General features: G+C 46.7%; 3 protein-coding genes across 12 annotated transcripts; all 3 read left to right on the top strand.

Moving 5' to 3' along the window:
- Positions 1-34,569: 34,569 nt before the first annotated feature.
- Positions 34,570-148,241, top strand: XPO6 (exportin 6). 4 transcript variants are annotated; one of them, XM_073362838.1, is made up of 24 exons: positions 34,572-35,951; positions 67,951-68,041; positions 70,585-70,697; positions 74,629-74,826; positions 82,386-82,545; positions 83,191-83,268; positions 88,714-89,170; positions 92,993-93,119; positions 94,042-94,151; positions 105,119-105,227; positions 109,267-109,356; positions 114,893-114,962; positions 117,303-117,462; positions 118,238-118,330; positions 123,652-123,796; positions 124,375-124,521; positions 126,032-126,221; positions 132,149-132,304; positions 133,889-134,003; positions 135,899-136,070; positions 136,547-136,708; positions 140,572-140,670; positions 143,824-144,054; positions 147,526-148,241. In XM_073362838.1, exons 1-24 carry the CDS (start codon positions 35,949-35,951, stop codon positions 147,625-147,627), a joined length of 3,378 nt encoding a protein of 1,125 aa, XP_073218939.1. In that variant the 5' UTR covers positions 34,572-35,948; the 3' UTR covers positions 147,628-148,241. The 4 variants fall into 4 exon arrangements, with proteins under 4 accessions (XP_073218941.1, XP_073218940.1, XP_073218939.1 ...); XM_073362837.1 differs by having other exon boundaries at positions 34,573-35,951; positions 109,264-109,356; XM_073362840.1 differs by lacking the exon at positions 143,824-144,054 and having other exon boundaries at positions 34,570-35,951; positions 109,264-109,356.
- DECR2 (2,4-dienoyl-CoA reductase 2) lies at positions 114,151-222,819 on the top strand. 7 transcript variants are annotated; one of them, XM_073362843.1, is made up of 12 exons: positions 114,151-114,160; positions 179,258-179,285; positions 179,589-179,698; positions 181,729-181,797; positions 183,084-183,135; positions 196,177-196,312; positions 197,381-197,505; positions 200,166-200,259; positions 206,120-206,224; positions 207,058-207,246; positions 209,414-209,602; positions 210,662-213,540. In XM_073362843.1, exons 3-11 carry the CDS (start codon positions 179,601-179,603, stop codon positions 209,446-209,448), a joined length of 903 nt encoding a protein of 300 aa, XP_073218944.1. In that variant the 5' UTR covers positions 114,151-114,160; positions 179,258-179,285; positions 179,589-179,600; the 3' UTR covers positions 209,449-209,602; positions 210,662-213,540. The 7 variants fall into 7 exon arrangements, with proteins under 7 accessions (XP_073218944.1, XP_073218943.1, XP_073218942.1 ...); XM_073362842.1 differs by lacking the exons at positions 114,151-114,160; positions 210,662-213,540 and adding an exon at positions 220,279-222,819 and having other exon boundaries at positions 179,065-179,285; XM_073362841.1 differs by lacking the exon at positions 114,151-114,160 and having other exon boundaries at positions 179,065-179,285.
- Positions 155,042-163,137, top strand: NME4 (NME/NM23 nucleoside diphosphate kinase 4). The gene is made up of 5 exons (XM_073362824.1): positions 155,042-155,403; positions 159,677-159,807; positions 160,707-160,808; positions 161,971-162,083; positions 162,705-163,137. Exons 1-5 carry the CDS (start codon positions 155,250-155,252, stop codon positions 162,823-162,825), a joined length of 621 nt encoding a protein of 206 aa, XP_073218925.1. The 5' UTR covers positions 155,042-155,249; the 3' UTR covers positions 162,826-163,137.
- Positions 222,820-240,218: the final 17,399 nt, after the last annotated feature.

The following is a 240,218-nucleotide window of genomic DNA, read 5'->3' on the forward strand; positions in this document are numbered from 1 at the left end:
ATCTCCTAGAGGCTACTTAAACCAATCCGAGAGATTTTAGGCCACTAAAAGTCTGGCAGTGCAGTGGGGCTAAGGCAGGCTCCCTACCTGCCCTGGCTCCATGCTGCTCCTAGGGGCTGGCACATCCCTGTGGCCCCTAGGCACAGGGGGATCCAGTGGGTCTCTGCATGCTGCCCCTGCCCCAAACACTGACTCCACAGCTCCCATTGGCTGGGAATGGGGAACCACAGCCAATGGGAGCTGCAGGGGTGATGTCTGCAGGCAGGGGCAGCGCACAGAGCCACCTGGCCACCCCTGAGCCTAGAAGCCGGACATGCCACCACTTCTGGGAGCCACCTGAGGTGAGCACCACCTGGCCGGAGCCTGCACCCTGAGCCGGCACCCAAACTCCCTCCTGGAGCCAGTATCCCAACCCCCCTCCCACACTTCAACCCCCTGCCCCAGCCCAGTGAAAGTAAGTGAGGGTGAGGGAGAGCAAGCAACAGAGGGACAGGGCCTGGAGTGAGCAGGAGGCGGGGCCTTGGAGAAGGGGCAGGGAGGGGCAGGGCCTTGGGGAAGGGGGTGGGGCAAGGGTGTTTGGGTTTATGTGATTAGACCAGGGATCTCAAACTTGAATCACCATGGGGGCCACATGAGGACTAATACATTGGCCCGAGGGCCACATCACTGACACCCCAGCCCCGCCCCCACTCCACAAGGCCCTGCCCCTGCCCCACCTCTTCCCACTCCTTTCCCACCCCAACTCCAGCTCCTTCCCCAAATCCCCGCCCCTGCCCCGTCTCCTCACCTGAGCGCGCAGCTCCCCACTCCTCCCCCCTCCCTCTTGGAAAGCGCTAAGCGCCACCAAACAGCTGTTTGGCAGCAGGAAGCACCTGGAGGTAGGTAGAGGAGCAGGGACGTGGCACACTGTGGGGAGGGGGAGCGGAGCTTGGCGGCCCGCAGGAAATAACTCTGGGGGGAGGGACACGGGGAGCTTGGCAGGCCATAGGAAATAACCCTGCTCTGGATTAGATGGTTGAAAACCCTATCTCTCCCCCAGGGCTGCGTCACCATGCTGTGCATGAGGAGTGCTGCTGAGGGAGACATGGGGTCTGTAACTGAGAGCAGAGCTGGGCCGTCAGACTGCAGCTAGCGGGGGAAGGCCCCGTGCCCCACTATGTGATCCATTTAGTGCACATGGTGCCTGCAATTAGGGAGAGAGCGGTAGCCCTGTCCTTGTAGTGGCTGGTGGGTGGGGCATGGTAGCAGGCTCCTGGCCCGTCCCCGACGCGGGTGTTGTCATTTCTCCCCGTGAATTATTTAGCATGACTCTTTGAAATGCTCTGCCTGGGCAAAGGGAAAAAATCTATAGCTTTTTAATTTACAGTGGCCGGGAGGCTCCCAGCGCCAGCTTGCTGAGAACACTCGCTAGGCTGTAGAGTCAGCTGTTCCCTAGAAGGGGAGACGGCATACAGGGGTCAGCTCATGCAAAGTGGACAGAGGAGCGCTGCCCAGCTAGGGACTTTGGTTTGGATACAGTCCAGGGTGTTTTACCTTCCTCCTCCACCTCTACCCTCTCTAACTGATTCCAAACAGAGGATGAAGCGGTGGGCTATGTATGCAGAAATAGTATGTCTAGGGAACCAAGAGTCCAAACTCCTGGATCCTGTATCCAGGGTATAAACCAGCCTCTAAATATTGGGGATTAGGAGGGAATTTCCCAGACGCGGGGAGTAGTTATCCTGTAACTGCCTCCTGCAGGGTTTCCTGCACCTTACTCTCAGGGCCCTAGCCTCCGTTGTCAGTGACAGGACACTGGACAAGATGGAGCATTGGTCTGATCCAGCCTGGCCTTTCCTATGAGCCTGTGATTCCCCCGTGCCTTGCAGCTTGCGGGTGGGGTGTCTAGTGCGTGTCTGTGGTAATATGAGTGCAATGTAGTGCAGAATCAGGCCCTAGCTCTTCCCTCATTGTATTGTCCCCAAGATTGGACTGAGAGACCTGGGCTTTGTTTTTATCAGCAAAGCACCAAGCGTGCATCTGGCAAGCTGTCAGGCAGAGCCCATGAGCGCCAATGTCAGGGGAGACTGCTAAGAGGCAGGGCACAAGCTGTGAGTTCTATGCTGTGAGGGCTGTGAGTTCTACAGTGAGATTTCACCAACCAAGTATTGAAGCATAAATTCCTCTGATGCTACAACAGCCTTAACAGGGAGTCACAGACAGTTCCCTGTGGTACTCCGCTCTACCTTGTCACCTAAGCAAGCCTACCTCTGTGATAGATGGGCCCTTACACCAAAAATCACAACAATATCCAGGTTACTCCCTGTCACTTACTCCAAGTCAATTGCACCTTAGAACTCACACCATAGATGCTTGTAGCCAATCCTATAATAAACTAGCTAAAGGTTTATTATGTAGGAAAAGGAAATTAGAGAGTTATTTACCAGGTTAAAGCAGGTAAACATATACACACAAATGAGTTATAGTCTTAACTTTCAAAAGATAATAGAGGCTTCTATAATAAGCAAGCTCTGTATGTCCCTTAGGGCTGACCCAGGCTAAATACTGAGGATCTCTTCCCAGAACGTGACAAGGTCTGCTGCCATGCTCTCTGACTACGGGGGAATGTCCTGTCTGCTCTGCACCCAGCCCCTAATTGTGCAATTCCCTGGCATCACTCAAACGCAGCCCTTCAAAGCTGGGGCTTGCACAGGCTGGGCACTGTCACTGCATGTTAAATTGTTGTGTGAACAGCCCATCAGGCATCATGCTGCTCTCCCAGAAGGTAGAAAGAGCCATTCCAAGAGACCAGTTAGCTCTTAGCAATGCGGGTAAACATTATGGGATGCACACAAGGGACTGCTGGAATGAGAAAGCTCTTAAAGAAGCATTGGGCCATTGAATTGGTTGCTTCAAATGCACCCTCCTACCCACTGCGGCTACACGGGGTCGGGGGGTGTACATTCCACCGTTCAATTCTCTAACTCCACCCAGGACTCCAGAGCTGCACTGCAGAGTCGCGAGAGAGATTGCAGTTCAAAGATTACATCACCCAGGGCCTCTCCAGGCATTTAGGCCATTTGTTCTGCAGGCGTATACCGTAAAGCCATCTGCATTACCACTAGGCCATTCAATGATCTCTTGTTCTCATCTCACATTTTTAACTCTCCAGCATCAATAAGGGAGATGTGAAGCCAGGTGGTAGAACCCTGCAGCTCAGAGGAGATTCCCATTTATTGGCCAGTGCAATTGGACCGATGGGGGATGCTGATGGAGGGAGTCTGGAACGGGCTGTGCTGGGCATGCAGTGCAGATATATGCCACTTCCCATTTCTGTCCTTAGGGAGCAGTGTCTCCTCCCCACCCCTTTTGGGGCAGTTTGTGTCCTCGGCAGAGCATGTGGACTGTGATTGTCCTCCCTCCCAGGGCAGGGACAAGACACAACTGGGCCCACAGACACTATGGAGAAGGGAAGGCATCTCCCCATGAGCTCCATTTCCCCTGGTGTCAGCAGAGGAACCCTGGGTCCCCTCTCTCTCCCTGCAAGGCAGCTGAGTAGTCCTGGCTTCCTCTGGAAGGGGAAGTTGATTGATACCGGGGAGAGAGAGCTGTGGAGCATGATAACCAGGAGAGGGGAATCCCCATTTCTCCATGTCATAGAAAATAGGAGCTCCCTAGCAATTAAACTAGATTGTACATTTGTGATGGGGTGCAGCCCTTACAGACCCAGGAGTGAGGAAAGAGAGCTGAAAGGCTAGATGAACTGTCAATCACCCAGACAGGAGATGGACTTCCTTTTTGTGCAAAGGGTTCTGGGTAGGGAAGCCCTTCATAAAACCCCTGGTTCCTGCCCAGCTAGAGAGTCCAAGTTGTAGGGAAGGTTAGGAAAGGTGGCCTGGTGGAACCTGAGCCTGTCCCAAGCTGCATGGAGAGTGCTGGCTAGGTAAATGGACTGAAGTTGTGTTGTGGAAAGGTGTCCATTGTTGTTCTTTTGACAACATCAAGGCATCCTCTTGGGTGTCTTCCATGTAACACATCATATGGGGCAAACCCCAGGGCTGCCTGGGGCACCTTGGGAAGGCAGACAGGGTACATGTTGACATCTGGTCCCAGTGTCTGGGGCTGCCAAACCCAAATTTCCATAATGTTGGTTTGATGGTCTGAGTGAAGCCCCTTCATCAGCCAGGGGAATGCGCCCTCACCCAAGGAGTTCCCAGGACTCCAGCGGAACCGTGCCTGTGGGGTAGCATTGTGCCAGCCTGAGTATGGACCACACAGCCCATCCCTCGGCATTGCATCTGAGCTGAGCAGAGAAGGTTCGAATTCCAAAGCTAGGGGAGTTTCCCTGGCAGTCGGATAACGGCGGTGAGGAGACCTGTTCCTCTCGAACGTTGCTGTCACGATCGCGTTTCAAAGGCAGGAGGCATGTCTGGCAGTCAGTCTTTAGTCACTAAGGACACCACTTTCCAGGGACAGGCTCGCTCCCAGCACTGTGCGTCTGTGACTGGGGGATAATTTCCTGAAAGGCCGGGGTGAGGACCTCAGTGTAGGACTCCTCTGGCAGCAGAGTCTGAGGGACCGTCATCCCCTCAGAAGTCACTGATGGGTGCAAGTCTCACACTCAGAGCCAGCTCTTGGCACTTGCTTTCCTGCAATAACACCAGCACAGGCCAGCCAGGTAACCCTGGAGAAAAGCATGTCCTTGAGATAAATTCCCAGTCGTGCTTGCCCCAAGCCAGAACCAACTGCGGGGGCTACAGGTCAGGACTGACGGGCATCTGCAGAGCTGCGCAGGGACCCTAGGTTAGAAGTGTGGGGGCTGTGGGTTGCAGCAGAGGCTGCCGGCTGGGGATAAGGGGCATTCAGAGTTGTGTGAAGACTTGTCCAGCACCTTTGTGCTCTAGTGTTGTTATTGTTATTAGTCCTCCCATCGCCCCAAAGCTGCATTCAGTCATGAATCTTAGCTGCAATGTGGGAGCTCAGAGGCCTCCAAGCTTTCTGGGTACTTGGGCCAACCATCTCAAGGACAGAATGGGCCACTTGGGAGCTGGCCATTAGCTGCTGTGCTGAGGCCTTGATGGCTATTCCATTAGCTGGCTTGGGGCTGGGCGGAAGGGCTGTCATAGCCTTGGCCCCGTGCCATCACTCACCTGCCTCTGCATCTATTCCCTACCCCCTCCGTGGGCTCCTCACTGGGAGCCCTTCTCCCAGCTTCCTCTCCTAAGAACAGCTCCTAGCAGGGGTAGTGCAGCAGCTGCCAAAGCAGGTGAAAGAGGAGCGGGCTGCAAAGTAGCCACCCACACAACGACACCACTGGCCACATGGAAGGATCCCATGAGACTGATGTAGCCATTGGCCACTGGGTAGAGGCCCCCACAGTGCCATGTGGGAAGGCTGTTGCCACAGCAGTGCCATGTCCCTTATTTTAATGGGCAGCACAATCCCAGAAGGGTCCAAAGCAGCCGTGCCCAGGAGCATAGGTGGCCTGCGTGGGGCTGGCAGGTCACAGGACCAGAGCTGCTGCTCCTCGTTCCTGGGTGCTCCAGGTGGGAAGCTCTTTGCTGCAAAGCACAGCCTGCGTGTCTGTGAAAGCGCTGGGAGCAGCAGAAGGAAGGACCTGGCCTCTGCCAGGAGTGGCTGCTCCCTAAAAGCAAAGGAAACAGCAACTGGAACCTCCAGCGACCGGGGGAAAGGGACGTCCTGGGAAGCAGGGATGGAGAGGCAGCCATGCAGTATGACAAGAGGAAAAGAGCCTTGAACCAGGTGCCAGGGGAGCATGTGCAGTGGAGAGAGGAACAGAGCAGGTGGGAGGCAGAGAGGAAATGAAAGGTTTGTCCAAGCTGGCCCCAAGGGGCCCCACTCCCTATATCTGGGGGACTCATCTCAGATGGTCCTGGGGTCCCCACTGCCCCCATATTTGGGGGGCTCATGCCAGTGGGCCCCAGCGCCCTGTTATTCTGTTGCCCTTCACTTGGGGTGTAAATAAGCTTCAGATTTTGAACAGTGAAGGTAATGAACCATTGGAACAACTAGACGATCCCAGTGGTCCTTTCTGGACTTCTGCTTCTGTGAATCCTGCATCACTGTCAATGCTAGAGCAGTGAGTGCCCTGTGGCTGTGAAGTCCCACCAGATCACAGTGGCAGGGCCTGATGCTTACTTTGGACTCGTGCAAAAATCATTACCTGGGGCAAAGCGATGGCGAATCGGAGCCTCCAGCTGAGCCAGGTGAGGAATGTGCAGCTAGGGCTGGACCAATCAGAGTCAGAGCCTTGGAAATATGTCCAGATCAAGAGCTCAGTATCCATTCAGAAAGAAGGAAGCTATTCATAGGACGCACACCATGTGGGCACTCACTCTACAGCCATCCGGAGGAGCCAGTTGGGGCACCTGGTTCTAGGTGAGCAACGTCTCAGCTACTCTCTTCCTTCTCCTGTTCCGTACCCCATCCTGCCCCCATCCTGACCACCCCTCAAGGCAAAGACTACATTGCACTAGGCCATGCCAGCTGGATCCAGCCCTTGGCACCAATTCAGAGAGACACTCACCCAGGCACATGCCGCAGGCAGTCAAGGGAGCACCAAAATGTTAAAAATTCATATGTCAGCTAATGGGCCAACAGGAGGCAGCGTGATGGAGAGAAATCCGGGCGGCAATCGGCGGAAAAGAGTCTACCAACAAAGAGAACAAAACAACGCAGCGGGAGCCCCTGGGAGACAACTAATGAGTTCTGGGAAGGGCTAAAGGCGTCGTTGGCTGAGGGAGGGCTCAGAGGCAGCGTCCCCCTTCCCTGCAGATCTAAGGGGATAGAAATCCAGCAAGCTCGATGTCAACTGATGTGATTTTTTTTCAGATTAGTGAGTGTAAAATGGAGACTCTTCCAAGAAGCACTCTGTGCGGCATCCAGCCCCACCCTTGGCGTGAATACCATGCTGAACTCAATAAAAACCCATTCATTCGAGCACAGCATCCAAGGAGATATGGGATGTAACAGCTGGTCGCGTGGTTCCTTGCTCTGCGCCAGCAGATTTCATGCACTGTCACTTTACTAGTGAAGGGATTGGGTGCAGAGCAGTGTAAGTGACATGGTGTTCCTGCTGCTGCATTCAGGGCTTCTTGGGATTATATGGTGAGAATTTCAGCTAAGATGTCTCAGATGTCAGGGTTTCGTGTAAATGTTGGGGTTTCATGTAAATTGGGGACAGGCAAAGCAGGCTGGGTACAATAATTATGGAGAGGCTGGGCCAAGCAGTTGCATCATGGCCCATTGGTGAAAAGGCCTATGGCTTTGCCTGGCTGGGCACAACTTCTACTCATGCCCAGTCAGACAAAGTTATGGGTAACTTAGCTGCTGGGGTAGAGGCTGGGGGGAGGGGGGTTGCACTAAGGGGGAGGCTGGGGGAGACAACCCTAGAGCCCAGAGGGATGGGGCAAGGTGCTGCGATGCTTCTGAACATTGGATTGAGGTTCAGCTGGTACTAGGCGCTTCCTCACGGGGATGGGCCTGGGGGGAGGGTTTGTGTGGGAGAGACAGGCTCAGGCAGGGCTGTGTAATGTGGACACTCTGAAGGGGCTGCTCTGTCCCCGTTCACACAAACTCCTGACCAACAGGAGACACCACCCTCATGGCAGTGCTGCTCTTGGGGGACTCTGCAGAGGCCTGGGGTTACCCGCTGGGCCCCCTGGAGGTGGGAGAAGGCACTCTGCCCAGGGAGAGGCGCTGAGGCTGGTGGCAACCCAATGCTGGCAGCTAGCATGGAATATGCAAAGCAGCATCCAGGAGCAGGCAGCGGTGACGCAGTTCAGACCCTGCCAGCCCAGAGGCTGCTGGGGAAGGATCAGCCAGACACGTCCTCAGGAAGCCGCAGTCGTTGCTATCCCGCCTCACTGCATAGGCGCCAACTCCGTGGGTGCTCCGGGGCTGGAGCACCCATGGGGAAAAATTAGTGGGTGCTCTGCACCCACTGGCAGCCAAGCTCCCTTCCTCCCCCACCCGACCTCCTCCTCCCTCCCTGAGCGTGCCACGTCCCCAGTCCTCCGCCTACTTCCCAGCACTTTCCGGCCAGCCACAGCCAAACAGCTGTTTGGCAGCGTTAGCATGCTCCGGGGGGGGGGGGGGGGGAGTAGTGGGAACGTGGCGCGCTCAGGGGAGGAGGCGGGGAAGAGGTGGGACTGGGGCTGGGATTTGGGGAAGGAGTTGGAATAGGGGTAGGGAGGGGGCAGAGTTGGGGTGGGACTTTGGGGAAGGGGTTGGAATGGGGGTGGGGCCTCATGGAAGGGGTGGAGTGGGGGCAGGGCAGAGGTCAGAGAGGGTGGGGTTGAGCACCCAGGGGAAAAAGGGGAAGTCAGCATCTATGCCTCACCGGGCTTTGGCTGGTCCCCTGGACACCCTGATGAAGCGCATCTGCACTGTGTGGGGTAGACTCTTCCAGCTCCTAGGAACCCCACTCCGGATGGGCTGAAGCTGGTGGCTCATGATCAGTGTCCCCCTCCTGTCTCCTTCCTTCGCCCTGCATCAAACCCAGCATGAGAGATGGTCGTTAGCACTTGGCACTCCCTTGAGCCCATAGACCCCAAGGGAGCCTTTCACGTGCAGTGAGGATGAGGCACTGAGTGCACAGGGGATTCGGGGCACAGACAGAGCCCCGGTCCTCCATGGGCCCCAGAGTAGCTACCCACATGGGGCTGATCCCTCTCTGTGCAGGTGCATTGGCAGAGTGGAGGCAGCTTGCACCACCCTTATTCAGGTAGCCTCACGTTGCACCCCTGCTTCACTGGCCCTGATGGGGCTTTGCAGGGGTGCAGTATCACTAGGGTGCAGGCCCCCTCCAGCCAAGTGCCTGCCTGACCCAGACCTACCCTAGAACATCCCCAGGTCCAGGGCTGCTCCAGAGATGGCGCTGGGGTATTCCACAAGCAGGGGGCTTACACTGCCTTCAGCCCCCTCCCTAGTTTGAAAAGGAAAAGAGAAGCCCTGAGTGGCTTGAAGGAGAGTGTACCAGGTAGCGACCTGGTTGATTTCAGCTAACAAAGGTTAGGATCATGACCCACGGGTGGGGTCTCAAAGCTGGTGCTGCAGGGTTTCTAGGAGAAGCTCCAGTCCTTCATCTAGCAGCCTACTGATGCTGGCATACCTGGGAACCATGAATCCCAACCCATTTGAGGCTCCACCCCCTGCAGTCCTTTTGGCAGAGTCCTGGAGCAGCTGATTGGCTGGCTGGCCCTACTTAAGCCAGCAGCAGCCCCAGGAAGCTGTCTGAACAGCATCATGGTAGCCATGTTAGTCTGTATCCACAAAAACAGTGAGGAGTCCGGTGGCATCTTAAAGACCTACAGATTTATTTGGGCATAAGCTTTCCTGAGTAAAAAACCCACTTCTTCAGATGCATGGAGTAAAAATTACAGATGCAGGCATAAATATTCTGTCTGAACAGCTAGGCTCTACCCTGCTCTGGAGTGCATGCTTTCTGCTGCTTGCTTTCCTGGCATCTGATTTGTGGTTCTGACCCAGCCTGACTCTGGTTCCTGGCTTGTGGTTCTGATCCCATTTGTCTCCTGGTATCCTGACCCAGTTGACACCCAAACTCCTGTCTAGTGACCATGGACTCTAGCTCTGGCTACTAAGTCTCACTGCCTATGACCTGGCCGTGACAGCTGGGAAGTGGCATAGCTGTGGACAAATATGACATGGCATGAGAGTGCTAAGCCTCCAAGACAGTAGGGAGACACTGATTGAAAGCTGGCTCAAAAGTTAGAACTCAATAAGTTAAGTAATTTAGGCAATTCCTCACCGAGAAATGTAGGGTGATGAGGTTGGGGGATAAACAAAAGGGGACAAGACTATGGTTACATGATGCATTTTCAAAGGGAAAGAGGGAATTTGAGGGTCCTGGACCAACCCTGTGAGTGCTGTGTGGTCCTGGTAAATATATGTCATTGTGCTTTGTGCACCATGAGATCAGAGGCAGGTGCAACTCCCTTGCTGCTGTGTTCTCTTCCACTGAGTGGTGGCTGGGCTACATGCCCACATTGATGGCCTTGGCTAAGAGAGCGGGGTCTCCTAGTTCAGGCAATAGATGTGCCAAGTTCAATCCCCATGGCCGACAACCCACTCAGTGGGACAGTGTGACACAGGTGCTGTAGACTTGACAGATGGGACCCCAGGGTGGGTTCCCATTACATGCCCAGTAAGTAAAGAAGGATAATTCACATGGGCTGGCAGAGAGAAGGCACAAATACCTTGGGCATAAGGGCTTGGTTACAGTAAGAGAGAAGCAGAGCAGTTCCTGATCTGGCCTAAGAGTAGCCTTCTTCCATGGAGCTCCTCAAGCCTAGTCTCTTAGATGCCCCTTCTAGTCCACCCTGAAGTGGAAGGCAATTAGGGATTGGCCTGCAGGTTCCACTAGCCAGATGGTGTTTCTGGAGCTGCTGCAGGCTGCTCCCTCTGGCCTTCTCTGTCACCTCACACCTGCTGCCCACACACACCAGCCCTGTGACTCCGAGAGTCTAAGACCAAAAGTGAACAGAGTGATCATCTAGGCTGACCCCCTGTCTAACACAGGCCAGAGACCTTCCCCACAGTAAATCTTTCAGAAAATGATCAGATCTTGATTTCAAAATTGCGAATGATGGAGAATACACCATGACCTTTGGAAAATTGTTCCAATGGTTAATTATTCTCAACATTAAAAATTTACACCTTATTTCCAGTCTGAATTTGTCTGGCTTCAATTTCCAGCCATTGGATCATGTTTGGATCTTTGTCTGCAAGATAGAATATTTGTTCCCCATGTAGCGGTACCTATAGACTGTGATCAAGTCACTCCTTCAAATTCTCTTTGTAAAGCTCTTTGATCGAGCTCCTGGAATCCATCACTCTAAGGCTGGTTTTCAGCTGATTATCCACGATGACCCCCAAAGCTTTTTCAGAGTCACTGCCTCCCAGAATAGAGCTGCCCATCCCGTAAGTATGTCCCTCCCCTGACCACTCTTCCTGTCTATCAACTACATCCTATCCCAACTTGGTAACGTCTTTCACATCAGACTTTATATTTGCTCACCAAATGCAGACCTGCCTTCTTCAATCCCCTTCTTACAACCAGGGCCAGCTCTAGGCACCAGCAAAACAAGCAGGTGCTTGGGGCGGCATATTTCTAGAAGAGGCATTCCAGCGCCAGCCATGCCGCCCCTAGAAATGTGCCCCCGCCATCCCAGCTCGCCTCTGCTCCCTCCCCTGAGCATGCCGTCGCCACTCAGCTTCTCCCCCCTCCCTCCCAGGCTTGCCGTGCGCCAAACAGCTGTTTCATGCGGCAAGCCTGGGAGGGTGGGAGGAGAAGTCGAGTGGCGGTGCACTCGGAGGAGGTGGCGGCGGTGGAGCAGAGGTGAGCTGGGGTGGGAAGTGGTTCCTCTACCCCCCCGTTACTTCCTGCGCTCCCCCCCACTCACTCACCTCTCCTCCGCCTGCTTCCCTGAACATGCTGCCTCTCCCTCACCTGAGAGGGAGGGGGAGAAGTGGAGCGGCAACATGTTCAGGGGAGCAGGAGGAGCGGAGGTGAGCTAGGGCGGAAGGTTGCGGGGGGGGGGAGCGCAGGAAGCAATTGGGGGGGAATGCAGCACGCCTGGGGAAGAAGGCGGGGTGGGAATTTGCGGAAGGGGTTGGGAAGGGCCGGAGTTGGGGCGGAGCCAGGGGCGGGGGAGGGAAATTTTTTTTGCTTGGGGCAGCAAAAATCCTAGAGCCAGCCCTGACCCCAAGCCAGAGCTCTCACACATCTCCTAACCCCAACCCCGTGCCCCAGCCTGGAGCCCCCTCCCCCACTCTGAACCCTTCAGCCCCAGCCCGGGGCCCCCTTCTGCACCCCAAATCCCTCATCTCCAGCCACACATCAGAGCCTGCACCCCCAGCTGGAGCGCTTACCCCACACACACACTTCAACCCTCTGCCCCACGCTGGAGCCCCCTTCCGCACCCTGAACCCCTCATTTCTGGCCCCACCCCAGAACTCACACCCCCATCCCGGAGTCCCTACCTTCTCACACACCTCAACCCCTGCCTCAGCCCTGAGCCCCCTCCCGTACTCTGAACCCCTTGGCTCCATCCCCCAACCCAGAGGCCTCTCCTACAGCTCAAATCCCTCATCCCCAGCCCCAACCCCACATCATAGCCTGCACCCCCAGGCACAGCCCTCAACACCCCCCACACACCCCAACCCCCTGGCCCAGCCCAGAGCCCCCTCCCACATTCTGAACCCCTCAGCCCCAACCCAGAGCCTCCTCCTACAGCCCAAATCCCTCATCTCTGGCCCCACCCCAGAGCCCGCACTCTCAGCCAGAGCCCTCACCCCCTCTCACATCCCAACCCACTGCCTCAGCCTGGAGCCCCCTCCCACACTCTGAACTCCTCATTTCTAGCCTCACCCCGGAGCCCGCACCCCCAGGCGAAGCCCTCACCCGCTCCCGCACCCCAGACCCCTGAGCCAGCCCAGTGAAAATGAGTGAGTGAGTGAGGGTGGGGAGAGTGAGTGACAGAGGGAGCAGGGATGGAGTGAGCAGGGGGGTCAATGCCTTGGAGAAGGGGTGGGACATGGACAGGGCCTTGCAGGAGGGGTGGGGCAAGGGTGTTTGTTTTTGTGTGAGTGGAAAGCTGGCAACCCTAGCTCCAACCCTCATCTGCGATTCCTTGCTCTGGCTCTGGCATTTGGCCTTTGCCTCTGACGCTGGGCTTCTATTCCTGGCTCCTGACTTCTGCTTCAATCACTAGGCCGGACCACCCACGCCCGGTTCCCTGACAGCCCAGCACTTTGCAGACAAACTGAGAAGACAAGGTGGAGTTTCTCTTCTAAATTAGGCACCATGCATGTGGGATGACAGTCAACAAAACGATAGGAGGACAAAGGTGAAACCAGTTACAATTTCTATGATTGCCTCCCCACACACACGGTTAAAATATGGTTCAGGGTCAGCCTCGGGCCTTCTCTGCAGCGAAGAAATTTGACTGTGCACCTCTAAGGCCCCTGGCATGCCTATAAATCACTCTGTGTCTACACACACGTCTCCCAGGGGTGCACAGGCAATCATGTCACCATTTGGAGAAGACTTGCTCTGGGCAAAGCCAACCACCATGCGGCCCTCGCCAGTCCCCGTTCAGGGCTAGTATGGGCAGAAAGTGCCAGTGTAATAGCAGTGCAAAGAGTCCCTCCTGGACTGTCTGGTCTATGCTCTGCATTGTAGTGGTTAGGGGCTAAGTTTGCTAGGAGCCACTAACCTGTAGAAATAGCATGTGCACCCTGTAGAGCTCATTGGTACCTTATTGTCATCAACTTTCTGAACAATCAAGTTAGTCGATGCCAGTGCCAGGAAATCGGGGACTGATTCGATCATTAGAGACATAGATAGCTGGGTTTGTGATGACCAGGAGAACTGTATGGTGACTTGCCTGCCTGGTGCGAAGGTTGCGGATCTTTTGAGGCATCTAGATAGACTTATGTGTAGTGCTGGGGAGGAACCGGTGGTCGTGGTACAGGTAGGTACCAATGACATAGGGAAGGGTAGGAGAGACGTCCTGGAGGCCAAATTTAGGCTGCTAGGAAAGAGACTGAAATCCAGGACCTCTATGGTGGCATTCTCAGAAATGCTTCCAGTTCCACGCGCAGGGCCAGATTGGCAGGCAGAGCTTCAGAGTCTCAATGCGTGGATGAGACGATGGTGTAGAGAGGAGGGGTTTAGATTTATTAGGAACAGGGGAAACTTTTGGGATGGGGGAGCCTCTACAGGAAGGATGGGCTCCACCTACACCAAAGTGGATCCAGACGGCTGGCACTTCACACTAAAAAGGTTGCAGAGCAGTTTTTAAACTAAGAGATGGGGGAAGCCGATTGCTGCAGAGGCGCATGTGGATTGGGCGGAGACTTCTCTTAGAGGAGAGTCTATTGATAGAGATTCTCTAGGGTTTAGTCAGGAGGAGAGGATGGAAGAGGATAACGTATGGGCCAGATCAGATGAGAAACATTCACATAAAGAATCTGACGCATCAGAAAAGGGCAGACAAATAAACAGTGAAAAGTTTTTAAAGTGCGTGTACACAAATGCTAGAAGTCTAAATAATAAGATGGGTGAACTAGAGTGCCTCGTGTTAAAGGAGGTTATTGATAAAATAGGCTTCACAGAAACCTGGTGGAGTGAGGACAATCAATGGGACACAATCATTCCGGGGTACAAAATATTTCGGAAGGACAGAACAGGTCGTGCGGGGGGGACGGGACAGGGAGTGGCACTATATATGAAAGAAAATGTAGAATCAAATGAAATAAAAATCTTAAATGAATCCACATGTTCCATAGAATCTCTATGGATAGTAATTCCATGCTCTAATAAGAATATAACAGTGGGGATCTATTATTGACCACCTGACCAGACAGTGATAGTGACGATGAAATGCTAAGGGAGATGAGAGAGGCTATCGAAATAAAAAACTCAATAATCGTGGGGGATTTCAATTATCGCCATATTGACTGGGTACATGTCACCTCAGGACAAAATTCAGAGACAAAATTTCTTGATACTTTAAATGACCGCTTCTTGGAGCAGCTGGTACAGGAACCCACAAGGGGAGAGTCAATTCTCGATCTAGTCCTGAGTGGAGCGCAGGATCTGGTCCAAGGGGTAACTATAACAGGACCGCTTGGAAACAGTGACCATAATGTAATAACATTTAACATTCCTGTGGTGGAAAGAACACCTCAGCAGCCCAACACTGTGGCATTTAATTTCAGAAAGGGGAACTATGCAAAAATGAGGAGGTTAGTTAAACAGAAATTAAAAAGTACAGTGACTAGAGTGAAATCCCTGCAAGCTGCATGGACACTTTCCAAAGACACCATAATAGAGGCTCAACTTAAATGTATACGCCAAATTACAAAACACAGTAAAAGAACTAAAAAAGAGCCATTGTGGCTTAACAACCATGTAAAAGAAGCAGGGAGAGATAAAAAGGCATCTTTTAAAAAGTGGAAGTTAAATCCTAGTGAGGTAAATAGAAAGGAGCATAAACACTGCCAAATTAAATGTAAAAATGTAATAAGAAAAGCCAAAAAGGAGTTTGAAGAACAGCTAGCCAAAAACTCAAAAGGTAATAACAAAACGTTTTTTAAGTACATCAGAAGCAGGAAGCCGGCTAAACAACCAGTGGGGCCCCTGGATGATCGAGATACAAAAGGAGCACTTAAAGACAATAAAGTCATCGCAGAGAAACTAAATGAATTCTTTGCTTCAGTCTTCATGGCTGAGGATGTTAGGGAGATTCCCAAACCTGAGCTGTCTTTTGAGGAATTGTCACAGATTGAAGTGTCACTAGAGGAGGTTTTAGAATTAATTGAGAAACTTAACAGTAACAAGTCACCGGGACCAGATGGCATTCACCCAAGAGTTCTGAAAGAGCTCAAATGTGAAATTGCGGAACTATTAACTATGGTTTGTAACCTGTCCTTAAAATCAGCTACTGTACACAATGACTGGAAGATGTCTAATATAACAACGCCAATATTTAAGAAGAGCTCTAGAGGTGATCCTGGCAATTACAGACTGGTAAGTCTAACGTCAGTACTGGGCAAATTAGTTGAAACAGTAGTAAAGAATAAAATTGTCAGACACATAGAAGAACATAAATTGTTGGACAAAAGTCAACATGATTTCTGGCGTGGAGAAAGTGAATAAGGAAAAGTTATTTACTTGTTCCCATAATATAAGAACTAGGGGCCATCAAACGAAATTAATGGGTAGTGGGTTTAAAACAAATAAAAGGAAGTTCTTCTTCACTCAGCGCCCAGTCAACCTGTGGAACTCCTTGCCAGAGGAGGTTGTGAAGGCTAGGACTATAACAGGGTTTAAAAGAGAACTGGATAAATTCATGGAGGTTAAGTCCATTCATGGCTATTGGCCAGGATGGGTAAGGAATGGTGTCCCTAGCCTCTGTTTGTCAGAGGGTGGAGATCGATGGCAGGAGAGAGATCACTTGATCATTACTTGATAGGTTTACTCCCCCTGGGGCACCTGGCATTGGCTACTGTCGGGAGACAGGATACTGGGTTGGATGGAACTTTGGTCTGACCCAGTATGGCTGTTCTTATGTTCTTATGAAACTGGAAGGAATTGGATCAGATGTGTGTTTGACACTCAGTGAGGATCCTCTTGTGAGTTAAAATTCTGATAACCATTGTGTTCTCCTGTTGTGTTGTAATGCTGTGAAATGTACAGTACAAGTATTTGCTGTAACCTTCCTCCTGGAAGCCACAATACTATATTGGGCCACTAGATAACAGGAGATGCAGGGCAATCCAGAGGACAGGATATCCAACTGGGAGTCAGGAGACATGGGTTCTATTCCTACCTCCATCGCTAATTTGCTCTGTGACCTCGGGCAAATCATTCCCCTGTCTCTGCCTCAGTTTCCCATCCCACCCTTTGTCTGTATAGATTGTAAGAACTTCAGGGCAAGGACTGTCTGTGCAAAACCTAACACAATGGAGTCTTCTCTATGTGCTGCTGTAGTGCCTATAAATAGTATGGCTAGGAGCCCCAGTCAGAGCCAAGGGTCCCACTGTGCTAGGTACTGTACAAACACAAATCAAAAAGATAATTACAATGAATGTAGGAAATACTTCTCCATTGGGGTTGATCTGTAATGGTCCCTTGTAATTCACATGCAATGTCACCACTGCTCTCCAGATAGTTCAGCAAAGTGTTTGATCCCACCCATCATGTTGGGCTATTGTTACTTGGTAACATGCTGCCTCACCCCAGGGCATAGGTGGGAACTGAGTAGCTGAAGCAGATTTCAGAGAGGGGTTCACTACAGAATGAGGACGAAAAACAGCAAGATCCCAACGCACTGGGCAAATGTGATCCTGTTGATTAGGCAGGCAAAGCGGTGGAGCCATAAGAGGGGGCTGCCATTTAAAGAAAGAAAGGAGGTATCACGTGCAGGCCCCCTAGCCCAGCTGGATCTGGATCACATCCTTGGCTTGCATGGGGCTGAACACTAACTCTGTATTGTACTCTCCTAAGCGAGAGGATCTGAAGCTTTCAGCCTGACTGCAAATGAAAGGAAACCCCTGAAGCTGGACTTCAAGCAGGGATGGAAAAATTGGCCTCTGCTAGTCCCCTTAAATCTGCCTTCCTCCCTCCTTGCCCTGTTCCTTGTCTCCTTGGCAACGGTCTGGTAGGAAAAAGGCGGGGGGGAGGCACATTTATTGGAGTTAATCCCAAATTCATGTTGAAGCTCTGACGAGAGGCTGGAGAAGAGGAAAGGGGCTACAGTAAAAGATGCAGCCTGTTCCCAAAGAGAGAGGGAGACCCCTCTTTCCCCTCCCAGGATGTTAAACTATGAGACAACACAGAGATCTAATACTGGACTGGTCATTTCATTCCCTGCTGCCCCACACCTGAGAGCAGGTGCAGCCTCTGTTCCACATCCCTTCCCGCCTTCGGGAACAGAGCACACAGACTGGAAAGAACTCTCCTGAAAAGCGGAGCGATGGCCACTTACAAACGGGACTCTTCCAACTAAAGGGAGAGCAGCTCTCACCTGGACTGTAGTGAACACACACGGATGTGCATACAGGCTGGATCTATTATTGCTGACAGGCATGGAGAGACCCATGTTTTCTACCCTGAAGGATCAGGACTCCAGTCACATGTGTGTGTGGTCTAAAGCATATGGATTGGTTACACACACACTGCCCCTGATGTGTTGACCTTTGCCTGCAATACCTTCATCACTCCTAAGGCAGATGTGCCATTTCATGGTACCTGGTTGCAGATGAAGTAGGTGCTGGTAGGTCAACATCTAGAAGATTGGATGTAGAACAAAAATCCTACCAGTGCCCATAGGAAATTAACAGACATCCACCACCGTGTAACTGACGTGTTCCTGCTCACACCCATGGATCCTGCCTGTGAGTCACCAGGCAAACCAATGCCTGAATTTCTCTGGCTCCTCGCACCTTGATCAGCTGCATGAGTGACTGAGTGTGATCTCATGCCCCAAAGACCGGCACAGTGCCTAGGTATGTAACTATCACCTGGGAAGGCAGAGTTCACAATCTCCCAAGTTGCTGCCAAAATGGTCAGTCTCATCCCTTCTTTTTAATGGGTTTCAGAGTAACAGCCGTGTTAGTCTGTATTCGCAAAAAGAAAAGGAGTACTTGTGGCACCTTAGAGACTAACCAATTTATTTGAGCATGAGCTTTCGTGAGCTACAGCTCACTTCATCAGATGTATGCCGTGGAAACTGCAGCAGACTTTATATATACACAGAGAATATGAAAAAATACCTCCTCCCACCCCATTGTCCAGCTGGTAATAGCTTATCTAAAGTGATCATCAGGTGGGCCATTTCCAGCACAAATCCAGGTTTTCTCACCCTCCACGCCCCCACACACAAATTCACTCTCCTGCTGGTGATAGCCCATCCAAAGTGACAACTCTTTACACAATGTGCATGATAATAAAGTTGGGCCATTTCCTGCACAAATCCAGGTTCTCTCACCCCCTCACCCCTCTCCCAAAAACCACACACACAAACTCACTATCCTGCTGGTAATAGCTCATCCAAAGTGACCATTCTCCCTACAATGTGCATAATTAAGGTGGGCCATTTCCAGCACAAATCCAGGTTTTCTCACATCCCCCCCACCCCCATACACACACAAACTCACTCTCCTGCTGGTAATAGCTCATCCAAACTGACCACTCTCCAAGTTTAAATCCAAGTTAAACCAGAACATCTGGGGGGGGGGGGGGGGTAGGAAAAAACAAGAGGAAATAGGCTACCTTGCATAATGACTTAGCCACTCCCAGTCTCTATTTAAGCCTAAATTAATAGTATCCAATTTGCAAATGAATTCCAATTCAGCAGTTTCTCGCTGGAGTCTGGATTTGAAGTTTTTTTGTTTTAAGATAGCGACCTTCATGTCTGTGATTGCGTGACCAGAGAGATTGAAGTGTTCTCCGACTGGTTTATGAATGTTATAATTCTTGACATCTGATTTGTGTCCATTTATTCTTTTACGTAGAGACTGTCCAGTTTGACCAATGTACATGGCAGAGGGGCATTGCTGGCACATGATGGCATATATCACATTGGTGGATGTGCAGGTATACGAGCCTCTGATAGTGTGGCTGATGTTATTAGGCCCTGTGATGGTGTCCCCTGAACAGATATGTGGGCACAATTGGCAACGGGCTTTGTTGCAAGGATAAGTTCCTGGGTTAGTGGTTCTGTTGTGTGGTATGTGGTTGTTGGTGAGTATTTGCTTCAGGTTGCGGGGCTGTCTGTAGGCAAGGACTGGCCTGTCTCCCAAGATTTGTGAGAGTGTTGGGTCATCCTTTAGGATAGGTTGTAGATCCTTAATAATGCGTTGGAGGGGTTTTAGTTGGGGGCTGAAGGTGACGGCTAGTGGCGTTCTGTTATTTTCTTTGTTAGGCCTGTCCTGTAGTAGGTAACTTCTGGGAACTCTTCTGGCTCTATCGATCTGTTTCTTTACTTCTGCAGGTGGGTATTGTAGTTGTAAGAAAGCTTGACAGAGATCTTGTAGGTGTTTGTCTCTGTCTGAGGGGTTGGAGCAAATGCGGTTGTATCGCAGAGCTTGGCTGTAGACGATGGATCGTGTGGTGTGGTCCGGGTGAAAGCTGGAGGCATGCAGGTAGGAATAGCGGTCAGTAGGTTTCCGGTATAGGGTGGTGTTTATGTGACCATTGTTTATTAGCACTGTAGTGTCCAGGAAGTGGATCTCTTGTGTGGACTGGACCAGGCTGAGGTTGGTGGTGGGATGGAAATTGTTGAAATCATGGTGGAATTCCTCAAGGGCTTCTTTTCCATGGGTCCAGATGATGAAGATGTCATCAATATAGCGCAAGTAGAGTAGGGGCTTTAGGGGACGAGATTTTAATGTATCTCAGCAGCCTGCATTACACATGACAATCTCCCTTGCCTTATTGGGGTTTCTGTCAGGCTGTTGTACATGAAGCTGTTAGGGGGCTTATTCCTTCACCCACTTACTTCCCTGGTCCTTCTCGCATGAACAGAGAGCATCAATACCCGAAGTCCAAAGGTGCAAACAATTCGATGTTTATTGGGGTGAACTTCCAGCAAGCATGATTCCAGTTTCCTTCCTTAGTATCCTCGTTCCCAGCTCTGACACCACAGAGCCTTACACCTGTGTCCCTGTTCCCATTCCTACCCTTAGCCAAACATGATTCCAACTTCCTTACTCCCATTCCCTGTTCCCATTTTCCCCTTTAGCAAAACTTGATTCCAATTTTCTTACCCCCATTCCCTGTTCCCATCTCCCCCACCCACTTCCTCATTGACTACAGATTATATAGTAAAACTTGAGTTCTGCTTAGCAATACCTTAACCAATCATTTTCCTGAAATTTAACTAACCAATCCTAACATATTGTAACATGATTATGTAACCAATTATATCCCACCACCTTAATTAGTTTACACCCAGCAAAATTAATTATACAGCAGACAGGAACAATCACAGAACCAAAGAGATTATACAGACAAACAATAGCAAAGTGGGAACTATAATGACAAAACAATACAGAAGTGAGGATTTCACATCCCAGCTATTGATAAGTGAGTTCTTGCCAGACAGGATGCTATCAAACTAAGTTTCCTTTTACATTTTCTAGGCACTTCCCTTTCTCTGGAGGTGATAGGAATACAATCCTGTCCTGATAGTGCCTAACAGCCCAATAGCACCTTATTTCAATGTGACTAGTTTGGAATGTGAGGATGTGACTGTTCGCTTCCCAGTTTATGGCTGCCTCTGCTGCTTAGCCAAAGGCCTTAGCCTAAGAACAGGGCCTGAGACTGTCACAGTAAGAGAAGGCCCTTACACCAGCAGACAGTGATTTTGATTCTTTCTTTTATACCTCTATAACTAGCCAAGTGATAAGAATACACCTAAATTCTTAAAGTACAGGCCTTTGCAGACAGGCCTGAATATCTGTATCCTAACAGAAGCACCAGAAGGACATTAAATAGTACCAAACTATTAGTAGAGAGGCATTTGCAGATAATCCGGGGAGACCCACAGCCCATCATTGCAGGTTCAACTTGGTGTCATCGGGTCACCCGCTGTGCTGCAGGATCCTGGCAATGGCCAGGAGAGAAAAGGATATGGCTGGACGTTCTCCCCCAGCTGGCTTAGAAGAGTAACACATTGGTTCTTCTGGGCTGCAGCTATTTACACTGCAATGTTGGGTTTGGGGCTTGCTAAACTGGTGCCTGTAAGCTGAACGCCAAATCCTTCAGATCCTCCCAGGACTCACTTCTCTCTGCTGGTTGTGGCCAATGAAATGTCATCATGATGGTGGAAAACTAACTGAAAGGGTTGGGAGGCTGCAGTGATCAGGTGAGTGTGAAGGGAGGAGGAAGGGTGGCTGAGCCTTTTCACTAACCCCTGGAGAGAGAAACCCCAGTTGCCCAGTAAGTTATTCAGTGGAAGATGGTTACACGACTGCCTAGATGTACGGATGTGGATTAGATGAGGTGACCCACCTGTGAATCCTTCCAACCCAAAGGATTCTATGATCCCCATGCTGGGCCTGTTTATCTTTTCCTGGAATGCTGCAGATCTGTCCCAGCCTGTAGATCTCAAAGGAGCAGGACCAGACCTAGTCACCATTTCAATGGGAGTCTTCTAGGGACAAGCCTGGTATTATGACAGGAAGTAGCAATGATGACTCAGTAGATAACACTCCCCATGAGTCAGTGCAGCCTGGGCCCAAACTCCATCCCAGTGCTATGGAGGTGCTGGGCTATGGAAGATGCTGTCTTTCAGAGCAGATATAAACCCCAGGTTCTGGCAGGTGATCCGGGGCATTTCTATGTGAAAGCAATGGTGTTAATCCTGGCGCCCTAGGGATATACCATGCCTTCCGCCTTTTCAAAAGGAAGCAAGAGGCAATCTAGCACTGCAATGTGTGTGGGAAAGGGGAGAAAGGGGTGCAAAGCTTTTTCTGGGATTTTTTGTTGTTGCTAGAAATAGGCAAAAATCATTCCTGACTGTAAGTCCAAATATTGTGTCAAAAGAACTTTCGGTCAGATACAGAACACTACTGTGACCTCAGTGTTTGTGTCACTCCTCTTTTCTCTTCCCGATGTAATCTCCACTTTTCCATCTAGTTTGGAACAACCCAGGGTTGTGAGTTCAATCCTTGAGGGGGCCATTTATGGTTCTGGGGCAAAAATTGGGGATTAGTCCTGCTTTGAGCAGGGGGTTGGACTAGATGACCTCCTGAGGTCCCTTCCAACCCTGATATTCTATGATTCTATGATCTTCTCTTCAGTCTTTTCCAGTGCCCATCCTTGCCCTCAAGCAAACTTTTCTATATTGTCTCACTGGTTTTAAAATACCTTTTATTAACATCCTCAATTTCTTCATCTTGCATTTTTTCTCTCTGCATTATTATCCCTCTTCCCTCACTTTCTCTCTCCTTGCTCCTCTCTCTCTCTCCCCCTCTCCCTCCCTCCTTCCTCAGAATTAACTGGTCGGTCCTCTTGGGACCAGGACAGCTCCTATATCACTCTCCAGATGCAGGTGTTGAGGCTGTTTGAGACAGTGATTAGGTAACAGGATGAATGTACAGGCATCACCCTTCAAATACTGGTGAGACAACAGATCTGAAGAATTACCATTATCCTACCTAAATTATCCCTGCCTTGTCAACTGGCTACTCTATATTCTTATTTGTGTATAGAGTTGCTATGCTCTGCACTAGAAGTGGCTACCTTTCAGGGGTGGGTGTAAAGGAATTCCTGTAATTAAACACTGTGTAGTTGGCTTTGTGATCTTTCTGAAGAAGAGACACTATATAGGTGTCTAGCACTGTTATTACCTACTGGAGGCTGTTATGGTCCCCTTGAGCCTCATTATTCCATAGATTCCACCTCTTCTTTTCTCTTCCTGAGCCGTTTTCCTTTGTCTTCTTTGTGTCAGTGTAAGGAGCTACACAGAATCATCTTCTCTCCCTCTCTGATAACGAGCAATGTCAACAAGCATCTTCCTTTTTCCTCTGCCTTGGCATTTGATGGACTCTCTTCGTGTATTGAGCAACATGATGAAATGTACCAAGGAGGTTATTGGGGAAAAGAAAACACCATCAAAACCTCAATAGTAACCAATTAATCCAAGCCAGCTTCCTTCTGATCCAGCTATTAAAGTAAGACGACGAGAGCAAAAGCCAAGGGAAGAGAAACTCCCTTACTGTCAGACATGCTACCCAAAAACAAGATCGTACTTGATCAACAGGAATAAGAAAGTAGGTCAGCAAGGAATTCATTATAGTCGCAAGCAGGGCTGGTTTAGGGACCTGTGCTAGCCACAACAGGCTCTTGTTAAACAAGTCTTGAAGAGTGGGGCTGTTCCTAGCCAGGCATGCAGTGACAGCAGTACCTGGTATCACCGTCCATGCCTCCAAATGCTCCCCCCTCCCCCCACACCTCCGGCCCCTTCATTCATACTCTGGCATCGCTTATTGCTTGGATTGCAACTAACCCCTAGGGAAAGGCTAAATGGCTCAGGGTTTTGGTAATGGGCCATTGGGAGGGATCCACAAATGGACTTAGCATTGCAACACTAAGCGGCACGAAGCCCTAACTTTTAGGTGCCTAGAAAATCCCAACCCCCTCCAGTGTAACGATACCCCAAACTTCAGCTCTGCCCATCTTCCCACTACAGGTTAAAAACATTGACACCCAGAAAGAGAAAGTGAAGGAGAATAAGAAAGGTAGGGGGAGGCGTGGAGACATACACAGAGCCCCCCAGCGGGGGAGGGGTGGGGGCCACATAGAGGCCCTAGCATGCTAGGAGAGGGGAATGTGGGACATACCATCTCTGACATAAGGAAGGGGGCAGGGATGGGTTGCGGGAAATCCCTGAACTAGAGGGGGCTGGGAGGGTGGCACAGGAAACGTGTGGGAGAACGAGGGATGCAAGCAGCCCCTGCAGTGCACAACAAGAAGCATCACCTACAGAAGCAATGAAATGTGCGATTCCCCACAGTTCAGGAACAAACCATACCGATGTGTAGAAAGAATAGCAAATATGGCAGGTGACCAGCTTGGCTTAACAGTGAAATCTTTGCTGATTTTAAACACAAAAAAGAAGCTTACAAGAAATGGAAGTTCGGACAAACCATCAGGAAGGAGTATAAAAATATTGCTCGGGCATGCAGGAGTGAAATCAGGAAGGCTAAATCACACTTGGAGTTGCAGCTAGCAAGCGATGCTAAGAGTAACAAGAAGGGTTTCTTCAGGTATGTTAGCAACAGGAAGAAGGTCAAGGAAAGTGTGGGGCCCTTACTGAATGAGGGAGGCAATCTAGTGACAGAGGATGCGGGAAAAGCTAATATACTCAATGCTTTTTTTGCCTCTGTCTTCACAAACAAGGTCAGCTCCCAGACTACTGCACTGGGCAGCACAGCATGGGGAGGAGGTGACCAGCTCTCTGTGGAGAAAGAAGTGGTTAAGGACTATTTAGAAAAGCTGGACGAGCACAATCCATGGGGCCGGATGCATCCGAGAGTGCTAAAGGAGTTGGCGGATGTGATTGCAAAGCCATTGGCCGTTATCTTTGAAAACTCATAGTGATCGGGGGAGGTCCTGGACGACTGGAAAAAAGCTAATATAGTGCCCATCTTTAAAAAAGGGAAGAAGGAGGATCCGGGGAACTACAGGCCAGTCAGCCTCACCTCAGTCCCTGGAAAAATCATGGAGCAGGTCCTCAAGGAATCAATTCTGAAGCACTTAGAGGAGAGGAAAGTGATCAGGAACAGTCAGTATGGATTCACCAAGGGCAAGTCATGCCTGACTAACCTAATTGCCTTCTATGACAAGATAACTGGCTCTGTGGATGAGGGAAAAGCAGTGGACGTGTTATTCCTTGACTTAGCAAAGCTTTTGATACGGTCTTCCACAGTATTCTTGCCAGCAAGTTAAAGAAGTATGGACTGGATGAATGCACTATAAGGTGGATAGAAAGCTGGCTAGATCATCAGGCTCAATGGGTATGTTCTTGTTGACCTCCTCCCCTCAGATGCCTTGTTGCTACTTCAGCTTTCTAGTGGAGCTGGGGGCTTGGCTGGAGGAAGCTGGTGTAGCTCTTCTGCGTGTGGCAGCTGCCATAAGTCATGACCTTGGCCCTGAGCAGGTCCCTTGGTTCTGTTGGAGGGGTGAGCAGACATGGTTGACTAGCCTCAGTTACTACAGTCCTAGTTATCACTAACATATTTACAGTGTAGACAATGTATGGGCCTGGGCAAAACTAAAATAAGTCAGTTATCTTCAGTAGGTCATTTATCTGGCCCTTAATAATGCATATGGCAACGAGGGGCAGACATTTTGTGACAGTAAAATCAGTGCTGAGCTGGAGCTGGTTCGCACCGGTTTCCGCGAACCGGTTGTTAAATTTTGAAGCCGGTTTAGAACCGGTTGTTAAAGGGGTGGGCAGACTCTGACCTGTGAGCCACATCCAATCCGCATGACCGTCCTGTCCGGCCCGCCTGAGCTCTCGGCTGGGGAGGCTCCCCTGAGAATTCCCTTTTAATTTTTACTTACCCGGTAGCGCTCCGGGTCTTCGGCGGCACTTCGGCAGCGGGTCCTTCAGTTCCACTGAAGACCTGGAGCGACTGAAGGACCTACCACCGAAGTGCTGCTGAAGGCCCAGAGCGAGTGAAGGAACCGGTTCTTCAGCTTTTGGCAGCTCATCACTGAGTAAAACCTATTCTTACCATCCCTGCCCTTTGCCTCAGAGAAGAATGCTGCTGTCCCAAATGTTTGGACGTCAAAGGTAAAAGGCAAAGCAAAAAAAGGGGGTTCTGCACTTGTTTTTTAACTTCATGATGTATGAAGGACTGAAAAGATTTTTTTTCTAAATTTGTATTTTACAGGGGAAACTGGAGTGTATTTTAACCCTACACGACTCTGTGGATGACTGTTGAAATGACATCACAGATCCCAAGGAAGAAGAATGAAGGGGAAGTGATTTTTATTCAGACTTTCACAATTGTTTTTGTTCATGCCCATTTAGCACAAATAACTAAGGAACACTAAGGAGAAAATCTCTCTCTAAAGAGTCAATACCTCACTTCTTCGATTGAGGGCTGAGAGAGCTCTTGGTCTACTTCTCTGAGCCTCTCCAGCAAAATTAGGGAAGATCTGACTTGAAATTGGTGTTGTTGAAGGGAAAAAAAGAAGAAAATCCACAAACCTTTCAGGCTTTCTTCATGCACCATAAAAATGGATACATTCTTTTTTTCTCCTTTGCAGGTCATTTTTAATGACCAGCTGGTGTTGGTCTCATCTGCTGGGTCTCCCTGACCTTCTTTCTGCTTTTAACACACTGAATCATTTACATTCTGTGCAAGTGGGCTGAATTTTATCTTGTTTCATGGCACTAAAATCAAAACCCTTGGCAAACCCAATGCCAAAATAATGGGGTTTCCATGGCTCCCCAGACTGACATGCAATTGGAAGCTGAGTGCTGAAACAGATTTGTACTGGGAAGAAGTGTTTTCTGTGGACTGAAATGTACAACCTGGAGCATTTGTAAACAAACAACTCATTGGAATAACAAACTGTGATAATAAGATTAGTCCTTCAATGGTCACCATGGTAACCTATCTTCTGAAAATGTTGCTATAATATCTTGATTTAATGATCATTGAAATAAATGGCAGCTTGAGGCGATTCAGACCATTAAATACTCTTGTAAACGTGGTTCACAGCTCAGTTCAGCCTCACCTTTAATGGATCCTAATATTCTGCCATGCAATACACAGATTAATTCTTTGGCAAATGAGGAATACTGCTAAAGGATTTCTTTTACAAGCAGCTCAGCCATGCCTTAATCAGAGCATGGCTGCAGTTGGGGCAAGTCTCTTTGTTGTACCATAGTTGAATATTGTGACAAAATCTGGTTTCTGTGCTTTTTCTGCTGCCACTTAAAGGCCCAAAGACTCCTTCCACACCATGGACTCAATCATGTTTTTGAACCAGTTTGAGATGCACTTCCTGGTAACATGGCTTAAACATGTGGTGGCCCAGGCATAAGTTACAAAAACTGGCCAAATTCTGCAAACTGAACTCATAGTAGTAGCCACAGGAAATGCCATACTGCATCAAGACAGTGATCTAGGTAATCCAGTACTCTGGCTGACCAGTGGCCAAAACCAGATGATTCAGAGGAACGTGCAAGAAAACCCATAGTAGACAATTGTGGAATAACCAGCCATAAGTGGTGTGACAGAGGTAGCAATTTCCTGCAATATCTTTGAAAAACCTTATTATCTTTCAGAGTAGCAGCCGTGTTAGTCTGTATTCGCAAAAAGAAAAGGAGTACTTGTGGCACCTTAGCCCTGGTCTACACTAGGACTTTAGGTCGAATTTAGCAACGTTAAATCGATTTAAACCTGCACCCGTCCACACAGTGAAGCCCTTTATTTCGACTTAAAGGGCTCTTAAAATCGATTTCCTTACTCCACCCCTGACAAGTGGATTAGCGCTTAAATCGACGTTCCCGGCTCGAATTTGGGGTACTGTGGACACAATTCGATGGTATTGGCCTCCGGGAGCTATCCCAGAGTGCTCCATTCTGACCGCTCTGGACAGCACTCTCAACTCAGATGCACTGGCCAGGTAGACAGGAAAAGAACCGCAAACTTTTGAATCTCATTTCCTGTTTGGCCAGCGTGGCAAGCTGCAGGTGACCATGCAGAGCTCATCAGCACAGGTGACCATGATGGAGTCCCAGAATCGCAAAAGAGCTCCAGCATGGACCGAACGGGAGGTACGGGATCTGATCGCTGTTTGGGGAGAGGAATCCGTGCTATCAGAACTCCGTTCCAGTTTTCGAAATGCCAAAACCTTTGTGAAAATCTCCCAGGGCATGAAGGACAGAGGCCATAACAGGGACCCGAAGCAGTGCCGCGTGAAACTGAAGGAGCTGAGGCAAGCCTACCAGAAAACCAGAGAGGCGAATAGCCGCTCTGGGTCAGAGCCCCAAACATGCCGCTTCTATGATGAGCTGCATGCCATTTTAGGGGGTTCAGCCACCACTACCCCAGCCGTGTTGTTTGACTCCTTCAATGGAGATGGAGGCAATATGGAAGCAGGTTTTGGGGACGAAGAAGATGATGATGAGGAGGAGGTTGTAGATAGCTCACAGCAAGCAAGCGGAGAAACCGGTTTTCCCGACAGCCAGGAACTGTTTCTCACCCTAGACCTGGAGCCAGTACCCCCGCGAACTCACCCAAGGCTGCCTCCTGGACCCAGCAGGCGGAGAAGGGACCTCTGGTGAGTGTACCTTTTAAAATGCTATACATGGTTTAAAAGCAAGCATGTGAAAGGATTACTTTGCCCTGGCATTTGCGGTTCTCCTAGATGTAGTCCTAAAGCCTTTGCAAAAGGTTTCTGGGGAGGGCAGCCTTATTTCGTCCTTCATGGTAGGACACTTTACCACTCCAGGCCAGTAACACGTACTCGGGAATCACTGTAGAACAAAGCATTGCAGTGTATGTTTGCTGGCATTCAACCAAAATCCGTTCTTTATCTCTCTGTGTTATCCTCAGGAAAGTGAGATATAATTCATGGTCACCTGGTTGAAATAGAGTGCTTTTCTTCAGGGACACTCAGAGGTGCCCGTTCCTGCTGGGCTGTTTGCCTGTGGCTGAACAGAAATGTTCCCCGCTGTTAGCCACAGGGGGGGGGGGGAAGGTTGAGGGGGTAGTCACGCGGTGGGAGGAGGCAAAATGCGACCTTGTAACGAAAGCACATGTGCTATGTATGTAATGTTAACAGCAAGGTTTACCCTGAAAGAGTGTAGCGACTGTTTTATAAAATGTGTCTTTTTAAATACCGCTGTCCCTGTTTTTTTCTCCACCAGCTGCATGTGTTTCAATGATCACAGGATCTTCTCCTTCCCAGAGGCTAGTGAAGCTTAGAAAGAAAAAAAACGCACTCGCGATGAAATGTTCTCCGAGCTCATGCTGTCCTCCCACACTGACAGAGCACAGATGAATGCGTGGAGGCAAATAATGTCAGAGTGCAGGAAAGCACAAAATGACCGGGAGGAGAGGTGGAGGGCTGAAGAGAGTAAGTGGCGGGCTGAAGAGAGTAAGTGGCGGGCTGAAGACAGGGCTGAAGCTCAAATGTGGCGGCAGCGTGATGAGAGGAGGCAGGATTCAATGCTGAGGCTGCTGCAGGACCAAACCAGAATGCTCCAGTGTATGGTTGAGCTGCAGCAAAGGCAGCTGGAGCACAGACTGCCACTGCTGCCCCTCTGTAACCAACCGCCCTCCTCCCCAAGTTCCATAGCCTCCACACCCAGACGCCCAAGAACGCGGTGGGGGGGCCTCCGGCCAACCAGCCACTCCACCACAGAGGATTGCCCAAAAAAAGAAGGCTGTCATTCAATAAATTTTAAAGTTGTAAACTTTTAAAGTGCTGTGCTTAAAGTGCTGTGTGGCATTTTCCTTCCCTCCTCCACCACCCCTCCTGTGATACCTTGGTAGTCATCTCCCTATTTGTGTGATGAATGAATAACGAATGCATGACTGTGAAGCAGCAATGACTTTATTGCCTCTGCAAGCGGTGATTAAAGGGAGGAGGGGAGGGTGGTTAGCTTACAGGGAAGTAGAGTGAACCAAGGGGTGGGGGGTTTCATCAAGGAGAAACAAACAGAACTTTCACACCGTAGCCTGGCCAGTCATGAAACTGGTTTTCAAAGCTTCTCTGATGCGTACCGCGCCCTCCTGTGCTCTTCTAACCGCCCTGGTGTCTGGCTGCGCGTAACCAGCAGCTAGGCGATTTGCCTCGGCCTCCCACCCCGCCATAAACGTCTCCCCCTTACTCTCACAGATATTGTGGAGCACACAGCAAGCAGTAATAACAGTGGGAATATTGGTTTCGCTGAGGTCTAAGCGAGTCAGTAAACTGCGCCAGCGCGCCTTTAAACGTCCAAATGCACATTCTACCACCATTCTGCACTTGCTCAGCCTGTAGTTGAACAGCTCCTGACTACTGTCCAGGCTGCCTGTGTACGGCTTCATGAGCCATGGCATTAAGGGGTAGGCTGGGTCCCCAAGGATACATATAGGCATTTCAACATCCCCAACAGTTATTTTCTGGTCTGGGAATAAAGTCCCTTCCTGCAGCTTTTGAAACAGACCAGAGTTCCTGAAGATGCGAGCATCATGCACCTTTCCCGGCCATCCCACGTTGATGTTGGTGAAACGTCCCTTGTGATCCACTAGAGCTTGCAGCACTATCGAAAAGTACCCCTTGCGGTTTATGTACTCGGCGGCTTGGTGCTCCGGTGCCAAGATAGGGATATGGGTTCCGTCTATAGCCCCACCACAGTTAGGGAATCCCATTGCAGCAAAGCCATCCACTATGACCTGCACATTTCCCAGGGTCACTACCCTTGATATCAGCAGATCTTTGATTGCGTGAGCTACTTGCATAACAGCAGCCCCCACAGTAGATTTGCCCACTCCAAATTGATTCCCAACTGACCGGTAGCTGTCTGGCGTTGCAAGCTTCCACAGGGCTATAGCTACTCGCTTCTCAACTGTGAGGGCTGCTCTCATCCTGGTATTCATGCGCTTCAGGGCAGGGGAAAGCAAGTCACAAAGTTCCATGAAAGTGCCCTTACGCATGCGAAAGTTTCGCAGCCACTGGGAATCGTCCCAGACCTGCAACACTATGCGGTCCCACCAGTCTGTGCTTGTTTCCCAAGCCCAGAATCGGCGTTCCACAGCATGAACCTGCCCCATTAGCACCATGATGCATGCATTGTCAGGGCCCATGCTTTCAGAGAAATCTGTGTCCATGTCCTGATCACTCACGGGACCGCGCTGACGTCGCCTCCTCGCCCGGTATTGCGTTGCCATGTTCTGGTGCTGCATATACTGCTGGATAATGCGTGTGGTGGTTGATGTGCTCCTAATTGCCAAAATGAGCTCAGCGGCCTCCATGCTTGCCTTGGTATGGCGTCCGCACAGAAAAAAGGCGCGGAACGATTGTCTGCCGTTGCTCTGACGGAGGGAGGAGCGACTGACGACACGGCTTACAGGGTTGGCTTCAGGGAGCTAAAATCAACAAAGGGTGTGCCTGTACATCAAGGAGTATTTCAGGCAGGACTGCACGAAGGGTTCCAATAAGAAATGGTGCACCTAAGTTATCGTTGTTATTGGAACAAGGAGGTTAGCCTGGCCTCTGATTGATACATGGCTAGATTTACCTCGCTGCACCTTCTCTGTGAGTGACTGCAGTGTGATCTAGACAGGGGAGGAGGCAAATGAGTACAAAACAAATCTGGTCTATTTCTTGTTCTGACCCACTCCATCTATCTTTTACATCTTTGGCTGGCAGCAGACGGTGCAGAAGGACTGCATGCCATCCACATCTCATGGCTGCTTGGCAGAAGATGGTACAGTACGACTGCTAGCCATCTTCATCTCTTGCCTGCCTGGCATAAGATGGTACAATACAACTGCTAGCAATCCTCATCTCTTGCCTGCCTGGCAGAAGATGGTACAGTACGACTGCTAGCAGTCCGTATCGCCTGCCCGCTCACCATAAGACGGTTCAATAGGACTGCAGGACTAAAGAGAATGACCTGGTCAAGTCACTCCAAATTTAGTCCCTGCGCCCATGTCTGCCCAGGCGCTCCCAGCCGACGTGGCCAGGAGCACCTCGGACACGACGAGGACGACTACCAGTCGTATTGCACCGTCTGCTGCCAGAAGGCAATGGGTTGCTGCTACTGTGCAGCAAAGCCGTACCGCGTCTGCCAGCACCCAGGAGACATAGGGTGACGGTTACCTGAGCTGGCTCCATGCTTGCCGTGGTATGGTGTCTGCACAGGTAACTCATGAAAAAAGGCGCGAAACGATTGTCTGCCCTTGCTTTCACGGAGGGAGGGAGGGAACGGGGGCCTGACGACACGTACCCAGAACCACCCGCGACAATGTTTTAGCCCCATCAGAGTGCTCCATTGTGAGTGCTCTGGACAGCACTCTCAGATGCCCGATTGTTTGCCATTGCTCTGACGCTGGGAGGGGCGCTTACAGGGTTGGCTTCAGGGAGCTAAAATCAACAAAGGGGGTGGCTTTACATCAAGGAGTATTTCAGGCAGGACTTCACGGAGGGTTCCAATAAGAAATGGTGCACCTAAGTTATTGTCGTTATTGGAACAAGAAGGTTAGCCTGGCCTCTGATTGATACATGGCTAGATTTACCTCGCTGCACCTTCTCTGTAAGTGACTGCAGTGTGATCTAGAAGAATGAGTCCCCTAGACAGGGGAGGGGGGGAAGCAAATCTGGTCTATTTCTTGTTTTGATCCACTCCATCTATCTTTTACATCTTTGGCTGGCAGCAGACGGTGCAGAAGGACTGCATGCCATCCACATCTCATGGCTGCTTGGCAGAAGATGGTACAAGACTGCTAGCAGTCCGTATCGCCTGCCCGCTCACCATAAGATGGTTCAATAGGACTGACTGCAGGACTAAAGAGAATGACCTGCTCAAGTCACTCCAAATTTAGTCCCTGCGCCCATGTCTGCCCAGGCGCTCCTGATCAACCTCACAGAGGCGACCAGGAGCACCTCAGACATGACGATGACGGCTACCAGTCGTACTGTACCGTCTGCTGCCACAAGGCAAGGGGTTGCTGCTACTGTGTAGCAATGCCGTACCGCGTCTGCCAGCACCCAGGAGACATAGGGTGACGGTTACCTGAGCGGGCTCCATGCTTGCCGTGGTATGGCGTCTGCACAGGTAACTCAGGAAAAAAGGCGCGAAATGATTGTCTGCCCTTGCTTTCATGGGGGGAGGGAGGGAACGGGGGCCTGACGATATGTACCCAGAACCACCCGCGACAATGTTTTAGCCCCATCAGGCATTGGGATATCAACCCAGAATTCCAATGGGCAGCGGAGACTGCGGGAACTGTGGGATAGCTACCCACAGTGCAACGCTCCGGAAGTCGACGCTTGCCTCGGTACTGTGGAAGCGCTCCGCCGAGTTAATGCACTTAATGCACTTAGAGCATTTTCTGTGGGGACACACACACTCGAATATATAAAACCGATTTCTAAAAAACCGACTTCTATAAATTCGACCTAATTTCGTAGTGTAGACATACCCTTAGAGACTAACCAATTTATTTGAGCATAAGCTGTAGCTCACGAAAGCTTATGCTCAAATAAATTGGTTAGTCTCTAAGGTGCCACAAGTACTCCTTTTCTTATTATCTTTGGAGTTCATTATAGTAAATGTAAAAGTTACATATTATTGTGGGCCAGGATGGTCCTATATTGAACAATACGGCAGACAAGAATAATTTTTTAGACAAATATGTGCAAGTTGGATTTCCTGGGAACTAGCTAGGAGGAGGTGAATGGAAATTCCACAGTTCTCCTCACCCGTTATGCAAAAATCCAGCCATTTGAAGCTATGCCCTAAAGAACAGACTGTTGTCTTCTGATTACCTGTTCCTGGAATCTGAAGATCAAAGGCTCAGGTCTGTAAGATGGAAAAACTAACCTGTGCATGGATGTGCTTGTCCTGAACTGAAGGTATTATGAGCTTGTATGAGCCTGGAGGACTGACTCCTACCAGAGACCCTGCTGGAGTTGGAGTGGTCTCTGGTAAACTTATTAGCATGTGTGTAGGTTCTCTTATTATTTTTAATGTTTTCTCTGTAGTGCTTTCACATTAAGAATAAATGTGCTTACTTAGAGAGAGCTGTGTGATCATTTGTAACTGTGGTCAATTATGAAGAGAGCCAGAAAAATGTGGATGCTGGCCTGCTTAGGCCCTCTGGCTTGCTGGGAGTAATTGTGTAGACAGGGAACTGTGCAGCCTGGAAAAAACCTGTTCCGGAGAGAGAGAAACATGGCTCTCCCCCTTAGAGAAGTGACAGCAGAGGAGCCAGGAGTCCAGAGTTGGTTCCCTTGCAAGGCCACAAAGGGGGAATACAGGTGCAGTTGCTCTGAATTGTGACAAGGGGAGCTCCATCAGTCATGCCCTGCAGCAGGAGGGTTTATATCCCTTCTGTTTTGTTAAATCCTCTCATGTTACTGTGGGTGGTCTCATTATCAGTGTAAGTATACAGCCCTTCCTGGAGTCCTGCTAAGCTCTTGGCCTCAGTTATATCTTGTGGCAGTGAGTTCCACTGACTAATTCTGCACAGTGAAATATTTGGGTACAGGTCACTCTAGCCAGCGGTAGCCAGCAGAACAGCCCCTATGGAAGCACCCAACTCGGGGGGGGGAGGGGCTGCCCCTTCACTTGGGGATGGGAAGTGACCACCCCAAGCAAAGGTGAGGTGGCAGCCCCCTTTAGCCCTGCAAAGGAAGGGGGGGAGGGATGGGTGATGGGAAAGGCGGGACTGAGCTCGCGTCACGCGCAGCTCGGGGAACTAGCCTCCCACGCAGCCCGCCCATGCACAGTGCCAGGTAATCGCCTCACTGTCCTTTACCAACATGGCGGTCGAGGCACACCGCCCGCACTCGTGCGCACTGCGTTACGCCCCGACCGGCGGTACCGCTTCCGCCCCTGTCGATTTCGGATTGGTCAGGCCGCCGGCAACCCGGCCAGCCTCGTTGTGAGTCCATAGGTCGCTTCCGGCGGGGAGGGGCGGAGGCTGCCGTGCCCCCAGAGGCGGAGAGGAAGCGAGGAGGAGGAAGGATGCGCCTGGTGCGGGAGCGGCGGTGACTGCGGGGCCAGGGGCAGCGGCAGCGAGGGGGGCTTCGTGCGGGGACAGCAGCGCGCATCGGTCGGGCAGAGAGGCGAGGGCCACCGGCACCGGGATACAGCCCCTAACCCCGGCCAGGGAGGGACACAGGCCTCCCCAACCCCGCTACAGCCCCCCAGCCGCAACTCAAGGGGCCAGGCCTCTCTCGCAGGCTACAAACCCTTCAGCCAGGGAGGGACACGGGCCTTCTCCCCTTACAGCCCACAACCGCCACTGAGGGGAACAGCCCCTCCCCCCGCCAGGGAGGGACACGAGCCTTTCCCTCCCCGGCCCCGGATACAGCCCCCGCCAGGAAGGGACACAGGCTCTCCCCCCAGGATACAGCCCCCCCCCAACCGCCATTGAGGGAGCAGGCCTCCCGCCCCCGATACAGCTCCTCTCCCCTGCCAGGAAGGGACCGAGGCCTTTCCCTCTTCTGATACAGTCTCTACTGCGGGGGGGGTAATAGGCCTCCCCCAATACAGACCTCCCTGCCACTGCGGGGAACAGGCCTCTCCCTCCAGGTTACAGATCTCTCATCCAGGGAGGGACTCTGGCCTTTCCCCCCAGGAGGAGGAACACACTCCCACCTTCTTTATTGCACACCCCCCCCCTTCCTTGACAGGGTCCTTCAACCACAGAAAGGGCTATAAGAACTGTATTCCTTCCCCACACACGCGCACAACCCTAGTAAGGGCACAGGTCTCCTTACATCACTGACTGCCCCCCTCTCTACAGAAAAAAAAACAACCTCAGGGTGGGCCTTGGGACATAGGACTTCCCCCTGCACCAACAAGAATAGGCAGGTCCCTACCCCAAGGCAAGGGCATTGGCCTCTGACTTGTTCTCTCCCAAAGAAAAAAGAAGACCAGGCTTTTAGGTGTCTCCCTCTTTTAATTTAATAATTGCTGTACTCCTGTGGAGGGGAGAACTTTTAATGATTCTGTAACTGGCTCTCTCGGGCTGATGGGTTGCTGAGGCTGTGTGTGGGACAAGAGAGGAAGTGTGGGTCTTAGTGTTATTTTTAGGGAGTACTAGGGGGTAGGTTATTTTTAGTTGAATGGGTGGGGAAGACCTGATAAAACTGCCTCTGACCATGACATGAACTGAGTGAGACAGCCATACCTAAGAACCAAATCACCTGAAACGCCTCCTAAATCACCATGGTAAGTGAGAGCAACATTGGCCAGTGTGAAACACAAATGCAAGGGGTGGGTGTATGGTTTGCCCTGTATGAGTACCCCAAGAGCGAGTGGGGTACTAGGTCCTGGGTGGCTGTGAATGGATTCAGGCAAAATGGAGGATAATGTACCTGTATGGGGATATGCATGTACCTGCCTGCAAGGGAATTAACTGCCACTGGCATGCTTGTGTTTCAAAGGGTGAGTATTGATACAGTCCACTGTCAAAAAGGCTCTTCTTGGGATGGAGAGGTGAAGTGTTTAAAATTGGGCTGTGTTAAAGGTGGAGCATGGATATAGGACACAACCAGAATAGTAGCCTGTAACAAAGAACCTTGTAAGGAGTGAGCACTATAGAAATGCCCCTTTTTTCTGCTTGATCAACTGATTCTAATATCAGTCCATTCTTACTGCAGGATGTCTTGTCGGTATACCAGATAAAATACTCTTTTCCCCGTGTGTGACACATGACTGCTAGGTGTGATGCTCTGTCCCCCTCGTGTGGCACTTAGACCACCTAAAGTATTGGTTCTCAACCTATTTACCATGGTGGGCCGCCTATGCAGCTCTTTCTGTTTTATGCCTGAGAATGTTGCATGGGCTGCAGCAATGTGCTAATTGGGCTGCAAGTTGGCCATGGGTTGAGAACGACTGACTTAGAGATTAATGAGCCTGCTAAGGCCTTAGCTAAAAGCCAAGTGGTTTTAGCTCCCTCAGTAGAAACTCATACACTAAACTTCAGAGGTCCCAGGTTTGATCCTGTCATTATTACATATGCACCTGCTAAAGTATTCAAAAATGCATTCTAAAAATAAACTAAACCATATGGTCTAAATTCGGCAATTGGGATCACACTAATAGATTCTTGTGACCACACAGAGCTTTGGGCTGTGCTGGTCTGAGGTCTATGCATGCAGATCCTGTTGCAGAATCAGCCTCAAGTTGGGATTTTTCTTGTAAGCAATTGCTCACAGATACTTAACGTTTGGCTTTTACTTTCAAAAGGACTGTATAAAAGCAGATTCTTCTTACTCAGCAAATCTAGCGTATATTCAGAATTGTACTGCTTTCTTTAGTGAAAACAATTATTCATTGCTTAGTTGTCAAACGCTATGGAAGAGTGAAATGGGTTCTTTCCTTCCCATACATCATAATGTAACAGAAATATTAACCAAGTTCCAGGTATTAGACTGCCATTGTTCTGCATTTTGCTTTGTCCCTGTGATAATCCTATAGCATTTAATGGCGCTGCAAAGGTATAACATAGTTTGACCTACAGGCCTTCGTTCCTGGTGATGTTGGGCAAAAACCCCCCAAAACCCAGCTTGAGTTTAAGCCTACAGTAAGTTTGTGAGGCTGGCTGTTGGGGGTAAAAATATTCTGTTCAAGTTCTTACATTGTCCTCATCACTGTGTTATTGAAATGGCTTCCAGTAGTGCATTAAATGACATTGCTGGCATCTATCATGGCTAGTTCTTTCGTTCCTCTCTCTGGCAGAAAACTGCATGAGGACTTTTTTTAATGTATGGGGTGCTGTCATTGCGTTGCAAAGACAAGCTCAAAGAAGTATACCTTGAACTTACATGGTAAGTAGTGAGATTTGAGGTAGTTTTTTGATCCTATAGGGGTTCATTCAACTATCGTGGACCAGCTTCCGGGAAAGCTCTGTCTCTTGCACACAAGCTTTATCCTTGCTATAGGAAGTTCCACAGTGCCATAGGTGTGGAGTTCTCAACCACAGTTCTCCTCAAACTTTAGGCAATCTCTTAGACATCCTGAGTCCCATGTCTTTGAGTACCTTGAAGAAAAGACCTGAACTTTTGAATTAGATGTGATATTTTATGAGGAGATGGTGTAGTGAGCCCAGAACAGGTTTGATGTCTTTATTATAGCCTGGTTTTGCTGAGGAGGCTTGCTGCTGCTTCATTCTGCACTTGTTGTAGTTTACTGAGAACTGACTGTTTCATGCCCAAGTAAACTTCAACGCTGTACTCCCTTTGGGAGGTGACAAAGGTGTGTATTACCAAAGAAAGATCCTGATTCACCAGGATGGGAAGTGGTCTTCTAGCTAGCTGTACATGGTAGAACATGTTGCTTGTGGATGTGGCTCTATTAGTGCTTAGCATAAGTGAGGGGTACCGGAGCACTCCTAAACTGCAAACGGACGTGACCAGTTGTGGATGTACATTTTCAGCCAGAGGAGGATGCCCCATGGCTGCAAACATCTCAAAATTGTTTTCCTGTGCCAACCAACATGACCTCAGTTTTGCTTGAGTTTAAGTTCAACCAACTATCCTTCATTCATAAGATGATCTCAGCCAAGCATTGGGATAGTGATGTGATAATAATGGAGTCATATGAATGGATAGATGTCACTTGTGTCTTGTTGACGTTTGAGCCCATGATGTTTCATCAGTTCTCCTGTTGATTCCGTGTAAATGAAGAATAGGACCAGAAAGAGAGTTGATCGTGCAACTTTGGAAGTGAGGGATCTGATGGCAGAGGATTCTACGTCACTGACATTTGTGTGCATCTCTCCAGGAAGAACTCTGATCTTTTCAGTACATTCCCCATGACCCTTGCCTCCTCTCTCAGGTGAAAGCAGTATTTCATGACTTTCTGCCTGACTTCAAGATGTCTACTTGTAAGCTGAGCACATGTAATCTGAGATCAGTAAGGCACCATAAACGTGGAACTCTACAATGTCATTTTTCAGAGTAGAACTGTCACTTAATAGGTGAACAAGTGGACTTGCCATTAAATTAATAGCTAAATACATCTGAAACAAACAAAGATAGTACTGCCCACAGTGGCTACCCAGCCTGGGGAAATCTCTGCTTCAGGAGGTTGGATAAATATCATAGCTGTATTTTTAAGAGGTGGAGTAGTCTTATGATCATTTACTTCTCTTAGCATGCATAACTACAGTTTTTCAGGTTTCATGCTTCAGGGTATAAACTAATCATCCCAGGTGTCAGAAGGGAATTCTCCCCTTCACATGCATGCGGAATTATGCATTTGACTAGATGTATTACAGCTTTGTTTTCCTTTTTTCTGAATCATCAAATATTTGCTGCTGCTGGGGGCAGGATACTTCTTATGAGGGTCATGATAAGGCGTGGTAAAGCCTGTTTATAACTATTAACTTTAAGATTTTCCTTACATTCCTACTTTGTGTATTATTTCATTTATGTAGTACTCACCTTTTGTATCACATCTATTCCCACCCAAAAAAAGGCCTTGAGAAAAGTGGTGGAGAGATGCTGTACCACATAATGGAAACAGACATAAATAAATATATTCCCCTGTTAACATACATCCTAATGAAAACAGGTTACTTAATTGAGGTTTAGTTGGATTGAAATTGAAGGAAATAGGGCCAAGAATGGTCATTCTTAAAGCTATTTTTCTCAAATGTGTTTTAATTTTTTTTTAAATGGGCAGGAATTATGGGAATTTCAAGGTGCAGAACAACTTCCACAGTGTAGTACCCTTCATAGCCAATGGGAGAAACTGAATTCATGCAGTCAGTTCAGAAATACTCTTCAAAGTCTCATAGAGCAAATGCTAACGTAGCTAGACCTAATTCTGTTAATGGCTTTAAAAACTAACGGTACCAATTTAAAGTAATTTTGCTATTTCATCGGTAACTCATCAGAGAGCAATGCTGCTGCATTCTGAACTGCAAGCGATAAAACAGCTCTACCAAGAGCTCTTTTAAACAACTAAAAAATAAAGCTGTTGTGGTAGTGGTGTGAGGTGGTCACAGGACAAACAAATGGGTAGAGCATATCACGTAACTTGAAAATAATTATTGTACCATAAGCTTTCATCCTTGAATGTTAATCCCACATCAGTGACACACAATTGTCCATCAGAACGAATTGATTTCTATCTTCTTTCCAGTTACACCAGCAAAGTCAGTTGATTGCTGAAATAGCAGTCAAAGTCAATTATATTAAAAGTAACTTGGGTCCAGCATGATAGAAACAGTCAGCTGAACCCAAACTAAAACCCGTGCAAGATCATTCATGATCCTGACAAGTGCAGTTTTAACTCAGGTTGGATCCAACCCAGGATCTTAGTGCATTTGTCTTAGAAAATACACTATTTTTTTTAGCATTTATTATGCATGAAACATCATAGTACTAGAACATCTCTTCAACCATCGAATTATGACATTCGACTGACCAAAAATGACAGTTTGGGCTGCTCTACTGGGCACTGCCCTATGATATACCAAAGTGTGATTCCTGGTCCTCTGCTTATGTGGGCAGGAGTGTAGAGGGGGATGTACCTTGGTGTTGTCTGGTAAGTGTATTTTGGTTTGTTTTAAGAACAAAACAGCGAAGGTGGGGGGACTTCCTCCCGGAAAACCTGTTTTCTCTTCCATCATCACCTGCTTTAAATACCTCACTTCAGCCCATCCTTTCAGTCAAAGGACTGGAGGAAGGTTGTCCAAAAATACATTGGTGCCAGTCCTTGTTTGCTTCAAAGTGACGTGAAGCACTCCCTCACTTTGGGCAGGTCTACACTAATGCTGTAAGTTGATCTAAGTTGCATTAGTTCAGGTACATAAGTTACATAACTGAAGTTGATGTAACTTAGGTCAACTTACAGTGGTGTCTACATCGCACTGTGTCGACGGGAGCCGCTCTTCCGCCAACATAGCTTCTGCCTCTCGGAGAGGCATGTCTTCACCAGACCCGCTAAATCGACACCACTGCATCCCTCGCAGCCGTGCTGATTTAGCTGATAGCGTAGCTATGGCATTCATTTTTGGAGCAGAGAACTAAGTTCTGTGCTGCTGCTACTAGACGCCAACAGGACATAGAGAAGTAGGAAGTATACAGTGCAAGCAGCATCAGCATGCAAGTAAACAAAGAATGCCTACATAAAACAGGGGTGCATAGGATAACATACCACAGCTTGTAGAAATCAAAATGGACACTGACTGCTTGAGCCTTTTTCCTAAGCTTTGCAGAGCAGGGATCTGTGTGTGTATTTGTGCATGCTATAAAATAACCTTCCAATTGTTTTTGCAACCATATGTGCTATCACTTCCTCCTTTTAAGTAAAAAACTTACTCTGCAGAAATTGGCTGTGACTTAAGCCCCACGTTTGCCAGGAGATGCTGCCTGATTGCCCCGACAAGTAAATGTTAAGTCCTGGGTATTTTGGTCCCTGTCCAGTCTTGCTGGCCAGCTATACGTTATTTTGTTATATAACTACCGAGGAAACCTGCTGCTGTACTGAGGTAGCCTACAATTGTTGCATAAACAGTGGGCTGCTTTCTGTGTCTTAAAATTTTTCATATTTTAAATCCCTTAGGTCATACATAACCTTAAAAAGAGAGCCTTTTTTTAAACCAGTCTAAGACAATGTGGTCTAGTGGATTGACCAAACAAGTCTAGGAGCTTTAGAGTTCTAGCCCCAGTTCTAAAGCGTTACTTCCTTTTTTGACCTTTGGCAAGTCATTTAACTTTTTGTACCTCCATAGCCCCATTTTAACAGATGAGGGAAATACTCCATGAAGATTGAGACTTAACTAATTAATGGTTGTAAAGTGGTTTGTATATAAAGTTAAATTCCACTTACCTGACTAATTTATACCTGTTCAGTGTTGCAACAAGATTATCTTGTAGACGTGTCCCAGAATGCATCGTTCCATGATGCGACAGAACTGGCTAGCTGGCTATGTCTGATACAATGCAAACTTTGTCAAAATTCTGCCCTGGCATAGGATAAGGCTGTGAGTTTACAGGCACACAAGTTAATTTTGGAAAGTTAGAGGAAAAGAGGATCAGAACTGAGATTGCAATGGAAAATTAGCTTCAACCTTAACTAGCGGGTGGCACATTTATGTAAACTGAGCTTATTCATTGTATCGCTCCATTCCACCGCACAAGCTCACTGTCCTTTCCATCACCATCTATTTTAGAGACTCCCTGCAGCTTCCCCTAATCTTCCTCTGCCAGGGGTTCTGTGCATCCCTTGTTCCGCCTCCTCCTATACCAGGTTCCCCCATTCTTCTCCCATACCAGCTGCTCTGGTGCACTTCTATTCCCCTCTGTGACTCTCTCCCATTCCCCCATCTCCCATAGCAGGGTTTACCCCCATTCTGTCTGTTTTGTAATGTGGTATTTTTTGATTGTTTCATCTGATCAATTCCAGAATTCCAGGGAATATTCTAGGCATTAGTGGCTAGAACCCTATTGATTTGGGGGAAAATTAGTAAACCAAAAGGAGGGAAATGGAGGAAATGTGAAGCCCCTGCCATCTGTTTAGCACCACCACAACCTTAAAGCATCTCTGCATTTGAAATGCCCATCAAGTTAAGTATAAGGTCTTCACAAGCTCTGCCATCATTAAGAAGCTACCATCTCTTCATAATAAAAGCTTTTACTTTTAAAATAAGTTCACTATCTCTATAGTGCCATAGGCATGCTTTGTGAAAATGAAGCAAGGAGTCGAGTTCAATTGGCATGAGAAACATAATGCAAGTAAATGCTCAGTGTATAGAACAAGAAGCATGGTCAAAAAATTAGGAAAAAATACTTCAAACCGAGAGAGTAGTTTTAAAGTACTTTTATAATAATCATGATTAAGGCTAGTCATTTGTCATGTTCAGTTATATAAAACCTTATGGTTTGTTCATGAAAGGTCAGGGAAGAAGAGAACTGTTAATTTTAAGGAAAGCAGTCATGGTTATGTAGTCAAAGTTAAATATTCTTTATTTGGTATTCAACTAATAGTGTAATGTCACTTAAAATCAGTATCCCTGTTAAGCCAGCAGGTATCCTGCAACAGCAGCAGCAACCCCTGCAGATTAGTCCAAATGTGGATTTCTGTTCTCATTGCCTCAAGTACATCCCTGAGATTAGCTTGGCAGTTCTCTCTGTTCTCATAAATTAGTTCAGCTGTTTACCACCTCATCCACAGACCTCCTCTGCCAAAACAAAACTCTCAGAATGTCAGTTATACATCTGTTGTACTGAGAATTTTGCTTCATAACTTTTTTTAATGGTTTGCTGAATTGACCATTCCAACCAATGATGTGTTTTAAGAGTGTGGAGTTAGCAGTCTGGCTGAGAGAGAGACTCAAAAAAAAAAAATGCTCATTCAGGTAATACCATCCAAGAAGCAACTTGATCAGCTGTGCATGCTTTGCTATTTCTTTCTGCAAATTTGAGTTCGATGTTCAAGTGGGTCCTCAAATAAGAGACAGTCTGTTCTCTGAAACACCTGCACTGATGCAAATATCCTTCTCTTAGAATCCTTGAGTAGATGAGCATGTTAAATTTGTTAGGAAAGTGGATTCTACTCACAAGATACCTTTATTTCTCTCTCTTTTCTTTATGAGGTGCTGGGAAAGTGGGATTGTCTTAATTTTATTGCTTAATTTAAATAGGTTTTTATCCAAGTGTCTGATTCTCATTAATTATCCTTAAGGACGGGAAAGGAAGCCTTTTCTTCTCTCACTCCACCAAAAGTCTCTCCTATAGTCTCTTTGAACAGAGCCTCCACAAATTAAAGGTCCCCTTTTCAAGCTGCACAGGCACTTCTTTGTCTAAGAGCTTGTCTACACTACAGAGCTTTTGCTGGTATGCTGATGTAGCCCCTTTGTAGAGATGCAACATACACTGGCAGGCGGAGTTCTTTGGCTGGCCTAGCTAAACCGCCTCTCCAAAAGACATTAGCTTTGCTGACAGAAGCATTCTTCTGTCCGCGTAGTTGCACCTACCCCAGGTGTTATGCCAGCACAGCTAATGTCGGCTAAAGAGGTGATTAGTCAACACTGCTAGCTGACGTAGCTACACTGACAAAACTTTGTAGTATAGACTAACAATTTCTGTCTTTCAAAATTTTCTGAGACCTTTGACTTACGCTCCAATTCTGTGTTTCAACCTCCCCATATTTGTGGCAATATCTACATGTTCGTAGATGCCTGCATCCATTTTGGTGATTTGTTCTACTAGTTCTTCTATGTTTCTAAGATTTTTAATTGTGGCTTGAATTTCATTCTTCATGGATTTTAGTTCAGGAGCAACTTCTTTGTGTCACTTTTGTGGAAAGGGCATGTTTGTCTTTTTCCAATTGATTTTGTGTACTGGCTGATTAGAGAGCCAAATCCAAGTATTGGCAACAGGTGACTTCTGCATCTTATCAGAAAAGTTTTTAAATTTTGGAGGATCTGTCTGACACTTTACGTAGAACTTGTTTTTTTTTTTTCTCCCCTTTTATTTATTTTTGCACCTTCTAAAATAAGAGTTTAACAGTCTAACAAAAGAAGAATGTCCCCTTTTGTTGTAGCAACATCAGAAGACAAGTAAATACTTTCTTCTTGTAGATTGAAGATGGCTTGGACAAAATTCAGCAAGGTTCTCTCTCCTTGAGCAGTCAGGCTCTGACAGGAGTGTTGAGAGCAACTTTTCCAGACCTTCAAAGCAGGTTCCTCAAAATACTGTTTTCCCTTTTCCATTTCTTTGCTTGGGGGGTGGGGGAGAGGGGGTTTTCAGAGTTTTCAGCAGTTCCTGTTGCTAGGGGAAGGAGAATTGAGTTCTTTGCAGCTACTGCTGCTCCATGATGTTTTGGGGTGAGGTAGAAATAACACGATCCAGTGGCTGAAAATTGAAGCTTAGACATATTCAGACTGGAAATAAAGCATACACTTTTAATAGTGAAAGTAATTAACCATTGGAACAATTTATCAAGGGTCGTGGTGGGTTCTTGGTCACTGATTATTTTTAAATCAAGATTGGTTAGAATTATTTTGGGAAAGTTCTATGGGCCTGTGTTTATGCAGGAGGTCAGACAATGGTCGCTTCTCACCTTGGAATCTGAGTCTGAGATGCTCCATAGCAAGGACTCTCCTACTCTTATGACTGGAAGTCCCCAAGTTTCAAGCTCCCCTCTGTGGGCAGCTGCAGGATCAGGAGAGTGAGGTTGATCTCTGTGCTGGGGGAGAAAAAGGAAACTGCCTTGCAGGAGCTTTTCCCCAAGGCTCTGGCATCTGCTTGTTGCTTCTCAGTGGTGGTGATCAAGTGGTGGACTGGAGTGCATCAACTCAGGCTGATCCATACCTAGTCATATATTGGCCACTTTGTTATACTTCCTGTTCCTCTAGTTCAGGGGTTCTCAAACGGGGGTTGAGGTTATTACATGGGGGGTCGCAAGCTGTCAACTCCACACATGGTGGGGCTCAGGCTGACAGCCACAGCCCCTCCAGCCCAGCTCCACCCCCAACCCCCTTTGCCACCAGCATTTAAAATAGTGTTAAATATAAAAAAAAAAAAAAATTAATTTATAAGGAGGGTTGCACTTAGAGGCTTGCTGTGTTAAAGGGGTTGCCCATACAAAAAGTTTGAGAACCCTGTTCTAGTTGAAATGTGGGAGGTCAGCCCTTCACTTGTACATGCATTCCACACATAGTGGGTCCCATCTGCAACTGAAGGAGGATTCAGGTGAATGAGTCCTTCTGTATTTAAAGGGATATTTCCATGGCATTTTTTCTTTGCTTCATCAGTGGACTAGGTACTTACTCTGATTTTGCTGCTCTTGGAACAAATTTTTACAAAAAGAGGAAATAGACGTTTTCCTTGGTAGAGCTCCTTCCATAAGGTGAGGTGGTAGCCATCTTGGGGCTTAATATTAGCCACCAACTCCCTGTATATCATCTCAAGACTCTTACTTGGGGCAGGAGTTAAATTAAACAGCCTTAGCATTCCTTCATCCTTTCTCTGACACCCCTCCTCTGCAAAAACGTGGTACTGTAATAGTATTATTACTTATCTTGAACCAACTTCTTTAGAAATAAATTAAGTGCAGCCAACGTGTTTGTTGCTGTACAAGTCATAGAACTCTCAGTTCCTGCCCAGAGGATCTTATAATCTAAACATTCCAGTCTGTAGTTCTGTGCCAATAGTGCTCTGTGTGTGGCAGCATGACAAGAGCTTCTGCCCAAGGTGGTAGGTTTGACTCTTAACAGGAATGGATGCCAGAGAACTACCTGGAGAATGTGAAATTGGGATTCCCAGATGCAATTAAAGCTCCAGCATTCATTGCCTTTTGCAAGCTGAATTGATCAGATACTGGATTGTGCTTAAATTGGCAGTTCTCTTCAGGGGAATGTGCTGTACTGTTAGTTTCTTCTTCTATTCAATTTCCATTTGTATTAATGACAGGTTTCAGAGGAACAGCCGTGTTAGTCTGTATTCGCAAAAAGAAAAGGAGGACTTGTGGCACCTTAGAGACTAACCAATTTATTTGAGCATGAGCTCACGAAAGCTCATGCTCAAATAAATTGGTTAGTCTCTAAGGTGCCACAAGTCCTCCTTTTCTATTTGTATTAATGGAAAGCTTTATCTAGTAAATAGGTAGGTGTGTATTTTTAGGGCTCTGTAGGCTTGGATTACAATCAAATGCAAATTAGAGTCCTTGTTTGCTTGTTACTGTGAGAATTGTTTGTGTTGTGTGTTCAGCCAACTTATTTTTTGTCTGTGTAGCTCTCAGTTCAGATTTGTGTTTGCAAAATTGTAGGCTCTAAAGTGTTCAGACTCGTGCTCTTGAAAACGCACTAAAGCAGATTGTACAGTTTGGTACAGGTAGGCAAATGTGATACTGTTAACTCTTCTGCCACCCTCAGACTCTGAACAAAAGAGAGATGTAGCTACTACAGTAGAATAGCTCATTAGAGAGAATCTTCTTTAAAAGCAGTTTAAAATGTGATGTCTTTGTGCTGATGAGGAGGTGGAGCAGTGTTCTGTTTTGAATGTTCAGTCAAAAGCTTTACACACACAAAAATGCTCAGCTGCTGATGACTTTAAATACAAAGCTGGGAGAGTTTGTTTGTTGCGATTCCTCACCTAATTCACATTGTGTACTGTCACTCTGCATTGTTCATATAATCTTCTGTGCCAATCGTGGTGGTTCATCGGGAAAACAAAGATTCCAGACTTTACATTAAAAATCCTTTTTCAATGGCCAAAATATTGGCGATCTTCGGATACATGATGATCTTTGGATACTCTGAACCATTCTTCCCCTTTCTGTTGAATATGGTTTCCTGCCTCTGAGAACTTTCACTTATTTATTCACTCAAAATTCCAATGGACTTGATAAGCTAGAAATGGAAACTAGTTGTACACATTTGTTTGGCCTGTTGTGTGATCTTGTTTGTGCATTTTAGATGTGCTTATCTAGGTAAAGGGGAAATGATCTCAAGCTGTGGTGACTGACTTCTATCACAGATTGACTTCCTATATTAACGTTTCATTTTTTTTATGGCACCCAGAAGTGTGCTCTGATGCTTTACAGGACAAATAGACAAGGTTCCTGTCTCCAGGATCTTTCCATTCTTATTTTAGGTCTGACACGATGATTTGGGGTAACAAGTAGTAGGGAGGATGTGCAATGAAGGGCAGAACTGCCAAGTTGTTTGATTTAGGCATATGAACTTCCAGATTTAATTAACAGGATTTTAATTGTTGAGTCACTATTCGCAGGTACTGAGGAAAAAGCAAGTCATCTGTGTAGTATCTCACCATCCATAAACTGGCAACTGGGTTAACCACACTGGGCAGGTATTTGGCTTTGTTCAGTGTCTGCTGAGCTCTAAAGAGCATACATCTATTTTACTTTTTCTTGGGTTAACTAATTTGATCCATGCCGTTCATCTGTGATAGCTAGAAAGAAGCAGTTCCACTTGTTGCAAAGAGCTCCTTATCCCATTTACACACTGAAGAAATGTGTAGTGGTTGGAGCTGGACTGTGGGTTCTAGTATTAACTCTATTTACTTTAACCTTGGGCAGGTCATGCAATCTCTGTGCCTCAGCTTATCTATAAAATGATATAGTACCGGGGTCTTCAATCTCTCATAGTGTAGAATACATCTTAATAGTGTTTGTCTTGGACACTTCCCCTCTCATTTAGGATCACACAACATCCTTGTGGCAGCTATAGCAATTGTTCACATGGGAAAGTAATGTATTTTATAATCCTCTCTTAATGCAGCTGGAATCAAGGAGGAAAGTCAGTATCCTGTAACCAGCCAGCACCCCACAGACCACCAAGGGCCTACAGCAGGGGTCGGCAACCTTTCAGAAGTGGTGTGCCGAGTCTTCATTTATTCACTCTAATTTAAGGTTTCACGTGCCAGTAAAGCATTTTAACGTTTTCGGAAGGTTTCTTTCTATAAGTCTTTAATATATAACTAAACTATTGTTGTATGTAAAGTAAATGTTTAAGAAGCTTCATTTAAAATTAAATTAAAATGCAAAGCTCCCTGGACCAGGGGCCAGGACCCGGGCAGTGTGAGTGCCACTGAAAATCAGCTTGCTTATCGCCTTTGGCACGGGTGCCATTGGTTGCCTACCCCTGGCCTACAGATCACAATCTGAGAATGGCTGATGTAAAACTCATTTCATAGGGGGGGTGGCTTATGCTTAATGTTTGTAAAGGTGCCATATAAAAACTTATTTTGTAAATCCATATGCCACTTAGTGTCATTATTCCAGCTCTTCTAGCTTCATTTGGCAGGTTTCTCGAAGAAAATGTGGACCCTGAATATAGCACTTTAGGTGGGGTCTATGAGCGAACACAGATGTTCTTAAAGAGCAATGCAAGGTTTACTGTGCCAGCGCTGTTCAGATGGAGGAGGAGGAGCAGGCAACTCCCAAAAGGCAGCTGGATTGTATTTACCATTGGCCCTAATGCAATCATCAGTGAAGATAGAATTTGATCCTGAACATTTGAGCCTTTTTTTTTTTTTTTTCAAAACATGGCTTTAGGTTTAATTAACTGTGTTTCCAACTATGTCTGTACAGGAAGGTTTGAAAAACATGACACCCCCCGCCACACACACACACACACACACACACACCCCGCCCCTGGTCAGGGGTAGTTAAGATGCTTTTGAATGGACTGTGAAATCTTTATTTATTTATTACCATTATTATTATTGCCATGTGAAAAATGTTTCTCTGGAGTCTGAACCTTGACTATACCTTGGCCAAGAAATTTGGGCCTTGACAAAAAATAATTGATTACCCTAGATATTTTAAAAGCTGGTCGTGCTGGCTTGAGCACTTATGCGTATCAGAAGATGGTATTTTTTTACTTAATAGTGACAAATTTCTTGCATGTGAGAGAGATTTCCATAGCACAGTCCACTCCAGAAGTGGCCAGTCTGTGGCCACTTTTATTCCTTAGGTGACTGCTAAGAAAATGTGTGTTTATTTTTTTTTAACAGAAAATGAGCTGTGCCCTGGGACTTTTAAATGGAAGTGGTGTTAAATTCCTGGAGCAATTCTAATATGACAGAGCATTCCAAATAGCTGCTGTGTGGCTGCTTAGCAGCTCACATGCTGGCCATCTTGCTATGTCGCAGGTTGGGAGGGAGAAGAGAGTAGCTCTGGTTGCTCCTTCCTCACCTGATGTGTTTAACTTTTGTTGTTGTGAGATACAGGAATAGTTCTTCATAATTTTCTGCAGTGGGTTTTGTCTTAAATAATGGTGTGGAGATAAGTCAGTTTTGCAGATGGGGTGCCATGCTGATGAATTGCTGAAGCTCTGGCTGTTAACATGAATGGAGCAGATCACCAGATTGTGTTTGCAGTCTGCTCATCTATTCAGATATACCGTGCGTGTTAGCTGTTTCTGAACATAAAATGAAGCTTCCTCTAGTTTCGATTCGTTAAACCACAAAGTGCTTGAAGTACAAAAAGGAAATTCAGAATGAAGCCTGAAGAACTCCTTTAATTTGCCAATAGTACATCAGTAATTTAGTACATATAATATAGGGATTATTCTGCTGGTGTATGCACTGTTTCAGACTTGTAACAGGAGACTTGCATTTGAGCATTGTAGATATTTCTCCCACTGTTAAGGAGACCCTTTCAGCATAGTGTCAGCGTCTAGTATTGCATTGTAGACCCATACTGTCTAATGGTATTAGTCATTCCAAAAATGACTAAAAGGTAACATCTAAGTGCCGATTTTAATACTGGTTGTTCCTCTTACAATTCTGCCTCCATGTAGTGCATTTTGACCTTTCTAGAGATGGGGAATTTGGTGCGTAAGAATTTTGCATGCTTGTTACGCTTCATGATCCTACCTTTCATCAATAAATGGTGCAAATTCAGGGGCTATGCTTTAGTTGTATCACAAATTACTGTTTAAAACTGCCATTATCAATAAACTTGCTTCATAATTTGCTCAACTGCATCTAGGGAACTAAAAGTCTGTGAGGGTTTGGCTGGGTTATTAACAAACCTTAACACTAAAGGTCACCTGAGGAAAGTTTATTTAAAAGATGAGATTAAAGTGACCCTTCTAATTTTTTCTGGTTCTAATAGCTTCTTTGGAGTTGTTCATATCCTTGTATTGCCTTCAAGTTCTAAAGGGATCACCTGAAGATTTCCCACCAGTTCTTAATATAAATTGGTTGAGGTGAATAATTTTCATGGTATTTTAATACATTCGATATTTACCTTCAATTGAGTATTCTTAAAAGTGAGCTGCAAAGTGGGTGGTCAGTTGTTGTTGTCTTTTAAATAGCTGTAACATTCAATAAGGAGAAATAATATGGCTGTTAAAATGTATGAGAAATCAGAGCTGTGGCCGTCCTGGTTTCTCCACTAGTGGGTGATGTCTCAAACACCAAAAATGCTATTTTAATAAATAAAATTGATAAATGTTTAAGTTGCATTCATTACATAGTACCCAAAGGCCCAGGCCAACATCAGGGCCCCATTGTGGCTGGTGCTGTCCAAACCCCACAGAAGGCACTCTCTGTGTTGAAGAACTTAATCTAGTTTGTGTGACCATTGGAAAGAAAACTGAAAAGATGGAGAGGGTGATGGGTAAGAAAATGCTTTTACATAGGCTTGGAATAGTTCCATGGTTCTGAATCACTGTTTTAAAAAATCAGCAGTCCCCAGTGGCTTTCTGTGTGGCCATTATCAATTTACTTCTTATGGGCAGTACAGAAATAGATGTTGGGGAGGAATTTGGAGGAGACGGTAGTGCTTCACAAGCTGTTTCACTTCAGTGTTCCATATATAAGGGGGCTGTGTGGAAGAATGCACAAAGGAGAGAAATGAGGCAGCCAGTGGTTCAGGCTGGCACAATTGTATAAAGTCGAATGCATGCGTCCACACTAAACACATTAATTCGGCGGTGTGCGTCCACAGTACTGTGGCATGCGTCGACATTCCGAGTGGTGCACTGTGGGTAGCTATCCCACAGTTCCCGCAGTCCCCACTGTCCTTTGGAATTCTGGGCTGAGCTCCCATGTCTGATGGGGCCAAATGTTTGTCGTGGGTGGTTATGGGCAAATGTCATCAGTCAACCTTTCCTCCCTCTGTGAAAGCAACGGCAGATAATCATTTCATGCCCTTTTCCCTGGATTGCCCGAGCAGATGCCATAGCACAGCAAGCATGGAGCCCGTTCAGCTCATGGCAGCAGTTATGACCATTGTAAACACCTCGCATGTGATTGTGAAGTTTATGCACAACAATCACCTGAAAAACCAGGTGAGGAGGCGACAGCAGCGCGGTGATGAGGACATGAACGCAAATTTCTCTAAAACCACGGTCCCCAGCAATTTGGAGATCATGGTGTTACTGGGGCAGGCTCATGCTGTGGAACGCCGATTCTGGGCCCGGGAAACAAGCACAGTGTGGTGGGACCGCATAGTGTTGCAGGTTTGGGATGATTCCTAGTGGCTCCGAAACTTTCGCATGCGTATGGGCACTTTAATGGAACTTTGACTTGCTTTCCCCTGCCCTGAAGCGCAAGAATACCAAGATGAGAGCAGCCCTCACAGTTCACAAGTAAGTGGCAATAGTCCTGTGGAAGCTTGCAATGCCAGACAGCTACTGGTCAGTCGGTAATCAGTTTGGAGCAGGCAAATCTACTGTGGGGGTTGCTGTGCTGCAAGTAGCCAATGCAATCATTGAGCTGCCTCTATCAAAGGTAGTGACTCTGGGAAATGTGCAGGTCATACTAGATGGCTTTGCTGCAATGGGATTCCCTGACTGTGGAACCACCAGGGCAGCCAGTACATAAACCGCAAAGGGTACTCTTCAATGGTGCTGCAAGCACTGATGGATCACAAGGGACGTTACACCAACATCAACGTGGGATGGCCGGGAAAGGTTCGTGACGCTAGTGTCTTCAGGAACTCTGGTCTGTTTAAACGGCTGCAGGAAGGGATTTGCTTCCCAGTCCAGAAAATAACCATTGGGGATGTTGAAATGCCTATAGTTATCCTTGGGGACCCAGCCTACCCCTTAATATCCTGGCTCATGAAGCCGTACACAGGCACTCTGGACAGTAGTAAGGAGCTATTCAACTATAGGCTGAGCAAGTGCAGAATGGTGGTAGAGTGTGCATTTGGATGTTTAAAGGATCGGTGGCGCAGTTTACTGACTCGCTCAGACCTCAGCGAAACCAATATTCTCATTGTTATTGCTGCTTGCTGTGTCTCCACAATCTCTGTGAGAGTAAGGGGGAGACGTTTATGGCGGGGGGGAGGTTGATGCAAATGGCCTGGCCGCTGAATACGCGCAGCCAGACACCAGGGCGGTTAGAAGAGCACAGCAGGAAGCACTGTGCATCAGAGAAGCTTTGAAAACCAGTTTCATGACTGGCCAGGGTACTGTGTGACACTTCTGTTTGTTTCTCCTTCATGAAAACCCGCCCCCTTGTTGCCTCTAAATTCCCTGTAAGCCACCCGCCCTCCCCCCTTCGATCACGGCTTGCTTGCAAAGGAAGTAAAGTCACTATCGTTTAAAAAATGTGTTCTTTATTAATTGATTATAAAAAGAGGGAGATAACTCACAAGGTAGCCCGGGTGGGGTGTGGGAGGAGGGAAGGAAAAGGCCACTTTAAAATTGTTGAATGACAGCCTTCTGTTCCTTGGGCTGTCCACTGGGGTAGAGTGGTTGGATGCCCGGAGCCTCCCCCCACCCCGCATTCTTGGGTCTCTGGGTGAGGAGGCTATGGAATATGGGGAGGAGGGCGGGCGGGCAGTTAAACAGGGGCTGCAGAGGCAGTCTGTGATCTTGCTGCTGTTCATGAACCTCCACCAGACGCCGGAGCATGTCCGTTTGATCCCGCAATAGCCCTGGCTTTGCATCATGCCTCCTCTGATCTTCCTGCCGCCACCTCTCCTTACGTTCATTGGCCGCTTTCCTGTAGTCTGCTGTTGTGTCCCTCCACACGTTCTGCTGAGCTCTGTCAGTGCCGGACAACTGCATGAGGTCAGAGAACATTTCATTGCGCGTGCGTTTTTTTTTGCCACCTTATCTGAGGTAGCCTTTAGGACGGAGGAGGGAGGCTTGAAACATTTGCAGGTGGAGGAAAAAAAGAGAGTGAAGTATTTAAAAGGTACGTTTTACAGAAAAATGGCTATACTCTTTCATGGTGAACAACACTATTCACATTACATAGCACATGTGATTTTTGGTACAAGGTCACATTTTGCATCTTATATTGAGTGCCTGCGGCTTTGGTGTTAGATTACACACTCAGTGCTGGCAACAGAATTCGGCTTGCAGGCGGCCATGGTAAGCCATAGTCTTTCGGTTTCTGCAACCTTCATAACAGCAGCGCCCTCCTCTCCCATACCAAGCAAAGCACATTGAGTGGGCCATTTAGTGCTGCGGTTTTCCTGTTAATGTGCAGCAGCAGAAACAAACTACCTCCCACCCCCCCCCTCACCCCCATTCTCTGGGATGATCGCTTTACCCCTCACCCCGCCGCGTGGCTGGTATCAGGGAACATTCTTGCTAGCCAAACGCAAACAGCTCAGCACCAATGCCCCCACCCCCACCACGGTGGCTAACTGCGGGGAGGATTTCTTTTCTGCCATAGGCAAACAGCCCAGTAGGAACGGCCACCACCTCTGAATGCCAGCAAACATCAGGACTGTACGCTGCCAAGCTTTGTCATACAATGATACCAGATTATTTGCTACTAGCATGGTGTGGTAAAGTGTCCTACCATGGTAGGACACAATAAGGCTGCTCTCCCCAGAAACCTTCTGCAAAGGCTTTTAGAGTACCTCCAGGAGAGCTTCATGGAAATGTTCCTGGAGGATTTCTGCTCCATCCCCAGACATGTTAACAGCCTTTTCCAGTAGCTGTACTGGCCACGAATTCATCCCAAGTCCTCATGGCTACTTAATCATTAAAAAACGCTTGCTTTTATAACATGTATTATATTTTAAAAGGTCCACTCACCAGAGGTCCCTTCTCCAGCTTGGTTGGGTCGGGAGGGTATTTCAGTCAGGGTGATAAAAAGATCTTGGCTGTCGGGGAAAACGGTGTGCTCTCCTCAAGCTCGTCCTCCCCCTCCTCATCTTCCCCATCCACAAAATCCTCAGCCATGGTGGAGAGTCCACAGAGTCCATCGGAGTCCACGGATGGGGTGGGGTAGCGGTGGCTGCCCCCGCTAGAATTGTATGCAGCTCAGCGTAGAAGCGGCATGTATGGGGCTCTGTCCCAGAGCATCTGTTTGATTCTTTGGTTTTCTGGGACGCTTTTCTGAGCTCCTCTAAGTTTCACGCAGCACTGTGTTGCATCCCTGCTGTAGCCTCTGTCCCTCATGGCCTTGGAGATTTTTTTGAAATGTTTTTGGCATTTCATCTTTTGGAACGTAGTTCTGATAGCACGGATTTCTCTCCCCATACAGCGATCAGGTTTGGTCCATGCTGGAGCTCTTTTTCGATTCTGGGACTGCATGGTCGCCTGTGCTGATGAGCTTGCCTGGCCACACAGGAAATGAGATTCAGAAGTTCCCGGGGCTTTTTCTGTACACCTGGCCAGTGCATCAGAGTTCGGAGTGCTGTCCAAAGCAGTCACAATGGTGCACAGTGGGATAGCTCCTGGAGGCCAATACCTTCGAATTGCGTCCACACTAACCCTAATTCGAAACAGCAATGTCAGTTTCAGTGCTAATCCACTCCTTGGGGAGGAGTACAGAAATCAGTTTTAAGAGCCATTTATGTCAACAAAAATGGCTTCGTTGTGTGGATGGGTGCAGGGTTAATTCGATTTAATGCTGCTAAATCTAACATAAACTTGTAGTGTAGACCAGGTCCAAGGGGGCGGGGGGCAGGAGGGAGGTGACATAAGAATGATGTCCAAGATCCTAGTGGTTGCATTTTTAATACACTGGGTTTAGTCCTCTGACTAGTAGGTGGCTAAAATTTCTCAATGCTTGTTAATTTACAGTATATGGTGCGGCCGTTTACCCAACACTCACTAGCCCAAGGAATAAGTCTAGTTGCCTCTGAAAAATATCTCTGCTGTCATAACCTCTCAACACATGATGGTATTAAACAAGGCTGGAAGAGTCAAAACAAAGGAATGGGTGTTTGGATTCAAAATGTTACTAGAGTAGGGGTAGGGGCAGATTACTTAACGAGAGATTTTGTCCTTTAGCTTCATTTTGAGAGGGAAGATACCATCAGTATTGTGCCACAAAACACTGGATGAACTGTAACATTCAAGGTGTGTGATATGCAGGGTATAAAACCATTCTCAAATGTCAGAGGAAACTGCCCCAGCTCTGTCTGACACACAGCTGAAGTTGTATTTGTGGATGCAGTTAATATTTTGTAAGAACACTTAGCTTTTAGTAGGTTTATCTGTTTTTTTTTCTTACCGGGATATGCATGTTTTCAAATTCATACCTAAGGAAAGCAACAAGAGACACCAGCTTCCTCTTAAAAATGTTTGGCATCAGCTTGTAGGCACCGTATTTAGTGCATAGTTCTTGTCCTGATCAATATTCTATCCTGAGCTGTTAATAGCAAACATTAAAAGGTTAACAGCTTGTGTTAGTATGGGAAATCATTAGAGACAAGCTTTTAAAAATATTCACTTCCTTTTAAAAAGCATTAAATCTTGAGAGCAAAACCTGAATAATTCAGTCATCTCTATAGGAACAATGTTTTTTGGGGTAGAGGAACTGAAAGCCTAATATCTAGGTTTAGTTTCGAATTTGTGAAAATTTAGTTAAGCTTTTTACAATGTGAAATGAAGGAAGAAGGTGATACTGGGGAAACAAAACCCAAAAACATTTAGAATGGAAAAGCCTCCCGGGGAACACTTTAAATTGTTTATAGAGTAATAAGTCGTTTCTAATTTTTTCTCAGCCACCGTAGTTTCTTTACTTGGGGAAATAAAAGGGTACTCTCTATCTTGATTGCATCTGAAACAAACTCATATTTAGGATAAATCTGATTCTTTCAAATTCTAAAGCTTTAGACCTTTTTAAGTGGATTCATGCAATGTTGTTGTAGCCATGTTCATCCCAGGATTTTAGAGAGACAAGGTGGGTGAGGTAATATCTTATATCGGAATAACTTGTATTACTGAGAGAGACAAGCTTTTGAGACTACACCAGGGGTCGGCTACCTTCTGCACACGGCCCATCAGAGTAAGCTGCGAGACATTTTGTTTACGTTGATCATCTGCAGGCACGGCCCCTCCACAGCCCCCTGTGGCCATGGTTCACCTTTCCCAGGCCATGTGCTGAGGGTTGCCAACCCCTGGCCTACACAAAGCTCAGCTTCAGGTCTGGGAAACATACTTAGTGTCTCTGACTAACAGCAACTGGTCCAATGAAAGCTATCATGTCACTCACCTTGTCTGCTTAATTGAATATAGGCAGTTTTTGGTGTTCCACTGGATGGTGGTGTAATTCAAATATGAAGGCTCAAATGTTTGCCTGTATTTCGCATCTTGGCATACTTTACTGAAAATGCTGTAAACAGTTTGATTCATAATTAGTTGTCAGTCCCACACTGTCTGTAGCTTTAACCTATAATAATTCATATTATTACTAAAACAATACACTATATATTGCAGTAAAATACCGAATGTGGCTTTTAAATATTAAAAATGTCAGTGACATTATAAGCTACAATAAATCAGGGTTTACAAAATCTGAGCTGTCAATTTTTGGCAAATCTTAATCCTCTGTTGACCTAGAAAATAACTAGAGGTTGGATATGCAGTTAATTGCTGTCAAGCCTTAAAATAAAATGAAAGAATGATAGCGCTGAAATTAGCCTACATACCTAGTTTACTTGAATGCCTGGAAGCTTTTGCGGATGGATGGTCAGTGTTCTAGACTTCACAACTACTTGGTGCCAAACTATAACTTTTATTTCTTTGAAGTAAAGGAGGGAATTATGCTTTTCTGTAACTATGAATCAGTTGTTTTCTAGTCATATAGGTTGAAGACTTTGGATTAGCAGATAACTAGTCTGCGTAAATATCTACACACCTCTAAAAAAATCCTTATAAAACTATCTATGGTAAACTTCATAAGATAATGAAAAGGGAAGGGAGTAGGAATTAAAGAAATGATTCACATTCTTATCACATTTTAATATGGTGTTTTAAGAGGTGTTCTAAATAGGGCTGTCAAATGATTAAAAAAATTAATCGCGCTGTTAAACAATAGAATACCATTTATTTAAATATTTTGGATGTTTTCTACGTTTTCAAATATATTGAATTCTGTTACAACAAAATACAAACTATACATTCAATTTATTTTTGAGTACAAATATTTGCACTGTAAACAAAATAAATTGTATTTTTCAATTCTACCATTACAAGTAGTGTAGTACAATCTCTCATCATGAAAGCTGAATTTACAAATGTAGAATTATGTGCAAAAAAACCCCTGCATTCAAAAAATAAAACCATGTAAAACTTTAGAGCCTACAAATCCACTCAGTCCTATTTCTTATTCAGCCAATTGCTCAGACAAACAAGTTTGTTTACATTTGCATGATGTTTACATTTGTGATGCTGTTTACATTTGTGATACTGCTGCTCTCTTCTTTTTTACAATATTACCTGAAAGGGAGAACAGGCTTTCTTATGGCACTGTCATACCCAGTGTCGCAAGATATTTACTTGCCAGATGGGCTAAAGATTCATATGTCCCTTCTTGCTTCAACCACCATTCCAGAGGACATGCATCCATGCTGATGATGGGTTCTGCTTGATAACTATCCAAAACAGTGTGAACCAGTGCATGTTCATTTCATCATCTGAGTCAGATGCCACCAGCAGCAGATTGATTTTCTTTTTTGGTGGTTCAGGTTCTGTAGTTTCTGCATCGGAGTGTTGCTCTTTTAAGACATCTGAAAGCATGCTCCACACCTTGTCCCTCTCAGATTTTGGAAGGTACCTCAGGTTCTTAAACCTTAAGTAGAGTGCTGTAGCTATCTTTAGAAATCTCACGTTGGTACCTTCTTTGCATTTTGTCAAATCTTCAGTGAAAGTATTCTTAAAAATGAACAACATGTGCTGAGTCATCATCTGAGACAGCTATAACATGAAATATATGACAGAATGTGCGTAAAGCAAGAGCCGGAGACATAATTCTCCCCGAAGGAGTTCAGTCACAAATTTAATTCACGTATTACTTTTTAAATGAGCATCATCAGCGTGGAAGCATGTTCTCTGGAATGGTGGCCGAAGCATGAAGGGGCATATGAATATTTAGCATATCTGGCACATAAATACCTTGCAATGCCAGATACAAAAGTGCCATGTGAACGTCTGTTCTCACTTTCAGGTGATGAAATAAGAAGCGGGCAGCATTATCTCCCATAAATGTAAACAAACTTGTTTGTCTTAGCGGTTGGCTGGACAAGAAGTAGGACTGAGTGGACTTGTAGGCGCTAAAGTTTTATGTTTGTTTTTGTTTTTGAGAGCAGTTATGTAACACACAAATTCTACATTTGTAAATTGCACTTTCATGATAAAGATTGCACTCCAGTACTTGTATGAGGTGAACTGAAAAATACTACTTTTATAATTTTTAAAGTGCACATATTTGTAATAAAAAATAAAGTGAGCACTGTACACTTTGTATTCTGTGTAATTGAAGTCAATATATTTTAAAATGTAGAAAAACATCTAAAATATTTAATAAATTTCAGTTGGGATTCTATTGATCATTGTGATAAATTGCAATTAATTTTTTTAATCACAATTAAATTTTTTTAGTTAATCGCATGAGTTAACTGCGATTAATCGACAGCCCTAGTTCTAAACACTCTCCTTCTAACTTGTATTGCTCAACACTATTATAGTCTGATTACTACTACCCCACAAAGTAGTCAAGGTGGACCAGCTGTGACGAACCTCTCCATAAGACGTGGATCCTACTAGATTCAAACGTTCTCTGGGATCAGTGTGTGGATGTCATGGTGAGATACAGCAATCTGTTTGACTACCAGTGTCCTTGTTCCTAAACACCTCTTGTCAATTGTCCTTTCAGGGCACCATTGTTAACTGGTCAGCTACAATTTATGAAGCAGGGGAATAGGGGGATGAAACATCTTTTGCAAAAAGTTTGGTGTGCTGAATCTGCCTGCCCACCTTATAAATAATTTGTGTACTCTTATGCTGTGGTGAGGCTGAGGCTGGTCACACCTCTGTTGTAGTATCTGGGAAGTTCCAACCAATGGAACTATCTTGGGTGTTCTGTATGCTTTGCAAACAGGATTGATTGGATGTCGAACTTTTTTCCCCCCGGACTGAGATTGCAGGAGGGAACAAGTGTTCTTCCCTAAAAGTTCTAACCAGTTTCTCAATTAGAGATATCTGATACACTGTGGAAGCGTAAGGCTCTTATCCCCTTTGCAGTTAGTGAAAGTGCGTGAGGAATACTTTGGTTCTTTATTGATGGGGATTTTTAATGCCTCCCCCATGGTAAAGTGAATTGCCAGCTTCTACAGAGAATAACTGGAAATCTTGCCAGTTGCAGCCCAGTCTCAAGTCTTTCTGGGGAAGGTCATCGAGGTGAGAGTTGGAGGCTATCTTCAGGAGCACCTGGTGGTCTCTAGTTGTTTGGGGTTCAAACAACAAGACCAGACAAAAGTATGGCAAGGAAATTAGTTTCAGCAGTTTGTCTCCTCAGGGCAGTGCCCAGATTCCATTACTCAGCCTTGAGAAGGGAGTGTATTCTTTCTTATGTCTTGGTGACCCATGTGTGGAAATCATTGCAGCACACTATGTGGAGCTAACCTTGAAAGATACCCAGAAACATTAGCAAATGCAGAATACTGCTGCCCACTTAAGTAGACCTGACTGGCAAGGGTGAATTACACTTGTACTGTCTACCTACTGACAGCTCACTTCTGGAGAAATTCAGGATGCTGGTTTCTGTCTGCAAAGCCCTTAATGGTCTAGGTTCCAGTTAACCTAGGCCATTTCTGCCATGCCACCTTCCTTTGAGAGAAACTTTGAGCTTTGTGTATCTTTCAAGCTGGGGAGTATAACAGTCACGCTGGGGGGTCCTTGTTTTTTTCTGTCCCAAATGTATCTTAGTCTGAGTAACTTTAGAGCACACTTTGAAGTAAATTTTTGTTGGGACTTTCCATAAAATGCAATTCTGAGGAGCCTTGTTGTCCAGTGTGTGGTACTTGCAGGAAGGGAAGATTTTGAGGGGGATACTGCATTGTTTGTTCCTGGTTTGTCCTGTACTATTTCAAACCTATGAATAGAGTACCCATATCCTATAGCAACTGTCCACATGATGAATACATAGATAGCCATGGATGGGATTGCTAAAACTAGCTTTCTCAAAACAAATGTTAACACTAAATCTGTGTTGTATTCTTCAGGTTTTTTATAATGAAAGCATAGATTGAGATTTAAAGAAGGAAAACAAAAAAAGGTGCAGAGAGTTAAGCTCTTGAATATGTGAACTGACTTTCCAAAACTGCAAAGTGCCCAGTATCCCCCATTAGTCATTGGATAAGCTGCCAAGTCCTCAGTACTTTAAAAAAAAAAAAAAAAAAAAAGTAACTAGGAGCCTAACTTCAAGCATCTGTTTTCTTAAATTGTCCATTGTGCATTAACAATTCTTAAGACGGGAAGAGCTATCAAGAAGCTTGAAAAGCGTAGAATTGATTGTACCAAAACAATGCAAGTCCTGATGCTCCTGGATGAATATTAGCACTTTTGTGGGTGGGTGGATGCAGTGTAATCTTCTTGTGAGAGACCTTCCTTATTCATTTGGGCAGTGGGATAGGAAGAAAAACACTTCTGCTGTGGAGGAAATTGGCTGCTTCATATTGCTGTGGTCAGAGTTTGACAACTCACAATTCATTCTTCCCTATTTGACATCTGAAGCAGGTATTGAGATGTAAAGTTTGCCCTTCAGTAGCAAGGGATGAATTGCAAGAGTGTACACTAAAGTGCTGAATTTGTACATTCAAATCTAATCGGGTAGCACGTAGGAGAGGGAAGAATATAAAACACTCTACAGAGAGAAAGGAATGTGTGGAAATGTCATTGTGGATATATTATGTAATCAACTTTGATTATTTTCAAAAAAAAAAAAAGAAAAGGAGTACTTGTGGCACCTTAGAGACTAACCAATTTATTTGAGCATAAGCTTTCGTGAGCTACAGCTCACTTCATCAGATGCATGCCAGTGAAGTGAGCTGTAGCTCACAAAAGCTTAAGCTCAAATAAATTAGTTTCTAAGGTGCCACAAGTACTCCTTTTCTTTTTGCCGATACAAAATACTAACATGGCTGCTACTCTGAAACCTTTGATTATTGTGGAATTTTTAAAAAATTGAATCCTCAGACTGAGACTTTATGCCAGGGTGGATTTGATTTAATTTAATGGGGGGAGGGATAGCTCAGTGGTTTGAGCATTGGTGTGCTAAACCCAGGGTTGTGAGTTCAATCCTTGAGGGGGCCATTTAGGGATCTGGGGCAAAAATTGGGGATTAGTCCTGCTTTGAGCAGGGGGTTGGACTAGATGACCTCCTGAGGTCCCTTCCAACCCTGATATTCTATGATTCTGTGAAATCATGATTTAAATCACTAGTCAGGAAGACTCAATTTAATCATGGATTTCTACATAAAAGTGCATTCTTGTTGGTTATTATAACCTTAATCCATATTCTTCACAACTCAGATAGATGTAGATTTCATTTTTAGAAGGTACACATTATACATTTTTAAAGTGATTTATTTTGAAAACTTTTCAGACTAGTTTTACAGCTATATCGGAAAATGAATAATTGTTTGGTTATTTCATTTACTGAAGGTAATTGAAGCAGATATTTATGAAGTCATTGGGAGGTGAACTATCTCCAGTTCAACATGTTAATTATTAATATTTGGAGGATTTTCTTGCCATGTTGTAGTAGGAGGAGAACATCACCAGACAGACATTTAATTTGTTTTATTTAACTAAAACAACAACGTTGTATATTCTGGATTTTTTTCTTCAACAGCAAACATACAATATTTTAACAAAACAAGCATATGAATTTTTGAATTTAGTTAAACATTCAAGTTTTTTAAAATCAGGTTTGTTTTTGTTAAAATTGTTTTTAACTAAAATAGTTAAATGAAATATTAAAAAAAACAACAACAACAACCCAACTATGTCAGCCAGGTCAACTTAAAATATTTGCTTCTGCAGCTAACTCATTTGTCTTCACCTTCATTTTCCTGTTTGTTCATAATCTGGAAAAGAAAAAGAAGCTTTCTTGCTTTGTCAGGTCCCAAACAGTTTCTCAATTTGGAATGAATTAGTCCAAAGGAAGAAAATATTCTTTGTACGCTGCAGAAGAAGCTACTGCTGTTAAAAGTGAGATTATCACTTCAACAGTCTCTGAATCCAAGTGCTTAAGTGACTTCCACCAGTTCACTGGTGTGACTTTCTTTAAAACATCATCAGCAAACATATATTTCTTGAATGGTTCACCCTTAGCTCTCTGAAGTTTATTATAGTTGGCATTATGGAGGGATGATTGCTCGATGTCCATGTCGTAGCCAATTCCTCTTCTTCAGCACTTAAGGTTTGACCCTGGTACCGAATATTGAGAATATTTGCAAGAAAATGAGCTGGAGATAGTGCTTGTCCCAAATGAGCTGGAGATAGTGCTTGTCCCACTCTTTTTTTAAATGCTTGTAATTTAACTCTGTCATTGCATATTTCTCTTTAAGATCTCACTCGGTTCCTTCCAAATTTCAACAGCGTCAGAAATAAAACAGCTGTTTCCCTGCAATTTGTTCAAGGCTACAGAAATAGGCTTCAGGGTGCTCAGCATGTGTTCAACCTTTCTCTTAAGCTCCATGTTGAGAACTTCGTCTGTGACAGTGCCATCTATTTTTTGACGATTTTGTTCACAAACTGTCATCAGATTAGGCCAGTTCTTGATCTAGTGCTCAAAACAGTCCACTACTGAGTTCCATCGCACATCTTGTGGGAGAGTTAGCTTGGTTCCTCCCACTTTTTCAGAGCAGCTACTGCAAAGTAGTTGTTACTGAAGTATTTTGCAATTTCAACAACATTAGCCTTTATTTCTGGAACACTGAAGTCTTTGGCTAGGAGGTGCATCAAATGAGCACTGCAACCGTATGTTGTTAGCTTGGGACTCTCTTCTAAATTTCTTCTCATCTTGGATACATTTGCAGCATTGCCTGTCACCAAGCTGCGTACTAGACATTTGATTTTATTTTATCAGTTTGTTATAGCTTTTACTGCTGCTACTTGTAAGTATTCTGCTGTGTGTGCATTTCCTGACGTTATCAGGTGTTTCTGTAAGGAAGACATCCCCTTCTGTTGTCACATAAGCACATACAACAGGATCATTCTGGACCTTGCTGCACCCATCAAGACTCAGATAAACAATTTTACCCTCTAGACCTTTTGCACACTGCTCAGTTTCTTTCATACACTTCATCCAGCAATTTGCCTGTGACGTGTGTGCTCTGTTGGGTGGACTGTATCCTGGTCTTAATGACTGATGAAAAAATTGCCTGGCTTGTTTATGCAACAAACTCTCCTTTCCATATGTTTGAAAACCCACGCTTCATTAACATGGTTCAAGTACCTCTTTTTGTAATCTGCTGGTTCTTATCACAAACTTATCTATGGTTGTTTCTGGATGATGGAGATTTTTTTTTTCTTTTTGCTACAGGTGATAGCCATATATATGTGACATACATGATGTGACAAACACTATCCTTGGCAGATAACTCTGAAACTATAGAAAATGATGGTGAACTTGAAGGTGGATAGTCTTCAGAATCCTGTATGTTGAGGATGGATTCTCCTAAACAAAATAAATCAATGCAGTTATTTAATTATTATTACCATACTGCTCATTTAGTATTACTCATTGCATTCACTGACGCTCAGATCTACTTTAAAGGTGAAATTGTAAAACGATGATCTGCCTATTTCAGCTATTTATTTTTTATCCCAACTGCATCTAAAATGATAGTACCATAGAGTAACAACTATATTTTTTGCTCAAACATGAGAATTCAAGAATGTTCCAGAAGGAAGACAGGCGGTCCTTAGGAAAGAAGTATGAAATAAAAAAGCTTACCAACCTGAAGATCCTGCATGTTCAGATATGTTCCTTTTATCATCTTCAACACAGCTTCCTCCTGAGAGGGAACACTTCTCATGATGTTTCGTTTGGGCAACCTTACATTTCTTTGTTGCACTGTTTGCATTTTGCATGCATGCCTGTCTTACCCACAGGTAGAGGAACTTCATCAAAATATTCCCAAACTGGGTCTCTTTTACGGCCTGTTGCCATTATAGGTTTTCCCTTCTAGTGAGAGAATGATATGGTAGATCTCAAATCAATGAAGGCTACACTCGGAAAGACCTCAAGCCTTCTGGAATACGCTGTTCAAACAGTTTCACTTTTGTTTCTACTGCCTGTCCCTCCCTTCTCACATTTATCTCTAGACAACTTCTCCTTGTCCAGATCTATTCCGCCCCCAACAATCTTCTATTCATTGAACTTTCTGAAACTTTTCACTTTTAGAGAGAGGTAAGGGATTGACTCTGTACATGAATTTGCAGAGGGACAATAGGGTTGAGGTCTGTTATTTCTCACCCCTCTCTCTCTCTCTCTCTTCATTTAAACACTTTTGCTGTTAAGAAGCATGTTATCTCTGGAGACACAAATCCACAGTTTGAGAACTGCAAAACTAAGCATCTCAGATGGTATTTTCTAGACTGAGCACTGAGTCCCATTGGGTAGATGAAAAGATTAACCTAAATCTATACAGAAGCCCCTGGAACCTTATAAGATTGGGGTCCCTATTGGAACTGATTTACAAAGGTTTTCTTAAACATTACATGAATATATTGTCTCATACTATAGAATTCTAATTTATAATCCCTATTCCATGATATCTTTCAGCTATAATGTATCTTAGCTTTAACTATCTTTAGATAGGTTTTTTCCTCAAAAATCATTTTATCAAAAAAAATCCATTTTTTAAAAAATCATTGATTTTTATCCATAGATTCATAGATACTAAGGTCAGAAGGGACCATTATGATCATCTAGTCTGACCTCCTGCACAGCGCAGGCCACAGAATTTCACCCACCCACTCCTGCGAAAAACCTCTCGCCTATGTCTGAGCTATTGAAGTCCTCAAATCGTGGTTTAAAGACTTCAATGAGCAGAGAATCCTCCAGCAAGTGACCCATGCCCTATGCTACAGAGGAAGGTGAAAAACCTCCTGGGCCTCTTCCAATCTGCCCTGGAGGAAAATTCCTTCCTGACCCCAAATATGGCGATCAGCTAAACCCTGAGCATATGGGCAAGATTCGCCAGCCAGATACTACAGAAAATTCTTTCCTGGGTAACTCAGATCCCACCCCAGCTAACATTCCATCACAGGCCATTAGGTGTATTTACCATGAATATTTAATTACCAAAACCATGTTTTCCCATCATACCATCTCCTCCATTAACTTATCAAGATTAATCTTAAAGCCAGATAGATCTTTTGCCCCCACTGCTTCCCTTGGAAGGCTATTCCAAAACTTCGCTCAAACTCCATCCTGCTTTATGCATAAGTATTGCTGCTGTAACCTAGTAAGGGGAGACAGATGGAAAAAGTGGGGTAGCAGTTGGAAGGAACAACTTGAAGATGAAGTTTATTGTGCATGCAACTTTTTTGCAAAGAAGCAAATCTGTATGGATTTAGAAAAACAATAATGGCCTGTGCAGTTGCTTAAAATGGAAAAATGTGATCTACAGCTTGATTGTGTTTAAGTTTTTAAATATCATTGTTCACCATCAGGATGGCTTTCACAATCACAAGTGGCTTTTTCTATGGAGCATACCAATTTTGAATTACATGGAGGAAGGACAACAGGAAAATGTGTATTTTCTGTTTAGCAGCAGAATGCTAAGTCTTATTAGGTATCCATTATCAGTTGCTAGGAGAACAGTTGTATTTTTCTTAATCTCTTTTTAAATGATTGGTTCTCATTGTGTGAATAAATCTAAATCCAACTTAGTATGTGGGTGGGGTAGCTTAAAACTATCCTCTCCAACTTGATTCTGCAGTGGCGCTCTAGGACAACTGGATGCCTTGTGTGGAGCATGTGGAATTGGGCTTTTGCAGTAGAGAAATTCATACTGCTTCTGTAGGTGGTGCAAACTGATCTTCTCCCAGAAGACTACCTGTAACAGTGCTAGTCTGCCTAAGACTTTGTCTACATTACACAGCTTTTAGCGACAGGGCCGTGTCACTAAGAGTCAGGCAATGTAAATGCTGTTTGTCTGCACTTTTGTTGACAAAATACTTCCACCCCCTATGAGCAGGGTTTGTGTTGTCGACAGGAGTGTGCTCCTGCCAACAACGAGCCATTTACACTGCCACTTGCCATGGCAAAACTTTTGTCTTTTGGGGCTGAGGGGCTTTTTTAAGCACCTGAAAGACAAAACTTTTGTCATTCACAATTGGCACTGTAGGCAAAGCCTTGGTTTATGTGTAATTTTTTTGTGCCTGGCATAGGATTGAACAGTAGATGCCTACCTGTGCCACTACCCTTTGTATAGTCCCGAGGAAGGTCTGGGCTTAAGTCTGTGCTCTTATTAGTGAAAGAGCAATGCGTTAGCTGAAAATATTGGAGAAATGATGAATGGCACGTCTCTTCCATAACAACAAAATCTTAGTGATAAAACTAAAGGATATCCATTATAAGAGTTAGACGAGAAGGGCAAGCACAGTGCCTCCATACTGGTTGGGTCAAGTATCGTCCTAACTCTGGCTCAACGCAATCGTTCCATCTCCAGACATTGCAAAAAAAAGGAATTAGTCCCATTCTCTCGAGGTGGCCTCGAGAGAAATAAAGCTCTAGCTACCTTGTAACTGCTCCATATTGAGCCAGTGTCTTTGAAGTCTTCTAAAAGCCAAGCTGCAGCTGATTGGTGCTGGCAAAAAAGGAAAAGAAATTAGGCAACTCATCCTCCCTGAATCAAATTATTAAGCATTTGTATAGCACTCAGTTGTCAAAGCTCTGTACGAACATTAATCCTTTAAATCCCCCTATTTCCCTATGCCAAGTGGAGTACGTCGGTGGCCCTTTTTTTTTTTACATATGAGCAGACTGAAGCAAAGAGGTGGTAAACTGACCATGGCCACGTGTTGAGCCAGGGAATAGAGTTTAGGATTTTTAGCATCTAGTCTTATGTTCAATTTGCAATTCCTTAATACCTCTGAATTTCTGAAGTATGTTAATCTGAAGCTGATGTTCATGTAAGAATTATTCTGATGGATGAACTAACATTTGTAAAGAGAACAAGTATCTGTAATTAGAAGGGAGGGGAACTTGCTTTATAAAGTATTGCTCTCATTAACAAGCTTGACTGAAAAATTGAGACTTTAAAATAACCTCTGAGGCTTTTTACTCATCCTGGACATATTCTCTGTCAGTAGCTGTTGACTCCTTTCTACAGTTTGTGGATTCCATATTAAATTTCACCCTGTAATATGCTGCTCTTTTGTTTGGTTTCTGAGACTGCTCATCCAGCATGCATTATATGGACCCCTTAGCACTTTGTCTTATAAGGAAGTAAACTTTACTTATAATTGAATATAAACCAGAGGCACTTTCTAACCTACTTTTCCTTTAAATGTCATTGTCAGGCTTCAGAAGAGGCCTCCCTGCGCGCTTTGGAGAGTCTAATGACAGAGTTTTTCCACAATTGCACAACCAATGAACGGAAACGTGAGATAGGTAAGTTCAGACAAACTTAAGGAATGGTCCCTTTTACTTCCCTCAACATTTTTTGGGTTAGATATGTAATCTCCAAGCAACAGCAGCAGAAAACTCCATAGTTCGGTTGTCTGCTCAAGGTGGAAATGGTGAGAAGGGAACTTGTTTCCCAGGCTGATGGAAACTTAGCTAGTTGTGAGGGTGGATACCAACTTCTCTGCCTATAAACTGCTGCACTTCATGAAGAGCCTGTGAAGGAGACTGCTGTGTGACAAGTGATAGAGCAAATACATGACACTTTTTCTGTACTATGAGAGGAATGAGAAAGATGTAGGAGAGCAGATCCAAAAGAGGAGGCATACATTACCCACACTGACACATTTGGGGTAGCTACTTGGTAGTGCAGAATGGCAGGTGGAAATATATTTGTGTTCCATACTGGTGGATCTGAGCAGATCCATGCTTATGAAGACCAGTAGAAATAACTTGCATAATATGGCAGCAGGATGGATGAATCAGGCCTGCAATACACTGAAAAATGAGGGGATTACACAGTCTTCTGGTTCCTTTCTGTGAGGACAGGCTATGGATTTATAACCTGGGACTTCAGTAATGTAGCCTGTATTCCCTTCAGGTTCACTATACTTGAAAATATATTCTCAGCATGTAAGCACGCTGTCTTCACCTGAAATTTCACTGTCTGGCCAAAAAGGGTGGTGATGACTCCCCCACCCCCGCACATACCCAGTCATTGGAGGAAAGGAGATCGTTGGCAGACTCTTGGGTTTGATGTACTTGTAGAACACAAACCCATGCAGCTTTTCCCCAAGGCCAAACTTTTACAAAAAGAGAAATTGGATGTGGTCGTCCTAGAAACAGAATCTCTCCGAGCATTTAAGAGAAATTGTAAAAGATGGGGGATTATAATGCTCCACATCAGTGGTATATGCAGCTCTAAGAACAATTAGCATTAAAACAAAGAGAACTTTACTGCAGAATGTCAGTATGAGGGCAATATGTGGTTTACGTGGACACTTTAGTTTTGTGGCAAGCTCAACTGTGAATCTATCCCGGGCTAGCCTGCCACAGACTGTCCGTGTAGGCTGTATGCATTAACAAATTCATCTAGTCCTCTTTGAAATGGGATTAGGTGAAAACTCCTTAAACTGTTAATGCTTGTCAGCAGCGTCCACATGGACAGTCAGTCTGTGGCTGGCAAGTGCAAGATAGATTCATGCCCCAGCTTGCTGCAAACCGTTCCTGTAGACAAACCCTTAAATTCTACCCAGTCCGTTTTCAAGTGAACCAGTATCCCAACTTTTGCAATTTGTTTTTCTTATTTGTTAGAGGCAGAGCTGGTAGCACTGGTTCTCATTACGGTTTGTCTGACACTTCCCAATATAAGGTGCAGTTTTCAGTTGCTCAGAACTTCGCCAAACTTCAGCTATTAAGCTTGAAATTTTGCAAGCTGGGTGTCTGCCTCAGATTTTCTTTTTTGAAAATGTGAGCAAAAAACAGTTCAGCAATATCTGAAAACATGGCAAATACATTGGCTTGGGCATGTTTTTTAAGAAAGTTCATTAGAGATTTTAGCTTGGCAGCTAAATTCAGAAGATTCCTTCTGCATTGATTAGTCAACCCTCGGGCTGAGGAGGACGTTTCCTGCAACTGCTGCTCCTGGGTGCTGTGAGCTGCGAAGGTGCTGGGCACTGGAGTTGAGAGCAGGGAGACACTCGCCTGTAGTCTTAGTGCTCCCCTACTCCTCTCTGCCCCTTCTCCCGACTTCCAGGCAGCATAGTGAAGGAGAAAGCTGTCTGACTACAATGCAGAGGGGACAAGGAGTCTGAGGTGGAGGAAAGGCTGGGAAGAGGGCTTGGGAATATACTGGAACTGGCTGGGCAAGGAAAGGAGACTGGAACAAGGAGTTGGTAGAAGTGGTGCTGGGGCAGGAGGACTTGGACAAGAAGCCAGAAGTGATGGAAAGGAACAGGCTGAAGAACACAGGTAGAAAAATCTGTGCCCCCCCAGAGCACATTCTTCTACAGAACCTGCAACTGAAACCAAGATTCCTGAATCCAAGTGTTGTTGACAGCAAAGGAATTATCTGTAAAGACCCCTGGCAAAGTAGATCCACCCTTTCTAGTGGCTGGTCCACATAGTGTGACAACCTACTGCTGCTATCTCATCTTACTGCTATCCGTGTCTTATCTTAGGTGACAGAGATCTGTGCTGTGGATCTAAAGGTTCCATTAATTTCAAACTAATCTAACCCAAGTCTGTTGTTACATTATGCTTTTGGGAATGTTAAAATCATACACAACAAATTCTGATACTACGCACCTAGTCATTTGGTTGCATTAAAGGTTTTAGGTAACTTTTGTGGCTGTTTTTGAAGTAGCTCAGGTTGTCTGAGCATTATTAAACTGATAGTTGATAAATCAGATTTGAAAAATATGTGAAGTTCCATTCAGTTTTATGGCGCTGTGGAAACAAATATTGTCTTGGGTCTGAAGACAGCTTATGAATATTAATGCACGTGTTTTGTTGATACTTGATTTTCCCAGAGGAGCTTCTGAATAACTTTGCCCAGCAGATAGGCTCCTGGAGATTCTGCCTCTATTTCCTGTCAAGCACAAGAAACGACTACGTAATGATGTACAGTTTGACAGTGTTTGAGGTGAGACATAAGAAAAAAGGGTAAACTTATCCAGAACACCATTATTGCCTAATTAGTGGATTCTTCTGCATTAACTCTTATTTGGTGTGATTTGTGTTTGAAATAGTTCATATTAACTACGTTTTTTAAGATTAAAGTGGGAACCAACTGAAGTGCACATGGCTTGCTTTTATAGTTCTCTTGCAAAGGGAATTTTTTAAAGTGCAGTTTGAGAGGAAATAAAATGGAATATGAATCCTTGCGTACAGATTGAGAAAGTTGCTTATTGCTGACTTCAAATAGTTAGGAATTGTCTAGAATTTAGGACATCATCTTAGATTTTGGTATAATTCACAGAATTATGAATGGATCCTTCACAGAATAGATCCTTCATATCCTTTACAGATCATAAATGCTAACTCGGTTATGTATAGCTAGATACCACAAACTAGTATAAAGGGTACGACAAAATTCCTTTTATTTTATGGGATCTAAGAGATCTGGTTGACAGCTCATTCTGCTTTGCCTATGAATTAATCAAAGATGTAAAATCACTCTGCTGGAAGACCACATCCCACTTTTTACCTAGCTATGAAAGAGAACTAAGTGAAAGTTTAAAAACCCAAACACTGACTTGTGTGTAAATATCTGATAACTGTTCACAGAATACAATCAACTGATATATCAGTAAGCATGTGAAGTGTCTTGTTCTACCATATTATTCTGCATCCTTACTTTTAGGTCCTCTATAAAATAGTGGTGCAAAGAATCTATTTATTGAATTGCAGTGTCATAGTCTTTACATACTTTACATTAGTTCACTTAAAGCAGTTTTGTCTTGCTCATCTGTCACATTCTTAGCTGTGTTGATCATTCGTGCTCTGAGTCTGATCCCAGGAAATGCAACAGGGGATGGTTGACACAGCTCAGAGTAAGGAAAACTGCTCCTCAGTAGGCAAAGGAGTAGCATCCCACCGGCTTCTACTGACATCATTGTGGACAAACCACTTAGGGCAGCCATACCATAAACTTTTACTATGATTAAAAAGAAACTCCCTTACAACTCTTGCTGCAGGTGTACTTTAAGTTTAAGCAGGGGAAAAAGAGTGCTAAGAAAATGAAGCACACTAGGGGTACATTGAAAGTTTTCCCTCAAAACAGCTACCCCAATAAATAAAAAAACTATTCTGGTGATGTCAGATGTGTAGCAATTCCAAATGTTTCCAAAAGGTATAAGGACACAGATAATACATACTAAAGAGATCAAACAAAAAATAATTGAGCAGTGGGGCTGAAAGCTGCATGCTAACTTGCAACTGTCACTTTATGGGATGAACCTTTGCTCCATGGCAACTGTGAGCCTTGTGATGGAGGAGGAAATCTGGAGCTAAGAGGACATGTACAAAAGTTATAGGCCATTGGGATAAAGCAGACTGGGCCATGCCCAAAACGGGGCTTAGTGCTGACCAACTGCCGTCAGTGGCTGGTCTCTCTTAGGTTCTTATACACCTCTCATTACCATAGTATAGTGAGCATTTCACAATATTAAATGTATTTATCCTCACAATTCCACGGTGAAGTAGGGAAGTGCTATTATGCCTTTTTTACAGAGCCAGAGCCTGAGCAACTTGCTTCCTGCATGAAGTCTGTGGTAGAACAGAGGATTGAATCAGAGTCTCCCATGTCCCAGTCCACCACCCTAACCACTGGCACATCCTTCGTCTTAGGAGAAGTAACTAAGACAAAAATAGGGGGACCATACTATTGTCTAAAGAGGAATTTTATGGAGCTACATATTCCAGCAATTTGAATTATTTTCATGGGTTTGGCAACCTAGCTTGATTCCTGCCCCTTTCTGCCTTACTGAAAAATGTAACTCTGAAAAATAATTTTGTCCAGAGCCTAGTAGAACAAATAAATCACTGTCCAGTGCATAAACTCTAAGGAAATAAACTCCAGGTTAGAGATTCAGATCTTTCTATTTAGAACCTGGAATTTCTAAAATTAATTCCAGCTATTGTAGTCCTGTTTGATCAGTTATATGAGAACAGTGAACTTATCAGCAAAAGCAGGACAGTAAACCCAAAACTTATTCTAGGAGGTTTATGGGGTATGATATTTTCTGAAAGAGGTGGAAAAATGAGAAAGTTTTAATGAAATTCTTCCTTCTCTCCCCCCGCCCGTGCCCACTCATCTCTCCTTTCAAATGGAGGCTGCTAGTTGATCTTCTGGGAAAGGGGAACTTGTTACCAGAGACATTGGGCAGGTAGAGGAAGTTACCACTTTAAAATCTCATTTACATGGGAGAAATTTCATGTATACACAGTACACTTCTGGAATTACTCTTAATACGGATTTTTTGTGAGGGTCCTCAGTGTTGTGGGTTTTGTCAGTGCCCTGTATTCTTCCTATAAGCAATTCCTTTGTCACTGTTAACCTGCAGCTCTGGACATTGGCTCCCTACCATAAAATTTTGACCTCTTTAGGAGACTTCATGGTGGCTTCAAGTCTAAATTGCATTGAAGCCTGAATACTGTGAATTGGCTTTGTCATGCCGTGAGTAAAGCTTCCCAGCTTTTATAATGATCCTCCTGACTGTATAAGCTATTTGTCTTTAATTTATGCCTGCCGTGTGCTTGAAACTGGGTAGAGCTATTGCCTCAGAAGCAGGCTTCCTGAATCTATTATCCTCAAACATCTACTTAACAGGCTCAGCTACTAATAGCCACTAATGTTCTAGAGCTTCTAAATGGGGTTTCAGCATTGCAGGAAAAATACTTCACAACTCTGCCTTCTTATGGATTTTTGCCATTAAGTGAGTTAAAACTCCTGTATTTTCCACTGAATGCATCCGATGAGGTGAACTGTAGCGCACGAAAGCTTATGCTCAGATAAATTTGTTCGTCTCTGAGGTGCCACAAGTACTCCTTTTCTTTTTACTAAAGTTAGCACTCTTCCATTAAAGGCCTATTGACTTGGACTTTCTAGATTTAAAAGCTTCAGAAGGCCCACACTTCATCCAAAGCAGAACTTGGTTCTCATTCTGCCTTGAAGGAGCTATGATGATTCTCTATTTACTATGATGTTACCCTTCTTAAAAGAGGAAACCTAGCTGTCCTAGGGTTCAGAGGGCACTGAGACTTTATATGCAAAAATCAGGCCTGCTCCAGCCTGAATTGTTTATACTGAGACTCGCCAACCAGTGACTGTTTTACAGATTCTTAAAAACACTGATTCATTCAAGCCATGCTTGTAGAAAAATGATACTAGAATAATGGAAATTGCCTATATTTTTCAGGATAGAAAATTGTTAGTGTACTGTGATGTGAAGCAGTATATGAAAAGGGAAGAACTCCATAAATTTGACATTTGGTCTTTGAGCTTCTCTTAAAATCAACTTGTCTACCTTTAGAGTTCCCTATGTTCTATTTAACACATAATGCTGCTTACATTCAAAGCACTTTACAAATGTTAAGCAATACATCCTCCAATTTTGTAAGGGATATATCCCGCTAACTCCTACCTCAGTTTCTTTATCTGTAGATGTGCCCAGGGCCACACAGAATCACTTTCAAGGTCCAGATTAAGTTCTTGTGCTCTAGATTCTAATTACTTTGATCATTCTATCACGTCTGTTGCAACACTTACCAATAGTTATCTGGTTTTGGCAGTAAATTAAAGTAGCAATACTTGCAACTGCGTCACTTTACTGATTAAGGGTAGTTTTTCACCCATGCACTAGTTGAGGATAACAAACTTGTTGTAAAACTCTGCAAATGAAATGTATTGAAACACTAAATTTTTCCCAAAGCTACTTGCCTGATAACAGATATCTGCTCCTCCATCTGGCTCTCCAGACATCGTGTCTAACCACTGATTGTAATGTTGCACTAAAACCAGTTCTCTTTGTGCTTTTTAAGATCTGCTAAATCAGGATGTGCCTCTCTTTCAGAACCTGATCAATAAGATGTGGCTTGGGGTCCCATCTCAAGATAAAATGGAGATACGCAGCTGCCTTCCCAAACTCCTACTAGCTCACCACAAAACTCTACCTTATTTTATCAGGAACAAGCTCTGCAAAGTCATTGTGGACATTGGCCGACAAGACTGGCCTATGTTCTACCATGACTTCTTCACAAACATCTTACAGGTAAGGATGTCTTTGGGAAACTGTGATGAAATCAGGAAATCTTTGGTGCCACTTCATGGAACACTTTTGTCTAAATTAAAGGCTACGTTTATTGGGAAGACGGAGTGGTCGAGTAAAACCTTTAAGTATCTTATGAATTTATTCATCATTTTTCTTTTGGAGAAAGCTGAAGAGGAAGTAAAATTGCTTTTCATTTCCACCTCCCTTACTTTGACAAATAGTCAGCCATTAGTCTCCTGCATAAATTCCTAGATTCCAAGACCAGAAGGGACCATCATGACCATCTAGTCTGACATCCTGTATAATGCATGCCATAGAACTTTCCCAAAGTAATTCCTTTTATAAAAACATCCAATCCTGATTTAAAAATTCAGTGATGGAGAATCCACCACAACCTTTGGTAAATTATTTCCAATGGTTAACTATGCTCACCGTGAAAAATGTATGTCTTATTTCCAGTCTGAATTTGTCTAGCTTCAACTTCCAGCCATTGGATCATGTTAGACCTTTCTCTTCTAGATTAAAGAGCCTATTTTTAAATATTTGTTTCCCATGTAGGTACTTATAGACCAGGGGTGGGCAGGCTTTTTGGCCCGAGGGCCACATCAGGGTTGCAAAATGTATGGAGGGCCGGGTAGGGAAGGCTGTGCCTCCCCAAATAGCCTGGCCCCCGCCCCCCATCCGCCCCCTCCCACTTCCCGCCTCCTGACTGCCCCCCTCAGGACCCCCGACCCATCCAAACTGCCCTGCTCCTTGTCCCCTGACCGCCCCCTCCTGGGACCTCTGCCCCAACCACCCCCTGGGACCCCACCCCCTATCCAAGCCCCACTTCTCACTGTCCCTTGACACCGCCCCTCCAGAACCTCAGCCTCATCCAATCTCCCCCTGCTCCCCAACCTCCCCTTTTCCCCCTAACTGCCCCCCGGGACCCCACCTCCTATCCAATCCCCCCTGTTCTCTGTCCCCTGACTGCCCCAATCCCTATCCACACCCCTGCCCCCTGCCAGCCCCTCCCTCCCCCCGGGACTCCCATGCCCTATCCAACCACTCCCTCTCCCCTGACTGCCCCCCGGAACCCCCTGCCCCTTATTCACCCCCACCCCCTTACTATGCTGCTCAGAGCAGCAGGAGCTTGCAGCCCTGCTGCCCAGCCGGAGCCAGCCATGCCACCCACGCTGCCCAGGCCAGAGTGCTGGTGGCATGGCGTGCTGAGGCTGCGGGGGACAACAGGGGATGGGACAGGGGCTAGCCTCCCCAGCTGGGAGCTCGGGCCAGGCAGGACAGTCCTGCGGGCTGGATGTGGCCAGCGGACCGTAGTTTGCCACGTCTGTTATAGACGGTGATTAAGTTACCCCTTAACCTTCTCTTTGTTAAATAAGCTCCTGAGTCTACTCTATCACTATCAGGCAGGTTTTCTAATCCTTTGATCATTCCCATGGCTCTTCTTTTAACCCTCTCCAATTTATCAACATCCTTCTTGAATTGTGGACAGCAGAACTGGACATAATTCCAGAAGCAGTCACATAAGTGCTAAATAGAGGTAAAATAAACTCTCTACACCTACTCGAGATTCCATTGTTTATGCATCCCAGGATCACATTAGCGCTTCGGCCACTGTGTCACATTGGGTCCTCATGTTCCACATAAAACTACAAAAAACTAGAATACAATGTAATTCAGTGCATCCCTCTTGACTTTTGGCAACAACTCCTGTTGCCATATTGATTGTGTTGGGAAAATAAGGAGAGGGATTTGGTAGCGTAGCGTGGCTGATTCTGAGCAACACTAAGGTCCTTTTACATCCACTTTTAGGCCCCTTTCCATTGATAGAATGATGTCAAGGAGCCTTAGTGTAAATGTGAAATTCAGGCCTATATAAGAACATAGTAACGGCCATACTGGGTCAGACCAATGATCCATCTAGCCCGGTGTCCTGTCTTCTGACAGTGGCCAATGTCATGTGTTTCAGAGTGAATGAACAGAACAGGTAATCAAGTGATCCATCCCCTGTTGCCCATTCCCAGCTTCTTGAAAACAGAGGCTAGGGATACTTCAAAGCATGGTTTTGCATCCCTGCCCATCCTGGCTAATAGCGGTGCCTGTACTCAATAAGCTTCAGTTAGTGAAGGAGCTTTAAGAATTATCTTCTGGGTTTGTTTCAGAACCTTTAATCATCTTTGGTGCACTTTAATCTAGATTAATCTTGTAGGTATTCTGAAAATGTTGAGTAACCATTTGTAAATTAACTGTTTAAATGTAGTTTTTTCAAGATTTACTTTGGGTAAGGCTAATAGAACTGAGAGGATAGTGAGAATTTTTATCAGTGCTCTAGAGATTTCTAAATATTTTCATTTGACCGTGTTTGAAACTTGCTTGCATTTTGTGGGGGTTTTCACAAACCGAACTGGTTCACAAAGTAAATTTTAGGACTGTAGCTCATACTAGTTAAAAACTAAATCTAAGCTGATTTTGAGGAAGCAGTCGTTTCATAAAGTCTTGTTCATCCTGTCGGTGAACAGGAACTATGTGAATTAAATGATGATCACAGCTGAAATACAGAATAGTTGGAGCCAGCAATGCACAGGGTGAAATTTGTGAGCAGTTTTGTGTATTTGCAAGTAGCAAACAAATACGTAAATCTGGATGCTTCACAAATATGAGAGGTCTGAATTCAGCTGTTACAGATTGTTCACCTAATAGCTAAAGAAAAGCTTAAATCATTCAGTTTCTACAAGGATCTCCATCTTCTTTATCACTGAATTATAGTTGGCCCTCCAAAACTAATAGAGAAGGTTGCTAGTAGATACACTTATTACTGTAGAATCTAAGCACCTGCTGTAATAGACAGAGTTGCTGCTTTGAACGTGGCTGGTGTTTTAAGACTTTGTCAGCCCATGTGGGAAGGCGGGATAATTGTAATAATGTTATAGTTTAGATTATACCAACACTTCTTTAGTCACAATTCAACAATTTTCAAGCAACTTTATAGTCAGTTTCCCTGGCATGTGTTAAGTCTAAATGTATTATATAACTTAGGGGGTCATTTTTGTTTTTAAATTAACCCTTGTCATATTTAGGAAAAATACAAACCTAAGTATAAACGTACTCTTTCAGTGATTATAATTGAGGCTTGATAAAATACTTTGTCAATAAGTAATAATACTGTAATGGGATTAGTTACACTAGATCATATATGAGATTTCTGAAGTGTTGTGTACACACAAACTTGCACAGGCTTAATTAAGCCAGTGCAAAGCCTCTGTGTGGTCACTCTTAAACGTAGGGTATGTCTACGCTGCCCATGTTACAGTGCAGCCGCAGCAGCGCTGTGACGTGGGCAGTGTAGTCATGCTTTATCGCTGGGGGAGAGCTCTCCCGGTGATGATAAATAACCACCCCGAATGAGGGGTGGTAGCTTTCTTGCCGGGAGCTGGCTCCTGGCGATAAAGCGCTGTCTGTACTGGTGCTTTTCAGCACTAAAACTTTTGTCCCCCGGGGGTGATTTCGCACACCCCTGAACAACTAAAGTTTCAGCGCTGAAAGTAGCAGTGTAGACACAGCCTTAGTCTACACTAGGAACTTATGTTTGTATAACTACGTTGCTCAAAGGTGTGGAAAATCCACACCCCGAGTGACATAGTTGTACTGGCATAAGTTCCTAGCGTAGACACTGTGATGTTGATGGGAAGGCTTCTCCTGTCGACATAGCTTCCACCTCTTGGGAAGGTGAAGTACCTGTGGCAACAGAAGAAGCAGCACTGTAAGTGTAGACAATCCCTTATTTTGATTGAAGAGTAGTTTATTTGGATTATTTTAAAATTTATTAATTGATTTAAGATAAACCAAAATGAGCCTAATTTAAACTGAAGTGTCCACACAGTCGTCCTGTCCACTGATGTGACTAAATTAATTTAAAATCACATTTTTAGTCAAACTGCTCTTCATGTAGACAAGTCCCACTCCAGTTCTTTAAATCAATTCGCACCTCACCCCTAAAAGTCAAGAGCTCACGTGTTACCACAAATGTATTTTACATTACTTGTCACATTGAGAAATACCAACTCTTCATACACGGTTTCAGTTACTGATGGAAGTCATCTGTTTGCACAATAGCCTCTTTGGTGGTGAAAATAAAACTTATATCCTTTCCAGAAACTGACTTGCCATGTCTTGAATAAACAGCGTTAGACAGCTGTGCACAATTAGAGCTTTGATTTTTGTGACTTATGAGCAGGCTTTACCTAGGTTTCAATTACAATGCTCTCTGAACAGGTACTGATTTTTGCAATATATTGTGGGATATCTAAGTGACGAGAGAGCCTATTTTGCATATTTTATTTTGTTTCTCACGTATTCTCTTTTGCTGGGACATGGGGAGTGCTCCCCCATTCTCTCTAGTTTATAGTACAAATCCTTAAAAGAAATATTCAAAGAGAAGTGTATGTGTAGAAAAAAATTATGCTAGACTTTGAAGTACCCAAAAGTGATAAAGTACCTAAAAGGGGTTCTCATCACAATCGTGTTAGGCCACAGCTTTTAGTTGCTTTTTGAACTACTGATAAATTGTTCTATCCACTGTTTCCTCCTCTTTTGATATATTATTTGACCCAATGTTGTCTGCCATTCAAGCCTTAAAATCATATTTGGAATCTGCAGAAGTCTCTAACCTACTTCTTTTTCAGGGAAAGTTTTTTAAGTAGTGGAGAAAAGCAATACATTGTATTAAATGGTACTAAGACCCTTGCAGATGATTTTGCTTAAGGATAGTACAGTTCTTCATAGAAAGCTTGATATATTTGTGAAAGTATTAATTCACGTACTGTTAGGATATTGGGTCTCAGCAGTTGCATGCCACTGGTTTTCAATAAACTTCACTGACATCTGAAACTATTCTAGGAAGAAATTTTAAACCATCTTTGAAGTTGACTAAAGCTGTCCAGGTCCCATTTAAATTTTCTCCTCTAGTTTCTGCTTCTCTGTGCCACACACTTGCTTCAGATAACTAATAATGTAAGATCATGTCTGAAGTATGAAGAAGTAGTATATAACTTACACAAAAATCTTCTTTATCTAGAGCTACACAAATGCACAGAAGTTGTTGGTGCTTAAATCTGAATTCTTGTTAATTGGTATAGCTTCATCAATAGAAGAAGCTTGTCACTTTTGATCTTTTTGTAGGTTATATGAAGAGGGTCTATTCAGACTATACTAAGAACACACAACTGTGAAAAAAGAATTGATACACTATAATAAGTTAACTTTTACATGAGCTAATTATAAAAATGTAGGGCTTGAGAGGCCATCTAGTCCATTCCCCTGCACTGAGGGCAGGACTGGTGGTTTTGCCTAATCTGTTGGTAAAAATCTCCAGTGGTGGGGATTTTGCAACCTCCATTGGTGGCCTGTTCCAGAGCTTAACTACCTGTGTAGTTAGAAAGGTGGGGTTTATTGTTTTTGTTTTTTTATATCTAAGCAAAATCTCCCTTGCTCTAGATTGTCTATTACTACTTGTTCTGTCTTCAGTGGACATGAGAACAATTGATCACAGTCCTCTTTATAACAGCCTGTAACATATTTGAAGACCATTATCAGGTCCCCTTTCAGTCATCTTGTCTCAATACTAAACATACCTGGTTTTTTAACCTTTCTCCTAGGTCAGGTTTTCTAAACCTTTTATCACTTTTGTTGTTGCTCTCTGGACTCTCCCCAGTTTGTCCACGTCTTTTTAAAAATGGTTTGTCCAGAACTCAGGCCTCACTAGCGCTGAGTATAGCAAAACAGCTGCCTCACGTGTCTTAAATACGACACTCCTGTTAACACATCCTAGAATGTTAGCCTTTTTTTTTTTTTTTTTTTGCAACTGCATCACATTGTTGACTCATTCAATTTGGGATCCACTATAACTCTCAGATCCTTTTCAGCTGTACTGTTACCTAGCCTGTTCCCCGTTTTGTAGTTGTGCATTTTATTTTTCCTTCCTAAATGCAGAGTACTGCACTTGTCTTTATTGAATTTCATCCTGTTCATGTCAGACCAATGCTCTAATTTGTCAAGGCTGTTTTGAATTCTAATCTTGTCCTCCAAAATGCTTGCAACCCTTACCAGCTTGCTGTCATCTGTGAACTTTAAGCATACTCTCCACTCCATTATTAAAGTCATTAAAGTCATTAATGAAAATATTGACGAATACTGGACCGAGGACAAACAACTGTGGAGCCCCATTAGGTACGCCCTCCCAGTTTGACAGCGTTCCATTGATAGCTACTCTGAGTACAGTTTTTTTTAACCAGTGTGTATCCACCATATAGTAGTTTCATCCGATCAGTGATGTCATGATACAAGTGTATGAGATGTCAGTCTAACTCACGTGAGTAAAATGGAGTTGCTTTGATATCTTGTGATGCATCATGATCCACTTGGAAGTTGGCTGCAATTAATCTTTACCACCAACACAAACTAGAACATAAAAAACGTGCCAGCCTGACTGTTGCCCTGTTTGACAGGCCATAATCACTACCACGAGGGTGCTTAGTTTCCAAAAATCAAACTCTTCTACAGTTGCCGTTAGGTTCCATCTGCACTGGCTCTTTTTCACATGCTTAAAGTGTTAAATTGTTTTAATACATATCAGGCTAAATTAGTTTATGATCAGGTCTGGCAAGCTAATATGAATGGAGCAAAAACTACATAAAGCAGATTGACTTATGACTCCCAAAGATTACCCTATTATTGTGCTTTTCTTTAGCTATACTTCAAGAGAGAAGTGAATATCTGGTGTCTGATATTCTAGGCTAGAAGTAAAGGTACCTTTAAGTTTTGAAAACAGTTTGAGGTTCAACACATTCCCCAGTCTCTCACCTCCTCAGTTCTTGAATTTATTTAAATTTAATATGTCAAGGTATCTAAACCAGGCTTTAGATACCTTGAAAACATGAAATGTACAGTAGTGTAATGTACTCTCTCTGGACCCACTTTGTTCTCTTCTGCACCCGTTGGGGAAAGGAAACTTCTCACTTAAAGTAAATGTGATTTACAATAGTATTGAAATGAGTATGCCAGGAGAGACTAGAAAATCCTTAATTACTGTTTCTTTTGATGTAATTTTGGCTGCAGTTAACTTATGATCTAAATTTCCACTGGTGTAGCTGCTTGGCTGGTGGCATACGTTCCTAGTATGAGAGAACTACTTCAGGAGCAGCCTGTCATTTAGAGTGGTCTGTGATGCAGTCCTAATGACGAGCGACTTCCACAAAGGGAGAGGAAACTTGTGAACATGTTGGAGCAGGGAACATGTGTGACGGCATGAAAGCTCTATTGAGATCCCAAGGATTCCCATGCTACTAGGATTGGTACATCGTGATGATCATAAACTGGTGTTTCAGGAAAACAACAATCCATAGTTATATTCCCCCAAAGTATATTGCAAAAAATGATTTAGTGATGAGCATGGCCCCAGAAACTTGGGAGTGTCCATAAAGACTGATCTTGTGGGTTTCTGTAACACTTAATCAATGAACAAAATGCTAGTGACATTGTTCATATCTTGTTTGTTCTTCCAGTTGATTCAGTCCCCTGTGACCACTCCTCTTGGGCTGATCATGCTGAAGACTACATCGGAAGAGTTGGCGTGCCCCAGGGAGGATCTTAGCGTGGCACGGAAAGAAGAGTTACGCAAACTGCTCCTGGATCAGGTACAAACGGTACTTGGGCTTCTCACAGGTAAGTATAACTGCACTTGTGGGGTTAGAACAAATATCTGTCCCCTGCCCCTTTCTGCAACAGTGTGTGAATATGTAAAATGCTGGCAGACTTGCAGCTGTGAAGCTGATCATTCAGTGAAACAAGAACCCCACTAGTTATGTAGTGACTGCTTCCTGGTGGCTGAGTTCTTAATTCTGCTGTGTAAATAGCTTTTTGAATAGCTTATGATGAAATCTGATGACTCAAACTAGATTATGCAGCACAGTAGCTGTAATAGCTGTGCTTGGTCGTCATTGTTTATAAAGATGGACTTGGACCAAGCAGATATGCTCCCATGCATGAGAACTTAGTGTTGTCTTTAACTCTTTATAAATTAAGAGCACTACAAGTTTTATTATGAAGTGCTGTACAAGTTCTAATCTCCACAGCCGCCTGTGAGGATACTTAATTTCTTGTGCTGTCGCTGCAGTAAAAAGGAATAAAGATCTAACCTATACATCTGGAAGTGTCTAGCTCAGATGCACTTAGGTTTCCCAGGTCAATTGCATGTACCTTGAGGTGGCTATCCTAAATTAAGGAAGTTTGGGATAAGGATAGTAGCCCTGTATGAAGTGTCTATGAACCTAGCTGGGCTCACAGCAGTCTCTTCCTCTTTCTTGGCAGGTATTTTAGAGAGCATCTGGGACAAACATAGTGTTACTTCTGCCACTCCACCACCATCCCCATCTTCAGGAGAAAATGGTATGGATTACTAAAATTTAATACTTAATTTGTATGTATTGGACATAGATTTTGGTTACCCACATAAACCAAAATCGCTAAGGTACCCACAGTACATAGCACAGATCTATCCCTGTCGTAACATTTCCTTCCCAAATAGCGATCCATAGTCAGACAAATGTTTGACTGGAAAGATATGCCTTGTGCTGTGCTCTGAAAGTCAGCAGATTTAGGTGGACAAGGAAGCCTGCAAAAATAGGGGGACCAACCAATCATGACAGGCCAAATTTGACTGGTGTTGCAAGCCTGTGTGCTAGATAGGAATGCCACTCACTCAAATTCAGCCCAGCCGCTCCTTTGCCATACCAATAGGGAAGGGGCTCTACCATTACACCAGCCAACTCCAGTCAGCGCTGTTCCCACCTGTCGCGTCCTTGCCACATTCAGATTCTCAAAAGTGGGGTGTGTGGCGCCGTCTTAAAAAGTATGGGGGCTTGGGGGCAAGGCCCTTTTGCTGGCTTCCCCTGTCTCCTGCACGTATGGGTCCAGTAGAGGAAGCAATCTTTAGGGCTGGGGACTCTCCACTGAAAATGTGCTACTTCCATTCAAGACTGCTTATGTGGCATCTAAGCTGTCAGTGCCTTTCCTGTTGCGGTGGTGCAAAGGAGGAAAGGCTGTTGAAAAATAGCCAGTTCCTAAACTGTGTCTGACATCAGTGTTGGCTTTCATCTATGAATTGCAGCTGTAAGTGCATGGGAAGCCAGGAAAGACTGCAGTCTTAGCTGATTCATAGATTCCAAGGCCAGAAGGGACCACTGTGATCCAGTCTGACCTTTAACTTCTAATATACAGCTGTGGCTTTCAACATATTGGCTATCAATAACATATTCAAAAGATAATTTAAACACATACTCTCTACCCACTGCCCCCTCTGACTACATACACAGCTGCTTGCACAGCACCATTAGGACAAGTAACTGCCTTTAGAGCTTGGCTATGCATCTGCTTTACAGCTGATTCATATACTTGTCTCTCTTCACTAGCTTTGAAAATGGAGTGTGCACATTGCTTAAATGACTAAGATGATGTGCATGTTATAGATAGTTACGCTTTTGCAATTTGGAGGAAAGGGAACTTGTAGATCCAGGAGATTGAACAGGAGTAAATCCCACCCCATTGTTCTGAGGACCATCAGTTTCCTTGCTGTCTCATGTATCAAATGATCCGAGTTCAACTAGGCTTCTTTCTGCAACAACTAAAGAGCCGTAGCCCTTTCTTCCTCCCTTGTTCTGAGAAACAAGAACAAATATTGTGATGCAATTTCCCATCTAGTTGTATAGAGTTTAATTGAAACAGCTGTTAAATTAAAAACCTCTCCGAAGTTGTCTCTACCCTCCACAGAAAAATTTCACAAACTTGTGCTAGTTAAGGACTTTTAAATCTAAAATGTCAAGTCTCATAGAGAAAAGAGGAAATTCTTCTACCAAAACAGTGACTTATTTCTTCACACTAGTGTTGACATGCAGTTACAGTAAAAGCTTCTAGATCACATAATGCATCCTGTGAATTAATACAGTTCTTCCGCTGTAGTAAAACTGAAGATGTGTGTTGGAACAGATTCCACTTTTCTTCTCACTTGCCATTAAGAACAACTACCCTGATGAACTGGTACAGATCACTTCTCTTTGCTCAATCTGCTCTAGTCCGTTTACTTAGGCTGAGTAACTCCAAAGGTTATCAAACCAATTGAAAGAACCAAAACTTACAGTGCAGCAGCTTTGGGGACTGCACATGTTAGGATATTAGTGTATGTATCTGAAACTCCTCTAGAAGAACAGTGGTACCTAGTTGTCAAGGGAAAAATTCTTTAACCTTGTTGCAGGTTAAGTATTTGAAGAATCTGAGTATTAACAAAATAAAACAGTACAAAATAGCGTATTGCAAGAATGAACTGCATTGTTTGGTCTAGATTGGTTCCCTGTGTGTAGCTTGACACTGATATGGGCATGTCTTCCTTACACTGCTGTTCAACTAGTATATTTTTGTAGTGCAGTATTGATTTACCAAGATTGTCTTTGGAAAAACACTTGATTAATGCTAGTTTGGCATTGCTAGTAGCAAATGACTCAAAAGATTGGAGTGATAAATAACGTGGACAGGGCATTCATACAGAGTAGCATGGATTGCTTGGTAAATCAAGCCCAGTGAAAATGTGTTTTAGTACAGCCAAAGCAAGGCCATGCAGATAAGAACAAAGAAGGCAGACCATGCCTATAGAATGGGGGACTGTATCCTGAATAGCCGTGGTTCTGAAAAGACCTCCATGGGAGTCATAGGATTGAGCAATTCACCATGAGCTTCTGTGCAGTACTGTGGCAAGAAAGGGCTAAGGTGATCCTTGGATGTTTAAACAGGGGAGTAGGAAGGTTTTTTTTACCTGTGTGTGTGATGTTGGTGAGACTGATACTGGAATAGTGTGTCCAGTTCTGGTGTCCATATTTTATAAAGAAGGTTGAAAATTAGAGAGGGTGCAGAAAAGAACCAGAAAAATGATTTGATGGCTGGAGAAAATGCCTCAGTGAGAGACGTAAGGAGTCCAATGTTTATCTTATCAATCAAAAGAAGATTGAGAAGTGATGTGATTAGTGTACAAGTACCTCCATTGGGAGAAAATACCAGGTACTAAAGTGTTAGCGCAGAAAGGTGTAACCAGAACCAGTGGCTGGAAGTTAAAGCCAGATAAAGTCAAACTAGACTCAGATTCCCAGGCTAGAAGGGACCATTGTCATTATCTAGTCTGACCTACTGTATAATGCAGGCCAGAGAATGTCCCAGAATAATTCCTACAGCAGACCTTTTAGAAAAACATCTAATCTTGAATTAGAAATACAGCACAAGTTTTAACTCTACAGGGTATTAACCATTAGAACAAACTACCAAGGGGGAGTGGTGGATTCTGTCTCTTGTCTACAAATAAGGCTGGATGCCTTTCTGGAAGATATGCTTTAGTCAGATGCAAGTTATTGGGCTCAATACAGGGACAACTGGGTGAAGTTCTGTGGCCTGTGCTTCATAGGAGGTCAAGATTGGATAATTTACTGGTCCCTTTTGGCCTGAATCTTTGAATCTCTAAAACTATGAGATCAAGTACTTAAGCTTGTCAGGTCACATGTGATTCCAGTTCATATAATAAAGCATCTGTGTTTTACTAATGAGACATACAGAGCCTTTAACTTTGATTTTCTATTAGCATAGATGGCCCTTGGCACTTTCCTCTTTTTTTATAAGTTTGAATGTAATTAACTATATACTTAGGTATGAAACTTTCAAACAGGCACGATAAGGGCTGGGATCCTGTATTTAAGCTCTATAAATATGTAACAGCTGTATTTACAGCCAGAACTCTTTTTTAGAACTTAAGTCTGCAGTGTTTCCATGTTTTTCTAGGAAAAGCAGAGAGAGAGAGTTAAGAGCCCTTAAATCTGTTTAAGTGGCATTTATGTACTGTAGTAGCTTCACATTTTCCATACTTAGGGTGTGTCTACACAGCTGCTGGTAAAGCGCAGCCCGTTAAAGCGCTGTGTAGTCGCAGCTCCAGTGCTGGGGGAGAGCTCTCCCAGCACTGTAATAAAACCACTTCTGCGAGGGGAATAGCTATCAGCGCTGGGAGCGCGGCACCATCTACACTGCCACTTTACACCACTGAAACTTGCATTGCTCAGGGATGTGTTTTTTCACCCCCCTGAGTGAAGAAAGCTTCAGCGTTATAAGTGGCAGTGTGGACAAGGCCTAACACTCAAGCTAGGAAACTTCTGCAACCTTAGGCCCTCTGGTGGGAAATACTGGGGTCTTTGAATCAGCAGCGTGTTGTTGAATGGTTTAAGTTCTCAGCCGGCCTCTCTTAAAGTGTTGCTTTACTTGAAAGTGACTACGTGAAAACGGTACTACTATAGTCAAATCTGGTTCCTGGATATATTCAGCCATATGTAATGAACAAAGTGAATAACTAAAAAAAACTAAAATGAACTGCCTCAGTTCTACTAACCATGCAGAATTTAACATAGCTAGGGGAGAGTGACTTTGAACCTCTTTCTCCTTGTGCATCAACATAATTGTTCCATAGAATCATAACTTGTTTATTAGTTCTCAGTTGTAGCTGACAGATTCCCTTAAAACCTATGAGGTTGCATAGTTGTGACTGAGAGCATAATTTCATGACAGTGGGTCTGCTTATGTCCCAGAGGACCGAATCTGATTTGCGCAATGTCTTGCTGGTGGTGTTGCACAAGAAGGTAAAACCCTAGTTTGATTTAGATTCTTTGGTGCATTTGCGGGAGGGGAGAAGGAGGCAGGGGAGCTGAACCAGGTCACGCTTCATTTGCAATGTTAACGTAGATGTAAATAGTGTGAGGCTGTGAGAATCTGGAAGTTAAGATCTAAAGGACAGAAGCATCCAGTTACTCAGCCCAACAGCATGCGTCATTCACAGTGCTGAGAAGCACTTGTCAGAATAAACTGGAAAATGTGTGTAAGCAAGTGTAAAGGGCAGTTCTGAAGCTAGTGGTGATAGCAGCCACCTTGCTAAAAAATGGTGTCACTTGTGTTAGGGTAGAAGATCGATCACAGGTTGTAAATCCCATCAAAACTTCATTAAGCACTTTAAAAGTAATCTACTGAAATAAGATGGAAACTGGATTGTAGTCTCTCATGCTACCAATGTCTCCGATTACTTCATTTTTAATAAGAGGCTAAAAAAGGTAAAATGTGAATAAAAATTTGCACTGTGATATGTCAAGTGCTTATGAAGTTCTACATATTTTGAGATACTTGTTAAATATGATCTAGTCCACATTAGAAATGAATACCTTGTAAATATTATTTTTTGTAAGTAAGCATTGTATTACAGACAGAATCCACAAACTTTATTTTACATGCATGGAAAACATAACTTTGCCAATGATTTCATTATGCAAGTAAATTTTATAGCTGGCTCCTAAACCCTAAAATAGGTTTATAATGAAAATGCTACCAGAGCCTTAATTAAAGCAGTGCTTGTGTGTGCCACACCAGTAAAGCTGGCAATGTAACATGCTGCAGTACAGAGCTGAATTCTAGCTTTCATTCAGTTATTTTATATACCTCCTCTCAACTGCAGTGCCGCCTGCTGCGGAGTGTCTTAGCCAGACTGAAAGGTTTGGTCAGTCTGAAACTTTAGAACACAAAGGAGGTAGCTGAGGTGAGACGGGATAGCCTGGTATGCTTTGTAGAATCCTATCGCTATTAATGGCATGTTGCATTGAATGCTTGTCTTTAGATATTTAACTTGTTAGATGCATAAAGAGCAGCAGTTAAATGCAAAAAAAAAAATTGCTTTTGATTTATGGTCAGGATTTAACTCTGCACATCCAGTTCCCCTCTGTTTGGTATGCATACTGTATTTAGGAGTGCATATGCTTTATTTCCTAGGTGGTGACCTGTTAAGTAGCCTGTTGCAGAGTCCCAGTGCGGCCAAATTATTGAATCAGCCAATCCCTATTCTTGATACAGAGAGTGAATATATTTGTTCACTAGCATTGGAGTGCCTGGCCCACCTCTTCAGCTGGATCCCTCTGTCTGCCAGCATCACTCCTTCACTCCTCACCACCATATTCCACTTTGCCCGCTTTGGCTGCGACACCCGAGCCAGGAAGATGTCTTCTGTCAATGGCAGCAGCCAGAACTCTGTCTTGGGTCAAGAGCGTGGTAGGCTTGGGATCCTGGCTATGTCTTGCATCAATGAACTTATGTCAAAGAATTGCGTGCCTATGGAGTTTGAGGAGTATTTGCTGCGGATGTTCCAGCAGACATTCTACCTCCTGCAGAAGATTACCAAGGAGAACAATGCCCACACGGTGAAGAGCCGGCTAGAGGAACTGGATGAAAGGTAAAACAAATCAACCAGCTAAGTAGCTGTGGTAGGATCTTTTGCTTACTAAAAGACTGTCTATACTGACTTGCTGTCATGCATGGTGTGTTTTAATCACCTTTTTTACAGAGCTCTGTGCTGCTGAAGGAGAGCAGGAAGGTAGGTGTGTTCAGGTAAGTTGGTGGCAGGAGGGTTGATTTTGCAAAGTGACTGGTAGTGTAGGTTTGTATTCTTTCCTATCCTCTTCCTCCCCACTCCCCGATTCGTTACTGTTTGACTGCAGGTGTGAGGTGGCACAAGAGCTGAACCTGCCCTTCATTCAGTTGTAGCAGAGCAACAGAAGAGGCACAGTGAGGTAAAGGAATTGAAGTATTCCCTTTTCAGTTGATATCTGCCATCTGTCTGTTTTAAAGTCATGTTTAAAAGGAGTGGGCGGCATGCTCCACGTCACTCCATGGCTTTGAAGAGAATGAAACCTGGCCAGTTTCATACCTTATATTGGGACTTGAGAAGCATATCTGTTTTTAAAAAATAAATAAATAAAGCTTTACAGGATTTTGGAAACTTGAGGTTGCTTGGGGTTTTAATACGCTAATTAACCAGTCTTATGAAAGTAGTCCCAAAATTGAAGGTGCCTTCATGCATTTGTTAATTATAACTTATATCCGTGTAAAGGCTGGATAAGCGGAAGCATCTAGGAGGCTTCTAATTCCTTTTTTCACTTCCAGAGGGATATGAAGAAACTTGTTGCCTAATTCAGTTACGAATATTTGACATCTTTCATGAAGAGATACTTCCACTTGTTTTGACAGGAGGGAAAGTCATGTTGTGTGGTTGAACTTTCCATGGTTTGAAATAGTCATTTGTGTGGCATAGCAGACAATTATGGATGTTAGCTTCTGTTACAGCAGTGCTGTAGGTTTTAATTATGGGAGCTGGGCTGTCTCCTGATGCTAATGTTGGCAGGATACCTTTTCTGATGTTGTAATTACGCAAATGTATCCAGATTCACAATTGTAGCCTGTTGCTGTGGATGCATGGTGATAGAAGTAGATGAGCACGGCACTGCACTACCAAACTTCTACTAAACCTTTGATCTTCTTCCCAGACATGACACCCAAGTTTCAATCAAAAGGTTAATGGGTGTGCACAACAGAGGCACTTTGTAACTTCAACACAGGTGTAAGTCTTGGTTTAGCAAAAACAGGTCAATATATAATACAGATGCAGTGCATCTCTTTCTCTCTCTCTCTCTCTCTCTCTCAAATTGCCTTAGATCTTTTCAGCTGGCTTCTTTAGATATATTTTTGTGTATATATATATATATATATATTTTATAAAAATGTATATATTTTTGGAATTTAAATCTAGAGTAACAGTGAATTCTAATTATCCATTTTCTTGACTATCCCATTAGCTTCGACATTACTTGGCTTCCTAAAATCAGGTGTTGGGTAGGGAATTGAAATCTCTAATTACATGTTCATTTGGGCATATGGATAGAGAACAGGTGTTTTCAGGAAAGTTAAGCCAAGTTAGTAATACTGCAGTGGGAAAGAGTTCTTTCCCTAGCAGTGTAACAGACTTCAGTGCACAGGGATTTTTCTCCACAGGATATGGAAGTTCTTCTAGAGCCCCGTTTAATTTTTACATGTTGAACACAAAATGAGTGCTTTTGATGGTGGTCATGTTTAAAGATCTTGAGGTCCATAAGTGAATCTCCCTTTTTGTTAGTGCTTAATATGATTTGAATCAGGGATGTAACCTAGACATTTTGGCTTAACTTTATAGATTTCTCTAGCTTTTTCATGAGTAAAACATTCTCTGGACAGGTTGTCCTACAATCTCTCCCTCCTGTGGATTAAAGATGCTGCAGGCTGTCAAATGGTTTTCCTTTCTTTGTTTTAAGGTTAGCTTGATTTGCAAGACTTGAAGACTTGGAATTGACTCAAGTCAAGTTGTCTTCTCACTTGCCATTTTTAACTTGGCATGCTGCTAAACAAAGCTGACATTGTTGCAAAATAGTGTGAAACTACATAGCAATACCGTATCTTCCACCTTTAAAACCTTGATTTCCTTAAAAGTTCACTCTTATCTGGAACAGGAGTGACATGGGGTGATGGTTGGTTACTAGTTACTTTATTTATCATGGAGTTAGCGCAGTTTTGAGCCTTCTTGAACTTGTAAACCAGTACAGAAAATGTTAACTTTAACCACATTTTGCAATATCCTATTTGTGTGGCATTTAATTTCAAGTTTCCAGTACCTTTAATGAAATCCGAAGTGTAGTAACTAAGTATAAATGATAATTCTAAGCTGACGACTGGCTTAGTGGCTCCTAGAGGCCTACATCCATATAAAACTTTCAGTAGATCTTGGCTTAAAGAAAGCACTGAGCTCAGGATAACTGTTTCCCACTAGGTCGCTTTGGTTTTGAAGTATTTGGCCAATGACCAGTACATGCTTAGTGAGAGTCCCTCTTGCCAAGGAGACTGGTGCCAAATGAACTATAAATATAGTCTTACTACCTCATGCATTCCAGCAATTGTGTGGGTGCACAGTTTCATAGTGACCGGTCAGGGAATAATGCAACTTGCTGTTCCTGTTCAGTAATGACTCTCTAGTTTGGAGCTAGCTTTGTTCAACTAAAAGGAACAATTTTTTCTCACAGTGAGGTATGCCAAACAGATACAGTGTTTCCCATCAGCGCAGCTGTAATAAGGGGCTGTCGTTCCTGAATGTCTTAAAATTTTGCCACTAAAATTATTTTGGTGTCTTCAGCTGTGTGATGTTTCTTTTTTTAAAAATTTCTTGAAATACTTTTTGATATTTAAGAACTCTAAACTGTCACATGGGTGGGAGAGATCAACTTTTAAGCAGTGCAGTTATGTAACTACCTCAATGGGATTCTTGGTATTAGAATGTTCCACAAAGCATCCTGTGCAGTGATGGCATACAGATAGTTGTTTTCTTGCAGTCAATACGTAATTAAAATGATATCCTAAACTCTGGTAAAGCTCCATATTGCACAGTGCATGTTCACTCCACAGTAACAGCCCACACTGCAGTGGCCTTTATAATTGTTTTTTTAGCAATGCTTTCTTGAAGCCTTAACTACTTACACTGCCATGGGAGTGTGTCTAAATTTTGGTGGTAGGTTCCATTGTGGGCCCTTCACTTCATATACTGTAGCATCAGAAAGACACAGTGTTAATTGTGGAACTGACTAATCCTAGATCTGGGGAAAAAACTGACAAGGAGTGTTTAAATCTTCCTAAAAGAGATGCTCTAGTTCAATCACAAGCTCTTGGACTGGATGCAGGAATTACTAGGTTATATTCGCCCAGTCCCTGGTGTACTTTCTATTTATCTCTGTGACATGGGTGTTGCGTTGGTGTGTTTTTAATACCAGAAAATCAATTCCCAATGTCTGCGTGTATCCCATTCAACAGTATCTCCTGAGTGTTACATTCTGTTGACTAATCCCATCCATATCCATTCAGCTACGATGGGTCTTGCTGCTAGATATATGTAGCACTAAGGGGATTGCTTATCTGAAGGCCTTATTTAATTCATATTGTTTTATCTGAACACTAAAGTTGCTTTTGACTAGACTGTCTTTTCTGCTGTGTTTCAGGTGTTAATGGAATGAAGGGTTGCCCATCCTGTAGGTAATTGTTGCAGGGCTTTATATTTTAATTGTACTACTGGCTATTAAATGTAGTTGGTTTTTTTTAATGAAAAGGTTTTGAGTGAATTTTTCACTATTTCAATGAAATTATTTTCCCCCCATGGCTTCCTTCATGTTTCATCAGTTGTTTTCTCTCCTTTTTCCTTTAGCTACATTGAGAAGTTTACAGATTTTCTGCGTCTCTTTGTGAGCGTCCACCTAAGGAGGATCGAATCATACTCTCAGTTCCCAGTGGTTGAATTTTTGGCTCTCTTGTTCAAATACACCTTTCATCAGGTACAGCACTGACACTGCTTTTATCTTATTCCATCCTTCTTTGTATGTCCTAACCATGCAGGATACGAGTAAAGGATAGCTTATTTCCCAATAGGTCTGATAGCTTAAAGGCAGCCCACTAAAACTTCAGTTTCATGTCTTTTTAGCAATTGAACATGTTATCCTGCAGATTTCTACTGGCTTAACACTTTGGGACTTCTTGGAAGCCTTCATTTACTTTCTAATAGCATAACATGCAGGAAATCTTGCTCCTGGCCCCAAATAGTTGAAAAACGGTCAGATCTAGTTATCTTACAAGAATGACTTGGCTGGCTTTTATCTTTGCTGCTGGTTTAATTGGGTTTGAAGAAACTTTTTTGAAAAGTCTCTGTATAACCCCCATACATCTTTGCTGGGGGCTGGCTTTTTTGTCACTTCTGAAACTGTTGCTTTTACAGCTTCTCTGAGGCTTCATGTGGGATGATTTTTATCTCTTTTTTTTTTTTTCCCCCCGACATACCATGACCTAGAGTGAGCGTCACCTTAAACCTGCTACAAGATTAACTGCTTTCACACCATTCAATTAAAGTTACAACCTTATTTGCACTTATAATTATTCATATGTTTTGACTGGGGCAGGAACTGTGACAGGAAAGATACTTGCATAGTTCAAAGCTACAGGGGGAGTTGGTCAGAAGTGGGACGAGAGCCTGGGAGGTCTTGGCTCCCAGTCCTAAGCTCAGACCTCACTCCCCTTTTTACAATTCAGACAAGCAGGGTTTTTACAAGTGACACGGAAAATTCCTCACTAAAGCAAATCTGCATCACTTAATGGAAGTGTCCTTCTATTCTTGAAAGTACACACTAACTCAAATTCTGGCTACACATGGCCTATATTTTACTGCAGTTCACGATGTTTAACATGGGGTTTTGTGTATTTCAGCCTACCCATGAAGGTTACTTTTCTTGCTTAGACATTTGGACGCTCTTTTTGGACTATCTTACTAGTAAAATTAAAAGTCGTCTAGCAGACAAAGAAGCAGTACTCAACAGGTAAGCAATGCCAGCAGCTGTTAACACAAAAGAGCTTCAGAGATACTGCATAAAAATAGCTTTGTCTGTGTGGAGCTCACGCTTGCCTGCTGTTTTATGCCTGAGTCATCACAGTAAGCGTGAGTCTGTCTTGCATTTCCTAATTATTTTATCTGCAGAGACCATCGTAACAAAATGTAGTTGGGGGTGAGAGGTTTTACATGTTTGTGCAGTTCAAGACCTGACACTAAAGTAAAGAGGCAAGAACTGATACTTTGGAGAATAAAACTGTACCCTAGCCTGGCAACATTGCATTATAGAATACTGGGTTGTCTGAATTGTATGTGTTGATACGTGGATGACATCTTGCTGTGTTGGTTAGGTATCTAACAATGACATGTTAGACATAATTCCTGACTTTTGTTGGGACTTTAATATTCATCAGTTTGACTACTAAGAATGCAATATGAATTCTGAAGTTTAGAAATATTGCACACCGGTATCATTTTGCAGTATCGCACTTGAGGAGAAACATTAATTTTTGCACAAAAATAATAAAGCTGTTTAATCAAGCTGCATTTTGTATATAAACTGTATTTTTGCTTTATATAATATGACTATAGGGAAGAAAGATGGTCCGCTGGTTAGGGTACTGACTAGGACTTGGAGAGCTTTGGGGCCAAGTCCCTGATGTACCACAGACTCCCTATGTGACCCTGAGCAAGTCACTTTGTCCCTCTGTGCCTTAGTTTCCGCATCAGTAAAATGGGGATAATAGCACTTCCTGCCTCATGGGGTGTTGAGGGTAAATATTCTGAAGATTGAGGTGTTTGGATATTACGGCAGTGAAGACAATTAAAAGATAGATTAAAAACAACTCACACTGGATGCAGCACATGACTGAACATAAGAACGGCCATACTGGGTCAGACCAATGGTCCGTCTAGCCCAGTATCCTGTCTTCCGATAGTGGCTAATGCTGGGTGCTTCAGAGGGAAGGAACAGAACAGGTGATCGTCAAGTGATCCATCCCTTGTCGCCCATTCCCAGCTTCTGGCAAACAAAGGCTTCAGCGCATGGTTTTGCATCCTTGCTGATCTTGTGTTATGAGAAGGAGTAAATAATGCTTCCTTATTTAATTTCTCCACACCAGTCATGATTTTATAGACCGCTATCATATTTCCCCCATCATTTGTCTCTCTTGCAAGATGAAAAGTCCCAGTTTTATTAATCTCTCATCATAGGAAAGCTGTTCCATACCCCTAATCATTTTTGTTGCCCTTTTCTGTACCTTTTCCGACTCCAATATACCTTTTTTTGAGACGGGGTAACCAGATCTGCACACCGTATTCAAGATGTGGGCGTGCCATGGATTTATATAGAGGCAATGTGATATTTTCGGTCTATTACCTATCTCTTTCCTAATGATTCCCAACATTCTGTTCACTTCTTTGACGGCTGCTGCACATGGAGTGGATGTTTTCAGAAAATTATCCACAATGACTCCAAGATCTTTCATGAGTGGTCACAGCTAATTTAGACCCAGTGTATAGTTGGGATTATGTTTTCCAGTGTGCATTACTTTGCATTTATCAACATTGAATTTCATCTGCCGTTTTGTTGCCCAGTCACTTACAGCTTTAAGTGCCATGCTCTTCAAAGGTGATCCTAACTCAAAGCCTTTATGTGGTCAAAATGTTCAGGCAATGGAACTTCGAACATCTGACCCTGTGGGGCACTGTTTCTCAGTTGTATTTTCATTCAAGGGAAAGTTGGGTGGAAGTACAGAAAACACTGAATTTCCATTGTCTAAAATGCTTTGTGGTGAGAATGTTACCACCACTGTATTTTGTTGCTGCTGAAGTATGAGGCAGTGAACATCATTCACTATCAAACAGTTGACAGATGTTTGGTGTCCAAATTATTTCTTTTAGTGGGATTCTTGACTTAATATATTTAAGTGAGCCTATAATAAAGTGGCTATTAAAAACATGATTTTGAAGACTGTTTTTAGATCAGGCTAAAATAAGGTTAAAAATACATGGTATGTTTGTTGAATGACTTAATATACATATGCATAACCGTAGAAACCAGAAAAAAACAAAATTTTGTTGATGACGATCTGTGATTATAACATTTTCTGACAAAAAGTCAAAAAGAAGCTCAGTCATATGCCTAGCTGTAACCCATATACTAGACCAAGAATATAGCTAAAGAATGTTACCATTAATGAATCAGCAAGTTTTATGGTTTATGGATTTTAAAAACAAAGTTACCTGGTGAATGTTTCTCTATTAAGAGAAATGCCTTAATAGCACCATGGGTGTAAGGGAATTGAACCTATAACACAATGCATCAGGTAAGATAAAGTTAGCAGTTTGTTGTCTTTGTCTGCTTATGCTTAAAGCGGAGAGTTCAGCCCCTGTTTCATAGATCCCTTTGCTCTCGCTATCTTGGCAGCTCTGAGCAAATATCTCCGCTCGTGTCTTAAAACTGCTTAGCATGGGGACGAGGGAGACCTGTATTCAAAGTAGGCAGATTTAAAACTCTCCACTACATGTTATGGTCTGTGCTAACTACAAGAAGAACCTTCCTTTCTTCAAGTGATTGTTCATGTCCATTCCAATTAGGTGTGCGCGCGCCGCGTGCATGGATGTTGGAAACTTTGTTCCTTAGCAGCTCCCTTCGGGATGGCAGGGGAGCCCCCTAGAGTGGCGCCCTCATGGCAGTGTATATATTACCCTGCCAGCCCGACCCCCCTTCAGTTCCTTCTTACTGTCTGTGGCGGTGCTGGAATGTTTCTCTCTCTCACTTGCGGGTTATCCCTTAGCTTTTCGTAGATAGTTATCAGTTAGCTAGAAATCCATTGTTTCAGGTGTCTGGAAGCTAGTTCCAGCACCAACCTTGGGCTGCAGGGCATGCCGCAAGCCCAGGGTTTCAAAGCTTGCGCCACATGCCGCAAGTCTATGCCCAACAGCGACCCCCACAACTCCTGTCTCCGGTGTCTCGGAGAGTCTCATCAGGCAGAGCACTGCAAGATCTGCAAGGCCTTTAAGCCGCACACCAAGAAAGGAGGAGACTTTCGCCTTAAGCAGTTGCTCATGGAGTCCGTGTTACAACCACCAGCCTCTGACGCACTGGCTTCCTCGGTACGAGGTGCCCCGGTGTCCGTGTGTGAACTGGCACCGCAAATCATCGGCACCGAGACGGGATGACCAACTTCAGCATTGATCCACTTCTCTGGCACTGACTAAGCGGCACAAGCAAGGGGAAAGAGGGCGCTCTCCCCATAGAGCTACTAAGCCTCTCAAAGATACTCCCGGCATGCAAAGACACATTGCGGACCCGAGCCAAGAACTGGCACCGTCGACTCTGGTGCCACAAGCCCCATTGAGTCTGGTACCCTGTGGATTCCGTGCCGACATCGGGCTGGAGGAGATCCTCGAACACCCCTCCCCACCTGACACTTTTGAGGTAGCAAAAGACCTCACTGAGTTGTCGGCGCCAAGCCCCCTCCCATGCAGGGAGAAGCCTTCGGCACCACCTAGAAGCGTGCCGTCCAGAGGGAAGTTGGCAGTGGTGCGCCACTTGAGGTTACCTTCTCGGCGCTGCTCATGGCACTGCTCCCGGTTGAGTTTGGTGTCCTATTATTCCCTGGCACCTACAACCAAGCATAAGGTTACGGCATTGGAGCGAACCAGCCAGTGGCGACTGCACGCCGGTCCCCGACACCATTGGTCACCCTGCACCGGAGTACAGCACCGATGGCACAGAGTGTGAGACACCGATCCCGAGATTCCCGGTACCGTTTGCGGTCCCGGTCAGCCAGGCACTGCTCCCCGGCACCCTGCGACCACTCAACATTCAGCACTGCCATGGTCCTCTCAGTCAGCATCCTCTGGATCCGAGGCCAATTCCGTTCTCTCTAGCTATAGTAGACATAGAGCAATAGCTAGCAGAGAATCCCAACCAGCCTGGCAGCCACAATGGCCCCCTCCAGGTCAGTGGCCCTTCTGGACCCCATGGGCCTACCACCAGCAACAGTGCATCTCCTCCAGAGCCTCTAGGTCTGGACAATCTGTGACGCCATTCCAGGTCACCACACAGGCACCAATCAAGGACAAGGGAGGCCACTTTCTCTGGGCCACCCCTGGACCCACAAGAGCAGCCAGTGCCCCCAGGCCCAATACCCGAGGCAGCGCCAAGCTCTGCAACACCTGGAGAGGTGTCAGCCCTCCAGGGCCCTGAAGTGACCCAGGTCTATGGGGACATGCAGAAAGGTCTAGATGAGGACAACCAACAGCACCTCACGTCAGTCTCAGGACCGTCACCAGTAGACCACAGGGTTCACCAAGAGCTGCTCAGCAACATCGCCCTCAATATGGGCATTCAGGCGGAAGAAACAGTCGAGCAGGAGGATCCAGTGGTGGACATCCTGGCTCCCGATGGTCCCTCCAGTGTCGCGCTCCCTCTCATAAAGACTGTACAGTCGAATTGCCACACTGTATGGCAGACCCTGGCCTTCATCACGCTGACAGCCAGGGGGGGTAGAAAGAAAATACTTTGCCCCTTCCAAGGGCTACAAGTTCCTGTTCTGCCATCCGACTCCCTGTTCCCGAGTCATTTCAGCAGTCAACGAAAGGGAACGACATGGCCAACAAGCCTCTGCCTCAAAGGCCAAGGAAGCTAAGCGTTTGGACCTCTTTGGTAGAAAGGTCTGCTCCTCCGGGGGCCTCTAGCTACGTATAGCCAACCAGCAGGTTATCCTTAATAGACACAACTTCAACTCTTGGAGGGCAAAAAGAAAAGGAGTACTAGGGGCACCTTAGAGACTAACCAATTTATTTGAGCATAAGCTTTCGTGAGCTACAGCTCACTTCATCGGATGAGCTCACGAAAGCTTATGCTCAAATAAATTGGTTAGTCTCTAAGGTGCCACTTGTACTCCTTTTCTTTTTGCGAATACAGACTAATATGGCTGCTACTCTGAAACCTGTCTTGGAGGGCAGTGTCCAAGTTTAAGGATCGCCTGCCCCAGGACTCTCACTCTGAGTTTGCAACTTTAATGGAGGAAGGGAAGGCTATGGCTAAGACTTCCTTACAAGCCTCCCTCGATTCAGCAGACTCTAGAGCCAGAACCATTGCCTTGGGGATAGTCATGCGATGCACAGCGTGGCTCCAGGCATTGGGCCTCCCTCCAGAGGTCCAAAATAACCTCCAAGACCACCTTTTTGAGGGTTCGGGCCTTTTTTCGGAGCAGACTGACTTCAGGCTGCATGGCCTTAAGGATTCTAGGGCCACCCTGAAGTCACTAGGAATGCATGTGCCGGCAACCCAGAGAAATGCCCTTCAGGCCTCTGCTGCGGAGGCTGAGGCAATATCAACCCGGACCCAGGCAGGAGCCGTATCGCAGGCGGGGCAGAAATAACAGGCACAGACAGAACAACACACCTAACCAGGACCAGAATAAGCCCCAACCCAGAAACAAGCAAGGGTTTTGAAGGCACGCCTGAGGACAGTGTACCAACCCAGTTCCCAGATCCATCCCCATGGTTTTAAACTGATTATCCCACTTCTACCACGCGTGGTCCCATATAACATCGGACCAATGGGTCTTAACACACAGTACAGGTGGGATACTCTCTCCAGTTTTCCTCCTCCCCTGCCTCCCACCCAACTTCCCTGTCCCTCTTTAGGGACCCCTCTCACGAGCAACTCCTTCTTCAGGAGGTTTGTTCGCTCCTCAAGATAGGTGCTGAGGAGGAGGTTCCGCAGGAGCTAAGGGGAAAAGAGTTTTACTCCCGTTACTTTCTAATCCCCAAGGCAAAGGGGGGTCTTCGACCCATTTTAGACCTTCGCGGACACAACAAATTTACGGTCAAGCTCCAGTTCCGCATGGTCTCCCTGAGCACTGTTATTTCCTCTTTGGATCCGGGGGATTGGTACGCTGCCCTTGACATGAAGGACGCATACTTTCATATCGCTATTCATCCAGCACACCGACGCTTCCTCTGGTTTGTCATAAACCAACATCGCTACCAGTTCACAGTTCTCCTGTTCGACACACAGCCCCCCGAGTCATCACGAAATGCATGTCGGTGGTGGCAGCCTTCCTGCAGAAAAGGCAGGTTCGAGTGTACCCGTACCCTGACGACTGGCTTCTCACAGGTCATTCCAGGGATGAGGTCCAGCCCCACGTGACGATGGTCATGGACACATTTCGCAGACTGGGGCTCCTCCTCAATGTGCCCAAATCTTCTCTCATACCCACCCAAAGGTTAGAGTTTATAGGGGTAGTCCTGGACTCGGTACAGGCAAAAGCGAGCCTTCCAGGGCCCAGATGCCAAGCCATAGAGCAGATTGTAAATTCAGTGCTTCGGTATCCCACTACCATAGTCAGGTGTTGCCTATAGCTAATAGGACATATGGCAGCATGCACATATGTGGTCAAGCATGACCAACTGTCACTCAGACCCTTGCAAGCGTGGCTCGCACTGTCTTACCATCCGTACAGAGACCCCCTGGACCTTGTGGTGACTATCCTGGCACAAGTGCTACAATCCTTGCGCTGGTGGCTGGATCAACCAGTGGTCTGTGCAGGGGTACCCTTCGCCAAGCCCCAACCTTCTCTGAAGTTCGTAACAGACGCATCAGATCTGGGCTGGGGCGCACACACAGAGGACCTGAGGACACCAGGCTTGTGGTCGAGGGTCGAGATACCTCTCCATATCAACCTGAAGGAGCTCAGGTTAGTCTAGCCTGCCAAACCTTTCACGCCACATTACAAGGTCACAGCATGACAGTCCTGACAGACAACACCACTGCCATGTTCTATATAAACAAACAAGACGGAGCCCGCTCCTCATCTCTTTGCCGCGAGGCTCTTCTTTTCTGGGACTTCTGTATAGCCCGATCCATTCAGCTCGAAGTATCCTACCTTCCAGGAGTGCAGAACGAGCTTGCGGATTGCCTCAGCAGGTCTTACCACATGCACGAGTCGGACATCAGACAGTCAGTCTCCCAGAAGTGGGGTTAATACCATGGGGCGGGGTATGCCTTCCCTCCTATCCTGCTTGTCCACCGGGTCCTCCTCAAAATTCGCAGAGACAGGGCGACGGTAATCAGTCTTGGCCCCAACAGCATTGGTATACAACCCTATTAGAGCTGTCCGTAGACACCCCGATTGCCCTGCCCCTCCACGGAGATATGATCACGCAGGACCATGGGCGCCTCCTTCACCCGAACCTGCAATCTCTGCATCTCATGGCGTGAAAGCTCTGCTGCTAAATTCCATGGAGAGCCAGTGCTCTGTCGGTGAGACAGGTTCTCCTCGGCAGTAGGAAACCTTCCACTAGGGCTACCTACCTCGCGAAATGGAAAAGGTTTTCCTGTTGGTATGAACCCAAGCATCTTCAGCCACTCCAGGCTACCATCCCAGTTATTCATTCTAGAATATCTCCTATACCTTAAGCATCCGGGTCTATCCCCTTCCTCCATCAGAGTACACCTGGCAGCCATTTCAGCTTTCCAACCAGGGGAGTCTGGGTGCTCGGTATTTTTTAATCCCATGGTGGGGCGATTCCTCAAAGGTCTGGAGAGGTTGTTCCCGTATTTCTTGCCCACCTATCCCAACCTGGAAACTAAACTTTGTCCTCTCCAAACTCATGAGCCCACCATTTGAGCCCCTGGTCACTTGCTCCCTCCTCTACCTTTCTTGGAAGGTGGTGTTCCTGATGGCCATTAATGTTCCATTACATTGGCAAGGAGGGTGTCCGAGCTGAGAGCCCTCACCACTGAACCGCCTTACACAGTGTTTCATGGGGACAATGTGCAGCTTAGACCACATCCTAAATTTCTCCCCAAGGTGGTCTCCCAATTCCACATGGGTCAGGACATTTGCTTACTGGTGTCCTTTCCAAAACCCCACAAGAGTCCGAGACACCACAGCCTACACACACTGGATATCCAGAGGGCCCTGGTGTTCTACATAGAGCGAACAAAACCTTTCTGCAAGTCGACCCAATTGTTCATTGCCATAGCTGACAAAATAAAGGGTCTTCCTGTCTCTGTGCAGTGCATATCGTCCTGGATCGCAGACTGCATTTGCATGTGCTATGAGTTGGCCAAGGTCCCAGCCTCAGCAATTACAGCCCATTCAACCAGAGCACAAGCATTTTCGACAGCCTTTCTGGCTCAGGTCCCTATCCATGAGATTTCTAAAGCAGCCACCTGGTCTTCAGTGCACATGTTTACAGCCCACTATGCTGTTAACCAACAGGCCAGAGATGATGCGGCAGTCGGCAGAGCTGTTCTTCAGTCAATCGTTCCATGACTACTACCCTCCTCCAATGGTAAGCTTGGAAGTCACCTAATTGGAATGGACGTGAACAATCACTCGAAGAAGAAGAAAAGACAGTTACCTACATTTTTGTGACTGTTGTTCTTCGAGATGTGGTGTTCATGTCCATTATAATACTCACCCCCCCCTTCCTCTCCGTCGGAGTCAACGGCAAGAAGGAACTGAAGCGGGGTCAGGCCGGCAGGGTAATATATACACCGCCATGAGGGTGCCACTCTAGGGACTCCCCTGCCGTCCCGATCGGAGCTGCTAAGGGAAAAAGTTTCCGACATCCATGCATGCGATGCATGCACACCTAATTGGAATGGATGTGAATAACACATCTCGAAGAACAACCGTTACAAAAAGATAGGTAACAGTCTTTTCCCAGTGAGCATGCTAAATATAAATAACTGATGTGTTGCCAAAAAAGACATTCTGACATTCAGACAGGAACAAGTGCAAAGCTAGCTAACCCAACCAGCCCGTGTCTGTTCAGCCCTGGGAGTTGCTTTATTGGATTTTTCAGATGCGTTCAGATGTGAGAGCTTGCTAGTCCAGTCTCAATAAACTGTTCACCAAGCTGCACACAATTATGCCGAATTTTCACTCTTCTCCCTCTTTTCCCACAGTGATCATGGGCACATGCCTTGCCTAGTTATATCTATTCATTTTTTGTGATATAGGAAAAAATCAGAACAATATTAGCTTTTTTTGTTGGAGATAGAGTATCTTTCTTTGATGATCAGAAATGCTATGAGCTGCCTAAACTTGTATTGCTCTTTCTGCAAAGGCGCCTGTTTTTAGCTAAAGCTTCTATGGCTCTATCAAATAGGCAGACTGTTGTAGAAGTGTTTGTGTCTTAATTTGATGATGTAGGTGTGGTTACACCACAGGAACAGCATGTGAAACTTCCTGTTCCCTGTGGTTTATGAATTTTACATTTTATCCAGTAGCATAACATACAAATTACCAAATCCAACTTTACATCATTTTTTTCAGTAACACGCGAGTAGTATAGTAATCCTTCAGTGAAAACATCTGGCTGCTCCGTTAGGGGCACAGTTGGCTGGACTGTCCCTTACATTGCACTATGCTCTGATTCTTCTTGTTACTAGTATAGAGAAATTCCTAGCTTTCCAGCCTGCTCTTTCATGGAGAAAGACATGACCTGAGACATTCTTCAAAGCAGTTGTTTTCTAAAAGGATGGTAGGAAACGTTGGGTCTCCAGAGCAACTTGACAGTCCTGTGTCACTGCTGGTGGCTGCTGGCTGTGTTCAAGCCCGGGGCTGTTCTGTGTTGATTTTGCAATTTGGCATTACTCATGGTTGATTGTGTGGGGAAAAAACTCTTTTGACTTTTGTATGCTACATTGCAAATACCTTGAGAGTAAATCAAATCTGTTGCTGGCAGTAGTGCTATAGTAGGGGTGAAAGAATTATCATGACTTTCTTCTTGGACAATAACTGGTCAACTTCAAAACAGCAAAACAAGTCCAACATCAGTGGGAGCTACAAGGCACTAAGCACTTAAGAAAATCAGGCCACTTATTTAGATGCCTAAAGATAGGCACTTACGGGTTTGAAAATCTTAGCCTAAACCATGTGAAGGCACTGGAAGACATAAGTACTCTGGGGTTGACCTTCTAGTTTAAACCGTTACTACCTGGCCCACAATCCTTCTAAATATCTGAACGTTTGCTGTATAGCTAAGACTTGAGGATTGGTTTTCTCACCCCACCCGTTTATACAAGTTGTTCTCTCCCTTGGACAAAGGTTAATCAGAATAATGTAGTCAGAGCAAGTGGTGTTGCAGTTTTGAAGTTTATTTAATTGGTTGCCTATCTGTATTATAGGATTTTGATAACTGTGGTTGGCATCTCTGCTTGGCTTTTTAGTAACAAGAAGCAGAACTTGATCATTGGTTATAACCCATCTCTGCAGGTCTATGTTGGATATTAGACCTACGCTGGATATTCGATATTTCACTAGGAGGGTGGTGAAGCACTGGAATGGGCTACGTAGGGAGGTGGTAGAATCTCCATTGTTAGAGGTTTTTAAGACCCGGCTTGACAAAACCTTGCCTGGGATGATTTAGTTGGTGTTGGTCCTGCTTTGAGCAGGGGGTTGGACTAGATAACCTCCTGAGGTCTCTTCCAGCGCTAATCTTCTATGATTTAAAAGCACTGTCCACTCCTTGAAAGAGGCACAGTTAAATGGCTACTAGCAAGCAGGAGCCACACAATTAGTAGCAAGTCCTTTCAAAAGGAGACCATTCATTTAAAGCCTGTCCTGTCGTGCTTCGCTGTCTTACAGATCTTCTTTCTCTTCAGCTCCCTCTATTGCTGTTAGTTTCCTGTCTAGCTTTCAAAGTTGAGTGGGTTATTGGTTCTTAGTGCAGTTTCTCTGCATCATCCTATGGCACATATTTCCGTTTAGAAAACCTGTTTACAATTTAACACTGCTGTGGCTGACTGGTTTCTCCCCAGCAAACAAGTCTGTAAGGCAGCATTGTAGGTCCTGAGATGCAAAAGTTTACCCTAAGCTGATACAGGACCTGCCACTGCTCCTCACTGGAAGGGGGTGAGGGTTCGCAAGAGTATTCTCCTAGAATTCCCATTCCTCAGTCTTGTGCTTTTTCTTGTGGCAGGTACGAAGACGCTTTGGTTCTACTGCTCACAGAGGTTTTGAATCGAATACAATTCAGGTACAACCAGGCACAATTGGAGGAACTGGATGACGAGACTCTAGATGACGATGTAAGAAACTGAGACTTGGTAGGAAAACTGCATGCTTAGATGCTAAACTGCTGGGTTGTATTGAGTACCTCTGAAACTTCCTTCCAGGATCTACGTGTGGCACCTTACAGACTAACCAATTTATTTGAGCATAAGCTTTTGTGAGCTACAGCTCACTTCATCGGATGCATACTGTGGAAAATACAGAAGATGTTTTTATACACACAAAATCATGAAAAAATGGGTGTTAATCACTACAAAAGGTTTTCTCTCCCCCCACCCCACTCTCCTGCTGGTAATAACTTATGTAAAGTGATCACTCTCCTTACAATGTGTATGATAATCAAGGTGGGACATTTCCAGCACAAATCCAGGGTTTAACAAGAACGTCTGAGGAAGGGGGAGGTTAGGAAAACAAGGGGAAATAGGTTACCTTGCATAATGACTTAGCCACTCCCAGTCTCTATTCAAGCCTAAGTTAATTGTATCCAATTTGCAAATGAATTCCAATTCAGCAGTCTCTTGCTGGAGTCTGGATTTGAAGTTTTTCTGTTGTAATATCGCAACTTTCATGTCTGTAATCGCGTGACCAGGGAGATTGAAGTGTTCTCCGACTGGTTTATGAACGTTATAATTCTTGACATCTGATTTGTGTCCATTTATTCTTTCACGTAGAGACTGTCCAGTTTGACCAATGTACATGGCAGAGGGGCATTGCTGGCACATGATGGCATATATCACATTGGTGGATGTGCAGGTGAACGAGCCTCTGATAGTGTGGCTGATGTTATTAGGCCCTGTGATGGTGTCCCCTGAATAGATATGTGGGCACAGTTGGCAACGGGCTTTGTTGCAAGAATAGGTTCCTGGGTTAGTGGTTCTGTTGTGTGGTATGTGGTTGCTGGTGAGTATTCGCTTCAGGTTGGGGGGCTCTCTGTAGGCAAGGACTGGCCTATCTCCCAAGATCTGTGAGAGAGTTGGGTCATCCTTCAGGATAGGTTGTAGGTCCCTGATAATGCGTTGGAGGGGTTTTAGTTGGGGGCTGAAGGTGACGGCTAGTGGCGTTCTGTTATTTTCTTTGTTAGGCCTGTCCTGTAGTAGGTGACTTTTTTAAAAATCTTGTAGGGTTTTTTTAGCCCAACTCATGATTTTTCAAGTGCTTGGGGTTTGCAATCCTGCATCTTAATCAGTCACTGTTCCTCAGACATTCTTGTTAAACCCTGGATTTGTGCTGGAAATGTCCCACCTTGATTATCATACACATTGTAAGGAGAGTGATCACTTTAGATAAGCTATTACCAACAGGAGAGTGGGGTGGGGGGAGAGAAAACCTTTTGTAGTGATTAACACCCGTTTTTTCATGATTTGTGTGTATAAAAACATCTTCTGTATTTTCCACAGTATGCATCCGATGAAGTGAGCTGTAGCTCACATAAGCTTATGCTCAAATAAATTGGTTAGTCTCTAAGGTGCCACAAGTACTCCTTTTCTTTTTGTGAATACAGACTAACACGGCTGTTACTCTGAAACCTTCCAGGATCTGGTCACTTTTTCAACATACAGGCTAGACCACTATTTCACCCTAGTAATTTTCACCTCTTGCTGACATCTCGTGTATCTTAACAAGAAAAGGAGTACTTGCGGCACCTTAGAGACTAACCAATTTATTTGAGCATAAGCTTTCGTGAGCTACAGCTCCGATGAACTGAGTTGTAACTCACGAAAGCTTATGCTCAAATAAATTGGTTAGTCTCTAAGGTGCCACAAGTACTCCTTTTCTTTTTGGGAATACAGACTAACATGGCTGCTACTCTGAAACCTGTATCAACAGTTTCAGTGCTGCTAGGATAATACATGTGTCTAAGCAACTTGTCAGCATCCCAACCATTCCAAATCAAGAGCATTAAGGGATCAGCAGCGCTATGATTCCCCACTTATCCTCTCTGAACCTAGATTTTACGTGCAGAAGTATGTTCAGTTCTAGGCAGCTGTTATGTGCATGAAGCAACAGTGCTGTGTGGGTTTTGAGGTTGAAAGAAGCATGAAATGTTTTCACTAATGGACTTTGTGTTGCTGTCCTGCCTGACTGTTTTTAGTCTACAGTGGAGGCAGAGAATTTCCATTATAGTGCAGCAGATAAAAGGAAACAGAAAAAAATCAGCTTTAATTTAAGAGCCATTTGAACTCTACTCTTTCCATTTGCATATGAAAAGGAGTACTTGTGGCACCTTAGAGACTAAGCTGTAGCTCACGAAAGCTTATGCTCAAATAAATTGGTTAGTCTCTAAGGTGCCACAAGTACTCCTTTTCTTTTTGCGAATACAGACTAACACGGCTGTTACTCTGAAACCTGTCATTTGCATATGGTTTTTCTTCTCTGAAGTGACGTGGTAGCTGTAGTGAGTCTAGATGATGATTTAGAGTGATGAGTAAGCTGGTCCTTAATGATATGGCTGGGTTGGGTAAAGAGGCTGTGTCATAAATATAAAGGGAAGGGTAAACCCCTTTAAAATCCTTCCTGGCCAGAGGAAAACTCCTCTCGCCTGTAAAGGGTTAAGAAGCTAAAGGTAACCTCGCTGGCACCTGACCAAAATGACCAATGAGGAGACAAGATACTTTCAAAAGCTGGAAGGAGGGAGAGAAACAAAGGGTCTCTGTCTATCTATATGCTGCTTTTGCTGGGGATAGACCAGGAATGGAGTCTTAGAACTTTTAGTAAGTAATCTAGCTAGGTATGTGTTAGATTATGATTTCTTTAAATGGCTGAGAAAATAATTGTGCTGAATAGAATAACTATTTCTGTCTGTGTATCTTTTTTGTAACTTAAGGTTTTGCCTAGAGGGATTCTCTATGTTTTGAATCTAATTACCCTCTAAGGTATCTACCATCCTGATTTTACAGAGGGGATTTCTTTATTTCTATTTACTCCTATTTCTATTAAAAGTCATCTTGTAAGAAAACTGAATGCTTTTTCATTGTTCTCAGATCCAAGGGTTTGGGTCTGTGGTCACCTATGCAAATTGGTGAGGCTTTTTATCCAACATTTCCCAGGAAAGGGGGGGGTGCAAGTGTTGGGAGGATTGTTCATTGTTCTTAAGATCCAAGGGTCTGGGTCTGTAGTCACCTAGGCAAATTGGTGAGGCATTTTACCAAACCTTGTCCAGGAAGTGGGGTGCAAGGTTTTGGGAAGTATTTGGGGGGAAAGACATTTCCAAACAGCTCTTCCCCAGTAACCAGTATTTGTTTGGTGGTGGTAGCGGCCAATCCAAGGACAAAGGGTGGAATATTTTGTACCTTGGGGAAGTTTTGACCTAAACTGGTAAAGATAAGCTTAGGAGGTTTTCATGCAGGTCCCCACATCTGTACCCTAGCGTTCAGAGTTGGGGAGGAACCTTGACAGGCTGTGAAAAGTAAAACAAATTGTGGGCTTGTCGCAGAGGGAAACCAGGCTGTTAGAGTACAGTCAGTCTATTTTGCTATAGAGAAACTGATCTTATGTATACTTCTGCAATAACCATTGTTTGTAGGAGTTGGGTTTAGTTCCTCTGTGTTTTTAAAATACACCCTTTTTTAGACCAAGGCAGAAATTGGTTCTTTGATTTGGGATACTGTTGTCATATTACGCATGCAGACACTTAGTCGTTATTTGATATTGGATCTTTTTATCAAGGGAGGGCATGTTTAAATGGAAGACAATGTTTGAAAATGTGCTCTAGAAAAACACTGATGCGTTCCAGGATAAGAGCATACAGACTAATAAAGGACACCCCAATTACTAGAAGGCCAGAAAGTGATATGACCTGGATGCACAATTACTTAGCATAGTTAACAGCATTTGTCAATGAAAACTTGCAAATCTTAACTCCAGCTCAGATTGCTGACAAAGTAGGAAACTTCTATAAACTGTATTGTTTCAATTCTCAGATGTTCAGACAGAAGCAAACCCTGGTAGGTACAAGTTAATCATTTCTCAAGTACTTACGGCCTACCAGCTTGTTAAATATAGGTCAGCTGTTTCCACTTGGAGGGAAATAAGAGGTGTTCTTTCTCCACACAGCAGCAGACTGAGTGGCAGCGGTACTTACGCCAGAGCCTAGAAGTAGTGGCAAAAGTCATGGAGCTCCTGCCGACTCATGCCTTCTCTACACTAGTAAGTAGTCATTCTGCTGAGAAGCCAAGATGAAGCAGCTTTACACCATATGACATGATCTCCGCTCTCAAGATTTTGTTGTACAAACACTGGTAGGTTGCTGTGCAATGCTTACGGAGAAGAGGCACAGGGATGTGCTTTTGGATTCAAAACTTGGTAAAATCCAGGCCATAAATTTAAAAGGGGAAAGCTTCAGATTTTCTTCTGGGCTTTGAGAAGTTTTCTACCATATCTTGAAGAGCATGCCAGAGCACACTTTTGTGCCTCACTCACTGAATGTACAGGGGCATTTGAAATTTGGATCAGTCCAGAGGTGAAAACTGGGACAGAGCTGCACACTTTGCTGTGACCTTCAGCATATTCATCCTGGCCTTTCCATAAGGTGGAGGTGCTGCACATAAGGCAAATGGTGAGATGATGTTCCCAGGAGGGTGGAATGTTAACTTAGAATACATGGCAGTACATAGATGAAGATCATAGGAGATGGGGCTCTGCAAACCACAGGGAGGCAGAAGCAAGAAGTACTGAAAATTAGGGTTGTCAATCGCAGTTTACTCACGATTAATCTTTTCAAGTTAATCATGTGAGTTATCGCGCTGTTAAACTATAGAATACCAGTTGAAATTTATTAAATATTTTGGGATGTTTTTCTACATTTTCAAATATACTTATTTCTAATACAACACAGAATACAATGTGCACAGTGCTCACTTTATATTATTTTTATTACAAATATTTGCACTGTAAAAATGGTAAAAGAAATAGTTTTTTAATTCACCTCATACAAGTACTGTAGTGCAATCTCTTTATCATGAAAGTGCAACTTACAAATGTAGAGTTTTTTGTTACATAACTGCTCTCTCTCAAAAAAAAGTAAAACTTTAGAGCCTACAGGTCCACTCAGTCCTCCTACTTGTTCAGCCAATCACTAAGACAGACAAGTTTGTTTACATTTACAGAGTTGCTGCTGTTTGCTTCTTATATACAATGTCACTTGAAAGTGAGAACAGGCATTTGCATGGCACTTTCGTAGCTGGCATTGCAAGGTATTTATGTGCCAGATATGCTAAACATTCATATGCCCCTTCATGCTTAGGCCACCATTCCAGAGGACATGCTTCCATGCTGATGACGCTTGTTAAAAAAATACGTTAATTAAATTTGTGACTGAACTCCTTGGGGGAGAACTGTATGTCCCTTGCTATTTTACCTGCCTTCTGCCATATATTACATGTTATAGCAGTCTCGAATGATGACCCAGCACATGTTGTTCATTTTAAAAACACTTTCACTGAAGATTTGACAAAATGCAAAGAAGGTGCCAAAGTGAGATTTCTAAAGATAGCTAGAGCACTTGACCCAAGGTTGAAGAATCTGAAGTGCCTTCCAAAATCTGAGAGGGATGAGGTGTGGAGCATGCTTTCAGAAATCTTAAAAGAACAACACTCCGATGCGAAAACTACAGAACCCAAATCACCAAAAAAGAAAATCAACCTTCTGCCGGTGGTATTGGACTCAGATAATGAAAATGAACATACGTTGGTCTGCACTGCTTTGGATTGTTATCGAGTAGAATCTGTCATCAGCATGGACGCATGTTTCCTGGAAAGGTGGCTGAAGCATGAAGGGACGTATGACTCTTTAGCACATCTAGCATTTAAATATCTTGTGATGCTGGCTAAAACAGTGCCATGCAAACTACTGTTCTCACTTTCAGGTGACATGGTAAACAACAGGCAGGCAGCATTCTCTCCTGCGAATTGTAACCAAGTTTGTTTGTCTGAGGGGTTGGCTGAAGTAGGACCGAGTGGACTTGTAGGCTCTAAAGTTTTACATTGTTTTATTTTTCAATGCAGTTATTTTTTGTACATAAGTTTACATTTGTACGTTCAACTTTCATGATCGAGATTGCACTACAATGCTTGTATGAAGTGAATTGAGAAATACTATTTTGTGTTTAGTGCAAATATTTGTAATCAAAAATATAAAGTGAGCACTGTACACTTTGTATTCTGTTATAATTGAAATCAAGAATGTTTTGAAAATGTAGAAAATATCCAAAAATATTTAAATAAATGGTATTCCATTATTGTTTAACAATGTGATTAATCGTGATTAATTCTTTTAATCACTTGACAGCCCTACTGAAAATTTGTCTTCTCCGTCTGTGACAATGTCACTATCTTGGTCTTTATTAAGATGGCAGTGCTGTGAAATAGCCTTTTCTTGTAGCTGTGTGGGAGAAAATCAGTTAGAGTGGTTCTCAAGCTGCTAATCTTGGAGAATGAAACTATTGGGTTCAGAAGTGTAACAATTAGTATTGTTCAGTGCTCTTTCTGGATGGGAAGAAAAGGTGTCTGAACTCACTAGGATCACCTGAGAATGTGTCATTACTCTACTGTGCTATGTCATGGAGCTGACTACACATCTGAAGGCATGGAACACATTCCGTGCAACGCAGAAAACTTGTGTTTGGGAGAAGAGCCTGAAGCTCACTTGCTTTGTCTTATCGTTGCACATACTGGTATTTCATCTAAAGGGACATTGTCAAGTACCAAAAGCATGTTTGTGAAAATCTTTTCTAAGACTAGTGCTAAAAAGTCATGGAAAGATTTCTGTTTAATTCCAATGAAAAATTGTTTGTATGAATAGAAATGTTCCCCTGCAGTGTTTGCAGCACATTGTTAATACATGAGTCAGCTAGTGAACCTTAATACAAACAAAAGTGAAAGGGCTTTGTTTCCTTTCACTGTAAGCGCAGGGTGAAATGCAGAAAGCAAACAGCATTTGGTGAGGAACACATGGTTTTAAAAAACCTTTCTCTGTGTTGTTAATATTGGACTTTTAAAAAAAGTTCTAACCGTGTGGCTGTGTTCCTTCATAGGAACTCCTGTTTCAGTATCAAGTATCTTTCCTTAGAGCCCTGCTCAGTTCATTCTAGGACATTAGATAACACCAAGAAACACTTAATGAGTCTCATACGCATGTTACAGTAGTCTGTGAAATGCTCTTGTAACATGTGACCAGCCTTTAGACCACAAATCAGTAAGTGAAATTGATTCTAGAACAATGGTTCCCAAACTGGGGTTCGCGAAATGTTACAGGGGGTTCTTGGGAAAAAGTTCCCTAAGGGTGGACAGAGTTGTCCCTAGGGAGCATGGGACCAGCAGCCCAGAGCCCCTGGACTTCAAGAGCTAAGCAGATCAAAGCAAGCATATCTATCACACTGAGGAGAATTAAACTTCAAGGCTCCTTATAAGAAATGGAAAAGGAGGTGGATATTTTTTGCTGTTTTTAAAATTAAATAGGCAGCTAGTATTGTTTTTAAAATTATTATGAAAAACAAGTTTAAGCTTTGTAGTAACGTGTGTTGTGTGCCTGGACGGCTCAAGACCTGAATGCGTATGTAGGAGGAACTCTTTGAGTTGGCTTCTTAAATACCTTCATGCTGTTTCACATCTGATACTCCGTGATGAAACACAGGAGCCTTGTCTTATAACAGGCTTATTCAAAGGTGATACAAGCTATGAAAGTGAGATCTTGGAACAGTGTTGCCGTTTTCATAATGTAATAAAAATACTATAATGATGAATAATAATTAATAATAAATAGTGTGTAATAAGCATGATATAAAAATAAATTTTATATTTCCAAGATCACTGCTTTTATAATTTATACTCCGGTAAAGGAGAAAATCCCTGGAAATATTCATTTTTAGGAGGGGGTTCAAGAGGTTTGACATATTAGTGAAAGGGGTTCACAGGTTGTTAAAGTTTGGGAACCACTGCTTTAGAATAAACTGAGTGACTGTACATCGTGTCTCTAATCTGTTGGACGTTCTACATGTGGTGTCTGGCACTGGGGAGTGAATGACCACACTTCAGCAGAGGGGATATCTAGGTTTGTGTAGAGAAGAGAAGTGCCAATAAAGTCCCAAGAGTTAAGCTGCTAAAACTATTATAATATTATATTATTATTATTATATATTAGCATAAGCCATGCATAAGGCTAAGATTTAGTCATGGGTATTTTTGGTAAAAGTCGTGGACAGGTCAAGGGCAGTAAACAAAAATTCATGGCCTGTGACCTGTCCATGACTTGTACTATATACCCCCTGGCTAAATCTTGGGCGCTCTGGAGGTGGGGTGCTGGGGGTGTTCTAGAGGGAGGGTACCAGGGATGCTTTGGAGGAGGAGCAGGGGGCGGACCAGGGAACTGCTGATGCTCTGGGGCAGAGGGTGGCCTGGGACCATCGCTGAGGGTAGGGCTGGGGGGGGGACGACAATAGCCTGAGACTGCCCCAGCAATGGCCAATGTGGCTGGCTTGGGTAGCCCTGGGGTCAGTTGCACTGGTGGCTGCAGAAGTCAGAGGTCCCAGAAATCACTGAATCCGTGACAGACTTGCAGCCTTAGCCATGTGTACTTTTGACTGCATTCAAAGCAGGAGAAAGTTCTTGTTCGTAAACCTCTGTCCTTGCTTGTAGGAATCGGAGGAGAATTATTCCAGGTTAAAAGGAATGGAAAAGGGCCTCTCCCCCCCCCCCCCCCCCCCCGCTTCCCGGATATATCTGTTAGAAAAGCTAGATCTTGAGTTCCAACTGAATACACTAGGGTTGACTTAGCCACTAGAAATGTGAATACCCTACAGTATGCACTTCTAGAGTAACATGGTCTGTTGGGGAACCAGCCAAGATATTTCCTACACTCTGTTTTGTGTGTAGCATCTCCCTTCACGTTGGCAAGTTAGTGTTCCTAGTAATTGGTAATGCAGCTTGCCAGTGACTTTTGTGTTATGGGGGAGTTCAATGCTCTGAATACCTGGCCTCGGAGATAGCCTCTTACACAGGATGTTCATTCCCTTGGTTCCTTTCTTTGTGGGTATCCATCCACTTGTGTTATAGTTAGCAGCTTGTTAGCAGAGTGGCTGCAACATTCCCCCATATGCTGCATCAAGGAAGGACTGAAAACGCTTGGACTCCACCTTTTTTTCCCTCTCTCTCCAGTGGAAGATATTGGGGGTGGCATTTTTAACTGTTTTAAAGAGGACAAGCTGATGTAGATGGTGCAATGCAAGCTTTCCACATCCATCCCTGCATGTGCACCTCAATCCTGATCTGCAACCCCACCTTCTTTTCACCCAGGGTCCCGTGCAGGGCTGCATGTGCATTTCAGTAATGACTAGCAACATGGTGTACTGCACCACCACTGCTCTTCTCAGGTAGCCAGTCATGTCAGCATTGACTACCAGTGTTGATGTGGAAAGGACAGCTGTTACTTGAGGAATTTCTCTAACACAGGGACCTTTCTGGTTTTGATGCTAGCTGTCTAGAATAGAAAAGCGTAGGGCATCAAATCCTCCAGAACCTACAATCCTTCCCTTCTTCCAAATTCCTTTTGTAAGATTAATTATGGGGAGAAGGAGGAGAAAATTGGAAGTAATTGTCCTCTGGCCCAAATTAATTGAATGGAGAAGCATTAAGTGTCTCTGCTTTAACATTAAAATCACACCTTTGTGTTGTGTCCCTTTTTTTCCCAGTTCCCAGTTCTGCAGGATAACTTGGAAGTATACCTGGGACTACAGCAGTTTGTGGTCACTTCAGGGACAGGTAATAGCACTCTCCAGTGTTACATTTCTGAGTTCTTTATACACTTACTTAGCTGTAAAAATGTTGTATTCATGCATTAAGCTCTTGCTTGCTGTCAAACTGTCCATTACTACTTCAGCATCAATATTCTAGAGGTTAACCCTAAAATTCTTCACACCTGGATGCTTACACACACTGCATAAGGGCTCAGCATTCAGAAATATGAGTTTGGTGTTTGTTCTCTGAGGAATCTGCTTTCTGGTTAGAAATATGGTTTATATTGATATGTTTTCTCATTGATTCTGGTACTTGAAACAGGAAGACTGGTGGGGAGCACAGAGATGTAGCATGGTTGATATAGGTAAATGACTGTCAGCTTTTCCACTGGAAACTCCATTCAGAAAGGGCTCGTTTTAATTTGGTTTGGGCTTAAACTCAGAATCAAGCTCTCAGAATGTGGAAGCATTTTTGTTTAGGATTAAATGAAAATTAGTTGAGAATACTTGAATGAGAAGATCAAGGAGACAGTGGCATTTATGCTAGTTTGTGACTCTCTGCTAACTGCCATTCCAAGAGCCTGTGTGTCTTGGTGGGAAGAAGGAATAAAACTATTCCCAACCTACCAAAAGAGTTTAATCCCGAAGAGAGAAACAGGACCCTCTTTCAGGCTGTTGGCTCGCCTTGTGGGCTAGCTGTTTGACAGCTGAGGAAAGGGTGGGTGGGGATATTAACTGGTTGAGAGATTTAATTGGGGGGTGTACAATTTATACTAGCTAGACACATGTTTTTAACCCTTTAGAATGTATCACTTCATTAAGCCTTCTGACATGGCTGTTAGAAAAATCTGCTGTATGCTAAATATCACAAGACGTTCATGTTATCCACATCATCACTTAGAGAAGTTAAACACAAACCACCTAATATATTAAAATACGCGCATGTTAAATGCACTAAATCACTGCAGTGTATGCTGATGGCAAGCTTCATTACTTCTAAGCTGTTTAACTGTTACAATTCTGGCCCTGGCTCCCAAGTATTTTTTTTCTGGTACTCTGGCTGCCTCAGTGGGTCAGTAGAGTACAGTGATTTATTGCACAGACAAGGCTCCAGAAGCTTACCATGCCAGATATTAACAATTTGTGGATTATGTTCTGCACCCAGGTTTATGGCCTCTTCCGACTTAGAACTGTCACTACACATGTTCATGGAAGGCTTATAGACAAGGGTGTATAACAGAAGTTGGTTCAGGAACTGGCTTTTCATCTAAGAGGGGCATGGATCAGAGCAGACAGCTTAGACTCAAGTACAGCTTCAGGATCATACTATAAGGTGCCTGTTTTAGCAGTTTCACATCTTGCAATCTTGATGGAAATAGCTCCTACATTTCAACATCAGTGCTGAGACTAAATTGGCATGAGTGAAAAAATATGTTGTTTTAATGTTCAATTGTTGTCTGAACAATTGAAAGGAAAGCAAGGAAAATTCTTCAGCTGTCCTCATTGTCCTTAGGCCTGTGCATTATAATATGTATTTTCCAGCAGAGTGTCCCATGCTAGGTGACACTGTACTACTGGGAAAATAGAAATAAACATCTACATTATCCATATCGTGTTATAGCCTAGTCTATGAAAACAAAATTCCAGGATTCAGTATGTTGCATGTATCTGGGTGCTGTGACTGTAGATAGTTAGCCACACATTGTGTTTGCCTCTGAATTTAATTCACCCAGGTTACAAATGTGGTTTTGTTGTTGTTTTTCGAGGAATTTTTGTACTCTGTTGCTATACAGACAAACAGCAGAGGGAGCCAAACTAGCAACCTTATTCCCAGAGCTGGGATCTTCATTTTTTTTAATGTCAAACAGTAACCAAAAAAAGACTTCTGTTAGCTACACTTTCATCCAAACAAAGAAAAATGGCTGGGGAACTTTATTTTCAGTCGTCTTTAAAGAGAATTACAATGATGGGCAGTGAGAACTTAAATCTATCTGCAAAAACTATATTTGACAGCGTCCATTTAAACTTATTTTATTCATTCTTTCCATCATTTGTATGGTGCTCAGAGCTGAACTGTGACCCATGGGATAGTTAATTTAAAGAGACTGCTTGTAATTAAGTTAGCACAAAGTCTGCATTTCCTGTAGTTACATAATTGGGTTTCTTATCTGAAAGAGCTGTATTTATTACAGATATAGGTTACATGTGCTTTGTGCTTTAATTTTATAATATTTGAGGGGGAGAGAGAGGGAGGGAGACACTCCAAACTGCCTGAATGTTAATCAGTGGTTAACAGCAAACCGAAGAGCGTTTACACTTGAATCTTGCCTTGCTTTATGGCTAACGGACCACAATGTCATTTCAGGTCAGAGGCTGAATATCACTGCAGAGAATGACTGCCGACGCTTGCACTGCTCCCTACGAGACCTTAGCTCCCTGCTGCAGGCTGTTGGCCGTTTAGCCGAGTACTTTATTGGGGATGTTTTTGCTGCCCGGTTCAACGATGCCCTTACAGTAGTGGAGAGGTAGGCAAAAGGTTACTGCATCAGGGAATAGTGCTGCCATCCCTCCACCAGTGCAGAGGAACTGTTTACGACTTTTAAGGCCTGCCACCCCCACAATGAATAGCAAAAAACACAAACTACCTTCTGCAACAGAGTAACTGGAATGCCAGTCTACCAAATGCCAGAGGTATTGCTTCACCAGTGCTAAATTTCTCAAATATACTCCTGTAATCCTTTAAATACATATTTTAGAGATGAACATCTAAGTAATCAATTATTGCTTAATTCTGAACAATTATTGGGGAAGTCGAGTCCACTCTTATGATGTAACTGCAGCTATTCTGATCTAATGGAACTGAGGATATAATTTAATTACTTCAGGTATTCATCACCCAAAACAAAATCTCCGTTGGATGTCTGTCTGTCTGATAAAGTACATGTAAGAGCTGGAAATCAGATTTCCATTTGACTCTTCTCAACTCCCAAATAAGCATATGTTTAAACACAGCTTATACATAGTCCTGTGCTTACATTCAGAAATACTGTACCTATTCCCTTGCATCACAAGCAGACTTGGTCTAAATGGCCCTGTTGTGCTAGACAATCTAGAGTGAGAGTGTGTGTGTGTGTGTGTGTGTGTGTGTGTGTGTGTGTGAGAGAGAGAGAGCATTTAGTCAGTGTGCAGTCTAGCTGAGTGCCATGTTATGATAAAGTATATCCTGGTTGTTCTTTATGTACACGCATATCTGTATTTTACAATTCCTACACACTCCTTGATTTGCTTCTTCATTGGCAGGCTGGTCAAGGTAACACTGTACGGGTCTCAGATTAAACTGTACAACATTGAAACTGCTGTGCCATCTGTATTGAAACCTGACCTTATTGACGTGTGAGTATGAGACTTTTACTGCAAAACCAAAATTATACCGTAGGCTTCCAAAGGGTTTTCCTGCTATTGGTGTTCACAGGACCAAAAATCATGAGTGGAAGTGTCTGAATTTAGGTCCCTTATTTCTTTTCCCTAGTGGGGAAGCATTGGAATCCCAAGGACTTGTCAGTATTTTTCTCCACTTACTTTCCATGCCAGGTGATACACATTTATCCTCCAGTGTCTCCTAGCTGACCATGAAGAAGCTTTATGGTCACAGTCCCCAGATCAAGGCTAACCAGCTGCTCTTCGTACTCAGACCACTGTTTCCGCCAATTCATGTTCGTAGCCCAGCTGCCTAGTTTCATTCATATGAGATTTAAATTAAAAAAAAGATCAGTTAGGGTCAGAGATGAAAAACAGCTCCCATGTTGGCTCTAAATGCAAGCAGTGATAACAGCCCATAACACACCTTGTACTGACCACAAGGAAGCTCAGTTCTCTTGAAGTGTTAGGGTAATTAAAGTAATCATGTAAAAATGGTAGCATCTTACATGCCTGCTCTGGGTATGTAGTCTGAACTTATGTAGCAAATGTTTTGTTACTTCTGTTAGTGCCTGTACTACTATGGGAAAGTGAGCCAGGTTCTATTCTGGCCCAGGCATCAGCAGAACTGGTAACCAAGTTAAAATTCCAGAGCTAAATGCTGCCCTCTGCTAAATTCTGCAATCCCACTTCAGATAATGCACTTGCATGGGTGTTACTAAGGATGGGAATTTAGTCCTCAATCTTTATTACTGTTTGGTACATGAGCCAGAACACAGATTAATTCTCAGATTTCAGGATGAGTATGTGCCTTTGTAATCTATAAAACCCATTTCTATCAAGTTATAAAATGAGGAAATTTGATCCACAAGTTAAAACTTGAAGAGACTCCACATTTAAAATAGAATACCACTTTAATGGTCTTCATCTCTCCATTCTGCTCTGTTGAACATGCCTTTTTCTACCAGCTGACCTTGTGAGCAGGGTTTAAACATGTCCTTTTGAAAAGTTTCTTTTGATTTGTGATTGCATGCTGGTAATTTGGTTTTATCACATAGTCCCCTGAGTCTCTCTGCTATTAATCCAAACTTAGTGTTGCTTACATTAGGTTCAAACCAAGCTTAACTTTTCCATGTTAAATAGCTCTATTGTCCCTTTCTCATAACAGCCCTGCCAGTCTGGAATTCTTCTGGATTTGTTGGCCTGTTTTCATCTACTTGCTATCAATAATTCCAATCCTCCTGTCAGTCAAAGCAGAAATCCATATTGCTCTAGTCTGACATCAATTTAAGCCATGCTTACTTCAGTCTGTTACTGAAGTTAAGGGGAGATAAGATTGAGGTCTATAAAATCATGACTGGTGTAGAGAAAGTAGATAAGGAAATGTTATTTACTACTTCTCATAACACAAGAACTAGGGGTCACTAAATGAAATTAATAGGCAGCAGATTTAAAACAAACAAAAGGAAGTGTTTCTTCACACAATGCGCAGTCAGCCTGTGGAACTCCTTGCCAGAGGATGTTGTGAAGGCCAAGACCATAACAGGGTTCAAAAAAGAACTAGATAAATTCATGGAGGATAGGTCCATCAATGGCTGTTAGCCAGGATAGGCAGGGATAGTGTCCCTAGCCTCTGTTTGCCAGAAGCTGGGAATGAGCGACAGGTGATGGATCACCTGATGATTACCTGTTCGGTTCATTCCCTCTGGGGCACCTGACATTGGCTACTATCGGAAGACAGGATACTGGGCTAGATGGACCTTTGGCCTGACCCAGTATGGCTGTTCTTATGTTCATAGAATATCAGGGTTGGAAGGGACCCCAGAAGGTCATCTAGTCCAACCCCCTGCTCAAAGCAGGACCAACCCCAACTAAATCATCCCAGCCAGGGCTTTGTCAAGCCTGACCTTAAAAACCTCTAAGGAGGGAGATTCCACCACCTCCCTAGGTAACCCCATTCCAGTGCTTCACCATCCTGCTAGTGAAAAATTTTTCCCCAATATCCAACCTAAACCTTCCCCACTACAACATGTTCTTAAGTTGTGTAACTTTCACCTCCATCTTCTTTCCCTCAGCACTATCCGTGAGGATCATTCTGGTCTGTTGCTTTTGACATGGCATTGAGCCTGAAACAGAGCACTTGAAACACCAATCCAGCAGTTTATTTTAATTTAACCTCTTGCTAACTTTCCTGTACTCCTGACAGATGCACAGTGGAGCTATAATAGCACAAGGGTGCAGTTATGCCACCTATCTCAACGCACTTGGTGGGTGCAGGTACTAGGGCAAATGCCAGTGCCGTCCTCAGGCATACGCAGCTGCGTAGGGCACCATGAAATTTGGGGCACCAAATTGCCTGAAATTGCGTGGTGTCCTAGGCAGCTGCGTGCTGCATATGCAGCAACACAAGCCCTATCCCCTGGCTGCCCCCTCCCCCCCCAACCCCATGGGCTGCGCCCACTGCAAGGGGCAGGGCTGTCCCTAGGGGAGTGTGGGGCTCCGGACAACTCCCTCCGCCACACCTCTTACCCTCCCCCCCGCTCTATCCCGGCCCACCCCCATTCTACCTCTTCCTCCAGTGACCCCTTAGCAACCTGGCCCCAGCCCGCTCCACTCCGCCAGCTCCCAGCTGCGGCGCTCCACTTCTCGCTGCCAGTGAGTGCAGGGAGGTTGGAGAAAGGACGTCCCCCGCACTCGCCGGCAGCGGGAAGCGGAGCGACGTGGCCCCAGCCCTCTCCACTTCCCTTGCCCCAGCCCCAGCCCCAGCCGTGTCGCTGTGGGGGTGGTTAGGAAAAGGTCCCCCGCCCCACCGACTCACCAGTGGTGGGAAGCGGAGCCCTGCGGCTGGGAGTTGGCAAAGTAGAGCTGGCTGGGGCCAGGCTGCTCCACTTCCTGCCGCTGACAGTGAGTGCGGGGGTGGGATCCCTTCCCCGAGCGACACAGCTGGGGCCTGGGCAAGGGAAGTGGAGCGGGCTGCTCCCGGTCCCCCACTAATCCTCCTGGCTACTATGGGCCTGTGGAGCCCCCCAAAGTGCGCCCCCACAGCTCCTGCCTCCCAGACCCGGGGCCGTAGGGCACCCAAATGGCTAGGGATGGCCCTGGCAAAGGCAACATTTTAAAGTAACTGAACTTATTTACTGTTGATTGAACTCCCAATTCATGTGATAATCCCTGGCAAAAATAGTCTAGAGTTAAGCTGTAGACACTGAGGGAGGTGCGCAGTTTAAAACAACAAGAAACAAACATTATCTTGGCAATACAAAATTAAGATAAGCCTAAAGTCAGCAAGATGTAAACTTCTTTCTCTGCTCACCTTCCCCCTGTGAACACCCAACAGTGGGATGGAGGTTTTGATAAAGCCATTCAGTTTGCTGCCACAGGCAGCAGAGATCTTACAAATCTGCTCCATGTGCTTTATTTGCACATTGTGCCAGCTACATAGAGGGAATGCTGGAGTGTGGGGCTATGGTTTAATGCATAAAATATCTGCCCATGTGAAGCCCACCGCCAGAAGTCCTTGGCATGTAAGCGCTCTAATTTTTGGTCCAACCCTCCATCTTCATAGTTTTACAAACAAGGTCTTAAGTCTTGCTGTATGACAACTTTCACGTTTGAAATCCTGTAAACTCCTGGGGAATGAATCTAACCAGGTGTCTTTCAGTGAAAGGTGCAGCACTTTGTTTGACTGCATCTGGCTCGGAAGAAAAGCTTACTGTAGTTATTTAAAGACTCCCTTCTGTTTAAAAGATGTGGAAGTGTGCAGACTTGACTTCCGTATTCTGGTTGATAGACCAGTTAAGTTACTGGTCAGTGTTTGATGTTGTGATATCTGCAACCTTGAGGCTCAGAGTATTGCTTAGTTTTCAGTTCTATGGGCAGAGTTAAGGTGGATTGAAAAACTTCAAGTATACTTTCAATCCAAGTATTTGGAGTATTCAGCTCCAAACTTTCAAGTGACTTAAGTACAGCCTTTGCGTTGAATTTTCAGGCTTTGTAATGTTTGGGGGGGGGGGGTGTTTGTGTGGACTAGAACATTCTCAAGGGAGTCCCCTGTAAGTAACTGATAGGTGTTTAGTCTTAAAATTTACCTTAAAGTTCCCAGGCTGGGAATTTCCTTAGGTGTCTAAAATATATATTGAATTGTTCAGTGATGGGAGTCCTGCAGTCTCCAACCTGTGTGGGGCCAGCCCCCAAACTGTCCCGGGAGCAGGGTTCCCTTTCTACCACCAGTCAAGTGGATAGGTACATAGGGATAGGACACGTAAAATGAAACTAGCTGGTTTGGGGAGTAGTCCCTAGACTGCTAGAGGGGTACCCACTCTTCACATGGGCAAGAGCCGGTCTAGTGTCCCTCCCCATTCTCCCATCTTGACTGCGTGCTGCTTCTGCCCCTCCATCCCTGTTGTGGCTGTTACCATTGAAGCTATGCGGAGTTAAGAACTCTACAGAATTCATCATGTCACCATAAATTGCTTTTATTTCCTCCCACATGCACACCTAATAAAAACCGTTACAAACGAGACAGATATCTGGCCTTATCAGGTGCTTAAATATGGCCATGAGTGTGGTTTCAATCAGATTGAATCAAGCTTAGAGGTGGAGGGATAGCTCAGTGGATTGAGCATTGGCCTGCTAAACCCAGGGTTGTGAGTTCAATCCTTGAAGGGGCCATTTAGGGATCTGAGGTAATAATTGGGGATTGGTCCTGCTTTGAGGACCAGGTGACCTCCTGAGGTCCCTTCCAGCCCCGATATTCTATGAAGCACATACCAAAGAGTTTTAAGGGGGAGGGATAGCTCAGTGGTTTGAGCATTGGCCTGCTAAACCCAGGGTTGTGAGTTCAATCCTTGAGGGGGCCATTTAGGGATCTGGGGCAAAAATTGGGGATTGGTCCTGCTTTGAGCAGGGGGTTGGACTAGATGACCTCCTGAGGTCCCTTCCAACCCTGATATTCTATGATTCTATGAAGCTTGGCCAACTGTTGTGCCAAAGGAAGTTCTGGAAATGTTCCAGAAGTGCAGCCATCCTATTTTTCTCTCTCTCAAAAAAGTCAGGTCCAGTTTGCCTTAAAGTTTCCAGAAATTCTAATGCACATGTTAAACTTCAGACATGGACAGTTCTGGATGTCTTATAATGGGAAAAGCTATTGTCCACCTTAACTCCGGGGAAAAGAGTGCCTCTCCGTAATACATCATCAGAGCTACTTTACTGTATTCGAGACTTCTGCCATCCTGTTGTGGTTCTTCTGGAATGCCCTTTATCACATCTTTGTTATAACTGTCTCTCCCTCCTTCCAGCCATGCTCAGTCGCTGGCAGCATTGCAGGCTTACTCTCATTGGCTAGCCCAGTTCTACAGTGAAGTTCATCGGCAGAATCCAGAGCAGATCATCTCTCTAGTCTCCACCGCCCTGGAAGCAATTATTCCACTCATCAGCTCCAAGGTACCTTCATCAAAAAAGGCGAATACTTCTCTGAGAAACAAGAGGATAAAACCTGAAATTAACATCCAGCCTTCCATGCAGATGCTACTCTTGTCTCTATGCATTTAGCAGGTTGGCCCTCAGGACAAGTGAATCTGCAGATGAGAGGTTCTGTTTGTTTGCCTATGCAATGCATTTGTCTGCTTTCCAAGAACATGGTGAAAAACTTGGTGAGGTGTGAAGGTAGTGTCACTGAGACAAAAGCTGCCTTAAATAGCATCCTAGAAATAAATGACAGAGCTGCAAGAGCAGCCTCTTAAATAAAGATGGATTAATAAAGGTCTAATTATATTGTGGCTCCTTTAATCTGGGAGTTGAGAAATCTTCACACTCGGTGGTAAGGGGTTGACCTGTGTTCTGATTAAAGGCCACTGAATACTGACTTGTGCTTGAAGGCTAGTTTGTGTGAATATTCTGTCTGTCCGATTCAGTGTGCTCTTGAATACCAGTGCTGTGTCCCAGAAAGTCCACTGTCTCTTCTTGATGCTGTGTGGGACTGAGTTACTGCAGAGCCTAAGAGAACATGCTTTCTTTTTCAGGTGCAAGAGAAGTTGCTGTTGTCTGCATGCCATTTGCTGGTCTCGTTAGCTACCACAGTGCGGCCAGTGTTCTTGATTAGAATCCCAGCAGTACAGAAAGTTTTCAACAGGATCACAGATACCTCAGCTCAGCGGCTTCCTGATAAGGTGCTGTTTGACTCTAACACAAATGCAGAATGTCAGTTTAATTCGGTGCCCTGAGGAAACAATATCACAGCTTTTACCACCATGGTACATCAATTTCAGGGAAAGAGACGTTACTCCTGGATTCTATAAACATTACATGCAGCAATCTGAGTGTCTTGGATACGTCCGTGGCCTTTAATGTTTAGAGTAGAAGTACTAAAAATGAGGAAAAACATAAAATTCACAAATCTCATTAAACAACAACTTAACTTCCCATAACTTGTACCTGATGTCCTGGCTGTTTTATGATGGCAAGAGCTCTGAATTATCTACACTTGATAGTTTTGTTTCTGAACCTCTGCATTCTAGGGCTGACTGTGACTCATGGGGAGGAATATTTCCATTCAGTTTCCTTAGTCTGCATTCCCAGTTTAAATGCTGATTTGTATTAAGTAGTACTTAAAGGCCCTGGCAAAGATCAGGATCTCCTTGTGTTGAGGACTGTACAAACCTATTGTCCCAAAGAACTTGCAATATAAATAACAAGACAGACCATAGGAAGGAGCAAGGAAGTGTTATCCTTGGGCTTGTGTACACAGTGCTGTGGACTGTAGAGGGGCCAATTGCAGAGCTCACCGAAGTGTTGCAATCTAACTGCCCTGTTTGGACACTAGTGGTACAAACTAAAAGGTGCCCAGTTTGTATTAACGTATGTCCCCTTTCAAACAGGACTCTGTTAATGTAAGCTAGATAGCTTTTAGGATACATCTACGCTGCAGTAAAAGACCTGTGGCGCAGCTACAGCTGGCCTGGGTCAGGTGACTCTGGCTGTGGGGCTATAAAATAGCGAAGGGGAGGAGGATCTCAGAGCCTGGATTCCAGCCTGAGCCCAAACATCTACATTGCTATTTTTGTCCCTGCAGCAGGAGCCCACTGAAACACTCTGTGCTGCGTTTTTTTTATTGCAGTATAGACATACCCTTGGTTCATGCCAGCAGTGTCCACACAGGGCAGTTAGATCACAGCACTTTGGTGGGCTCTGTAATTCACATCACTGTAGTCCACGCTGCTGGGCAGTGTAGACAAAGCCCTCATTATTCAGATGCAGAACTGAAGCACAAAGATTGAGTGAATTGCTCAAGGTTACCCATCCGATGAAGAGGGATGTAGCCCATGAAAGCTTATGCTCAAATAAATTTGTTAGTCTCTAAGGTGCCACAAGTCCTCCTGTTCTTTTTGCAGATACAGACTAACACAGCTGCTACTCTGAAACCAGAGTCTGGGAACTGAATCCAGATCTGAGGCTGGGTCTAGTGCCTTAATCACAATACTCGCCTTCCCCTTCTAGTTTGTAGAGCTGCAAGATTTCAGCTGCATGTTGAGTTTAATGTCTCTTTTATTAAACTTGATTTTCAGGGCTTATGCTAGAATCGCACTTCCATATAAAGTGAGAGAGGTCTCCCTTAAATGAGGCAATAGCAGGTTCCTTAAAGCTGCATTGTTTCAAGGCTTAATGTTTCGTTGATTCCAGGCCCAGGTGCTGGTGTGCAGAGCGCTCTCAAATGTGTTGTTGCTGCCATGGCCAAATCTCCCAGAGAATGAGCAGCAGTGGGCAGTTCGCTCAACCAACCATGCCAGTCTGATTTCTGCCCTCACAAGGGAATACCGCCATCTGAAATCCAGTGCCATCCTGCCACAGAGGAAAGTGCGGTTGGAGGACAGTAAGTGCTCTGTTTCCTGAAATGAGCCATCCACCAGGGCAGCTGCTGATAGGGAATCATTAAGCAGAGTTGTTTCAATAACTGCACTAGCTGGAAAGCCTGTACTCAGAGACTTATTTGGGGGGCTGAGGTGTGAACAGTTAGATCAAATGACTATTTATGCGACTGTGCTTCCCACCTTTTCAGTGAGTGTTTTAAAGGGAACTTTTGCTCCAGTGAGTTGTCAGTACACTTCTTTGCTCTGAGAGCAGGATCAAGTTGTTGTTGGGACGGGTTGGATCACAGAAACCCCCTTGGGGCTGCCAAATTATATGCCAAGACTACTTCTGCCCCTGCTTTCCCTGCCAGCTTGGGACTCTACCCTGAGTTGTTGAGGCAGACACGCCAGTCTGCTCCAACACAGACCCAGGGTCTGAACCACGTGCCCCAAACCTGCAGACTCAACTGAAAGCAGCTTAAGAAGTGTTCCTGTCTTTAACACTCAGATGCCTAACTCCCAATGGGGTCCAAACCCCAAATAAATCAGTTTTACCCTGTATAAAGCTTATACAGGGTAAACTTATAAATTGTTTGCCCTCTATAACGCTGATAGAGATGCACAGCTGTTTTCTCCCCCCCCCCCCAATAAAGCTGACAGAGATATGCACAGCTGTTCTCCTTCCCCCCTCCCCCTGGGTATTAATACATACTCTGGGTTAATTAATAAGTAAAAAGTGATTTTATTAAAAACAGAAAGTAGGATTTCAGTGGTTCCAAGTAGTAACAGACAGAACGAAGTGAATTACCAAGCAAAATAAAATAGAATACGCAAGTCTATGTCTAAGAAGACTGAATACAGATAAAAACCTCACCCAGGAAGCTTCCTTTTACAGACTATTCTCCCTCTAGTCTGGGTCCAGCAATCACTCACACCCCCTGTAGTTACTGTCCCTTGTTTCAGGTATCCTTGGGGGTGGAGAGGCTCTCTTTAGCCAGCTGAAGACAAAATGGAGGGGTCTTCCACGGGCTTAAATAGACTTTCCCTTGTGGGTAGAGACCCCCCTCCTCTCTCCTATGCTAAGTCCAGCTCCAAGATGGAGTTTTGGAGTTACATGGGCAAGTCACATGTTCATGCATGACACAGTTTTTACAGGCAGCAGCCATTGCTTACATGCTACCTTGAACGTCCTTAGGTAGACTTTTTATGTGGATTGGAGCCTTCCAAGATCCATTGTGCGTTAAGTGCTTCTTGATTGGGCATTTAACTTGCAAATTCCTTTCTGAAGAAGTTGACCAAATGCCTTACTAAGTTTGTTTTTAAATAACCAAGAATACAGCCAATATTCATAACTTCGAATATGATAATGACACATGCATATGAATAGGATGAATAGATTCAGTAGATCATAACCTTTACAGAGATGTTACATGGCGTATGTAGCATAAAACACATTCCAGTTATGTCATATATACATTCATAAACATATTTCCATAAAGCCTTATGGGGGCACCGTCACAGTCATTTTTAACCTTCTAGGCAAGAAAGATTACATTATAAAATACTCTAGCTCGCTAATGCAATAGTTTGGGGGGCTACCATTAGGCTGTCATTCTGGAAATCTGGGTTGGAGGTAATGTTCCCAAAGATTTCAGCTGTGAGAAAATAGTAAGGATTTTGTCAAGACTGAGATATAGAGAACCCTTGTTGGGGTCGGGGGGTTGAAATTTCATGTTCTCTGCTAGCTAAAAGGGTTCCTATGCATGTTGTGGGGCTTTAGTTTTGAGGATCATTCTACTAAATACTATTTGGAATCCTACATTATCACTTACAGCTACAGTATGGACACAAGGTGTTCTTCGTCGAATGATTGCTCATTTGTATTCCACAATAGGTGTGCGTACTTGCCACGTGCACCAATGCTGGAAGTTTTTCCCCTAGCAGTGCCCATGGGGGGAATGCCCCAGCGACCCCTGGAGTGGCACCTCCATGGCGTGGTATAAGGGGAGCGGCACGCTCCCCCTACCCTCAGTTCCTTCTTGCCGCCAGCGAAGGTGCGTCGGAACTGCTCTGCTCAAGCTTAATGCTGTAGCTCATCCCCAGAACTGCTTGCTCGTTCAGTCTTAATACCTGTAGTTAGTTAGCTGTTTAGTTAATTCAGTTAGAGCGCTCAGGCTGGGGCATGTCCCGGGTTTTAAGTCGTGCGACACTTGTAGGCGATCTGTGCCAAGGAATGACCTGCACGCGGACTGTCTCCGCAGTTCGGGAGAAGCCCATATCCGCGATCATTGCAAAATTTGCAAGTCGTTTAAGCCTCGGACCAAGAGAAAAAGGGACATTAGGCTCCAGGCTATTCTGATGGAGTCGGCGCTGACCCCAACTTCAGTGTGCTGCTCCGAGTCGGCACCGCGGTGTCAGTGTGCGGCGACCCGCCGGCGCTATTGACCAGTTGGCACCTCTCCCCATCTACGGGGAATGCCCAGAAGGCTAGAAATACACCGCTTTTGCAGCAGCACTGAAGTAAACCTGGAACAGAGGCTAGACCCATGTCCGGCAGTCCTCTATCCCCACCGGCCTCTAGACCTCCAACTCAAGTTGAACGGAGTAGCCCGGCCTATTCAGAGCAGGCCTCCCCAGATGTCTAGATGCCCTCCACACCGGAAGCCCTGCAGGTGGCCTGGGACGTTATGTCCATGCCGGTACCAGGAGCACCGCCAATGTTGGCTCCACACTTCAGAGGCAAGCCACCGCTGGGATCTCCGAAGTCGCCCCCGTCTCAGTCGAGAGAATGTTCCAAACTCCGTTCACTGTCTAGTGACCATTCAGGGCAAAATCCAAGTGCATTGCCCTTGACTCCCACTACACTGTCTTGTTGGGTTCCATCCGACCGAGATGCTTGGCACCGCTCCACCTCAAGGAGCGAATACCGATGGGACCAAGGCAGACGTCACCAAAGGACAGGTTTGAGACTCTGAAGGGGCTCATCGACACAGTCACAGTCCTGGTGACAACAGCCAGAGCATGCCTCTAGCTCTTGGGTCACATGTTGGCGTGCATGTACGTGGTCCGGCACGCCAGACTCAGGATGCGGCCCCTCCAGTTCTGGTTGGTCTCCCAAGCCAGGGACAGGATGGACAAAGTCCTCACCATACCCGACTCGGTGATTGCCTCCCTACGTTGGTGGTCTGCCCCAAGCAACATGCTCCAAGGGGTCCCGTCGCTGGAACTGGTGTCCAATGCATCGGACCTGCGTTGGGGGGCCCACATGGGGAACATTCAGACCCAAGGTCTGTGGTCAGCTCAGGATTTGACCCTACACATAAATGTCAAGGAGCTCAGGGCGGTACGGCTGGCGTGCATGGCCTTCCGCTCGCACCTGGAGGGCAGGGTGGCCAGAGTCCTCACAGACAACACGGCCTTGATGTTCCATATCAACAGGCAAGACGGGGCCCAATCCTCTGCTGCGAAGCCCACAGGCTGTGGGATTTCTGTATAGCCCACATCATCTGCCTAAAGGCTTTCCATCTACCGGGCGCCCGGAATGCGCGGGTGGATCGCTTGAGCAGAGATGTCTCCTCTCAGCACGAGTGGTCTCTCCACCCAGAGGTGGCTCACAGGCTTTTCCAAGTGTGGGGTACTCCCTCGGTGGACCTGTTCGCAACTCAACAGAACAGGCGCTGTCCCCGGTTCTGCTCCAGTGGTTCTGATGCCTTTCTCCTGTCCTGGTCAGGCCAGTTTCTTTGTGCCTTTCCCCCGTTCCCACTGATCAGCAAGGTCCTGGAAAAAAATAAAGACGGACAAGGCCCGGATCCTTCTGATTGCCCCGGCATGGCCCAGGCAACATTGGTACAGGACCCTCACGGACCTGGCCGTTACTCCACCATGGTCGTTGCCATTTCGCCCAGACCTGCTCTCCCAGGACCAGGGCCGCCGCCTCCATTCCAACCTAGCAGCTCTCCACCTCATGGTGTGGCTGCTCAATGGTTAGGTACAGAGGAAAGGACATGCTCAGAAGGGGCTCAATCCATGCCCCTCCATGCGCTGCTCCTGCTTGGCAAAGTGGTCCCAGTTGTCCGGATGGGCAAATGAGCGGGGCGTTTCCCCGGTGGCTGCCCCGATCCAGCTTATCCTGGACTACCTTCTCCACCTTAGAGCCCAGGGCCTGGTGCCCTTGTCAGTCAAGGTGCACCTGGCAGCCATATCGGCCTTCCATCCGCCAGTGCAGGGTCGTACGGTATTCTCCCATGCTACTGTGACTGGCCGCTTCCTCAAGGGGTTGAACCGTCTCTTCCCTGTATGCTTTGCCCCCGGTCCCACAGTGGGACCTAAACCTGGTCCCACCTCTCATGGAAGGTGGCCTTCCTGGTCGCAATCACGTTGGCCAGGTGGGTCTCGGAGCTCCGAGCCCTCATACACCATTTTCCATAAGGACAAGGTCCAGCTCCTCCTGCACCCTGCATTCCTCCCGAAGGTGGTCTCCACCTATCACATGGGTCAGGACATATTTCTACTGGTCCTCTGCCCCAAGCCCCTCATGTCCAGTGAGGAGCGCCGTTTCAACACGCTCGATGTGTAGTGGGCTCTGGCTTTCCACCTCGAGTGGACCAAGCTGTTCAGAAAGTCCTCACAACTGTTCATCACCTCGGCTGAGCGCATGAGGGGTCGGTCAATCTCCACTCAGCAGCTCTCCAACCAGATCACTTCGTGCATCCGTACCTGTTATGATCTGGCAGGTATCCCCCGCCACCAGTTATGAAGGTGCACTCGACTCAAGTGCAAACCTTGTCGGCTGTCTTCTTGGCCCACGTCCCCATCCAAGGCTGCCACGTGGTCTTCGGTTCACATGTTCACCTCGCACTGTGCGATCATCTCCCAAACCAGAGATGAGGCCGGGTTTGGCAGGGCTGTACACCGTCCTGAGAATTTGTGAACTCCTACCCACCTCCAACAGATATAGCTTGGAATCACCTATTGTGGAATACACATGAGCGATCACTCGAAGAAGAAAAGACAGTTACCTTTTCTGTAACTGGTGTTATTCGAGATGTGTTGCTCATGTCTATTCCACATCCCGCCCTCCTTCCCCTCTGTCGGAGGTGTCTGGCAAGAAGGAACTGAGGGTTGGGGGAGCGCGCAGCTCCCCTTATACTGTGCCATGGAGGGGCCACTCCAGGGATTGCTGAGGCGCTCCCCCTTACGGGTATTGCTAGGGGAAAAACTTCTGGCACTGGTGCACGTGGCGAGCACGCACACCTATTGTGGAATAGACATGAGCAACACATCTCGAAGAACACCAGTTACGGAAAAGGTAACTGTCTTTTCAAAGCTGGCAAATTCTGGAGAGCAGTGGTCTGCTTTATATACGGTACAAGTGTGTGGGGGCTGGGCTGTCTCAATCCTAAAAGGACAGTTGCTACTAATCAGAAACCTGCTGTGCAGCTTGAATTGGTCCAGTGTTTTCTCTCCTCCATTGGTATTTACACAGTGCTGGCTTGCAATGTCTTCACTGCTGTTGCCATTGTCATGAGTACTAAATTGACCCAGTGTATCCCATTGTTCCAGCATGCTTGTTCTTTGTTTTCTTCTTGTTTGGTGTTACTTTAACTAGCTGTATGTTTAAATGAGACCACTAATCTGCCTTCTCTGTGATCCCATAGTCTGCCTCTTAGTAGAAGCAGTAACCATTTGGACAAGCAAGGTACTTGAACACATGGCTAGCACTAAGCATGTGAGTTGTTGTCTTCAGTGAGCCTGTTTGCTTAAAACTAGGCACACTCTCTGAAGGTCTTTTTGCATTGGGAACTTGAGCTGGTGTATAGTCATCTTGTCTGTGGAAAGGCTTCTAGGTTTTGACTATTGTAGATGTGGGTGTGTGATTTCTGCCACCTGGTTAGTTTTCTTAATATCCCTGGAAAATCTCTCATAAGTCTTTCTTCATCTTGATTTGCAGCCAAAGTGATCATCCACCAGACACTTAGTGTCTTAGAAGACATTGTGGAGAGTATCTCTGGAGAGTCTACCAAGTCTCGGCAGATCTGTTATCAGTCACTGCAGGAATCCGTGCAGGTCTCACTAGCCCTCTTCCCAGCTTTCATTCATCAGTCAGGTATAACAATAGGACAAGCTTTAATGCTGTGAGTAGCTCTTATGAGCTACTGATAAATGCCCAAGGCCCATTCTGATAAAATTAGCCTTGGCACATACATGATATGCATAGATTTGTTTGCCCAAGTGGAATGTGAATCAGTACCATGGGCAGCTGTTTAATTAGGAACTTTCAGGTTAAGCTGCATCTTGGATCAGGAAAGGGTCAGAGGACATTTGATAGGGCAATGGTCTTAAATTGCTTAAACAACTGGTATTCCAGCTGACGAGGACATAGTCATGAAAGCTTGTAACATACTGAATCCTCAAAATTCCCTATACCTGCTCCTCGGGAATGGTCCCTTGCACCACACACTATGGAACAAACCAGGCTAAGGGTTTAAAAACAAAAAATGTTTTTTTTGCATGTAATGTTATCTGGCATTTACCATTTCTTCAGAATGGTGAAGAGGTGTGGAGGTGTAGCCCCGTTCAGACCAAGGCAGACAGTTCTTGAGACTGCTTGTGAAGCAAAGAATCCTGGGTCAGAGCCAGGCCCCAAAGGTCCTTGCTAACCAGTCTTATCCTGAGCAAGACCCCAGTTAATCTTGAGAAGCAGGCTTTGTATCACACTCTGGCAGCTGGAAGCTAAAGCCCCTAGAATACCCAGCACCTCACCTTAAAAGAGGCACCAGGGCAGCCAAGTGAGACCCTCATGGGTCATATCTAGTACCCCAAAGAGAGCTGGCAGCTTCTGCAGTGGAGCAGGAATACAAAACTGTTTCCCTTGGCTGTGTAGAGAAGTAAAGAGTTGGGGGGTAGGGGGAAGAGTAAGAGACAGGATAGAGGACAACTTTAAATGCAAACAAAATCCAGTAGGGTGAGCTGGGGTCCCAACTCCGTGATTAACCATTCTGGTGAATAGCTAGCAGACAAGGGAACAGTGAAATTACCTTTGTGAACAGTCTCATGCAGTTGCAATATTTATCCATGGTTGGACGTGCACAGTGAAAGAATTGAACAGATACAGCTTAAACATGGTTACCCAATCAAGTGTGTGAGACAGGGCTAGCACAAGACTTTGACTCTGCAGTGATGATCAGTTAAGCACACAACCATGTGCTGGGAATTACCTCTGAATTCAGCCAAGTGTCTTTAATAATTACAAAAATCAAACCAGTCAGTTTCCTTTTTCTCCTCCTCCCTTCCCCCGCCTCTTAAAGGTGCGTAGCTTTTGAATTTCATGTTACTTCCTGTTGATCCTGTATAAGCAGTGAACTGACAGAGCGTGGCCCAAGAGTAACCTCAGTACCTTCCATGTTGGCTCAGACTAATTAAGTGGGCTCTCTACTGTTAGCACTGTATCATGCTGGCTGGATGTATAAAAGGCCACTCCAGTTTGCCTCTTCCACCAGGTGTCAGGTTATAAACCTTTGGCACCAGCCCTTAGTCTCACTTACAATGGCAGCCCTGCTGGTAATCCCAGCATGAATAAGTAAAGGGGAATCCAGCACAGGAGGAGCAGATCATCAACAAAACAAACATTTGCAGTGCTTTACAGCTGTCTCGTTAATACCTTCCCTTGCCTTTTTTCTTTCTATTATAGATGTGACAGATGAGATGCTGAGCTTCTTCCTCACCCTCTTCCAAGGACTGAGGGTACAGATGGGAGTACCTTTCACTGAGCAGATCATACAGACCTTCCTAAACATGTTCACCAGGTATCTGTCACCCCAGTTGCCTAACTGATGAAAAGTTATTTCTGGACCCTGTGTGAGGAAGCTCTTTACCTTGAGAACTTCTGCTGTATGAGCAGCTTGCTGATTGGCCACTTCTCTAAAGTGTCCATTAATATTTTCACCCCCTCAAAGTGTCTGGATTTTTTTCCCTGTCCCAGGACGGAATCCATTGGGGGAAGGAGGCAAAAATGCTTCTGAAAAACTCCAGATGACTTGGAGGGAGGAGGCAGGTTACAACACTGGGGGTTGGTCCTGGGGCTGGTTTTGTTCAACATCTTCATTAATGATGTGGATGATGGGATGGGTTGCATGCTCAGCAAGTTTGCGGATGACACTAAGCTGGAGGGAGAGGTAGATATGCTGGAGGGTAGGGATAGGGTCCGGAGTGACCTAGACAAATTGGGAGGACTGGGCCAAAAGAAATCTGCACTTAGGACGGAAGACTCACATGCACTGCTACAGGTTGGGGACTGACTGGCTAAGCGGCAGTTCTGCAGAAAAGGACCTGGGGATTACAGTGGACAAGAAGCTGGATATGAGTCAACAGTATGCCCTTGTTGCCAAGAAGGTTAACGGCCTATTGGGCTGCATTAATAGGAGCATTGCCAGAAGATCGACGGAAGTGATTATTCCCCTATATTCAGCACTGGTGAGGCCATATCTGGAGTATTGCATCCAGTTTTGGGCCCCCCACTACAGAAAGGATGTGGACAAATTGGAGAGAGTCCAGCAGAGGGCAATGAAAATTATTAGGGAGCTGGGGTACATGACTTATGAGGAATGGCTGAGGGAACTGGGGTTATTTAGTCTGCCGAAGAGAAGAGTGAAGGGGGATTTGATAGCAGCCTTCAACTACCTGAAGGGCGGTTCCAAAGAGGATGGAGCTGGGCTGTTCTCCATGGTGGCAGATGACAGAACAAGGAGTTATGGTCTCAAGTTGCAGTGTGGGAGGTCTAGGTTGGATATTAGGATAAACTAGGAGGGTGGTGAAGCACTGGAATGGGTTACCTAAGGAGGTGGTGGAATCTCCATCCATAAAGGTTTATAAGGCCTGGCTTGACAAAGCCCTGGCTGGGATGATTTAGTTAGGGTTGGTCCTGCTTTGAGCAGAGAGTTGGACTAGAGGTCTCTTCCAACCCTAATCTTCTGCGATGCTATGACACAAGAAGCTATCCTCTGCCAGTGAACACAAATCACATTCCCAAGCTCCTCTCATAAATAGGTGGGAACAGATCTTGTATGAACAAAAGGGGGTGTTTTGCTTCTCAGAATCTGAAACAACATTCAGGAATTGATCTCTGCCTCCAGCATAGGCCTAGACTGGGAGCTTCTACGTCTGTGAAGGAAAGAACCTCTCCAGGCTGCTGCACCTTGCATGTGACCATGAATTCGCATCGGTGCCTTGATCAAGAAAGGATAGCCTTTCCAGCTGCAGGATATGTGCTGCTGCCGTTTATAGTGGCCTAGCTGGATGGAGGAATTGACTGCCCACCAGTCATTAACCTGGGGCCTGCACACGAATGCTGTGAGACATGTTAAGGAAATGGCAAAGCTATTGTAATACCTTATGGTTTCATCTAAGACAAAAGAAATATTGCAGAACTGACTTCATGACCTTGTTCTTTGTTGCTCTTTAAGGTCTGGATCAGGAGAATATTGAGTGTGCCCTAATCATCCTAAATCTATGGAAGCCGGGGTGGTTTTGTGTCACTTCGTCAGAGCCAGCTCCCTTCTGAGATTGGCTGCAATCAGTCTATAGCAACACCTCAAACTAAATTAATGGTGTTTGTCTGCTGCCGTTGCCTTCAAATGTTTTAATTTGACTAAACATCTCCCTCAGACTTCTGACAGTGTCAATGACTTTCTTTGTGTCCTAGAGAGCAGTTAGCAGAGAGCATCCTCCACGAGGGCAGCACTGGCTGTCGTGTGGTTGAGAAGTTTCTGAAGATTCTGCAAGTGGTAGTACAAGAACCAGGCCAAGTGTTCAAGCCTTTCTTACCCAGCATCATCTCGCTGTGCATGGAACAGGTCTACCCCATCATTGCAGAGGTAGGACAACTCCCATACAGCAGGTGGAGTTAGTGTCCAGTTAAAATCCTGAGCTGGAGAATCAATTTTGTTTTTCTTCATGCTGTTGCAATCTGAGCCACTAGATGGGGTGAGCTGGGTCAGAATTACTGTTAAATCTGGAGCCTGATGGGGGCTGAGGTCATTGCATGGTAGCTGTGAAGATAAATTTTCAGATATGTTCAAGGCAAGGCTTCAGGACTCACTACATGTACAGTGGGTTTTTTGCATAGCCCAGATGAGCATTGGGTCTCATGCTTACCCTAGAGGAAAATAAGCTTTAAGTTCTTGGTCATCATCTCAGCCATGTCCTTGCTATAATGTAGCACCTCTGGTCTGAAATACTGTTCTGGATGACCACCTGCATATTTTGGGGAAGAGCTGTTGCGTAGTGGGATCCACTGAAGTAGCTGCTTTCCACCAAAGCAGTCTGTTCTAAGATTCTGTTTCTCCCCCAGCGCTCATCTCCTGATGTGAAAGCAGAGTTATTTGAGCTGCTTTTCCGGGTCCTCCATCACAATTGGCGGTATTTCTTCAAGTCTAGCGTTCTGGCAAGTGTCCAGAGAGGGATAGCAGAAGAACAGATGGAGAATGAAGCACAGTTCAGTGCCATTATGCAGGTAACTCAACAACTCTCACAACTTGAGAACTTAGGATTTCCTGATGGAAGTTTTGTGTTGTAGTGACCAGACAATTAGAAACTCTCAGGGTTGACTTAAACTAGATTTAACGTGTTGAGTTCTTGTTGTACAGCTATGGAAATGTTAGCTCACACGTGGGATGTATGGTTGTGTAGACAAGATGCAGAATATCTTACCCTTTAGAACATAAAGGGATAATAGGCATCTCAAAGGGTCACTTTCTCGATGTGGATTTGTGCTCTACAATGATGCAGCACACCCCACATCCAGAACTAAAGCATCATTGTTCCCTTTACTGCCACACGTCTCTTGAAGTGCAATAGGGCAATCTGGTAGTGATGAAAGCTTGTATGGTACTAAGGTGTCTCTTCTGGGTTTACATTGACTTGTTACTATAAGATGTTCCACTGTATCTGGGTCCACCACATCTAGGAAAGAACAGTTACTGGATATTCTGTAGCAGTGGTGAGCAACTTGGGGCCCGTGGGCTGCATGCGGCCCATCAGGGTAATCTGATTGCGGAACGCAAGACCTTTTGTTTAAGTTGACTGTCCACAGGCACAGTCTCCCGCAGCTCCCAGTGGCCGTGGTTTGCTGTTCCTGGAAAATGGAAGCGGCCGGCTGCAGGGATGTGCTGGCCACCGCTTCCTGCAGCTTCCATTAGCCGGGAACGGCGAACTGCAGCCACTGGGAGCTGTGGGGGGGCCGTCCATGCAGACAGTCAGCGTCCGCAAAATGGCTCATGGCCCGCAATCAGATTACCCCGATGGGCCGCATGCGGCCGGCAGGTTGACCACCACTGTTCTATAGGCTCTGGTCCTATGAATAGAGAAGGGAAATGAAATATAATAGCCCACAGGTAAAGCCTATAGGATTCTTTCCAGCCTGGGCAGCCAGAGTCCTAAAAAGTATAAAACTTCCTTGTTTCAGGTTTTACTCTGGCATTTATCAAAACTGCTCGAGCCTGTGGGTACTTACTACTTTAAGAGCAGGATTAGCTCTCCAAAGGGTTTAACGCAGCTTGCAGCAAAATTCAAAGCATCATCCCAATCAATCACCCAGTCGGGCTGCCTGATGCAATGCTCTGTACCTTCAGCCTACTTCAGAGTAAACAGAGCCTTGCGCCATGCCCTGGGAGCTCTCAATATCTGGCAGGTCCGCACAGGGCAGAGAGTTCCAGAGGGCAGGGCCATCCACTGGGAGGTCAGATCAGAGGCCTGGCCACACAACTGCCTGCAAATGAGCACTCACAGGAGCGGTCCTCTCTGTAGTATTACAGGTGGAGACATTTCTCTCTCATTCAGAGAGTTAAACTCTGTATTGAACTTTCTCTGCGTCCTTCCCCTTTCTGGTATCTTACGTATGTGGATAATTAGTACATGGCAAGCAGGGGTTTAAATCTTCAGTGCAGTAGCCTGCAGCATGCTAACTGGCCATGTGGACTCTGCTGCGGCACATGGACAGTTCCATAGTACGCTGTGCCCTGCTGCTGTTGACCAGGTCCACACGGCCAGCCAGTGCACAACAGGCTGTAGATTTACAGCCCAGCTTGTCAAGCACTAACTCTCCAAACAGAGAAGCCCTTAATTTCCACTGAGATCTACTAGGGCTCATGGCACATCTCTGCGTTACTACCCAGGCTATGCAGGGCTGCCTGAGCATGTTTGTTCTTGCCCCTTCTCTGACAGTGTAACTGAACTGAACCTTTCAGCTGCACCTTTCTAAAGTGCCTTTACTCAGTAATTGAATATTAGCTGCCTTTTGGCCAGCGATTTCGGGCGACTTGGTTTTACTAGTTGGCTCCTGTTAGTTAATGTTCTGCAAATGTTCTCTATGGTAAGAACAGCCTGTGTTATCCAGCGGAGTGCCAGCCGTATCAGGTCAGAGTCCAGGACTGCAGCTGGATTTTGAAAAATGCTGGGTCGTTTTTGACCATTAACACTGAGTTGCATGGCTATCAAGGGTAATCTAGTTTCCTGTTACGTGATGGAAGCTGTGGTACCCTATGGGAGGCATCAGGTAGAACTTTTCTACATCCCATTCCTTGTACAATATTAAAGCAGCTTAGTATGTGAGACTGTCATGCTCCTGAAGCCTCAAGTCTTGGCCTCTATCTGCAACAAGATACTAGTCCAGTCCAATCCAGCAAATTTTGTTCCTAGACCCCTTGTGGCTTGTCTTTCAGCTACCTGCAGTTCCAGTTCCTTTTCTTTTATTACTCACAGTAGGAATGTGTTATATCTGCCTATTGTCCTGGCCTCTGGGCTTATCCAAATGTTTAAAACAAAACCTGAACATGTGTACTCTCCCTCTTCCCTCCCCACCCCCACAAAGAGCTGACCAGATGAAAACACCTCATAATCGAGACCAGTGGTTCTCAAACTGTGTGTCAGGACCCCAAAGTCGGTCGCTACTCCATTTTAATGGGGTTGCCAGGGCTGGTTTAGACTTGCTGGGGCACAGGGCCAGAGCCAAACTCTGAAGGCTTCAGCCCTGGGTGGCGGAGCTCAGGTTACAGGCCCCCTGTCTGGGGCTGAAGCCCTTGGGCTTCAACTTTGGCCTCCCTGCCCAAGGCACTGGGATTTGGGCTTTGACCTCCCTACCCAGGGTAGCGGGGCTTGGGCTTTGGCTCAGACTGCAGTTCCCCCTCTGGGGTTCATGATGTAATTTTTATTGTCAGAAGGGGGTTGCAGTGCAATGAAGTTGGAGAACCCTTGGACTAGATCAGATCCTCCCATACAGCCAACAAACTTGGGTTCTAGCTGACTACCAAAGGGAGACAATTTCATCACCAGCCATTCCTCCAGTGAGAGAACACTGGCTTGAGCTCTCAAGAGTCTCAATCAAAGGATTGTTCAGAGTGTCTCAGATGTGCTTAGACTTCAGTTCAAATTCGGTCATTTTTTCTGGTCTGGTATCTGCATGGTTTGTTAAGCAATCACCTCTGCTCTGAGAGTTGACTGGAGTTAGGAGTGTCATGAGAGGCTCTTGTAACTCCTAGGGGGTTTGTCCCTGGGACATGGGCTCTTCGCTACTCTGAATGGGTTTTGCACTTGATAGGGCTCTGCCTGTATCCTTGGTGTCTGGATTATTAGATACAGGGGTGTCTCCCTGAGCTCCTTGAGAATATTTCCTGATGAAAGCTGAGAATCGGTCCTGTTTGGCAGGAACATTACTTGGAGGGTGAGGAAGGGAAATGGTTCCCTTTCTGGACTGCCAAAGCTGAAAGCTCAGCTTCCCACATTGCCGTACACTAGGTTGGCTGTGTGTGTGAGGTCAGGTTCACAATGAAGGCAAACAGCTGGGGCCGGAGGGGTTGACCAAGACAAGTGTAAATGGATGTGGCTCAGATTAACAGCTGGAAGGGTGTGAGTGAGGTCCTAAAAAAGAGGCAGGTCTTTCAAACAGCCTTCAGATTCTGCGTTGGGGAGAAGTGGTGGTTGAGCTTTTAGGGGCTGAAGCGCTAACTCTGCCGTCTGGGCTGACTTCTCCAGGTGTCTGTTTCAAAGGAGACCAGTCACTTGCCCTCCCAGCCTGGGCACTAGGTAGCAGTTCCCTGCAGGAGAGCGCGAGCAGGATTAGGCAGTATGTCTAGTATGGGAATGGGAGTTGAACCTGAAAAGCTCAGACAACACAAGCCTCTGGGCTGACAGAGGGCCCTGCCAAGTGGTATGTACTCTGATGCTAGGAGATCCAGTCGGGCACCAAATACTCCAATATATAGATCTACCTTTGGCCAGCACTTGATGTCATATACTCCAGTTCTGTCTGGCAAACCTGCATGCTGGTCTTTAAGCATATTGTTACTCATTCCATCTGCTAAGATCTGTCTTTTTCCATAGGCATTTGGCCAGTCCTTCCTGCAGCCTGACATACACCTATTTAAACAGAATCTCTTCTACCTGGAGACACTGAATACCAAGCAGAAGCTATACCACAAGGTGAGTGCCAGTTGGTCAACTCCTATGTGTGCTGTGTGCAGCAGCTAGAGGGCACTGTGCTGGGACCTGCTATATACCAAGTCCTGAGCCACTGCTCAGCTGAGCAGTGTGACAGTATTATGGTCTGGTATCTTGTGAACCTGGATTGCTAGAAGTTACTGCTTGATGGTACTGGAAAGCTGCAACTCCAAGCTCTAGGTGGTATACAGCACCCCCAGGAGAGGTTTTGGAGTAAAGGCTGTGGGCAGGGGGTGCAGCAGACCTTGACTCCTCATCTTCCTCCAGAGGTAGTTCTGCGAGGGGCACAGTACAGATTAAATCAACATTCCCCTCAGTCTGTTGCACTGGTGTCTGGTACAGAAGTGATGCCACCTCTGCACTGGTCACAGCAAAAACCTCATGGGCTCTTCATTGACAGTAGGGAGGAGGATGGAAGGAGTCACCCCAAAATGCGGGGGGAGGAAAGGATTCACTGGGACAAATCTTCCCCCTTCCTTGAGCAGAAGGAGCACAGAATAGGTGAGCCCCCACCATCACTTAATCGCTCCATGTTATGGAGAGAGGAGAAGAGACCAAGTCCAGGATAGGAGCTGCCTTGTGGAGGCAGAGGAAGGAAATTTGCAATCTATCCCAACAGCCAGGAAGGACTGGACTGGAATGAATGGAAGGACCAAAAGCTATTGTACTTAGGGGTTTGAGCATGGCAAAGGATGACTTTGGGTGCCGGGGTTTGGACTAGGTCTGTCAAGCAATTAAACAAATTAATCCGATTAATTGCGATTAACCGTGTAATTAAACAACAATAGAATACCATTTATTTTAAAAATTGTGGATGTTTTCTACATTTTGAAATATATTGATTTCAATTACAACACAGAATATAAAGTGTACAGTGCTCACTTTATATTTATTTATTATAAGTATTTGCACTGTTAAAAGAAATAGTATTTTTCAATTCACTTACTAATACAAGTACTGTAGTACAATTTCACTATCATGAAAGTTGAACTTACATATATAGAATTATGTACAAAAAAATCTGCATTCAAAAATAAAACAGTGTAAAACTTCAGAGCCTGCAAGTCCCCTCAGTGCTACTTCTTGTTCAGCCAATTGCTCAGACAAATAAGTTTGTTTACATTTGCAGGAGATAATGCTGCCTGCTTGTTGTTTACAATGTCACCTGAAAGTGAGAACAGTCATTTGCATGGCACTGTTTTAGCCAGCATCACAAGATATTTAAATGCTAGATGTGCTAAAGAGTCATATATCCCTTCATGCTTCAGCCACCTTTCCAGGAAACATGCGTCCATGCTGATGACAGATTCTACTCGATAACAATCCAAAGCAGTGCAGACCAACGTATGTTCACTTTCATTATCTGAGTCCGATACCACCGGCAGAAGGTTGATTTTCTTTTTTGGTGGTTTGGGTTCTGTAGTTTTTGCATCAGAGTGTTGCTCTTTTAAGACTTCTGAAAGCATGCTCCACACCTCATCCCTCTCAGATTTTGGAAGGCACTTCAGATTCTTCAACCTTGGGTCAAGTGCTCTAGCTATCTTTAGAAATCTCACTTTGGCACCTTCTTTGCATTTTGTCAAATCTTCAGTGAAAGTGTTCTTAAAATGAACAACATGTGCTGGGTCATCATTCGAGACTGCTATAACATGAAATATATGGCAGAATGCGGGTAAAATAGCAAAGGACATACAGTTCTCCCCCAAGGAGTTCAGACACAAATTTAATTACAGTATTTTTTTAACAAGCGTCATCAGCATGGAATGCTGGAATGGTGGCTGAAGCATGAAGGGGCATATGAATGTTTAGCATATCTGGCACATAAATACCTTGCAATGCCAGCTACAAAAGTGCCATGTGAACGTCTGTTCTCACTGTCAGGCGATGTAAATAAGAAGCGGGCAACATTATATCCTGTAAATGTAAATAAACTTGTTTGTCTTAGTGATTGGCTGACCAAGAAGTAGGACTGAGTGCACTTGTAGGCTCTGAAGTTTTTTACATTGTTTTGTTTGAGTGCAGTTATGTAACAAAAATATCTACATTTGTAAGTTGCACTTTCACTACAGAGATTGCACTACAGTACTTGTATGAGGTGAATTGAAAAATACTATCTTATCTTTTTTGCAGTGCAAATATTTGTAATGAAATGAAAGTGCATATTTTTAATTACAACACAGAATGCAATATATATGGAAATGTAGAAAAACATCCAAAATATTTAATACATTTCAATTGGAATTCTATTGTTTAAGTGCGGTTAAAACTGCTATTAATCGCAATTCATTTTTTGAGTTAATCACGTGAGTTAACTGTGATTGACAGCCCTAGTATGGACTCATCAGTGGAGGAAGGCTAATGATCTCTGTGTGAAGCATTTGACCCTCACCTTGGCAGGCTGCAAGGTATTTGACCTTTAAAATCAAGTCATTGTGATTTGTCGTGTTGAGTTCCCCCCACTTCAGTTCTGGCATATTGGCCATTGTCTTGAAGGACTGGAGGTAGAATCTGGGGCTTAGCCCTCCTGGCTACCAGATGAAAGCAGAGATCCCAGGTTAGGACCAGCTACCACAGAGGAACTCTGTCCTTGACCTGTGTCAGTAGCGATGCCACAGCAGGCTGTTGTGGCTGGTGCAGTAACTAATCTTCAAGACTTGTTGGAACCTCTGGCATTGGGTGGGAGTCATACGGGCTGGAGTGAGAAAGGGACTTATTGATCTCCTGCTCAAGGAGTGGATGTTTAAACTGCCTTTGTTCTTCTGAGTCCATAACCACTGAGCTGAATGGGGCCAAATTCACCCCCTGCCTTACACCAGGGATTAATTTGGCTCACTGTTCCAGTCCCTGCAGACTCAGCACTGCTACACTGGGGTGTGTTCTGCACGGTCAAAAGGAGCTAGCAGCTTCTGTTCCTAAGTGAAAGCTGAAATCCTAGAGAAACCATTGAGGCCTCCAGCAAAGTGGTGGTCAGATGCAGCTGTGCTTACTGCCTTGGTCTGGCCTTCGCTGTTAAGAACTGCTTCTCCCCTTAGTGGGCACACTGACATGGCACTATGTACTGGCTCAGTCTGACCCTGCCCAGGGGGCTTGGCAGCTTGGGAGGATATGACTGAGTGTGCTTCTCTCGCCCTGCAGAAGATCTTCCGGACAACTATGCTGTTTCAGTTTGTGAATGTGCTGCTTCAGGTGCTGGTCCACAAATCGCATGACCTGTTGCAGGAAGAAATTGGCATTGCCATCTACAACATGGCCTCAGTGGACTTTGATAGCTTCTACTCGGCCTTTCTCACAGAGTTCTTAGCCAGTTGTGACGGCGTGGACTCCAATCAGAAAAATGTACTGGGAAGGAATTTCAAAATGGACAGGGTAAGGGGAGCAACGCTGCAGAGGGGTTACCTCTGAGCCAGGTACTAGCATGCATCACAGCAGAGTTATATCATGACACATTCACTACCAGCTGGAGACCTGACCCCTGCGAATTCCCCACCAAACAAAAGGGATTTCTCAGAATCGTCACTAAAGACGTGTGGCATTCCTATTGTCCTCTGTGCCTGCAACTGGAATTTCCTAGGGCTGCTAGCAAATCCAGCTGCTGTCTTGTCTCTGATTGTCTACCCAGCTGTGAATGAATTGACATATTGGGGGAATAAACTTCACCTGTGGCACTTACTCACAGGGCCAGGACTTACTTACACTTGTTCTGGAACAAGGTCACCTTGCCCAACCAAGAGCTACCCTAGCAATTTACCTGCAGCTCAAGAGCTGTAGCAAAGATGTATAAAATAGTGTAGCTGCAATCTCATCCATCTCCTGCAGGCCTTTTGGATAGAGCTGGAGTAAGTGGGGGGCTCTAATCTCCCCAATGTGCACATCCTTATGAATAGGGCTGTCAAACAATTAAAAAAATGAATCTCGATTAATCACACGATTAAACAATAATGGAATACCATTTATTTAAATATTTGTGGGTGTTTTCTACATTTTCAAAGATATTGTTTTCAAGTACAACACAGAATACAAAGTGTACAGTGCTCGCTTTATATTTTTGATTACAATTATTTGCACAAAAAACAGAATAAATAGTATTTTTCAATTCACCTAATACAAATACTGTAGTGCAATCTCTTTATTATGAAAGTTGAACTTACAAATGTAGAATTATGTACAAAAAAACTACATTCAAAAATAAAACAATCTAAAATTTTAGTCTGCAAGTCCACTCAGTCCTACTTCTTGTTCAGCTAATTTCTCAGACAAACAAGTTTGTTTACAGCAGGAGATAATGCTATCCACTTCTTGTTTACAATGTCATCTGAAAGTGAAGAACAGGCGTTTTCATGGCACTGTTGTAGTCGGTGTTGCAAGATACTTACGTGCTAGATGTGTTAAAGATTCATATGTCCCTTCGTGCTTTGACCACCATTCCAGAGGACATGTATCCATGCTGATGATGGATTCTGCTCGATAACAGTACAAAGCAGTGCGGACTGATGCATGTACATTTTCATTATCTGAGTCAGATATCACTGACAGAAGGTAGATTTTCTTTTTTGGTGGTTCGGGTTCTGTAGTTTCCGCATCTTTTGCTCTTTTAAGACTTCTGAAAGCCTCCTCCACACTTCATCCTTTCAGATTCTTAAACTTTGGGTCCAGTGCTGTAGCTATCTTTAGAAATCTCACACTGGTACCTTCTTTGCATTTTGTCAGATCTGCAGTGAAAGTGTTCTTAAAATGAACATCATGTGCTAGGTCATTGTCAGAGACTTCTGTAACAGGAAATATATGGCAGAATGCAGGTAAAACAGAGCCGGGGACATACAGTTCTCCCCCAAAGAGTTGAGTCACAAATTTAATAAACGCTTTTTTAACGAGCATCATCAGCATGGAAGCATGTCCTCTGAAATGGTGGCTGAACCATGAAGGGGCATACGAATCTTTAGCGCATGTAAATACCTTGCAATGCCAGCTACAAAAGTGCCATTAAAATGCCTGTTCTCACTTTCTGGTGACATAAATAAGAAGAGGGCAGTTATCTCCTGTAAATGTAAACAAACTTGTTTGTCTTAGCAATTGGCTGAACAAGAAGTAGGACTGAGTGCACTTGCAGGCTCTAAAGTTTTAAAGTAAAAGTTCTAAAGTAAAAGTTCCAACCTTTTCACTTCCAGAGTTGCTACATTTCCCTGGGCCACTTCCCCCCAGCTCCCCCACTTCTCTCTCTCAATGCCTTCTTCACCTTTACCTTAGGGCTCCCTTTCCAGTGGCTTGAGGGTGTCTTCATTACCGAGCCCTTCAGCTGCACTTGCTCTCCTCTGCCTGACTGGAGTGAGCCCTTTTATAGTATCAGAGGGACCTTAATTAGAGTCTGGTGTTCACATTAGCTTAACAGCCTCACCTGACTCTTTGCAGGCTAATTGGAGTCATGTGCCCACCCTAGCCTGGAACAGCCCCTGCTCTGGTCAGTCAGGGAACAGAAACTGCTTATCCAGTGGCCAGTATATCTGCCTTCTGCTACTCTGCTGTACCCAACTTGCCTGGGTCTATCACGTAATATATATATATATATATATATCTCTGCCTACTGTATTTTCCACTGCATGCATCTGATGAAGTGGGCTTTAGCCCACAAAAGCTTATCCTCAAATAAATTTGTTAGTCTCTAAGGTGCCACAAGTACTCCTCGTTCTTTTTGCTGATACAGACTCACATGGCTACCACTCTGAAAACTGTTTCTTTTGTTTATCATATTTATAATAAAAATATACACTGATTTCAATTACAACACAGGATACAATATACATGAAAATGTAGAAAACATCCAAAATATTTAATAAATTTCAATTGGTAATCTATGGTTTACCAGTGCAATTAATCGTGATTAATTTTTTAAATCGTAATCAGTTTTTTTGAGTTAATTGCATGAGTTAACTGCAATTGACAGCCCTACTTATGAAGTATACCTGGCAATGATTACAGACCAACTTCCAAGCTCCTGGGAGCGCACATGGCCTTTGGGTGCTCCTGATCTAGAAGGGGATTTGTATGGAGGGAGGCAGGAAACCTGGAAGAAATAAGATTGGCCCTACTGGGTCAGATCAAAGGTTCATGTAGCCCAGTATCCTGTCTACTGACAGTGGCCAGTACCAGGTGCCCCAGAAGGAATGAACAGAACAGGTTAACATCAAGTGATCCATCCCCTGTCACTCATTCCCAACTTCTGGCTAACAGAGGCTAGGGACACCATCCCTGCCCATCCTGGCTAATAGCCTTGATTTCCTTGTTGGCTTCTAATATAGCCAAATGCAGTTGGAAAATAGGAGTTTTTGCTTCCATGTGTCCTGTCACACTAGGAAACTTGGGAATTGCCCTGTGTGGCTCCACTGCAAAGAAGCACCCAGGTTGCTGTTCTAGCAGATGGCTCCTCCCCTGGCCAGATGATACCAGCTCATGTTCTGCGTGCCTAGGCACACTAAGAAATCAGTCCTGTAAATAAAACCCAGGATTTTCAAGCTTCTCTTGCAGGCAACCCCATTCTCAATAACTAGCCATTAGATTGAAGCACTATTCCAGGCAGAGAAGTGGCTTCTCTTAATATGAGATTTCAATAAGAGCATATTTACATCAAGGATTTGCCCTGGGATCAAGCTGTGGGGGGAACTGCCATAAGGTATTCTTCTGGCATCTATGGGAGAACTGGATTACAGGTGAAATAAATAGGGGCTTTTGTCTTTGCTCATTGATTTACTAGGACAATGCCAAATACTGCTCTCTGTGGTAAAACAGGTACTTGCAGGCCCTACTCCATTGTCACTGTAACTGTGTTGCTTGATCTTTCTCCAGGACCTGCCATCTTTTACCCAGAACGTGCACAGACTGGTGAATGACCTGCGTTACTACAGGCTCTGCAATGACAGTTTGCCACCTGGAACTGTGAAGCTATAGTTTCTGCACTGGACTCATATTGATCACTGTAAAGAATGGATTTGTACTTCTTTTGTCACCACTTCCTCTCCTCCCTGCTCTCGTCAGTACTCGAGGATGATGCAGTGTCTTGTGCATGGGCACATGTTCTTGGATTCACGCACCACCATGCTTCCTTACCCAACCCAGAAGCCTCCCCACTGAGTCAGCAGCACTGCCCGCAAAAATGCGTCTTAACGCCAACCGTAGGGCATTCCCATCATATGAAAAGTCATCTTGCTGGGTTCTTGTTTTACTAATGTAGCACTTTGTTGCGTCCAGAGATTTCAGTGAATCGTCTTGACAAATCTTGTGTGTGTCAATCATGAGGCAGAAACGCCAAAGACTACTTCAGACATTCGCACCTTCGCATCATTCCACCTTCCCGCCCCTGCCCTGCTCTTGGAGGAGAATTGTGATGTCGGGACTGGTTCGGCACTTGTGTCACTCCCTTTTGTTTTAAACTGCCTTGAAGCCTCCCTGCTATTTTCAGGGATTTAGAAACTTGAGGGTTTTTTAATGTTTCCTCATCATTCCATTGTGATACTAAAACAACATGCTTAATGGAAATAAAGTGCTTACTTTGTTGTTTTAAATAGCTTCTTAGCTCCATCAAGTTGCTTTACTAGTTGGAAAAGCATTTCTTACCATGGGAAGTATGAGGGGGAGAGGCACTGGGTTCTTGCCCTCCTGCCCATCCCAAAATGGGAAGACATCTTCAAAGGTGCATGATGCTGCAGCATGGGTTACCTGGATTCAAGGTTAATAGACCAAGGGGTTTTTATCTTGGAGGTTGAGCGGCGGGTAAAAAGTTCAACAGTCTCCATTCTGACTGGGCCAAAGTTTATGATGGCCCCAGTAGCACATTTGTGCCATGGTTAGGCAACTGGGACATGGTCTTTGCTTTTATGGTCTCTAATTTCTGTGACGGTCCTGTCTGAAGTATTACTTCATCATCTGATCCCCACTAGGGTGGTGAGGCCGTCCAGAGCCAGGGTTGAATGATTTGCATACCCTTGATGTTCATGGATTCACGTGCCACCACTGAGGAAGCAGTGCTGCTTGTTGGAAGAGAGCAGTTGTTCTGGTGCATCCTGAAATCTCAAGCTAATTTCCTTTAGGTGGTGCATACCTGAAGGAGTTTCCACCTAGAAAGATGTGCAGGTTGATCTTGCACTGTAGTGTTGGCAAAGGAGACTCTTAACAAGGAGCCTTGCAGTAGCATTGCCAGTGTGCACGGTGTTCCTAAACCAGGCATTTTTGGGGAGCAGGAATATTCTCATATCCAGGTAGGGGGGAGAGAGCGCTCAGTCCTATTTTGGTTCTAAGAGCTCCACTTCCATCTTGTGTTTCTGAAAACAGTCCCCTCACTTGTACAAGAAGGTAGCTGGCTGGGTGCTCAGGGCCTTGGCAATGCCTGTGTGTGCACTGAAGTTCATCCAGTGGGGGTTGACTTCTGCCATGGACACAGCACAGCCATTTCTGTGCACTGCTTCCCAGGCTGGCACCCGTTTTGCGTGTCTTTGCACAATACTTAGAAGTCATAGTCAAAATATTGACTTGGGATGAAAGTGCATGTTTTCCCCTGTCTGAACAATTAAGCAAGGGCAGGACTCTGGAAGGAATCCAGGCCTGGATGATAGAGTGACTGGAGTTCATACTAAAGCTACCAAGCTTTATTCACCCATAAAAAGAATCAAAAAGTCCACAAAGGCAATTGTTTGCACTTTGTAGGTCACCTGTAAGGTGGCTAGTCTCACCAACCAAAGAAGGTGTTCATCTGTGGTTCATAAGATCCCTATATCTGTGACTGACATTATCTGAAATTGCTAAACTCTAGCATTTGTCTGTCATCCATCTTTGTCACGCAAGGCCTATGCCAGCATATCTGAGGTCACTATAAGTTCAGGCAGAGTTGGTCTTCCATGATAAAAGCTTTGGTATCTGGTGGTAATTGAAGAGACTGGTCCTTTTATTATGTTGGCTGTCCCTTCCTTACAATAGTAAGCAGATTTTCCAGACCGTTTCCTAGTATGCTTCCACGTCCTGACTGGCAAGCAGATGACCATGCATGTTAATCAAGTGTATCTGCTGTCCCTTCCCGTCATTGCTGTGGGGCATGGGAGCAACCCAGTGGCTTAACCTCCAACCCTGCTGGCAGAGAGATGCCAGCGCAGAGTGGGAAGGTTAACGTTACAATTTGTAGGTGAGAGACAATCCACAGTGAATTAAGCTTTATTGTGAAGGGGGGATGTTTACACTAACCACTGGAGATCACTGTGAATGGACTCTACTTCAGGGAGTGGGGTGACACTCAGGCTACAGGGACTGGGTGAGAGGGTACCGGGAACATAGGGCCATGTGCGTTCCCTTTGTGATGTCAGGGGTGACACTCAGGCTACAGGGACTGGGTGAGGGGGTACTGGGAACACAGGGCCATGTGTGTTTCCCTTTGTGATGTGTCAGCACCAGGGTAGAGTCCTTGATACTTGGCTTCTTTAAAAGAAAACAACTTTCATGGTGCCACTGTTCTGGGAGCAATGACCTGCTGCATTGCAACAAGCTGTGACATTTGCCCCTTGGAACGCAAGGGGACCGTAGATCAATGACCAGGTAGCTCTTTGGAGAGTGTCTGCGCTGGCTTCACTCAGATGAAAAGGTTTAAGGGACCAGCATAGAGAAGCTGAGCACAGTGAGAACAGGCCAGGAATATGACTACTGATGGACTATCAAATGGCCTTGCTTTGGAGCTGTGTGTGGACTGGAAAGGGGAAGGAGGCACCTTCTCTTCCATTAATGAGAGCTGCTCCAGAGCAGAATTCCCACACTGTTGCTTTAAAATTTAGTAGCTCTTTTCCAGCTGTTTTGGGAGAAAATGGACCGGTCTTCATGGATGAAGCTCTCCTTGTTATCTGGCTTGAAGGCAGGGCTACTTCAGAGCACATCCAGCAGCCCCTTTGCATGTCTGTGGTTGTATTGACAAATGCAAGTGGGATTATCTGTGGATAAAAGGCTTGGTGTATTTGGCCTTTCAGTCTCTCCTAATGAGATTAATTCCTCTGTAACAGAGCTGCCTCTTCCTTCTGCCATTAAACCAAACTCCCTTGTACACACGCTGATACCCTGCTGTTGTATATCGGGATCATCTGGAAAGAGGTGGGAGATGGAGAAAAGCCCTTCATCTTTGTTGCCCATTTGAATCAAAAACTCCTGTCAATTTCCCAGTGGCTGCTTGTTCACATCCACTAGTGCTCCTTTGTGGGCAATCTGAGCAGAGAAGTTATGGGTCAACGGGACCCTGAGAGGGAACTCCCATTTCATTTATGGGTTGATGCATCCACCAGCAGTGTGATGTCAGGAAGTTTGTGACTACCTTTGCTGACTCCGCATCACGTCTGCAGTGCTTAGTCTGTTTGTTTGTACATCACCCTTCTTTTCCACTTGCAGTAGCCTTGACTATTTCAGCATATGGCTTCCACTTTCGGGAAGTGGGAAGCAAGATCTCGATGGAGTCTATCCCTGGTCTGTCCCTTTCTCAGCTGTTTATGCTTCCAGCATGCAGGGGACAGAGTTGCAGATATCTCAGGCCTCCTGTCTCCACTGCCTCTGCTTTCTTCTTGCCTTCTAGGAAGGAGACAATGAAGGAGACAGAAGGAAGAGGCAGGTCTGGGATCAAAAGGGAAAGTGGTGGTGACTGCCTCTTCTCTGGTCATTTGCCTCATCTATGGTCAGAATGTAATGGGTAGGCTGATGATAGCTGAGACACTGTTCTTCCAGAGCTGTGCTGGCTTTGCAGGGATTGTATCAGTTTGCTGTCAGGACAGTGAGAGACTGGCCAGAAGGTGCCCAAGGAGCAGGTCTTGAGTGAGAGGGGGTATTTATACACAACCACTGTCTTTAATCCACTGTTGCACTTGGAGAGGGATTGGGCATCAGCTGCATTTCCCTGTCCACAAAGAATAGCCCTGCTCCTGGGTATGTGACCAGTCCTTCACCTGCTTGGTCATTGCCTCTAGACCCTAAGAGCTTTGGAGCATTTTTCCTCAGTTGTTGGTCACCACCAGCGAAGTATGAGGTCTTCCTCTAAAGCCCTTTCCCTTTTTCTCTCTCATTACCCCCAGCTCTTGTCTTTGGTATTTCGCCAGCACCGTCCAGAGCAGATAGCCAGACTCCTCTCTCGATTTCCACTAGAGTGCACTGGGGCTGTTACAGATGGGGGAGGATGTTGGTTGGCCCAGCCTTGCTCAGGTGCAAGTGCTATCCGCTAGCTATCCTCTCTGGAGGGCTGTCTTACTGCTGAAGACCAACCTGTGCAGCAGGGAGATTTTGAAAACAAGGTCGGATTTATGGGAAGAGTCAAATCAAGGGCACACGGGTTTGCTGTGTGCAGTGAGTGATCAGGAAGATTAGGCTGTGTGCTCGCTTCTTAGGAGGGGACAGAGAAGTATTTTTGAAGGCTGTGGCAGTTTGACTTGTAGGGGCAGTTTGGCTCTTAATGCCACTGGGACCTGAAGAGGGGGCATTGTCTTGAGTTCTGATGTAATAGGAAACGTCTGAATAACAAGATTCACAGCTGTAGAGCACATGCTGCACACTCGCTCATCAATAACACGTGATGGATACTGTATGACTTGTATGAACAGTACAGCAGCAAAGAATGGTCTTGTGGATCTGTCCCAGGAGTGCGAGCCCAGAGATCTGGGTTTGTGACCTTGAGCCAAAGCACCTAACTCTTCTGCATCTCAATTACCCCATCTGGGCAAGTCTGTTGTAGGGCTTAATTCATTGTTTGTAAAGGATCTTGGAGATCCAGTGAGCACTATATGAGCGCAACGTAGTATTAATTAGTGCATGCATACAAATGTGACAGGAGCATTCTGGGAACTAGTTCAAATTACCTCCCTTTTAAAGAAAACACTTAATGACTACAATTTTCCATTAGCTTGGAACTGGTTAAATAGAAATGTTTGAGTCAAACAGTTGTCCTAAGAAGTTGTCTCAGGAATCTTGTGTGTGGGAAATAAAATTCATCCAGTTATCAAATTAATTACAGGAAATTAATCCCAGCTCTTTTGTGGTTTGCTGTCCCTAGAGCCCCTTGCTGAGCTTGTGATGGTCACCATTAAAACAGCAAAATTTCCCAGCTGTCACCATGCTCTCTTAGCTGAGTTACTGCAGTAGTTCCCTATGATTTACTGTGAGCAGTAACAGCTCTGTGACCGCTACCACTGTCAGGAGTGATTGGTCTTTTAATGGTGACCAGAGATTTATAAAAGCAAACCATCTTCTGTACAAAAGATCCACGAGACGCTTTTGTGGTGACTGCACCTCTGGTACCATGCACTAGCCGCCATCTCCTGCCTGTTGGTGCACAGGGAAGTGGATTGGGTGGCAGGAGGACCTAACTTCTGTTCCCAGCTGTGCCTTGACTTTGTGCAACCCTTGGCACGTTGTTTCAGTTTCTGTGCCTCTGTTTGTAACAGGGAGATGATGCAAAGTGCTAAGTGTCCTCCATTCTCTGTTCAGATTCGCCTGCTTAGATTAAACTCTGAATAAGATATTTGAAACATTCTTTGGAGCATCAGTTTTGAAATGCTTCTCTTCCCCCCCCCCCTTTCATATTCTAATGCAAACTTCTGGTTTTGTTGCCTCTCTCCTCATGAGTGAGAATTCCCAGGAGTGTGAGCCTGTCCCTAACATTATTACAGGGTGAGAGCAGTTTTCCAGATTCCTGCTCAACTAAATGTCTATTAATTAGGAAAGGCCTCCAACTCGGCTTCTACCTAGCTTGGGTCTTTCTTTTGTTTCCCGGGATGAAGGAATCATGCAGATATCTGTATTTCCAGCCGCTTGCATGGGAAGTTGCACAGGATGTCTTCTCACATCTTTGAATCCCCACACACTTTGGCATAGTTGGGACTCTGTAGGGGGAGGCTGGCAGAGAAACACCAGGTCAGGCCTAAGATGCAGCAGTAATCCTGTGTTCTGGTCTATTCTCAGGCTTTGCTCATTGCTGTAGTATGAGTGCCTTCCAAGAGCGAGTTCAGTAACGTGACTAACAACTATCACGTGTGTGTGTGAGAATGGGGTGCATGGGCACTGCCAGGAGAGAGGAGCTCGTACTGCAGCTGCCTAAAATTTAAAATCTCTTTCCAAACGTGCACAACAATGGTTAGATCCAGGCCAAGAGTCAAAGTAACCCAATTCAGCCTGTATGTGGCAATGCAAATTCTGACCCAAAGGGGGGCCAGATAATGGAAGATACCTTCCCCGAGTCACGTGCGAAGGCTGCTCCAGGTGCCAGAGGAAGCTGCTGAGGTGAAGGCTCTCCCATCACCAGTGGCAGGACTGTGGCGCAGGACAGGTGTGCCTGAAGTGGTAAGTAAGTAGGGACAGCAGGAGTCACGGAGAACAATCCAGCAGAGCCACTTGTGCTTTGAGGGGGTGGGGCATGTGGCTGCATTTCCTTGTCCCCAGGAGCAGATGTACAGCTGCCATTGTAACGGCTCCAGGGAGGCCAGAGGGGCCACACTCCCCCAGGTGTGACTGGGGGTTGTGCAGGCAAAGAATTTAGTCAAGGCCACAGCCTTTCCAGGCACCATGGCAGATGGTCCCCACCTCTCCTCCGAATAACTTACCAGCCGTCCCTCCCCGCAGTGTCTCATCCAGGTGCTGTGTTGTATCAACTCCTTCTGTACAGTCCCTCCTGGAAACACTCCTTGGGCCTGGCTGCTCTCTGCTGCTGGAGCTATGTGCACAGGCAGCCATGAGCCACCTCCTGCTCCAGCCCTACTTTGGCTTGGAAAGTGGGGGGAGGTCATAGCTTCCCGCCCAGGGGAGAGCCTAGTGCTGATGTTGGCCTGGGGTGGATGAGCCATGAACTGCACCGGGTCTCTCAGGGCATTGGTTGAGGAGTTGCCCTCCCTTCCCAAGGGGGTTTGTAAGGGCTGAAGATTTCAGGGCTCCTGTCTCATTTCTCTAACCTTGGGGCAAACTCCCCAGACTGGATTTGCTGGGCTTCCACCTGAGTTTTCTAAGGGGGAGCCTAAACCCTTCCTGGAGATTCTTGTGCTGTACCTAGCAGCTTGGCCTCTGGCTGCAGGGGTCAGCGGGAGGACAGACCCGTGACAGCTGCTGGGAAGAGGGAGGTGACCAGGCTGAGCAGGAGCCCAGGGGAGGGAGGCCCCCGGGGCTGAATGCCTGGAGCGGGGCAGGCTCTGCTCTGGCCTTGCAGCACTCCAAGGGCAGGAGCTGAGCGCTGTGTCCCCTGGGGTGGCTGGTACCCTCCATGCAATGGGCGGGGGAGCGGCTTTGGGCTCCCGGAGGCCGGTGCAGGGTGCACGTGGGAGGGAGGGACAGAGCAGCCGGCCCTGGGGCCGGTGCAGCCGCCTGTGGGGCTCGCGTCCGCTTTAAGGGGTGGGACGGAAACCTGACACTTCCCTTGTTCCTCACCGGGACTGGGGTGGTGCTGCGGGGGGGGCCTTCCCTGGCCCCCAACAAGCCCGGACTATAAACTCCAGCCTGAGAAGGCAGAGCCCAGCGGCCGGGCTGTGCCCTGCTGTCCCGGTCCGCTGGGAGGGGGAGCGGGCAGCCCGGGTCCGAGCATGGGCTTCTTCCAGCGCTGCGTGGCCAGGAGCCTCCTGCAGGGCCAGCGGAGTCTGTGCGGCTCCACGCCGGGCCCGGAGCGCCTCAAGCCGGAGGCTGCGGCGCCAGCAGCCCGCTCCCTGGGGCCTGGCTCCAGGCGCCCCTACAGCGCTGGTGAGTCCGAGCTGTGCGGAGCTAGGGACCGATCCCCCCCCCAGCGGCGCCGGGGGCTCTCCCGGACCCCTCATCCCCCCTCCCCCGCCCCAGTCTGCAGCTCCCATCTCCTCCCCCCCGCCGGGTGTTTCTCCGCTCACAAATCGCACTCCCAGCGCCGAGCAGCATCAAAGCCCGGCGGAGGCCGGGTGGACTAGCTGCCCCGAGCCCGGCCGTGCGGGGGGACTTGCCCTCTGCACCCGGCGGGCCGTGAGGACTGTGCGGGCAGGTCTGTAAACTGACAACAAAGCCGCCCGCTGCTCTGATCGCTGCCGGCCGGGGGAGGGGGACCCCCTCCTAGCCTTTGTCTCGTAAGCGCAATATCTCCACGTGCCTGGGGAACACCACCCCCACCTTCCAGTTTGTTTGTTTTGGTTTCCAGTCCCCCCGTGGATGTGCTTCCTCTGCTGCTTCCCAGCTGGGTCATCAGCTGGCTGGCTCTGTGATCTCACTGCCTGCAATTGCTCCCTCCCCGCGAGCCCCTTGCCCAGAGCTGCAAGCCTCCAGGCATCTGCTGGCCAGGGGGAGGGGGCTGGCTAAAGCTCCAGGGACTGAGGCTGCCAGATCCTGCTGCTGCTTTGCACCGGGACGACCCTTTTCCACCACCAGTTCTCTGGGCCCCCCCGCCTTGGTTATAAATAGGGCTGGAATGAAATCGTCTAGAATGAAAAATGCACACGCCACCCTGGTGAGATTCTTCTCCCACGCTGTTTTATTGTGGGTTTAAACTGTAACCTGGAACAAAGAAGGCAGGGCTGTTTACTTCTACGTTGTTGCTCGGAATGGCGCTGCGGGGTGGGAGGGCTTCGATGCTGAGCGCTGGTCCCTTTGTCACTGCGAGAAAGCTGCTGGGTCTCCCTCTGGTGCCTGGGCCAAGAACGCTCAGTCCAGCCAGCCTGATCCCCCTTTGCTGGTGCCCCAGCAGCATGATCCCCCCTTGCCCTGGTCTGAGCAGGAGACCAGAATGTTTTCCAAACTTCTGGGAGGAAAGAGGAAGTACAGTATTTAAGACAGTGGAGCTCCGATACAATCAGCCCTTCCCAAGTTGTCTTGAAGGAGGTGGTGCTGGCCAAAAGGGGAAAGCTACCCCATCCTTGGACTCCCCTCTGCGTTTGGCACGTGTCCAGCAGTGCCTGCTCTAGAAAATTCACGTCCTTTTTCTTTCAGCTGCTCTAGCGCTAGGAACAGCGTAAGGGCTCAGGTAGACTGGGTCCAGCATCTTCAGCAGTATCACAACCCCAAGCACAGCCTGGGCTGGCGGCACCTGCACCATTGCTAGGGATGCGTCTGACATGGGGCTGAGGGGCAGCCATGGGTGACAGGCTCAGTGGGGCCGACATCCCACTCATCTTTTCCCCGTATTCTCCCCTCCTGCTGCAAAGGCCCCTGCTTGAGAGAAGTGAGAACTTTAGTTCCTTCCAGTTAAGCTGGGATTTAAAGCTTTGGGGTCTTTCAGAAATCCCCCATAACTTAGCAAAAGAGGGATAGATTCAAGCTGGCCAGGTATTTCATTTGGAAAGTGGGTTCTCCCCTGCAGTCCGTCTGTCTGGTCTTAGTAAAATCCACTGCCTTGGGGCCGAGCATAGGCCAGGCCTGGATTACTGAAAGCAGGCTGCATTAGGCTGGAACCTCTGCTTACAGTCACCAGTGGGCTGCTAGCCTGGCTCCAAGCAGTTTCAGTCCAACACCCAGCGATGGCTGCAGCTCGGCAAACAATTGGGCATCAAATAATGCGAAGTGCAAGGCCCGAAGTCCAGGTGTAGCTCTTGACATAGGCCTTGCTGCACCGTAGAACTGACCATACGTTAGCCCTGATTACTGGGACTCATTTGTCCTGCCTGTGTGGATGGGATCCAGCTGAGATCCAGAGACTAAGGCCAGAAGGGACCATCTAGTCTGACCCAGCCCTGTGGCACTGGAGTCCCTGAGGACTGTCCACACCATGAATCTGACCGGGTTTAAGCCTGCACTCAAGTTTAGTTCTGCCTGTGTGGGTTATAGCCACATGTGGGGCAAACAAATGGGGCTGAAGGGCAGATATATCCCAGTGTCCTGGTTCCCCATTCCATGGTCAAAGCACAGAACCATGCTGCTGCCTCCATCAATTCTCCCTCTACTTTCCAGTGGAGATGAGAGGAGCCTCCAGCTTGGTCTGCCTTTACAAGTGATATCGACTGAGCTATGACGGTCAGAGCGTGAATAAACCATGTAGCTATGCTGACCTACCCCCTGTGTAGATGCAGCTGTGTTGAGGGCAGAGTGTGTCCGTTGCCAGAGCTAACTTTGTCTGGGGAGGCGGTGTTCCTACACCCATGGAAAAACCCCTTCCAGGGGGGCAGGCTACATCTGCACAATGGGGTTGTGCTGGCAGAGCTACACTGCTATGTCCATGTGGGGTTTTCCTGTCCTGTCCTGGACCATTGTTTAGTGTTGCCAGTTCAGAGGAGTTGCCCCGGGGTGGCTGACCTGATCCTTTGTTGGCATACAGCCTGTAAAGTGTGTTGGGACCCCACAACTTAATGCAAATCACGTACATTTTGTGTAGCCCCTCGCAGGTGGCTGGAGAGAACACCCAGCCGAGTTCAAGCCCACTCAAAAGGCTCCTGAGTCCTGTCTCCCGCTGCTAAGACCAGGGGCTGCTCATCCTTCAGCACCTGGGAAGAGATTGCGGGCTGGAGCGAGATCTAAAGAGTTGTGTCCCTTCCCCATGGGGCTGGCTAAGCCCAGGCCTGACCTTTGGGAGTCTGCTTAATACTAAGGGGCTGAGGTTGGAAACAGATGAGTCCCCTGAGGCCTCCAGCTTGGTTCGTTCCAGTTAGCAGATAGCTGAGCCTCAGCTGTCTGAAAGGGGAGAGGTGGGATCCCTTTTGCTTGCTAGATGGGGGGGGGAATCCTGCAGGAAGGTGTATTCTCATATTCTGGGGAATGGCTAGTGCGGCCTGTGTGCTCCCTGCTGTACAATACACACAACTCCATCCAGGCCCTGTCCCAAGCACTCAGACCCATGGGCCAGGAGGTCTCAAGCAGCTGGGGTGGAAATCACTAATATGCTCCTCTCCTCCCTGACACTGTAGGACTCAGGGAAGAGAGGGAGGGTGCTGGCTTGGTGAGCTGGGATGGCCAGGTCACCCCATGCAGCAGCGGCAGCAGGGAGTGAAAAGCCCCCTATGAGACAGGAGTGGGAGAAGGAAATAATTGGGCTGCCCAGACTGGTGGGGTAGGGGCAAGGCAATGGACCAGGATGGCAGAGCTGAAAGTGAAGAATTAATACTGGAGGGTGGGGGCGGGCTATGGGCAGGCAGTGATCTGGGTGGGAAGGAGACTGGGGTGGTGTCTGCAGCTGTGTGTTGGAGGCTGGCACTGTGGCTCCTGCTTGCTAGCTCTTCCCACAGATGCTGCAGGCTGCGATGCTCCATGCTTCCCCGCCTGGCTCGGGAGCACTTTGCACAGTGGATTGTTTCTCCCAGCTCCCTGCGGCCTTGACACAGCTCCAGCCCCAAGCCCAGCCCACTGCTAGTTCAGCCAAAGCAGCTAAGAGCAGCCATCCTCTGCAGCAGCATCCCAGTGGGGCAGGGGCTGAGCTGAGCAGGGAGTGGGGGAGCGCAGAAACCATTCCTCAGGCTGAAGACCCTGCAAACTCCTGGTAGGCCCAGGGGCTTCCTGTACATGTCTCCTCTCCCCACCTGGCTCTTGCCTGGGGAGCTCCAATTGTAATGCATTATGGGTCTGTCCTATTAGATCCAGAAATCTTCTCTCCTGCCTGGTCTATGCTCCCCACCCAGCAGAGAGTCACCAGCAAAGAGGAACTGAGCACCAGCTGCCTCCACCCCCGACCCCCACCCGTGTCCCCTGGCTGAGCCAGGCCCTTCCAGCTAGTCCAGTGGCTGCAGGATACAAGGCATCGCAGCCCTCAGTAGTTCCGGCTGGCTTTTCCCTGTGAGAAAAACCTACCCACCCTGCAGTTCCCAGCTGGGGCCAGGCAGCAAAACCTAGGCAGTGCTGGGATTGTTGGGAATCCTCCCCGAACTTCTGGCTCCTCCTGCCGGCACCACGGGTCTGAGCAGCAAAACCAGCTGCAGTGTGAAATCAATAATTCCTGCTCCCTGCTCAGGTTGGGTCCTTGCAGGGCTCCCTGTGCAGCTCCTGGGAGAAGGATGGTGCCCAGTCTCGCTGTGTTTGTGGACGGGTGACCTGGGCTGTAACCTGCCCTTCTCCCTTTCTTGGTGCCCATCAGGGATCCCTGGGATCCAGGAGCGGACGTTGGTGGCGGTGAAGCCTGACGGAGTGCAGAGGAGGCTGGTCGGTGACGTGATCAAGCGCTTTGAGAGGCGTGGATTCAAGCTAGTTGGCATGAAGCTGCTCCAGGTACCTGCTTGCCACATCCCAGAGGACAGCCTGGTTCTCTGTTCTGGGGTCAGGTGACTGGAGACCTGGACAGACCAGCTAGATGGCGGGGAATGTTAAAACATGGCCTGGGCTTGTGTGTTGATGGAAGTGAGGCACTATCAACGCTGGCCTGAGCCAGGCCATGCTGGCAGGAGCTGTCTAACCTTCCCCAAGAGTCACAGCTCGAACCTGGCCCTCAGCACCCCCTGTTGGTCCAGTCTGGAGTGTAAGTGTGTCTCCTGACGCATCCTGCAGCTCTGGCCCTCCCTTCCCTGACGGCTCTGGCCCTCTACACTCTACTATTGAAGGCTTGAGCCTCACCCCCACATCCCCCGCAACATCTCCCACTGCATCGTCGGGCCTCCATTATTGCAATCCTGCAATCCCCAACTCTGTCATTGCCCCTAAATCCTGGCTCGTTGCCCGCTGCTATTCCAGTTCCAGGCTTTCTGAGCCAGAGCCAATTGCCACTAGTGTGCTGTTTCTGTGCTTAGACTGAGTCCTCCAGGCTCATCTCCTTGGTGATTTAAACCAGACTCTGCTGGGGTGGGAGTCCAGTCCAGTAACCCTTTGTCCACTGACCACTAGGTCCCCACTACACCCCCTCACAAATGGAGGTCGGGGCAATGTAAATGGGGAGACACCCCCTTGGTTGATGCCATGAGCCAAGGAAGAACTGAATTTGTTTGTCCTCTGGCTCCTGCCTCTGCAGCTCTCCCAGAAATCTGGGTAGAGTCACTCCCTGCACAGGGAAGGTGCAGAGGAAATGCTGAATGAACTCTCTCTTCTAGCCATAGGGAGGGGGCATTGATTTCCCATTGGATCCTATCTTGGGCGCAGGGCTTGCTTCTCACTTTGGGGTCCCCCCTTTCTTCCAGGCCAATGAGGGGATCCTGGCAGAACATTACCATGAGCTGCGGAGGAAGCCCTTCTACCCAGCACTGATCCATTACATGACTTCAGGCCCAGTGGTTGCCATGGTAAGGCTGTGTGTGTGTGTGCGTGTGTGTTTAGGGGCAAAGGGTGTGGGGGAAGGGTGGGGTGGTTTAAAGGTGATGGGTGGGGGTGGGGATGGGAATGGGAATGTAGATTTAGGACATTAACTTTAGTTTCATCGTTGATTTCTCTCAAGGAAAGGGAATCTTCCAACACATTCTGTCCTGGAATCCATATTCTCTGGGGCTTTGGTTTCTAAAGTCACTTTGTTCAACACCAGATCCAGTGCTTAATTTGTGCTGAGCCCCGGCACCTCTGGGCCTGGCAGTTCAGAGCCCTGGCACCTCTGGGCTTGCTGTGTCAGTTATGAATGTAAAACAATTGCTTGAGCCCCAGCATCTCTTTCATTACAAATTAAGCACTGCCCAGGTCCAAGTGGAGAAGGCTCCCCACCCGGTGCAATACAGGGGACCATATATTGGGTGGAACTGGGCCCTTCCCTTGCTGTGCTGGGAACCAGCACCTGCCCTGCGTGAGTGCGGGAATCGGAAAGTGAGGGTGACCAGCCTCGTGTGCCCTCCCCAGCCGAGTGACACTTTAGTGCAAACATCATGAAACCCCCTTGCTCCAGTGACCTGCGGAGGGGCTTACGATCACGGTGGGGGGAGAAGATGATGAGCCTGTGCTGACATCAGTCCCAGGTGCAGCCCCTCCCCCTGGCCCAGGCCTTGGTGCTTTGACACTCGCTCAGCCCTTTTGGTTTTGGTCTCCGTTCGTTTTTTCCTCCCCGCACATCACTCTGTCTCTGTCCTCTGCTTTACTCCCCTCCCCCACAGAATCAGCGCTCACAGGGCCAATGCTGCCAGTGTAGGCCCAGGACTCTGCGCTGTGGCTCAGCTTGGCGTGACCCTCCCCTGCCTTGTGCCTGGCTGGCTGCCCCACTCTGCTTCTTTCACACTGAACAGGAGGAGTCTGATGGGACTGAGGAGCTCAACATGATCCCAGGCACCCCCAGCCTTCCCCAGTATCCCCCCACCACACTTCTGCAGGACCCAGTCAGCCTGCATAATGGCCCTGAGATCAGTCCTGAAGGGGAGACCCAGTTTGGCCACTGGAGCAGAGTTCTGTCTCCCCAGGGTGGTTGTGCAATGGGAGTTTCTGTGCAGCTTGCCCTGTCTCAGCTCACAGAGCCTGTGTGTATTGCAGGTGTGGGAAGGTTACAATGTGGTTAGGACTTCCAGGGCCATGGTAGGAGATACCGACTCCGCTGAAGCCAAGCCTGGGACGATCCGGGGAGATTTCAGCATCCATGTCAGCAGGTACAAATCGCACCGAGCCAGCCAGCCAACTAGCTCCACCGTGCTGGGCAGTGTCATAGAATCAATCAAGAATCAATCACAGAATATCAGGGTTGGAAGGGACCTCAGGAGGTCATCTAGTCCAACCCCCTGCTCAAAGCAGGACCAATCCCCAATTATTGCTTCAGATCCCTAAATGGCCCCCTCAAGGATTGAACTCACAATTTAGCAAGCCAATGCTCAAACCACTGAGCTATCCCTCCCCCCATGTGCCATGCTTGGCAATCCCACAGACCTGAACCTCCTTGGCAGCACCCTGGCATCTGAGACAGTCTGTGACTTGAGCCTCCTGTAGACCCATCCATGGACAGCATTACTGTAGAGGGCTGGTTGCCCCATCCCAGTGGCACGGGGTGAGGGGAGAGTACTCACAGGGGGGTAGCTAATGAAACTGTGGGGAGATGCTGGGGGGGACTGACGTAACACTTAAGTGATCAAGGCTATGACATGGGCATATTGCCCATCTGTGGTGGCTAGAGGCAAGGGGAAGGGTCTTGGCTGCAGGACCATGTCCGCAAGGGCATCCAGGTTCTGCCCTTGAGGCTGCCTGTCTGCCTTATCACGTGTTTCTCTTGGCCGCAGGAACGTCGTTCATGCCAGTGACTCTGTGGAGACGGCCCAGAGGGAGATCAGTTTGTGGTTTCACAGCAGCGAGTTGGTGGACTGGGACTGCTGTGACTACAGTAACACTTACCAGCTCTGAAGGCCTCTTCTGGCCGCGTTGCCTGGCCCAGGATCTACTACCTCTGACAGCGCTGCCTTATTGTAGCTCCTTGGGGCCCAGCGAGTATGCCACAGATCCTGACGCTGCAGAGTGGAGGCCACGCTTCCTTTATGTCGACTTTACTAGAGGGGGCCGCACTTCCCTTCTCAGACGTGGCAGACTCACCCCTCTTCTCACCGTAGTGCCAATAAGCCCTTGGAGAACTGATGTACATGAAGGAAGAACGATGGGGTTAAGTCCTTGAAGGATTCACATTAAAACTTAATATGTTACAAATGTGACTCTTGTTTCCCTTCCTCTTCTCTTTTCTTGCCCTTCTTGGGGGGTGAGGATGGGAGTGTCTTGTGGGGCCAGCAACCACCTCTGTTGTAATATGCCATGTAAATGGAGTAGCCATGGGGCAATCCAGTCCAAACCCCTGATTTTTCCCAGATCCATTACTGTGGAACAATCTGGTGTAGCTGGGTGGATGGCACTGTGCCCCATATCTATCAGTATATCAGCAGTTGATTTGAGCTTGGCAATGCGCCCTAGTGGTTGGACAGAGAGGCTAAGCAGGAGAGTTGATAGGGCTGAGCCTGGTGGGATTCTGCAGGTGGGCTGTGGATGAGGAGAAGCAGCTGCCTGTCCTGATGCTCTGGGAATCTGTCTGGCGGCGAGCAGAATCTTTGGGGGGACAGCTCCATCAACGGGATTCAACAGGGTCCACCATCCTCCTCCAGAGCTATGAGACCACCCGTCTGTGCATCTGTGCCACAGCCAAATGGATATTGGCGACCGTTAGATGCTGCTGGTGGTAGTTTGTCACAACCTTCTCAGTGACCTAGTCTAGCAAGGAAAGATTTACAGTCAGGCGGTAACTAAAGAGATAGTTTGGGGTCTGTGGATCTTCTCATTCCAAGTGTTGGCTGGACTAACACATCCTCTAGGCCCCCTGGGCAGTTGCTCTTCTTGAGTAATACATTGACCACACCAGTGCAGAATGGGCCCAGGTGTATTTCATTTGACTTCACGATCCACAAGGGGCACAGACATCCCATAGTACTTCCAGGGCCTCTACCACTCTGACTCAGGAAATGCTAACGGGGGTGGCATGGTGTTTGTCCTGTTGTGGATTCTGCTGCTTGGGCGCTCAGAGACCTTTGCTGATTTTTTCCCCCCAAATTCAGTATGATAGCAAATTTTTGCGTTGGGTGATGCTGAGCTTGGAGGTGTAGCAGTGTGGCCTGGTGGTTTTACTGTTGGTATGGTTTGGCTGCTCAGGATTTTTCCGTGGCTGTGGTCGAATAATAATAAGCTGTCTTGTCTTCTCATGAACTGTTGGTAGGCTTTTATGAACTCCTTGTGTCATAGGGGATCTGATGCTGATGGAGATTTCGGCCATCCACGTATAGGCTGGAGACCCCTTTGTCTTGCCCACCGTACCCTATGTTCACATTTACTATGGGCTACACACCCACATTTTGAAGAGTGCAGCAGCCACCCACTCCATAGTAAGTGAAGATTCGATCATCCACTTGTCCCGCTATCCCACTGTGACTACAAAGACTACAGTATCTCATAGCGCAGGAGCTCGAAAGCTACCAGCAGCCTGGGACTTTCCTGCTGGAGAAGCCCCCTCTCCTCCTGAATCATGCTGCCATGACTGAGATGATCAGGGGAGCTCTTGATGTAACCTACTTGCTGATATTGTTTAAATTGATTATAGTGTCCAGAGGCTCCAGCTGAAATCAAAGCCCCTTTGTGCTGGGCACTGCCCAGACCCATAGCATGGGACAGTTCCTGTCACTGAGTGCTCACAATCTAAAGTTTACAACACAGAGGCAGCAGCTGGCAAAGTGCTTTCTGTGTCGTTCCCTTTTCCTTCAGACAGAAAGGAGTCATCCCCCAACCAACGTCCAGAACAACCTAAACCCCGTAACCCTCCAGGCCTGTTGAGTGGGCAGTGCAGCAGAACTGAGTCTGTCCAGGTGGGATGGGAGTTCTGATCCATGCTGCTGATTAGCACGAAGTGTAGCTGGGGCGGGAAAGGGAAAATGCTGCTGATTTCAGGGGTTGTGGTTTGTAACGCCTCTTATAAATCTGTGACACAGGCACTGCCTAGAAGGGCCTTCTTTGGGGTGGAGGGTTTTGATGCAAATAAATAAAATATCTTACCTGTAGTATGCAGTCCTGACACCCTCCTACATCCACCATCCCATGATGGGCTGAAGAGCCCACCTTCTTTTCCCCTCCTCCTTGCATGGCCTGGAAACCCCATTGTACCTCCCGCTTTCACTCTCCCTCGAGTGACTGTGAATTCCCGCCACACGTGCTCCACAGACCTCCTCCATGCCACAAATACTGGCCACAGACCCATGAGACAGCAGGGTAGAAGTCCTTCTTCCTTGTGCCTGAGACCGCAGCCAGCATCTGTCACTGCCAGAGTGCAGGCCCACTCAGGTCAATCAACAAGTCATGTGATATAGACTGAAGAGGTTGGATGCACCCAGTGTGTCTCTTATTCCTCTATCCAGTCCCTCTGGGTCCTGTGTATTGCTCGAGCAATCAGTTGTGATCTGCCTGCTTGCAATTACATTCTGTTTCCCAGTAGAGGCTGGCAGGGGGGGTGCATGATCTACAGCTAAATACCATACTAATGGAGATCATACACCCAGCAGAACAGAGGGATGGCTTTCTCTGGGGATCAGTGAGGGGCTCCAGCCCACAGGTGGAGAGAGGGAAGGTGTTGGGTGCAGAGGCAGGTCTGGTGCTAGAACTGCAAATTTCCTGTCTTCAACCATTTAGGCTTTTACTTGAACTAGAGGGTCTCAACTGTAACTTTCTCACCTGGGGATTGAGCTGCATTTGCCTTCCGCACCCCAATCCTATAAAACAATGCAAATCCTTTGGAATCTGATTGCAGCATTCCTTGCCATTTGCTGCGACTCAGACTTCAGTAGCATCAGCAAATCCTCTTTTCAAAACCCATCCACCGCCTTTTGAAATTCTAAGTATTCTCCAGCCTCTGAATATCCCTTATTCACCGTGACAGCATTACGTTCTCAGAACTGCAGCAGTTAGTTAAGCATTACCTCCTGTGACATTACTCAGGCTACAGTCTGGACTGATGGACAGCTGTGTCACCTCAATTCTCCAATCTGGGGTGCTTTTTACACTGCTACGCTGTGGGAGCCACCACTCCTGGCCTGCTCACAGATAACCTCCAGCATTCAAAACCATTCCCAGCTGAATTATAAGAGCTCTTCTGGCCAGCCACTCCTGAATTATATTGCAGAGCAACATCAGCAAACTCCCGGTCCCAGACTTGTCCCCAGAAACATGCATTTTGTACTGCCTAGCTCTCTCCTTCTGGACAATACAAACTCATAGAAAGTCCATCATTTTATTATCAGATAATGATATGCACAAACCCTCTCGGATAGGTCATCTCAAGTGGAGGTTCCCCCACACTTCAATCCAAACACATTGGTTTAGATAAGACAATAAAACAAAGTTTATTAACTATCGATAGATAGATTTTAAGTGATTACAAGTAATGAGATAAAAAAGTCAGAATTGGTTACAAAGAAATTAAAAAATAAAATGCAAACTAATATCTAACTTAGAAAGCTAAATGAATTAAAAGCAAAGGTTTTTCTCACCACCTGCTTTTTGCAGTTGTCATAACCATACAGCTAAGGGTAGCCTAGAATTCCTCCTTACCTGTAAGGGGTTAAGAAGCTCAAATAACCTGGTTGGCACCTGACCAAAAGGACCAATGGGGAAAGAAGATACTTTCAAATCTTGGTGGTGTGGAAGGCTCTGTTTTGTGTGTTCTCTTGGGAAGTAGAGAAACATCAGGTCAGAAAACTCCTTCTCCTATAAACCATCCTAAAAGTTTCTCATATTACAAAAATTGTAAGTAAAAGCCAGGCAAGGCGTGTTAGATTATCTTTTGTTTTGCTTGTGAATTTTTCCTTTGCTGGAGGGAGGTTTATTCCTGTTTTTTTGTAACTTTGAAACTAAGCCTAGAGGAAGTTCTGCTGTGTTTCTGAATCTTTTGTTACCCTGTAAAGTTATTTTCCATCCTGATTTTACAGAAGTGATTTTTACCATTTTTTAAATAAAAACCTTCTTTTAAGAACCTGACTGATTTCTCTATTGTCCTAAGACCCAAGGGTTTGGGTCTGTGATCACTTTGTAACCAATTGGTTAGGATATTATTCTCAAGCCTCCCCAGGAAAGGGGGTTTAAGGGCTTGGGGGGATATTTTGGGGGAATAGAAACTCCAAGTGGTCCTTTCCCTGATTCTTTGTTAAATCACTTGGTGGAGGCAGCATATCCTCCAAGGGTAAAGAATTTGTGCTTTGGGGAAGTTTTAAACTAAGCTGGTAGAAATAAGCTTAGGGGGTTTTTCATGCAGGTCCCCACATCTGTACCCTAGAGTTCAGAGTGGGGAGGGAACTCTGACAGTAGTCTTTACTAGAGGGAAGCCTCCCAGCTAGGACCCCTCCCCCAGTTGTGTTCTTTCAGGTGCTGTTGATGTTGTGAGCAGAAAGAAAGGGAGGAGAAATGTAATTTGTGTTGTGTGTTCTCTATTCTTATATCTTTCTCTTCTCTTTGAGGATCCTCTCTAACTGGGCTTCAGGTGACAGGAGGTCTGGGGAATGGAAACCCCCAGCTGTTTCTTTGCCAAAATGTACATTTCTCACCCACACCCTTCTTCCTGACAAATAATAGCTGTTTGACTATGTGATCGTCTGTGATAGTCTATTTGATTATGTTGACACCTGGCTGAGGTGGTGGCTAGCCTTTTTTCTCTGGGGAAATGGTTGGAAGCTGTTTTTCTAAATTTGGAACATATTCAGCAATGTTATACAGTAGAATCTTAAAACTTTACGGACAGTGTTGACACACATTTTATCAGACAATAATGTTCAGCAGATTGGGTTTTCAAATTATACCTCTTAAGGTATACTTTATGCAAAATTTATCATAGTCTTGGAAAAAAGGTGAAAATAAGAGTATAGACTGTCACACCTACCATGCCTGAATCCACACTAACTATCCTCTAGCAAATTACTTTTCCAGGGGTTCTCCCTCCAGCCCTTGCCACAGCTTCTAAGCTTTCCCCAATACTATACAGTAAACTCACTGCTCTGTAGTTTCTTGGTTTGACTCTTGCCTTTGGAGTTATCTGTCTGCTGTCCAGTCCCTCCAAGACCTCTCTAATGCACTTTAACTTAGTGTCTGTTGCTGTGAAGGTTCGCCCATTTCCCCTCTTGGCTCCTGTACAGCTCATGTGGGCATGCAACCCAGAACTGTTGCTTTAAGAACAGCTAAACTTTGTATAACCCATCCTATTATCAGTACCCTGCCTGGCTCCCCTCTGAGAATCTGATCCCTGATTTTGTTATATTTCTTCCCATCTCCTCAGAAAAGACAAAAGCAAAGTAACTGTTTAACGATGTTCGTTCTTTATTCCCCCACACATGGTATCCACTTTCATTTTTAATTGGCTTAATGGTTCCTTTTATCCTTTGAAGAAAGATCCTTTTGGGCTTATTTGTGTGTGTTCTGTAGTTTGCTTTTCATTATTTCTTTTTCCACTCTAATTTTCATCCCTTCTTCTCTTATGCCTGGTCTACACTATGAGTTTGTTGGATTTAGCAGCATTAAATCGAAGTAACCCTGCACCCGTCCACACAATGAAGCCATTTTTCTCAACTTAATGGGCTCTTAGAATCGATTTCTGTACTCCTCCCCAATGAGGGGAGTATAAAAATATTGCTCGGGCATGCAGGAGTGAAATCAGGAAGGCCAAATCACACCTGGAGTTGCAGCTAGCAAGAGATGTTAAGAGTAACAAGAAGGGTTTCTTCAGGTATGTTAGCAACAAGAAGAAAGTCAAGGAAAGTGTGGGGCCCTTACTGAATGAGGGAGGCAACCTAGTGACAGAGGATGTGGAAAAAGCTAATGTACTTAATGCTTTTTTTGCCTCTGTCTTCACGAACAAGGTCAGCTCCCAGACTACTGCACTGGGCAGCACAGCATGGGGAGGAGGTGACCAGCCCTCTCTGGAGAAAGAAGTGGTTCGGGACTATTTAGAAAAGCTGGACAAGCACAAGTCCATGGGGCCGGATGCACTGCATTCGAGAGTGCTAAAGGAGTTGGCGGATGTGATTGCAGAGCCATTGGACATTATCTTTCAAAACTCATTCGATCGGGGGAGGTCCCGGATGACTGGAAAAAGGCTAATGTAGTGCCCATCTTTAAAAAAGGGAAGAAGGAGGATCCAGGGAACTACAGGCCAGTCAGCCTCACCTCAGTCCCTGGAAAAATCATGGAGCAGGTCCTCAAGGAATCAATTCTGAAGCACTTAGAGGAGAGGAAAGTGATCAGGAACAGTCAGCATGGATTCACCAAGGGCAAGTCATGCCTGACTAATCTAATTGCCTTCTATGATGAGATAACTGGCTCTGTGGATGAGGGAAAGGAGTGGACGTGTTGTTCCTTGACTTTAGCAAAGCTTTTGACACGGGCTCCCACAGTATTCTTGCCAGCAAGTTAAAGAAGTATGGGCTGGATGAATGGACTATAAGGTGGACAGAAAGCTGGCTAGATTGTTGGCTCAACGGGTAGTGATCAATGGCTCCATGTCTAGTTGGCAGCTGGTATCAAGTGGAGTGCCCCAGGGGTCTGTCCTCGAGCCGGTTTTGTTCAATATCTTCATTAATGATCTGGAGGATGGTGTGGATTGCACCCTCAGCAAGTTTGCAGATGACACTAAACTGGGAGGAGAGGTAGATACGCTGGAGGGTAGGGACAGGATACAGAGGGCCCTAGACAAATTAGAGGATTGGGCCAAAAAAAATCTGATGAGGTTCAACAAGGACAAGTGCAGAGTCCTGCACTTAGGACAGAAGAATCCCATGCACCGCTACAGACTAAGGACCGAATGGCTAGCCAGCGGTTCTGCAGAAAAGGACCTAGGGGTTACAGTGGACGAGAAGCTGGATATGAGTCAACAGTTGTTGTTGCCAAGAAGGCCAATAGCATTTTGGGATGTATAAGTAGGGGCATTGCCAGCAGATCGAGGGACATGATCGTTCCCCTCTATTTGACATTGGTGAGGCCTCATCTGGAGTACTGTGTCCAGTTTTGGGCCCCACACGACAAGAAGGATGTGGAAAAACTGGAAAACATCCAGCGGAGGGTAACAAAAATGATTAAGGGACTGGAACACATGACTTATGAGGAGAGGCTGAGGGAACTGGGATTGTTTAGTCTGTGGAAAAGAAGAATGAGGGGGGATTTGATAGCAGCCTGCAACTACCTGAAAGGGGGTTCCAAAGAAGATGGATCTAGACTGTTCTCAGTGGTAGCAGAACGAGGAGTAATGGTCCCAAGTTGCAGTGGGGGAGGTTTAGGTTGAATATTAGGAAAAACTTTTTCACCAGAAGGGTGGTGAAACACTGGAATGCATTACCTAGGGAGGTGGTGGAATCTCTTTCCATAGAAGTTTTTAAGCTCAGGCTTGAGAAAGCCCTGGCTGGGATGATTTAGTTGGGGATTGGTCCTGCTTTGAGCAGGGGGTTGGACTAGATGACCTCCTGAGGTCCCTTCCAAGCCTGATATTCTATGATTCTATGAAAACATTTCAAAAAATCTCCGAGGCCATGAGGGACACAGGCTACAGCAGGGACGCAACACGGTGCCGCGTGAAACTTATAGGAGCTCAGACAAGCATCCCAGAAAACCAAAGAATCAAACGGATGCTCCGGGACAGAGCCCCAGACATGCTGCTTCTACGCTGAGCTGCATGCAATTCTAGCGGGGGCCGCCACCACTACCCCACCCCTGCCCGTGGACTCCAATGAGGGGTACTCTCTGCCCTGCCTGAGGATTCTGTGGCTGGGGAAGATGAGGAGGGGGAGAACGAGCTTGAGGAGAGCACACAGCACACCGTTCTCCCCGACAGCCAGGATCTTTTTATCACCCTGAAATACCTTCCCAACCCAACCAAGCCAGAGAAGGGAGTGAGTACACTCTGGTGAGTGTACCTTTTTAAATATAATACATGTTATAAAAGCAAGCGTTTTTTAATGATTAAGTAGCCATGAGGACTTGGGATGCATTTGTGGCCAGTGCAGCTACTGGAAAGGCTGTTAACATGTCTGGGGATGGAGCGGAAATCCTCCAGGGACATCTCCATGAAGCTCTCCTGGAGGTACTCTAAAAGCCTTTGCAGAAGGTTTCTGGGAAGAGCAGCCTTATTCCATCCTCCATGGTAGGACATTTTACCATGCCATGCTAGTAGCAAGTAATCTGGTATCATTGCATGAGAAAGCCTGGCAGCGTACGGTCCCGGTGTTTTTTGGCATTCAAGCAACATCCGTTCTTTATCTCTCTGTGTTATCCTGAGGAGAGTGATATCATTCATGGTAACCTGGTTGAAATAGGGGAATTTAATTAAGGGGACATTCAGAGGTGGCCATTCCTACTGGGCTGTTTGCCTGCGGCTGAAAAGATATCTTCCCTGCAGTTAGCCACGCGGTGGGGGGTGGGGGTGGGGCATTGGCGCTGAGCTGTTCACGTTTGGCTAGCAGGGATCTTTCCTGATACCAGCCACGCGTGGGGTGAGGGGTAAAGCGATCATCCCAGAGAATTGGATGCGGGCAGGGAGTTAGTTTGGTTTCTTCTGCTGCACGTTAACAGGAAAACTGCAGCACTAAATGGCCAACTCAACGTGCTTTGATTGGTATGGGAGAGGGGGGTGCTGCTGTTATGAAGGTTGCAGAAGCCAAAAGACTATGGCTTACCATGGCTGCCTGCATGCCAAATTCTGTTGCCTGGCGCTGCGTATGTGATCTCTAACACCAAAGCTGCATGCACTCAATATAAGATGCAAAATGTGACCTTGTACGAAAATCACATGTGCTATGTAATGTGAATAGTGTTGTTCACCGTGAAAGAGTATAGCCATTGTTCTGTAAAATGTATCTTTTAAAATACTTCACTCCTTTTTTTTCCTCCAGCAGCTCCAAATGTTTCAAGCCTCCCTCCTCCATCCCAAAGGCTATCTCAGAAAAGGTGGCGAAAAAAACCCACACGCAATGAAATGTTCTCTGAGCTCATGCAGTCGTCCGGCACTGACAGAGCTCAGCAGAATGTGTGGAGGGACACAATAGCAGACTACAGGAAAATGGCCAATGAACGTGAGGAGAGGTGGCGGCAGCAAGATCAGAGGAGGCATGATGCAAAGCTGGGGCTACTGTGGGATCAAATGGACATGCTCCGGCATCTGGTGGAGGTTCATGAATGGCAGCAGGATCACAGACTGCCGCTGCAGCCCCTGTTTAACCGCCCTCCCTCTTCCCCAAGTTCCATAAGCTCTCACCCAGACCGCCCAAGAACGCGGCAGGGGGGGAGGCTCCGGGCACCCAACCACTCCATCCCAGCGGACAGCCCAAGGAACAGAAGGCTGTCATTCAACAAGTTTTAAAGTGGCCTTTTCTTTCCTTCCTACCCTCCTCCCACACCCCACCCGGGCTACCTTGTGAGTTATCTCCCTCTTTTTATAATCAATTAATAAAGAATACATATTTTTTAAATGATAGTGACTTTATTTCCTTTGCAAGCAAGCTGTGATCGAAGGGGGGAGGGCGGGTGGCTTACAGAAAATTTAGAGGCAACAAGGGGGCGGGTTTTCATGAAGGAGAAACAAACAGAAGTGTCACACAGTACCCTAGCCAGTCATGAAACTGGTTTTCAAAACTTCTCTGATGCGCAGCACTTCCTCCTGTGCTCTTCTAACCGTCCTGGTGTCTGGCGGCGCGTATTCAGCGGCCAGGTCATTTGCATCAACCTCTCACCCTGCCATAAACATTTCCCCCTTACTCTCACAGAGATTGTGGAGCACACAGCAAGCAGCAATAACAATGAGAATACCGGTTTTGCTGAGGTCTGAGCGAGTCAGTAAACTGCGCCAGCGACCCTTTAAATGTCCAAATGCACATTCTACCACCATTCTGCACTTGCTCAGCCTATAGTTGAACAGCTCCTTACTACTGTCCAGGGTGCCTATGTACGACTTCATGAGCCAGGGCATTAAGGGGTAGGCTGGGTCCCAGAGGATAACTATAGGCATTTCAACATCCCCAATGGTTATTTTCTGGTCTGGGAAGTAAATCCCTTCCTGCAGCCGTTTAAACAGACCAGAGCTCCTGAAGACACTAGCGTCATGAACCTTTCCCAGCCATCCCACGTTGATGTTGGTGAAACGTCCCTTGTGATCCACCAGTACTTGCAGCACCATTGAAAAGTACCCTTTGTGGTTTATGTACTGGCTGCTCTGGTGGTCTGGTCCCAAGATAAGAGATATGCGTTCCATCTATAGCCCCACCATAGTTAGGGAATCCCATTGCAGCAAAGCCATCTAGTATGACCTGCACATTTCCCAGAGTCATTACCTTTGATAGAGGCAGCTCAATGATTGCGTTGGCTACTTGCATCACAGCAACCCCTACAGTAGATTTGCCCACTCCAAATTGATTCCCGACTGACCGGTAGCTGTCTGGCGTTGCAAGCTTCCACAGGGCTATTGCCACTCGCTTGTGAACTGTGAGGGCTGCTCTCATCTTGATATTCTTGCGCTTCAGGGCAGGGGAAAGCAAGTCACAAAGTTCCATAAAAGTGCCCTTACGCATGCAAAAGTTTCAGAGCCACTGGGAATCATCCCAAACCCGCAACACTGTGCGGTCCCACCACTCTGTGCTTGTTTCCCGGGCCCAGAATCGGTGTTTCACGGCATGAGCCTGCCCCATTAACACCATGATCTCCAAATTGCTGGGGGCTGCGATTTTAGAGAAATCTGTGTTCATGTCCTCATCACCGCACTGCTGTCACCTCCTCGCCAGTTTTTTCAGGTGGTGGTTCTGCATAAACTGTGTGATAATGTGCGAGGTGTTTACAATGGTCATAACTGCTGTGGTGAGCTGAACAGGCTCCATGCTTGCTTGCTATGGTGTCTGCTCGGGCAATCCAGGGAAAAGGGCACAAAACGATTGTCTGCCATTGCTCTGACGGAGGGAGGGGCGACTGACAACATGGTTTACAGGTTGGCTGACGGAATTAAAATCAACAAACGGGGTGGCTTTGCATCAAGGAGAAACAGAATGGCCCCCTCAAGGACAGAACTCAAAACCCTGGGTTTAGCAGGCCATTGATTTCACAGGGGAAGGGAGGAGAAAATGAATACAAAACAAATCTGGTCTATTTCTTGTTTTGATCCACTTCAACTACCTTTATACATCTTGCTGGCAGCAGACGGTGCAGTACGACTGCTGGCCATCGTCATCTCCTGGGTTCTCGGCAGAAGACGGTGCAGTATGACTGCTGGCCATTGTCGTCTCCTGGCTGCTCATTAGAAGACGGTGCAGTCGGGCTGCCAGCAGGACTGAGTCACCATGAGAAGAAACTTAAAAGGGAAATGACTTGGCTGAGTCACTCCCATTTTTGCCCAGGCGCCCCTGACCGACCTCACTGAGGTCGGCTAAAAGAGCACCCTGGAGTACGGCGACGATAGCTACCAGTCATACTGCACTGTCTGCTGCCAAAAGGCAATGAGCTGCTGCCGTGTAGCAATGCAGTACCACGTCTGTGAGCACCCAGGTGACAGTGAGCTGAGCGGGCTCCATGCTTGCCACGGTATGGCGTCTGCACGGGTAACCCAGGAAAAAAGGCGCAAAACGAATGTCTGCTGTTGCTTTCACCGGGGGGGGGGCGAAGAGAGGGCCTGACAATATGTTTCAGGTGGTGGTTCTGCATAAACTGCGTGATAATGTGCGAGGTGTTTACAATGGTCATAACTGCTGTGGTGAGCTGAACAGGCTCCATGCTTGCTTGCTATGGTGTCTGCCAGAACCCAGAACCACCCGCAACAATGTTTTTGCCCCATCAGGCATTGGGATTTCTACCCAGAATTCAAATGGGAGGCGGAGACTGCGGGAACTGTAGGATAGCTACCCACAGTGCAACGCTCCGGAAGTTGACGGTTGCCTCGGTACTGTGGACGCACTCCACCAACTAAATGCACTTAGAGCATTTGTGTGGGGACACACACAATCGACTGTATAAAAACGCTTTCTACAAAACCGACTTCTATAAATTTGACCTAATTTTGTAGAGTAGACATGGCCTTACTCTCCTTTCTACAGTGGCTGCTAAGCAAGGGACCAGCTAGTACCAGTTGGCTGTGTCTTTGTGGTTTGAATACCTGCCCCCTGTGAACTAGACCAAGGCCCTCCACTTACCCTGCATGCGCTTCCTAACAGCCATTGGATGGTAAATGACCTTCTGGCACTGCTAGGCTGGGCTGGATTAGAACAGTCACCTGCAGGTGAGGGAGAGTAGCTCTTATCTAGTAGTTAGAGCACAGGAGGTTTATAGAGTTTAATGGCAGAAAGGACCATTGTGATCATCTAGTCCAGGGGTTCTCAAACTTCATTGCACCGCGACCCCCTTCTGACAACAAAAATGACTACATGACACCAGGCACTGGCTTCGGCCCTGGGTTCCAGCAAGTCTAACGACAGCCCTGGTAATCCCATTAAAACTGGGTCACGACCCACTTTGGGGTCCTGTGAACTATGCGCCACACAGCAGCCTATTTAGTGCCGCGTAGGCGCTCAAGGAACCTGCCCAGGGACCTGCTGCAGCTGGGGGAGGGGCGCTCCTCCTCTGGTCCCCACCTAGCCTGAGCCACAATGTGCTGTGGCCAGAATGCGGGGCGCCCCTTCCCCCAGCACCAACTCTGCTGCGGTGCAGCCTGGGCTGGCCCCAGGCTGGGCCGGAACAGCCTGGACCCAGCCATGGATGAGTCGCCCGGACCTGCTGGGGCAGTGCGGCTGGATTGGGCCCAACCGTGGTTGGGGCAGGGCAGCCCGGCCCCAGCTGCAGCTGGGGTGGCGCGGCTCAGCCCCAGTCATAGTCGGGGAGCCCAAATCTGCTTCGGGGGCTTGGCTGGAGTTGCCTGGCCCCAGCCGCAGCCAGAGCAGCCCGGACCCAGGCGTGCCCGGGGTGGCCCTCCCCCGGCCTAGACCTGCTGGGGCCTGGGGAGGGGCGCCTAACCTGCAGCCCCAAACCCAGAGCTGCCGCAGCAGGGAAAGAAGCTTCTCCCCCACAGCCCAGGTACTGCTTCTGCGGGGAGAGAGAGCTGGGGGGAGTCCTCTCTCCGTGCATAGCCACTGAGCACTCTCCTGAACCCTAAACCCCTCATTCTTGGCCCCACCCCAGAGCCCTCACCCCCTGCACCCCAATCCTCTCCCCCAGCCCTGAGCCCCTCATCCCCAGCGTCACCCCAGAGCCTGCACCCCCAGCTGGAGCCCTCACACCCCTGCACTCCAGCCCTGAGCCCCCTCCCATACTCCGAACCCCTCAGCCCCACTCCCACCACATGAATTTTGTTATGTGCAATGATATGAAGGTGATGTGTCACACATCACCTTCATATTGGTGCATATAAAAAAATTCATTCCATACATGGGTGGGAAAAATTAGAGGGAACACTGGTCCTGACCCACAGTTTGAGAACTACTGATCTAGTCTGAAATTCAGCACCACACAGGCCAGAGAACCTTATCTAGTAATTCCTCCATTGAGCCCATAATGCTATGTACTACTCGTATCTCCTGGGCGCTAGAGCAGAAAGGCCCCAATCCTGTAAAGTATAGTGTGTGATGTGCTGTAGGAGGAACAACTTACAGTGCATAGCTCAACACCACTAAGCTCCACAGAGCCTTCTTTAGTGTGATCTTTATAACCTCAAAGAAATGAGCTTAGGTAAAGAGCTGCTTAAATGTACTGTAAGTCATAAAAATGTGTATCACCCTTCTGCCAAGAGCGGCACAGTTCATTTTTATTAGGAACTGTGGATTACCTCCAGCGTTGTCTCTGTGTGTGGCTCGTCATTTAAGACCTGATCTGGGGCCTAGCTCTGCGGTTGACTCGCTGTGTAACTTTGGGCAAGCCACATCACTTCCCAGTGCCTCAGTTTCCCTGAGAGGGATATGATATAGCCTCCCTTTTGCAAAGCCCATTGAGATTAACAGATGAAATGTTCAGTGTTGTTATGTTTTTAGCTTTTCTCCCACTGTCAATCCCTGAGTCATCCCCTCCCCCACTTGTAAACCTTAAACACATTTCCTTTTGTTTGATTTTAAATTCTCGCTTTGACTTTACAGTTTTTTTTTAACTTTACAGCTCAGCATCTAAGGTTAAGAAGACAGTAAAAGTGACAAAGGTTGGAATGGAACAGCTCTAAAGCAATACAGACTATGCAATTTCAATGGCAAACATGCAGATTATTTCAACATTCTCAACAGTGAAAGCTCAGAATGGAACAGCCCTAAAGCAATATAGGCTATGCAATTTCAATGGCAAACATGCAGACTATTTCAAAATTCTCAACAATAAAAGCTCAGTTTAGTGCAGTTAGATGCATCCTAAAGAAAATGGAACTAGGTGAAATGCTTAAGCCACTCAAAGCCACCTTATTCAAGCACTGTGTGGTTTCCTTTTGGAATTAGCATGTAAACTGGAGGGAGGAGCAGAGGGGACAAGTGAAGAGAGAAGGCAGATGTAATAGAATAAATGTTTGATTTGGGCCAGAGTAGAAACATCCAAATCCAGGTCCAAATCTTCCCTATATTTTCAGATGTTTGGATCTGGGGTTCTACAGCTGGCCAATGCCAGAGAAGGGGCAGTTGTGAAGGTGAAATTACTTCCCCGAAGGCTGGGATTGTTTAGATCTGGGCCCCTCTCTGGATCATGAATCAGTTTTGTTCAGTGTAATACTAGACCAGGGATGGGCAAACGACAGCCCACCAGCCAATTTAATCCGGCCCTCGAGCTCCCGCTGGGGGGCAGGGTCTGGGGCTTTCCCCACTCCAGCTGGGGAGCGGGGTCAAGGGCCGCTCTGCACGCCACGGCTCCCGGAAGCAGCGGCATGTCCCCCCTCCAGCTCCTACGTTTAGGGGCAGCCAGAGGACTCTGCATGCTGCCCTGTACGCAGGTGCCACTCCCACAGATCTGCAGGGAACTGCAGGGGTGGTGCCTGTGAACGGGTCAGCATGCAGAGCTGCCTGGCCGTGCCTCTGTGTAGGAGCCGGAGAAGGGACATGCTGCTGCTTCCGGGAGCTGCTTGAGGTAAGCACCACCCAGAGCCTGCACCCCCACCCGTGCCCCAACCCCCTGCGCCAGCCCTGTTCCCCCCCCCCCGAATCCCTCAGCCCCACCCCAGAGCCTGTACCTCCAGCCAGAACCCCCCCCCACACCAACCCCCTGCCCCAGCCCAGAGCCCCCTCCTGTACCCTGAACTCCTCTTTTCTGGCCCCACCCCAGAGCCTGCACCCCCACCCAGAGCCCTCACCCCCTTCTAAACCTGAACCCCAATTTTGTGAGCATTCATGGCCTGCCAAACAATTTCCATAACCAGCTGTGGCCCTCAGGCCAAAAAGTTTACCCACCCGCATGCTGGACTGTATTTTACAGCCCCTCCCCCAGCACAAGCAAAAGTAAGGGAAAAAGAAAACCATTGTTGAGGGTTACATCCCATGACCTCTACACATGTGGAGACGGGGACCACGTGAAGATCAGCAGTGTGGATGTTCCCACTGGAAACACAGCAAAGGGCTATTTGAATGACAGCTACTAACCTTAAATCAGACTCTCTAGTAGGACAGGGATCTTATTAATCTCTTTTCTGCATGGACTTTCTCAGATCAGCTCGTAGGGGTTCTTGTATGGGCCTGATGGGGGGAGAGAGAAGACCCAAGTGTTCGACTCATCTCAAGCTGGACATGTTCATTAGTCTAACAAATCCCTATTGAACATGAGGTGGGGAGGCCGCGCTGCCTAGCGACAGAGCAGGGTTCTGTTCCTGGGTCTGCCGCAGGCTTCCCGCGGACGGGGCCCCCCTTGGGGCCAGTTATTGCCACGGATGGACCCGGAGCTGCTCCTCAGCCGCCGGGAGGGGGGCGGGCTCTCTGCTCAGTCCCCGCGGGAGGCGGGCGTCAGACACTAGCCATGAGCGTCCGCGCGGCCTGGCAGCCTGGGCGGGAGTGTTCGTGGCTGGGCCCTTCCACCACGCTCTGGGCAGGCCCGGGGACGCTGCGCCGTGTGCCCCTGAGGCGGGGGCTGCGCCCCGCTTCCCCGCACGGCTCGCGGGAGCGGGCTGTCGCAGACAGCCCAGCCGCAGCAAGGCGAGCAGCGCGCATGCGCCTCGAGAAACACCCTGACGGGGCAGGGGGCCCGAGCGGGCAAAAGAACCCCAGAATACCCTGGATGGACTACAAATCCCGGCGTGCCCCGCGCGGAGCCCGCCACGGCGCAGGCGCTGTGCCCTGGAGGCGAGAAAGAGACCGAGTTGCGGCTGAGTCGTTCACGGCGGGTGCGAGGTGCGTCCCGAGCCCCGGACCAGGGAGCCCTTTGCAGGGGGTGCGCGCCCCAGGGAGTCCCCCCGGCCCTCGCGAGAGCCTCTCACCGTGACTCTGGGCTGGACTGGGCGGCCGGCCGGCCGAGGCTGGGGCAGGCTGGCATGGGCCGGCCCTGGGTGGGAGCGGGTCCCTGCGGGCGGCGCACGGGCGAGCAGGCTGGACATGCAGGCGGGCCGCGCTGGCTGGGGGCGCTCTCCCCGGCGGCTGCCGCTTGCCGCTCTCGAGCTCGTGGCTTGTGCCTGACCCTGTGTCGCTCCGTTGCAGTGCAGGGAAGCCATGTCCCAGCCCGGCTCCGCTTGCCAGCCGCCGCCGGACGTTGACACAGATGACTGTCTCCAGGACTATTCCTACCTCTTTAGCCCGGATATTCTCAAGTGAGTGCAGGGCGAAGCGGCTCTTTCTGGGCCCCAAACGTCCTAGCTGTTCTCTGGCCCATGACCTGTGCTAGCCAGTGGTTATCTGCCCTTTGCCCCTGTCCCGTGTACCATAACAACCCTGCCTCACGCCTGTCAGCCTGAAAAGCGGGGGAGGGTGCTTTCTGGGGGCCCCTCACAGGAATTGTCTTATTATTTATGAATGTGGGATTTGTGTTATCACAGCTGGCCACTGGTCCATTAGATCCAGTAGTGTGCTTCTGGCCATTGCCAACATGATTCTCTTTATTTGTTCAGCACAAGAGTGTGTGTGGTCCTTCACATGTGGTAATAAATTAATATCTAGTGCTATTCATCAGTAGATCTCAAAGCTCTTTACAAAGGTGGTGAATATCGTTATCTCCATTTTTACTAATGGGGAAACTGAGGCACAGGATGAAGCGACTCTCACAAAATGACTCAGCTGGCTAGTGGCAAAATCATGATAGAATCCAGGTCTCCTGAGTCCCAGTCCAGTGCTCTATCCATTAGGTCATGTTTCTGCCCTATATAAATAGGGTAGCTTATACTCTACAGGCAGGGCCATCCCTAGTGGGATACGGAGCCAGGGGCGGAAATGAGGCCCGGGGCCCAGAGCAGTCGTCCTGATTCGCCCTACCCACGGGACTGCTCTGTCTACAGGTTTCTGTTGCACAGATATTATGATCTAAATTTATGCTTCAGAGAAAGTTGACCCCTCCACTCATATAGCTAAAGACATCTAGCCTACTGTGCAGTGCTTCATATGTGGGAAGGGATGTTCTTTCCGTCACCTCTGGTGGTCAGCTCATACCTTGACGCATGAGATTTAATTACTCTTCTCTTAGCATATATAGATTCAGATTCCTAATGTTATTCAGCCCCTAGAATTTGGATTAACTTCCCCATTTATAGATTTTAAAGTACTGTGTCATCAGTGAGAGTGCCCCCTCCATGGAAGGGTTTCTGCAGACAGACAGATTGCTGTAGCACAGAGGTGGGCAAACTACAGTCTGCGGGCCACATCCAGCACATGGGACCCTCCTGCCTGGCCACTGAGCTCCTGGCCCGGGATGCTTGCCCCTAGCCCCTCCGGAACGGGGGGGGTTGGATAGAGGGCAGGGGAGTTCGGGGTGTCGTCAGGGGCCGGGGGTGTGGGTAGGGGTTGGGGCGGTCAGAGGGTGGGGAACAGGGGGGTTGAATGGGTGCAGGGGTCCTGGAGGGGCAGTCAGGAGTGAGAGGAGGGGTTGGATGGGGTGGCAGAGGGCAGTCGGGTGGAGGTTCTGGGGGCAGTCGGGACAGGGAGAAGGGGTGGTTGTATGGAGCAGGGGTCCGGGGGGGGGTCAGTCAGGAAGGAGAGGGGTTGGATGGGGCGGCTGGGGGCAGTTAGGGACGGGAGGTCTGGGGGCGGTTAGGGGACAGAGAGCGGGGCGGGTGGATGGGACGGGTTCTGGGGGACCATCAGGGAACAGGGGGGCTTGGATGGGGCAGGAGTCCAGGGGGGCCGTGAGGGGTGAGAAGCAGGGGGGGTCGGATAGGGGGTGGGAGCCGGGCCACGCCTGGCTGTTTGGGGAGGCACAGCCTTTCCTAACCGGCCCTCCATACAATTTTGGAAACCCGATGCAGCCCTCAGGCCAAAAAGTTTGCCCACCCCTGCTATAGCAGATGGACATCGCTGCCTCAGTAGATTCAACCTCAGGAGTCTCTCTAAACTGACCCCTACATTCGGAGTCTGGGACTAAGTATCCCAAGCATGCTGTACTTTAACATGATGTGTGCTAGTATCTGATCTGCTTCCTAAAGCAGCCTCCATGCCAACAGCCCACTGTCTCACTCCAGGGGGTAGGGTACTTGTTGCTTCCATGAGATTGCTGTGCATGCACTTCCCGTCATTGCTGTGTCTTTGGCTTTGATCAGAATTGTTGCCCTCCATGACTGAGGCAGGGAAACATCTAGATGAATTCCATGCATGAGAGTTTGGTTTTGAATGGCTTTACTTCCTCTGCCAACAGGGGCAAAGCTGCATTCATCACTGGAGGCGGCTCTGGGATTGGATTCCGGGTAGCGGAGGTTTTCATGAGGTATGGATCTCTGATCTTCCATGATAGTTTTGTTCCCAGCCCACCCCATCTGCTTCCTCTACTTTCATATTCCCCAGCTTTCTCTATTCATTGTTTAGCTGAACCAGCCCAGAGAAAACAAGTATTTCCCTAAGTATAGCTTTTGTCTGATTCCTGAACTCACCCTTTGGAAAAGCCTAACTTTTATTTTCATGACTTTTCATTTTGCTACTGGATCCCAGCTAGCTTTGTACATGCCAAAATCTATTGAGAAAGGCTATTCTCTTGTGATTTCCAGCACAGTTTTTCATGTTCAGTTAGTGCTCATATATTTTCATAGAAAATATTATCTTTAAAAACATAAAGTAAAATCACTCCATGGTATCTGTGCTGTATCCTTTGTATATTCTGATATGCATAGTCAGTGCAGAGAGGATCCATCACATTAGCTGGATGGATGATTGGAGGAATGCTTGTCTTCCAGTCCTGTCTTTCAGATCCTGCCCATTAGATTGTATCAAATGCAGAGTTTAACCATTGGTTAACCATGGTCGTGTTAACCATTGACTTGTTTAAATCTTTTTACTTTTGTGCACTGAACATAATGTTGGTGCTAAATTAAATTCTGATGAATGTCCATCATTGCTGGCCATTCCCCTCCGTGCTTTCTGGACAGTTCATTCTGTAATCTGGTTGCTCTCCAGAATAACAAATAGTAACATTTGTAATAGCCTTCTAACTCGGATTGAATTTAACCTGAGCACGCTATGGATTGAACATTCTGAATTTGCTCCCATGCTGAGCCCTGTCGGGCTCTCTTCACTACAATTTCCTGTTGTACTTTTCTTTGGATGACGAATCCCCTAAGCACTGTTACTGATGCATAGATTTTAGGACCAGAAGAGAGCATTCTGATCATATAGTCTGACCTGCATAACGCAGGCCAGAAGTCATCACCCAGCGATTCCTGCCTATAACTTCTGTCTGAGCTAGACTAGATCTTTCAGAGAGAAAGAGGGAGCCAACTTACCTTTGCCAGATGCCCACTGTGGAGAGTGGAAGGCACGTCATGGATAATACCACCTGCTCTCAAACACTATAGAAAAGAGAAGTGAGCTCACCCTGTCTCCTTCCCCTAAAAGCACTGTGGGGTGAGAAATTCCTAGGCATTCCTGTGGCGGAGTTCAGTTTCAGGTTTACTAAGCCACTGTGGGTGTGACAATTAATCTCTTTAAAGATTTTGGGGTAGATGAGCTGAGTGCGATCTGTATGAGGCATTCAGTGTCCCCATTGGGGTTTCTTTGCAGGCATGGCTGCCGTACAATCATTGCCAGCAGGAACTTGCAGAGAGTAGCTGAGGTGAGTAGATGGGAGACTGGTGGGACGGAGGCTGCGAGGTCCAAGACCATTTTTGCATATTTCAGAGACCAGGATACGATGGGGCAGTAAGGCATGGTGGTACTAAACACCTAATGAACTCCACCGTCTTTCCTCTCCATGTGTGTCTTGAGGAGTATGGTCCGTTCCAGGCACCTCAGTATCTGAAAGATAACCAGTGAGCTGAGGGGGTATGACAAGGAGTATTAGGAGAAGGCTGAGCTCAGAACGCCTCTTGGTGAGATCTGTTGCATTTTGGATTAGTCTTCCAAGGGTAGTGGTGGAAGTTTCAGTGCTTGAGTTATTTACAGCATGACTGGATGGAGCACTGGAAAAATCAATTGTAATAACACCACCCAGCTCTTATCTAGTGATTTTCATCCATAGATTTCAAAGTGCTTTACAAAACGGGGGGGTTCCCAGTATCATAATCCCCATTTTTCAGATGAAGCAACTGAGGCATGGAAGGAAGTTAAACCAATGGCAGAGCTGAAATGGGACTGAGTTTGGGGTAGGGTCTAATCCTGTATTGGCTCCAGAGGATGGACTACCTGGGTCCTAGCAGGGTTTTTCCAGTCACTACATGTTGTTGTTTTGTGCATGATTAAAAGGGAGGTAAAAAGAATGAAATTCTAGAAAGTAGAGAAAGAAAAAGGCCTCTTAGGCCCTGTCTACACTGGTAAGTTTCTGCGTAGTATAGCAGCCTTCTGTGTTTTAACTCCTGAGGTGTACACACTACCAAGCCACTTAGTGCGCAGAAACTACGCAGTTGCAGCGCTGTAAAAAAAACACCCTGACAAGAGGCGTAGAGGTTTCTGCGCTGAGGGTACAGTGTAGACACCCTGGTCGATTACAGCTCTGTGATTGGCCCCCAGGAGGTGTCCCACAGTGCCCATTCTTGCCTCTCTGATCATCTGTTTGAACGCTACTGCCCTGCCCTCAGGAGATCAAACGTCATCCCTACCCTGTAAATTCCTTTGGAAATTTGAAAGTCCCCTTCCTGTTTGCTCGGTGATGTGTGCAGTGGTCTCAGCATGTCTTTCCAGGTGGCCATGCCCACTCCATGCACCAGGTGATCCCCCGCTTGGAGCAATGCCGAGCTGCTGGACCTCATCAGCATTTGGGGAGATGAGGCAGTGCAGTCACAGCTGTGCTCCAGCCATAGGAATTATGATACCTTCGGACAGATTTCACAATGCATGACAGAAAAGGGCCATGACCGGGGGACACTGCAGTGCAGGGTCAAAGTGAAGGAGTTGCCGAACACCTACCACAAGGTGTGGGAGGCAAACTGCCACTCTGGTGCTGTGTCCATGAGCTGCCAGTTCTACAAAGAACTGGACGTGATACTCAGTGGCAACCCCACTTCCACTGCAAAGGCTGCTGTGGATACTTGGGTGGACCGAGCCAGGAGGAGAAAACCTTGGACGAGGATGTGAATTGGGAGGAGGACCCAGAGGCAGAGGATGACATGGAGGTCAGAGATGCAGGCAGCCAGGAGCTCTTTTCTACCCCAGAGGAGCCTAGCCAGTCACAGCAGTCGGATCTTGGCGAAGTGCAAACTGGAGAGGAGGCCCCTGGTAAGTGGATTTGATTTTGGGAATCGCTGAAGCAAGTTGTTGGGAGCAGGAGGGTTGCAGAAAGCAGGCTTGTGTTTGTATGATGCGCATACCACCACATGCCTAGTCTGAGCAGCAGAACAGGCTGTTGATTGACTCCCTCACTTTGTGGGAATCTGCTTCAGATCTCCAGGAAACTCTCATGGAGATAGTGGGCAATCCACTGCCACAGGTTCTTTGGTAGAGCTGCTTTATTTCTTGCCCCATTAATGGTAACTTTCCTGCACCACTGTGCTGTCACGGGGTGAGAGGGGTGGAACATTGCTGCACACAGGCAAGCCGCATAAAGGTCAGGGTGGAAGCCACAGTCTTGAAGAAAACCCTCCCTTGATTCCCTGCTCACCGTCAGCATCGAGATGTCTTCCATAGTGAACATATCCTGTGGAAAATGTAAGGACAGGAATGATAGGTAGCAGTCTGGAATAGCCAGCTTCCACAGTGCAATTGCCATGCGCTTCTTCAACGGCAAGGCAGCTGTCATTCTTGTGTCCTTGTGCCGCAGGGTTGGGGTGAGCTCATCACACAGTCCCATGAATGTGGCTTTCCTGATCCGAAAGTTCTTTGGCCACTGCTAGTCATCCCAGACGATGTGATTCCACCACTCATTGCTTGTTTCCCAAGCCCAAAAGTGGCTTTCCACTGTGGTCAGCACCTCCGTGAATGCCATAAGCAATCTCATGTTGTAGCTAGTACATGTGGCAAGATCAATGTCACTCTCCTCTTTCCTTTGTAGTTTAAGGAATAACTCCACTGCCACTCGTGACATGTTTGTCAGAACGAGTAGCAGACGTTCGCCTCTGGTGTTACCTGTACCGATGATTTGCTAAATCACTCCAATCCTTGATTCTGGGAGGCAGCCTTACTCTGCTCTGCTGTGAGAACCCCCATTCCTGGGCTGTTCATGCACAGCTTCTAGCATGTAAGCTGCTCCTAGGATTGTGCAACGGAATGAAACTAGCCAACATCTCCAGTCCCAGATACAACCCTAGGAACCTCCATCTTGCAGTGTCCAGTTATGCCTGCTGGACACTGCAAGCTTATGAGTTTGTCAATTTAAAAAGAAATTGATATGTACCAGGCTTGTTATCCCAAGGGGAGTCTCTGACATGTTTCAGACCAAATGCACTGCTTCAGGTAGAATGAACAAACAGATTTATTAACTACAAAGATAGATTTTAAGTGATTATAAGTCAAAACACAAGAAGTCAGATTTGGTCAAATGAAATAAAAGCAAAACACATTCTAAAGTGATCTTAACACTTTCAATGCCCTTACAAACTTAGATGCTTCTCACCACAGGCTGTCTGGTTGCCCTTCAGCCAGGCTCTCCCCTTTGATCAGCACTTCAGTCGCTTGGTGGTAATGTCTGTAGGTGGAGGGGGAAGAGAGAAGAAGAGCATGGCAAGCGTCTCTCCCTTTTATCATGTTCTTTCTTCCCTCTTGGCTTTGCCCACCCCCTGCAGAGTCAGGTGAGCATTACCTCATCGCAGTCCCAAACTGACGAAAGGAAGAGAGGTGACTCACTGGGGAGTCCAATAGATCTTTTGTTGTTGCCTAGGCCAGTGTCCTTTGATCCTGTGAGGCTGGTCTGGGTTTGTCCCATACATGCCCTGATGAGGTTTGAACTGCCCCTCTGCTTTTGGAGAGTTTTTGCCTGGGCTTGCTTTAAGCCATGAGGACACATTCTCAGCCTCATAACTATATACATGAAATTACAACCTATAACATTATTATAACAATTACTATTCCATTACTATAACAGTGCTCAGTGCATCATGAGCCTTCTGAAGACACCTGACATGACAAACTTTGCATTAGATACTACACAATCATATTATAAGGATGAACATGCGGGTGCTGCGTGTTCCCCCGAGATACAGAACGTCACACTGGTCAACAGTTTGGGATCCATTCCTGCAGCCCAAAGAAACAGAGTGCGCAGTACACAAAGCGTTGAAAGATGGTGTCAAATGTGGACGGAAGCACAGGGATTGCTGGGATGCGAAGCAATGCATCACGGGGCATTGGGACAGGATCCAGGATGCCCCGTGACCCCTCCACCTTCCCACAACTCTTAGCGGCAGAAGAGGAAGAGATGCTCTGTGGGATAGCTTCCCAGAATGCACCGCTCCAAATACTGCTGAAAGTGAGCAAGTGTGAACATGCTGTTGCGCAGGCAGCTGACAGTGTGAACACACAACAGCGATTTCCCTTCAGCGATCTCAGAGCGGCGCTGTAACTCTGCCAGTGTAGACATACCCTTAGACTTGACTACGCATGAGGAAGATGCCCTAAACTGAATGACTTTGTTCAATTGAGCTTTGTTTGTTTTATTTCAATTAAATCAAAGCCTCCAATTGTGAGTTGCTGATTTCCATGTAGATTCATAAAGTAACAGCAGTGCATCAGATGTAAACCAGCATCTGCTTCACCCTGTGTAGAATTCACTGAAGTGGAACAAAGATCCCGATAGAAACTGGAGAGTGAATCTGTGTGACTGTTGGGCTGATTAAGATGCAGGATTGCAAACATCAAGCACTTGAAAAATCATGAGTTGGGCTAAAAAAAACCCTACAAGATTTTTAAAAATAATAAGTTGTTTCCTTCTTGTATTTGCCTTTTGGGATCTGAGTCTTTAGGGGCTACTAGGTTACATTTTCAAACTTTTCTCTGCAATTGTGAGGGCTAGAAACTTCCTTGTAATTTTTTTTATGTAGTAAAAGCTGAGAGTCTCAGGAAATCACCTGACTCCAGGAGCTGGGGCTTGAAGAGAAACACCAAATGTTGTGAAACTTGTGCTAAAATTGTAAGAGTTGGCAACACGGCAAGTATTGGCCATGCATCAGCCCATTCTGATTTGCACTTAATTGTTTGACATTACGTGGGAGGGTGGAAAGGCCAACAAGTAAAAAGAAAATCCTGAAAGTCACAAACCCTACCTCCCCAGGCCAGGGTGTGTTGGCCGTTCTTACCCCACTCATGCGGGAGGGGGGAGGGGTAGCGTGATGTTGCTGCAGCTGATAAGCACACAGGCTCTGTCCCCCTCCTTGTTTCCCTGCCTGCCCGATGCTCACTGGCTCCAGATCCCTGGTACTCTTCCATGGGGCAGGGGCTGGGAATCACCACCTGGGTTTACCCCTCAGCAGCAGTAGCATGGGGGGCCCTGACAAAGCTGCGGCTCCTCCGTGGAAGGTGGCATGTAGGTCAAGGGCAGCCTGGCTGTCTGTGGTCTGCCAGCACCTTGCTGGCTTTCCAGCAGCCATGTGCTGTACCTGCCGTGTGGGATCTGTCCTCCAGCGGGGGGCTGGAGCAGGGAGAGGCTGGAGCCATAGTACCTGGCCTGAGCATCAGGGACATGAGTCATAAATGTGGGGACCCCAAACTGTCCTTTAGGGATTTCCTCCTTCACTCCTGGGACTGGCCCCATCCCCAGCAGTGTGGGAGAGCGAAGACTGGTGGACTCCAGCCCTGGGCAGTCTCCCAACCCAGCCCTGCCATGTGTCCTGGGGGGCAGAGAAGAGAGAAGTGGTGGTGGTGGGAGAGAGGGATAGAGAGAAAGACACATTGATTGGGGAAGAGATCACTGTGCTCAGGAGCTGCTGCAGGAAATCTGGAAATGATGGGGCAAAGAGCCTTCAGGGCTGAATGAGACATGAGAGAGGGGTGTCACGCAGGGTATGGGGTGAGGCAGTGATGACCTCATAAATCTGTAGTGGGGGGAGGGGCAGAGTCACTCTGGATGTGAAGGGAGATACTGACTGAAGTTAAGGGCCCCTCAACCAAGTACCACATTGCCCCCCCCCCACCCCCCTCACACACATACCAGCTCAGGCCCCCCTCATCCAGACCTTTCACTCTACCCAAACTAGGCCCGTGGCCCTCCCCCTCTGCTCAGAACCTTATTGATTATGGTGAAAAGCAGAAAGCCAGAGTATCCTTAATTATAGGGGAAACCAGTCTTTCCCATCTGCCAATGCTCAGGAATTAGTTCTGCTCTGTCTCATCTCTCCTTCTCCTGGGTTCCTCACCCACCTCTCCCAGGCCTTGGGGGACTGTAGTTGGTTCCCCTACCCATTCCCAGGTAGGTGCTGGGGGTGGGGGAGAGGGGGAAAGGAAACTAGTCCTGCTGCTCACAGGAGAGTGGCTCTTAACGCTCCTCAGCTAGCTCATGGCGGGGAGGGGAAGCTCCACTGCCCTTCTGCAGTGGCAGCCCTGGTTGGCTGCTCCTCCCCTGTAGGCGGCTCAGTGGGGCAGGCAGCCAATCAGACAGGGGCTTCCCCTTCCTCCTTCCTTTCCCCCCCACCCCGGAAAGGTGGAAATTGGGGCTGGGCAGGAGCATGTCACGTCACACCCAGACACCTCCGCGGCGGCACATCGGTGACTTGGGGCAGTGGGGAGGAGGGGGAGAGGCTCCTTGCTGTCAGAGGGCTGCTCAGCCTCCAAAAGCCCTGCCTTCCTTCTCGTCATTGGCTGCAGCTCTGGCAGGGCCAGGACACAGGCTCTGCTTCCCTATGCTATCACACAGCTTGTTGGGGCCTCCCAGCCTTGCTGCTCTCTTGGTTGTCTGCGCTCCCTGGCTGTGCCCATCGATCATTTGTTCTTTCCCCTTCTTCCCCTGTTCCCACTGGCACAGTAGCCATTTGTGGGATGATGAGTCCAATCATGCCAGTGGAGTGACAGAATGTGCCCTTGTAGTCACACGCTATTGTAATGCTCTTTGTACAAGGCACACCTTGGGAGGTATCATCTGAAAACTCATAACTTGCTGATCAGTAACCTGCATAAATTTTATGAACATAAGTTGACATTATGGCTGGCCTGTGTTTCCCAGATAAGTCTGGGAAGTGGCTAAACCAGTTTCTCTGAGACAAAGTGCAAGCTGATGCCCAGTCAGGTGTCAACAAAGCTGATGGGCCATCACCTATGAAGTGGCCATTGTTTGGTAAGAAACGGGGGGGGGGGGCAGGGACAAAGAGATCTGTATGTTAGCAAAGAAACAGCATGAGATCTCCTTCCTCCACCAGCCCGTCTCTTGGTTCTCAGCTGGAAATGCTTTTCAGAGAGGAACTGACACTATAAAAAAAGAGGGACAAACACTCCAAGAGACCCCTCCTCTCTCTCCCTGTCCATCTCACTCTTTGCACCTGAAAAGACAAAAGAAGCAGCCGTTGGACTCTGGAGGAGGGGTCCTGACCTGAAGAGTTTGGTCAGCAACTCTGTTGTGGCATTGCCAACCCCAACAGTTCAGAAATCATGAATCAGACCCAAAAAATCATAAGATTGGCTGAAAAATCATGAGATTCTTATAAAAGATTAAATCATGGGTTTTTTAGTCCACTTTCAGGTTTTTGATCTCCCCCTGCCTACTCTCGGAGGGTGTGTGACTAGCACAGTGCTGCCTGCACTTGCATATTTATTGAAAGGAAGAGGATTTGGGCTCCTGCTGGAGGAGCTCTCTCAATAATACGATGAGCTCTTACCTTTATGCAGTTATGGAGCAGGACCTGCAGGTCCACTCCCTGTCGTTTGCCCGCCCAGGCCATGGCAGTCACCTGTTCCCATAACTGCCAAAGTATGTGCAGCTCCATGCAGGACATTTTGCACCAGTGTGGAAAAGTCTCTCCTAAATGGTCCCCTGCCACTGTTTGTGGGGGAGACAGCTACATGAGGGACATTAAAGACTTGCTCACTGAGGAGGAACATCACACATGGAGCTTCACAAAACATTACTTCCCCCCAATAGTCTGTGAATGCCCATTATTGCCTCATCTCCTGCCGCTGTCCTGCAGGTAACCCTCCTCCAGGACTGGGGGATGCAGAGGAAGATGATGGAATTTTAACTCTGCCTTGCTCCAGGTCAGAAGCAGCAGCAGTGCTGAGAGCAGGAAGGAAAACCCTGGGGCAGGGGTGGCCATCTGCGGCTCTTCAGAAGTTAATATGCAGCTCCTTGCATAGCCAGGGCTGGAGGTACAGGCGCCAACTCTCCAATGTGCCGGGGGGTGCTCACTATTCAACCCCTGGCTCTGCCACAGGCCCTGCCCCCACTCCACCCCTTCCCGCCCCCTCCTCTGAGCCTGCCATGCCCTCACTCTTCCCCCTCCTTCCCCCAGAGCCTCCTGCATGCCACGAAACAGCTGATTGGGAGGTGCGGGGAGGGTATGGCGCTGATTGGTGGGGCTGCCGGTGGGCGAGAGGCCCTAGGAGTAGGGGCGGAGGGAAGAGCTGATGGGGGGGCTGCTGACATATTACTGTGGCTCTTTGGCAATGTACATTGTTAAATTCCGGCTCCTCCTCAGGCTCAGGTTGGCCACCCCTGTCCTGGGGAAATGAGAAGGAGGTGCTGGTGGAAGCTGAGCTCCAAGCAGCTACCCGGGGAGGCATTATACAGCCCTGGCAGAAGAGGTGTATTGAAGTGGCTCCCCAAAACAATGTGCACCCCAGGGCAGTGGAAAGAGGTGGGGGTGGAGGCTGAGCTAGGGCAGTGGGGTGAGGTGGGAAGGGACAGAGAAGCTTATCTGACAGCAGGGGCTGATAGAAATTTCTAAGTAAAATTAAGGCTGACTCTGAGAGTTCTAACATGAGATCATGAGTCAGGCTTAATTTTACTTAGAAATGGCGTTTTTCACAACTAATTGGTGAGTGTTGGCATGTCTAATGTTGGAAGCATGTGGTGAGAAACTTTTGCTTTGACTCTCATACAGTTTGTTAAGCTAGGCACTAGAAATGTTTTTGTTTTTATTTCCTTGTAACCATTTCTGACTTTTATACCTTGTTGCTTGTACTCACTTAAAATCTCTCTTTTTAGTTAATAAATTTGTTCTATTGTTTATTCTAATCCAGTGTGTTTAACTTAAAGTGTCTGGGTAACTCTAAGGTAACAAGCTATTGTATATTATTCCCTTAGAGGAATACCAGTCATAATACATTTGGATTGTCCAGGAGAGGGCTGGACAGTACAAGACATACATTTCTGGGGGAAAATCTGGGATTGGGAGTGTGTTGGGGTCCCCGGCAAAGGTAACTAAAGCTGGTAAAAGCCAGAGTGTAACCCATGTGTGGCTGGCAGGCTGCAGTTACCCACAGACGCTCAGGGTGTGACTTGCCTGCTGAAAGATTGTTTGTGATTGGCCCAGGTGGGAGTCACTGCAGCAAGGTATTGAAGGCACACAAGATCGCAGGGAGGGTGTGACACAGCCCCTCACTGGTCTCGATTGCACCCCATCTTGTCACAACTGGCCATTCAGTTTCCACCTCAAGGTTAATTACTTTTGGGCTTTTGCAACCCAATTACTTTTGCAACCCAAAGCAAAGTCTGCCTTGCAGTGGAATGGGGCTGCTCTACGCTGGGAGTTTACATCGGCAGAGCTACCTCTCTGGGGTGTGAAAAATCCACACCTCTGAGCAACGGCACCATGCTGACCTATTCCCAGATGTGGGCAGTGCTAGGTCAGCAGAAGAATTCTCTTGACTTAGGCCTCAGTCCTGCAATTGGATTCTCATAGTGACTCTTTATGCTTGCATGGACTTTATTGTGCCTGTGCAGACCTGATGGCAGGACTGGGGCTTCATATTGTAACTCTATCAATAATGAGATGAACCTCTTTAGATCTGTGAGATTCTTGGAGGGTCTTAGATATGCTGCAGTATAACAAGACTTCATACAAAAGGGAGAATGTTTTGTTCTGTAAACCATTTTAAACACCAACTCTCTTTTCATTCACTTTCTAGAGATGATCCTGCAATTACAGGCCGGTAAGCCTAATTCCAGGCAAATTGGTTGAAACTGTAGTAAAGAACAGAATTGTCAGACACTGAGATGAACATGATATGTTGAGGAAGAGTCAACATGGTTTTTGTAAAGGGAAATCATGCCTCACTAGTCTATTAACATTTTTTGAGGGGGTCAACAAGCATGCGGACAAGGGTGGATAGAGTGTACTTAGATTTTCAGAAAGCCTTTGACAACTTCCGTCACCAAAGGCTCTTAAGCAAAGTAAGCAGTCATGGGATAAGAGGGAAGATCTTCTTATGGACCAGTAACTGGTTGAAAATAGGAAACAAACGGTAGAAATAAATGGTCATTTTTCAGAATGGAAAGAGGTAAATAGTGATGTTCCCCAGGGGTCTGTACTGGTACCAGTGCTGTTCAACATATTCATAAATGATCTGGAAAAAGGGGTAAACAGTGAGGTGGCAAAACTCCTCAAAACTACTCAAGATAGTTAAGTCCCAAGCAGACTGCAAAGAACTACAAAACGATCTCTCAAAACTGGGTGACGGGGCAACAGAATGGAAGATGTAATTTAATTTTGGTAAATGCAAAGTAATGCACATTGGATAACATAATCCCAACTATACATATAAAATGATGGGATCTAAATTAGCTGTTACCACTCAAGAAAGAGATCTTGGAGTCACTGTGGATAGTTCTCTGAAAACATCCACTCAATGTGCAGCAGCAGTCAAAAAAGCTAACAATGTTGGGAATCATTAGGGAAGGGATAGATAATAAGACAGATAATATCCTATTGCCTCTGTATAAATCCATGGTACCCCCCACATCTTGAATACTGTGTGAAGATCTGGTCATCTCATCTCAAAAAAGATCTACTGAAATTGGAAAAGGTACAGAAAAGGACAACAAAAATGATTAGGGGTATGGAACAGCTTCCATATGAGGAGAGACTAATAAGACTGGGACTTTTCATCTTGGGAAAGAGATGACTAAGGGAGAATATGATAGAGGTCTATAAAATCGTGATTGGTGTGGAGAAAGTAAATAAGAAAGTGTTATTTACTCCTCATTACACAAGAAGTAGGTGTCACCTGATGACAGGTTTCAGAGTAGCAGCCATATTAGATAGCTAGTGGCGTTCTGTTATTTTCTTTGTTGGGCCTGTCCTGTAGTAGGTGACTTCTGGGTACTCTTCTGGCTCTGTCAATCTGTTTTTTCACTCCAGCAGGTGGGTATTGTAGTTTTAAGAATGCTTGATAGAGATCTTGTAGGTGTTTGTCTCTGTCTGAGGGATTGGAGCAAATGCGGTTGTATCTTAGAGCTTGGCTCTAGACAATGGATCATGTGGTGTGTCCTGGATGAAAGCTGGAGGCATAGCGGAAACCTACTGATCGCTATACTTACCTACATGCCTCCAGCTTCCATCCAAGACACACCACACGATCCATTGTTTACAGCCAAGCTCTAAGATACAACCACATTTGCTCCAATCCCCCAGACAGAGACAAGCACCTACAAGATCTCTATCAAGCATTCTTAAAAACTACAGTACCCATCTGCTGAAGTGAAAAAAACAGATTGACAGAGCCAGAAGAGTACCCAGAAGTCACCTACTACAGGACAGGCTCAACAAAGAAAATAACAGAACGCTCGTTCACCTGCACATCTACCAATGTGATATATGCCATCATGTGCCAGCAATGCCCCTCTGCCATGTACATTGGCCAAACCGGACAGTCTCTACGCAAAAGAATAAACGGACAGAAATCTGACATCAGGAATCATAACATTCGAAAACCAGTAGGAGAACACTTCAAGCTCTCTGGCCACTCAGTAACAGATTTAAAGATGGAAATTTTGCAACAGAAAAGTTCAAAACAAGACTCCAGTGAGAAACTGCTGAGCTTGAATTAATATGCAAACTAGGTACCATTAACTTGGGTTTGACTAGAGACTCGGAGTGGCTAGGTCATTACACTTATTGAATCTATTTCCCCATGTTAAGTATCCTCACACCTTCTTGTCAACTGTCTAAAATAGGCCATCTTGATTATCACTACAAAAGTATTTTTCTCCTGCTGATAATAGCTCATCTTAATTAATTAGCCTCTTACTCCACTTTTTCATGTTCTCTGTATGTATATGTATATCTTCTTAGTATATGGTCCATTCTATGCATCCGGTGAAGTGGGCTGTAGCCCATGAAAGCTTATGCTCAAATAAATTTGTTAGTCTCTAAGGTGCCACAAGTACTCCTGTTCTTTTTGTATCACCTGGTGAAATTAATAGGCACCAGGTTTAAAACAAACAAAAGAAAATATTTCTTCATACAACGTATAGTCAGCCTGTGGAATGCTTTGCCAGGGGATGTTGTGAAGGCCAAGACTATAACAGGGTTCAAAAAAGAACTAGATAAATTCATGGAGCATAGGTCCATCAATGGCTATTAGCCAGGATGGGCAGGGATGCAAAACTATGCTCTGAAGTGTCCCTAACCTCTGTTTGCCTGAGCTGAGAATGGGCAACAGGGTATGTATCACTTGATGATTACCCGTTCTCCCTCTGAAGCACCTGGCACTGGCCACTGTCAGAAGACAGGATACTGGGCTAAATGGACCATTGGTCTGACCCAGTGTGGCCATATGTATGTTCCAGGTTGTTGGCCTTTTTCCCCATTAGATGCCCCTGTGTGGTCCTCCTAACCCGTATGATAATGATGTCTATTGAAAGCATTTTTTAATGGGTGCCGGTTCTGTGTTTTCTGCTGGAGCTTTGAGTTTGCCTTTTAGTAAATGGCTTATGAGAGATTCTCTGTGAGATTTCTCTGGAGACTTATCCGTGGGAGGAGGATGGAAAGAACACAGAGAGAACATCCCATAGTCAATGTGGCTCAAGAGGCACTGATGACTCTTACTTGGCAATGAAACAGAGGAGTTAGAGATGAAAAGATCTAGCAGCCCGGCCCTGAGGGCCTGAGCAGGATCGCCTTCCGTGCTTTGTTCCCATTCAAATGACACATGCAAGGACTCTTTCCAAAGTCTGGTAGATCTCACTGTTAGGAAGCTTTTATTGAGCTTACATTTTACTTTTCTTAGTTTCATTCTATTGCTTCTAATTACATCCCCAGCCTAAACAATTCCTCTCCATTACACCCGTCAGATACTGCCGACTGTTATCACATCCTCATTAGGCCTCGCTTAGCCAAGCTTAAATTTTAGCTCTCTCAGTCCTCCAGTGTAAGCCAGTGCCTGCAGCCTCTATTATTTTTTGTTGCTTCTCTGTTGGATCCCTCTAATGTGTCAATATCTCTCTGGTAATACAGTGCTCAGAAGCAAACGCACGTTTCTGCTGTGATCTTTCCAACAGAGCCTTGATGTAAACATCCCACGCGCTCGACAGAGTAATTTATAGGTTATAGTACATACAAGAATCACTTCACCAACCACCAAAATGCAGCTCCTTCTGGGGTGGGACATGGCAGCTGTTTAACAACACAATCATATGACGAGAGACACAAACAGCTGCCCCAGGTCTTGATAGGGATGGAGCATGTCCTTCTGCCTGATATGTCCTTTTGCTGATGCCAGAGTATGAGTCTCCCCTCTGGTTCCTAACAACAGGAGGTAGGACTGGGATCCCTCATACAAAATCTTTCTTTCTCTTTTCCAGGCTGCCAAGAAGCTGGAGGCTGCTACTGGTCAGCGATGCCTGCCTCTTTCTCTAGACGTCCGGCAGCCTCAAACCATCCTGGCAGCGGTGGACGAGGCTGTGAAAGAGTTTGAACGAATTGACATCCTCGTTAACAGTGAGTTGCTTGCGAATCGGGGGAAGTGACAGGATTTTACAAACCCATGTGTTTCAGGGAACAAACTCATGACCAACTGAGGGTCGGGAAGAAATTTGCCCCCCTATGGAGGCAGTGTTCTGTTAATGTCTGGGTGCATTGCTGTCACAGGTACCATCGTCTGAATGCTGGTCACACTGGAAACAGGATGCTGGACTAGAAGGAATATTGCTCTCTTCTGGGCAAAGCTTCCTATGCTCTCACTGCCCTGTGGGAGCCTGCAGTGCCAAGTGACACGAGAGGCTGGGAATACTGGTCTCATGGAGGTAGCGGACTGACAACTGTCTGCCAGAAAATGAAGCGAGGAAGGGAGCAGTCAAGCCTCATTCCCAACCCAGCAGAGTTCCCTACTCATCTCTGTTTGACTCTATCCTGTTCTGTATCGCCCACTTAAGCAGCAATTTAAGCAGCCCCTGCTTGGCTGATCTGGAAATCGATTGCAGCCAACCCTTTGATACCCAATTGTCCCAGTAGCGTTCTTCCTCAAGAGCCCTGGTGTGGTCACCTGGGGCACTGCTTCTCTCTGAACAATGAGCCCTTCACCCAGTTCTGGGATATGCTCAGCTACTGTATGTAAAAGTGTATCCCTGCCTGAAAGGTCTGTGAGCAGCTAGCTGCTCTGCTGCCCCAGAGAGCTAGGGACTCCAAAGCAGATGCTGTAAGACTTTGGGGACTTTCCTGAATAGCACAGTAGAGGCCTGAGGGGCACTCTTAAAAATGTCTTTCGCTAACTAAAGTGGGGGCAGCTAAGGCAAGTTACAGTGCCTCACCTAAACTGAGGAGCCAGAAGCCATTAGAAGTTGCACAGGGCAGCCTGTGTCAGTGTGGCTCTGGATTGGTAGTCTTGAGGTGGATCGTGTGTTCTCTATATAGTGAACAGTTAGGAGGATTGTACACGTGCACACACATCCTGTCCCTGCTTCAGAGGAAGGGAGGGAGCAGCACCCTATGCCCACCTAGTAATAGATCATAGCAGTCTCACTCCCCCGCTCCCCACTGACTGTGCCCCTGGATGCTCTCCCTCTCCAGATGCTGCTGGTAATTTCCTGTGCCCGGCCAGTGCTTTGTCCTTCAGTGCCTATAAGACAGTGATCGACATTGACACCCTTGGCACCTTCAATGTCTCCAAAGTGCTCTATGAGAAATGCTTGCGGGTAAGTTCATCCTACATCAGGGAATGTGCTGCTGGAAAGTCTGTCATGTTGATAAGGAGCGTGTCTTGGGTCCTACCATGAATAAGCTATTAATAAAATCTTTGCTTGCTATTACAGCGTTAAACAGTTACCATGTGGTCTGGGGTTCAAGGGCATGTTATCACCAGTGACCCCCTTTGTACCAATCACCTCTGAAAAAATCTCTTTAACCTTTTATTAAAGCACAAAGAACAGTGAAAGCATTTGAAATGTAATGTATTAATTGTCACACTGTTCCTTAGTCCCTTTCCCTTCAACTGCAGAGAGTCTTTTATGGGGGAACCCCCCTGTTTGCCAGGCGTTTAGATTGGGGGGGTGGAGGACAGGGAGAGAGAGAGAAAGGGTTAACTTTGGATAGTCTATTGAAGTCCAGTCCTGTTTCCCTTGGACAAAACAAGATGAACACGCGCTTGTATCCATCCTTTCAGAAAGCAACTGCAAAGATCCTTTCCCTAGCCCATTGCTCTGACCACATCACCCCTCTCTCTTTCCATTACTCCCCTGGATCCCTCTTCTCTAGCACAGGGGTCTCCAAACTTTTTGAATCGCGCACACCCCAGGGCCAACTCTGGGGAATCAAAAAAAAAAAAGAGCTGCCACCGGCGTGCCACCGAAGACGGAGCGGGGAGAGCCGAGCTGCCGCCGGCGTGCCGCCAAAGACGGAGCGGAGAGAGCCAAGCTGCCGCCGGCGCGCCGCCGAAGACGGAGCGGGGAGAGCTGAGCTGCCGCCGGGCGCACCGCCGAAGACGGAGCGGGGAGAGCCGAGCTGCCGCCGGGCGTGCCGCCGAAGACGGAGTGGAGAGAGCCGAGCTGCCGCCGGCGCGCCGCCGCTGCCGCAGCGGGGAGTACTGAGCTGCCACCAGCACGCCGCCGAAGACGGACCAGGGAGAGGCAAGCTGCCACCACTGTGCCACCGAAGACAGAGCGGGGAGAGCCGAGCTGCCGCCAGCGTGCCACCTAAGACGGAGCGGGGAGAGCCGAGCTGCCACCGGCGTGCCGCCGAAGACGGAGCGGGAGAGCCGAGCTGCCGCCGGCGTGCCGCCGAAGACGGAGTGGGGAGAGCCGAGCTGCCGCCGGCGCGCCGCCGAAGACAGAGCGGGGAGAGCCAAGCTGCCGCCGGGCGTGCCGCCGAAGACGGAGCGGGGAGAGCCGAGCTGCCGCCGAAGGTGGAGTGGGGAGAGCCGAGCTGCCGCTGGCGTGCCGCCGAAGACGGAGCGGGGAGAGCCGAGCTGCCGCCGGCGTGCCGCCGAAGACGGAGCGGGGAGAGCCGAGCTGCCGCTGGCGTGTCGCCGAAGACGGAGTGGGGAGAGCCAAGCTGCCGCCGGCGTGCCGCCGAAGACGGACCAGGGAGAGGCAAGCTGCCGCCACTGTTCCACCGAAGACGGAGCGGGGAGAGCCGAGCTGCCGCCACTGTGCCACCGAAGACGGAGCGGGGAGAGCCGAGCTGCCGCCGGTGTGCCTCCGAAAACAGAGCGGGGAGAGCCGAGCTGCCGCCGGCGCGCCGCTGAAGAATCAAAGGTCCCGGAGCGCTGCTGCCACCGTGCCAGCAGTGCTCATTTGGCGGCGCTCCTCCTTCCGCACACCCCCACAGATGGTCGTGCGCACCCCCTGGGGTGCGTGCATCCCACTTTGGAGACGACTAGCATATCAAACATAAGCCCTTGCCATCACTTCCAAGGCCCTGCTCAGCCCAGTCCCGCCCCACCTATCATCTCTTATCCAGTATCGAAAGGCTAATTTCAGCCCACAGCGGACCCACGATGGCAACCTCCATCGCCCACTCGTTAAACTTTCCAACAAGCCCCTTTGTGCTTTCTGCCAGGTTGCCCCTCCTGCTTGGGAGGAGCTCCCCTTAAACACTCCCAAAGCAGCTGCCTCCTCCTCCACCAAACCCTTCCTTAGAACTCCCCTTTGCCATGATGCGTACAAAACACTTGACAGTGGTTAGGCTGCTGGTGTGCTAAGACCACAGCCAATCATGCTGATTAATCTTGTCTCATTGGCAGCCCCATTTTATATCACCTCTGTCTCCTCGTGTCTTTCCTGTAACTTCCATCCTCGCAGAAGTGATCGGAGCAGCAGAACTTTCCCCAGACACAGCCATTCACCTGTGACAGTGAATGTGGTTTGGGCGGCCTCTAGAAAGTGGCTGCCTGCAAAATGTGGGTTGTGCGTAATTCTGGGGAGAGGGTGACCTTGACTTAGGAGAAGTAGATGGAGGGAGGCGACATGAGCCAGTGAAACACTGATTCTCTTTCTCATCCCAAATCCTTCCAGCTCCTTCACTTTTCCTTGAGGCCTCTAATCTTCTGCCATCTCCTGCCTCCTCTGGGTGCTTATACCTTTCTAGAAACGGGCTGCAGATTGTTCTGGAATGTTCCAGCATAGCCCGGAATGAGAGCTGTCCTATGCAGATCCCAAGGAGGGAGGTGTTCAGAGAGCCAGGCAGAGATGGCAGAGCCACAAGAGTTGGGCAGACAATCCCCATTCATCACCAGACCAGTTTTGCCTTCAGGGTATTTCTCTGGTCAGTCTCTCTGTTCCATCCCATGCCCAGGTCCTGTTGCCCCAGCAGATGATATCTCTGCTCTGTTCCCTAACTCCCTGTCTTGTTTATCCAGGACCATGGCGGGGTTATAGTTAACATCACAGCGACTTTGAGCTACAGAGGACAGGCTCTCCAGGTGCATGCTGGGACAGCTAAGGCGGCTGTAGGTATAGTAAACACACCTGATCCATTTGGTTCCTTTTTGTGTCTTTTCAAGCTGCCAAAGCCCAGCCAACATACTGGTTCTTTCAGAGCCTCTGATGGAGAGGCTTGGAAGAACAATACTAGGATCTTGCATAGTACTCCCCTTGGTACAGATAGGCTGAGTCAAGCCCAGAGCTCTGCGGCACCCTCCCTGACCAGGCTAAGAGGGGTACTCAGCCTGGCTCTCTAGGGTGGCTTAACCAGTTATTCCCCCCTTGTGCAATCTCTGTACTTGCCGCTTTCCAGGATGTGACATTGCAGAAAAATTGTGATGACACAGGATGATGCATTCTGGGATACCGTCAGCAAACCGTGGTTGTGCAGAAAGGAGAAATAACTGAAAGGAGACTAATGAAAGCTGGTTTGACTGTGCACCTCCAATCCCCCCACCACCACGCACCCCGACTGCGGAGCCTTCCGCAGATCAGAGCCTAACAGAAACTCACTACTAAGGGCCAATCCAAAGCCCATTGGAATCACTGGGAGCATTTTCACAGCCTTCAGTGGGGTTTGGATCTTGCTCTGAGTGACTTGCCAGGGTCACATTGAGCTGGTGACAGCATTATGTTTAGAACCCAGGCCTGTGCCGGGCTCAGTCCAGCAGACCACACTATGCTGCCAGTCTCCCCGGCTTGTTAATGCCAGACGACGTTAGTCACATGGCCTGTGGGACACAAGCACAAACTCACACGTTGTCAGGGCGACTGCTGGGATCAGCTGGCAGATGGCAGTGATAAAAGGCCCTCAGTCAGCAGGCAGGCACAGCTCTTTGAAGGGGGTATCTACAGAAGGTCAGCTGCTTCCCCAGTCCTGTGCATTCCGACTCCTCTTCTTCATTCAGACGCTCAGCACCCGTCGTATGCCTGATCTGCCCTCCCCGGCCCTGCCAGTAGTGCTCAGTGCTGACTTGCAGCAGCCGTGCTATTCCAGCCTGTCCCCCTGCCCCCCAGACCTCTGCTATTCCAGCTCTGGATACACCATCTCCTCCACAGCGCTGCCTAAGCCCCTCAATCCTGACCCACAGGACCCTCTGCTAGTCAATCCCGACCACTTTCACTCCTTTGCTTTTAAACATAAGAACATAAGAATGGCCATACTGGGTCAGACCTAAGGTCCATCCAGCCCAGTATCCTGTCTACCGACAGTGGCCAATACCAGGTTCCCCAGAGGGAGTGAACTTAACAGGTAATAATCTAGTGATCTCTCTCCTGCCATCCACCTTCACCCTCTGACAAACAGAGGCTAGGGACACCATTCCTTACCCATCCTGGCCAATAGCCATTAATGGACTTAACCTCCATGAATTTATCCAGTTCTCTTTTAAACCCTGTTATAGTCCTAGCCTTCACAACCTCCTCAGGCAAGGAGTTCCACAGGTTGACTGTGCGTGGAGTGAAGAAGAACTTCCTTTTATTTGTTTTAAACTTGCTACCCATTAATTTCATTTGGTGGCCCCTAGTTTTTAATATTATGGGAATAAGTAAATAACTTTTCCTTATCCACTTTCTCCACACCACTCATGATTTTATGTACTTCTATCATATCCCCCCTTAGTCTCCTCTTTTCCAAACTGAAAAGTCCTAGCCTGTTTAATCTCTCCTCATATGGGACCCATTCCAAACCCCTAATCATTTTAGTTGCCCTTTTCTGAACCTTTGCTAATGTCAGTATATCTTTTTTGAGATGAGGGGACCACATCTGTACGCAGTATTCAAGATGTGGGCACACCATGGATTCATATAAGGGCAATAAGAGATTCTCCGTCTTATTCTCTATCCCTTTTTTTAATGATTCCTAACATCCCATTTGCTTTTTTGACCGCCGCTGCACACTGCATGGATGTGTTCAGAGAACTATCCACAATGACTCGAAGATCTTTCTCCTGATTAATTATAGCTAAATTAGCCCCCATCATATTGTATGTATAGTTGGGGTTATTTTTTCCAATGTGCATTACTTTACATTTATCCACATTAAATTTCATTTGCCATTTTGTTGCCCAATCACTTAGTTTTGTGAGATCTTTTTGAAGTTCTTCACAGTCTGCTTTGGTCTTAACTATCTTGAGCAGTTTAGTATAATCTTCAAACTTTGTCACCTCACTGTTTACCCCTTTCTCCAGATCATTTATGAATAAGTTGAATAGGATTGGTCCTAGGACTGACCCTTAGGGAACACCACTAGTTACCCCTCTCCATTCTGAAAATTTACCATTTATTCCTACCCTTTGTTCCCTGTCTTTTAACCAGTTCTCAGTCCATGAAAGGATCTTCCCTTTTATCCCATGACAATTTAATTTACATAAGAGTCTTTGGTGAGGGACCTTGTCAAAGGCTTTCTGGAAATCTAAGTACACTATGACCCCTGGATCCCCCTTGTCCACATGTTTGTTGACTCCCTTCAAAGAACTCTATTAGATTAGTAAGACATGATCTCCCTTTACAGAAACAATGTTGACTTTTGCCCAACAATTTATGTTCTTCTATGTGTCTGACAGTTTTACTAGTTTCAGCTAATTTGCCCGGTACTGACATTAGACTTACCGGTCTGTAATTGCCAGGATCACCTCTAGAGCCCTTCTTAAATATTGGCGTTACATTAGGTATCTTCCAGTCATCGGGTACAGTAGCTGACATAAAGGACAGTTTACAAACCATACTTAATAGTTCCGCAATTTCACATTTGAGTTCTTTCAGAACTCTTGGGTGAATGCCATCTGGTCCTGGTGACTTGTTACTGTTAAGTTTCTCAATTAATTCCAAAACCTCCTCCAGTGACACTTCAATCTGTGACATTTCCTTAGATTTGTCACCTACAAAAGACGGCTCAGGTTTGGGAATCTCCCTAACATCCTCAGCCGTGAAGACTGAAGCAAAGAATTCATTTAGTTTCTCTGCAATGACTTTATCGTCTTTAAGTGCTCCTTTTGTATCTTGATCGTCCAGGGGCCCCACTGGTTGTTTAGCAGGCTTCCTGCTTCTGATGTACTTAAAAAACATTTTGTTATTACCTTTAGAGTTTTTGGCTAGCTGTTCTTCAAACTCCTTTTTGGCTTTTCTTATTACATTTTTACATTTCATTTGGTAGTGTTTATGCTCCTTTCTATTTACTTCACTAGGATTTAACTTCCACTTTTTAAAAGATGCCTTTTTATCTCTCCCTGCTTCTTTTACATGGTTGTTAAGCCACAATGGCTCTTTTTTAGTTCTTTTACTGTGTTTTGTAATTTGGGGTATACATTTAAGTTGAGCCTCTATTATGGTGTCTTTGAGAAGTGTCCATGCAGCTTGCAGGGATTTCACTCTACTCACGGTACCTTTTAATGTCTGTTTAACTAACCTCCTCATTTTTGCATAGTTCCCCTTTCTGAAATTAAATGCCACAGTGTTGGGCTGCTGAGGTTTTCTTTCCACCACAGGAATGTTAAATGTTATTACATTATGGTCACTGTTTCCAAGCGGTCCTGTTACAGTTACCTCTTGGACCAGATCCTGCGCTCCCCTCGGGACTAGATCGAGAGTTGCCTCTCCCCTTGTGGGTTCCTGTACCAGCTGCTCCAAGAAGCAGTCATTTAAAGTATCAAGAAATTTTGTCTCTGCATTTCATCCTGAGGTGACACGTACCCAGTCAATGTGGGGATAACTGAAATCCCCCACAATTATTGAGTTTTTTATTTTGATAGCCTCTCTCATCTCCCTTAGAGTTTCATCATCACTATCGTTGTCCTGGTCAGGTGGTCAATAATAGATCCCTACGGTTATATTCTTATTAGAGCATGGAATTACTATCCATAGAGATTCTATGGAAAATGTGGATTTAAGATTTTTATTTCATTTGATTCTACATTTTCTTTCACATATAGTGCCACTTCTCCCCCCCACCCCCGGCACGACCTGTTCTGTCCTTCTGATATATTTTGTACCCCAGAATGATTGTGTCCCATTGATTGTCCTCACTCCACCAGGTTTCTGTGATGCCTATTATGTCAATATCCTCCTTTAACACGAGGCACTCTAGTTCACCCATCTTATTATTTAGACTTCTAGCATTTGTGTACACGCACTTTAAAAACTTGTCACTGTTTATTTGTCTGCCCTTTTCTGATGCGTCAGATTCTTTATGTGAATGTTTCTCATCTGATCTGGCCCATACGTTATCCTCTTCCATCCTCTCCTCCTGACTAAACCCTAGAGAATCTCTGTCAATAGACTCTCCTCTAAGAGAGGTCTCTGCCTGATCCACGTGCGCCTCTGCAGCAATTGGCTTCCCCCATCTCTTAGTTTAAAAACTGCTCTGCAACCTTTATAATGTGAAGTGCCAGCCATCTGGATCCAATTTGGTGTAGGTGGAGCCCATCCTTCCTGTATAGGCTCCCCCATCCCCAAAGTTTCCCCAGTTCCTAATAAATCTAAACCCCTCCTCTCTACACCATTGTCTCATCCATGCATTGAGACTCTGAAGCTCTGCCTGCCCTCCTGGCCCTGCGTGTGGAACTGGTAGTATTTCTGAGAATGCCACCATAGAGGTCTTGGATTTCAGTCTCTTTCCTAGCAGCCTAAATTTGGCCTCCAGGATGTCTCTCCTACCCTTCCCTACGTCATTGGTACCTACATGTACCACGACCACCGGCTCCTCCCCAGCACTACACATAAGTCTATCTAGATGCCACGAGAGGTCCGCAACCTTTGCACCAGGCAGGCAAGTCACCATACAGTTCTCCCCATCATCACAAACCCAGCTATCTATGTCTCTAATGATTGAATCTCCCTTTACTAACACCTGCCTTTTCCTAATAACTGGAGTTCCCTCCCCCCGGAGAGGTAACCTCAGTGCGAGAGGATACCCCAACATCATCTGGAAGGAGGGTCCCAACTATGGGAAGGTTTCCCTCTATTCCTGTTGACCGCTCTCCTTCTCTGGGGCTTTCATCCTCCTTAACAGTGCAGGGGCTGTCTGACCGGAAGTGGGACAAATGTACAGTGTCCCGGAAAGCTTCATCGACATACCTTTCTGCCTCCCTTAGCTCCTCCAGTTCTGCCACCTTGGCCTCCAAAGCCCATACATGTCTCTGAGGGCCAGGAACTCCTTGCACCGAATGCACACTTAGACGCCACCTGCCCACAGGGCAGGTATCATACATGCTACACTGAATGCAATAAACAGGACAGCCCCCACTCTGCTGCTGGGCTTCTGCCTGCATTTTCTCCTACAGCTACCTAGGTTAATGATAGGGTTTTGTTTAAATCAAGAAGTTTTGATGATAGTTTAGTTTAAAGGTTTTAAAGAATGGCAAGTGTACCTCACCCCCTTCCCACTCCCCTTCCACACTCCCTCTCAAAACTCCCCGTTAGCAGTCCCTGGTCGCTTGCTCACTGCTTTATAAAGCCCTGGCCTTCTTGAAAGCGCTGCCCCCTGACTAAGGCTCAGCCAGTGAGCAGAGGCTTCTAGATTTCAAAGCCAGTGAGCAGAGGCTTCTAGATTTCAAACCTTGTTTAGAAGCTCACAGCTTCCAACTGCCGGCCACAGCACACAGTCCTTCAAACAAACAAAAACAAACAGACAGAGAAACACAAGCTCAGCATACAGCAAGTAACCCACAAACACACACTACAGATAGCCACTTACTCCAAGAGTCTTATATTTGCTCCTCCTTCACCTGGAGAACTCCCTCTCAAAACTTCCTGTTAGCAGTCCCTGTTCGCAAAGACCTACACTCCCCACCTCTGCCTCTCGTTCCAACCGGCGGCTCCCTCTGTTCACTCTGAAATCCCTTCACTGTTTTTGCTCTGTTTTTCATTCTGCTTTGAATGTCCTTCCTCCCAGATGCAATGACCAGGCACCTGGCAGTGGAGTGGGGGCCCAACAACATCCGTGTCAACAGTCTGGCACCAGGCCCCATTGCGGGCACCGAGGGATACCGGCGACTCGGTAAGGGGCTCTCAGAGAAGTCCCCAGGTGGAGGCTTCTCCTGAGAGCTCGGGCTCTCTCTGATTAGTGCAACTATATGTGTGTAAGGGGGGAGTTTAGATGGTGTACCAGCCCCCCAGAGCTCAGAATGCTGCCTCTGCCAAACCCTGACCAGCGTCGTGCTGCAAGCCCTGATGCTCGCAGGCCCCCTCTTGTGGTGAAGCTGGGCAGGGACTTTGCACCACTTCGTTAGTTTACCCTGTGGCCACAGGGGCAAGTATTGGTCCCTCTGCTTAGCCGCTGAGATTCTCACCCTGGGTGCTGTACAAAGGCTTGTTTCTTGCCCTCAGTGTTGTCCTGCAGTGTCACAACAGGTGGTCTAGCCCTACCTGTGCTGCCCCAGCCGACTGGCCTGTGTATGGAAACATTGGGTATATTTCTGTGATAATTAAGAGACCATCAAGGTCATGAGGTCACCTAATCCACCCTCCCTGCCGCAGGATTGTTTCCTTGTCTGTATTCTTCAGGTATCTGTCCTGTCCTAAGCAAGGGGCTTCCACCATCTCCAGGGGAGGCTGCTCCCCAGGCTAAGAGAGCTCCTTGGTAGAACTCTTTCTTGCTCTTCAGCCTAGATCTTCTCTTCCTCAATCTCCCCCCTTTGCCCATGGGCAGATCCTCGTGTATGTTTCTGCATCTGCTCTAGTTTCTTAGTGTGGCTCCATCAGTGTAGTATCTGGGCTCCTTGTAGCAACCAAACAATGCCAGCCAGTTGCAGCCTTTTGCCCTGGGTAGGGGAACAGCCTCCTGATGGGTAAAGAGCCTGAGGGCCTCAGCTTGTTTTGTTCTCTCTATAGGTGGTGCTCGTGCAGAAGCGGACAGCTACTTTGATACAGTGCCCCTCCATAGGGCAGGGAATAAGACGGAGATTGCCCACAGTGTGCTGTACTTGGCGAGCCCCTTGGCATCCTATGTGACTGGCACAACCCTGGTGGTGGATGGGGGAAGCTGGCTGACCTCCCCTAACAACTTCCCTGCGCTGTTGGGTATTGCATCACACTCTGCTAAGCTCTAGGTGACGTGTATTTCCCCCTCTGTGGGACTAGATGCGCCGTCCGGACCTAATGTTTGAACACCTCTTGGTATGCTGCAGGCAAACCAGCAACTTTGGCACAAGGGTGTTGTCCCAGGCATGGTGCATTCAGAGTGAGTGCGTTCAGGGTCACAGGCATTGAGGGTCACCACGCACTCATCAGCAGCTGGCATGGTAGTCCTGGGCTTTCCTTGCCAGGCAGGGGTCAGGGCTGTGTTGCACTGGTCAGTGGTTGGAGTGGACCCCATGCTGCCTGTTGGTCACACTGCTTTTCTTGTCCGTGCCTCCCCACTGCACATCTGGTTAATAGCTGTCACCATTTTCCTGGTGCTGTAGTTAGATGGGGTGAGGGTGGGGTCACATCGCAGAGGAGCCTCTACCCTTCCCATGTAGACTTTCCAAGATCAGCAATATGAAATACCTTGTGCTGCGGTGATTCATGAGCAGATTCTTCGTAGCCCAGGGCCACAGACTGAAGGTGTGTTTGGCTCCCAAGTGTGTGGGACCTCTCCAAAGGTCCTGAAGGCTTGCAAAAACTCATCTGGGATACCTCCCCTGCCCAAAGAGTTCCAGGCTAGGCTTCTTGAGAAAAGGCCGGGCAAATAGTTAGGAAGCACAAATGTGTGGTTATTAAATCTGCAGTCTCCCTCCCAAAACCCACAGGGCAGGGCCACGTGGGAGAAATTCCAGGCCAGCTGGTTTCGTCTGGGCACAATTAGAAAGCGTGTGTGTGAGAGGTTGCACAATGGAGCTTTGGCCAGTTCCACCAGCACAGGATCTGCCCCCAGGTGTTCAAAGAGGGCCAAGCCACGTAATACAAAGTGGTGTAAAGGACAATGGCACCAATCTGCTAGGAGGGGCTGGTGCATGCTTGCCCATTGAGTTGGGTGCATCGTTGGCAGTGGGAATTAATCCTTGGGCCTCTGGATCTTAAAGCAGGAGCGGCACTGACTGAGCTAAAAGGCCAAGCTCTGTTAGCCAAGGCTGATGTAGGCTCATCTTTCACTATATGTGGCCCAGCCACACTAGGGGGGACAGAGGCCCACACTGAGTGAGCTGCCCACATTCACAGAATGCCCAAGGAGCTATTAGTTACAGCTGCAGGTGGCAGACCCAGGCTCGCCTGATTCAGAGCTGGGATTTGGACCTGGGTCTCCCATGTCCTGGGCGATGGGCCCTGATCACCAGGCTGCAGAGTCAGTCTCCTTTTGGCCCAAAGAATATTTCGTTATGTGTACAAAGTGGAATAGCTCCAAGAGAAGAGATTAACTGACTCTTAAGCCCAGTGGTTATGAACTGCGCTGGTGGGTGGTATCCCTCCCTCTGTCCCCCGCAGGCTGCCCACCATTTAACAAATCATTTTGGGAGGTCTTGGTCAAAACAAAAATAAATTTTGAAAGCTCTAAATGTTTGGTGAAAGAGAGCTGTGGTTTTCCAGCCAGCTCAGGGCTGTTCATCTGGCACCTGTAACTAGCACCATTGGCCCCTGGAGAAGGTGTGTCCTTGCTAAGTAATGAGGTGCCTTTTCCGTCTGCTCTGACTGCAGGCTCACTGTGCAGAGACACGTGTAGGTGTCAGCCTCCCCTGCCCCCTCTCTCCGTCCTGGCCCTCTCTCACCTTGCCAAACCCACGGACTGTATAGTTGCATCATGATTTTCAACAACCCAGATCAGCTCTGAGGCACACAGGACTAATCAGAGACCCACACAGAAGTATCCCCTGTTTATTTTGTAATGTTACCTAACCAAACAACACACCAACAGTTGGAAGGGAGGGGCTTGTCCTGTCTCGAAGGGCCCATGTTATGTTAATCAGAACCCACCTTAATTAAGAGGCTTGCCTGAACATTTACTCTGTATTCAGAGTATGGGGAAGGTACACTCTGTTATTTATCCCAAAGAGGTTTAAGCCGTGCTTTAAGCACAAATCTCTAGGCAGTCTGAACTGTGGAGCTGCCATGGCACCTCCACAATAAGCTACTGAAGTTGTTTGAATGAGGGGGCTCCCTCCCTGCCCGGTCCCCATCCCCCAGTGCTCTTTTTGAGCTCTGCCTTGATCTAGGCCAGTCCATGATGGATTTCACGTCAGTTTCATTCCTTGACTTCCATTCTGTCTTACAGATCATTGGGCCATGGAAGTGAAGAAAGACAAATGATGGACGACCAGGGACTGACAGGACGCTGAGCAAACACTACGGCTTTGGACATCCCTATGACACAGGGTCAGGGAACAGCTATGACCTCTGGCCATCAGCCGTTGGGATGACCTTGCTGGGGCAAAAGTGAAAATGGCAAAGTTGAAGATTCAATGTATGTCTTGGTGGGGGTGGGATTAGCGGTGGGGGTGGGGGGGAAGGGGCACTACGAGAGTCCTGTCCAGAAGGCAGCTGTTCCCAAGTTTGCTCCTGATTTTATATTTTGAAGCTGGTCTAGCAATAGGTGCAGCTCTGGTGATGGGTCTGTGGGGGGAAGGTGGGTTGCTGGAGCCTTGCTCCCCTTCACTTTACTGTTTTCATTCCTGTTACATCAAACCCCTTGTTTTTCTGCTGAGTTACCTTGGTAATGCCAGAGAGCAGCCCTGCTACCCCTCTGTCTCGATTCCCAGCTGATTTTTCCCAGCTTTAACCTATAAACTGCTGGTATCTTTCCACATTACTGGTGGATACCTTCATCTGGGCAGATGTTCTCTGCAGATGGGTGTTCCAGGCAGCCAGAGGGTTAAGCAGCATGTTGCCCTTCCCCGTTGCAGACTCAGTTCACTCCCATTCGAGAGCTGAAGGCAGCAGTGATCTGCTCCTGAAACTTGCACCCAGCTTGCAAACTGATCTCTCTGTGGCGCATGCCGCCTGAGGCCAGCCCTGAATCTCCATTCCCCTCCTGCACTTAGATGGGCTAGTGACCATCCAGAGTGTGCCCCGTGAACAGGCGAGAGTCCGTATTCCCACCATTAAAAATCGCCCTCAGCAAGCTGCAAATGTCCACCTCCCACTGATAGCAGCACGTGCCCTGCTACCGTTCATCCTGTCGTGGATGTGAGCCAGCTCACCAGCACTGCTCTACTGTCACAGTCTTCTGTACGCTCCAGCGCTCAGGAGTGGTATTCAGCAGCCCAGACCCTTGCATGCTGAGGCACCCCAGCACAGCAGGGGTGAGACTCCGCAGCAGTTTCATACACTCTGGGGTGATGCTACTGAGTTATGAAAACAATCAGTACAATGTCTACCATGCTCCTTGTGCGATTCACTAAGTGGGCCTTCAGTCTCTGGGTGCTGGTGTGCCCAGAACTCCCATTCATCTCCACTAGAGTCATAGGTACGCAGCACCTTGGAAAATCAGAGCCTGTGAATTTTTATTTTTATTGCACTGCAGGTTCGTGTCTCACCAGTGCATCATTGTACTACAGATGCTGGAGGAAGCAAGAGGTTCTGGCACTTGGGGAAATGTGCAGCAGGCAGTTTGGGCTCTAGGATAAGCACCAAAGCCAAATGATCAAAAGAGTGGTAGTGAAATAGTGAATGTGGACAATGGGATCTTAATAGTGTATATTTCACACACACCACTGAAATGGATGGGGCAGTTCACACCTCTCTGCCTGTGGTTTCAGGCTGCCTGCACACTCAGGTAGACAACACATCAGTTATGCTCAATTCACATTTGAAAGACGAGTTCTTATGGTTGCAAAGAAAAAGAAGCTTTGCTGTTTATTTGAGCTTTGCTGCTGGATCCAGGATTCTGCTTTGTGCAATGGGGCCCTGACGGTGGCAATTAGGGTATATCTACACTTGAAACACTACGGCGGTACAGCTGAAGTGGTTCCATGTGGACAACAGCGACGGGAGGGGTTCTCCCATCAACTGATGGAATCCACCTCCCATGAGGCAGGAGCTAAGGCAACAGGAGAACTCTGCCGTTGATCTAGCGTCGTCCACACCAGGCTTAGGTTGGCTTAACTGTGTCACTCAGGGGTGTGGATTTTTCACACCCCCTTGAGAAACATGGCTATCCCTATATAGGTTTTCAGTGTAGACTGGCCGTTACAGACAGTAACTGGTCCTGCTGCCATCCTGTGAGTTAGGTCTGGATTATCAGCCCCATTTCACATGTGAGGCTATGAGGCAGAGAGAGAGGGAAAGCAACTTGCCCAAGGTCACTCAAGGCGTGAGGGTCAGATCCAGCATTAGGACTCCCTGAGCAGTTCCTGATTCCTAGCCCTGTATTTAAACAGCTAGAACACATGGGACACATCTGGCTCAGGATAAAGAGGTTATAACAATGGGAGGTAACTAGCCAGCCAGCAGCGTGTCCTTGCTTGGACTTACTTGGTAGCAGCAGGTTTAGAATTCTAGTTTTGGTTCAGCACCCAGAGAGAAGGGAAGCACCTTGAAGGAGAGGCCCATGAGGGTGGTTTCTTTGCCTGCCTGTAGTGGGTCTTTGGAAGGATCCCTAATGCCTGTAATACATCAGCCCTTCGCGTGGCTGATCTAGCAGTGGGTTGTATCCCACAGAATATTCTAGCTTTTTCAGATCTAAAACTGACTATTTCTTTTCTGGTTGCCCCAAATCTTCCCTAATGTTCAAAATCAGAGAGGGAGATTTGAAACAAGCATATCCTGCATCTGACCCAGTCTCCACTAGCTCCGAGATTTTCCCAAAAGTCTCCTAGACCCAGATCCACAAAGCTAGTTAGGCTCCGAACTTCCACAGAAAGCAACAGAAGTTAGGAGCCTAAATACCTTCATGGTCCTAAGCCCTGATCACTCTGTGCCTCAGTTTCTCTATCTGTAAAACGGGGAATGATGGTAGTAGGCTACCTCTCCAGTGTACTGCGAGGATTAACTCCTGCCTGTAAAATGCTTTAAAGAAGAAATCGTTATCTAAGGGCATGGCTACACTTGCAGATGTAGAGCGCTTTGAGTTAAACCAGCCTTCATAGAGAGCAGTAGGGAAAGTGCTGCAGTCTGTCCACACAGACAGCTTCAAGCGCACTGGTGTGGCCACATTTGTGGCACTTGCAGCGGCATTGGGAGCGGTGCATTATGGGCAGCTATCCCAGCATGCAAGTGACTGCAGCGTGCTTTTCAAATGGTGGGGGGTGGAGTGTGACAGGGAGTGTGTTGTGTGTATGTGGGGTGAGAGAGTGGGTTTTTGGGGGGCTGAGAGCATGTCAGCATGGTGTCTTGTAAGTTCAGACAGCAGCAAACCCCCCTCTTCGCCCCCCCACCTCTCTCTCTCCCACACAGCATTCCACACTAATGGTTGCTTTGTCTCGGAGCAGATAAGCAGCCGGCTGTCAGAAATGGAGCTTTCAAAGGGCATTTCCGCATTCCTGCAGCGATTTAAAAACAATGACAAGAGTGGTCACTTGACTTAAGGGGATTATGGGATGTTTGCAGAGGCTGATCAGAGCGCAGTAAAGCAACACCTCATTCACACTGGCGCTGCGGGCGCAGCAAACATTATTCCACTTGCCGAGGTGGAATACCAGCAACGCTGTAGCCGCGGAGTCAGAGCACTCTACGTGCTTTGCCAGTGTGGACGGGTAGTGAGCTAGTGCGCCTGGGGCTCTTTTATTGCGCTGTAACTCGCCAGTGTAGCCAAGCCCTAAGTTATCCTAGGTTTGTGTCCAGCAAGCGTTGCTTCTGAGTCCCAGCCTCTCAAGCTATAGCCCAGTACATCAGACCTTTGCATATCTGTGCAGCCCTCAATGGTAGGAAATGAGGTGCAATTCACCACAGCCAGAATCAGTGCAGCACTGTCAGTGCTAGCTGGTCTCTTTAGTCTGGCTGCAGTTAGCAGGGCTCTGAGGCAATGCAGTCAGACCTGTGGAGCAGCTCAGAACTGGATGAGAGCTGAGGCAGAGCCTTTATTGCTGCTGACCGATTGATGTGTTTGAAAACCCACCCCTGCCTCTTGTGATTCTGCTGAGCACAAACTACCTTCTGCCCCGGAGCAACTGGAATGCCAGTCTACCAAATGCCAGAGGTATTGCTTCACCAGTGCTAAATTTCTCAAATATACTCCTGTAATCCTTGAGGGTGGAGGATTCCCGCTGTGCACTGGCCCGGTCCTTGTTAAGGAACCGAACAGAGGAAGAAAATTCTCTCCCTAACAATGGTGCAGATTTGATCGGATACCACTCATCATTGCACCATAGGCAGCAGCCCCTGAATCAGTCTGTGAACCCAGAGAGAACCACAGGGTCTCTGTCCAGCAGCCTCTGTAAAGAATCCTATTTACATCCATTACAACAGAGTCCTGTCTCTTCTGTGTTGCTACAGACAGTACAATCATTAGGTAAATCCAGGGCTGGATTTTGGTGCCCAGCAGGAATAGATCCTTTCTAAATCGACAAATCAGCTGATCGTCCACTGTCCAGTGCATGCTAGCACTGCACCATAGAATAAACTAAATGCCACGCAGAAGGGGTGTGAGTGACTCCTAGAAAGGATTTAGCACAGGGGTGAACAAACTTTTTGGCCTGAGGGCCACATCTGGGAATAGAAATTGTATGGCAGGCCATGAATGCTCACAAAATTGGGGTTGGGGTGTGGGAGGGGGTGAGGGCTCTGGGGTGGAGCTGGGGGTGAGGTGTTTGGGGTGCAGGAGGGTGCGCCAGGCTAGGATCAAGGGGTTCAGACGGCAATAGGGGGATCAGGGCTGGGGCAGGGGGTTGGAGTGTGGGAAGGGGTGCAGGTTCTGGATGGGGGAGCAGGCTCTGGGGATGGGAGGTTTGGGGTGCAAGAGGGTGCTCTGGGCTGGATCAAGGGGTTCAGAGGGTGAGAGGGGGATAAGGGTTGGGGCAGGTGTTTGGGGTGCAAGGAGAGGCTCAGGGATGCAGGCTCCAGGCAGGACTTACCTCAAGCAGCTCCTGGAAGCAGCAGCAGCAGCATGTTCCTTCTCCACCTCCTATGCAGAGGCACGGCCAGGCGGCTCTGCACGCTGCCCCCTCTGTAGGCACCGCCCCTGCAGCTCCCATTGGCTGTGGTTCCCGGCCAATGGGAGCTGCAGGGGTGGCACTTGGTGTGAGGGCAGCGTGCAGAGCGGAGGCCCATGCCTGCTCCTATGCGTAGGAGCTGCGGGAGGGGTCATGCTGCTGCTTCCGGGAGCCACATGGCGTGGTCCCCAACCCTGCTCCCCGGCTGAAGCGCCAGAGCGGGGCAAGCCCCAGACCCCACTCCCCAGCGGGAGCTTGAGGGCCAGATTAAAACAGCTGGTGGGCTGGATCCGGCCCACCCACCATAGTTTGCCCACCTCTGATTTAGCAGGTCCATGCCACCCTCTCGGTGCTAGAAATAACTTAATCTGTTTCTAATTTTGTAAAAGCTTGTTTTAGAAGATTCTGTTTCTTATTTGATTGTGGTTTTGCTGACTGATCCTTCCTCCAAATTAACACTAAAGAATGAACCCCATCTGAGTGATCATATATTTACCCACCAGTGTTTTATTCCGCTGACTAACCTCTGCCTCGAATCATTGTGGGTTTGAAAAGACACAGTAAATCTTCATTTCCTCTCACGTTCTTAATAGAGCTTAGAACAGTAGCAATTGAAAATTTAAAAGATCCATGGAGCTCTTGGATTGGAGCAGGTGACAAGCTTTGTATGTGGACCCAAGGCTGTTGAGCCAACCAGTTTGCTGCATGAAAGGCTAATGAAAATGAGACCAAACTCCTTAGCCAAGTGGTATTCTTCCTGCATCACAGAGGATGGAGATTTCCTGCCTTCTTCACAATAGCAGCGTGATCCAAAGCCCGGTGAAGCCAGTGGGCTTTGGATCAGGTTGTTAGAGAGGGTAATTGTAAAACTAGAAGTGTTGCTTAAGCACCTATGAAATGCCATGTAGGGTTTATAGTCACTAGGTGGGAGCTCTGCAGTGAGTACATACACCCATAACAGTGACTCAGTAAACCCAAAGGTGTCCTGTTATATATTAGATACAAGAGGTCATGTTACAAATACTTTCTACCCCCACCATTGCCACACCTCAATAAATAGGGATTGCATAGGGGAGTTCCACAAGGCTTTGGGGCATTACCTAGCCCATTGGCTTACGTAGTCTCAGCAGTTGCTGCATGCCTCACTCTGCTACTGTCTCTGGCCAGGGGATCTCTAGCTGTAGATGCCTTGGCAAAGCTCCCATTTGTGAGGAGCTCTGTCCTGTGCAGAAGGTGTTGCTGAGTCCAGACCATCCTGCTGCCCTTACTTGGGTCTGAGCTCTCACCAGCATGCTGCCTTGGTACAGTGCTATCCTGCACCAGATCTATAACTACCATTCACTGCAGTTAAGCAAAATGCTGTCACGTATCGGGCAATGCCTGACTACAAAGGTACATCTGCCCTGCAGGCCTCTGGATTCTTCCAGGTGAGAGAATCTTAGCACACAACAATGGGGATGGGGAGAGAGGAATTAAACCAACCACTTCCTGCAGTAACATAAACGGCAGCAAGGTAAACTACCCAGGAGAACAGGTCTGAGGGAAGCCCCCATGCACCTGAGTATGCACACAAATTACACATGAAATATTTGAAAAATGCAGACAATTGTCACAGTTTGCAATAAGACACACCTCTCTGAGCAGGTCTGTAGCAGCAGCAGGATTTAGTATTCTACAAACACCATCAGTGAGGAATACAACTAGGGAATAAGTCTCTAAACATCAGTTGTCAATGGGAACAAGCAAACCAAACGCCATAGAACAGGCCTTTGCTAATCTCCAATTTGAGTACAGACTCTTTTCCAGAGCGCAGCAGGGAGCTACTGGATCATTAAGATGGTTAATGTCACTCACAGGATGTTTGCCAGGAGCTCTGGGCTCATTCCTGCTCCTGTTTCAGTCAATAGGAATTTTGCTGTTGACTTCAGTGGGAGCATTAAAGAGTTACAGCTCTACTGCACTTGTCAGATCTACACACTCTTACTCTCCTTGACTGTTAAGTGGGTTCTTTGCTCATTAAGTCATGGGATTGACCCCTCTGCGCTGGAGCTCCCAGTCTTGGTTAGCAAGGCCATGCCATTTTCAGCACTCTTGTGGCAGAGACTGGGTAGGGGTGCTAGGCAAGGAGAGTGGAAGTTTGGCAGCGTAAGTATTGTGGTATGATGTGTGTCAGTAAATGGAGCACTTGTCCTGCCCCAGCATGAATGAGGGTCTTGTCTGGGCCCACTCTGAGCGCTACACCTGCTTTTAGGGATGTAAGTGTCTATAGTGCCAGATTTGTTGGCTCTGCTGTGTGGCAAGAGGCTGACGCTCAGGCTTTATTTGTTGATAATGCTCCTGCACTCTGGCTTCTGACCTGTAGATGCATTTCAGCTCTCATCCAGCTTAGCTCCCAGAAGCAGCTCCATTGTCCAATGCCAGGGTGAGGAAACTTAAGCAGAGCTGCCCTTTTTTCTGGTGCTAGTTAGTGGTGCCTTTCTAATTTCAATTAATTTTGAAAACCATCTCCAAGTGAGCTTGAAATGGTTTGTCAAAATTGATTTCTCCAGGGAGCTAAACAAGTAATGACATGAAATCCATTCCTTGGTGGAAGATGCTGTGATGCACCATCAGCTGCTTCTTCACTGCATGTTCGATAAGATTGCCTCATTCGGGGGCAGCTCTAAATTCTAACCAGTGCTATTTGCACACGGCATAGGGAGCTGTGAGTGATGATTGGAAGAAAGAAGTGATGTGCTGCTGAAAGGCCAGCTATTCAGAGGTCTTGGGATCAGTGTGTATGGGGTGGGGAGAGATGGGGTTGTCTCCTTGAGATCCATGGCTGCCGTGTTTCTGGATTAGCCTTCATGGCACACAGAGAGGGAGGGGCAGGGTCCCATTCCCCAAACGATTTAAATCCACTTTGCTCTCATTGCTAAGTTTACTTAACTGTTCTGGATTGTTTTGTTAATGTCCCAGCTGAGGACTCTCCCCTTCAGGCAAAGCCCTTTGTTCCAGAGCTCCTACTGGCCAAAGAAATCCATAGAGTGTAAATCCAGAATTAGATCACCTACTCTGACCTCCTGTAAATCACAGGCCATTAAATTTCACCCAGTTTCCCCTGCACTGAGCCCAATAACTTGTGTTTGAGTAAAGCACATCTTCCAGAATGGCATGCAGTCTTGATTTGAATACACCAAGAGATGGAGAATTCACCACTTCCTTTGGGAGTTTGGTCCAGTGTTTAATCACCCTCACCTAAAAATGTGTGCCTTATTTCCAATTTGAATTTGTCAGCCCTCTGCTTCTAGCCATTGGTTCTTGTTATGTCTTTCTTTGCTAGATTAAAGAGCTTGTTAATACTCGGTATTTTCTCCTCATGAAGGTTCTTATCCCCTGCAATCCAGTGACCTCACAATCATCTTGTTGGCAAGCTGAACAAATTGATCTCCTTAAATCCCTCACTGCCAGGCATTTTTCTCCAGCCCTTGAGATATTGATGTGGCTTTTCTTTGCACCTTCTCCAATTTTCAAATAACTTTTAAAAATGTGGCCACCAGCTCTGGAGGCACCATTCCAGTGTCAGTCTCACCCATGCTATATGCAGAGGTGAAATCACCTACCTATTGCTACTCGCTACTCCGCTATTTATGCATTAGCCTTTTTTGCCACAGCATCACACTGGGAGCTGTTGTTGAGTTGCTCGTCCACCATGACCCCCGGATTGTTTGTGGCATCACTGCATTCCAGAATACAGCCCACCATTCTGTAGGTCTGGCCTGCAGTCCTTCTTCCTACATGTATGACTTTGCATTTGGCTGCATTCAAACACATTTTGTTGGAATGGACCCAGTTTACCAACCAATCCAGTACTGGTTAAGATGCCACTTCAGAGCCTAGCACCATGGTGACCTGATCGGGGTGCCGGCACGGTGGACCAAGGGGCCATGGCCTCCCACTTTATACTGGCCACAAGGGCATGTGATGGGGAAAAGGGGGTGGAGAGGCACGAGTGGGGGTATGGGGGGGGGAAGAGGCGGTGTGAGGGCAGGGCCTTGGGGGAATAGGCGGCGCAAGGGCGGGGCCTTGGGGAGAAGGGTGGGGCCATGGTTCAGGAACCTGTGCCTCCCCCCCCCCCTCCTTTTAGGGCACTTCTGCCACTCCTGGACCTGATCCTAACTGGGATCTTTGGGTCCCAGGGGCTCTCTCAATATTTAGCTACTTCAGCTTCTCCCAGTCCCCCTCTTGATGCCACTCCATCCCCTGCAACAGCAATGGAGCTGCTGGGCACCCCTCGGTGTGGATTAATAGTGTTGGCTGACAATTAACACCCTTGACCCAAGCACTAGGATGGAAGTGAAGATGCAAAGGATGAGGCAGGAAGCCTTGCTGGAAGAAAGGCTTTAGTCAAACACAGGTGATTGGGCTCACTGCAGGAGTGGTGGGATGGAATTCTCTGGCCTGTGATAGAAAGGAGGTCAGTGGCTAAATTAACTATTCCTTCTGGCCCTAAAATCAATTCCATGAGGCGTGTCAGCTCTTTCATGAATGAAAGATGTTCCTTGCACACAATACACTTTACAGAACACCTGCTGGGGGAAGCATTATTTCCAAAACTAAAGAGATTTTTACCCACAGCCCCTCAGGATCCTATTATATACACCATTTAAAAACAAACCAACCTGAATGTTTGAACAGTAAAAGCTGAATTGCTCAGTCCCTACCCCCTTTAGAGGGGCATTAGAGAACGGGCTTCATATATTCCCCCAACCTAGCCCCTCCCACTGTTCTTTTTGAGGTTCTGCACTGTTCTCCATGTGACAAAACCATCACACACGCTAATGAAATTGACATGGTCTGCTTGAGTAGAATAGCAAGGTGGGGCTGCAGGGCAGGGATAAGGGGCATTAGCAGAGCTGCATAGGGAAGGCCAGGGCTGGAACAGCAAGGGGCTGCAGGTCAGATTTGGCCCAATTCTCCCATTAATTTTTGAAGTTCAAATGCTGATTATAAATCACCAAAACCAAATGATGTTCACTGAGCTGCCAAGAAGACTCTAGATGAAGCAGATCCTGGTGTTTAGTTGTAGGGTGCAGGGAGGGTTGTAGATGATGTTCCTCACAGTAAATAAACCTGTACAAACTAAAACAAGCCCTATAGTCACTTACTGCCAAATACTGTTGCTGTGAAGTCAAAGCCTGAGCCAGATTCTTGCTGGCTCTACAGAACTGTCTCAAGCCCTAATAAGCATATTGGAGCAGCCACTCAGCTCAACTCTTAACATTCAATATATGGGAAATGGACCTGGAAGCACAAAGGGGGAATGGATGGGCAGCTTCTGCTTTGAATTCCTGTCCCACCACACCTCTTTCCCTAGTATAAACAGACACTTCCCCTAGGTGGCAGTAGAGGACAGTTAGACATAGGCAAGCCGGCCTGGAAAGTTGCCCATAGCTTCTGTTAACCACAGATTCCCATCAATACGTTTTGTTTCATCGTTTATGGGAAAGATCTGTTTGTGGCCAGTACTGGGGCCTAGAGACCCCAGTGATGGACACAGCAGGTTTGCCGTGACAAAGCAGGCTGGACGTAGATTTATGGGTGCTGAGATGGGACTTCTAGCAAGATAAAGGAAACCAAATCCACCACACTGGACCCAGCTAGATCAGTATCCTGCTTCCAACAATGACTCAGAGGAAGGTGAGCAATACCCATAATGCAGCTGGCCAACTGTGCAGTGCTCCACGTAGGGGAAACGTTCTCCTGTGTCCCACTGATGGGCGCTTACACACTGACTCATGAATGCTCATCACCATCTTAGCTGGAGGTGTGTCACAAATGTGTCATGAAGGGGTGTAAAGCCACCCTTTGTTTAAATCTAGCCACAAAATTTGATTCCATGGTGCTTTTCAGCCAGATGGAGGTTTTCCCCAAGGTTCATAAGAATCCCTCTTTTAACGTAAAGAGCTGGTTAAGAGTCTAAAGCCCCTAGCTGGCTTTGAAATGAGGGGAGCTGTGTATCTAAATCCTCTAGACCAGTGGTCTCCAAACTTTTTGGCTTGCACACCCCCAGGGCGAAGACTGGAAGACCTGCCACAGGCCCGCCACCGATGGAACAGGACCGGAAGACCTGCCACAGGCGCGCCACCGGAGGGGAACACCAGCCGTGGACATGCAGAGCTGCTGCCAAAGAAAAAAAAACGGAGTGCGGTCTGGCGGCGCTCCTGTGGCCGCACACCCCCGGGATCATCTTGTGCAACCCAGTTTGGAGACGACTGCTCTAGACAGCTACAAAAGTTTCTTTGCACTGTTGGACTTCTCCCCTCATTTACTCACAGTGAGGTACATTTCTTGCCCTGAATCTTTCAAAAACCTGCTTTGAACTCAACGGGATGTCTGTGACAGGAGGCAGAGGCCCCATCTGCTCACAGGCAGACAAGGGGCTAATTCCTGCCTCTGATCGCCACAGGTGCGTGGACAAGATAGAGTCAGGAGGCTGATGGCAGAACCAGGAATACAACCAAGATCTCCTGACCCCTAGCCTGATGCTCTCGCCACTGGCCCATGCAGAGAAAAAGAACTGCCCCCCTTTCCTCGCAGATGGTATGTACCCTGAATCAGCACCCACTGTTCCAAGAGCTTGTCAGAGCAAAGGATAGATCTGTGACTAATGGTTTTGGAGCATTTCTCTTTGGCTGTTCTATGCAGATGGCTATGACACTGACACAATCAATCCTGTTGGAACTGCTGACCTCTACCATGGCATTGATAGTGAATGTTAATGGGGCTTCTCATCACTAACCAGCTAAACATGGATGGAGCTTCGTGATTTAGAGCAATTGCTCCAGGGTCTAGTCTGGGTTCTCAGTGCTTCATTGTTATTTAAAACACAAAACTGCACAACTGCACTGCAATTCACTGGATGACTAGACTACTCAATAATGACCCAGCCACAAACCCATATGGACTTTCAGCCTTCAATCCCTCACCTTCACCTTTGCCCCAAATGCCTCCGAGAAAGGGACTTTGCAGCCTGCCCAAAACATTAACACATTGAGGCCCCACGATTGCTTACAGTTTTCTTTTACACCACATGCTTTGATACACCACACTCAGCATCAACACTAGAGAGAGAGAGAGAGAGAGAGATGAGCTTCAAATTATACCATCAGGACAGCTAGCCAGCCAGCAGAGACAGAGATATGGCTTTCTTCCTCATGGGAGCTTCCCCACCCCTCACCCCCAGAGCTGATAGGTGCTGGGAGCATGGGTGTGTAGAGTCTCAGAGCTGCACTGACAGGCTCCAGAGAGAGGTCTCCATGATGCTAGCTCCAGAGAATGGCTGTGATTGCTGTGTACCTCAAGGGGAACTGAGGCAAGCTCTTTGCTTTCTTTATCATCTTTCAGGTGTGCTGGTTCTGGCTTTGATCCTTAGATTTTTCAGGTTTACCTGTGGGTGTGACTGAGCTGTTCGTTTCCTGTGAGGTTGTTGGCAGTGGGCAGTTGCTAGCAGTTTAATCCCACCTCCTCTCTGTAATCAACTGGGTTAGAGGAGCTATAATCCAGATGCATTTGCTAGTATTTAAGAGCACCTCTCATAGTTATGGCAACCAGCAGGTGGTAGGATCCTGGCAACTGACAGGCTGGCGGGCAGCCTGGGCTTGGGGGGGTTGTGATGGGGTGTCTAGTTAAAAAGGACCAATTAGCCCCATGAAAGGCTGCACCTGGGGGAGAGCAGGGCTACTAAGGCCTAATGAAGCCCAGCTGCGGAGGAGCTGAGCTAGGCAGGAAGTTGGTGGTAAGAGGAGGCTGTGGGGAGAAGCTCTGCAATCACTCTCTAGAGGTAGGAGTTGGTAAGAGACAAGGAGGACTAGGGGGAGACTAAGCCCTGGGATCCTGCCTTGAACTACAGACTCTAACAAGAGCCCAAGAAGGGTGAAACAGCCACAGGGAACAGCAGAAGCGCCACTGCTAACACAGAGAGGGCCAAAGCTAGAGACAAAAGGTAGGGAGCAGCCCAGTGGGGTCTGGGATTGTGTAGACTGCAGACACTAGTCATAGGGTCCCTGGGCTGGAACCTGGAGTAGTGGGCTGGCCTGCGTTCCCCTACCAGCCACTGGGGAAGGGGCACAATCTGGACAATGGATTAGGAGACAGTCCAGAAAGATTGATACCCCAGAAGGGGAAAACTATAGTGAGCTGGCTGGAGGGCCAAACCCTGAAGAGGGAGTAACCTGACTCCAGAGACAGAGAGACTCTGGGGGTGAGACCTGAAGGAGGGAGTGTCAGACTTGTTGTGCACTAATCCCCAGATCAGACCCAAAAAGGCACCCAGTGGTGATAGTGAACCCCATGATGGGGTGTTAAACTTAGACCTGCATGGAAAAGCATTTTCCTCATATATGGGCAAACTGTTGCAGTTCTGACCACGTAGGTATTCCATTGTACTGGGGAGACTCCACTGAGCAGTGTTTTCTCTAGGATTAGCTACTTGTATTTCCTTTAGAATATCAAGGTCGGAAAGGACTTCAGGAGGTCATCTAGTCTAACCCCCTGCTCAAAGCAGGACCAATCCCCAACTAAATCATCCCAGCCAGGGCTTTGTTAAGCCTGACCTTAAAAACTTCTACGAAGGAGATTCCACCACCTCCCTAGGTAACCCATTCCAGTGCTTCACCACCCTCCTAGTGAAAAAGTTTTTCCTAATATCCAACCTAAACCTTCCCCTCTGCAACTTGAGACCATTACGCCTTGTTCTGTCATCTGCTACCACTGAGAACAGTCTAGATCCATCCTCTTTGGAACCCCCTTTCAGATAGTTGAAAGCAGCTATCAAATCCCCCCCTCATTCTTCTCTTCTGCAGACTAAACAATCCCAGTTGCCTCAGCCTCTCCTCATAAGTCATGTGTTCCAGTCCCCTAATAATTTTTGTTGCCCTCCACTGGACTCTTTCCAATTTTTCCACATCCTTCTTGTAGTGTGGGGCCCAAAGCTGGACACAGTACTCCAGATGAGGCCTCACCAATGCCCTCGGATCGCTACCCCTTCCTGCTTCTCCATGTGGGCACCAATGATACTGCCAAGAATGACCCCGAGTGGATCACTGTGGACTATGTGGCTCTGGGAAGAAGGATAAAGGTGTTTGAGGCGCAAGTGGTGTTCTCGTCCATCCTCCCCGTAGAAGGAAAAGGCCCAGGTAGAGACCGTTGAATCGTGGAAGTCAACGAATGGCTACACAGGTGATGTCGGAGAGAAGGCTTTGGATTCTTTGGCCATGGGATGGTGTTCCAAGAAGGAGGAGTGCTAGGCAGAGACGGGCTCCACCTAACGAAGAGAGGGAAGAGCACCTTTGGAAGCAGGCTGGCTAACCTAGTGAGGAGGACTTTAAACTAGATTCACCGGGGGGGAAGGAGACGAAAGCCCTGGGGGAAGTGGGAGACCGGGAGGAAGCACGAGCAGGAGAATGCGAAAGGGGAGGGCTCCTGCCTCATACTAACAAAGTAGGACAAACAGCAAGTTATCTCAAGTGTCTATACACAAATGCAAGAAGCCTAGGAAACAAGCAGGGAGAACTGAAAGTCCTGGCACAGTCAAGGAATTCTGATGTGATTGGAATAACAGAGACTTGGTGGGATAACTCACATAACTGGAGTACTGTCAGGGATGGATATAAACTGTTCAGGAAGGACAGGCAGGGCAGAAAAGGTGGGGGAGTTGCATTGTATGTAAGAGCAGTATGACTGCTCAGAGCTCCGGTATGAAACTGCAGAAAAACCTGAGTGTCTCTGGATTAAGTTTAGAAGCGTGAGCAACAAGGGTGATGTCATGTGGGAGTCTGCTATAGACCACAGGACCAGGGGGATGAGATGGACGAGTCTTTCTTCCGGCAACTCACAGAAGTTACTAGATTGCAGGCCCTGGTTCTCATGGGAGACTTCAATCACCCTGATATCTGCTGGGAGAGCAATACAGCGGTGCACAGACAATCAAGGAAGTTTTTGCAAAGTGTAGGGGACAATTTCCTGGCGCAAGTGCTGGAGGAACCAACTAGGGGCAGAGCTCTTCTTGACCTGCTGCTCACAAACTGGGAAGAATTAGTAGAGGAAGCAAAAGTGGATGGGAACCTGGGAGGCAGCGACCATGAGATGGTAGAGTTCATGATCCTGACATGGGGAAGAAAGGAGAGCAGCAGAATACGGACCCTAGACTTCAGAAAAGCAGACTTTGACAACCTCAGGGAACTGATGGGCAGGATCCCCTGGGAGAATAAGATGAGGGGGAAAAGGAGTCCAGGAGAGCTGGCTGTATTTTAAAGAATCCTTTTTGAGGTTACAGGGACAAACCATCCCAATGTGTAGAAAGAATAGTAAATATGGCAGGCGACCAGCTTGGCTGAACAGTGAAATCTTTGCTGATCTTAAACACAAAAAAGAAGCTTACAAGAAGTGGAAGATTGAACAAATGACCAGGGAAGAGTATAAAAATATTGCTTGGGCATGCAGAAGTGAAATCAGGAAGGCCAAATCACACCTGGAGGTGCAGCTTGCAAGAGATGTTAAGAGTAACAAGAAGGGTTTCTTCAGGTATGTTGGCAACAAGAAGAAAGTCAAGGAAAGTGTGGGCCCCTTACTGAATGAGGGAGGCAACCTAGTGACAGAGGATGTGGAAAGAGCTAATGTACTCATTGCTTTTTTTGCCTCTGTCTTCACGAACAAGGTCAGCTCCCAGACTACTGCACTGGGCAGCACAGCATGGGGAGGAGGTGACCAGCCCTCTGTGGAGAAAGAAGTGGTTCGGGACTATTTAGAAAAGCTGGATGAGCACAAGACCATGGGGCCAGATGCGCTGCATCCAAGAGTGCTAAAGCAGTTGGCGGATGTGATTGCAGAGCCATTGGCCGTTATCTTTGAAAACTCATGGCGATCGGGGGAGGTCCCGGACAACTGGAAAAAGGCTAATGTAGTGCCCATCTTTAAAAAAGGGAAGGAGGATGATCCTGGGAACTACAGGCTAGTCAGCCTCACCTCAGTTCCTGGAAAAATCATGGAGCAGCTCCTCAAGGAATCAATTCTGAAGCACTTAGATGAGCGGAAAGTGATCAGGAACAGTCAGCATGGATTCACCAAGGGCAAGTCATGCCTGACTAATCTAATTGCCTTCTATGACGAGATAACTGGCTCTGTGGATGAGGGGAAAGCAGTGGATGTGTTGTTCTTTGACTTTAGCAAAGCTTTTGACACGGTCTCCCACAGTATTCTTACCAGCAAATTAAAGTAGTATGGGCTGGATGAAAGGACGATAAGGTGGACAGAAAGCTAACTAGATTGTAGGGCTCAACAGGTAGTGATCAATGGCTTGATGTCTAGTTGGCAGCTGGTATCAAGTGGAGTGCCCCAAGGGTCGGCCCTCAGGCCAGTTTTGTTCATTAATCTGGAGGATGGTGTGGATTGCACCCTCAGCAAGTTTTGCAGATGACATTAAACTGGGAGGAGAGGTAGATACGCTGAAGGGTAAGGATAGGATACAGAGGACCCTAGACAAATTAGAGGATTAGGCCAAAAAAAATCCGATGAGGTTCAACAAGGACAAGTGCAGAGTCCTGCACTTAGGATGGAACAATCCCATGGTCCCTAGTCTGTAGCGGTGCAAGTGGCTCGGCAGCAGTTCTGCAGAAAAAGACCTAGGGGTTACAGTGGACAAGAAGCTGGATATGAGTCAACAGTGTGCCCTTGTTGCCAAGAAGGCCAATGGCATTTTGGGATGTATATGTAGGGGCATTGCCAGCAGATCGAGGGACATGATCATTCCCCTCTATTTGACATTGGTGAGGCCTCATCTGGAGTACTGTGTCCAGTTTTGGGCCCCACACTACAAGAAGGATGTGGAAAAATTGGAGAGAGTCCAGCGGAGGGCAACAAAAATGATTAGGGGACTGGAACACATGACTTATGAGGAGAGAGACTGAGGAAACTGGGATTATTTAGTCTGCAGAAGAGAAGAATGAAGGGGGATTTGATAGCTGCTTTCAACTACCTGAAAGGGGATTCCAAAGAGGATGGATCTAGACTGTTCTCAGTGGTAGCAGATGACAGAACGAGGAGTAATGGTCTCAAGTTGCAGTGGGGGAGGTTTAGGTTGGATATTAGGAAAAACTTTTTCACTAGGAGGGTGGTGAAACACTGGAATGGGTTACCTAGGGAGGTGGTGGAATCTCCTTCCTTAGAAGTTTAAGGACAGGCTTGACAAAGCCCTGGCTGGGATGATTTAGTTGGGGATTGGCCCTGGTTTGAGCAGGGGGTTGGACTAGATGACCTCCTGAGGTCCCTTCCAACCCTGCTATTCTAGGATTCTATGCCAGATAAATTGATTCTATTCTCCCCTCCGTTTGGAAACAAGCCTAATCCCTGTCTCTGAATGCTCCTTGAATGAGGCAGATTTATCGTGATGTCTCTTCTCAGTGATACCTGCCAGCTACTGACCACAGTTAGCCTTGTCCAATTAGGTAAGCCTGGACCTTCCTTGCACATGCCACCCATTCCCATAGCTGAGACTTTACCTGGGACACATGTTGTCCTGAGGCAGCTGCCCCCCACATGAGCTGCTAGGAGCTGTGCTAAGCTGGTCTCAGATGGAGGCTTCCTTTTTGCAGAGCTTTCAGTCCCCTTCAGTGTAAGGAAATGGGACCACTGGGTCCACAGTTAAGTTTGACATCGGAAATGGCTGCTTTGGATAGTCTTGCCAGCTGCTGTGTGATGAGACACAGGCAGATTTCACTAGCTCCTTGACAGATTTCAAGGAGATTCAAAGCTTCAGCTCCTGTCTCTTCCCCCTCTCAGGTATTTAGGTTGGGCTCTTCAGAGGGCTGCCCTCAGAACTGAAGAATAGGCAGGCCCAGACCAAGGAGAGAGAGGCAGCGAGAGACACATATACTAAAATGAAAATATCCAGAGACAGGGTTTATTTTGTCTCAGCACCAGTCCTCTGTAAGCTTCTGAAAGGTGCCTGTTTAGGTCTCTATTGCCCAGGGAGGCTGGAGTCTCTATAACTTGCTCTTAAAAATCCTCCAGTAAGACAAACACTTGCAGGGATTGTGTAGATCTGTGGTGGGCAACCCATTGGCCACACGGGGACCAACAGGGTTATCCGCTGGCAGGCCACCAGACAGTTTAACATTTGCACAGCTGCCCGCAGCTCCCAGTGACCGTGGTTCGCCGTTCCTGGCCAATGGGCACTGTGGGAAGGGGCGGCCAGCATGTACCTATGGCCCATGCCACTTCCCGCAGCTCCCATCGGCCGGAAACACCGAACCACGGCCACAGGGAGCTGCGGGGGCTCTGCAAATGTTAAACTATCTAGTGGCCTGCCAGCAGGTTGCCCTGACGGGCCACATGTGGCCCACAGGGCGCAGGTTGCCCACGATTCGTCTAGATAATACTTAGTGCTACTGTGAGTGCAGGGGACTGGACCAGATGACCTCTCGAGGTCCCTTCCAGTCCTATGATTCTGCAGGGTCTGACAGGGCCCTGGAGCCTGTTGTTCAATCGTTGTTGTTTCTGTCCTTGCTCGTAGTCTGCAAGTGGTGGTGGGGGGGGGCAAAGGAACAGTTCTACAGCTGACAGGAGTTCAGACTGAGGGGGACACTAGCATCTCCTCATGTTCTTATCCAAGATAACACCTTCATGGGAGGGTCTTTGCATCATTTTCCCACATATCTTGCAGCAGATTAAATTAGCGCCTCTTTGGATTGTACAGGTGTTAGTTCTGCCCTTGCTGCAGTTTCCTCCGCTAGGATTCATGGTCCATGCTTTAATGAAGCATGAAGGGAAAGATATGGGATCTGGTAGAGGCTTGCCCCAGATTTCTTGCTTTGCTTTTCATTCCTGTGGTGGAACAGAGGAAACCCTGCATCTGGATCCCCTCAGTGCCTCCCGCACACTTTCCTCAAGCAGGAAGAGATCCTTGAACAGCTCCTGTTGGACCTGAATTCAGCGCTGCTGGAGCTGTCAGCTCCCCGCTCCAGGAAATTGGGAGAGGCTGGGGGAGCTCACTTCAAAGCATGCCTAGAAATGTCAGACTGAGTGACCAGGTCAAATGGAAGCTGGGTGGATGAGTTTCTTCTTACTCTTCTGCCTCTGGCTGGTTGGTCTTTTCACACTTTTACACACATGATAACCAGCTGTTCCTTCCCTCACCCCCCCACCCCAGATGTGTTCTTGCTCCTCCCATTGCTTTTGTTCTTGAATTATCGCCAGATGTTTCTCCTGTTTGTGTTTCTGGTCCTTAGGTCTGGAATGTGATATGCCAGCATTGGACACTGACTTGAGTTGACCTTTTCGGCTCTCCTAGAGTCAAACACTTGGCAATGGTTGTGAACACATGCCCCTTCCTTTCTGCTCAGCTCCAGAAGTCTCTTAGTCTGCTGCATTATGACATCTCCAGGCAGAGGTCTGCTCTCTTGTGGGTAGAAAAGAGACATGCCAGGGAACAGGCTTCTTCCTAGCTGTTGCAATGGTTGCCCAGTTGGTTTGTACATTGGCCTTGTTCAAGAAATCGCCTTAATCACATACCAGCGTGTACGGGCTTATGAATTCATATTTAACTATTTAATATCTTACAGCCACATTTTCAAAAGAGGCCAGTGATTTTGGGTGTCCAATGTGAGTCACATTTGGATGGATTTTCAGAGGGGCCAACTAGTCAGCTTCCATTAACACTGGCAGAAGATGGTGGTGCTCAGCAAAACTCCCACTGTCTTAAATGGACAGAGCTGCCCAGGGGAGGCAAGTGGGGCAATTTGCCTCAGGCCCCCACGAGAGTTTTCGGTGGCAATTCAGCGGCGGGGGGTGTCCTTCAGTGCCGCTGAACACACCTGGAGTGAAGGACCTGCCACCGCTTCTTCCGCTCCGGGTCTTCAGTGGCAATTCAGAGGTGGGGGTCCTTCCACTCCATGTCTTTGGTGAAGTGCCCCGAAGACCTGGAGTGGAAGAACCCCCACCACCAAAGACCCCAGACCTCCTGAATCCTCTGGGCGGCCCTGTAAATGGAAGCAGAATTTGGCCCACTGAGTTCTCAGAAAGTCGCATCTGCTGCACAGCCTCAGCTGGCCAATACATGGAACAACTTGTCTGTTCTCTCCCACCCCCTCATGGGAGGCAGATTCAAGATAAAGAGTGAAGCTTTCATGTTATATATATTATCTTTGAATTATTTTGCTCTTTTGAAAATTGCCATAAAACATTGGAGACAAACTCAAATTCCTGCCATCTGAAACCAAACTGAAGGCCTTAGGAAAACACTGTAAAAGGTAACTGAAAAACCTAAGAATATCTACAGGAAGCTTCCTAGCAAGGTGAGTTGGGGGTGACACCTTTAATGGAAGATATGGGTGGTGGTTTTGTAGATAAATATACAATGGGGCTCCAGTTAACACTTTTGACATGATAGAAATATAAAAGCAAACTGTGAAACCTCAGATTGATTTAGGATGGATACATTTAAGCCTTGATTCAGGAAAACATCCCTACTTAGGAAAGCGCTTAAGTTCCAATAACTCCAACTGCATTTAAGCATAGGCTTAAGTGCTTTCCTGAATGCTTAAATCAGTTGAAGTTACTGGAACTTAAGCAAATGCTTCAAGTTAAGTGGGTGCTTAAGTGCTTTCCTGACTTGACCAAATGTGTGTTCCCTTTAATAAGACTTCACTTTTCAAATTTGGAGCTGCATACGTTTTTTTTTCCTCTAAAGCCTAAATAAAGGAACAATAAACAGCCCCAACAGCTAATGATGCCTTCTGAACTATTGTATTATTATGTGAACAGTGTGGGACTCATAGCTAAGAAGAGTTTTCTTTTTTGGATTCACTGTTTCAGTTTATTTTGATAAGCAGCATATCTGGAATAAAGCACACATCTCACAGGCTGCTGTAAATACAATAACCATGCCTAGAGAGGGGTTAGCAATTATACCATGCACTGCATCCTTCTCTTTCAGGGTCCTGTTCATAGAAAATGCAAGGAGCAAAACTTGGTAACTTCAGTGAAACAAGTAGCCACGTTGAAATCAGGGAGATTGTATGCAAGTAACAAAAGGGGAATTTGTTCCCCACCATAAAAAACACTAGCAATTATTCCAATATAGTTCCCTTTATATGTAATAATGTAGACAGACATTACACCTTCTCCAAAAAGCCTGTCATATCACATGACCTGTCCCTATATTTGCTTTTCCTTCTTAAAAAAAAAAAAAAAAAAAAACCAGCAAAAGAAAACCCCATGGGAACATTTTTCCAGATAATTATGGAGGTAAAGCAGAGACACCAGAGTTAAACTTTAACTAGCTTTCCATTAGAAGCCTGATTTTGATCCACTTCTAACTTTCTCATGAAAGCTTCCTCCCTCATGAAGTTTCATGTGTGTGGGCTCTAGCCCCCCTCCCCCCAAATGGTTGTGCACAGGCAAATTTTGAGGTTAATTTAAGGTTTCCCAAAGAGATAAGTTTGAGAAACTTCAGGTGTTTTGCTGTGAGAAAAGATTAGCTTCTTTGGACCTTCATCTCAAAACCAGCTTGGTCACATTTCACAACTTCACATTTGTTCAACTGCTCTGCCCTCAGTGAGAACTAGTGCCTTTAAGTGTTCTTAAGGTGCCTAGGTATTAATTTCAGAGAGATTGCGTGACAGCTTAGAACCTTTGAAAACTCTCTGGGATCTGGTGGAGTTTATCAAATCTGACAGTTAACTCTTTAGATGTCAGTTCTAATCTAACCTTGCAAAGGACAGAGGCCAATGGGAACAGACATAAGCATTACACTATGACCAATGTTTTCAGTGGCAAAGGTCAATGGGAGCAGAGCTAGGCCAATGCTGAACAACTTTGAAAATCCCACCTTAGTCTGGGGCGTTCCAAAGGTTACACAGCTGTAAGAGGCCAGAATTAGGCTCTAGGTATGTAAACTGAAGTTAATAGATACTTTTTGTTATCTGTCATTGTGAGTTATGTTATCATTACAGGGCATTTTATATTAAAGCTGATGGGTTCACTTGAAAAGCAATTGTTGAAATACCTGAAGGCCAGCTCTGGGTATTTACATCTTTAAATCAAATCTTATTATTGGTAAGCATCCTAACTCAGCATTAAGTGCAGGAAGCAGGCTAATCTCCCTCAAATGTTTTTATCATCAGTTATACATAATGTTCCATAATTCAGGCCAGTGTGCATAACTAACTCATGAATAAAATAAAGCCACACAAGAATACCATGATATTTTTCTGGTTACTATGGGGTAGCTATAAAGTTACTAGCATAGAAATAACTATGTTAATGCCTGTGTTAATCATAGAAGATATGGGTTGGAGGAGACCTCAGGAGGTCATCTAGTCCAACCCCCTGCTCAAAGCAGGACCAACACCAACTAAATCATCCCAGCGAGGGCTTTGTCAAGCCGGGCCTTAAAAATCTTTAAGGATGCAGATTCCACCACCTCCCTAGGTAACCCATTCCAGTGCTTCACCACCCTCCTAGTGAAATAGTATATCCTAATACCCAACCGAGACCTCCTGCACTGCAACTTGAGACCATTGCTCCTTGTTCTGTCATCCGCTACCACTGAGAACAGCCAAGTTCCATCCTCTTTGGAACCCCCTTTCAGGTAGCTGAGAGGCTGCTAATAAATGCCTCCTTCCTCTTCTCCTCTGCAGACTAAATAATCCCAGTTCCCTCAGCCACTCCTCGTACAATATGTTCCACAGCCCCCTAATCATTTTCATTGCCCTCCGCTGCATTTTCTCCAATTTGTCCACATCCCTTCTGCAGTGGGGGGCCCAAAACTGGACACAATTCTCCAGATGTGGACTCACCAGTGCTGAATAGAGGGGAATAATCACTTCCCTCAATCTGCTGGCAATGCTCTTACTAATGCAGCCCAATATGCCCTTAGCCGCCTTGGCAATGAGGGCACACTGACTCATAACCAGCTTCTCGTCCACTGTAATCCCCAGGTCCTTTTCTGCAGAACTGCCGCTTAGCCTGTCAGTCCCCAGCCTGTAGCAGCGCATGGGACTCTTCCGTCCTAAGTGCAGGACTCTGCACTTGTTGAACCTCATCAGATTTCTTTTGGCCCAGTCCTCCAATTTGTCTAGGTTACTCTGGACCCTATCCCTACCCTCCAATGTATCTACTTCTCCCCCCCAGTTTAGTGCCATCTGTGAACTTGCTGAGGGTGCAATCCATGCAATCATCCACATCATTAATGAAGAAGCTGAACAAAACCAGCCCCAGGACCGACCCTTGGGGTACTCCGCTTGATACCGGCTGCCAACTAAACATCGAGCCATTGATCACTACCCGTTGAGCCCAACTATCTAGTCATAGAATCATAGAATATCAGGGTTGGAAGGGACCCCAGAAGGTCATCTAGTCCAACCCCCTGCTCAAAGCAGGGCCAATTCCCAGTTAAATCATCCCAGCCAGGGCTTTGTTAAGCCTGACCTTAAAAACCTCTAAGGAAGGAGATTCTACCACCTCCCTAGGTAACGCATTCCAGTGTTTCACCACCCTCTTAGTGAAAAAGTTTTTCCTAATATCCAATCTAAACCTCCCCCACTGCAACTTGAGACCATTACTCCTCGTTCTGTCATCTGCTACCATTGAGAACAGTCTAGAGCCATCCTCTTTGGAACCCCCTTTCAGGTAGTTGAAAGCAGCTATCAAATCCCCCCTCATTCTTCTCTTCTGCAAGCTAAACAATCCCAGCTCCCTCAGCCTCTCCTCATAACTCATGTGTTCCAGTCCCCTAATCATTTTTGTTGCCCTTCGCTGGACTCTCTCCAATTTATCCACATCCTTCTTGAAGTGTGGGGCCCAAAACTGGACACAGTACTCCAGATGAGGCCTCACCAATGTCGAATAGAGGGGAACGATCATGTCCCTCGATCTGCTCGCTATGCCCCTACTTATACATCCCAAAATGCCATTGGCCTTCTTGGCAACAAGGGCACACTGCTGACTCATATCCAGCTTCTCGTCCACTGTCACCCCTAGGTCCTTTTCCGCAGAACTGCTGCCTAGCCATTCGGTCCCTAGTCTGTAGCTGTGCATTGGGTTCTTCCGTCCTAAGTGCAGGACTCTGCACTTGTCCTTATTGAACCTCATCAGATTTCTTTTGGCCCAATCCTCCAATTTGTCTAGGTCCTTCTGTATCCTATCCCTCCCCTCCAGCGTATCTACCACTCCTCCCAGTTTAGTATCATCCGCAAATTTGCTGAGAGTGCAATCCACACCATCCTCCAGATCATTTATGAAGATATTGAACAAAACTGGCCCCAAGACCGACCCTTGGGGTACTCCACTTGATACCGGCTGCCAACTAGATATGGAGCCATTGATCACTACCCGTTGAGCCCGACAATCTAGCCAGCTTTCTACCCACCTTGTAGTGCATTCATCCAGCCCATACTTCCTTAACTTGCTGACAAGAATACTGTGGGAGACCGTGTCTAAAGCTTTGCTAAAGTCAAGAAACAATACATCCACTGCTTTCCCTTCATCCACAGAACCAGTAATCTCATCATAAAAGGCGATTAGATTAGTCAGGCATGACCTTCCCTTGGTGAATCCATGCTGGCTGTTCCTGATCACTTTCCTCTCATGCAAGTGCTTCAGGATTGATTCTTTGAGGACCTGCTCCATGATTTTTCCAGGGACTGAAGTGAGGCTGACTGGCCTGTAGTTCCCAGGATCCTCCTTCTTCCCTTTTTTAAAGATTGGCACTACATTAGCCTTTTTCCAGTCATCCGGGACTTCCCCGGTTCGCCACGAGTTTTCAAAGATAATGGCCAATGGCTCTGCAATCACAGCCGCCAATTCCTTCAGCACTCTCGGATGCAACTCGTCCGGCCCCATGGACTTGTGCACGTCCAGCTTTTCTAAATAGTCCCTAACCACCTCTATCTCCACAGAGGGCTGGCCATCTCTTCCCCATTTTGTGATGCCCAGCGCAGCAGTCTGGGAGCTGACCTTGTTAGTGAAAACAGAGGCAAAAAAAGCATTTAGTACATTAGCTTTAGTCAGCTTTCTATTAGTCAGCTTTCTATCCACCTTATGGTCTATTCATCCAATCCATATTTCTTTAACTTGCTGGCAAGAATACTGTGGGAGACCGTAACAAAAGCTTTGCTAAAGTCAAGGTGTATCACGTCCACTGCTTTCCCCATATCCACAGAGCCAGTTATCTCATTATGGAAGGCAATTAGATTAGTCAGGCATGACTTGCCCTTGCTGAATCCATGTTGATTGTTCCTGATCACCTTCCTCTCCTCCAAGTGCTTCAAAATGGATTCCTTGAGGACTAGCTCCATGATTTTTCCGGGGACTGAGGTGAGGCTGACTGGTCTGTAGTTCCCCAGTTTCTCCTTCTTCCCTTTTTTAAAGATGGGCACTATATTTGCCTTTTTCCAATCATCTGGGACCTCCCCCGATCGCCATGAGTTTTCAAAGATAATGGCCAAATGGCCCCATGGACTTGTGTACGTCCAGCTTTTCTAAATAGTCCTTAACCTGTTCTTTCACCACTGGGGGCTGCTCACCTCCTCCTCATGCTGTGCCACCCAGTGCAGCAGTCTGGGAGCTGACCTTTTTCGTGAAAACAGAGGCAAAAAAAAGCATTGAGTACATTATCTTTTTCCACATCCTCAGTCACTAGGTTGCCTCCCCCATTCAGTAAGGGTCCCACACTTTCCCCAACCACCTTCTTGTTCATAACATACCTGTAGAAACCCTTCTTGTTACCCTTCACATCCCTTGGTAGCTGTAACTCCAATTGTGCTTTGGCCTTCCTGATTACACCCCTGCATGCTCGAGCAATATTTTTTTCTCCTCCCTAGTCATCTGTCCAAGTTTCCACTTCTTGTAAACTTCCTTTTTGAGTTTAAGCTCCCAGAAGATTTCTCTGTTAAGCCAAGCTGGTCACCTGCCATATTTGCTATTCTTTCTGCACACTGGGATGGTTTGTTCCTGTGCCCTCAGTAAGGCTTCTTTAAAATACAGCCAGCTCTCCTGGACTCCTTTCCCCCTCATATTAGCTTCCCAGGGGATCTTGCCCATCAGTTCCCTGAGGGAGTTAGTCTGCTTTTCTGAAGTCCAGGGTCTGTATGTGATGGGTTGGGTCACATAAACCCCCTTGGGACTGCCACCTGATGTGCTGAGACTACCTCTGAGCCCATTTTCCCTGCCAGCTTGGGACTTCAGTACCCTGCCTTGTTGAGCTAGACATGCTAGCCTGATGCAAACACAGGCCCAGGTCTGAACCACATCCCCCAAAGCTGCAGGCTTAACTAAAAGCAGCTTAAGAAGTGCTCCTGGCTCTAGCACCAAGATACCCAGTTCCCCATGGGATCCAAACCCCAAATAAATGTGTTTTACTCTGTATAAAGCTTATACAGGGTAAACTCAAGTTGTCTGCCCTCTATAACACTGATAGAGAGATATGCACAGTTGTTTGCTCCCCCAGGTACTAATTACTTACTCTGGGTTCAATTAATAAGCAAAAAGTGATTTTACTAAGTATAAAAAGTAGTATTTAAGTGGTTCCAAGTAATAACAAACAGAAAGTAAGTTACGAACCAAAATGAAACTAAACATGCAAGTCTAAGCCTAATACATTAAACTGCATACAGGTAAATCTCACCCTTAGAGATGCTCCAATAAGTTTCTTTCACAGCTGGACTCCTTCCTAGTCTGGGTCCAGCAATCACTCACACCCCTGTAGTCACTGTCCTTTGTTCCCATTTCTTTCCGGCATGTCTTGGGGGTGGAGAGGCCATCTCTTAAGCCAGCTCAAGACAAAATGGAGGGGTTTCACAGGGCCTTTTATATTCTCTCTCTTGTGGGCGGAAACCCCTTTGTTCTTCTGTGCAAAATCACACAACAAGATGGAGTTTGTAGCCACCTGGGCAAGTCACATGTCCGTGAATGATTCAGCTTTTTGCAGGCCGATGCCACTGTTTACGTTAGTTTGAACGTTCCCAGGAAAGCTCAGATGTGGATTGGCATCTCCCAAAGTCCATGGTCAGTTGTTTCTTGATTGGGCACTTACTGAGAATAGTCCTTTCTCCAAATGCTTCCCTGAGGCTACTTAGAATCAAACACATTGAGATACAAGTACATAGCCAATATTCATAACTTCAAATACAAAAATGATACACACATACAGACAGCATCATCATAACCAGGAAACTACAACCTTTCCATAGACACCCCACTTGACCTCCTCTGTACAAGACCTGGTGCAACCGTAGGACCTTGGTTGCAACAATGATCTATATGGTCAAAGTTCACGTCAATAATGTCACACCGTATTCTGCTGCTCTCCTTTCTTCCTTTTGTCAGGATCCTGAACTCTACCATCTCATGGTCACTGCTGCCCAGATTGCCATCCACTTCTACTTCCCCTACCAATTCTTCTCTGTTTGTGAGCAGCAGGTCAAGAGGAGCACGGCCCCTAGTTGGTTCCTCCAGCACTTTCACCAGGAAGTTGTCCTTAATGCTCTCCAAAAACTTCCTGGATTGTCTGTGCACTGCTGTATTACTCTCCCAGCAGATATCAGGGTGATTGAAGTCCCCCATGAGAAGCAGGGCCTGTGATCTGGAAACTTCTGTTAGTTGTCCAAAGAACGCTTCGTCTACCTCATCCTCCTGGTCTGGTGGTCTATAGCAGACGCCCACCACGACATCACCCTTGTTGCTCTCACCTCTAAACTTAACCCAAAGACTCTCAACAGGCTTTTCTTCAGTTTCATACTGGAGCTCTGAGCAATCATACTGCTCTCTTACATACAGTGCAACTCCTCCACCTTTTCTCCCCGGGCCTGTCCTTCCTGAACAGTTTATACCCATCCATGACAGTGCTCCAGTCATGTGAGTTACCCCACCAAGTCTCTGTTATTCCAATCACATCATAGTTCCTTGACTGTGCCAGGAATTCTAATTCTTTCTGCTTGTTTCCCAGGCTTCTTGTGTTCGTTTACAGGCACTTAAGATAACTAGCTGATTGCCCTGCTTTCTCAGTATGAATCAGGAGGCCTCTCCTGTTGCACCCTCCTCGTGTTTCCTCTCAGTATCCCACTTACGCACATACCTCAGGGCTTAGGTCTCCACCCACTGGTGAACCTAGTTTAAAGCCCTCCTCACTAGGTTAGCAAGCCTGCCTGCTCTTCCCTCTCTTCATTAGGTGGATCCCAGCTCTTCCTAGCAATCTTCCTTCCTGGAACAACATTCCATGGTTGAAGACTCCAAAGCCCTCTCTTTGACACCACCTGCCTAACCACACATTTACTTCCACAATTCAATGGTCCCTACTTGGGCCTTGTCCTTCAAAGGGGGCCTCTGAGCATGCCAGTGTGAACTAGATCAGAAACCTGAGCAAACTGATCCCAACCAGAATGCTCATGGAGTCGTAGAGAACCCATAGCCTAGCACAACAGGACTGATCATGACAGGGCTTCTGGGCACTATGGCAGTATAAAACCCTGATTCTGCAAACACTTTAGTGCTTGTCTACACAGGAAAGTTCTACCAGCTGCTCTTGTATAATTACACTGCTATAATTATATCATGGCAATTGCTGTGTGGATGCTCTTATTTTGGAATAAGAGTGACATTTATTTGTTTAGCTTAAACTTCTTTTAAAATGAACAAAACTGCAATAAGACTCTACACAAGGGGTTATACCACTATAACTATAGTTCTTTAAATTCACATCTTAGATTCTATCAGTATAACTTTGCTGCATAGATAATCCCTTAAATGCATGTATAACTTTACTTGTGAGAACTAGCCCTGTGTAGAAAAGTTACTCATGTACGTAAGGGTTTGAGGCCTGTACATTTAATAACTAATTCAATAAAAATTCATAGCAAACTATATTTTTCCCTAATGAAGCACAATTCCTCACTTCAAGGTGCATTTTCCCCTCTTGTGCACAATTACCCTTCTGTAAAATGGGTGTTGAAGATTAAGCAAGACCCTGTTTTTATCATTAAAGGCACTGCGAAGTGCACACTATGCCCTGTTTCAGAGTAGCAGCTGTGTTAGTCTGTAGCCGCCAAAAAAAAAAAAAAAAAAAAAAAAAAAGTACTTTTGGCACCTTAGAGACTAACAAATTTATTTGAGCAGAAGCTTTCGTGAGCTACAGCTCACTTCATAGGATTCCGTGACATTTAATATTTGAGATCCTTACATGAAAGGGCCCTTCAGAAGTGAAGTGTAGTTATTGGCTATCCTAGAGCAATGCATTAATAATATACATTAATGATACTTTGTCAATCGATGCTCAACATCTTAAATTTAATTCTTGATGTAATTCTTGATGCTAAATGATTAATACTTGGCTAAAATGAACCAATTATGTTGACAGAATATGTATTTTTGATAGTGGTGCTGGCATGATGCTCAATTCTTTAATGATGATACAGTCTCACATGGATGTTGACATATGAAGATTCAGCTCAGACCAATGTGAGTACTGCAAACATGGTCTCATGTGACAGATAAGAATGTCCATGACCATTACAGACTGTTGTAGCCTTGCTTTGTGCTGTTCATTTTTTCCACATATGGCGTTAATATGCCTTGCTTCAAAGAGGTTAATGGCAACCTGCCAATTCTGTCCCTACCTTACTCTGTCAGGGGCTGATGCTGCCTAGTTGCTGGGATCAACCTGACAGTGACATGCTTTCAAGTTTGACTTCAGTGTGTCTTTATATCGTTTATACCTGCCACCATAAGAGAGGGTGCCTTGTTTTAGCTGATCATAAAATATGGCTTGAGATGGCCATACGAACAAGATGCTTAGGCCAATGCACCTGAGCTTTTATGAGCTTGCTTTGAATGCTAGACATGCAACAATGATTAACGATTTCAATATTGGAAATCTTGTCCTACCATTTGATGCTGCAAACTGCCCTAAGAGAGTGTATACAGAACTGACCAAGTTGCATAATGTGTTGTCCACATCTTGCCCATGTCTCACGGCTGCTTGAGAGACATTTAGTTTTATGCTTGTTCTGATGCCTCTATCATTGCATAGGTGCTCGGACAGCATTTCAAAGCCAGACTTGGCCTTACCTATGAGGGGTAACATCATCATCATCAGATGTGGCATGCTGTGAGAGTTCCTTCATACTTACCACATAAAATGAGGATTATTAATAGTAATAACACTGGCAGTGTTTAGACAGGGCTTATCACAATAGGGTCTTGCTCCATGAGTGGGGCTCCCAAGTGCTCCACAAATACAAATATTTAGTAATTTGTTGGGTGCTAAAATCCTTAGAGACCAATCCTGCAGACACTACTTACAGAGTGGAAAGCTTCCTAACACAAGGAGCCCCACTGAAGTCACACTGTAGGCGCTAATGATCTCAACATTTTGCAGCACAGGCCCCTCCCCATCTAGGTGGGATGGCACGAGAGGCTCTCAGTGTCCCCCTAGCACTCTGTGTGGGGGTGCTCGTCAGGAAGCTATTCTATGCTCATCACCGTTGGGGGCCCTGTTGCTAGTATTAACTCCTGCTGATCAATTACTATTCTTTGACGCTTACGTTCACGTCGCACTCAGGGCCGGCTCCAGCGCCGCCCCAAGCGGAGGCGGAGTGATGGCGCGGCCGCCGAAGAAGAGTCGCGTCCCGCCGCCGGATCGCGGCCCCAGAGCCCGTTGTCCTGCCACCCCTTTACATTTGCCGTCCCAGGCACCTGCTTGGTTCGCTGGAGCCGGCCCTGCTTGCACTTCATGCAGCGCCTGCCCAGCTCCTCCTGCAGCAAGTCATCATTAGGCTGTTCAGCATCAGAGAGCGGGAGCTGCGGGCAGGTCGCCTCCAGCCCGTGCTGCCCAGCGGACGCGCTGCGGGCTGCTCGGTGCCAGCCAGCGCACCGGCGAAGCGCGGTCTCCGCGCGCCCCGTACTGCGCGCGCCGCTCTGCAGAGCGCAGCACGGGGCTGGGCGGAGGCTGCTGGCCCCTTT

This window comes from Lepidochelys kempii, chromosome 10, assembly GCF_965140265.1.
Source record: "Lepidochelys kempii isolate rLepKem1 chromosome 10, rLepKem1.hap2, whole genome shotgun sequence".
In the NCBI taxonomy this organism is placed as follows: Eukaryota; Metazoa; Chordata; order Testudines; family Cheloniidae; genus Lepidochelys; species Lepidochelys kempii.

What these genes read in the sequence shown, in the direction of transcription:
- XPO6 (XM_073362837.1), top strand. An exon ending in CCCATCTTCAGGAGAAAATG is followed by an intron (nt 83,269 to 88,713) that starts GTATGGATTACT and finishes TTTATTTCCTAG; the next exon opens with GTGGTGACCTGTTAAGTAGC. An exon ending in AGCTTTCATTCATCAGTCAG is followed by an intron (nt 132,305 to 133,888) that starts GTATAACAATAG and finishes TTTCTATTATAG; the next exon opens with ATGTGACAGATGAGATGCTG.
- NME4 (XM_073362824.1), top strand. Translation starts at nt 155,250, where the DNA reads ATGGGCTTCTTCCAGCGCTGCGTGGCCAGGAGCCTCCTGCAGGGCCAG. An exon ending in TTGGCATGAAGCTGCTCCAG is followed by an intron (nt 159,808 to 160,706) that starts GTACCTGCTTGC and finishes CCTTTCTTCCAG; the next exon opens with GCCAATGAGGGGATCCTGGC. An exon ending in TTCAGCATCCATGTCAGCAG is followed by an intron (nt 162,084 to 162,704) that starts GTACAAATCGCA and finishes TCTTGGCCGCAG; the next exon opens with GAACGTCGTTCATGCCAGTG.
- DECR2 (XM_073362847.1), top strand. Translation starts at nt 179,426, where the DNA reads ATGGGCCGGCCCTGGGTGGGAGCGGGTCCCTGCGGGCGGCGCACGGGC. An exon ending in AATTGACATCCTCGTTAACA is followed by an intron (nt 196,313 to 197,380) that starts GTGAGTTGCTTG and finishes CTCCCTCTCCAG; the next exon opens with ATGCTGCTGGTAATTTCCTG. An exon ending in GACAGCTAAGGCGGCTGTAG is followed by an intron (nt 200,260 to 206,119) that starts GTATAGTAAACA and finishes CCTTCCTCCCAG; the next exon opens with ATGCAATGACCAGGCACCTG.